The sequence below is a fragment of the Phyllostomus hastatus genome, unplaced genomic scaffold, assembly GCF_019186645.2.
Source record: "Phyllostomus hastatus isolate PE091 unplaced genomic scaffold, TTU_PhHast_1.1 phas_contig_159, whole genome shotgun sequence".
Lineage (NCBI taxonomy): Eukaryota > Metazoa > Chordata > Mammalia > Chiroptera > Phyllostomidae > Phyllostomus > Phyllostomus hastatus.
The window spans coordinates 8,736,250-9,013,277 of NW_025333640.1; the positions used below are offsets into that span (position 1 = coordinate 8,736,250).

Below are 277,028 nucleotides of genomic sequence, written 5' to 3' on the forward strand. Positions count from 1 at the left end.
TCCATGTAGCATAATTACCCAATGTGTTTATTATTACTTTAATTAAACAATTAATTTGTAGCCAATTAATTACAAATAAGAAAAATAAAATATTTTATTTCACCTTCATTTCATCTTTTTCCAATACTCATTCTTGCAGATCTGAGCTTTTGACCTATATAATTTTCTTTCTCTCCAAAGAACTTATTTTAATATTTTTTGCAAGATGGGTTTGCCTATAAGTCTCTTCATTGTGTGTGTGCATGGGGAAGGTTCTGGGAAAACCTTTATTTCTCCTTTGTACTTGCAGGATAATTTTACTTGATGTAAATTTACATGTTGGTGAGTTCTTATCTTTCAACAGTTTAAATATTTCACTTTATTCTTGCTTTTATAAATTCTGATGAACAGTGCACTGTAGTCCTTACCTTAGTTTCTCTATAGGTCTGATGGTCCCCTCCCACCAGTACTTCTTTTAAGATTTTCTCTTTTCTTGGGTTTTCTGAAGTTTGAATATGATATATCTATTTACCTTGCATGGTGTTTGGTTGGATATGTCATTTTTTCTCTCAGTTTTTTTTTGGCTTTGAGATAGTTTATTCCTTGATGCATCTCGTTAATTTTTGAAAATTCTCAGTCATTACTTCAAATATTTCTTATGCTCTTTTTTCACTTTTTGCTTTTGGTATTTCCACTACAAATATGTTATAATTTTTGTAATTGTTCCACAGTAATTGCATATTCTGTTCGGTTTCTTTCATTCTTCTCTTTGCAGTTTTTGAATTTTCTATTGGCATATTTTCAACCTCACTGATTCTGTCCTTGGCCATGCCCAGTCTACTGATGATGCCATCAAAAGCATTCTTTATTTCTGCCAGCGTTTATTTATTTGTTTATTCCTAGCATGTGAAGAATGTTTTCTTACAATTTCTATGTCTCTTCTTACATTACCTATCTTTTCTTGCATGTTGTTTGCTTTTTCCGTTGGAGCCCTTATCATATTAATCACATTTAATTTAAATTCTCTGTCTCATAATTCCCAAATCTACATCATATCTGAGTCTGGTTGTGATACTTGCTTTGTCTCTTCAAACTGCTTCTCCTGATTTCTAACATGAATTGTAAATTTTTTTAGGGGTGGACTTGATACACCAGATAAGAGGAACAAAGATTAATAGGCTTTAGTGTCAGGTTTTATGTTAATTTGTTCTGAACTGAGCTTTATCTAATATTTGCTATAGTCGTGGGTGTCAGAGATGTCAAATCTCTCTAGCTACCTTGTTTTCATGTCCCTTACTGGATCAGGCTTTTCCCAATGATGCTTCCATTTATAAAGTCTGTGCCTTTTAGTTCTCACAGCTGTAACTACTGCTGATATGTTGGAAGCCTACTGATACAGTATTAAGACATAAGAGAGAAGCAATCTAAACTTGTGATCAACTTTCAGTCTTTTAGTGGGTCTTTGTCCATAGTCTGTGATCTGTACAAGTGTTTCTTAGTTCCCTTATCCCTTTAAATGAGACAGGAAGTCGAGAGGTGGCTAGCGCTAGTGAAGTGAATTAAAGCTCTGATAAAGAATTTTCCTTTGGAAAATAGGCCTTTATTTTAAGAATGCTCTGGGATTATTTGAAAATAGTTCCTTTTTCCCTACCTCCTTCAAGAACCTTGAGGATCTCTCTCTTGGCTCTTCACCCAGAGAACTTGGTGGTATTTCTGGCAGTGACACCCACTGAAGGGCAGGGGACCCATAAGATGGCACCCCTCCGAGGAGTTTCTTACTCTCAGACCAGTCCACACTCAGCCTCTGGAGGTCATCAAAATTACCCTTAAAGTGTTCCTATCAGTTCATAGTTTTAGCAACATCTACAACGAGTACACAGATCCTAGATGTGACCTTTTATATTAGCCTGTCTCTAGAATTCAGGTGACAATTTGTTCTGTAATTTCAATTCTCTGATTGGAATTAGATTGCAATTCTCTAAACAAACATTGATTTCAGTTTTCTTTTTTTGGTTGAAAGATTGTGTGTGACAACTGGCAGGCTGTTTAAGTGTTGGAAATACACCAGAAGTCTTCCATGACATTTTGTAGAACGTAAGCTTCTCATGATTGATCTCTAGGGACATTTTAATTAATTAATTAACTACTACTGTCAGTAGAGTTAAAAAAAAATACATTGTGTTCCACTTACATCGAGTTTATTAAATTCCTTTGTGGCAGTTACAGTTCAATTCTTTATTTGAAGTTTACATACAATTTGAATTTTTCTTCACAGTTTGAAATATATAAGGAATTTTGATGCTTAACATTTACTTCTACCAAAGCAAAATCTCAGTGGTTAAAAAGAATAACTATGGATTAATTTATCAGTTGAACTAATTTATCAGCTGAACAATCAATAGAATGATTCCTACTGGGTTTGATCTTCAGATTGTTACCATAACTATAAGTCTTGCTATCTACTGTGTTTACCTATTCCTTTTTTCATTGCATGTTTAGAACTCCATGTAAAAATTAAAATCCTTGATTAAGAACCTCCCTGTGACATCTACACTCTTGTTGCTTGGAAGTTCTTTTAAAATTTAACTACATATGAGCATGCATACAGACACAGACACATATATATATATAAACAACTTATTTCCCACATATATCCACTATAGCAGTAATTTTATACCTTCCACACATTAAGCATTTAATACAATTTGGTCAAATGTTCAATCTAGGGCCCTGGCTGGCATAGCTCAGTGGATTGAGTGCGGGCTGCGAACCAAAGTGTCGCAGGTTCGATTCCCAGTCAGGGCACATGCCTGAGTTGTGGGCCACGGCTCCCAGCAACCGCGCATTGATGTTTCTCTCTCTCTCTCTTTCTCCCTCCTTTCCCTCTCTAAAAATAAATAGATAAAATCTTTAAAAAATGTTCAATCTACATAAAATATCCACAAATATACTTCATATTAGTCTGACACAACCTGTGACATACACTATTGTATACTCCTTTTGCCAAATAGAATCATGCTATATATGTTCAAATTAGATGTGACTCTGAATTAAAAATTTTATTTTATTTATTTGTTTTGTTTACCTAAATATTATGTTATTTTAGATGGCACCTATATATAGCAGTGTATATCATATCTATATAGCATTCTGATGACTCTGACCATCTTAATTATCACCTAGCAATAAGCCTTTGGATTAACATATGTGCAAACAAAGTTTGTGCTAATTTGTTGTGTAGCAAATGGAAATAAGTACATTTAGGATCCCATTTTCTGCTCTAGCCAATGAGACCCAGGAATCATCTGTGTGTATCTCTTAGTTACTAACCTGGGAAAATCCTGAATTGTTACAATTTTTCAGCAGTGTGAAATTTACCTCCTTGGGTTAAATTATGCCATAAGAAATCTCTTAACTTGGACAAAATGTTTAGTTCTATTCAAAAAGTATTAGACATAAAACAGTAAGTAGATAGATGGAGTCAGTTATAAAGCTCAAATGAAATGTAGAGTAGAACAAAAGATGGTCAATATACAAGGTAAAAATGAAATAGTAAGAGTCTTGGGGTCCTAGTTAAGGTCTTTATTGATTTGCCCAGAAGAAAGCAAAGAAATGACTCTTTGAATATGAAAGTTGCAAAAAGAAAACAGAGTTATAGCTGTAAAATAATCAGTTTCATTGTATACTGAAGATAAATATTTGGATTGGGTACCACAGGGAAGCAGCGAATAATTATTAGAATTTCTACTCCTGAGATTCTGAACAAATCTATAGCCCTGCCTTTGGATGAATACATTTTTTTAACTTGCAGAAAAAACGTACTACAAGGAATAGAACATTTCTCCATTAGGTTTTCATCTTATTGATTTTAGTACTTCTTTTGGTTTTGGTTTAAGTTGGTATGATATATGTGTGAGTAGACATTTGGAGGGTTTAGTATTAAATGGAAAGTTTCAGGCCCTGGCCAAGTAGCTCAGTCATCTAGAGTGTTGGGCCAATATGCCAAGGTTATGGGTTTGAACCCCAGTCAGGGCATATACAAGAATTAATCAATGAATGCATAAATAAGTGGAACAACAAATCAACGTTTCTGTCTGTCTCTCTCTTTCAAATCAATAAATAAAAAATTTAAACTGATATGTTCAGCCCAAATAATATTAGAAAATCAGCATAATTTATGCCTAGAAGTATGATTACTTCTTAGACCTTCAACTTGTCTTAAGAGTACAGGTAAATCAATGTTTAAATTATCAATGACCTGATTATGATTCTGGTGTCCTCAGGGAAATCCAGGAATAGACCACCAGGAGAGCATATTTTAAAGTCAACCCCCCACACCACCCCATTTAGTTAGTGGATGTGATGTCACAAAGAGGAAAGAATGTTTCTCAGTGAAAAGTCTGAGGGTGACAGTGGCTGGGATAAGCAAAGTATCTGAAGGTTGTTGAAGGCACAGGACAGTTGGTTCCCAGGGCGAGGTTAGGTAAGAGTTTCAGGATGTATGACAGATGTTATAGGGCCTACAAATAAAACACAAGACTTTTACTTAACATTTAGAGAGATTGGCCCTTTATTGACTTCAGAAAAAAATCACAAAGGGAAATTGGTCACCTGGTTCCCTATTGAGGAAATGTCATTAATTGCCCTGCTTTATTATTTTCCCTTTTGTTTCTCAGCTAAAACAGTGCATCTATTTTTCCAACACTCTGTTCAGTGTATAAAACTGAGGAATTAAGGAAGAGTCTATAAAAAAGATTTTGCAAGGACAGTATCCTGTTTTGGCTGGATAGGATTTAATGTAGATTTACTATCATGGTCAATTTTAACTTTACTCTTTTTTTCTATATGAAATTTCATATTTTAGTCTTTACTTCTTGCTGTTCACCAAACAGTGAGAGGGTGAAGTCAGCCCCATTGGCTATTGTGGCACCATTTGCCTAGCAGGCCTGTGACCTCGTTAAACACAACTGCCATTTTACTCTTCTGAGCTTAGGTCCCCAGAACTGGAAATTGCTGGAAGCAAGAACAGAATGAACCACTCCTTACAGCCACAGGCAGAAGATAACAATGGAACAAACTGCAACCTCGGGACACAACGTCCAAAAGTCCAGGGGCCACACAGCAGCAACCCCTACCCTTTCTTAATCCAATTATAATCCATTTAAAAACTCAAAGCCCCTACCCCTCAACGTTGTTGTTTCTCTCCATATCATGTCCCTCTCCTTTCTTGGAGAGTGAATGGAAACTTCATTCTCTACACTTTCTTCTCTGTGATTTCTTCCACAGCCCACGTCACCGACCACCCTAACAGAAGGGATCTCTCTTGCATCCCTCCCAGTTATATTTCACTTTGATTTTTACTTGAATCTGTGAGTATGGTGGTTGGAAGCTGGAGAGGAGGGGTCATTCTCTGAAGTTTTGCTTAAAGCTGCAGTCCTAGGCAGGTACTATAAACACCTTCAATAATATCCCTGCCATTCTTCCACAGGTAATGCTGGGCTGCTTGGGCGTTCTCCCTTTCCAAGGGTTAGGCTTTTTTTCCTTCTTCTTCTTCCCGAACATCTATAGTGAACTCCCATCTGTGCCCTGAGGCACCAAGTTTTGATGACTTTGCATATTAAGGGTTTGCTTTCCTAGGGCAAATGGAGAAGGTGAGACGGGTGGATTATCGGCTGTAGACAACATTGTACTCTTTCCTGGAGGAAAAGCTTGCAAAAGGGTGCACATTTTCATTTGCCATGTTGACACGTGGCTTCCAGCTTCGACACTCATCCACACTCAGACTTCAGCAATTAGTTAAAATCTTCTAGTCGATTTTTCTTACCAGTTTATTTGCTACTCAGCATCTTTTTTCTCAGGGAGGCAAATCACTGGACCTGTTTCTCCCTGAGTATGCTTTTCACATTCTAGATTTTATTGTAATGTTTATCTATCGCAAGAATCATTGCCTAATTGGATAAATCATTAATTTGCATTAGAAGTTTTTTTCTCGTGAGGAAAGGGAAGCACTATCACTCCACATCTCTCAGATGAGGTCAGAACCCAATGCTGGCTTTTGTGCAAAACCTCTACCATGCTGGCTGAAGTAAATCTAAAGTATTCTGCAAGTGGGTGTCTTAAAGCCATTTTCTCTGGAAAGTCAGCTGACCACTAGCTGTGTAGAATAGATAGGAGATTGTAATAAATCATAGAATAAATTAGAAAATAATGTTAAATTCTAAGCTTCTGTTTCCATTTTTGCATAGTATTGTAATCAACCTTTGTGAATAAAAGGTTTATAATATAACTCAACTAATTTAAAAAAACAATAAATTTGTTTGCATGAAAACAGCAATAATAATTTTGTCCTTTAATTTTATATTCCATCTTTGGTAACAGGTAATTTGTCAACAGTGATTCTATTTATGAGAATGTCAAATCATATAATAAATCAACTTTTAAAATTAATGAGACTAAAAACTCACAGTTTGAGCAAAATCCCAACCTCAGTAACATATGTCATTTCAGGTTGAAATCATTGGCAAGACATTGAGAAATATTCCCACTGATTCCATCACTGGATTTCATTTATATATATATATCTGTATGTATATATATACACACATATTATCTATATGTCAATATATATCTATCTGATTAATTTTCATGAGCTATTCTCAGGTTAAACACATAGTAATCCAAATAGGTTTGTATTTCCTTTCTCTTAAATAATTCAAAGAAAAAACTTTCATTTTACTTCTCAATTTTGACTAGTCCACAAGCTTATCTAAAAAAAAATCAAAGGCAATCGGAAGGAGTATATGTGTGCGGGTGTGTATTATCTTTCTTAAATTATCAAGCCATGTCCAATGTTGGTTGGTGCATTTGGGGAATGTTTAAGTGGCCAAATATCATTTTAATGCTGCTATGATATTAAAAGATATGGTTTATAAAAGGTTCCATCCTTGTTATAATGTGTGGCCCAGAGTAACACTGAATATAGTACAGTTTATATAAATGTATATGATGTATTATCCAACTTACTTAAAATAAATCTTCATTTAAATTCCAGGAGAAACATACTGTGTTCAACATTTTTCTTGTTAAAAACTCACAGATTTCTATCCTATAAGAAGAAAAAGGAAAGAGCACTTCATGGAAATACATTTTCGTTGTCACAATGCAATTAATGCATCAATGATAAGTTATCATTATTTGGACAAATTTTAAAAATAAACCTAGCATCTCCTTTCTGAGGCTAAAAGTCATTCCAAACATCTGAATACCAAAAACATTCAAATCCCTAAAAAAAAAGCATAAATGTCCAAGGTTCTCACAAGTAGAATGATGAGGCTTATCATGATGGTTACATCACTTACTCATTAGCAACTCCAAGAATTAATTCCTGTGACCCAATTTAATGTTCTCTATGTCTAAACTGATTTTTATGAGCTGATATCTAAGTTAAGTATTTAGAAAGGTTATTTTTCACAGGTCAACTTAGATTCTAGTTTATGGAGAAAGTTGTTACAGCAACAATTAGTATTAAGATTTTTTACTTTTAAAACATTTTTTAGCATGAGAAAATGAGGACTTCAACTAGAAGGAGGGAAATGAAATGAAAACTCAAAGCAGGTGTTGCAGGTAGGATCTAGCCTGGCCTAAATGGCCCCAGGAACAGAAAAGTTTGGTTACTATCAGGGAACTGCCACATCTTCTTCTTACTGAAGATTAATCAAAATATGGTGGCCAACACTCTGTGTTTACAGACTCTTCGTGGACAATCAAAGCATCCCATTTTGTCTCGGCAGGGCCACTACGTATGGGTTACTTCTCAGTTTTTAGCTTATAGTGTAGGTTTCCTAAGAACAACTCTCTGCATAGTGATCATCTAATGTAACAACTTTCACTTCCATCCTGTGTTGACAACTCCCCATGGGTAGCTGAAATAATAGATCTCACAGCCTCTAGGTAACAGAGAACAGGGCCTTGCACCCAGGGAATTAAGTGGGAGATAGGACAAGGGTCTCAAGGTCTGGGCAGTTCTAAATGTTATTTCTTCCCAGTAAAATGTACCACAGTGTTTTGCAGGTGCAGCTGTAAATAGGATGAGCTGACAGGAACTCAATTGGCTGAATGTGGACAATTGCAAAGAAGAGATGAACCTCTGATTGACCAGATAATTTATATAAGCAATAGCTAAGCCTCCCTTCCAGAATGCAGTTGTGGATGTGAATTCTGTCTCCTTTACTTGCTGCAAGTGAATAAAGCTACCTTGCGACAACCTATCTCGCTTTTGAATAGAGCACCCCCAGTGAATCCCTTGAGTTTGGTGACAGGTTTATGAGTTATTCCCCAACATGACTTGATAGCCCTAACCTAGCCTGCTCCTTGTGTTTAAGTCAACATGTTGGTAATTATTATACATAGATGGATAAATGTTTACAACTCAATCACACTATAAATTTGAAGTTAAGAACACATATTGAATAAACAAAAATATTTTGGTCTTTATAATAGAGGGTCTCAATAAATGTTTCATGAACATAACCAAAATTTTGCTATCATAAAAACTATAGCACTCATTATTATAGAAAATGATTTTTTATGTATAGCTATAAGAGATAAAGTTATAAAAGTTAAAGTTTTTATGATAAAGTTGAGTAATTATAAATTTATAACATGAAAGAGCAGCACCTACTGACACTTTATTTTTGCTTACCTTTAATTACTTAGTTGTAGTTGTTCAATAGTTTGTGAAGTATTAGAATGTAATGATGTCATTTAGAATAATATGACATCATATTAATGTTTAAAATTTTAATGTTTAAAATTTTTAATTTAAACAATATATTTATCTCTACTTACATTTTATGAGAATAATAGCTTAAATATCAAAGTGCAAAATAGCTGTTGTTAGAAAAATATAGTGCCCTTTCTCTGTACTTTTGTGTTATTTATTATATTAATATATAAAAAAGAAATGTACTTGGCTGAGTGATAAATAATTTTTAGTTACAAGATAAGCAATAATGTTAACATGATGGAATATATTATTTAATTTCTACCTATAGAATTTGTGCCTTTTTTGTCTAACATCTTGAACAGCAAAGTATTTTATTTACAAACCATGTGATCACTGTTTCACTGAGAAGATTAACAATACCAGGACTTAGAAAGATTTCTTTTTTAAACAAAAACCTTTGAAAGATAATGATTGCAATCAAATTATTTGACTTTAGCAAAGTTCTTCTCTTTGAATAAATGTTTAAGTTAGCACACTTCCAACTAAAATATTTAATATTGAACAGTGTTTTGTGTTCAGTGACATTAAGTCTGTGATGACTTTATTTCTCAATTTGTTTTTTAATAGACTTTCATGGGAACAAGGGGAATGGTTGAGTGTGGTAGTTTCAACTCTTCAATGAGGGTTTTGTCCAAACGGATGCCCTGATATGCAAGTCATGTAACGGAAGGAAAGCACTGAAACATCACCAACCAAAATATTTTCTAACCTAACCAAAATAAAAAACAACTTTGGATATGCAAAATATGGTTTCAGTGATGACATTCCATATTATTTTGTAGAGTTACATTATATAATAAGAGCATATGCAGTGTGTTTTTGAAATTAACAAAATGCATTCTAATTAAAATTCTAAATAATATGTATCATATAAAAATAGAAAATTACATTGTATAAAAGTAACACAAATCAAATAACTACATACAAATAAAAATATTAAAAATGTTTCAGCATTTTAAAAAGATACTACCTCAGAATGAAACCCATAAAATTCAAAATGTACAGCAATTAGTTATATTGTTAAAAAGTGAAATTTTCCTGAGTTATTAAATTCTAATGAATAGACAAAACTGCTAAAGAAACAACAAAATGCACCAGACTCCTTTAACCTTCACTCACTAAGTAAACTTTTGTCACTGTGTCTTTTGCCTGCAGGAGGTGGTCATAATGTCATCTGTCATCAAGGTTCTCCCTTTCCCTGCAAGGGGTAGATACTTTGATCAATACTTAATATTTTTGAGTTTGCAGAACACCTCCAATTTTTATATCATGTGGTCTGATTGATGGATCTTACCAGAAAACTCAAAATTCTGGTTTCATTTGTTTTATTTTGCTAGGTTTTCCATTAGCACTGCAATTTCCAAAGGACAGTTTCTTTTTATAACATACTTTCAGAGGCAGATAAGTGAATTTTTCCTTGTTGTTTATTTTGCTTCTATAAACATCTGAAAAAATAGCCACCAATATGGTCTATTAATAGAAAAGTAATTAAAATATCACACACACAACACCACCCTGCCCCCGTGCCACCAAAAAAAAAAAAGAACACCACAGAAAGCCAGACCCATTTTGGTTAATTTTAACAAAAATGTTTATAACATATGTTTAGTTCACTGAAGACAATATTATAAATACTTGCTAAATGTATAAAAGGTGCATTAGTTTTCTATTTCTGCATAGCAAATTACCACAGACTTAGTGTTTAAACACAAGACAGTTATTTTCTCCCAGTTTTTCTTTATTGGGAGTTCACACATTGATTATCTAGGTCTTCTGCTTGGGGTCTTGCAGATGGGAATCAGGGTGCTTGCCAGGCCTGGGTTCCCAGTGTGGTGCAGGACCCCTGTCCAATCTCTTTCGGGTTTTGGCAGAACTTCGTTCCTTGCTGCAGTAGGACCCAGGTCCCTTTTTCTTGCTTGCCGTTTGGCCAGGGTTTGTTCTGTGCTCACAGAGGCTGCCGTTGGGCTCTCCACAGACCCTCTCCTACGTCTGGTCTCTCTAATTTCAGGAAGGTTCCAGCTCACCTGGAGAGATCAAGACTACCCAGAGAACCTCCCTTTGGATTAACTTGAAGTGAACTGATTCATAATCTAATCACAAGAATAAAGTCCCATTATATTCATTCACAGGTTCTGCCTCCATTCAAGGGGTCAGAATTATACAAAAGCAAATACACCAGGGCCAGGAATCTTAGGCGCCACATTTGGACTTCTGCCTACCACAATACAATGTGCATCATTAACAGTGTATTCTGTGTCACTAATGCTTGCATAGAGAAATATCTCTTGACAAGGCAGGTGCACCTCATTCTCAGAACTTTCATTAGCAGAGTTTGAAAGGCAAATCAGGCCCTCAGTTTGAAGAATCCTAATGCTAAAGTGTATATACAGGAGCCATTCCCTCAGCCTGTCTCCAAATGGCCTGTATTCAATATTTAAAGTAACTATATTGTAGAAGGGAATTTGCAGATCTTCCTAGAGCTTTTGGAAATAAAGTCAGAGCTAAGTTCAGCAAGGGAAAACAAAACATCATCTTAACCCATCTGTCACAGTGGGTCGAGAGTACAGATGCCATGGATTAGACTCCTGGACCGATTCCATGTGCAGTCGATCCAACAGCTCCATCCATCCCCTCCGAGGTCCTTTGTATAGTTCCTGAGTATGCTAACATGAATATACTTAGCAGCCGACAGAACCCTCACACTGGTTTCCTGTTCTGTGAAATGAGAACCATTACTGCACAATAGAAAAGAATAAATAAGCAGAAATCTCTGATATGACCATTTCTCCTTGCCAGAACAGTAAATCAGAGAGACGACTACATTTCAGGTCAAATGGTAGAAATCGATGCCAAACCTGAAGACTTGAAAAAAATTAAGTTGTGTGATCCTCATATATATCCTCACAGAATTCACCCTATAATAACCTGCAAGAAAATTTAGATAGACCATAGCAGATGGCAGTGAAGTTTCATGTATTTAACCAAATGGCGCGTCCATTCTTACATCTGCTGTACCAGATGTGGTATATTTCCTAGAACAGAGAGAGCAAAATAGACTTTGCACTTGCGATGTATTTGTGGTAGGCACAACTGGGGCCCTATGAACAAGTCTGTGTTCTAATCCCTAGTGCCTGTGAGGATGGTAGGTTACATGACATAGGAAAATTAAGGTTGCTAATCAGCTAACTTTAAAATGGGGAGATTATCTTGAATTATCCAGGTAGGCCCCATGTAGTTACAAGGGTCCTCAAAAGTAGAGGAGTGAAGAGAGAGATAGTATAAGACAGACTTGGCCCAGCATTGCTGGCTCTCCATGTGGAGGGGTGCACTATGTGACAAGGAAAGTGGGCAGAATCTAGAAACTGAAGAAGGCAGGGTAAACCAATCTCTCCTAGTACCTCCTGAAACGAATGCCCCCATCCGACATCTTAATCTTAGCCCAGCCAGGTTTCTGTTCTACAGAATTGACACATGATAAATTTGTGTTGTTTGAAGCCACTGAGTTTGTGGTAATTAGTCACAGCAGCAACAGATAATTAATACAGTTGCTATTAATCTAGTGAATGTATTTCATTTCATTCCTCGTCAGGAAAGATACCCAAAGACATTCATTGAGATGGACAGTAAGAAGTGCATGATCTTGCCCCAGGACTATGTTAACTCTGCTACCGTCCATCACAGTGTAGTCCCCAGAGGCCTTGATTATTTGAAAATTCTATGAAACATCTCTTTGATTTTTTTTTTTGTTGAGAATATAGTAAGCAAGAAGTAGCAAATACTCTGCATACCTTATTAAGCTGATGGCTTGTTAGAGCAAAGGGCCTGCCTTTCATGAAACTTAATGATACAGTGCGTGCCAGGATACTGGAACTTTCTGCCACCAAGAAAGAGGCATAGTACTTGGTAGAGGCACATTTTTGGGTTTTTGGAAGAACACAACCCATAATGAGGAATATTGCTCTGATCCATTTATCATGTGACTTAGAAGGCTGCCAATTTCAAATGATGCCCAGAGCAGAAAGCTCAGCGTCATATGTAAGCTGTGGTACAAACAGCTCTGCCACTTGGGTCATATCCTCTTGCAGATCTAATGATGCTTTAGAGCAGGAGTCAGCAAACTGTTTTTGCAAATAGCCAGATGGTGTATATTTTACACTTTGAGGGTCAATAGGGTGTCCATTGCAACTACCAAACTGCTGATGTGGTGCAACTATTGTGTCCTGCCATTATCGCAGAACTACTTAAATCCCTGGCTACAGTGGAGGCGTAGTCCTAGACAATGCATAAACAAATGGTATGGCTGAGTTCCAACGAAATTTTAATTATAATCAGAAGCCTGAGTCAGATTTGGCCCATGCATAGTGTGCTAACCCTGCTGTAGAAAAGGACATTGTGTAGAGTGCTGGGAATACTCCATTAAGAGAGTCACAGCCCAGCCCACTAGGGTTTGGGAATAAGACTTCACATCTTCAGCAGAGAACTGTATACCCCTGCAGTATCACTTCTGGATTTGGGACCTGAGTGGAGACTGATTATGAAACATAAATGACGATAGGGATTGAAATTGTCCAGCGAGTATTGGTTACTGTTAGACCCACCATGTCATGAATTCATGCACGTTTAGCAACCAACCACCCTACGTTTGAAGGGAAGCAGAACATTACCTCAAAAAAAATGCCTCTGGCACAAGAATTATTTTGAGCTGATGGCTTTTGAGAATCTGCAGACAAAAGGAAGCTCCAAAAGCAAAAGTAGAAGTTGCCCCCTTTTGTGGAGGAAATATACATTGATACAGGAAATCTCCACTGGTCAGGTGCCTCTCTCTCTGTACCTGGAAGAGGATGACGCTGAATCACCTGAAATTCTTATCAACGGAGAAAGCACTGACTTAACGACACAACAAGGCTTACCCTTGTTTACCTTGGTCTCCCCCCCCCCCCCCAACCTCTCACAACTGCCTCTTTCACAAACAATTCTTTTGTCTTGAGGTAGGAGAGGTGAGCAGGAATATGGCATGCATTCTCAACTGGAGCAATAGCTCCCCCAAGGGGACAAAATTGGTTCTGGGTCAGGAAAGGGGGTGAATATGTATAAAGCACAGATATGCAACAGGGGACATAAACAGATATAGATGATATCTATGGTGCTACAATTTAATTGGAGGGAAGTGATTAGGAAAAAGGCTTTTTAGGGGCCAAAATGAATATAAGTTTGAGAATCATTAGCTTAGGGTTATGCTAATACTGTAAGAAATGTCTAATTTCAGTGGTTTAACATAATAGAATTATATTTCTCATGAATTGTATTTATGTGGATCTTGCTTTCCTCCGCGCGATGATTCAGGCACTCAGACTGCTTCTAAACTTTGGCTGTGACAGTCCCGGCAGCCTCTGCGACCTCTGCTCTGGGCTGAAGATCCGGAAACTTGCTGTCATGTGGCACATTGTCCATGTCCTGTGTCCGGTTTACTAGAAGATGATTACACATATGCTCTGAACCCCTCACTCATCCACTGTACAGTTACAGAGCAGAGACAAGATGTCCACAACAAAATGCATCTGAACACTCAGAGAAGGAAAGAACGGGAAGGAAAACACCTGTCGGGGCGCACATGAACACGCGCACCTGAAGACCCACACAAGCAGCAGTGGGAATGATTTGACTAGACCCGGATTCTGCTCTCTGAAACTAACGACCCAGAACACTGTTCTCTGGGAAGCTTGACTGTGCTCCGCCGTCTTTCCCAGTTCACAGTCTTGTGCAGTCAGTCACAGGAGAGGCGGATGTTGGAGCTGCGCCCTCTGTGATGGCGGAGGAGATTTGGTAGCCTGCTTTCTGCTCAGGCAAGTTTTGGGATCTGATTGTGGTTTAGGACACAAAAGTTAAAGGTTTTCTGTCCCAGGGTTTTGGTTTCTTTGGCAATAAAATTCCTTACCACTTGGAAAGATTTTTGCTTCTAGCCAGTGCTAGGTGCCAGGAACCATACCAAAGTGCTTTCTTAGAAATAATTGTCGTCTGTCTTATTTCTTGGTTCATCTCCCCTGCACACTTCACTCTCAGTTTAATGGTGGCTCCCCTGATGCTATCTAAAACAATAGACTTAAAAAAGAAAGTTAACCCTTATCTTATTTTGGCTCTAGGACTGAGTTACTTCTATTAGCTGAAAAATCTTAATATGTATTTGTTGCTTAGTCTTGTCTTTGTTGTCTGTAGATTTGTCCAATCTTGCCAAATTGCACAATGTCTACATTCTCTCCCCTTATTAGCTATCAAAACAGGTAATTTCTGCATAAACTAATTTATTTCTTAGACTTGTATTCTAAAGACAGAAAAAAATAATGCCACCAAGGGTTTAATTTTTAGAACTGATTTTCCCAAGATCTGCAGGCCCAGTAAAACCTTGGTTTGCTTTTCCATATTATGGCAGGTGGTGATCTTACTAAATATTTGTCACATAATAACACAGTTATCGAGCAATTCAATCCTGAAATATTGCTGCTTACCACTGATTAGTCTGTTGCTCACCACTGATAAATTGCCACATATGTCTGTAATTAGTTGCAGCAGCACCCTCATCCAGCACTCTTTCTATGTTGCATAGAGTAATTCTAAAGATCCATTAAGTAATAAATGAACAAAGGTCAATGCCCAGACAGCACATAAACTAAACGAGCAGTATAGTATTTTTTAGGAGAAACACAAACAATGATAGATAAGCAGGCCCTTCATTTTTCATCACGTTCTAGAAAAATGCTTGGGGATCTAGCTGGGCAAGATACCAAACTCCAGGAAAAATTTGGGACCTGTGAGATTTTTTTGGCCTTGAAACTGCAGCTTATGACTTGGCAAATGAAGAGAAGGAATCATCTCTTCTGCTGACTATTAGGATGGACTGCCTTAAGCACTTATCTCTAGCTGGTTTCCACACATATTTTAAGAAGGGCTCATGGGTGTGCTGTATGGCCACTGGTATTTGTTAGTCTGTCGTTGTTGGTCAAATTACACATACTTCCCACCACTGTAACAAATAAACCCCAATATTTCGTGAGTTAGTACACTGCAAAAGTTTTATCTCCCATCAATGGAGTGGCCAGTTGTTCTTGTTATGGAGAGGGTTGTCTTCCATGAAATGATTCAGAGAAACAGTTCCTTTCATTGCTGGTAGAAATTTAAAAAGAGGATGGGGAAACAGAGCATGCATAACTTTTTCTTCTGTCTTGGCCCTTAAGTAGCACTTATTACCTTGTCATGAAAGGTCTGAGAGTTTACTCTATTTTCAAGTTACCAAGTTAGACTGCCTGCCACAACGTCATGGAGGCTAGCAGAAGACATAAGACTCCTGAGTCAGAAACAAATGATGGTTTATTATTTACCCCAGTAGCAGCTGTCAGAGTATCAACAGATATTTTATTCTTGTTCTCTGAGTCCTCACTCTCATATCATGGTACAAATAGGGCCAGATGGCACTTGAACACATAGTGGATTGTATTCCACAGGAGAGAGAGCCTGAGTTTAGGGAACTTGCATCTTTAATGGGCAGCAAGTATGCATATTCTTTGCTTCAGTGGTTATACTCTCTCTACGTAAATATCCCTGAAAAGATAGTCCAGAACAACAACGTCAGTGCCTCTTCTTGTAAGACATGGAGACATGAAGGATCCACAGAGAATTGTCTTCCCAAATATCCACCCCTCCTTTCAATATCATCTTGGTTTCTACAAAATTTTCTTATTAAATTATGCCACTCCCCCATTTACTCTGAAAATCTCTGACCAAAGCCCCTCATTTTTCTTATATGGCATTTAATAAAGGCTGCTACCAATAGGACTCTAAATAACTAGATATGTTCAATCTGCAATATTAACATCAATCATGTCTTTCAAGGTCCCAGCAGAACAAATTTCATAAACCAATACAGTCTGCCACAAAAAGCCAGGTGGTTTTCTCAACTTTGAAATGGACCGATGCATTAATCCAGTAGGTTATATTTTCAGTTATATAGACTTATTCCCTGCCTCTTAAGGATGAAGTCTAAGGAAATCCCAGCCAGTGAGTTGAGGCTGGCATGAATGCTTTCCAAGGCGCACATGACTTGATTAATGACTTCAACTGAAGTGAGCACATATTCTGTATCACCATTTCTAAATGGGTACTTCCCATCGTGGAGGAACTGCCCACCAGATGTGCCTAATTAACAAGGCAGTTAGTTGCACAGCCAGGAAGTTGCCCGGAGTAAACAAAAGCAGCCACATTTGGGAGAGATCTCTGTACTTGTCTCATGGCTACTTGATCTCCTGGTAATGTTCTCCCAAACACTTTGAAGTTCACTAATAATCACCATTTGAGTGCAAGTAAACATATGTTTGAGTGGAAGGCAAGTTAACAGCTAACTTCCATACAAGGAGTGCAGCCATAGGGCACAAATTATGACCCTAGAATTAGAGAGTTTCTAACAACTGTGGGCTCCCTCTCGTATGTAGGGTCTACATCTTTCAGGGGGCCTGGCTTGACAGAGCTCCCACTGTGGCTTCTAAATTTGCTGATACATGTTAGGATTTCCTGTTTGAATAATTGAGTCTGGTCATTGCTTTGGAAGGGACTAATTGAGAGCTGTCAGTCCAACCTGTCCTGTTTTCCATGTCCATCTGTCTCATGAAATGACTGAGTTCCAACTGTGATAATGGTGTTTGGAAAGACATTCAGAGGTGATGACAATTACTTTGCATGGGAGGTAGAGGAGCCAAAGCCATCTTCTGCTGTTTCAATAGAATTATCAATCAGGTTGGTGGTCAAATTACATTTGAGCCATCTGGTGTGAAATTGTAGATGCAGCAGTCAATAAAATTTAAGATGCTGGCAATAATCTGTGAGAGCCCATGTAAGTATTCTCCAACCCCCTCCAAAAACAAACAAACAAACAAACAAACAAACAAACAAAACCCAGAACACATAAGGAGAGTTTTATTATGAGAGATTGGCTTACATAGTTATGGAGGCTGAGAAGTCCCACAATCTGTCATCTCCAACCTGAAAACCCAGGCAAGTCAGAGATATAATTCCACTTCAAGCCCACGGACTGAGAACCAGGGGAGCCAATGGCATTACTCCCAAACCAAATCAAAGGCTAGAGAACCATGGTCACTAATGCCCAATATTAAGAGATGATGGATAAAGTCCTGGCTCAAGCAGAGAAAGTGACTTTGACCTTCAGCAACCTGTTGTGCTACTCAGACCCTCAACAGATTGGATGATACCCACCCGTGAGGGTAATCCTCTCTCTCTATATATTATGTTTTCCCATTCAAATAACAATATCTTCCAGAGACACCCTCACAGACACACCCAGAAACAATGTTTTATGCTACCTGAGCAACCCCGTCAGATCGACACATAAAATTAACCATCACAGAGTATTTCAGGGCATTTTTCTTCATGAGGAAACCTCCTCGGGTAGTTGGAAAAATGTAATGTTCTTTCTTCTTCTTATCTCCTGGGGTCTAAGACGTTCCTTCCAAAGCGCCGAGGCATTCCTCCTTCCACCACTTCTGTATCAGGTTTCCATGCTGTGTAACAAATTATTACAAACACAGCAGCTTAAAACAACTGCCATTTATTATGTCACAGTTTCTGTAGGTCAGGAGGCAAGGCATGACTTAACCGGCTCTTCTGCTCCAGGTTTCATCAGCTGAAATCAGGTATTGGTCAGGGCTGTGGTCTTATCAGAGGCTAAACTGGGGGGAAATCTGCATCCAAGATCCCTCAAGTAATTGTCAGAGTTTATTTTTTTATGACTGCAAGACTAATACTTCAGTTTCTTCCTGGTGTCTACCTCAGCAGCTAGAAGCTGTCCACAGTTCTTGAAACCTCCATTCCTTGCTACACAGTAGCTTGTTTCTTTAAGGTGAGGAACACAGGGATATTATAATGTAATCATAGGAGTGACCTCCCATCACCCTTGCTATGTAAGACTGTAAGGTAAGTATGGAAGTTGACATCACCTATGCCATCAGAGGTCATGCCCATAATTAATAAAAAGGAATTATGCAAGGGAGTGTACACCAGGATGAAGGGATTATGGGGAGCCACCTTATAGTCCATCCCCCATAGTCTGTTTTCTGGCCCCTGATAATTCAGGTTGATCCTACGTGCACCATGCATGTACTGCCTCCCAAGGTTCTCAGGGTGTCACTCATTCCTCAAGCCCAAAGTCCAAAATCTTGTCATCTAAATACGGTCCTTGCAGATGAGGCTCCTGGTTGTAATCTGTTAGGTGCAGTTCCCAGGGCAAAATTCTTTACTCGTGTCCCTGCAAAACTAAAAAGAAAACCATCAACATCCAGGATAACATGAAATGGTGAGAGCAACAGAGGAGAACAGCTATAGACCAAGTAAAAGGAAAAATAGTTTTTCCTCTATGCTTCTTATTTCTTTGCTGAGATTTCCCCCTGTAATAACAGACAGGTTAAACATGAGAAAAGAAATACATTTTATTAACATGTATGCCTCATATACACATGGGAGATACCCCAGAAAACTAAGCAACTGTCTGAAATAGTGCAAGCCACTATTATTAAATGTCATCCTCAGCTGAAGACGAAAGAAGACATTGAGGGAAGGTGAGGCAATTCATGGGAAGGTGGGTGGTGGGAACGTTTGGTAAGCGAAGGTTGCCTTGCCATTCAGACGAGTCTCTCTGGTGAAGAAGTTCTCTCTGACAATAGATCTCTTCCCCGTACCTGCTCCCTTTCTGAAGTAAATTTCCTGTATAAACAGAGATTTCCTTTATAAAAGGGTGACTTCTACTCTGCTTTTAGAGCTTCTCCACTGTGTCTTCAGTTTATCAAAATAATCAGCTCAGAATGGTTTTTATGCCAAAGAAGCATATTTTGGGGTGGCGTATTCTGCCATCCTTCAACAATCCTAGTAAAAAATGAAGGAAATTGAGAGGTACCGAGGGGTCACTGGTTCAGCAGATCTGAAATACAGCTGAGCAAGTATGTGGCGTTTCTTTATTTGTTTTCAAGATCTGGGAATAAACCTCCATGTCACTGAGCTCCACCCTCTGGGTTCTTTCTTTTGTAAGGAAGGCAGCACACTTCTGAAGCTGAATAATTTTGTCATTCTGATTTCTACCAGTAGAATATTGGCGATCTGACAACTTCTTTTCATTTTGTACTCTCTGTCCTTCTCAATTCCAATAAACAGTGTTTTTCTTTGAAATCAAGTTCTCACAACTTTGCAGGTCTCCCATGGGTTTCAGTGGGGTTAACTCCACTTGACAAAATCCAACCCTACAGTCTTTCCAGATTAATCCTCTCTCTGTTTTTGCCTCATGCTGAGCTGGATAATGGTCAATGCCACCAAGCGTCCTGGAGGCTCTGTGGTTCGATGAAGAGGATCTCTGAGGCACACCCTTAATCCCTTCAAAGGGTCCTTTGTGTGAATGATTACTGTTTTTTTCCCCCTGAAGCTTTCATAAAGTCATATCTTCAGTTTTTTCTCCATGCCAAGATTTCAGAAGTGATGTGTGAATGTTAGCATCTTTTGCCACATGAATATGATGAGAATTTCAAAATGTATTAAGTCCTTGTTTCCTTTAGCTTAACAGTTTACCTCATTACCCTCTTACATATTTTACTGTTAGCAGAAGAAAGGAACCAGGTTGCACCTTCAACACTTTGCTTGGAAATCTCCTTAACCAAACAAACAAGTTCATCACTTACATGTCCTGCCTTCCACTAACATCAGGAGACAATATTGCTAAGCTTTCTGCCACCATGCACAGAGAGAGATGGAAATCCTGGGTTGCTACCCTGTGTCTGTCTGATACAAAACCCAAATCCCTTTCCATTGGCTACACCAGGACCTCTACCTCCCACACCCTGGTCCCTATCACCCTCTACTCACAGCCAAACCTTTTGTCTGAAAAACTTAGGTATAAAGGACATAGGAAATTTTTACAAAACTTACAGAAACCCACTGTAACATTCAAAAGTGCATGCATGGCCACTATAAGAGGACTTGGCAAACAAGTAGTCATTTCACTATGACCTGTGTAGGAGAGGAAGAAACTTTCCTCTACCCTCAAGGTTCTTTCAGCTGGTCTAATAATCAAATAGACATGAGACAGATTAGCAAGAGAAAATAACCAAATTCAATTGTATACATATGTATGGAAGCCCCACCTACAGGAGACAGTCGGGGACCTCAGACACAGGAGAGGTTCAAAGACAGGAAGGGAAAATTAGTCTGTATGACATTCTAAGCTGGGAACGAGGTAAAGCACCTTGGGGCTTCAGAAGGTAATTTCATTTTATTGTTTTCTTATTTTTGGTGATGAACTCAAACTAATTCTCAGAGCTCCTTAAGCCAATCAAATGCATTTATGATTGGCTAGCCAAGGCTAGCATAACACCCACTTGAAATTAAGATGTATTAGAAGCATAGTTCTTATAGCTTGACTAACTGGCTATAAGCTGTCACAAACACTGAATATAATTTTAAAACAGAAAGAAAAATTAACCTCTAAAGTAGATTCAGATGTAAGGCAATACAAGATGTCCAAAGCAACAAGAAATCAGATTATCTTCCTCACCCCATCATTCAGAGATGGATAAGATCTCATTAACATTCCACACACAAAAGTCAGTGTGAAGTGAGTTGAATATGGTCTTTGGAGTCTGACAGGCACAAGGCTGAGTCAGATTTGCTCTCTACTGTTTGACCATAAACAAGTTACATAATCTCTCTCTTAAAAAATTCAACTGAATACATTTTAAAGATATTATTGACTTTATTCAGTGATTCATGAATTGGGCAGCATCCAATCTAGCTGATAGAAAGGAGCTCCAAGGAGCTATACAAAATGAAAGACTTATAGTCAGAAGGGAGTGGGAATGAGGAAGTTATACTTGGCAAAAGAGCGGGTTGGTTATTGTAAGGTTTCTTTCCTTTAGGGGATGCCATGGTCCATCAGAAAGATTACCTAACTAATGACAACTAGGTGATTTCTGATTGAATGGTTTACATTTTCCCTGAAGCTCAAACAGTAATTATGCCTCAGTTTGGTGATTTCAGCATAAACAACTCCATTTTGGTCCTGCTGCCTTGTTTTTAACATCTCTAAGTCTCAATGTCCTCTTCATTATCCAGGAGATAATGTTGGGGACTCCCTCATGGGTTCTTGGCAAATACATGAGATAAAGGGTGTGAAATTTTAACTGGGTGCCCCAAACATGTCACACACACAATTAACATTTACTTTTATTGTTATAGCTTGTCTAGTGCATGCTAAGATTATGATGCTTCCAACCATGATGTAAATGCCCTCATTTTATATTAAATCCTAATATAAAATAAACCTTAAAAATACAGTTTTCCTATTTTTAAAAAAACATCCTAGAGAAATCACTTAAAGTCAGTCACACAGAGCAATAGTGAATTAAACTACTGGGATTTAAAGGCAGTTCTAATCTAGGCATCCTAAATAAGGATTCATGCAAATAATACTGGAAGAACATGGGAACACACTATGCATTAATCAGCTTAAACTGCTATGACAAAATAGTATAGATTAGGTTGCTTAAAAATGTATTTCTCACTGTTCTAAAGACTGGGAAGTCCCAAATTAAGGTGCTGGCAAATGCAGCTCCTGGTGAGGACCCTCGTCCTGGCTTGTAGACTGCCTCCATCTTGCTGTGACCTCACATGGTGAAAGCATTAACGGGAGAGACTGGTTCTTTCGCCAATGCTGTCAAGAATCGCAGATTAGCCAGTCTATTAGTGTGCAAGGAGGGTTTAATGGTGATGTGTCCTCATGGGAGAGAACAGGCCTAGTAAACGTGGGGGTGCAGGGCTGAAAGGCACAGGTTCAGGGTGAAGCAGAGTAAGGTAGGTGAAAGTAAGGGTGGCCAAAGCCAGGGTGGCAAGTGTAAGGATGGTGAGGGCCAGGGTGGCAAGTGTGCTCATGGCCAGAAGCCAGGTGGCTGGGCCAGGAGGCCAGAGAGCCAAGAGTGCCAAGCACCCAGAGCCCTTTGTCCTGAGGAATTACATAGTTGGCAGACAAGGGGTAAAGGAGGGAAGAAGTTACATAGTGATTGCCAAGTAAAGGTGGTGCCAATTTTGGGGGAGGGAGGTGTAAGTACCCAAAGGTGTTAATAGGCTTCTTCCCTTGGGCACTATGGGCCCTTCAGGCCTTAGGATGAAAGCACAGTTTCAAATCCTTTCTTTCCCATATAGAGGAGGTATACAGAATTTCAATGGTTTCCCTCCTTCGTGCCTTTATTTCTCCTCTGGAGTTTATGCTACTGTAACATAAGGATAGAGCTCTGCTCTGTCTTCCTCTTCTTATAAGGGCATCCCATCCTCAAGACTTCATCTAAACCCAATTACCTCCCAAAGGCCCCACCTCCAAAATAACCACAGCAAAGGTTAGGGTTTCAACATGTGAGTTTTGATGGTTGTGGGTGTGTGTTGGGGAGGGGTGTATGGGGTGATATAATCATTCAATCTAAACACATACTTTTGTAGGTTATATTTTCTATTTAACAAATTGCCATGAACATTTTTCCTTGTTGATAATTATTCTCTGAGAACATGAAAGCAATATCTGGAAAAAGACATGGCTCATAGAGTAAAAGTCTGGAAAGACCTAATCAAATTTATTGTAGGGGGTACATGGGTTAGGGCTGCATTTCCAACGGTTTGAGACAATTCAACTGGTTTGAAATTTGTGACCAAGTTGTTTAAATGAGGGACAGTCCTGGGAGCCATCAAGAGGCTCAGGCAAAAAGCCTATCAAGCAGGCAGCACACGTACTGTATGGTTTAGGTAGAACAACTAAAGCCCAGTGCTTATGTGAACACTTTTTGGGGCTAAAATTAACCCAAACACAGGTCCTGGGGGCGGTGCAGCCCAGCAAGGGGAAGCAGACCCCAGCTCGCTGCCATGTTGTGCTCTACCCAGTGTGAGCACTGGCTGTGCCGAAACCTCCACTTGAGTCAAGTACCCTCAGGCAGGTACTGCTCTTACTATGAAACTATAAGCTGTCCAAACTCCCAACTCCAGAAGCAAGGCCTACAGGCTACATTTTTCAGTTTGTGTTTTATATTTCTTTTCAGAGCCGACACTTCTTTTTGACTGAGGAGAAAAAAATATGACACCTCTTTCAGATTGTTGAGGAAGAAGTTGTTACTGTAAATGCCCATACAGCACAGTCCTCAGGCTGAAACAGCTCTAAAATGGTATATGATCACTTATTTAAATTTGTATTGTGACTATGTCTCATGTCCAAAAAAGATGTGGCTATGCACATAAGTGGTAATTCACTTATTTGTTTTGATAGTTATACTGTCTTGTCCTCATTTACAATATAGTGTTACTATGTTTGCCTTAAAAGTTGAACGCATTTGTATGTGAATATCTTTCAGTAAAGACTTTGAGTAAAAGTTAAAGAAGCATATTCATATTTTAATGTGAGTATAGTTGAAAAAAGTGAATAAATATTGAAGTACTGCTATATATTTAATTTGTGAAATCTTTTGAATACAAATATTAGTTTTTAGGTCCTCTTTATAGATTTATAAGTATAACACTCATTTTCTAGGTATAGAAAAACCTATTCTTGCAGTCAGTTTTACAAGAATATAAAAACATAATATCATAAACTGGAGAGAATCCAATTAATAACAATAGTATGCACCTGTTTTACCCAGAACAGCAATGGGAAAAAGAAAATGACTGAGAAATATAAAAAACATCATCTTTGTTTTTGACCTTCAAATCTCATTTCTAATTTCAGTAATGCCCTTTAGCTTTTCTAAATTGAAGTTGTTCTTGGATAAATGTCAAGATTTAACAATAAATTTAATTTTAATATTCATCTATAAACATAAAGTATACTTGAAAAAAATTTTAAGGTTTTGTCAGCTTCTAAATGTTCTAAGAAAATATGCAATTTTGACACAACTTAGGTGCAGGCTATAACAGTTAGATGAAAAATTATGGTTCAATTTCATGGGATCCTAGGCCTTAAAGGTACTATACATGATCTTCAAGTATTATTGAAGTAATTAATTGTGGAGAGAAATGTTGGATCATACTAACTCTACTAATGTCAGTGTGAGATGGAATATCTTCTATATGCTATAGATTAGAATAAGACACAATAAAATACCTCACAGCATTACTCACAAGTATTTACGCAAAGTAAGGAGCTAAAGATCAAGAGCAATGACTAAAATGGACCTACTCAGCATTTGTTTTTGAAAGTCTGGGGCCAAGCTGAGACCCTTTTTGCACGAGTGTGAAAAACTGGTGTACAAAGAATGCAGGTAACCACCCGCAGGCCACTGGTTAGGGGAGGAGACAGCAAGAGCCATGCCAATGCTCACACCTAAGGCTGAGTTTGGATTGCTACAAATTCCACTCTACGCTGCAGGGAAGATGAGATACTCAAGTAAAGGGTTTGTATGTCCTTTCCATTGGGGGGAAATCAGGTAACGTGATTGGAATAGGGGGACATTTGGGAAAGCGGTAGAATAAATATTTTCTATGATTTTTTTCTTCCTTAAACACTGAAGAACTTGGCTTTGAATTTAATTTGTTTGGAAAAATAATTTAAATATTCTTAAATATATATTATTTTCCTAAATTGTATGGATGAGAAAAAAGAACTGCTTGCTTTTGATTTTTCTATTCTCTTGTGTACAGAAAATCCTCAGATGTAGGTGGTGATTTTTTGTTGCAGTTCTCTGACTTCTCTCTCAAGGGGACAAATAAGTAAAACTAATTATTTGCAGAAGGAAAACTTTGCTTCAGAGGGCTCATTAGTCTTGCAATAAGTGAAGATTAAAAACAAATGAACAGAATAAAAATTGTCTGACAATGCTTGATTTTATTTATTCTTCAGGAAACCCAGCCTCTTTCAATTTCTTCTTCCACGATTTTGTGAGATTCCTGGAAGTGTCATACCCAACGCACCAAGAAGCTAGTTGTCTCCATGACTACTGCATGTATTTCAGCACTTTCTCTTTCTTCTTTTGCTCACTGAATATCCCAATTACTGCTATCCTCCAGATATCAGCTGTGTTACCAGTACCCACTGAAGACAAGCTGCATCTGCCACTGTCACATATTCAAACATCTGACCCAGGGGCTGAACTTGGTGCTAACATTTGCCTCAATTATCGCCAACTGAGAACGTTGAGCCCCCCCCACTGCCTCTGTCAGGAATGCAGCCAATTTGCCATCCTCGCCTCCATCCATCAGCACAAACGTTGTTTCTGACCTGTTATCCCACGTTAGAGAGAAACATGCATTTCCTCTCTTTCTCTCCCTCCTCCCCCTGTCATCTTTGTATTTTTCACTCCATCTTTCTTACATCTTAAGATGCAGGGAAGTACAAGCAGAAAAGCTGTAAGGGGAATTTACATTTTGGAACTTATCTTAGGGGAGGAGAGACAGAAAATAAATGAATAAACACACAAACAAACAAACCAACATTACCCAGGAAGTAAATAAAGTGGGGGACGTGATAGAAAGCAACAGGCATGGGGTCTGCCTTGCATAGGATGGACCAGGGCAGCTTTTTCCGGGGAGTTTGTCCTCTGAGACATAAAAGACAAGAGGTGTTAACCATGAAGAGAGTCAAATACTCCATTTAGGGGCAAGAAGCAAATTTAAGTTTTTTTTTTAATAAAGATTTTATTTATTTATTTTTAGAGAGGGAAGGGAGGGAGAAAGAGAGAGAGAGAGAAACATCAATGAGCGGTTGCTGGGGGCCATGGCCTGCAACCCAGGCATGTGCCCTGACTAGGAATCAAACCTGCGACACTTTGGTTTGCAGCCCGCACTCAATCCACTGAGCTACACCAGCCAGGGCAACAAATTTAAGTTTTTAAGCAAGAGAGAGCTAAGTATCATTTAACTACATTGAGGAACTGAAATAAAGTTAATCATTTCATTTATATGACTTAACTCTACTTTAAAATAAGGTTTTTTTCCCCTTGTACTCAAACATGTACAGAAATCCTACTGTCTTCTTGAAATGCCTTAAATACGTCTATGTCCCAAAACAAATATGATTTAGGCTCAAGGAACATCCTCTTTATGGATCAAAATGTGTAGTAATTATAAAGGCCAGGAAATTCTCAAAGCTATGAAAAGCCCCAAAATTTAAGATCAGGTTTGGCTTTTAAAATTCTTTAAAACAAAGCTGTAACAAATTTCAGGTTTTTGATTCCAAGCAGATAAGGCGATTGGAAGTTGCAACTCCATCCTAACAATAAGTAAAAAGCTGAGCAACAGAAAAATCAAACTCTTCCTGGAGCTGTATTAAGAGAGGGGTGAGTTCGAAGGGCAAAACAATGCCCCCCAAACCGAAGAGACAGAACAAGCAAACACAGAGAATCACAACCTACTAGAGCAGCAACCCACCAGCTGAAATAATTATGGGAACCACCAGCAGGGAAGGGAAACCTGAACTGGAAATGATGAATTGTGCGAGGCTCTGAGTGGATGTCTGAGATAAAAAAACTCCAGGGGAGCCAGAGTCATAGGAGGGGCCACACTACCAGGTTCTTATGGTGAATATTAGAGAAAAATCAGCTCTGCCTCCAGCAGGGGGAGGGGAAAAGGTCTGTGAAATGCTTCCCCACCTCCCACCCCTCACCACCACAAAGGCCTATTTATGACAGTTTCACTGTTACAGCCGAATACACTGTTATAGTTGGAGACTCCAACACACTTCTGTTAGAAATGGACAGATTCAGCAGGGAGAAAATTAGTAAGGACACAATTGAACTCAACAATACCATAAAGTAACTGATATAATGGACATCTATAGACTATTTTATTCAACATTAGCAGTTCACAGGGAGGAATCCCTAAGATAGATCACATTCTGGGCCATAAAACACACCTTAACAAATTTAAAATAATACAGATCATACAATATCTGCTCTCATAACACAATGGAATTAAACTAAAAATCAGTAATAGAAAGATAGCCAGAAAATCCCCAACACATGGAAATTGACATATTTCTAAATAGCACAGGGGTCAAAAAAGAAATGTCAAGAGAAATTAAAAATATTTTGAACTAAATAAAAAAGCAATTAAAATTGTGAGATGTGGCAAAAACAGTGTTTATAGAGAGAATTATAGCATTGAATTAATATATTAAAAAGAAGAAAGATCTAAAATTAGTACTATAAACTTCCTGTTTAGAAAACTAGAAAAATAAAAGCAAATTAAATCCAAGGTAAGTAAAACAAAAAGCAATAATAAAAATTAGAGCATAGATCAATGAAATTGAAATATTAGGTGAATGGATGAATAAACCATGGTACATCCAGACAATGGAATATTATTCAGTGCTAAAAGAAAATGAGTTACCAAGCCATAAAAACACATGGAATAACTGTAAATGAATATTACTAAGTGAAGAAGCCAATCTCATAAAACTACATACTGTAGGATTCTAACCATATGACATTCTGGAAAAGGCAAAAGTATAGACAGTCAGAAGTCAGTGGCTGCCAAGGATTTGGAGGCAGGAAAGGAGGAATGAATTGGTGGAGCACAAAGAATTTTTAGGGCATTGAATCTATTCTGTATGATACCGTAATGGTGGATATATGTCCATATGCATTTATCCAAACTCATGAAATGTTGAGCAGACGTGCAGCCTAATGTAAACTATGGACTTTGGGCAATAATGATGGTGTTGAAATATAGGTTTGTTGACTACAACATCGTGCCAGCCTGAGGATGCTGATAGCAGGGGAGGCTGCACATGTGTAGGGGGCAAGGGGCATATGGAAAATCTCTGTACCTTCTGCTCAGTGGTGCTGTGAACCTAAAGCTGCTCTAAAAAATACAGTCTATTAAATTTTTTAAAAGCTAGCACTTATGTTTGCTAGACATCAAACTAACTTAAAAAGTCAGGATCAATGTACTACATCAAATCTGAAAAGCATCACGCTAATGAAAAAAGTTAGTCTCAAAAGCTCACATATTGGCCCTGGCTGGTGTGGCTCAGTGGATCGAGCCCTGGCCTGTGAGCCAAAGGATCACCAGTTCGATTCCCAGTCAGGGCACATGACTGGGTTGCTGGCCAGTTCCCCAGTAGGGGGCATATAGAGGCAACCACTCATTGATGCTTCTCTCCCCCTCTTTCTCCCTCCCTTCCCCTGTCTCTGGAGATGAATAACTAAAATCTTTAAATAAAAGCTCACATATCATATGGTTCCATTTATATATAATGTCCAGAAAAGGACAGTCCATGGAGACAGCATGTAGATAATCAGTTCCCAGAGCCTGGAGACAGGGGAGAAAGGAAACAGGCTGTAAGTGGGTGTGGATGGTGTGTGCATGTGTGCTTCAGATGTTCTGAAGTCAGCTACTGCTAATGGTTGCTCAGTGACATGAGTGCACCTTGAAAACCACTAAAACGCACACTTTTACAGGGTAAATTTGTATGGTAGAAGTTTAATTATACTTCAATAAAGCTATTATGTTAAAAGTAAATAAAAGTATCTTTAAATATTAAACAGTTGTATAAGTGGGTAAAATCAAATAGTAAGAGTTCCAAGATTTTCAGTTACTAACAAGGGAAGTGTCAAGAGGAACTCTAAAGAAGCCAGATATTTTTGGAGAAATTGAAAAGCTAAAGAAAATATATGAAATAAATTATAACTTTTATTTTATAAACAAGCAACTAAAGCTAAGTTAGAACAAGGACTTTGCCCAAGGTTGCAAAGAGATTAAGTGCCAATGTCAGGATCTAAATTCAAGCCAGTTATATTCAATGCTAAAAACATTTTTTTGAGTCTTGCAGTTTTTTAAAATTTCTTGGGTCTCAGGAAATAAATACACTTCTCATATTAAATTGTATTTCTAGAACACAGATAATAAAAAATCTATAAGGTGTTAAAAATTTATCTCCTTAAAATATTTACACTTCTAGCATTTTTCCTTCAGGGTATTAGAAAGGGAAACTGCATATTAAATATTCCAGATAATTAGAATTTCAAAAACATCCAGAAAATAACTAAGAAGAAATGCTTTGTAAATAAACAGAATCTGGTAACCACAGATTTTGATGGAAATGCTCCTGTGAAACACTTGTTTCCATACATGGCACCGAAGCTCTGTTTCATTTGTTTTGAGCACCCAAGTCAGGAACATCTGTTGAACAGTATCTGTTTAATATGAAAAATATTCTTTGGTTTGCAAACAGGCTGAATGGATATGTAGACCATTCATCAGTTCTGTCACTGTTACATGAAGGCAAATTCATCAACCTGGGTAAGAATCCACTACATAAATGTTACCACTCTAAACCCCGCTTTTTTTCTGCTTCTGTGCTTTTGAAGACTTTTTACCCTCCTCTTCCTGCAAAGTTTTCTGCTACAACTTCTATATAGTCAAATTCTACAAATGAACTGTGAACTGATTTCAAAGCTTCGTTGAATATCCCCTACCCTATGAACATTTTCCAATCTTCTCATGCTTTCCATTTTGAAGTAATGCCTTTGACTTCCCGTAGCACCTTTGTTTCCGTCAATATTTACATTCTAAGAGATACTGTAAATATCTTACCTCTTACATAGATATTTCCTCTAGGACAAGATTTTTTTCTTATTCAGATGTGTATTCCAAGAAGTGCTTAAGATGGTGCATATTATAAACTCTGTACTTGTTGATGAATAAACTGTTTGGGAAAATAATTTGGAGGTACTTGTACAATTTGTGGCAACTTGATATAAAACATTGAAAGAATGAAATAGTCAATTAAGTGCTTCAAATATTCCTGTTGAGGGAATTATGGCAAATTACTGACACCATTTGGAGAAACAAATGACAGTCTGAGAGTTAAAATAGTAAAAATCATAATACAGTGGATAATATTAATCTTATTTATAAAGAAGTCATTCTCTGGGTGGAATGACAGGACACATATAAACTCAAAGGTTACTTTTTAGATGGCCAAGGAATATGTCTGGCCTTGAAAGAACGCTATAATCTAGTGATACAAATAATTTTATGAAGAAAGAATGGGTTAAAGAAGAATAGTAAGGATGGAATCTAGAAAAGGGAGAAGCATAGAGCAGGGAATGCGTTTGTTCATTCATTTAACAAATATTCCCTGGTCGCCATGTACTTGGCGGCACTGGCTAGGCAGACAGAGGCACACTGCCACTGCCTAACAGGAATATTCGAACAAAAGCAGACCTCAAATTATAATTTAATCTATGAAAGGAATAAATACTGATTTAATGGTAAATGGGAAAATTTTGTTAGAGAAAGAGATAGAAAAGGAAGGAGAGAGAGAGAGAATGAGATAATGTTGGAAAAAATCTAGACATAGGAAGCCCAAGAGGAAGAGCAGAGAAATCATGAAATAAGAAATAACTCATGTGACTGGTATATAGTGGGAGAAGGAGAGATAAGTGAACAATGAGGCTGAGGAGATTGTCGATGAAAAAGCAGAACCTTCTCAGTTGTGAAGAGGAATGAGGATCTTAATCTGTTGCAATGGTAGGGTATTGAAGGGTTTTAGGAACAGAACTGGCATCTTATGTTTTCCGTAGTGGCTGTACCAATTTACAGTCCCACCAGCAGTGAATAAGGTTTGCCCAACAACCTCTCCAACACAAGCTATTACTTGTCCTATTGATAATAACCATTCTAACAGGTGTGAGGCAGTATCTTATTGTAGTTTTGATTTGCATTTCCCTAACAGCTAGTGAAGCTGAGCATCTTTTCCTTTCATAGATGACAGGATAAAGAAGATGTGGTGAACATACAATGGAATACCACTCAGCCATAAGAAAAGACAAAGTACTGTTATTTGGGACAACATGGATGGACCTTGAGAATATCATGCTGAAAGAAATAAGCCAGACAAAAAAAAGTTAAGAACCATATGATTTCACTCATATGTGGGACATAAAACTGAAACAAATAAATAAACATGAAAAACAACAAACAAATGCTCATAGACACAGACAGCAGTATAGAGGTTACCGGAGGGAAGGGGGGGTGGGGTAGTAAAGGATAAAAGGGATCAAATATCTGGTGACAGAAGATGATTTGACTTGGGGTGGTGGGCATGCAATACATTATATAGATCATCGGTTATAGAAATGTACACTTGAAATCTATATAATCTTATTAATCAATGTCACCCCAATAAAATTAATAAAAAAGAAGTGGCATTACCTGATTTATTAAAATAAACAAAAATCCCTTAATATTTACAAAGGAGGATTAATCATGGGGAATAGGAAAGCAAGCAGGAGAACCAGCAGTGGGATGTTGCTGAGGTCCATGTGAGAAATTTTGTTGCCTGAACAAGGAAATGGAGACAAATTGTTGCATATTTTTGTCACTATTTCCCAAAGAGAGTCAGCTGATTAGCTTGATGTCATGACTATTCTAATGTATTCAGTAGGTAGATTCCTATACAACATGTAAATTCACAAGGCTCATGCACTTGATGATAATATCTATCATTGCCATAGGATTAATTTTTCTCTACCTGTTTTATATTGAACAAGTGACTTTCTGATTGATTCCTAAATTAAAACTTTCAATCTTCCAGAATGTTAATGCAAATATGTTAATATTCTCATTATTCCAGAGTGGCATTACTTTTTATAAGTTTTCAAACTGGCATTTTGATTTATACATAAGCTCTGATGAGATAGTTAGAATGACTCAATGCTACTGAATCTGATGAACTCTTAGTAGACTATTACTAACCTCATACTGCACTGTCTCTAAAAAGTAAATACATCTTCTATAAATAGCAAATCATTTTAGCCTGTACAAAATATTATCTGTTTAATATCATTGGTAGTAACAACTGAACATATGGAAAAACCTTTATTGTTAGGTTGAAATTGATCTACTTTTATGCAGTTTAGACAATGTGTATATATTTTTGAGACAATAGTAGAAATATACCATTAAAGGTAGCTCCATGGTAGTGGACAAAATACTATACAATACCAAAGCACTAAATTCAAGTTTGATACCTTCAAGCTGAATACAAGGGGTTTTAACTATCACTCAACCCCTTTGGGCTACCATTACTTTTTCTGTAAAAGGAGAGCATTAAATATGATGGAAATTAATATCCCAGTCAGCTCTGAAGTCCCATGTCTTATACAAAGTATAATATAATCCATTAGTGCAAGAAAGAAATAATAAAGGCCACAAGGAGAAGAGCAGAAATTTGGCCATATCAGAATCCAGCTTAATTTTACATGAATGACCTAGTCAGTTAGTCAGCATCCACAGAATAGTTGTTTTTCTAAAAACACATTCATTCATCTACCCATCCAATCAAGACTATTATTCTCAAAAGTAAAATTTACAAAAATAGATACCACAAATATGTAGATGCATGAAATTTTCAGCTACTAGAAATTAAAAACAAATAATATGAAAATTCATAGACAATAAACCCTAACAAATTCATCATCAAATGTTAACTAAAATAAACAAGGCACTACAACCTATTCTTTGATTAATTTCTATTTTATTTAATCAAAGTTAATTAGTACCCAATACATTGTACTGAGTTTATTTATTAACTATGTGTATAGTGTTTCTAATCAGGTTATTAATGCATGCAACAAATATTAAGTAACTGTTATATGCTAGGTGCTATGCTAAACAATGGGCATTATCCTCACTATAGTGAAGTCAAATAAATTAGGAGAATGATAGCTTGTTGCATGTAATTTGAAGAAAATAATCATTGTGCTATGAAAAATGAGTACTATGAGGCTTCTAGTCATCTTTTTGTACAACATTTATATCTAAGAAACTGATTGATTATGTATATCTTAATTTGATGAAGTATAACATTCCTATGCTTTTTTTGTTAATGAGAAGAAATAGCTAAATCATTCAGCCTATTTATTAATCTACCATTTAACATAACTATCTGGATTAATGTAAACATACAACTTTAAACATTATCCATAAATTTGCTCACTTAAATAAATATGCATTGATTGGTTATCTTCTTTGGGCCAGAAGATGACTCTCAGAGGTCATTTAATTAAACTCTCTCAATAAATGTATGTTTTAAAGATATATTAAGTAAAAATATTTTAAAAAGTTGATTACTTTTTCAAAAATACCCACTTAGTGGTGAAACAAGGCAAGGAATCCAGGCCTTCTTGAAATAGAGTAAGTTTTTGTTTTTGATTGTGTAGTTTTTAAAATAATTAATGCTATTCAAAGAATGAACAACTAAAAAGCACTTGTACTTTGTGAGATTTCAAAAGACTCTCTAAAAAAACTGAGTTAATTAAAACTGTATGAAGTTTCTCAAGATGCAAATATTCATGAGCAGAATCAGTTACCTTTCTTATGGGATTCTGAAAGTTTGTGATTTAAATCAGAAAACAAAGCTGTGAAAGGAAACAGGTACAGTAACAAATATATATAAGTACATCCAAAAATTCTTTATTTTCACTGAATGTAAATAAGCTTGTCTGTTAAAGGGTAAAGAAAAGAATTTTTTTCCATTTTCCTCATTTGAAAGGGTTGGAAAGTAATGGCTTTTACTCTTCCAGTTAAATAGAGATTTACAGGATAATTAATATCTTGATTGCTGTTGGAATTTAATTAAGAAGAAATTGTGAGAAACAGTAAGAAGACATTCTTGGCATGTAGTTTAATCATTGAGAAAGTTAAGAGATTAAAGTAGGGCTTTCAGAATAAATATCAGCGGCAGTTTCGGGAAAAAGCTAAGATTCAGGGAATGCACAAGAACATTTGGATACTTGTTGATAGTGATACAAATCACTATAAAGGTCTAACAGAATAAGTTTTAATTTTTAAAAATTCCAATATGTTGAGATACATGAATAAGCACATACACAATTTTCCTTCCCTGTCTTCCAATACACACACGCATGTAAATGATCATGGAGGGCGATGGAGAGAGGAGTGAGAGATGCTTGACAGAAGGTGTAGCATATGAACTAGTTGTCCTTCTTACTTGAACTTACTATTAAGATATGAAAAATGTGTAAGAAGATATGGTGGCTATATTGTGCCTCTGAGTAGCCATACCTTTAGACTCCCCACTTTTATCTTTCTAGAACCCTAATTAAGACTGTAGGAAACTCACTCGAGTTTCCTGGCCAGAAGCAGGCGAGGATTATGAGAGGATTCTAGAAGCAGCTGGTTCTCCGATCCGTGGCTGCCTATGCAACCTCATTCTCTGCTCTTCCCTAGCCCTTTCCATGGGCTTAATGCTTATTCTTACCGAATTTCAGTGTAAGGTCAAAAACAGGGGGTCACATCCAAAAAGACCTTTAGCTACTAATTTGTACCTTTCTCCAGAAGCAAACAATGGAGGATCCCTTCAAAGCGATTCTGTTATCTAATCCAAAAAAGGCGCTGACTCTCCTAGGTTTAGCCTTGGAGCTTCCTCCCCTCAATTTACTCTGTATAGGCTTTGCATCAGTTACTTGCTGCTTTTTTAAAGGGTGAAGTGTCTAAGCCCCGCCTACCGATGTGAGTGGCCAGTCACTCTGTCCCGCTGTGCAGCTGTGATTTGCTGGCAAGACCGAGTCGTCAAGCCCCGCCCCGTTTCCCTTTGCCGCGCTAGCTGTCGCGGGTTTTACCCAAAGGTGGAGAGAGGGATTCGGCCGGCGGCGCTAGGAGCAGGTGAAGAAGCATCTTCATTCCGGCTGTCGCTGCTGTTCTTTCTTCAAACGTGGGTCTGAGTCAAGGAAGGACAAGCATTCTTCCTTTGCCGCTAGAGCTCCAGTGAACTGTTGCCCAGAACCTAGGCACTTCATACATTTCATCTCACCCATCATTCCGCTTTCACTGTGTAAATCACCTGCACATTTGTAACCCTGTGAAAGTCCCTCATTAATGCTCACAGAAGGTGTCGAAAGGGAATTTCAAGGGTTTGAAAGACGGCCTCCGCCGACCGCGGGGAGCTGTCTATGGTGCTGAAGCTTTCCAGGCGTTTGTCTCCACCAGCACACGGAGTTAGATTGCACATTTTCATTCCTGGCTTTCTCGTCCCCCCCATGCCTTGGATAAGACTAATTTCAGGATCGTGAATATCTCTCTGTATCATGGCCCACGTGAGACACTTTCGGACATTAGTTTCGGGATTTTATATCTGGGAAGCAGCACTGTTACTCAGGTGAGTCCACTTGTATTTAACAGCTGGAGTACCCATTAAAGCCTGTGCACTACGTTGCAACCACTTGTTATTGATGAGATCAAGAATGGAATTAGAAATTGACTTGCCGAAAGCATCCCTTGAACCGTATTGTATTCTGTCTAAAGGTATCTAGCAGTCTATCTGTTGAGTCCTCTGAAAACATGTAACTTTGCTCTATTTTCAGGAATTAATCATTTTAGTAACTCGTATCTTATATTAACAGCAGCTAATAATTATCCTGGAAAAGTTATTTCCAAAGTCAAGTTTTTCCTTCTCAAATTTCTATTAGAGCTTCCCTTTTCTAAGTAAATTATAAGTTGTGGATGTTACTCTCTTTTTGGGAGTTAAACTATTTAGTAATTAGAAATGAAACATTACTAACTTTTTAAAAGGCAAAAAAAATTAGAACATAAATATTTACTAATCAGAAAAATTCTGAACTTGACTGATATATCAAGAGGTTGAGTTAAATGAATAGAAACTTAAGACACTGCAAGTATGATTTTCTAATGAGTTTAGTTCAGGTAATACATGGAAGTAAAATCATAAATAAATCACTAGATATGTTATATGTCAAGAAAAATCTTTTTGGAGAAAGCAATTAAAAATCTGTAGAACAATAATATTGCCCTATGACATGTAATTTTCTTATCATGTCCAGTCATATTTGGTAGGCCTCATTAAAAAAATTAATTTAAAGAGGAATAGACTACATAAGAGATCAGATAATTTAACCACTATTATTAATTAAACATTATGTAAGCAAGATACTGATCATATAGTTTTTTGATTTATCAATATACATCTCATTTTACTATTATAATTTCCATATTATGGCTCACAAGTTTTTCAAGAGCATTGAAATCAAATAATTAGAGTAATTAAGTTATGTATATACTATTTCTATTCGAAGTATGTAAATATTCTCTTCTGGGTTGCCAGGTCAATTTTTCATCTTTGGGCACCTTAGAAAAAACATAGTGTATTTCATAAAAATTACCTTACAGAAAACTATATTAGTTTGATATGCCTGTGATAACAGGAACTAGTTGTGAAGGTTATTATATTTCTGAAATTATTTTTTCCTTAAGGGGTTGAACCATTGTAAACCAGAATATTTTCAGTGACAATGTTCTAATAAGACTTGGAAAAATTTTTAACTTTAACTAATTTTATATGTAGTGATCAGAACAAAGAGTGTAGAGCTTTTTTACATTTATGAAAATTTCCCGAGGAGTTTATGTTATAGGAAAAAATAGTCATTTTACTGTAATTGTTTTTAGTATTTTAGATGATAGCATGTATATTTATTTTTTCAAGAAATCATAATAGCTTAGTTGATAGATATTTATATTTGGGAAGCTTAATGTCAATAACTAAAATGTTTTGGTCAATGTGGTCAAATTTGTAAAAAGGCACTTCACATTGTTATAAAATATACTTAGATATATAGTAATCTTCATCACTAGAGTCTCTGATTTTTGTCTGGTTTTATTGAAATTCTCCTGTGAATTGTATTTCAAATTTACAATCATGGTTATAAGTGTTATCTTCATTAATATTAAATACATTTAGTTAAAAATGTTTTTATGAATAATCCCAAAATATAATCCCTTGAAAAATACTACCCAATATAGAAGTTTATGCGATACATGTATTCTTCATCAAGTTTTTCTTTCTTCTTTCATAAATTGAATAGAATTTTTCTTTATCTATCTTAGACTAATCTCAGATGAGAGTAGCTCATCACTCTATGATAAGACTTAATCATATGTAAAAAATTAAATATTTTATTTTTAGTGATGGCCCTTGAAAGAAAATTTTCTATAGTAATGAAAATGAAGCTCCCTCTACTGGAAATTTTTTGTAAAATAAATGTCTTTATGGGAACTATTCTTTGTTCATTATTCTTTGTTCAAGTCTATTTGTAATGAATTGAGCAAAAAGGAAATATGTAAAGGAAAAAATAAAGTAAAAAAGTATTTAGTATTATTTCATAAATTTATCTTTTTAGTTTAAAAATATTCTTTCCAGGGTAATTTGGAGGAAAAAACATTTAGAAACCATCAATATTTATAATTAAAATTCATGAGTACAAGCTTTTTAAATAGGTTTTAAAAGATTTTTAAATTTTTTTTGTGGAGATATAACATACCCACAGAAAAGCACACAAATAACAAGTTCCATATAAAGTTTCACAAAGGTAAAACGTCATGTAAAAACATCTCACAGAAACCCTCATCCTGCCCTCTCCCACCATATCATTTCCCAGGCACTACTTTGTCCAAAGATAGTCACTATCCTGACTTTTGTAACAATAAATATGTTTGTCCTGCTTCTAAATTTTATATAAATACTCATGTGAGTCTGCTTTGTTTTTCTGAACATTATGTGATTTATCCATATTGTTGCATGTAACACTATCTTGTTTATTATCATCACTAAATGGTATTCCATTATATGAAGACAGCATGATTTATCCATTGTTCTACTATGGAATATGTGAGAAAGTTTTGGTTTTGGCTAGTGCTGCAATGAACATCGTTGAACATGTCTTTTTGTAAGTACATTCATTTTGAGGACTGTATGGTTTGGGCCCCAGTTTTTCTTTAGAACAGAAATGGTTGGATTAAGAGATGGTTTGGTAGATGTTGCATGGGTTTAGCATTAGTAGATATTGCAAGTTTTCCAAAGTAGTTGTACCTATTTATACTCCAGCCAGCAATGTTTAGGAATTTCTGTTGCTATTACTACTACAAAATTTGATCAGTTCAATATTATCATAAACATTGCTCACATTTTCTTAGATTATTATTATAAGTCTGCAGATATTATTTTAGTTATTTTATCTTGGCATAATTTTTACTTTTTAGTAAATAAGTTTTATTAAGGCAAAAACATCAAACAAAAACACTCGCTACTATAATACAACTAGATGTATTCATTACCAGAATATGGCTGGTATAAAAATGTAATTTTAAGAGGGGAATTATTAAAAAGGAGAGTTCTTTTAATAAAAACCACTTAGAAAATAGCATAAACATACATAAAAAATCTGAATTTCTTATTAGTGAAGTTTTTTAAAATTTCACACTTTGCTCAGATTTTGCTTTTTTTTTCTAATTTTATTTTAATAATTGTTCAAGTACAGTTTTCTGCCCTTTACTCCTATTTGAGCCCACCCCCCTGCACCCTCCCCAAGATTTTGCTCTTGTTTGAAGCAATTCTTTTATGACTTTTGGGTTCCAGTTCTCATATTGATAAAATAAAGAACAAAACACCAGGGCTCAGCTTTCTTTGAAATGTAGATATGTGATGATTATGAGGAGCTTGAGGAAAAAATTCTAGAAGTAGGGGAACTGCCCAACATTTTTTGTTTAAACTAACAAAAATTGTTTAAATTAACAATTTTATTTTTCATCTTTACATTTTGATAACAACACAGGCTAGCTATATGAATAATTATGGTATATTGTGTCAAAAGGTAATGTATGAATTTCAGACTTCATGATAATCACAGATAAAATGTTTTCTTGGTTTACTTCAAAGTCTAAGAAAAACATTTTATCATGGAATTTATTGTTTTTGGTTTAAGTCTGTTTTGGGTAAACCTCCTTTTAATGTTGGCTCTATTTTCTTATGTAAGATATTAAACAAAAATATACTATAAGCAATAAACTTTTATTATTATAATGGTTTCTTACATTCAAGTACAGTAGCATGATTCTGTACCATTTAAAAAATATTATGGTATATATAATATATATGTATATGTTTATATTTATATATATGTATTATATATGTTTATGTATATGTAATATACTTTTCTTCCCTTTGTGTCTCTAAATGCCAATACATTTTCCCAAGTACAGGATCATGGCCCAGTTTTCTAGTCAATGCCTCAAACAGTTTGCGCTGAAGATTCAGAAAGCAGCTTATAAAATATTTTTTCTTGTACACAGTTTTTCTCTCCCTTGACCATGTGTACTGAGGCAACTCAATCAACAGATGTGTGCTTCATATGAAATGTTAAGCAATTCAAGAAAGATTTATTTACCAAATTCTGTGCACAAATATTTGTGCTGGGTACAATTTGGCTATGAATCGTTGGGAAACTGCCACCTTCCCAACATGAAACTTAGAGTCTAGCAGGGAAGAAAATACAAAGGGCCAAGAGACAAAAAATCAAATCAAAACAAAACAAAACAAAACAAAACAAAACAAAACACAAAAGACCACTAACAGCAATGTTTAGGGAATGTGAAATTAGGAAGCTATCCAGAAGGTTTGGTACTTGTGCTGGATCTTCTAAGATACTTGTTCCATGGGCACAAATAAGATAGAAAGAAAATATTCTGTGCAAAAGAATGAGATAGGCCTACACTCTGCTTAGGAAATGGTCACAATCAATTTCAGTTGAAGGAATTCCAATTGTTTAAAATCATATTCTAATGGTAGTAACCATTGAACTGGCTACAATAATAAACTGGCCGAGATATGAAGGAGTTATGCTTCCTTTCACAGTGGAATATGAGTAAAACTTATAAGCAAATACTTTAATTTGCAAGCAAATACTGGGTAGTTATCACTACAGGAAAGGTGCTGTAACTTGGCTCAAAGTATTTCTATAAATTCCCCTCTTTCAGAGGTAGAATTTGTCTCAGAATTAGAATTAATCATAAGATAGTTAATAATAACTAGTAATAGTAACAACTATGTAAACAAACAACAATGACAAAGCTACAAGAAAGAATAATCTGCTTGTTTGAGAGTTTGGAGATCATGTTTGAATTTTTCATCAAAACATGACTTATTTTATTATATTTATTTTTTCTTTTCCTATTCTTTTAAGCTTTTTATACAGATCTGATTTTGTAACAATTTTGCAAACAGTTAAAATAGTTGGTAGACTACCCAAAGCTGGCCATTGCGACATTTTAGGAGATTTATTGGAGCAACTCATTTTTTATGTTTTTATTTATTTTTCAATTAGAGTTTACATTCAATACTTTTTTACTTTTTTAAAAAAGATATTTTATTGATTATGCTATTACATTGTCCCATTTTTTCTCCCCTGTATTCCCCTCTGCCTTGCACACCCCTCCCACCTGCATTTCCCCCCCCACCTTAGTTCATGTCCATGGGTCATAGATGTAAGTTATTTGGCTTTTCCATTTCCCATACTATTCTTAACCTTCCCCTGTCTATTTTGTACCTACCATTTTTGCTTCTTATTTACTGTACCTTTTCCCCAATTCTCCCCGGGGCCCTGCTGATAACTCTCCATGTGATTTCCATTTCTGTGATTCTGATCCTGTTCTAGTTGCTTGCTTAGTTCATTTTTGGTTTTGTTTTTCTTTCTTAGGTTCGGTCATTAATAGTTGTGAGTTTGTTATCATTTTACCATTCATAGTTTTGATCTTCTTCTTTTTCTTAGATAAGTCTCTTTAACCTTTCAGGGCTTGATGGTGTTGAACTCCTTCAACTTGACCTTATTTGGGAAGCACTTTATCTGCTCTTCCATTCTAAGTGATAGCTTTGCTGAATAGAGTAATCTTGGCAGGTCCTTGCCTTTCAAGACTTTGAATACTTCTTTCCAGGCCCCTTCTTGCAGGCCCCTTCTTGCCTGCAAGATTTCTTTTGAGAAATCAGCTGGTAGTCTTATGGGAACTCCTTTGTAGGTAGCTATCTCCTTTTTTCTTGCTGATTTTAAGATTCTGTCCTTATCTTTAATCTTAGGTAATGTAACTATGATGTACCTGGTGTGTGCTTCTTTGGGACTCTCTGAGCTTCCTGGACTTCCTGGAAGTCTATTTCCTTCACCAGACTGGGGAAGTTCTCCTTCATTATTTGTTCAAATAAGTTTTCAATTTCTTGGTGTTCCTCTTCTCTTTCTGGCACGCCTATGATTTGAATGTTAGCATGTTTAAAGTTGTCCCAGAGGTTCCTAAGCCTCTCCTCATTGTTTTGATTTCTTTCTTTCTTCTCTTCTGGTTGAATGTTTACTTCTTTCTTCTACTCCAAATCATTGATTTGAGTCCTGGTTTCCTTCCCTTCACTGTTGGTTCCCTGTATATTTTGTTTTATTTTACTTTACACAGCCTTCACTTCATCCTCTCTTTTGCAACCACACTCAATCATTTCTGTGAGTAACCTGATTACCAGTGTTTTGAACTCTGCATCTGATAGGTTGGCTATCTCATCACTTAGGTCTATTTTTAGAGTTTTGATCTATTTTTTCATTTGGACCGTATTTTTTTTTGTCTTGGTGTGTTTGTTACGTAGTAAGGGATGGAGTCTTAGGTATTTATCAGGGCAGTGCAACCCACAATATTGAATTTATATAGAATATAATATTCTTTTGTGTAAATGTACTGAATTGTAGCACTGTTTGTGGGGTAGGGGTGCAAAAGGGAACAGTGCCACTTGCTTAGCTCTTGGCAGCTTTCGGTCACTTCCCTAGCTACCCACAAGCAAATTGGTCCCTTCTGGTGCTGATTTCTAGGTGGGTGGGCTTGTGTATGTTCTAGGACCCCGTGAGTCCCTCCAATGAACTCTGCTGTGAGGCTAGGAGTTTCTCTCACCATCACAACACCTGCAGGATTTTTTTTGGGATGGTGGTGGTGGTGGGGAATGGCTTAAGGAACAGAATTTTATTTCTCAGAACCTGGGAAGTCCAAGATCAAGGTGTCAGCTGACTTGCCTTCTGGTGAGGGTGTTCTTCCTGACTCCTTTTATAATGACAGGTCATACCTTCAGGCCCTCATTTAACCACCTCCCGAAGTTCCTAAATGCACTCACAATGAAAAGTTAGAGCTTCAACAAATGAATTTGGGGGAACACATTCAATCTATAACAAACATTTTTCCACTGAAGAAACAGTCCAGAACTCCACTGATAGTATTGCGAACACTGCTTTAGAGTTCTAACAGGATTGTGGTGGCTAGTTATCCTTTATTACCATTAACTAATGTCAGTTTTTGCTCATGTGCTAAAAACATGTCTGTGTCTACATAAAGTGTAATCTCCCCTGAACTCTGATCTCCTCTTCATCACACCTATTCTCTGTGTGATTGCATCTGTAACTCGCTTCATTTCAGTTATTTTTACTAAAAATAGTTGTATTTATATTCCACAATTTGCTCAAATACTGGTTTCCTTAAGAAATTTCTGCAGGATGTTTTTAAACAAATTCTTCACTTAATGTCTTAGTGACTATGACTCACAGAATTTCAGGGAAATAGTTTTGTGTGTTTTCTGAGCTGAATTTGTATTAAAGGGATCACATGTTAATTGCACATGTACTGCACTTCTCAGTTTTTTCTTTTTAAAGTTTTTGAAATTATTTTATTGTTGTTCAATTATAGTTGTCTGCATTTACCCTCCACTATTTCCCCCTACCCCAGTCAAACCCACCTACCTCTCCTGATTCCACCCCCCTTGGTTTTATACATGTGTCCTTTATAGCAGTTCCTGAAAAACCTTCCCCCCATTACCCCTTCCCACCTCCCCTGTGGTTACTGTCAGATTGTTCTTAAGTTCAATGTTTCTGGTTATATTTTGCTTGCTTTTTTCTTTTGTTGATTAGGTTCCAGTTAAAGGTGAGATCATATGGTATTTGTCCCTCATTGCCTAGCTTATTTCACTTAGCATAATGTTCTCCAGTTCTGTCCATGTTGTTGCAAAGGGAAGGGGCTCCTTCTTTCTCTCTGCTGTATGATATTCTATTGTGTAAATGTACCATAGTTTTTTGATCCACCCATTTACTGATGAACACTTAGGTTGCTTCCAGTACTTGGCTATTGTAAATTGTGCTGCTATAAATATTGGGGTGCATAGGTTCTTTTGGACTAGTGTTTCAGGGTTCTTAGGGCATAATCCCAGCAGTGGAATTGCTGGGTCAAAAGGCAGTTCCGTTTTGGATTTTCTGAGGAAATTCCATACTGTTTTCCACAGTGGCTGCACCAGTCTGCATTCCCACCAACACTGCACTGGGTTCCCTTTTCTCTACATCCTCTCCAACACCTGTTTGTTGATTCGTTTGTGATGGCCTTTCTCACTGATGTGAAGTTGTATCTCATTATGGTTTTAATTTGCATCTCTCTGATGGCTAGTGATGCTGAGCATCTTTTCATGTGTCTCTGAGCCCTCTGTATGTTCTCCTTGGAGAAGTATCTGTTCAAATCTTTTGCCCATTTTTAAACTGCTCATTTTGTCTTCCTGGAGTGGAGTTATGTGAGTTCTTTATATATTTTGGAGATCAAATCCTTGTCCAAGGTATCATTGGCAAATATGTTTTCCCATATAGTTGGTTCTCTTTTCATTTTAATACTGTTTTCTTTAGCCATGCAGAAGCTTTTTAATTTGATGAGGTACCATTTGTTTATTCTTTCCTTTATGTCCCTTGTTTTAAGGGACATATCAGTGAAGATGTTGCTGCATGGAATGTCTGAGATTTTCCTGCCAATGTTTTCCTCTAGGAGTTTTATGGTGTCACGACTTACATTTAAGTCTTTTATCCGCCTTGAATTTATTTTTGTGTGTGGTGTAAGTTGGTGATCGAGTTTCATTTTTTGCATGTAGCTGTCCAGATCTCCCAACACCATTTGTTGAAGAGGGTATTTTCACTCTACTTTATGCTTCTTCCCCCTTGTCAAATATTAATTGACCATACACACTTGGGTTTATTTCTGGGCTCTCTGTTCTGTTTCATTGATCCATGTGTCTGTTCTTATGCCAGTACCAGACTGTTTTAATTACAGTTGTCTTGTAATACAATTTGATATTAGGTATTGTGATCCTTCCTACTTTGTTCGTTTTTCTCAGACTTTCTGCAGCTATTCAGGGTCATTTATGGTTGCATATAAATTTCTGAAATGTTTGTTTTATATCTGTGAAATATGTCATTTGTACTTTAAAAAGGATTACATTGAATCTATAAATTGCTTTGGGTAATATGGACATTTTGATGATGCTAATTTTCTCAATCCATGAGCATGGTGCATGCTTCCATTTGTTTGTGTCTTCCTTAATTTCTTTCTTCAGTGTTGTGTAGTTTTCTGACTATAAGTCTTTTACCTCTTTGGTTAGGTTTATTCCTAGGTATTTTCTTGTTGTTATATCAAATGGGATTTTTCCCCAGATTTCTGTTTCTGTTATTTTATTGTTGGTGTACAAAACTGCCTTTGATTTCTGAATATTGACTTTGTATCCTGCTGTTTTGCCAAATTCACTAATTAGGTCGAACAGGTTTTTGGTGGAGTCTATAGGATTTTCTATGTACACTGTCTTGTCATCTGCAAAAAATGACAGTTTTGCTTCCTTCTTTCCAATTTAGATGCCTTTGATTTCTTTTTCTTGTCTGATTGCTGTGGCTAGGACTTCCAATATTATGTTGAATAGGAGCAGTGAAAGTGGGCATCCTTGTCTTGTTTCTGATCTTAGTGGGAAAGCTCTTAGTTTTTGCCCATTGAGTATAATGTTGACTGTAGGTCTCTTGTATATAGCTTTTATTATGTTGAGGAATGCTCCCTCTATTCCCACTTTGCTAAGTGATTTTATCATAAATGGATGTTGTACTTTATCAAATGCTTTTTCTGCATCTATTGATGTGATCATGTGATTTTTGTCTTTTGTTTTGTTTATGTGATGTATTATTACATTTATTGATTTTTGAATATTGTACAATCCTTGCATCCCTGGGATGAATCCCATTTAATCATGGTATATGATCTTTTTAACATATTGCTGGATGCGGTTTGCCAATATTTTGTTGAGGATTTTAGTGTCTATATTCATCACAATATTGGCCTAAAGTTTCGTTTCTTTGTTATGTCTTTATGTGGTTTTGGGATTAGGATGATGCTGGCTTCATAAAAAGAGTTTCAGAGTGTCTTCCATCATTTTTGGATTTTTTGGAATAGTCTGTGAAGGATAGGGGTTAGCTCATCCTTGAATGCTTTGTGAATTTCTCCTGTGAAACCAGGAAAAATTTGGTCCAGGGCTTTTGTGTGTCGGGAGTTTTTTGATTACTGCTTCAGTTTCATCAGCTGTTATTGGTCTGTTCAAGCTTTCTGCTTCTTCTTCATTCAGTTTTGGAAGATTACATTTTCCTAGAAATTTGTCCATTTCACCTAGGCTTTCAAATTTCTTGACATACAGTTCTTCATAGTAATTTTTTCAATCCTTTGTATTTCTGTGGTATCAATTGTAATCTCTCCTCTTTCATTTCTGATCGTGTTTATTTGGTTCCTCTCTCTTTTTTTTCTTTATGAGCCTGCTTAAAGGCCCATCAATTTTGTTTATCTTTTCAAAGAATCAGCTCCTGTATTCATTGATCCTTAGAATTGTGCTTTTAGTCTCTATGTCATTTAATTCTGCTCTGATCATGGTTATTTCCTTCTATTTGCTTTGGGCTGTCTTTGTTGTTGTTCCTCAAGTTCTTGTAGGTGTATGGTTATGTTGTTTATTTGAAATGTTTCTATCTTTTTTAGGTAGGCCTGCATCGCTATGAACTTCTCTCTCAGGACTGTCTTTGCTGTGCCCCATAAGTTTTGGATTGTTGTGAGTTTGTTTTCATTTGTTTCCAGAAACCTTTTGATTTCTTCACTAATATCATTCTTGACCCATTCATTGTTTAATAGCATGCTATTTAATCTCCATGCATTTGAGTGTTTTGGGTTTTTCCCTTGAGGTTGGTTTCTAGTTTCAGTCCCTTGTGGTCAGAGAAAATTCTTGATATGATTTCAATTTTTTTGAAATTGTTGAGGCTTGTTTTGTGTCCTATCATGTGGTCTGTGTTTGAAAATATTCCATGTGCATTTAGGAAGAATGTGTATTTTGTTTCTTTGGGATGAAGGGTTCTATATATATCAGTTAAGTCCACTTGATCTAGGGCATTGTTCAATGTCACAATATCTTTGTTGATATTTTGTTTGGAAGATCGGTCCATTTTTGACAGTGGGGTGTTAAAATCCCTTACTATAATTGTTTTGCTGTCAATATCTTTCTTGATGTCCTCCAAGATTTTCTTTATGTATTTGGATGCTCCTATGTTGGGTGCATATATATTTACAATGTTTATGTCTTCTTGATGAATTCTTCCCTTGAGTATTATGAAATGACCTTGTGGGTCTTTTTTATGACTCTTTTTTTGAAGTCTATTTTGTCTGATATGAGTGTTGCTACCCAGGCTTTTTTTTTTTCCTGTCCATTTGCTTGGAATATTTGTTTCCAGCCCTTCATTTTCAGTCTGTGTAGGTCTTTTGTTCTGAGGTGGGTCTTTTGTGGACAGCATATGTGCCCCACAGGTTTTTACAGCCAGAGGTTCTGAGGCTTCATTTCCCCACACTGGAACCCTGGGTTGTGTGGTCTCTCTGTCTCACTCCCCAGTTGTTCCTCCTGGTTTATCCGCACACAAATGTGGGACCACCCAGTCCTCCAGCTGCCATCCTATCCACCCCAGGTGCCTGTCTCTGCCCCTCCTACCAGTGTGGGTGAATGTTTCTTCTTTAACTCCTTGGTTGTCAGACTTCCATACAGTTCAATTTTCTGGCAGCTCTGGTTTTTTGTTTTTTTTTGTTTTTGTTTTTGTTTTTAAATTTGTTTTTGTTTTTAAATTTGTTTTTAAATTTTTTGTTTTTAAATTTGTTGTTGTCTTTCTTTTGGTTATGCGAGGAGGTGAGACAAATTCACTACCTATGCCTCCATCTTGGCTGCAAGTCCTACATTCAATATTATTTTGTGTTAATTTATGTGTATAGCGTAGTGGTCAGGCAATTATACACTTCACAAAGTGTTCCCTTCCATATTCCCAGTACCCACCTGGAACCATACATAGTTATCACAATATTATTGACTATATTCTGTGTGTTATAATTTATACCTCAATGACTACCCTGTAACTACCAATTTGTACTTTTTAATTCCTTCATCTTTTTTATCCAGACCCCCAACCTCCCACTCCTCTGACAACTCTCAGTCTGTTCTCTGTATGTATGAATCTTTCTTTTCTATTTGTTTGTTTTATTCTTTAGATTCTACATATAAGTGAAATCATATGGTATTTATCTTTCTCTGTCTGACTTACTGTACTTAGCATAATACCCTCTAGACCCATTCATGCAGTTGCAAAAGATAAGATTTCATTCTTTTTTATGGCTAAGTAGTATTCCATTGTGTTTATGTATCATATCTTTATCCACTCATCTATTGATGGGCACTTGGGTTGGTTCTCTATGTTGGTTATTGTAAATAATGTTGCAGTGAACTTTGGGGTGCATATGTTACTTCAAAATAGTGTTTTGAGTTTCTTAGATATATTCCCAGAAGTGGAATTGCTGAGTCATAAAGCGGTTCCATTTTTAATTTTTTCAGAACCCTCCATATTGAATATTGGGAGCACATCCTGGATGTTTCATCCCCCCTGGGGTAAACAAACACAGGCTGTGGCTGCCCCAGGCCCCATTTCACACACTGCTGGCTGAGCTATGAACCATATAGCACACCTATAATCACTGCAGTCGGCAGACATAGGGCATTGCTACTCAAAATGTGGTCCTTTAACCAGCAAATAACCATCACCTGGGAGGCTATTAGAAATGCTCAATAAATTAAATAAAAAGAAAAGAAATTCAGACTCTGAATTTCACCACAGACTTCCTGAACCTGAATCTACATTTTATCAAGCCTTGCAGATAATTCATAAGCACATTTAGGTTTAAAAAGCACTATTTTAAGAACACTGACATCTAAAGGGTGAGCATACTAAAACGTAGTGGAAAAAAAATAGAGAGGAGGTGTCACAGAACCTAACAGAAGAGTTTTGGAAATGAAAGAATGATCAGTAATGTCAAATGCTATTAAAACAAAAAGAAATATGGAAGATTATTAGTAGCTTTTTCAAGTGCATTTTTGATATAAAAACACATGTATTAATATGTTATAATATCACAGAACATCGAGTTAAAGAAAAAGTTAAAATATAGATTTTTTTCCCCAAGGGGCTAGTGGAAGGGGAAGCAATGACAGCCAAGGTTGAGATCCGCAGTTCTTGATTTGTTTGTTTAGTTTTGTCTTTAAAATGGAAGAGAATTTAAGCTTGTTTCTAGCCTGGAGGAAAGAAGTCAATTAATTAGGAAATGCTGAGGAAGAGACAAGAGAGGTACTGAAGAGGAAGGGCAAAGGCACTGATAAAATAAAAAATAATTTTTAAAAAGCAGTAGTTGAAGGTAGTCTTTGTGCTAGAAGAGCATGCTCAGTCTTTCTCTGGGACTGGATAGGAGGTTAGAATAGATGCAGAATATGGCAAGCTATAGATATGGGAATAGTGCTTTATAATTCAGCAGTTGAATGCTCAATTATCTCTTTGAAGTAGGTGGCAGGGTCTTCATCTGTGGTAAAGACACAATGAAGAAGACAAGCTTAGTCCCATTGAACAGTTACAAGGCACAGAACAGGGCCCTGTGGGTATTACTTCTGGCACCTTGGCCGGGCTCTGCTCCTAGACTTGAGGGATTCAGTCTAGCCCCCACTGCAGCAGATGTCCCTGTCACTCTGCCTAGGAGGGGAATGAAGCCTTGAGATCTGATCTTTATTCAGGCTGCACTAATTTAGGTGGCAAAGCAAGAGGTAGAACCCACATCATCCGTCAAATCAACTGCTTTTTTTTCCAACTGAGCACTACAATTTGGCTATTCTAAAGGAGAAAAAGGAATGATCACTCACTCTTCAAAAGGTGAAATGTGGGCAGAGCAGGGGAGAGTAATGGGGGAGAAGGGGGACAGTTGTAATTGAATAATGATAAAAATTTATTTAAAAAAATCACAAATCACAAATCACAGTAAGAATTTTTAATTAATATTTTAATAGAAAATATAAAAATGAGACCCGCTTTTAAAATGTTACTCTTTGTTCTCATCCCTGGGCACCAAGTTTGGTGTGTTGGCATACATCTTGTACTCTGACCTCTGAACCCTTTTCTTTTGCATCTTGAAATTGGCTAGCTTTTTCCTGAAAAGCATTGTTTCTAGAGATTTTGTTATGTGTGATTAAAGGAAAACATATGCTCTAGCTTCCACAGGAGATAACTTCTACAATCTACAGGATTTTAAAATCCTTTTGTTTTCTAGGAAACTGTAAACATTTTCCCCCAGAATAGTTGAGGCATCTACAAAGAAGGAAGGTAGAAGGCAGTGGGGGAAACAGGTGGGGCAGAGGGAGAAGAGGGGAGAAGGGGTGGACTGAGTGACCTCAGCCGAACAGTAGCTTTAAGTGTACTGTTAATACCAGGGAATACATTTTGCTGACCTCTTTTCTGTCTTAATTTTTTAAAAGAATATAGTCCCATAAACACCTTGATGTCTCATGTAATTTTCACTACAGGGAAACTAAGTAGTACCATAACTCATTGCTACATTTACCTTTCCTTACCACTTCCAATTATAAACTCTTCTTTTTCTTTATTGTTTGATGCATGCCTTTGTTCTGTGTGATTTCTCATTCATTTTAATATTCTGTGAACATCCCTTTTCAGGTGCAGAGACTCCAGAGGTTGGTGCTTAAAAATAGTGTGTTTTTATATCCTGAGTCTTATTGATTTGGAGATGAATTCACTATTATAAAACGAGTTTATAAAAATTCATTTTATTAGTAAGCATTGATGCAAACACAATTGAAAAATAGAAAGTAGGGAGTTCAGAATAAAGTAGTACTACTTTTGCTGTGGTGGGTTTTTGTTGTTGTCATTGTAAATATCTGTAACAGTTAAAGTTGAAAGTAAAGGGTGATTTCTGTATCACTCCTCTGTGGGGGGTGGATTAAGGTGTTTTCCTCTCCATTTTACTGTATTTTATGATGTATTTTGTAGAATGCACATATATTAGAGTAAAATAAGAGTTTTTAAACAAGCTTTGTGCATATTTTAAAGGCCTATGAAGTGGTTACTTTTTTCTTTTTTTGCTTCAAATATTATGTAGTAGTTGAGTTCTGAAAAACTGAATGTCCTGGGTAGATGTTATTTAAGAAAGAGCAGTGAACAGGCGAGGCCCCTACAGCCACGCATTGACACTGTGACTTTCAACCTCACTTGCTAAAGTGGTTTCAACCACAATCGAATCCATAAACTGGGGTCAGTAATTGGACTTTTTTTTTCTTCAATGGTGCTTAGTCTTTCTTGATGAATGTCTGTATTTTCTGCACTTGGATTTCCTGATGTACTACTATAACCACCCAGACCCTTTGACATAAATTAGCGTGAGTGAATTTCTTTTTCCTTCACTTAAAAATATCCCTGATCAAAAAAAGCCATGGTATTAAATGAAAAATCTCAACACTGGCATAAGAGCTTGGCATTTTCTGAAACACATGTGTAATTGCCATTTGGTTTACTAAAGTCACTTGTGACAAATGGATGCCACTTTAAATCTCCATTTTTATACTGGCTTTCCCAAGGTGAAACAACTAGCTCGTGATGAAGCTGGAATAAAGTGTAAGCCTTGTGGCTCTCCATCTGAGGCCTCAACCATGGTATTGGAATGACTTCCTTTTAATTATCTTGCATGCTCAACATGCAGTAGGAACTATTCAGTCTATTGCAAATTATTTTCAAAATATCTGAAAAACTTAATTAGTTTTCTTTAAAAGAAATGTCCTCAAGAAGCTACAAATCAGTGAGTTAATTAGCTATGTTGTGTGGCCTTTTAGTTCCTTTGATTGAAATAAGTTGATGCCAAAAAACTATAAAGTAAACTCTTACCCATGAGAATAGACAGCTTGCATTGAAGCTAATAGAAGTTGTTTTAGAAGTTCTAAAACAGGAACCATCCTGTTTTCCTGTTAGAACTCAGGAATCATCCTGAGTTCTAAGCACAGCATTTTTTAAAAGATTTTATTTATTTATTTTTAGAGAGGGAAGGGAGGGAGAAAGAGAGAGAGAGAGAAACATCAATGTGCGGTTGCTGGGGGCCGTGGCCTGCAACCCAGGCATGTGCCCTGACTGGGAATCAAACCTGCGATGCTTTGGTTCACAGCCCACACTCAATCCACTGAGCTACGCCAGCCAGGACTGAGCACAGCATTTTTAACATGTTTAGTAAAAATGAGTGATTTTTACTATAAGAATATATTTTGTAGATAAAACAAGAAGACTGTATAAAGATTAGGGTTAAGAAACCTCAGATGACTAAACTGGCTAATCCTTTGTCATCTATTTTACAACTGAATGGAGGGTTCCTTTCCTCACCCATCCCCCACCTGTAACCCTATACTAACCTTCATGTATGAACACAGTAGCAACATGTAGTTTATCACTGACAACTAGCACTGAGCACAGACACCTGTGATCACATTAATCCTCTGAAGCACTGAATGTAAACATCACTGCACTATCGGGCCTGCTTAAAAAGGCACTGTGACAGTCCAGTTTATAATTCCCCAGTTCTGCCCTTAAATGATGGCTTTCTGACATACATAACTTTGATGATTTAAGTTGTACTCTCAGATTTTTATATCTTGACTTTTTCCTATTTCTAAAAATTTGTTCTATCATCTGCTCTGCATATTCATTAGCATCACTCCCAACTTAGAAGGACAGAAAGAGAGAGAGATGGACTCTGTAGTACTAAACATACGCCCTAAGCATGATTACTGCTGGACTTGGAGTGTCATATTCTGATGTTTGCGCTCTCCATCATTATACTTAGTTAATTCATTTCAAAGGTATTTATTCATTAATTACTCTGGGTGATGTAGATTGCTTCAGGGCTACTAAAACAAATGGAACATTCATGATTTTTGCTTAAATAAAATATCCTAAGTAGGAGACAGACATTGATTGATTGATTCTATTAAAAATGACAGTTGCCATTGAAACAAGCACTACCAATGACATTACAAACTTGAGAAATATTTTAGCAGGATTTAAAAAACCAGAGGGGATAGCTAGGCTCCCTGAGGAAATGATGTTCAAACCAAATCATAAAGGCAAATAGAAGGTAATTAGATGAATGGAGGACCAAATAATGTTCCAGGCAAAGGTAATGGGCAGTGGTGGGTTGTATCAGAGAAGCTGAAGAGGACGTGATAAGATGCAGTTGGAATATGGATCCAAATTAGAAGGTAGGGCTGACCAGATGGGTATAATATGTTAAATAAAAAGAGGAGTCAAAGATTATCAAAGATTGTCATCCTGAGTAATGGAAAGACGGAATTGCCATTAACCAAGTTCAAAAACAATGGAGAACGAACAGGTTTGCGCAGTAATAGCAAGAGTTTGATTTATGTTTGCTTTTATTGGAGCAGTAGACTGCTAACAATCTGTAATTATTTTATTCTAGTTTCCAAAATTGAGATGATTCCAAGCTAGACTTAGCTTCCTCTAAGCCTTCTATATTTCTGATTCATTCTTACTCAAAAGTTGTAATTATTTGTTATTTCAAACCAACTCAGAGGAGTTCACTCCTCTGGTGAGTCCCTGATGACAATTTTTATCCCCTTAAATCCATAAAGCTCTCAAAATGTGCACATAAATGGTTAACCACTCAGTGACTGTGGAGTTTAATGCTATTTCTAAGAGAAATGCAGATCTGAATACTTGACTCAATTCTGTGAGATTTTTTCTTTAGTTTTTAGCAATGATGGTTTATTGTTTTTACCTCTTCAATGCACAGATTTATAAAAAAATGCCTTGTTTGGTTGTTTTCAGTGGAAAGTTTAATTTGATTTAAAATATTGGCTTATACATTTAGTTTATGAATGGCCTGGCCAAAACCCAACCAACCAACCAACGAAACAAACAAACAAACAAACAAACAAACACAAAACCTTCTATACCTTAGTTTCTTCATCTGTATAATACATATGCAATTACATATTTATGACTATTAAGTTCTATCATGTATATGAATTCTGTGCCTGGGAGATCAAGAAGCAATTATCATTTTTATTATTAGCTTAATTAAAGTAGCCCAGTGTTCGTGTTTTCTGCAGGTCTGGGTCCATTCACAGTAATGCTGTCAGCTAGATGTGCCCAGGGAGCACTCACCTGGGACCCAGAGAACTTCCCACAGTCAGCTTCTCTTCCTTAAAATGGTGTTCCAATGGGACCAACACTTATGGTTCCTACTGTGACTGCAAGATGTCTTTCAACAATAAGCTTGAGGAACTTTGAAAAGATACAGGTTTATTACTTATGAGATCTGGAAATTATGTGGCACACCTGGAGTCACACAGTGAGGTCACAGGGAGAAGGAGAGGGGTTGGGGAGAGGAGAGGGAGAGACAGAGAAGGGGCCTGGGTTCTACTTTTATTAGGGTGGAGGGTGAGGAGGGTCTAGGGTTTGGCGGGCTCACTATTTATTAGTGAATTTAAAACTCAAGAGGAGGATTTTAAAGCACAGGAAGAGAAAACAAACAAGTAGCCCAAATGGTCAGTTACCTAAATCAAGCAAAGTCTCTAAAACAAAGGAGCCTCTTTATCTAGTTGTGTGGCTGGCAATGTGTTCATTCAAGACAGTCTTTGAAGTGGATTCCTCTTTGAAATGGATGCCTCAGCAACCACAGCTCAAGCCAGGCACTTGGATTACAAAAGAAAAAGAAACATGTCAGGGTTTATACCACACCCATCAGCCTTTAGGTAGAAATGAGATCACCTTGTAAAATGGTCATTGCATTTCATGAGCACATTGCTCACAGTGGCAGAAATCAAATCCTAGTACCCTGAAGATTTTTAGTTATTTCTCTAGTCTCCAGAGATATTCTAGAGTAGTTCTTTTATATTCTTCCACTTTGGCCTCCTTTTAAAATAATATCACACAATCAACTTGAAGCCTGCTTCACTGCGTGCGCCTTCACGGCAAACGGTTCCTTTTCTAAGGCAGTGCGCTTTAGTGTGAGATGCTCAGAACTTCACCTATTCCCACATATCTGAGTTTCTTTCTCTTTAGTTCCCCTTAAAGAGACTGAAACCATTAAAAAAGGGAAAAATACTCCTTTTTTCCATTCTGTGTTTTATTTTTCTAGCCAGGGCTAAAAATACCAATTTCTGGTGTTCCTACAGCTCAAAACATTCCAAATTATAAAAACAGATTTTTTTTTTCCCCACAAGGAATTGTAACCCTACAATTGGACTGATTTATGGAGCTATAGGCCACAAGGTAAAACTGTCTTTTCTCCATCAAACCCCAACCTTCTCTACCTCAGGAATCTGGGCGCTGATTTACTCCCCACAGGTCGCCTTCCTTCTGTGCAAACTGAGTAGGTGCGTGGAGTCCTGTGGCCCCATGTGCTAAGACTTTGCTCAAACTCACATTATGTTTCCAGCTACAACTATCACATTTTCTCTCGATGTCAAGGTACATTTAGCAGAGGTAAACAGGTACAACAATCATATTACGTTTATCTTAAAAGCATCTATATTTGGTGGTTATCTCTGTCCTCCAAAAGTAGATTTATTTGACCTCCTTGTCTCATTGAAGAGGAAAGGGAGGATGAGATGTGAGGACGGGGCTTATTTTTTGTTTGATGAATTTTAATGTTTGATTTCAATGCTTAAGAACACAGGTTTTTGCCAGTCTCTCAGAATTTGAAGTGTCTGAACTTTCAAGTAGCATATGTTTAATAAAGATAAAAATATATAAAATACTTAAGTGAAAAAAGTGCTCATTGATGAGAGTATATTTCAGCCCACACACGGTAAAAGTTAACGGTAAATTCGGTACTTGGGATAGCAAGGAAAGGCAGAGCCAAATGTGGGAGGCAGGCAAATTATCACACATTTGGAGATTTTTCATAAATAAAACACTTTTTAAAAATTCAAAGCTGCTTCTTTCAAAAGTAGTGATCACAAGTAATTTGCTAACAACCTTGGTAACTTGCTACAAATATGACAGTTTTGTTGAAGCTACGAGGTTTAGATAAAAAATGGACTTGATGGTCTTTTCTTATCCAAAATCCATTCTAAACTAATCTTTCATTTCTTCCCACTGCCTCCCACTATCCTCGTTTTTTAAACAACTCAAAAGTATGTGTTTGACTATGTATGCACACATGATGGGGGCTATTTAAAAATTGGAATAGATTCCTGATTGGAATTACAGAGAGCCTCGTACAATGTATTAATTACTCTGAGCTCTCTCAAATCCATGCAAGTCTCTGAAGCCAGTCTAGTAATGTTCACTTTGTGCAAATCTCAGGTAATACTGTCATAGGAAGGAAGTTCTGGGAGAAATATACCAGAGAAAGAGTTGCAGGTAATGGAAAGGTTTTCTGTATGCACAGCCTTGGTCCCTTTTAGAAAAAGAAGGGACAGAGTATGTAGAAATGCTTTTTAGGCAATGACTCAATGTTGTTTTGCTGACAACAATTCTTTTTGAGTCAAAATTGTGAATCTTTAGAAATAAAATCAGTTTCCAGAAGCAGTGGGATGGCTCTTCTGTCATTGAAGGGAACATAACTAGTAAAGAAAATTGGAATAGTTCTCTGCTCAGAATTTCCTCATTTTTCATAGGCATCATTCTGTAGAGGTTGTGGTGAATCTCTCTCCTAAAACACGAAGCATTTGCTCACAGTGGTAGAAGGGAGCCGACCAATCATTCTTTTTACTGCAATCTCACTACCCAGCTCCTGCTCCCCGTGCTTCCCAAGGATTCTCTGTAGATGCCACATGAGCCCAGACAGAGTAATCCATTGAACTGTGAACACTTTAAAGGTTCAGATTGTGTTCTATATACCTTACCACAGTGCTTGGCACCTAATAAATTACACGGGAATTCAAAATTCATGATTTCAATATTTAACAGATATTTAACTGCATTTGCCATGAGAAAGGATACTTTTATATGATAGAAAGACATTACGTTGAGGCATGACCCCATGAACACAGAACCCCTGGAAAATACTGGAAGATTTACTGGTTCTAGGAATTTGAGGAAATGCCCTATCCATTTATCAACTGATCTCTAAGCTAACTGAACAGATAGTCCTATAATAGTATATGATAACGAATGTAGACTTCACATAATTAGTTCAGAAAAGTTAATTTTAAAAAACCAGACAGCAACAACAGCCACAAACCCTAGGGGAAAGGGACAATATAATTTGCAGAATTGCCGCTTCTGTTTTATTATTTAAAATGTCCAATAAAAACTTATGAAACTTATGAAACATTCAAACCCCAAGAGGTATGGTTCATACATAAGAAAAAAGTGATCAATAGAAAGTTTTCTTTATTTCTAATAGAGGAAAACAAAGCCTTAGGAATTACCAGACAAAGAATTTCAGCAAGCCATTTTTTAACACATTCAAAGGACTAAAGGAAACCATGTCCAAAGAACTAAAAAGAAAATATGACAATAATATCTCACCAAATACAAAATACCAACAAAGAGATAGATTAAAAAAAAAAGAACAAAAGAGTACTTCTGTGGTTGAAAAGAGAATAGCTAAAAGGGAAAACTCACTGGAAGGTTTGTATTCGTTTTTTATGACTGCTGTTACAAATTACCCCAATGAGTAGCTTAAAACAACAACAACGCACTCCCTCCCAGTTCTGGAATCCAGCAGTCTGAAACCAGTTCACGGGGGCCCAGCCGAGGTGTGAGCAGGACCATGCTCGCCACAGAGGTTCTAAGGAAGAATCCATCTCTTCACTTTCACTCTCTGCTGATGGCTGACATCTCTTGGCTGTGACCAAATCACTCTGATCTCTGTCTCTGTGGGCACATGGTCTTCCTTCTTCTGTCTATCATCAAGTATGCCCCCACTTCTCACTTATGAGGATATGTGTCGCTACATGTGGGACTCCAGATAATCTATAATAATCTTCCCCCTCCAGTGCAAAACGTGAGCGACTGCCAGTTCAGCAGGCATAAGTTATCCATGATTTTTAATAGGCGAGGGGAAGACTATTATTCATTTAGATCCAGCTAGTCTTATTTGCTGGTAGGAGAATGTAGGTTTTGCCTCCTGATAACAGAAAGGAAGGCTTTTGCCAAGGAAATAGAGAGAATGGTGTAGAAGCAGCAATACAGAGCTGTGAGAGCCTGACAATGCCTTTCTGCCCTCTGTCCTTGGGGCACGGAAAACAAGCAAATGCTGATTAAGAGGACAAGTAAATGTTACTTAAAACTGGATGGTAGAGGAAAGTTCTAGAGTTAGCCAGAAGATAGTGGGCTTTTTTTTTTCTTTTGATGATGATGGTTTTCATTATTACATTAAAATAAACTCTCCAGAGATCACAACAGCAGAGAGATCGACTGACTAGTAATAATCAGAGATAAAGTGTCACAAAGTAATGTGGAACCAACAGAACAAGGAGAGGAGAAGCTTCTATTTAGGCAGAAAGCAAGATAGCGTGAGAGTCATTGGGAAGGTAAGTGACTTAGAATGTCCAGAACTAGACAGAACCTCTGGAAGAGCGTAACAGCTAATAAGTGCTGTTAGCTGTAATACTGTGCTTTCAGAAATATCGTTTTCACGTTATCATCGATATTGAATTTTGAAGTTGTGCCTATGAACCACTGAATCCATATGTGTGGTAGACAATTTAATGCTGATAGCTCTCAGTCCCATTGTCACTGTTTATTAGAAATTCTGACCTGAAACCTAAATAGTTTTGTTAACAAATGTTACCTCAATACATTCAATAAAAAAGAAAAAATATATAATACATTCTTAAGTGATATAAAAACATTCTGGCAGGAGAGATTTAATAACTTGATACTGCTGAGATCAGGTGGTAACCACAAGGGTCAGGGTTTGGCAATGCTTGCAGGTGAGTGACAGAGCTGGAGGGTGCGGTGATTGACAATCTGCAGGAAGTAACATCAATCGGTAGGAAGATATCAGTTTCAAACACATGTGTGCTTGGAAAGTCTGCTTTACCTCCCTAAGCAAACCTCTGGATGAAAAGAGGCATTTCCTATTAGCAAGGCCTTCTGTGGACCAAGCTAGATAAATGAGGAGCTGGGTGGGGGTGCGGGCACACTTACAGGCTTCTAGGATCAGCAGCTGCATAGAAAGGAAAATGTTTGGAAGAAAAAATACAGTAACCCTTTACCTTCCTTGGACACAGTTTCTCATTGTACAATATCCAGGTTCATATACCACACTTAGGGGGATTTCTCAGTTTTGATGAACAAAAGTTAGATCTGAACACAATGTACTAGACGTGAATGATAGAGTGGGAGCAGAATGATTTGACTGGGTGTGTTACTAACAGAGGGGGCACTCCTATTGGAGAAAAGAACCTGACTGTTTAATCTGTCAGACAGAAGTTTTATGTTGTTTAAAAAAATTCACAGAACCCAAAGGTGATGTTTCCCCTCGATAAAAGCAATAAGAATTGTATTTTACAGCTGAATTTTCACTTTTTCTTAAGCCTGAATCATTAAGGATACTTTTAGCTAAAAACTGCAATCAGAAATCAAGTTTGGGGACATGCAAGTTTTGAAAGCCTAATAATTTGTCTTTAACAGAACATAATGTAACTTGTGACCCTTGGACTAAACACCTGTGCAACATTCATTACAAATACTGACTGTAAACATATGAATATCTACCTGTCTGCTGATGTGGTCACAGATACTGTGTATTATATAGAGCTTTTCTTTTTTTCCCAGAGCTACTTTTGCTTAGCATATTAATTTTGTATTTGTGAGTAATAATTGTTAGGAAGACTTTTTTTGGTAAAATTTATGTTTTTTTTTGTTTTCATATTAGTTTGGTAGCAACAAAGGAAACAGATAGTGCAAGATCCCGAAGTGCTCCAATGTCACCCTCAGACTTTTTGGACAAATTAATGGGGAGGACATCAGGATATGATGCAAGAATCAGACCCAATTTTAAAGGTAATTGTTCTACTTACCGCTATATATGGAATGTGTTTTAAATTTGATTAAGCAAGATAGAGTTTTAAGATGGATTCCACTAAAAATTCTGATGCTTACTTCAGAATCTATGTATATATACATATGTATATATATTTTTTTTCTCTCATAACTACAATGGAATATTCTCACTAACTGGAATGAAAGCTTCTTTAGAGCTGACAATTACCTCCTTATATTTTAAATCCCCCACAGCAGAACATTATACATTGTGAAGAATCAAATAGTTGTTGAATCTATGTACTAGAAAAAGGTCTGCATATCTAAAAGCCACTGATAACATCTAAGAAATTATTCTGCCTACCAAATGTTTTATCTAAATTTATAGGAAAGAGTATAATTATCAACCTGAGTACTCTTTATTATTTTTTTGTTTAGTGTAGTGATAACACACAAGTTGCATGTGGATAACCCAGAATGATAATGTGTCCTGTGATTTAATCTATGGTAAAAGATTAGAAAGCTACATTCATGCCACTACTTATTTAATATCTCTTGAATAATATTTTATTTACTTAAGAATAATTATTTATAAGAATACATACATATTGTGTAAGATTCAGTTAAGCTATTTTCACTCCTAGAAGTGAAAGGAAAAAAATGTGTTCTACAGTAATTCTTTATTTTTCTGAATTTATTCTAATGGAATAAAAATGTAATTGTTTAACAGTGATATAAGAATTAATTTGAGAGGACTAATAAATACTAAGAATGGGAAGCAGGAGAAAAAAATAAGAGTAAAATTTTTTGATAATTTATGAGTAGAAAATTATAAATTGCTTCAATTTAAAAATGAGTTTAACATTTAAAATGTGGATTGCATTTATTCATTTGTTTTTAAGAATTTTGACCATTAATAGTTTTAACTGCAAAGAAGAAAAACACTAAATGCAAACTGTAAGGAAATAGTACAGTTTTAAGGGATATCATATTTGAATAAAAATGAGAAATTCAGCATTATGAAGATCTTTTACAAATTGAGAGAAAGCAGTTTTCTCCTATAGACATTTGTCTTTAATAAAAGTATTGCTTATGCTGGCATTGTGTCATTTTACAAAACAATTCTTTCTCTTTAAAAAAATCTGATTTCCTCTATTATCTCTGTCTAACACACTCCCACTCATACCCTTGGCTCTTGCTCCTTCCCTCTCGATTTAAGGAGAATTGTTCAGATTTGTCTTCTAATTTCCTCTTGGACATTATGTGGTTTCATCTGTATCCTTTCAGCATGTTCAGGGGCATTTTAATTCTGTGATCGTATTATGGTCTCTTCAAGTCCTCTTTATCCTAAACTATTCTCTTCAGATGTGAGGTCATGGAGGTGGTATCATAGGTTGCTAGGCAGATGTTGTTTTGTATGTGTAACTACTTATTTTATTTATGATAATAGTAAAAACCATGTACCTGACCTTGGCAAACATAAAATTGTCTAAAAATATTAGTGATGAAAAGCAGCAGCTCCCTGCCATGACAATCCTTATGCACAGTCTCACTTCCCGAGGCCAAAACTCCAAAAGTAGAGTTGGTTCCTTCTGGTGAAATCTGTCTGATCGCTTTCTAGACCTTCCACAAACCAGGCACTGTGAGGTTCCTTTGCACTAAACAGACTACTAATTTAACATCTCCGTTCTTCCCTTCCCCCTCTTCTGTTTTCCCTTTCTGCACAATGATTTCTCTTTTCTTCCTGCAGGAACAGTTATGTTTATTTATCTCCACTCTCCTGAAGTCTCTACTTTTCTAATACGTGAGAAAAATGTTCTGTAGTTCAGGAAGGATTGATTGCGTTGATTTGCCTGGGTGTTGAGACAAGTTGAGTCGTGTGTGTGTGTGTGTGTGTGTGTGTGTGTGTGTGTGTAGGGAGGTGGTTTTCTGCTCTTTCTCTCTCTGGAAAGGAAACCAGGATGGAGCCATCTTGGCCTTGGCTGGAGCACTGCTGTCAGTGAGTGCCGAGTGTTGACTGAGCTTTGGTCTGAGGTTCATTCACCAGATGTCAAAACAGAGAAGGTTTTAGTTTTGGAGTACTGTCAGGGACTCTGTTTTTCCCAGTGAAAAATGTTATTTCCCCTTTTTTTTTTAACTTCTTACAAACCAAAGATGAATAAGTTCTGAAGATCTAATGCACTACACTGTGACTATAGTTAGTGATACTGTACTGTATACTTGGAAGTTGCTGAAAGTGTAGATTAAATGTTGTCACTACAAAAAGTAAAATAGTAATTGTGTGCAGTGACAGAGGTGTTAGCTAGTGCTGTGGTGGTAATTATATTGCATTATGTAAGTGTGTCAAATCTATACATTGTGTGCCTTAAGCTGGCAGGATGTTGTATGTTGATTATAGCTCAAAAAGCTGGAACTAGAAGGCGATTAAAAAGTCAGCACTAATGAACAGAACCATACTATTTCCAATCACCTTAATAAACTATGTTTGCAAAACTAACAACAAAAAGTCATTTCCATTCCTCCAAAGATTCCATAGGGCTAAATCCCAGCCTACTCTGCTCTACAGGCATATGGATGGGAATCAGGGAGCTTTTTGAGACAGGTACCTGTGGTTTTTCCTCAGGCCCTTCCAACTCCCCACTTCCTCTTCTATAGGGGATCCTATGATTTGTGTCTCTCTAGGGCATTCTTTTTTATTATTAAATTCATTGGGGTGACATTGGTTAATAAAATCATATAGGCTTCAGATGTACAAATTCTATGATACATCCATCATCTGTATTCTGCATTATGTGCCCACCACCCAGAATCAAATCTTCGGTCGCTGTGTATGTCACCCCCTTTACCCTTTGCTACTGTCCACGGCCTTTCCCTCTGGTCACCACCAAGTTGTTTGTGTTTTTGTTTCTTTGTTTGCCTTGTTTGTTCATTTGTTGTTTTCAGTTTTATATCCCACATATGAGTGAACTCATGTGTTTCTTGACTTTTTCTGTCTGACTCATTATCTGCCTATATCTACCCGAAAAATTTGAAAACATTTATTCACAAAGATCCTTGCACCCCTATGTTCATTGCAGCATTATTTACAATAGTCAAGGTATGGAAGCAACCCAAGTGTCCATCAGTAGGCAGCTGGATAAAGAAGATGTGATACGTATACACAACAGGATACTGCACAGCCATAAGAAAGGATGAATTATGGCCATCTGCAACAACATAGGTGGATCTTGAGAATATGATGCTAAGCAAAATAAGTGAGACAAAAAAGTCAAGAACGCTGGGTCATTCTTAGTATATTAGCTCCCTTCTCCTTGTAGTCCTCACCTACATTTATTTTTAGCTTTGCTCTGTTTTCTTTCTTTTATATTTTGTCATTAAACTGATCATGAATACCCTCCCATTCCCCTTTGGTATGAGATGTTTAGTCTCATTTTTATTTGGTAATATAATTTTTATGTCTTCAGAGAGAAAGAAAACTCTTCAGTCCACCTCTTTAAATAGAAGCTTTCGGGAGTCATCTGGAATTAGAAACCTATAGTCCATCCATAGATGATAAAATATTATTTCACTAGACTACTTCACCAGCTTTCTCTGGATTTTATGTCTGTTTTTTGGCCCTATTATCTGGGCCCTTGGTTGGTCTTTGATAACCCTTGAGTCTAATTTGGATCCAGGCAGAAAGTACTTCTCAGCAATCACCTGACTATGTCTTCCTCCCAAACACTGACTGCATATTTTAAAAATTCTGTTTTTAATGACCACACTCTTTATCTAGAAATAACATTGTTTGCTTTTCCAGTCTTTGTGGTTTCTGTCTTTTCATCTGTAATAGTTCTCTATATTAACTCCTTTCTCCCACCTCACATATTTAGGTTTAAAATAGCCATTTCTGCTGCAACACATTCTATTCCCAGAATCACCTGTGTACCTAATACAAATTTCCTGCCTGTATTTTTTTTAAGGAAAGTGTTAGCATTTCCTTTATAATTTTAACTATTCCTGTGCATCCATCCAAATGCTGTTATTCTTGAATAAAATTCATCATTATTTTTTAAAGTTGTATTTCCTACTTGCATTTTTATATCTTATAAGATCATTTTACTAAGAAGAATCTCTTCAGTAACAAGTCTTTCTAAAATTGTAGATATTCACCTGAAATATTCACAGATTTAGATTGTTTTCTATAATTTTAGGTTCTATTTTATTTTAACTTGTAATGTATTTTTCTATAACAGTTACTTCTTTTTCATTTCAAAGCAATCTCAGACTAACAGATTTGCAAATATAGCACTTAGCTATTTTTTTCCAAACTCCTTGAAAATAAGTTGCTGACCTGATGCCCCAACACTTGAGTGTTTCATACAAATAAGAACATTTTCCAAATAACCACCATCTAACCATTGAAACAAGCAAGTTGTTGTAACATGGATATAGAGCTACCACCCAGTTTGTGTGCCGCCATTCAGATTTTATCAGTTTTCTGAATAATGGCTTCATAGTAAAATGATCTAGTTTAGAATCACATCTTGTATTTTATTTGTCATTTATCATTGCCTCCTTCAGCCTGAATCAGAAGCTCATTCTTTCTATGACTGTTATGACCTAGGCATCCAAAAAATATTATGATCCCTTGATTTTACAGAGTGTACCTCAGTTTGTATTAGTCCAATGTTTACTCATGATTTGGTTTAGGTGATTTGTCTCGAGAGATATAGCATCAGAAGTGATGCTATGTTCTGATTGCATCTTACCAGATGGTGAACCATCTTAATTTTTTTAGCATAACTGGTGATGTTTACTTTGATTAGTTGATTAAGTACATGCTTGGCAAGATATATCTTTATACATATACATATATGCATAAATATACACATATAGATACAAACACACATATATGTATATTCATATATATAAGCATATAAATTTACATCGATGTATTTACTTCTTTATCTATTGAAAACCGTGGGTTCACTTTGATATTTCTAATTCCATAAGTGTATTCTAGTTTCCGAGTTTCCATAGTTTAACTTGCTCATCTGACAGTAAGAACCCTGGCTCTCATTATCCTTAATCTAATTCTGTATTTGATCAACATGCAATGAATCTCCCTTGTCTGCAGCCACTACCTCTCCTGCACAAATGCCCTCAGGTCCTGTTCAGTCTCTGTCTCCCAGGCCAGGATGCCCTTCTCTGGTTCTAATAACCCACACCAGGCCACCCCACTGTGGCAACATTCTTCTCCCTCACTCTGGCTCCAACATCCTGTGCCATGTAAACCCTCTCCACAGGTCCCTTCTCATCCTGTTGTAGGTCATCACCTCCCGCAGCCATCCCTGGCATGGAAGCCTATCTTATACCACTTGACTGTGGTGTAAGAGAAAGGAGATGAATTAGCTGTATCCCATTTTATGCTATAATTTTTAAACCTTTTTTGAGTATCTAACAAGTAATTTAAAATCTGGACTTAAAGTCATTATATATGCTTTTGGTAGTTAAAAAATAAATATCTCGCCTTGTGACATGACTACGTAAAATATGTATTTATCCAAAATAACAATTCACCAAACATTTTTGAGAATTAATTTTTCAATTGCATTCCCTGTCTTTAAAAAGTGTGAGGCTTTAACTAATACAACATTATGTCAACAATTACTTAGAGTCATTTTCATAAACACTTGGGTTATTGTTTGTCTCTTTGTTTGCTCTAGATCTGCCCAGTGAAGAATTTTCCCCAATGTGAATAGCAATAATATAATTGCTAAGGCTTTGTTATTTTGCCTTTATCCATCTCTGAACTTAAAAGTCACATTCTATTTCTTTAAGAAACATCTAAAAGAAAACATGCTGCTAAAACATCTGCAACTACTGTCATTTGCTTTTAAGGCCAACGATGGTTAATGTAATGAACAATTTAAAAGCATAATTTGCCATATGGATGTTATAGTACTTATTTGCTCTGTTGCTAAACATAGCAGTGCATTAGATGGCTATAACAGCTTTTGCACTGGCACGGAAAAGTAGCAGATTGGCCAAGGACTGCTGAAACAGGTGCTCTCTGTAATGACAATAGAAGATTTACAGTCTTCTCAGAGCTGCATTTTCTACAAAATTTTTGAATATACACATCAATAGCTAGAGTAGAAAGACTGCTCCAGAACTGCTGCCCTGATGCGACACAGACCAGAGCTGCAAGTGTAGAATGCAGTGCTTTATAAACACGACAGTACTGTATCTATTTCTTTCTTGGTAATATCTCTCCACTGTCTCTGTTCTTGGTCGCAGCCATCCTATTTCCCATTCGTGCTATTACAGTAAATTCCTGACTGTTACTCTGTTTCTAAGCCTTGCCATCCATTCGGCCGTTCACCGTGTTGTGTTGGTTCACCACACTCCCACCATCAGCAACCTGTAGCGGCTCCCTCATGTTCATCAAGTAAATTCCTAACACCTCGGTATCACATTGAAAGGTTCTGTGGTCTGGGGCAAGACTAATTTTAAAACAATGGCTTTTATTTCCAAGTTGCTTCATACTCTAATATGGCTTTAAAATTCTTTAAAAATAAAACAATTTTTATACACAAGAAATATATATGTGTATGTATCAATATTGGTATCAATTTAAAATTTGAAATTGAGGTTTGATGCCAGAATCCATTGACTTTTCTTTTTGTTGAAGAAGAGAATACACACACACACATGTGTATATATGTGTATATGTGTCTGTACATGTACACACATGCACATAATATACACACATGTAATTACATACACATGTATACACAATATGTATGTATACACACATTTATATATCTATATATACACATGTTGACTATCAAAGATGTGCCCCAAGCAAACACAGAGTCCCTTGACAAAAGGTGGAAGAGATTGGTTCAAGTTGTTGAAGAAGTCTCCCACGAATCACCTGTTGAGTAGTAAACTCACCTAACAGAGACTTCAGTGGGCACATACTTTAGGGAAGTACAGGTTTTACAGTATTAGTCCAGGTAAGTAATTAAATAAGAAATAACCATAAGAAACACTAGCAATGACAAAAACCTGTGGTTTGGAAGCAGGAAGTATGGTTTCCAGAGTTGACACATATTTTGTAAAGTGTCCAATTTTCAAAAAAAAGTAAGTGGCATGCAAAGAAACAGGAAAATATGGCCCACGCATGGTGGGAAAACATCCAGTGTTGGACTGACTAAATCTACTTACCAAATTTACAGGGCCATTAGAGATATCTACACTATGGAAACAGATTGAAAGAGGTTAATGACTGGCCAGCATCAGTGTTCAGAGACCATGAACTTGAGATATACAATCCAGATGATTTCACAGAATGATTGTCTTCCATATTAAACATCTGTGTATATACATGTATTAAAAAATACTTTTTTTAAAACAAGTAGTAATGAGAAGCATGAAATTATTTAAAAATATTTTAGATGAGTGTCTAAATTGTCCTTACATTGTTATCTCTTTTTCAGGCCCTCCGGTCAATGTCACATGCAACATATTCATAAACAGCTTTGGCTCTATCGCTGAGACGACCATGGTAGGTGTGTTTACTTTGTAACAACTTTCATACCAGAGTAACTGCTAGCCAAGTTAATGGCAATTTTCTGCCAGTGTTATTTCATTTAAAGCCAAAATCAATTTAATAAAATTTTAAAAGATAAAATTAATGGTATAATTAAATTTACACCCAACTGCAGGTAATAATATTTCATTTAGAGGTGGCATATTATGGAATATATGTAAGTGTAAACAAGATTGATTTTTCACATTTCAGTAATTAAATACTAAATCTCAAAAACAAGTCTATCACATAAATTATTTGCTTTTCAATGCTTTTCAGTAACCAGACATAAGCATATGAATAAACAATTTCATGTGTAATTATTTTATATACTTATAAATATGTTCACAGAATTGTTTAAGTATTCTATTTGATTACTTTCCCAAGTGAATACAGTATTTGCCAAATGTAGTGTATGCCTTAATTTAACTAAACTCACTGAACAGAGACTTACTTCATTACTATGTAATTGAGAACATTTTAGAAAATTATTAAAGCCAAAAATTATCATTACAGACCACATTTGTTCTGTTTTGAATTTTATAACTCTCTTTAAAGATCATGTTGTATCTCTTCTTTGCCCTGTAGCTTTTACTGTGCACTTTAGCTAAAATAAAATGGAGACACAGACTCATGAACCACTGAATATCTGTTAGTAGGCAACTTTTTAAAATTGAAACTATTTATGGTGGTTCTTAAATTACTTAGAATCGTACTTCATTCCTAAGTTTAACAAGTATAATTTGCATTAATTTTCAAAGTTGATTTTTAGCTAAAATAAGATATAAAGAACTTCAAGATTTTTTAGCTTCCAAAACCATTAAGCAGAGACTTGTGCTTATTTTATATACCTCAGAATGATATGAAAAAAAGTAATCTAATATGCAAATTATGGTGTAGATGTGTGTGTGTGTGTTAGACCCTGTGTGTGTGTGAAGAGGACATATGCCAACAGGAAGAGACTTCATTTACACACCATTTAAAAAAACGTTCTTCTCATTGTGTATGCATTTTGTGGTCATTTAGCGGCAACTCTGTGGTTCTATTCAAACAATAAAAGCAACAGTGGAAAAAACTGACCTCACATACTTGGGCATTACATAGAATTATCTTAACTGTATTATATAACTTAAAATGAATGTATGTGTTTGTGTAAACACAGAGAAAATGTATATAATTTGCCTGGATAAGCACATTGTAGTTCTGGTGCAATTCTGACCCAAAAGTGATGATAGTTCTGTTTCAGACTTTGACATATTCTGGATTCTGGTTGAATATCTGGCCAATTTGTCTCTGGCATTTGTACATACCCACTAGAAATCAAATTAAAGATAAAGGAATCTCTGCTGGCTTTTTTTTCCTATTTAGCCTTCCCAAATTGTGTTTCTAGCCATGACGACTTTCTCATTTTCATTGCTATTATATATACCATACAATCTTGAAAACCTGAAAATCTTTTGCAAGGTCATTTCCACAAAATACTTTCAACCACAGTAATCAGAAAGGTTTACAGCCTTACTTACACTTGTGGAGCAGAGGAAGGGCCTTGGAAACAAGAGAAGGCAGGACCAGATTTCTTTATTAATATCTGAAAGATTGTCAGGTTCCTGGAGGCCTTTGCTTTTTATGGCGTTCACCAGTCTACCCCTAAACGGCTATAACCACTATATGATTCTGACACACAATTTGTGGGATGACTACACTGGCTGAATTTCTCACCTTTAATCAATTTGGACAGACTTTTTCTATAAAATAATATTATACAAAGAGCAGAATATTGCAAGCACACTCTCATGGTGACCCTCACTCAGTTTTATTTCTTCCCTTCTCTTGTGTAGAAATTCTTACACACTCCATCATAATGGATTTCCTTTTCAATTATTTTTTGAATCTTTTACTCTCCTTTTCAGAGTCACAAGCACCCTCAATGAACAATAACCAATCACTCCAGAGGTTATTATAAAATAAACTAAACATTCTAAAATTAACTATGTCCACCTTGGTATTCTCTTTTTAGTCTTCCAAACTGTTAAACATGTGACATTCCTTCTATTCTCATAATCAGAATCAGTATTTCTAAAAATTTTTAATGGTATCAGATAGATTAGCTACACTGTAGTATCCCTCTATGTAGGAATCTACATAGAGAAAATCAGAACTTATTATATTTCTATCTCAAGAATCATAAAATATTTTGCTACCACCTGATTAAGTCAATGTCATTTATTCATTTATAGTTTCCACCATCACAGCTCTGCAAATGAAACTTTGTCATTGTTTTGTCATAATATTGTTTAATTTCTATAAAAGTATTAATATATTTTAAAGCATTCTCATGTCTTACACAAATACAGTTTACATTTGTTTTTATAATACAGTAAGCTAATTCATTGAAGGTAATTTTTAAGATTAAGATAGAGTTTTAAATGACCTATAATAATTAACAAATACCTTTATATCTGAGAACTTACACCTTAAATAAAACTAAAATTTTTTAAAATTCATACATATCTGCCTAACAAAATTCCTCAGTGCCTATAATATTTGTACTAACCAAATATATTAAGCTCCCTTTGCTGGTCTAGTTGCTAACCTATTATATCTTTCCCCATTTTAAAATTAAACATTAGTTTCATTTCAGGGAATGATTTGATTCTTGAGAAAGTTTCTCTGGTAGATATCTCTTCTTTAGCTCTTTTTTAAAAAAATTAAATAATTCAACTTTTAAAATATTTTGTATCTTCTTGTACTACATTTTAAAAAATATCTATGTGTATTTTTAGTAGTATAAACTCAAATTTCTTAACTTAAACTTATCCTTTCCCAATGTTTCTCTACCTTAATGTAGTGCCAACCATTCTCACTTGAATGCAGTTTTATTATTCTGGACATATAGTCATCAAATTTTTTTCTATAAGTATTATGGAAAGTCTAAACCTCCCAATTTCCCACACACTTGAGTTGTGTGTCATTATATATAATGAGAGTCTCTGAGGGCTTGTTCAGCCTCCATAATTCCAAGTTCATATTCTTCTTAAGCAGAAAACCATGGAACAACCATTGGAAACCATAGTTCTTAAAAAGAATTAAATACAATTGATTTACCATCATTAGAGTCATTCTCTTTCCTGTTCTACACCATGGCTTTGGTGACAGGGTCGCCCATCCTGCCTTTTGAACTTGTGGTGACCACAGGTGTTCATGAGCCTTTTGTTGCTTCTATGAGGAGAAGCTTAAGATCTCCACACTGAGTGACTCTTCAGTGAAACAGACTCCTGCAGCCCTGTGATGAGTTGTGGGTGCGGCTTACATGCCAGGATGAAAGCATCTGTCAGGTGGACTTTTTTTAAAGCTCATATGTATGCACATTGTAGTTTGGGTGTTTATACATAGCAGTATTTAAAAATGGATAAATTGGCTGAAGCTCCTATCTTCAGAACACAGATGGTTCCCCATCTTGTTACAAATACGATTTAGAGAATTGCTCTGCTATGTGCCTACATCAATATTTACTCATTGAGCCATTGCATTTCACTAGTTCCCCTAGAATAAAGTATGTTTTCCAAAATAAAAACAAAACAAAGGCGAGATATTTTGGTATAAGAGATTTGCAGGTGCCTATATACAGAGATGTGCGGTGGGGTTGGGCAAGAGTCTCTGAGGGCCTGCTTTGAGCTCACAGAATTGTCAAACTGTACAGTTTTTCAATTTTCCACACAAATAATGATAGACACACACTATGATGATGATAAGCTTCTCTGAATACTACCTGGTTTGGATGTGTTAGGATGGCATTTAACTACTTGTGCTGATTTAGCAACTCAACTTCATTGACATTCTATAATTTTAATCCAATTTATTTTTACATTCTAAATTTAAAAAATATTTTGTTCACATTTGTGGGCTTCATAGAGCAGCAATCCACTCTGATATGTTCATCACCACACATGAACAGCTAGGGTAATTTGTAGCAGAAAGTTGCTCTTGAGTGTATATTGTGGAATGCACACTCATGTGTACACACGCATGTGCTTATTCTGGTTAAACAAGAGTATTTTTTCCAAGAAGGTAACTTTGCTATTGTGCCCCTGACAGAAGTGGATAAACTGTTTTTTCTGCTTTCCCATATGATCTGAGCCTGTCTTTGTCTTAAATTGGTGCTACAGTCTCTAAAATATGAGTGAAATATTAAATTGTACGACCTTATTGATGTTGGCTAATATTGCCCAAATAAATTTGGCTTTTTAAATCAGATCTTCACATGTAATTTTATAATCTTTCCTCAAAAAACTCTTGCTTTTTCAGCTGAATTGACAGAGGTAAATTCATTAAAAATGTTAAACTTCTGCATGGAGAGTTTTCTATGATAAGAAATTAGAGCTCCTATTACATAGTGCTTATGATGATCAAAGAATGATGTTTAAAATGAAAAATATTAAGATGCAATTATTTCAGCTATCAACTAGGTTTCACAGTAATTTTTGCATGACAATTGGAAGGAAATGTGCATGATTTAAAGGAAAGTTCATTTTTTCTGTCCTTTTGTAACCTTTCTTAAAAATAAGCAGGTTCATTTTATTTATTGCCAACGAGTTAAGTTCTTGTAAAGGCACGTTCACTTTATGAGTGTCATAATAGTATTCAGGGGCTATTCCTGTATAATTCATATTTCTAGATTCAATAATGTTAATGTAGCATATGATTAGATAGATACTAGTCCTTTTAGAATAGCCTTCATAGAAGCATCCTGCTATCCGTTTGACATTAAGATTACGTCTGTTAAGATCTTAGCTTCACTGTCTTATTTTTCTTCCTTTGAGTGATAGGTAAAGCCTAGCCAAATATAGCAATGACATTGGTCTGAAAGAGTTTTAATTTCAAGCATGAGTAACTGGTGACTGGCTGCCTGAATGTGTGCTGAAGTATCCTTTATAAGCATGAATCAGAAAGAGGGCATATTTATGGGAAAGGCTGGAGAAAGATAGGTGTACATGAAGGTTACACATCCTGGTGACCCCATGGCTAAGGTGCATGAATCCCTGCCTGGTGCAGTCGTCCACAGGACCATTTTTTATAATCTACTGTTTTCCAAAGAAGACTGTCTGCAGATCCTGTTCACACAAGTACAATTTCTTATCAAGAATTGCACAAAGAATACAACTGTTTAGCTGTGTTTTGATGTCATTAAAACAAACGTGATGTGTAAAAGCATGTTTCCAATTCCACGGGGCAAAAATACCAGGGGGAAACAGGTGCTAATGACAACAGGAAGGACAAGGTATGCAGAGCGGGGAGTTGTCAGGCACATGCCTCTGTATCTTCTCTTCTTTATTGGACCATGTGTCTATGTAGAGTTTTCTGTTCGTCTAGATAAGTCGATGGAAAGGTTAATTGTATTTTGTTTAGGTATTTGAAGTATTTGAGTTGGGAAAAAACGAGGAAGATTGTAGGGTGAATGTAGTGTCAATGACATGTGTCACTTAATTTAACCCTTTCTCTCTGTCTTCTGTAAAGCTAACGAGTAATGCAAAGTGACTATTAAGTGCATGTGGTTCTGTTCAAGAGGAAGCCAGGGAATAGCATCCACTGTTACTAGACCAATTAAGTGCTTTTGTTGGCCACTCAACATGACATAGAAATGGTCTGATTCTGGTGAATAGCTCCTAGCAGTGGCGTTCATCTCCATAGGATTTGTCATCCCACACTTTTTTCTCAAGAGAATTTCATTTCCTGAAAGAATACACTCCAAAATGTCATTTCAACCTCTAAAGACAAAATGGGCAGTAAGATGGGGGATTGTGTTCTTTAAGATGATTGGCATTAGTCATAATTTTTTAGTCATGTATTTAACGTGTCGATTAGTGTTAAGTACTTGGCAATCGATTTAAATTGCAAATAGCTCTTCAGCTGTGATGCTGAATCTCTAACAGATAAACGAGTGCAAGTTAACCCTGACAGTTCTCTTGACCAGTTAGATGACACGTTTCTGTTGCTGTGATAAAACTAGCAGCCTGTCTACCAAATAAGCCAACTATGCTTCAGATGAGATCACACAAGCCGGATTGACAACGACCTGGGGCTGTGCCTCAAGTGCCTTACCAAACAGAAGAGATGCAGTCAAAAGAGATGAGCCGTCTTTGTTGCTTAGGGAGTCAATTAGAAAGTGGAAAATTCCTACTTGACAATGATACACACATATACAAATATATGTATACAAATGATATGCAAGTGAGTTTTGTACCTTAAAATTTGGATTTAAATATATAATAAAAATTATTTTTTCCTCAATCTCATCTGAGAGGCTTGATAACAAACTATTTGTTTTATGGGAGAGCATGAGGAAACGTTATTAGCATGTACCTATTACTGTGATCTGCACCACCTTTTAAAATTCTCCTTAGTAGTTTCTTGGAATATTGCCAACACTCTAAAGTCTAGCTGAAGCCTGAAACAAATAATCCTACCACTCAGGTATATTTAGGTTTAATTAACAAAAATGAGCTTATAATATATATCAACATTAAGCAGATAAACTACTAACATTCACAGATAAGTCCTGGGCAATCTGTATCCATGAAACCCATTCAATTTATGTTTAGATGATAATAAAGTCTTACTTTTCCTCTTACGTTAGGGAAGACATTGGGAGTTCTTGCATTTCCATTAGGTCTTCCAGGCCTTACTGGGATGCTTCTCTCCAAAGACTTTTATCAATAGAATTAGTGAAGAACTCCTCTCTCCTTTTCTGTAACTGAATTCTCATCTCCTCTCTCCACTGGAGTTGCTTCCATCCCTGCTGGTGTTAGGCTGTGATGGTTTCTCACTTCCAGACTTGCAGAGATCCTCTGGCCTGGCATGTGATGGTCCCCTAACCCCACCTCAGCCCTGTCCCCAAGTAATGAGAACAGCTAGGTCCCTCTCTGAGCTGATAAAATGTAACCCTTTTCTTTGGTGGAAATCATTTTGTTTGCTTTAGGTTGTTCTTTCACTGGTTTTCTTGTTTCTGGAGTCATTTCTTGTCCTCAGTAGGTCTTCCTGGGGTTTCTACTCAGCCTTTTGATGCTCATGTACTGTTTCAACATACCTGGTATTCTATCCTTGTTACATACACATCCCAGAAGCAGCTACTGAAAAGACTAAAAATTTTGATTCTAAATATATTTCACTCTTTACCATATTTTAACTTGCTCTAAAGATAATTGCTATTCCTCACCCATGAACTATAAAATTAAATACGATTAATCAAAACTTGACAGCAGATACTAAGGGAAATGAATATGCTCTGCATTCCTTTTTTACTTTAGTTTTCTCTAAGGCAATGTTTTGCAATCATTTTTTTCTTCATTATGTCTCCCTAAGGAGTCTCTTTAGACATGTTTTTTTAAAAAATTATATTTTATTGTTTACACTATTACAGTTGTCCCACTGCTTAGATATAGACATCTTTTTCCCTAATTGCCCTCCCCAGGACATTTTTTAAAAAAGATTTTATTTATTTATTTTTAGACAGAGGGGAAGGGAGGGAGAAAGGGAGGGTAGCATCAGTGTGTGGTTGCCTCTCACATACCCCCTACTGGGGATCTGGCCTGAAACCCAGGCATGTGCCCTGACTGGGAATCAAACTGGTGACCGTTTGGTTTGCAAGCCGGCACTCGATCCACTGAGCACACCAGCCAAGTACCCTCCCCATGAAATTTTAATACTTCCTATATAGTGCATATCTGTTTATAAACTCAGAATATCTGAATTATACATAAAAAGAGTAAGATTTTTTTCACCCATCAAGAACTAATATTTGCTCTCTTGGGAACAATATTGTCCTCACTGAGAAGGTACTCTCTGAAGTACATATTTATATGGCTACTCCTGAGTATACTCGCCCAAGGCTAATATTTCTGTCCTCATGGCCTGGTAGCATATGGAACAACCAGAGAAAATGGGGCAGAAGCCCTGCATATTCTTGGAGGAAAGGCATGCATTTTATGCCCCCTAGCTATTTGTAAAACTATTAATAAGCATGTACTAGAGACTAAACTATACTCCCTCTTTATTAATATCCAAGTATATTCTTTTTTATGTTATTTTTCAAACTTTATATGAGTGCCCCCTCCATACACACCCACCTATACTGACTGCAAATACATTCAGATTTGCTTCAAATTTATTTTCCATGTTTGACACAAAGGCCAGATTTATTTCCTGTTTTCTTCTGTGATGATATTAATGTTTTCATTTTACTCATATAACCATCACCGCATCATACCTGTGCACTAGTTGATAAACTTGTTCTCAAAATATTTCCCATGGAGTTCATTCCTCAAGCCTGGTCCAGTGGCAACAAACTGATGTGAAATATACATAATACATATGACATTACTATCATGGCTTAGCCAGAGGAATGTTCTAAAAGGTAAATTTTACTCAAAACTAGATCAATAGACAATAGATAGATAGATAGATAGGTAGATAGATAGAAAATAGATAAGCTTCTTTTTTCCTTGTTAAGGTTGTAAAAGTATAATTTTTGTTTTTAAAAGTATAATTTTTAGTAAGAAGAAACTGTGCCTTAGATAGATTCTTGAGGGGAAAATTCTTCATGAAACACTTTTAAGAACTGGAAACACTTTTAAGAACATGAAACATTTTTAAGAACAGAGAGCTTCACCAAGAACTTGAAGATCATCCTACCTATTAGTGAAGCTTTCAGCAGAGAGATGTCCAGGGCCCAGATACCAGGCCTCTGACCCCTCCCAGTCCTACCCCCATAAATCCAGATGTGGCTTGGGGGTAATATTTTTAAAAACCTGATGCCAGTTACAGATGTTTGGAGCTTTTTGAATCCTCCCAGTTTTATCATTCTAATACTTAAAGTTTCACTCTTTCCCAGACAAGACCCTAACATTCACATACATCACCCTGCAAGAGAGTGAATATAATGCACTTTCTAGTTTAGTAACCCAGAGGTACATCCTTTGAATCTAACTTTCAACCTTACAAAACCCACCATGAAGCTACAGGAGATAAGATACTCTTTGAGAAAAATCATGGCAAATCCTTGGCTTTCCAGCCATGCCTTAACCTAAGAATTTAAATTTCTGAACTGGATATATACGTATTTTTTAACTCCCAGTAGGGATAAAAGCAAGCAACCCACTTCTCTATGCCTATGGCATTATATTTAACTGTGGGTTTTTAGCACTTGATCTGAAAAATCATATTCTTCATTTTAGATGGTCATGGGTAAAATGCCAATTGATTTCACCACAGTCGCCATGCACTCCTAGTGCCCTCTCCTTTGGGGACTGAAATACCCATAGTCTTCACAGGCCTAGTGAACAGTCCATGGCTCTCATTCCCGCAGCTTAGTGCTGGTGACAGACACTGCTACAGCTGGTGTTCAGTGGCTCTAATCGAAACTGCTTCGCAAAAAGTGACTTACTACTGGGAATCAGATGTTTACAAAATTACTAGAAGAAGGAAAATTAGACTACAGATTTGGCTTGTCAGCAAGGCTGCTGCCCCTGCTTGAAAATCAGGAGGGAAATCAGAAGGCTCCCAGAGCGCACTGCAATCCAGGAACCAAGAAATCCTCACAGCAGCTGAGCCAGCATGAACTGCTGGACACACACCATTTACTAAATATATTTAGTCCTTTGACAACTTGAAACTGGTCACAGAATGGGGCCTTCACTGACACTGCTGAGGAGAACCTTGGGGCTACCATGACCTCAGGAACTGCAGGCAGTGGCAAAGCCAGGAAGTACGCCTGAATGATGAAACACATCACACCAAGATTGCGAGCTTTCAGTGGAATATCCAGACACAGGAAGACAAATATTGCATGATCTCACTTTTGTGTAGAATCTAAAAGAAAAGTATAAGTTGAACTCACAGAAGCAGAGAGTAGAATGGTGGTTACCAGGGGTAGGCAGGTGGGGAAAATGGGGAGATACTGGTCAATGCGTACAGAATTGCAGTTGGGTGGGATGAGTTAGTCTAGAGATCTAGGGTACAGGCATGATGACAAGAGCAAATAATTCTGGAGCCAACACTGGAAATATGCTAAGACAGTAGATTTTAGGTGCTCTCATTACAACAAAAGGTAACTATGTGAGGAGATATGCTAATTGGTTTGACTATATATAAGATCATGTTGTAGAGCTTAAATATATACACTTTTTATTTAAGACATATTATGTGTATATATAATCTTGTAGTAATTTGAATTTGTGTCCTGGAAAGGGTGATGAAATGCCAGAAGTCAGGTTTTAAGATCTGTCCTTTGCTGTGCTCATGGAGACTTTACAACTTGCAACTTATGTTTCAAGTCTCGACTTCTGTCTACATTTCTTTTGTTTTCCAGAGAGGGAAAAGCAAACCTTTCAAACAAAATAGAGAGATATTTTACATTTTTATATTCATTTTGCATGAATTTAGTAGTATCTTGCCTTACAAAAACCTAGTGGCTATTAGATTCAGAATGCAGTACATGTTTGTAATCCTCTTTTTCCCCCTGGGCCTTCTATTTCTTATTAGGGCTAAATTGTTTGTCCATGACAATTTTTATTACTGAAGTTATTGTGAAATATGTTCTTAATTCATAAAACTTCATTCATTTTGACCATTTCGATACTCAAAGTGAGCTTTAGTACTCTTACTCTTCATATCATGTCTCAGAAGAACTCGTATTAAAAACACTGAACAATACATTCTCTTGGTCCCTAATGACTTAGGCATGCCCCTGGTGACTAATATACAGGCAAATGTTGAACTGTTGATTCAATTTTGGCTTGTTAGTTTCCTTGTGAAGAACATTTCTTAAACTTTAAAAACATTTTCTTGCCATGAAAAACACAACTGTTGAGTTATATTATGTTTTGTTGTGCATGTTGGTTTTTTAAAAACATCACTCCTACAAAAACCATGCTAGGAAATTTCTAGCTAAAGCCAATTATGGTGTGTGCTGAGAAAAGGAAATTTTTATTTACTTGGATTCAAAGCTGAGTATGACTCAGAGATGAACAAATAATACCTTACTTTGTGTAGTTTTAGATCTGTTTTTCCTAGAGTCTGTACCATAAGAAGGTATCATTCTTGTAGTTTTGTAGTAATATTTTGTTGATTCAAAATATGCAATACCTTGTTATATTGCCCTCCCTAGATTTTTTTCCTACATAGCCCATAGTAATGAACTATTTGTGATTTTTAGGGTATAAAGGGACCAAGAAGAGTCTGTTTTTTAAAATGCTTTATGTGATGCTTTTTCTTGTGAGAAAAGTATCTAGTCAGAAGAAAGAAGTCAAACTACTATTTTATAGACTATGTCTGACTAATTTATATATTTTCTTTAATAATATTTAAAAATTATTTTACCACTAAGAAAATGCTATGACTTAGAGCAGTAATATCTCTAGGAGACATGAATATTTTAGAATAATGCAGACCAGCTTTCCCCACGTATTAGTGACTGGCCTTTTGGTCTTTTTCATCATGATTTTGCATCCTGTGCCCTGATGCCTTACTGCCAGATCTCCTGCAAAAGTCCCTGTCGTAGGTCCTCCCACACCTCTTTGCACACTCTTTGAAATGTGGCTTTCCTGCTCCTCTCATCAAAAGGTGGAATCACTTTTATTTCCCCTCTCTTTGAACCTGCACATGTTGAATAAAGGCTAATTGTACTTATAAATTACAATTGATCATATGGGCTTTTGGATATCTGGGGAATTGGGCAGCCAGCTTCCTCAGAGTCGTAATATAATGGGCTTGCTCCTGTGCCTCAGGTTAGGGTGACCATGTAATCTATCTTCCAAATAGGGAAAATTTGAGAATAAAACAACTAAGGTTAATTTTTTAAAATTCTCACTTTTGACTGACAAATTAGTTTGATTATACTATGAATCCACAAAATGTTTATGTTTAACCTGTTTGCACTAATACAATAAAATTCTTTATGAAGCAATAAAAATAATATATACTGATATGAATGTGTTGAAGCAGAAAACCCCAACTTTTCAATGTGAATTATGTAATCATTAAAAATGAACAGAAGCAGAATAATTGTCTTGAAAATAGTCATATTGCATAAACAGTGCCTTAGCCAGGCACGTTTCTAATACTGCACCACTGACATTTTTATAGAGAATGCATTTTTTTCTTACATGGTATTATTACTTTTGGTTTTAAGACTTTTTTCATAAAATTATAGGAAATCTTCAAAGTTGAATTTTATGATTACCAAATTAGAAAGTGCTGACATCATGAACTGAGTCATAATATACCAAAATATTTCTATCGATAAAATATCCGTTCTATAGTACTTGGTAAACTAAGAGAAGTTTTTGCTAAATGAAAGATAACCTCAATCATAATTTTTTTAATTGAAATGCATAAGTATTTCAGCCCAAATACATTTATTTAATGCCTTAATTTGAGAAATATTTTATGAAGATAACTTATCAAATATGTTATCTGTTTATAATTTATTAAATTATTTCTTGAATTTAGACATTGTAAAATCATAGGCATGCTCAATATTATCCCACTCCAATATGAAAATAAATTTTTTCACATAAAATAAAATAGGTATATACATCTTACAAAATATGTGTTGGATCTATAGGCTGAAAACTATAAAATGCCAATGAAATAAACCAAAGAGACAACAGAGAGTCACATTATTTATGAGTTGGATAACTCAACATGGCTTAGGTGTTAGCTTCTTCAAATCAATCTATAGTTTTAATGCAATTTCAGTAATAATATTAGCAAGAACCTTTCAGATGTAGATAAGCCAACTCTATAATTCTTAAAGAAAGGAAAATAAATTTAAATTGTCAAGATAATTATAAAAAGAAAGAACCAATTTAGAGAACTTGCATCACTCAGTATTAAAACTTAATAGGAACTGAATAAGGAAATATAGTCTTCTCAGAAATAGTATGAAACAATGACATTCATACAAAAGAAAAAGTTATCCTAAACATCTGCTTGTAGCTTATCAAAAATTAACTCATGCTGGCCCTGACTGGTATAGCTCAGTGGGTTGAGCACAGGCTGTGAACCAAAGTGTTGCAGGTTCAATTCCCAGTCAGGGTACATGCCTGGGTTGCAGGCCATGGCCCGCAGCAACCACACATTGATGTTTCTCTCTATCTCTCTTTCTTCCTCCCTTCCCTCTCTAAAAATAAATAAATAAAATCTTAAAAAGAAACTTAACTCATGCTAAACATGAAACCTAAAATTATAAAATTTTTAGAAGAATAAAACATGAGAGAAAATTTTAGTGGCCTTGAGTTCGGCAAAGAATTCTTAGACATAACACAAAAAACACAGTTTATAAAATAAATAATTGATAAAGTAAACTTTATCATGGTTAAAAACTTTTGCTCTGTGAAAGATGTTGCTCTTGGGGGAAAAAGGCAAACTACGTGACACGGCAGAAAGTTCCTATTTCTCATGTCTAGCAAGGGACATGCATCTAGAATATAGAAAGAACTCTAAAAATTTAACAGTGAAAGAAAGTTTTAATGGGCAAGTGATTCAAGCAGACACTCCACTAAAAATACATATAAATTGCATTTGTTTGAACTGTACATGTAAACTCTCTGTGAATTAAAAGCCAAATTAAAACAACATTAACACTATAATGGTTTAAAAGTACAACCATGTTATTCCACCAGGAATTTGGGTAGGGATAGCTGGGTGATTTTTGTACTCTCCTTATTGAAAGAAGTCATTATTCATAGATTTTTATATTCATATTCTATTCAGCAGGAGGATTGGCTTGTCTGGAGGGCTCATAATGGTTCATTATTGGGTCTTGTGCTTTAGTGGAGATGGCGAGAAAACTGGACTCAGCTAGGAGTTTTGAGCAGACCTACGTGTGGCTCCTTCAGAATGGCTTATCATGGTCCTAGTTTGCCCCAGAGTGTTTTTGTTCATCTTTAATCTGACACGATCTTTCATCTAGTGACAAATTATTCACATTCTTCCAACATGCAAAATATCACGTCCCTTTTTAGAGATCTCAGCTTCTATGTTTCATTATGGTATTGTCTTAAAAGCCTAGGCTCTTGCCATCAGGTCTAAGTGTAAATCAGGTTCCCACAGGGCAGGGCTTGATTATGTTCCTCTTGACCAAAAGATCTGTGGATTCAAAAGGCAAGTTCTCTATCCCACACACCCAGTCAACATGCAAAGGATAACTGCAAGAGATATTCCCCTTTAAAAAGAGGGTGGGGTGAGATGACATTATAGTCATAGCAATTTGAAAGTCGGGGCAAGCATAACCCTCCAGTTACATGACTAGGGCCCAATCCTCCTCCCTGCAAATGATTCTTCCGGGACCTTGACTTCACCGTTTGGGCTCCTGGTTCTGTGTTCTGAGTCATCTTTACTTTTCTGTAAAACATGGACCCTCATTTGCCTTTTATTCCACTTCCTGTCAGCAGAAATTTGAGAACCTTACAAGCTGTTTGCAAGGTTGTACTGTCTTTGTCCATTGTAATAGAAACTGATGGTGCTTCTACTATTTGAATTCTCTTAACATTTTTGTGGGTTTCCTATGTGTGTTATCATTTTTGTGGGTTTCTTCTGTAGGTGACCATTTTTAGGGTTTTTCTACCTTGAATTAGAAGTCAAGATTCTGTGGGAAAAGACTCTTAAAATGCATAAAAACCTTTTTCTCCGGTTGAGAAAACTTGTGAGGTAACTTTTCAATCTTCTGAAGTATAAACAGGGGTTTTGCAGCCACACTCTTGAAATCTTTACCCTGAGTCCATAAAATTAGCAAAGTGACATTTTCAAAATTTTGCTAGAAATCTCCTTAGCCAAATACAACAGTTCATTAGTTGCATTTTCTATTTCCCACATTGAGATGCCAGCATTGCCAAACTTTTTGCCACCACAAAACAATGGTGAATTTTTTCCATCCTCCAGTAACAATACCCTCCTTATCCTTTCTTCTATCACAGAAGTCTCCAAAACCCTTCTAGCTTCTCCAGCTGTCTGGTCCCAAAGTCAGCTGCACATGTGTTAGTTTTTTTCTTATTGCATTACCCATTTCCAGTCATCTAATTTCATCTCAGTTATTGCTACATAACAAACTACCCCAAAACTGAGTGCCTTATGAAAGCAAACATTTTAGTATATTTCCTAATTTTGTAGGTCAAGGATGTGGGCAGGTCTCCTGTTTTTTTTTTTTTTTATGTGGTTTCAGTAGAAGTCACTCAGTGGAATTGAACTGGCTGGTGGGCATAGTACCTGGGAGAAAATAATCTTCCAATTTAAAAGAAACCTTTGAGATGGTTTAAGACCTGACTTTGAGATCATTTGTTGTAAGCAGTATATTGTGTATCATGCAGAGAAAACTCAAGGCCTGGATGAAAATTAGGGAGATCTCACTTTTTGTTCCTGTTCTGTAAAATGAGATTGGTAAAGACACTTTATTTATTTCATGTGTTATCATCAGTTGCAATAATTTTCCTGTGATGGATGTATTCAAATATAAATAGATAATTTTTTAAAATTTTATTTTAATCATTGTTCAAGTACAGTTTTCTCCCATTTATTCCCATTCCAGCCCACCCACCCAACACTCCCTACTTCCCTCTCATTACCACGCACCCCTAGTTTTTGTCCATGTGTCTTTTAAATTGTTCCTGTAAACCCTTCCCATTCCCCCCTGAAATTTCCTCTTCTCTCCCCTCTGGTCACTGTCAGTCTGTCCCCTATTTCAGTGTCTTTGGTTATATTTTGCTTGTTTCTTTGTTTTGGTGTTTAGGTTTCTGTTAAAGGTGATATCATGTGGTATTTGTCTTTCACTGCCTGGCTTGTGTCGCTTAGCATAATGCTATCCAGCTCCATCCATGCTGTTGCAAAAGGTAGGAGCTCCTTCTTTCTTTCTGCTGCATAGAATTCCATTGTGTAAATGTACCATAGTTTTTTTATCCATTCATTTACTGATGGGCATCTAGGTTGCTTCCAGCATCTAGCTATTGTAAATTGTGCTGCTATGAACATCGGGGTGCAAAGGTTCTTTTGGATTGGTGTTTTAGTATTCTTAGGATAGAGTCCCAGCAGTGGAATTGCAGGGTCAAAAGGCAGATCCATTTTCAGTTTTCTGAGGAAGTTCCATACTGCTTTCCATAGTGGTTGTACCAGTCTGCAGTCCCACCAACAGTGCACTAGGGTCCCCTTTTCTCCACAACCTCTCCAACACTTGTTTGTTGCTTTGTTTATGATGGCCATTCTGACTGGTGTGAAGTAGTATCTCATTGTGGTTTTAATCTGCATTTCTCTGATAGCTAGCGATACTGAACATCATTTCATGTGTCTTTGGATTTTCTGTTATGTCCTCCTTGGAGAAGTGTCTGTTCAAGTCCTTTGCCCATTTTTTAATTGGGTTACTTGTCTTCTTAGAGTGGAGTTGTGTAAGTTCTTTATATATTTTGGAGATTAAACCCTTGTCTGAGGTATCATTGGCAAATATTTTTCCATACAGTTGGTTCTCTTTTTATTTTGATACTGTTTTCTTTAGCTGTGCAAAAGCTTTTTATTTTGATGAGGTCCCATTTGTTTATTCTTTCCTTTATGTCCCTTGCTCTAGGAGACATGTCAGTAAAAAAAGTTTCTGCGTGAAATATCTGAGATTTTCCTGTCTACGTTCTCTTCTAGGACTTTAATGGTGTCACGGTTTATATTTAAGTCTTTTATCCACCTTGAATTTATTTTTGTATAAGGTGTAAGTTGGTGCTCGAGTTTCATTTTTTTTGCACATAGCTGTCCAGTTCTCCCAACACCATTTGTTGAAGAGGCTATTTTTATTCCACTTTATGTTGCTGCTTCCTTTGTCAAATATTAATTGACTGTAGAGACTTGGGTTTATTTCTGGGCTCTCTGTTCTGTTCCATTGGTCCATGTCCCTGTTTTTATGCCAGTACCAGGCTGTTTTGATTACAGTGGCCTTGTAGTATAGTTTAGTGTCAGTTATTGTGATCCCTCCTACTTTACTCTTCTTTCTCAAAATTGCAGCAGCTACTCGGGGTTGTTTATGGTTCCATATAAATTGTTGAAGTGTTTGTTCTATGTCTGTGAAATAAGCCATTGGTACTTTAATAGGTATTGTATTGAATGTGTAAATTGCTTTTGGTGGTATGGACATTTTGATGATATTAATTCTTCCAACCCATGAACACGGTATATGTTTCCATTTGTTTGTGTCTTCCTTGATTTCTCTCCAGAGTGTTATTATGTAGTTTTCTGAATACAGGTCTTTTACCTCTTTAGTTAGGTTTATTCCTAGGTATTTTATTTTCTTTTTGCTATTTCAAATGGGATTTTTTTCTTGATTTCTGCTTCTGCTGTTTCATTGTTGGTGTACAGAAATGCCTTTGATTTCTGGATATTGACTTTGTATCCTGCTGTTTTGCCAAATTCATTTATTAAGTCAAGCAGTCTTTTGGTGGAGTCTATAGGATTTTCTATGTACACTATCATGTCATCTGCAAACAGTGACAGTTTTGTGTCCTCCTTTCCGAGTTGGATATCTTTTATTTCTTTTTCTTGTCTGATTGCTGTGGCTAAAACTTCCAGTACTGTATTGAATAGAAGTGGTGAAAGTGGACATCCTTGTCTTGTTCCTGATCTTAGTGGAAAAGATTTTAATTTTTGCCCATTGAATATAATGTTGGCTGTAGGTTTCTCATACATGGCCTTTATTATGTTGAGGAATGCTCCCTCTATTCCCACTTTGCCGAGTGCTTTTATCATAAATGGGTGCTGTACCTTATCCAATGCTTTTTCTGCATCTATTGATATGATCATGTGGTTTTTGTCATTGCTTTTGTTTATGTGATGTATTATTACATTTATTGATTTTTGAATATTGTACCATCCTTGCATCCCTGGAATGAATACCACTTGGTCATGGTGTATGATCTTCTTAATGTACTGTTGGATGCGGTTTGTCAGTATCTTGTTGAGGATTTTAGCATCAATGTTCATCAGCGATATTGGCCTGAAGTTTTCTTTCTTTGTTGTGTCTTTATCTGGTTTTGGAATTAGGATGATGTTGGCCTCATAAAAAGAGTTTGAGAGTCTTCCATCTTTTTGGATTTTTTTGAAATAGTCTGTGAAGGATAGGGGTTAGCTCTTCCTTAAATGCTTTGTAGAATTCTCCTGTGAAACCATCTGGTCCAGGACTTTTGTGTGTTGGGAGTTTTTTGATTACTGCTTCAATTTCTTTTGTTGTTATTGGTTTGTTCAGGCTTTCTGCTTCTTTTTTATTGAGTTTTGGAAGATTATATTTTTCTAGAAATTTGTCCATTTAATCTAGGTTTTCAAAATTTCTTGGCATACAGTTCACAGTAATTTCTTACAATCCTTTGTATTTCTGTGGTATCTGTTGTAATCTCTCCTCTTTCATTTCTGATTGTGTTTATTTGGGTCATCTCTCTTTTTTTCTTGATGAATCTGCTTAAAGGCTTGTCGATTTTGTTTATCTTTTCAAAGAACAAGCTCTTGGATTCATTGATATTTAGAATTGTGCTTTTAATCTCTATGTCACTTAATTCTGCTCTGATCTTGGTTATTTCCTTCCTTCTGCTTGTTCTGGGCTGTCTTTGTTGTTGTTCCTCGAGTTCTTGTAGATGTAGGGTTAGGTTGTTTGTTTGAAATGTTTCTAACTTTTTTAGGTAGCCCTGTATCGCTATGAACTTCCCTCTCAGGACTGCCTTGGCTGTGTCCCATAAGTTTTGGACTGTTGTGAGTTCCTTTTCATTTGTTTCCAGAAACCTTTTGATTTCTTAACTAATATCATTCTTGACCCATTCATTGTTTAATAGCATGCTATTTAATCTCCATGAATTTGAGTGTTTTGGGTTTTTTTCCTTGGGGTTGGTTTCTAGTTTCAGTCCCTTGTGATCCGAGAAAATGCTTGGTATGATTTCAATTTTTTTGAAATTGTTGAGGCTTGTTATAAATAGATAATTTTATTGAGGAAATAATATATCAATAGATTCAGAAATGGGCCAGGACAATTTAAACTATAATGTAGAATAAGGTAATCATGTTTAAGTATTTCTAAAAGTATTAGCATCTGCATTGTGCTATCCACCATAGGACTTATATTTCATAAAATATATATGTCCTCAAATTTATAAATTCAAATAGAAGAGCATACTCACAGGTTGACAAATATTTTATGAAAAGTAAAAAGCACATGAACATTTGGCAACTTATTTTTTCCCCTGATGATACCCTGCACCCAAATAATTTTAAACATGGAAGCATAATCCCAATATCTGTAAATATAGAAATATTAAAATGTGTGGTGTTGTCTACCCAAGAAACAAATTATCTAGTGGTTGATTATAGTTTCTTTTTAATTCTGATTTTGATGTGTTGCATATGTCCTATTTAGGTAATTTACTTGGGGATAAATTATAGATTTTTAAAGTGGTTATTTCACTTGATATAAAAGAAGCAAATATTTCATCTATTACTCTCAAGAATTATCATAAATGAGGCTACAATGTGCTATAATTGTTTCTAAAAGAAGTTAATTCCTCTACAGCACTGAAGTGCAGTTAATAGCTTCCACACAGCTTCTTGCCCAATCTTCATATCAACAAATGACTAATTAAAAATTATCTGGATTGCTCAGAAGGAAAATTCATCCTAAATACAATTTAATTTCATCTTCAACATATAATATTTAACTCACTAAACCTTTTCCAAATGGGAATTTTTCCTTTTAATAGTCAACATCTACCATTTCATAGTAAGCAATATCCAATATTATTAAGCTTTCATGAATCAAAAGATTGCCAAACAACTAAAAGGGGTTTCTTAGAAAAACCACTGGAAATTCAAATGTCAATTAAAATGCAAAACTGTGATGACAAGCCTCAGTGTTGAGAATATTTGAAAATACTAGAAATGTCTATTGGAATAATTTATTTACACAAACAATTTTTCTACCGAGGATAAATGTACAAACAAATGAAACAAAAATTCCTTACCAATATCATCTATTCCTTTGTCTTTATTTATTAAACCATGTCTTGTTCTCAGATCCAAGCTGCTGAATATCAATAGTTCATTAAAATTGTGAAGAGAAGTATAAAGATTACCACAAATAATAGATGCAGGTGTGTAATTAAAAAAATATGTAGGCATGTAACTGAAAATTTCAACTGGAAATACTTTTAAGGTAAGAAACCTAGTTTGCATAATTTACTTACTTTGGCAATATTTACTGTTTATAGGCTTAGAATAATCTTTCTTTCTTAGTCAGTTCTGTAGCATTGGTCTCAAATTACATGTGATAGTAAAATAGGACCTGCGTGGTGGGAAGCAGCTAGATATGCTCTGACAGTGTAGGATGTTGCTACCATAAAAAAACACCTGTAATGCAAGATGTAGCTGTTAAGCCTAAGTATACCCCTGAAAACTTTCAAGTGAGGCGAATTTTAGTTAGCATTTTTTCAATTCCAAATTATGTTTAAGGCATGTAGCTTCATGCCTGAAAGTTAGTAATCATTTAATTAACAGTAGTTATTCATTTTATCTTTCATATTGATTGTGGATTGTGATTTTATGTATTATTATATATATGGCATTCACTTCCCAAAATATTTGTCTTTAAAATACCACCTTGCATTTATAATTCTCTTAATGAGACCTTTCAAATTTTGTAAATTAAATAGATGATCTCTATGTCCTTAAATACAATTTAAAAACATATGTAAAATAAACCTTGTAAATAAAATGCTAAGTATAACAAGCCAGACACAAAAAGCCACTTATTGTATGATTTCATTAATATAAAGTATTCAGAGCAGACAAATACAGTGAGGTAGGAAGCAGATTAGAGATGACCAGGGCTGGAGGGAAAGGGGTGAGGAGAGGGGCAATCCAATAAGCATGGGGCTTCCTTTCGAGGTGATGAAATGAGCTGGAAACTAAATAGGGGTGATGGTCACACAATATCGTGAAGGTTCTAGATGTCACTAATGTTAAGTGTTATATACATAGATTTGACCAAATTTAAAGGAAAAAAACACATATGGAAAATGTAACACAGTTTACACCAGACATTCCAGCAAACACACTAGTTGAAAGAGCTTCCAAAAATTATTTTTGGGGACTATTATCCATCCAATAAAGTGTGAGATGTCTCTCAGCTATTCTCAGAAAAGTTTTCTTCCTATTAATGGGTTCTTAGAATTTCCTGTTTGATTTAAGGAGATATTGAAAATAGCATGTTCCAAAGACTAAAATAATAGTTCATTTTCCAAAAGATTTTTACCTTTTTATAATCAAATCATATATTCCAGTAGTGTTATTTAATGGGAAGTCCCCCAAATAGATAATAATAACAAAGGGATCATTGCCCACATGCCATTAAATATTCTCATTGCAAATTAGTAAGTGCTATGTGTAAATGGTTATGTTCATTTTAACATGCAAATTCAAACAAGTGAGCACATTCTTTGTTGGATGTAAGTGTTGATGTAACTTTTGGGTCATGAATGGAAGTGGTGGTAACAGAATTTCCAAGTCAATGTTGCTTAAACCAGAAATGGCATATAAATTTCTTCCTCCTACTTGTTAAAATACAAAAGTTTAGGAATTTATCTGGGCAGAAATATGAGGCAGGAAATTGTGTCCTTTCTTGCCTCCCTTCTATGGGCTTGTTGGCACATCTTGCTATGGAGGAGAGAGACCATGTTCTACTGGGCTGTCTAGCGTGGTGTGTGAGAAAGCTGAGGATTGGACATGTAATTGGACTGGGGTGGCAGGTGTGGGGGGGTAAAGAGGACCACAGAGGTGAGGTGCACTTCTCAGTGCATTGTGTTGTTAGGGCACATGCCACCAATGTGACTTTCCACTGATGTCAACCTTGATTCTTGATCCCCTGGCTGAGGTGGTATCTTTCATGTGTCTCCTCTGTAAAGCCTCTCCCCTTTTTTCAAGCTGTGCCCTTTGGAAGGAAGTCACTATTTATAGCCCACACCTAAAGGTAGGGAGTCCCATTCTGCCTGTTTGCAAGAGGAACTGAGTAGGAATGCAAGAAGTGAGCACTGGAGGCTGGAGGGTGCCTCCAGGTAAGTGGCATGTGGCGGAGAACTGCTATGAGCACATTAACTCGTTACTTTACAACCAAAGAGCCACAAAAATTACTATTTTTCAAAGAAAAGAAGTAGTTACTGGAAATTCTGGCTCTGTTCAGGTCTTCACTTCAAAATCCAGGCATGGCCAAACTGAATAAACTATATTAGTTGGAATCTTTACTGACTTCTGGAATAATATTCCAATAACTAAGTTTACCTCTGCAGAAATTGTTACCTTGGAAAGTCAGCCTTAGACAGTGTTCTGAATAGAATAGAGGTGACTCTCGATCAACAGGGCTTGAACTGCATGGGTCCACTTAGGTTTTTTTTTTTTTCAATAGATTTGGCCCTTCCATCCTGGTTTTGCATGGTGGATTCAACCAACTCAGGATCAAAAACAGTATTTACACATTTCCAACCACTGTTTCCAAACTGTGGATTCCCAACACAGATGGAAAATACTATTTTTGGTATGCGGTTGGTTGTCTCTTTGGATGCGACAGCTGAAGATGCAAAGAACTCTCTGCAGTTAAGTTTGAGGGCAGTAAAAGGTTATATCTGAATTTTCAGCTATTCTGGTTGGCACTCCATACTCCTGCATTGTTCCAGAGTCAACTGTATAGTTTTTATTGTTTTTGCCAGTGCTTTAATTTTCAATCTTGCTATTGTTTATTTGTGCTCTTGCCCCAAATTCATATGTTGAAATACTACTTTACCCAAAGGTCATGGTATTAGTAGATGAAACCTTTGGGAGGTCCTTAAGTCATGAAGGTTAGGACCCTCATGAATAGGATTAGTGTTCTTTTAAAGAGTCCCATAGAATCCCCATCACCTTCTGCCATGAGACAATATAATCAGAAGTCTGCCGCCCAGAAGTGGACCCTTACCCCCTTATTGGCACCCTAATCTCAGATTTTCAGCCTCCATAACAGTGAGTAATAAATGTTTTTTGTTTATAAGGCACCTGATCTATGATATTTTGTTACAGCAGCCTGAAAAGACTAAAATAAATCTTATGTTTAAACAGAGGTTACTGAATGAGACACAAAGAGTGTTACTGGTCTTTCATTGACTCAACACACTTCTTTTTTTTAAAAAAATTTTATTTATTTATGTTTGGAGAGGGAAGGGAGGGAGATAGAGAGGGAGAGAAACATCAATGTGCAGTTGCTGGGGGTTATGGCCTGCAACCCAGGAATGTACCCTGGCTGGGAATCGAACCTGCAACACTTTGGTTCGCAAGTCCGCGCTCAATCCACTGAGCTACGCCAGCCAGGACTAACTCAACACACTTCTATTCCAACCAATCTTAATAACTTACATGAATTTTAATAACTAATATATCTTTTAAATACTGTTATAAGAAAAAAACTCTATAATTCTAAAAACAGGGATGAATTTTGTTTATATTTCATTTTATACAATTTTTAAGAGTCTATTCTACTTCTTGAGGATTCATATCTTTATATTCCCAGAATTGGTACATCACTAGATTCTATTTTAAAAAACCTTCATAATTTTGGGGACTTCCAGCCAAGATGGAGGCATAGCTAGACACACCGTGCCTCCTCGCACAACCAAAATAAGGACTACAACAATTTAGAAACAAAATAACAACCAGCACTGACAGAAAATTGAACTGTATGGAAGTCTGACAAGCAAGGAGTTAAAATAGACATATTTGTCCAGAACGGTAGGAGGGTTGGAGTTGGACGGCTGGGCAGAGAGAGGTTGCAGCACAAAGAACAATGTCTGGTGGACCCCCAGGCACAGAAGACAGCACCAGGCAGACCCTGGGCTCGCAGGTAGTGGCTGGAAGACCCAGCGAGGTGGTGATTATGGAGCTGGGTGTGGGGTACAAGGCAGCTGGCTAACCAGGTGGTCCCACATTCATGCCCAGATAAACCAGGCGAAATTGGGTAGTGAGACAGACTGCACAATTCAGGGCTCCAGCTTGGGGAAATAAAGCCACAAAACACTGATTAAAAACACCTGTGGGGATTGAGGTGCTGTGAGAGACTCCCAGCTTCACAGAAGAGTTCATTGGAGGGATCCACAGGGTCCTAGAACATGCACAAGCCCACCCACATGGGAATCAGCGTCAGAAGGGCCCAGTTTGCTTGGGGGAAGTGGCAGAAGGGACTGAAGTCCAACAGAGAGTGGAGCTAGTGCCACTCTTCCCTCTTGGACCCCGCCCCCACATACTGCGTCACAACCCAGTGACGTGAGTTTCCCTGCCCTGGTGAACACCTAAGGCTTTGCCCCTCAAATGTAACAGATGCATCAAGACAAAATAAAATAAAATAAAATAAAATAAAATAAAATAGCCCAAACAAAAGAACGGGTCAAAACTCAGAACAAATACAACTAAGGGATGAAGGGATAGCCTAACTATCAGATGTATAGTTCAAAACAGTGGTGATCAGTATGCTCACAGAATTGGTTGAATTTGATCACAAATTGGATGGAAAATTAAAGGCTATGCTAAGTGAAATGAAGGAAAATGCACAGGGAACCAATAGTGATGGGAAGAAACTGGGACTCAAATCAATGGAGTGGATCAGGAGGAAGAAAGAAATAATCAAACAGAAAAGAATGAAGAAACAAGAATTCAAAAAAAATGAGAGGCTTAGGAACCTCCAGGACAGCTTTAAACATTCCAACATCTGAATTATAGGGGTGCCAGAAGGAGAGGATGAAGAGCAAGAAATTGAAAACTTATTTGAAAACATAATGAAGGAGAACTTCTCCAATCTGGCAAAGGAAATAGCCTTCCAGGAAGTCCAGGAAGCTCAGAGAGTCTCAAAGAAGTTGCACTCAAGGAGGAACATACCAAGGCACATCATAATTACATTACCCAAGATTAAAATGAAGGAGAAAATCCTAGAAGCAGCAAGAGATAAGGAGACAGTTATCTACAAAGGAGTTCCCATCAGACTGTCAGCTGATTTCTCAAAAGAGACCTTGCAGGCAAGAAGGGGCTGGAAAGAAATATTCTAAGTCATGAAAGGCAAGGACCTACATCTAAGATTATTCTATCCAGCAAAGCTATCATTGAGAATGGAAGGGTAGATAAAGTTCTTCTCAGATAAGGTCAAGTTAAAGGAGTTCATCATCACCAAGCCCTTATTATATGAAATGTTAAAGGGATTTATCTAAGAAAAGAAAATAAAAAACATGTATAGCAAAATGACAGCAAACTCACAATTATTAACAACTACACCTAAAACAAAAACAAAAGCAAACGAAACAAACAACTAGAACATGAACAGAACCACAGAAATGGAGATCACATGGAGGGTTAGCAACAGGGGAGTGGGAGGAGGAGAGAAGGGGAAAAGGTACAGAGAATAAGTAGCAGAGATGGGGAGGGCAAGAATAGTCTGGGAAATGTAGAAGCTAAAGAACTTATGACACATGGACATGAACTAAAGGGGGGAATGAGGGTGGGAGAGGGTGTGCAGGGTGGAGGGCAGTGAAGAGGGGAAAATGGGACAACTGTAATAGCATAATCAATAAAATATATTTTAAAAATAAATAAATTAAAAAAGTTATTTAAATATAGATAGAATTTACCTGTGTGTGGGGGGAAATCTTCATAATTTTAAAAAGATTCTTCCCTTTTCTAGAGAATAATTAAACTCATGGATAATGAAGAAGCTAATGTAAGGTTGGAAATAACTTTTGTGAGCTTCTAACGTGTTCCTATAAAATGCCTTTTTCCCCTGTTGGTTTAGTAACTAAGAGCTGAGAGGCACTTGCCCAGTGGGCCATTATTTTGGAATTGGCAGGCTCAGAAGACCACGCTCCCCGTGGTGGGTTCAGAGAGCAGACGGTGCAAGGCAGCATGGGGGCTATTACGGTGAAGACATTAGGAGCAGTTATTCCACCACTGCCTATTAGTGCTCCTCACTCTGGGATGCATGCGGCCCTGTGTTGTGCAGTACTTCAGAACTAGAGAATCTTAGGAAATGAAACCATCCAAAGAACACACATGCATCACCCACAGACACAGACAACGGTGTGGGGATGGTTGCGGGGGGCAGGGCAGGAGCTGGGTGGAAGTGGGCAAAGTGGGGGGGAATGGGGACAGCTCTAATAGTGTCAACAATAAAAATTAAGTCAAAAAATCTAAACCAGCAAAATGATTGTCGGTGAGTTTGCACTTTACCCTTATTTCTTTGAGAAAAGAAAGTTATTTTTGATTATTCTGAAGTTAGCCAGTACCTTCAGATAGGACTCCTGACAACAGGAAGAATTTTTAGTTATTTTTCTGTTTGAGTTATTTTTCTGTTATTTTCCTTGCTAGGACTCCAGGGATGATTTCCTTAAAGGTCCCACCTTCTAGAGTGACTAACAAAAACATTCTGTTGTTCTACAAACTTCAAAAATATGAGAATGATAATGTACCCAAATTCATTAAAAAAGGAAATATCTCAGTTTCCTATTGCTGCTATAGAAAATTGCCACAAATTCAGTGGCTTAAAAACAATACAAATGTGTTATCTTACAATTCCAGAGGTCATTAATATCTGTGCCCTAAAATTTTATAATTCCATATAAGCATCAATTTGACTACCTTTTGAGGTTTATGAATGAATTCAATATATGTCTAGATTTTAGAAAATGAGAACTATAAACATTGATTTCACTCTCAATATTATCTCATATTTATTACTGTCTTTTTTACTCACATATAACTGTGCTACATAAACTGCCCACTTAAAATATTTTTGCATACATTGTATGCATACCGATCAGTCTTTGTTTTGTGAAGCCGTTTTCTCTTCAGTCCATGATCTTCTATTACAAGCAAGTTACTTCAAATCGAGTTGCAAGGACCTCTTTCACGGTGGTATCTTACTATGTCATTTTATTTACCCTTCACACATTTTCAAAAATGATCCGGATTCAAAAATAATATAATTGGTTGCTGGGCTATGAGGAATCAGCCTTAAACATTATTTCTGAAATGCTAAATTTGTTGTGTGATAGGGAAGCTTCTCAGCATAATGTTCATTTGCAAGCAGGTCAAAACCCAAACTGTGAGGGGTATCAAAACCGAAGTTTCTGGGTTTTCAGGAGATGGTTATTTTTGAATTTTGCTTTGGACTTTGGCCCTAAATCAAACACTGAAATGTGTTAGGAAACAGAAGTGTTTTTGGTTATTGACAGAAAGAGCACAATGGATGCAGGTTTACACTTGGCCTTGGTTGACAGGCGACCGTTGATTTTTTTCCTGATGTGATTTAGAAGCAGAAGCTGAAGGGAACTTGATGTCTTTTTTAGCTCACTTTGTGAGCCAAGAATGTTCCTATAGGTGTGAGATTGTGTTCATAACGTTTATCACTGAGTCAACAACACAAGGATAAGGAGATTCAGCCAGATTTTATTATACATACTGAAGCTTAAAAGTACTTTAGTTTTAGCCTCACAGTGGGGAACACCTACAGAGTATTCTCAGTTAACAAATTAGTTACAGCATAGAAAATACTTCAATTTTTTTTATCTACATCTTTAGAATCAGCCCAAAAGGAAATTTTTTACTAGTCAGTTATTTTTTTATGGCAGGTATCACTCTCACTTGTCTTGCTTTAGTCATCTCCTACAGGTGAGGCAGAGGGAAACCAATGTCAGTCCAATCACCGGTTCTCTTGGTGGTAGTTAGGACTCAGGCATAGATGGTGGAATGGTGAGGGACATGTGAACTGGCCACCAGGGAGGTGGGCTTCGTGGTACTTCATAGTACTCTGAACTCTAGGCTAAGGGAGTATGACCCGTCCTTGTCTGGTAGAAGTGTGTTCATATATTTGCATTCACGGCTTCTGCAGATCCTTATGGCTGGTGAGATTTCCACATGATCATAAGCTTTCTGGTGAAGAAGCTGAAGTGAACTCTGCTGCATGGGTACTTCTGAAAACACATGGAGCACCTAGCAAGCAGAAAGTATATTGGCTGGTGTGTAACCTCAGTTACAGTTAGAGGCCAGAGGACTCAGTGCACAAAAAATGATTAAGGGAATGTACAGATTTATTATGTTCACAAACACTCTGAATTAGACCTATCTGCAATATAGGCCATTTACTGGGTATGATATTATGAAAGTATTGTTTGTTATTGCTTGGTTACTATATTCTGATAACTGATAATTTGGTATTCAAAGAACAAAAGACATAGATAAATACTGGTATTCACTTCCCCTGAATATCTCCAGCCTACTTTCCATGCAAACGAAGCTTTATAAAAATGTTCACATTACTCCTGCTTGTAATAAAATCTACATGTTTCTTTGCTTATTTTGAAATTCTAAGAGGAAACGTTGTGTTTATAGTCATAGGTAATACTTATATCCATATACTGTGTACAAATGCCACACATATACCAGGCTATTTATCTTGTCATTTTATACATTAGTCTAGAATTTGTGAACAAGAATTTGGCTGAACCATTGATCTTGCCCTTTTTAACTTAACTATGAAGGGTCTGATTCAGAAATCTCACTAGCTAAATCTTCTTAAAGAATTACTGGTAGTAATACTCCTTTCTTCTTCTTTTTTTATTCCAAAATCACCTGTTATTTTTCCAAGTCACATATTTCATAGAATTTATATGCTATATTAAACATGTATGTATATATGGTCATTTTTATAAAGTAGGCAGCTTTCAAGATAATTTCACTAAAACACTTCAAACGCTGTCAGATATCTACTTAAAAAATGGTTGTAGAAAATGAATGCAAAGCTGAAAATATTTTACTCCGAGTGTCCAAGAGCAACCCAATATTTTATTCTGACAAACCAGGAGAGTAACATTTGAACAGAATCACAAAATATAAGCATGATAAAACTGTGTTCTTCTGTGGCCTTTCCTCTGGAGGCACACAGACCACTAAAATCGCTGGGAAAGCTTCGAAAAGAAAATGGCTCTTGTCAGTGGTAATGAGTGATGACTGCGTGGGAGGGAAGGCTCACAGGATGTCAGGGGCTTTTGTCACAATTCAGAGAAGCCTGCAAAATAGCATATAAGATTCAAAACTTTTTATTCATTTTTAAAATATTTTATTTATTTATTTTTAGAGAGAGGGAAAGGGAGGGAGAAAGAGGGGGAGAGAAACATCAGTGTGTGGTTGCCTCTAGTGCACCCCCTACTGGGGACCTGGCCTGCAACCCAGACATGTGCCCTTACTGGGAGTCGAACCACTGAGGCTTTGGTTTGCAGGTCCATGTTCAGTCCACTGAGCTACACTAGCCAGGGCAAGATTCAAAACTTTTTAAAGCATTGGGCTTTCCCCCCATTTCTTTCTTTTACTGCAGGACTACAGGGTGAATATCTTTCTCCGTCAGAAATGGAACGACCCGCGCCTCGCGTACAGTGAGTACCCTGACGACTCTTTAGACCTGGACCCTTCCATGTTAGACTCCATTTGGAAACCTGACCTGTTCTTTGCCAATGAGAAGGGTGCAAATTTCCATGAAGTTACCACGGACAACAAACTGTTAAGAATTTTCAAGAATGGAAATGTTCTTTATTCAATACGGTGAGTCATAGAGTTAAATTCCTGATTTCAATGAAAAAAGTTTTTCGTTGTTGTTGTGAGTGTTTTGAAATTTTTGATTAACTGCTTTCATTGTTCCACTCAAATGCCTTTAATACACCAAATATGTCTAATCAGCAATAGCAGACCCAAGTTTTAGATCCAGAAACTGTATGAATAATTCTTGGAAATCCGCTTTTTTAACAAGTGGCCCAAGTTATTAGTCAGCCAGGTGGGTGGGTGGTTTAAGGCAAAGTGAATGGTAGCCAAATAATACATTGTGATTACATTTTATGTATGGATACTCCTTTAAATATTTATAGGTGAAGAAATATTTAGATTTGCTTGTCTGGGGTTCATTTTCCATAAATTATTTTTCAGGTATATGTATTTTTTTAGATTTCCTGAGTTTCTTAGAAAAGATCTTATTTATGTTACAGTTATTTATTATAATTATAATGATGATTATTATTATAGTTATTTAACACTAACACTAAATCACAGAAATAGCAACAACAAAAAAGACCCCTAAATATTCATTAATAAGAACTAAGCAGAACACAATAATAATCCCATATCATGAAATATTCTGCATGAGCTGGACCTAAGTTTATTCATAAGAGACGGCCTCTAAAATATATTCAAGTGCAAGGAAAATAGTTTATGTTTATTTTTACTTGAAACACTCTACATATGTAAGCATAACTGTGAATGTAAAAATGTACATCTCTGTAAAGCTGCGCAAGAAGTTGAGAAGTATGCCTGACCACTGGGAGAAAATAACCAACTGTGGAAATGAGCAGTTGAATTTGGGTAGGAATAAAGGTGAACTTTAGATATTACTATATGTGACTTCATATTATTTGAATTTTTCAGAAAGACTTAGGCACTGCTTAGGAATTCAATACATATATTTTATGATCGAAGCTTGAAACCTGAGGTTATGATCCTTGACCCCCCTTTGTTGTGGGTTCATGATGGATATCAGGGGGTCCATGACAGGGTGCAAACAGAGCAAGTTAAATTTTTTCCCTAATGCTTTGGAAATTAACTTTGTGAAAGCTATGGTTTATTTTAATTATAAGATACTGTTTCATTTCAGACAGATTTTGGCTACAAGAATATATCACAGGATAGCATGGGGTAATCATTTGGCAGTTATAATGTAAATATTTCCATTGATAGAATTGAAATACGATGTGTGTGTGTGTGTGTGTATCCTATAGGATTATGGATATTTAGTTGTTTTTATCAAGCCTTATTGGAATTGGAAAATGGTTCCATCCATTATGAATTGCTCACATTTCTTCTAATATTTTGAGGAAAGTTATGGAGTAATTCAGAGTTGCATTTTTGTCTCTTTGGTATGAATTCAGATGAAACAGGATGATGTCTCTCAGCTCCTAATTTTTGTTTGCTATATCCTGGCTCACAAGATCAAAGACTAAATTTGTTTTATTATGAGTTGTTTTTGGAAATCTCACAGTACTTTGAAATCTTCAACTGGCAAACAGTTTCTTTGTTTAAAAAAAATTGCACTAGAAAAAAAACTTTCATTCAATTTACAAATGGGGCATCTGTGATATTTTATGGGAGATCTGACTTTCCTGCTTGTTTAAAGAAAGAAGCAGAATGTCCTGGCAAACCTGACCTACTGAACTTGTCCATTTATCTGTACTTTCTCTTTCTACCTACTAAAGCAAAGAAATAAACTTAATAAGGAATGAAATGGCATTAATGCTCAGGAGGGTGAAAGGAATGAAAAGAAGACAGTGACAGATGAACGGTGGCAACGTGCCTGGGGAAGCTTGAAAATGACTGCACATGTGAAAACTGACTTAACAGAAACAGCTGACACCAAAGCCAATGTGGGGGAACAAGAAAGGAAGATGGTAAAATTTCTAAAACCTCACAGTTTTAGAAATTTGTGGGGGCTAGGACTTCAGAAAATAGAGGCTAAAAAAGAGATAAAAATGAGAATTGATTTCTATTTTGTAGGAACAACAGTGAGCCTTCTATTCCTAATTTTCTCATTTATATCCTTTAGACGAGGGGCCGCCTTTTTGCCTTCTGAACTGGGCAGAAAGCAGGACAGAAAACCTCAGAGAGGCTGTGCCAAGAGCTTCAGGAGTAGGGATGCCAGGCACAGCTGGATCTGTAATGAGACATTATACAAAAAAAAATGAGGACTGCATGAGGTATATTTAATGGCATTACCCATGTTCTCCCTAAAATACTGAAAGCCAAACATAAACTTCTACCGAGTAGTAGTCAGAAGAATATACCTCTGGAGAAACTAAACTGTCCCACAGAAAAAAATCTACAGATATTGGCATTTGGGGAATCACCAGTGAACTCTCTGAGCAGCCATGTTATCATCCCGCAGATAAGACCATTACTCAATGAACCATCCACTACTAATAGAGCTCCAAGAAGCTTTTAGTGTTTCATTCATGAAGAGGCCTTCTAAGTAGTAGAATCAAAATACAAAGAAGTAGAAAATAGGAGAGAAATGATATGGAAATCAGAACATCAATACACATCTAATATATGAGTAGAAAGGAAAAACAGAGATAGAGAGAGTGAGTTTACTGTGTAAAACAAGAAATTGCTAGGTGAAGTGCTGTGTTTAGCTATTGAGAGGGCCTTTCCAGCTCTGAGGGGAGTTCGTAGAATTTCAAGTAATAGTAGGGAATAAAATCTGAAGTGACTGCAAAAGTGAGACAATTATTAACAACAGGAAGAACAAACTGTTATGCATAAGCTGTAATTACAGCAACCTACTAAGCTTAATCATAAACCAGAATTACATGTTCATAACATGTAAACAACAAATATTAATTTAACTATGTTTACATAATTAACTTTTGAGTATAGTTGAGATTTCAGTGTGTATAGAGTGTGGTATGAGGACAAATAAATTCTGTTTTTTTCTTGTAGGAAATTAATAGACTATGTCATGAATTAAAAAAATCAAGCATTATATAATAGCAATTTAGCCCTATGAACATAAATCGTAGACAATATCTTAGAAAAGGCTGCCTCTAAGGAGCTAGAACTGGGAGTAAGAGATGGGTGGGGCAAAGGTTCAGTTGTTTTTTATGTGCTATTTTATGCAGCTGTTTAAACTTTCAAATAATATGCATGAATTATATTGCTAATTTTCAAATTAGGTACTTTTTAAATGAGGGCTTTGGAGCCAGGCACATGACTCCAGATTGTCAAGGTTGGTATTGACTTTACTCTGCTTAGAAAGTTAGCCTATTACTTATTTAATGGGTGCTGACTGAGGACACACGGTTCCTGGGTCAGAGACAAAGGTGTTTCTTACTTACTGCCAACAAGCAGCCCAAGCATCAGTGTATTTGCCTTACTTCTCGCTTGTCCTCAAGTCTCACTGGAGCCATGTGACAGGTCCAGAGGGATATAAGACACACCATGGTCTGTGTCACAGCTATGAAACACCGAGTTTGGGGAATTCACTGCTTTTATAGCAAGATACAAGCAAGACTTCTCTGTCCTTTGTCCTAATCTCTCAAAATTAGCAGCTGCATTAACAACCCTGAGAAATGACAAAGCAAAAAGAGTAGGCAAGGCCTTGTGCACTTGGTACACCCAGCAAGAGATGCATCAAGGGGCAGAAGGGGTCCGGGAGGGATGTCTCCCAACCCAGGTCAGTTGTCTACAACTTACTAGTCATGATTTGGGGCAAGTCTCTTTACTTGTAAAAGGTTTGTTTTTCTTCTGTATATGATAATTCTTGAGCTCGAAATAATATATGTAAAGCACCCAGATAGTGCCAGGCATATGATAGGCACTGAAGTTGTTTATCTTTCTAAAAAGGAAATAACAACAACAAAACTAAACCAAACACAAAACTAAACCAAGACTAAACAAACAAAAAAAACAACCCCAAACTCTTTAAATTCTGATTTTTCCAGAATCCCAAAATTAGCCCTATATGGACTCTCACAGGGTTACTGTCCTATCTAAGCCTCAGTTTTATCACTTATAAATGGGGATGGTAATATCCTCAGATCAAGATAATGGAGGCACCTCATACAGTTAAATCTTCTCTAATGCTTACCTAACTCACACTGGTAATCCATGTCAATACCATCAACTTTACTGCTTATATTACAGAAGTATTATTTCATTAAACATCAAGTCGCAAGAGGAAATTTTATATCAAAACTGCTACTATGCACAGTGAATTGTCATAATGCAATTTCAACTTTCATTTAAGCTAAATATAATCATTCTTTCTTTGAAATTCAGTTGTGAAAACCATTAAAGGTTACTTGTACAATGTGTTTATTTTTTTGAACCTTGACAGGCCTTTACTTTTTATTTATATTTATTTATTTGTTTATTTATTTTTAAAAAATATATTTACAGTTGTCCCAATTTTTCTCCCTTTGCTTTCCTCTGCCCAGTACCCCCATTCCCTCCAGCAATCCCTACCCCCAGTTCATGTTCATGGGTCATGCATAGAAGTTCTTTGGCTTCTCCATTTCCTATACTATTCTTTTTTTATTGTTGTTCAAGTACAGCTGTCTCTGTTTTCCTGCCACCACTTACCCTGACCCAACCCTACCTCCCACCCTCAATTCTTCCCCTCTTTGACTTTGTCCTTGGGTCCTTTATACATGTTCCTTGATGACCCTTTCCCTACTTTCCCTGATTATCCTCCAGCCCCTGCCACTGCTTACTGTCAGTTTTTTCTTTATTTCAATGTCTCTGGTTATATTTGGCTTCCTTGTTTATTTTGTTGATTAGGTTCTACTTACAGGTGAGGTCATATGATATTTATCTTCTACTGCCTGGCTTATTTCCTTTAGCATAATGCTTTCCAGATTCTTCCATGCTGTTGTGAAGGGTAGGAGCTCCTTATTTCTTTTTGCTGCATACTATTCCATTGTGTAAATGTACCATAGTTTTTTGATCCATTCATTTACTGACAGGCACTTAGGTTGCTCCCAGCACTTGGCTATTGTAAATTGTGCTGCTATGAACATTGGGATGCATAGGTTCTTTTGAATTTTTGTTTCAGGATTCTTAGGGTATAATCCCAGCAGTGGAATTGCTGGGTCAAAAGGCAGTTCCATTTTTAGTTTTTTGAGGAAATTCCATACTGTTTCCACAGTGGCTGTATCTGTCTGCAACCCCACCAACAGTACACTAGGGTTCCCTTTTCTCCACATGCTCTTCAACAATTGTTTGTTAATTTGTTTATGATGGGCATTCTGATGGGTATGAAGTAGTATCTCATTGTGGTTTTAATTTGCATCTCTCTGATGGCTAGTGATGCTGAGCATCCTTTCATATGTCTCTAGGCCCTCTGTATGTCCTTATTGAAATGTCTGTTTAGGTTCTTTGCCCATTTTTCAATTGGATTGTTTGTCTTCCTGGAGTGGAAATATGTGAATTCTCAGACAAGGGAGATCAGACCCTTGTCTGAGGTATCATTGGCAAATATATTTTCCCATACACTTGGTTCCCTTTTTATTTTGCTGATGTTTGCTTTACCCATGCAGAAGCTTTTTATTTCGATGAAGTCCCATTTGTTCTTTCCTTTATGTCCCTTGCTCTAGGGGACATATGGGTGAAAATATTGCTTCATGGAATATCTGAGATTTTCCTGCCTACGTTCTCCTCTAGAAGTTTTATGGTGCTGTGACTTATATTTAAGTGTTTTATCCATCTTGAGTTTATTTTTGTGTATGGTAAATTGGATGTCGGGTTTCATTTTTTTTTGCATGTAGCTGTCCAGATCTCCCAACACCATTTGTTGAAGAAGCTATTTTTACTCCATTTTATGCTTCTGCCCCCTTTGTTGAATATTAATTGACCATAGAGATATGGGTTTATTTCTGGGCTCTCTGTTCTGTTCCATTGATCTATGTGTCTGTTCTTATGCCAGTACCAGAGACAGGCCATTAATTTTTAAATAGAAAAAGCAAACTTATTTCAATAGATGTTTTTAAAGATGCTGTTTATTCAAGGGAAATCAATTTATAATGCCATAAAATTTACGTGATGTGGAAAATTTTGCTTGTGCATAATTCTGTATATTTTTCGGAAGAGGTCATAGTTTATATCAGCTTCCTAAAGGGAGCATCAGCAATACTGAGACTGCATTGGTGATGAGTTGATAAGCTTTATGATTGTCTCTGCAAACAGATGACAGCAAAACTCAAACTTAGAACACTAGTTCTAATCTTCCTTCTTCCTCCTTGTGTAACAATCTAATTTCTGCTGAGGGTACTCTTTGTAGAATCACTCACAATAAACTACCGAATAATTCAAGTAAATATATAAAAACCATGGGGAAATACCTTATATTTTCTAAAGTTTTAATTACATTTTTCTAATTTCTTTTGGAAGAATTATTTGTGTTTATTTTACTTTAAATTTAATAACTAATAATGTATAGAATGTTTATTTGTTATTATGAAACAGCATTTAAGAAGAAGTTACATTAATTTCAGAACCAATTTTCATGAAAAAGGCCCCTGTGCTTTTGTTTCTTTTCTTTTTTTAAAAATTTAATATTTATTGTATTTTTTCCATTACCATTTAGTCCCCTTATAAATGTCTCCCCCACCCCCCCAGGAATCACCCAATGTTGTCCATGTCCATAAGTCCTTTTTGCTCAATCCTTCCTTTGAAAGCAGTTTACTTGAAGGTTACAGGCATAGAATCAAGAGCTAGACCCCCAGGGTTGCACGTCCAGCTCTACCAGTGTCTGTTTTGGAATACTAGGGGAGTTAACCTCTCATTTTCCTCATCTCTAAAACAGGGATAATATAGTTTACCTGTATTACAAATTTGTAGTAAGAAATAAACATATACACACACAGTATTTAAAATTGTGCCTGCTACATAGTATGTACAACAGATTAGCTGTTATGATATTGCAGATCAAAGATAAAAATTAGTGAGAAAGCAATTGTCCGTATAACACTAAATTTAGAAATATTAGGATCCAATTAATATTCTCATTTTTATAAAGAAGATAAAATAGAATGAGAAAACGTTTTTAATGATTCAATTAATGGTTGAGATAGACACCATACTCTAGGCAGTGCTTGCTCAAAAATGGGTAATACCTCACTTTTCATGAGGTCACTTGTCACAGAATATAGTCATCTTTTTTTTAACACTACTACTTGACTAAGCCAAGACTTCTTAGGACAAAATAAAAAAATGCCATATCCTGTTTATGTGTCTTGTCTCAGAAAGAGAACTTAGTGTCCTCTCTTAACACAAGAAGAGATTCATTTCTAAAACAGTAGAATGTGATTAATTGCCTTTTGATTTCGTTTTCTTTTGATGTGGTCAGGACAAATTACAATTTGTATGTAATGTTTTGATGGAGAAATTCAATATCACACCCACCAAATTGACACATATTTTTCATTCACATGCTGTTAAAGGAGCAACTGTGTCCTGCCTTAAACAAAGAAGTGTTAATAAATAAATGTTTCTCAGGATATGATTTATGACTAATTCTACAGTGTTTTTCTTTCCCAAATAATTCCTTTCAAGCATCTTCTTTTTTAAAAGAATTATGTAATGTCCCTCATTTAGGACAGAAAAATAGTCAGGAAATGAATTTGACATCACATACATGGTGAGAGCCTGGAAGAGATTCTAAGAATGTAATTTACTTCCATACAAAAGGTCAGAGAATTAATTCTCCAAGCCAACATTTGCAACTGGCTGGCCAGAGGGCCTTGGATGTCTGGACAATTAATGTGCATACACACTCAAAATGTACTTGTGCTCACACCTCTAATAAACCCTTTCACAAGACAGGGAACATCGTGTCCCACTGATTTTACAATTGCCTTTTTAGATAGAACTTTGCAGCTCTACAAGATCATACTTACAGGCTCACTTAACCTAGCTGAGCCAGGAGAAAATTGCTGCTGAAGCTTGAACTCTACAAATTATTTCAGTGTGTTATGGACTCTGACTTGAGTGAATTATTAAATGATCCTTCTGGGTCTCTTCAACATCAGCAGCTTCACATGTCTGTTCATTGATGTCTCTCAAATGAGGTTCATTGGATCTCACTGTAGAACATACACCGTTATAACTAAGTGTATGGTCTGTATAAAAAGACCATTTTGAAGAGAGTGGTTACATTTACTAGAACTGATCATTTTTGTTGTTGTTGTTCAAGCTTAAATCGTTTTTGTACGTGATTTAGTTGTCATGTTTGTGCCCCTCATATAATTTTGGGGAGGGGAAGATGGGGAACGCTGAGAATGGTAGAATGTACTGGGAACCCTTAGTAACTAATATTTATTGAGTGTTTACTGTGTGTCAAGCACTTACCTAAGCATTTCACATGTGTTATCTAGTGCATTGCTCTCCAGAATAGATACTGATATTTCTTCATTTTAGAGATGTGAAAACTGAAACATAGTGAGGTGAGGTAATCTACCTCTGGTCACAAAGTTTAACTAAACAAATCCGCCTAGGGTGCTCATTAATATACTGAACTTCACTGGGAGTGCTTTCAATAAAAGGGGCTGGCTACAGAGTTCTCAGAAAAGAACTTGGTTTGAATAAACTAGGGTTTGTTTGGATCTGGGCCTCTTTTTCTCAGGTCCAGAAACTATAAATTCTTGGTAATCCCTGAAGATATCTTGGTAATGAAGTTTCCCAACTAAAAAAATGTTCAAGAATGATGAGTAATCTGGAATGCCAACGTACAAGTACTTCCTGGGGAGGGGGAGGAGATGTGTGGCGTACACCCTCTGAGTCACTTTGTGTGAAGCCAAATCAGAAGTTTGTTTGGGAAGCATAGAACGATGTCACAAATGTTCTAGGGGTTGTTGCGCAACCCTGATAAGACCTGGTGATGTGCCCTCGTCCTACAACTGCTGACCCCACTCTAAGACCTACTGAGACTGTTCAAGTTCTCCAGATTCAGGGTTTGTTCCTCTGCTGAATGCTGCTGGGTGTTCATCGACAAGTTCTTTAGTACAGTTACAAAGAGAACCGAAAGCTGTCACGCAGCATGGCTTGTCTGCACCCCACTTTTCCATGTTCAGAACTCGAGTGCAGGGATATACTTGCCCTCTGAAATATGCTGTCCATGTGATTTGGGGAAAGTGTGTCTTTTGGCATTTGGTATTAATTTTTTAGAAACCTTCTCAAATTTCTTTTTTGACAGTCACTCCTGGAAATACAGACTTCTTTTCGACATCTGCAGTCCGCTATAAAGGAAAAAATAAATAGACACATAGATAAACAAATGAATAAATAAATGGGGTCAGAATTTTAAACATACAGATTTTCCCCCTTCCCCCTCAAAACAGTTTTGTATGTAAAGGTGTAGCTCTTTCAGAGTAAATAACACCCAAGTTGGAGCAAATTTTATTTGAATAGATGTTTGTCACTACCAATAGCAATATTGCTTTCCAATTGTACCTTGAACAATGTAACAGTAAGATGGTATTATAAGTTTCTTTTAAGAATAATTGCTTTGAATTCCTTCAGATTGACATTAACCCTTTCCTGCCCAATGGATCTCAAGAACTTCCCTATGGATGTGCAAACATGCATGATGCAGCTGGAGAGTTGTAAGTATGAACAACTCGCTTTATGTAAACGGTTTTAAAAATACAGTCAATTTAAGGGGCTTTTAATGTATTCTATAGGTAATTTATTTTGTAGCTATTTTTGTCAGATGTTGACCAAATAAGCCTGATATCTTTCACCCGGTGTTGGAAGTCACGACGTCTATCAGCACAGGCCCTCTATACCGTGATAAAGAAATCGAGGACCTATTATCGAGTAATAATTTTTAAGCCCGAAAAGCAGCTTTATGTCTTTATACAAATTATCAAGGGTAAAAAGGACAGTAATCATTAAAAATGATCTGTCACTTTTTACTGAGTGCCTGCTATAGAACAGAGAGTTTGCTTGTATTACATCTCATACAGTGAAGATGTTGTTATCGCCACATCTGCCGATGTGAAAGGGCTGTGTGAGCAGTTGTGTGTCGGGCCCCAGTTCACGGAGGTTGCCACAACCAGCCCTCTGGCTCCAAAGTCTATGCTTACTCTGAACCATTATGCCACTCCTCAGGTAATATTTATTCAGAGTAGGCTCTGCTGGGTATGTTATATATGTTATCTTAGGAAAAAAGAAATTTCTCAAACTTTCCACAGATTTATCCAACCTTTAGTTTCTTCTTTCAAAGTGGATCCAAGCGTATCACTGATTAATGTCAACACATAAAATCTTCAGGTCCTTCTGTTTCTCTGAACCTATTTACATAACCAACCCTAAATTAGTTAGTTTGCATGTTTAATGCCATGAAAAAGTGTTATTGAATATTTTTCTTATGATACTATGTTATGTCTAAAAAAAAAGTTTGTTTTGATATACTCCTTGAGGAAAATTGGTAGGCAGATCTTCAGGCTTGCAGGCCTCAGAGGCAAGGTTTGTAGTGTGGTGGAGCTGTCACTAGGTGGCGTGCCTACTGCATGGGGGATTGTGACCATCCTATGTTGGTTTCTCTTCAACTGAGAAAGCGGAAATATCTATTTATCTGATAATAACTCCTTTTTTGTTAAATTTAAATGTATTACCTTTATAAGTAATTTTAAAATACTAGGTACTAGATGAATAAAGTACTAGATTATATGAAAGGAACATAAAATAATCTAGTTTTAGTTGGGGGAGCTATGTAGCAATAAAAATAGGGAGGGACAACAAAAGATTCCTAGCAATGTAGATTTTTTAATCCATATCATGAAGGCATTTTGAGGACATGTTGATTCTGTATCTTGGGAAGATACTGAGAAAAAAATCGTATGCAAAATAGTCTAAGGCAAACTGGTGTCCTATTACTAAACCAGGGATGCTGGCTGTTATCCCATAGGCAGGAAGGAGCAGATCAAGATTTAGAAGCAAGAACATGATTTAGTTAATGTCATGCTCTTAAAGAGTCATTCAGCCAAATCAACCAAGATTATTTGGGAAGGTTTCATAAGGCAATTCCATTTTTAATTTCCTAGGAAACATCCATTCCATTTTCCACTGTGGCTACACCAGTCTGCATTCTCACCAACAGTGCACAAGCATGTCTTTTTCTCCACATCCTTGTCAACACTCGTCGTTTGTTGATTTATTGATGAGAGCCATTCTGACAGGTGTGGGGTGATATCTCATTGTGGTTTTAATGTGTATTTCTTTGATGATTAAAGTGATGATGTTGTATAGTGATGCCACTTCTGGGTACATATCTAAAGAAACCCAAAACACGAATGCAAAAGAATGGATGCACTCCTATGTTCATTGCAATGTTGTTTACAGTAGCCAAGATACAGGGGCAACCTAAGTGCCCATCAATAGACAAGTGGATAAAAAAGTGGTGAGACACACACACACACACACACACACACACACACACACACACACAGGAATACTACTCAGCCATAAAAAGAAATGAAATCTTACCATTTGCAACAGCATGGATGGACCTAGAGGGTATTATGCTAAGTGAAATAAGTCAGTCAGAGAAAGACAAATGCCATGATTTTACTTACATGTATAACATAAATAGCAACATAAATCAATAAACAAAACAGAAACAAACCTATAGATGCAGAGAACAGGCTGATGGTTGCCAGAAGGTAGGGGCACTGGGAGACTGGGTGAAAAAGGTAGAGATTGAGAAGTACAAATTGGAAGTTACAAAATAGTCATGAGAATGTAAACTACAACATAGGGAATATAGTCAATAATATTGTAATAATTCTGTATGGTGCCAGGTGGGTACTGAAAATATGGGGGGGGTACTTTATAAAGTGTGTGATTGCTGTGCACCTGAAACTAATACAAAATAATGTTGAATGTAAACTCTAATTGAAAAATAAAAATAAATGTAAAAGTTTCATAATATTCTATCCTAAAAGAATAAATATAGGGACAAAGCAGAATGATGTGGAAGGTAGAAACATTAGAGTCTGATGCTGTAAGGGAGGCAAAATTTTATCTTTATCCTCTTAAACTTTTTTTGGCTGGGACTAAATATTAAACAGATAAGACAGATTGACAGGAAAAAAGATACATGGCTATTTAGTATAAGTTTCATATAACATGGGAATCCTCATAAGGAAAGGAAGACTCAAAGTAGTGGCAAAACCTAAATGCTCTTATACTAGGTATAACAAAGAAGCAGATATGGAAAAATAACTAAACTATGTGGGAAGGCGAAGGGAAGATAAGAGTTATTTTAACAAGGCCTCTATGTACACAGTTCTCTTGACTTTGCTTCCCCTTTGAGGAATGTTTCTTTTTCCTGGTACAGGGATCACATCTTCTGTATGCGAGTTTTTATCTGCTATTTTCAGGAAGAAAAGGGGAGATTAGAATGGCCTTCTTGCCTCTGCTGCTTTTCAAGTGCCTTTAACTCAAAATAGTCTTTATGCTGGGGTGCCATGTTTTGGGTGGCTCATTCTGCCGCCCTTCATTTGCTTCCATACAAAGTGGCTGTAAAGGCCCTGGGTACCAATGAGTCAGAGCTAAGGAGCTTAGGTAAACAGAATCATATTGGAAATATGGATGAAGAAAGAACACCTAGGATAAGAAGTAAATGCTGAAGGGAATATTGATCAATCTAATCTTAATACATTTGAGGTTTGGGAAATTTAGGTGTAAAGCCAAAAGGAGGAGTTAGAACTGGGGGTACACTATTGGAAGCCATATAGAAAGTGCTTCAAATAAGATGAAATTTCCGAAAGATAGAATTTAGAGAGGAAAACAGATATGGAGAAAAAAGGACCATAAGAAATGTCTACATGTAGAGGGTGTTGAAATGGAATTTTAGCTAAGAGGTCATCATAGATGGCAAATTAAAATCAATAGCATTCAATCTCAACAGAGAAGATATTGTCAAGGTAATCTGTTTAACTGTGTCAAATGTTGTGAAATGTTTCTAAAAAGGTGACTGAAAAAAGAGTACAGTATAGCCAATAATGTAATGACAATATATGGTGCCAGGTGGGTACTAGACTTATTGGGAGGATCACTTCCTAAGTTATAGAAATCTCTCACCGCTATGCTCTATACTTGAAACTAATATAATATTGCATGTCAACTGTAATTGAAAAATAAAATCTCAAGAAAGAAAAAGCACTCTGGCTGGTGTGGCTCAGTGGATTGAGTGTCAGCCCATAAACTGAAAGGTAGTCAGTTTGATTCCCAGTCAGGGCATATGCCTGGGTTGCAGGCCAGGTCCCCATTTGAGGGTGCATGAGAGGCAACTGATCAATCTCTCACACATTGATGTTTCTTTTCCCCACCACCCTTGCCCTCTCTCTAAAGATAAATAAAATCTTTTTTTTTTAAAAAGCTATTGTTATTGATGATAAAGACACGTGTGATTAGAATGATGAAGGTCAAGTCTGGATCGCAAAGTTTAAAAAAATTGCATGATGAGAAAGTGAGACTAGTGAGTAAAATCTGTTATTCCATGAACTTCAGTTATGAAAGAAAACAGAAAGAAAACAGCACTTGACTGATGGCCCGGCCACCAAACTGCTTTTTAGAGTAAGGAAAGGGTCCTGGGTTATTTTGCAGAACTCAGTGTTGACATAGCAAGACCTTGCATTTTTTCTCGCTTTCCCAGAACATTTCCAACTTAATCAGAAACTCCATGAGGGAAGACAGAGCCTCTTGCCCCCTCCCCTTTGTTTCTTAATTCCTTTATGAGGAATGAGTAGATTGCCTCAAGTGTCCCTTTCATATTTCAGTCTTTAAGCACTTCCTGCTCTCTCCTTAGAATTTAAGTTAGCTCACAGTAGTGATAGTATTTATCAAACTCCTTTAGTAGATACTAAAATTAGTAGAAGCTACTGAGGTCAAATTCTTCAAGGTGTTTTTCCTAAACTCATAGCAATTACCCACATATTTTTTTAAATAATGGCTTAAAATGGGAAGTAAAAGATTTAAGAGTTTAATCTACTGGGACACAGGAGCTATAAGGAACCTAGTGCTTACTGTTGAATGAATTCTGACTGCAAAGGGGAAAAAGAAAATAAATTAGTTTGAGAAGCATGGGGAACAAGCAAAAAGGAAATATAATTTAAAGGCAAAGGTTTTAATGGCCTGTGATGATCCAACTTTCTTTAATTTAATAAATGTTCAATAAGCACATGTCAACAGTCAGGATTTTTCTCAGTGACTTGGGGAATGTTCATTCATTTAAACATCAATTGAAAAATATCTATCAAATACTTAATATATTCCACATAATATGTTGGGTGATACAACAATATATAAAGCCCCAAAGTCCATGTTTTGAAGCACTTCAAGGGCTAATTTAGGAATTATTTTATGCAAATATAATAATTCCATTGAAGATGATAAACATATGTTAATGCCACACTATTAGCACAAAGGAGAAAGTGACAATGATGAATGAACATACTTAGCAATTTACTTAGAAAATAATTTTGTAAGATTGGCAATAAGTCACTCCTAAAAGTGCACATCCATGACTTAGATTTAAAACCCTGGATGATATAAATTCCTATTGTAAGAAGGTTACCGAGAAGGGGTATGCAGAGATAATCAGAGGAAGATAAGTTCTGTGACAGAAATTGATGAGTGAAACAAAAAAGTATGAGCTAAGGATAACATCAAAGAAAGAACTAAAAAATACTGACTCAACTCATCAAATGGAATTTGAGGAAGAAGAAAAATAAAATAAATAAAAATATAGTATATATAAAACACAGGAAGAAATCAAAAATAGCTTTAATATTATCATAATTAAATGCAAATATTCACACAGCAATAGGTTGTCAACTAAACACTTTATGAAAAACACCATGCAAAAACACTTGGGGGGAAAGGATGGAAAAATGCATATCAGAGAAATGTGTCTGAAACATCCATGATAATAATTTCAATGTTAGAAACAAATAAATTATAGGAAAAAGTCATAAGATAAACATTTGGGTAACATGTTGGTATAAATAAACTATAATGATTATTAAAATGTCTTCCATATACTTCCAAGTACACAAAACAAAAGCTGGTAGAACTATGATTAAAAAATAGATAAATCAGTAACTTGAAAGTACAAGTAGAAATTTTTGAACAGGATAATTCATTAATTTGTAAACAGAGAGAAAACTCAATTTCATTTGTTTTAGTAAACAAGAATATTTATAAAAATTATTTAAACCATAAAGGAAGCATCAATAAATTCCTAAGAATCAACACATGTTGAAATGTGATCTCTGACTAAAATGCAATGTAACCAATAACAATATAAAATTACCAGAAATTACTATATATTTACATAAATTATTATACATTACTATACAACAATATGCCTGAAAACTAACAGCACATACTAAATGACTGTTTAAAGAAGAAATAAAAAGCCCAGTACTAAATGACAATAAAAGCACTTTTTCAAAATTTTTGAGATACTGCTAAAGCAGTTTTTTTTGTACTAAAAAACTATTTAGCTAGGCATTCTATTCAAGACCAAAAGGGAATTATGGAGAATTCAGAGTCACATAAAAACACAAATCTGGTGCTTTGAAAAGTCTGAGAACCTAGACACACCTCTGGAGAAACTCTTTAAAGAGAAATAAAATTAGGTTGCATATAAAAATACAAAATGAAGAGATGGGAATAATAGTAGATATGTTAGATTAAAAACATAAAATAAAATCCTGAACAACTCTCTCTTCCAGCCATATCCACTGATCTGGCAAAGAAAAGAATCTCAGGCAAAAGCTGTATTTGAGTAAGAGGATGAGAAGAAATGTTTCTAGGTAGCTCAATTCATCATAAACTAATGAAAAATTCAAAGACCCAAGACAATAATGGGGAAAACAGAGAAGACTTTTGGAAGATTTTTTCAATGGTTTGCATGAGAATTATAAAGATGAGTCTCCCAAGATTTCTCTCAACCATGAGGATTGAATGTTGCTTCATTTATATGACTTAGAAGAGAGCAGATGACTCATGGAAAAAGTAGTGCAGAAGCTGAGTTCTGCTTAAAAAATGCTGTGTTTCTTGTGAAAATACATATTTATTTAGAAATTTATTTTAAATTTTGGGATAGGTTTGAATTAGGAATGGTTGTATATAGAGAGGTGAGTTTAGAAATAGTGTTTGGAGACATGATGATAACTGAGATTTCTGAAGATTTAAAATGAACAAAAGAGCAAGAGAAAGACAGCATCACTGAGTTTAAAAGAAATTGGGGAACAGAAAGAAAGAGTAAAAAATAAAAAGACAATAAAAAACCATTGTGACATTATAACAATATGAATAATCTGGTTTACTCATGGAGTAGAGAGTCATACAGCACTTGCACTGAAATAAAAAACAGAAAACTACTTTTTTCCACATTTGCATATAAATAAAAATGTATTAACTTCAATTCAAATGGTGTTTAGCATAATGATTTATTCTGCTGCCAGTTAAAATCAAAATGAAACAACCACAATAAAACTGAAACTTAGATTAAACTAGAAAAGTAAATCCCATCACTGAGAATTCCACTGGAGCCGAAGGAAAGAATGTGGCCCAATTAATGTTTCAATTTCAGACATTTCCCTGATCAAATCTAATGGGCTGGCCCATAATGTGCTTTATCCTTGTCTCAACAAAGCTTTACTGGACCACTTTTATGAATGTTAGAATTTCAACATACCATTTATTCCTCTTGTCTAAAACATTCTTTATTCAACCTCACAAAAGAATTCTGGAATAAGTAAGTTAGTGCTTGCTTTTGGGTGCACAGAAACTGTCTTAGTTTCATTTATTTTTCTTTTCTTCTAATACTAATTTTTTTTGCTCTCTGTTTCAGCCAGAAAATACAGGCCAATTACCATGACAACTTGCATCCTCAAAATTCACATCACCTAATAAAATATCAATAAAAATATTAACTCATATATGCTACAGAGAGAATTCTGAAATGAAGCCATGCTTTTCACAAAATGCTTTATTTAATCTTAAAAAAACAGTATGTAATTTTTACGTACAGTTGTTACTGGTAATACGTAAAACTGAGTGATGTTTCTAGAGAAGATAACCTAAATGTTAGAATGATCACTACTAAGCATCCTTCTCAGGAATAGATTGTTACTAGTTTACTGAAGTTTAGGATCCGCTGCATGGTTTTTTTAATAAATTGACTGAGTGAATATAATGGAAGGCTATCTTTTCAAAAGACAAATTTTCATTAATATCACAGTTTTACTGCAAATGCATCTTGTTTGGTTGCTTCATAAACAGCTAATCCTTGAGGGAAGGGAACGGCAGTGTTATGACTTAGACTGGGCCCCTAAGGAGTTAACAGTGCACATTGTTGTGCAGTAATAGAGGGAAGAAAAAAACTAAGGATTTATTTTTAGCCTTTAATATGTGCTGTAAGGTAAATTTCCAAATAAGCCATTTTCCTCCAGGTTAAAAAACAACAACAGAGGATGGTTTAATCATAAAAGAATAGAATAATAATTTTTACAGTCATAATAAAATTTTTGTCTATTAAATTACAAAGATCACATAGGATATACATGAAGTATAATTATATTTATTAAGGGTCAAATTACGTATTTCATATCTAAAGAGGAATGTAGGTAACAAAAGAGGGAAACATCACTGATGGGAGAAAGTTAAAGAAGATTTGATGATTTAGACTGGAAGGGAAAATGCAGGGTCCGACAGAAGGAACGCCGCTTGAGTCTGGTTGGTAGGGTGATGATATGGACGTAATAATTTACAGCTCTAATTTGAACATTTTACCTAAAATGTCATATGGTGTGCTTGAGTGTGATATTGTTATGTTACAGAATTCCATGCTTGTGATTTTGTAATAAAAGATTTTGTAATAAAAAAGAGGCGTTATTTGTGCTAGTCCCTGTATAAGGAAACAGTCTGGTGAAGAGAGGATTCCTTTCCCACAAAGAACAGCCTCAGTCCCTGAAATTACAGAAAAACATTTTACAGGTCAATTTGAAGAAAAAAGTGCTGACAAAAATTTAAAGAATCTCTCCAAATATGCTTTAACGGGGCTTTGGGTAAAAATATCTGAAGATACATGGGAGATTTTTGCTTTTTAATTTTTCAGATTCATTTCAAAACCGCACTTGATTTGAGTCAGGCTGGTTACTCTGGAACTTATGCTAACACTAGTTAAGGCAATGGTTATTTCCTAATCACCTCTATTGTTATTCATGCTCTTTCACAATTTGAACCATGTACACATTATTCAAAATAATACTATGCCTTTTACTTGTCTAGTCAGGGATACAGACCGTTCTTGTTTCCTGGGTATGTATTACTTAAGCCTCTGTAGTTACAGTGTTGATTAGAAAGTTCCCCAAGACAAAAATAATTACTAATGTACTAGTTGCTTATAAAATCAGTCCCCACTTAAACATTAAATATTCCAGCCTGCTTAACACCATGACCATTCTCTCCCAATCTTCCACATCTTTGTAAGTTGAACTTTTACCGATTATCAAATATTCTAATCATGTGACAATATAATAAAAACATAACATAGTTACAAGTCTTATAAAAAAGATGATATCACTGTAGTTTTATATCTGTTATACATAGTATCTGATTTAATCATAACTGCAACATAATGAAATAGGTCTTATTTCAGCAAATTATCAGTAAAATATTATCAGCAAATTAAGGTTTAGAAAGGTTAGGTGACTCCCAAAGTCACACAAATAAGAAATGGACAGAGGAAACCCTTATGAATTAATAGCTCACAAACTTAGAACAAGCATCCATTATTTTGAAATCTAATGATTTCCAAATATTGTGAAATATTTTATGTTTATAAATTGTGACTCTGGTATTCTTAAGTAAGCTCTACCAGTTTAATATACCCAGTAATTTCATTTGTTTTTTCATGTTGAAAGGACTTAAGTGTTCCCTCCTCTGCTTGGTTCCTCCCCCCATGTCTTTCTATGTATTAGCCTAAACCAAGACATGCAGAGTAGGTCACCCCCTCCTGGTGACAGTGTCCATCATTCTGTGACTTGCATCCTAAGATCACATGCATTAGAGGCAGCTGCAAAGCACTCTTGATGGACACTGCATCTACAGTTAGATAAGTACTACAGCTAAGGTCTGTGTATACCATTTCCTGTTTACCCAATTGGTCCACTTGACTAAGTGCAAAGTATTTTGCCTTTGCCTCAGTTAAATATCATCTTGCCAGACTCAGTCCATACTTCTAACCCGATGATCCATAGCTTTCCTAGTTAATCATCCAGAGAACCAAACAACATTCCTTTATGCACTCCTGAGAGGGCAGAGAAAATTCTGGCCAGAGAAAATTCTGCAACAGGCACTAGCGATATTGATTACTGCTGAAGACAAATAAATTATTATTTAAATCAGTTACAAGTCACTTAAACATATTATCATTAATGATATTTTGAAATCCTTGTTTGTAAGGGTAACATTAGAATTCCTCAAATATCTTGCTGAAAACACTATAGTTTACCTTAATGTTCCAGCGTACTTGGTAATAAGACCATGCCTTGTTTTCTGTGACCCTTCCTTTTGTTATTTACTGCTCAGAGCTGTCACCATTTTCCTTCTTCCTTAATTAATTCCCCAAGTAACCCCAGTTTCCCTGATGCTCATATTTGCATCCTGCATCAAAGGACCTTTCCAGAGGATGTTCTCTCAATGTTTAGGCATCACCGTTCCTGGAGACGGCCCTGGTGTCCAGTCTCAGTAATTCCTTAAACTGTGTGCTCCACTGTGAGAAGATACATTCAGGGAAATGCAGTAGAACTTTAAATTCTTCAGTAAGAAACTACATAAACTATGTAGGTCCATTAATTTTCCAGAGGCTCAGTTTTCTCTTTTGTAAGATAAGTGAGCTACATCAGATGACAGCAAATGTTCCCTCAGCTCTAGGATTCAAGGAATTCTTTAAATATACAAAACCATAGGTCTGATATGTAGAGTTAGAAACATAGCATCTAGACCGCATGGAGTGTTTACAGAAATGGTCAAGAGGAAAAAACCTCAAACAAGTAAACAAAAATAATGGGATGAATTATCTGTAATGAAAATTAAGAAGAAAGCAAACCAACTAGGAATCAAGAAAATTAAAATAAGGAAAAATAATTAATGAAAGTTTGGAGAAAATAATATGCTTTTTAAAGGCATGATTAGAGAGTTTACATTAATAAATCGGTGAGATGGATTTTAAAAGTATTTTAATGCAACACCGAGTCAGAACTCGGGAGCTGTGAATGGTGATGACGGTGGCCATGGATGCTAAATGTGCGCCTTTCCCTCTGGGGTGGCTGTGGTCACTGTTTCCTCTGAATGGGCTCTGGCTTTAAGTATGCTGCTCACATTCCAGGAGGTTCCAACGTCTCCAAGTCATTACTAGAAGCCCTAGTGAAGTTTCCAGGATCTCAGAAGTCTCAAGTGACCTCTTTCTTCACAACATGCCCACATGTAGCAGCTGGTTCCTAGCAAGTTGTTGGTTTCCCTGAGTCTGAATCAGGGTAGAAAGAAAAGTCCAGATGCAGATCTAAAAAAAAAGAAAAGAAAAGAAAAGAAAGAAAAAAGAAAAGGAAAAGAAGAGAAAAGAAAAGAAAAGAAAAGAAAAAAGAAAAAAAGGAAAAAACCCTATCAAATTGTTAGCAGTTGGTAGTAGTAAGGAGGATTTATGTCACTTCCAGCATCCAGGTCTGCTGGAGAACTGTTGATTTAAAATAATGATAATAACTGCAATGAATCTATAAATGTGAGGGTTTTCTGCAATACCCCCTTTATATGTTAATATAATACAAACACACTGTCAACAGAAGTTACAATATTTTTTTAGAAATAGTGACTTGTTTTCTAAGTCACCAGTGGTTTCATAAATTTTCCAAACAGTGCTATTTTGCAACTGATGGGCCGTATCTGTGAATGGTAAAAATAGCTGTGGATGTAGTTAACATTCTCATTTCTGATCAGACCTTCATTCTCAACATTCTTATAGTCACCATTTCTGTTATTTTTATTAAAAAATTAGCTGTGATATATATTCTTTGAATGCAAAAACTTTCTGTTCTAGAATTAGTTTTTCATTTTTATCTGAAATGATCAGCATTTAGTTAGTAAAGTATGAATTAGAACACAAAGAAAAGCCCTGGTTGGTGTAGCTCAGTGGATTGAGCATGGGCCTGTGAAGCAAAGGATCAAGGTTTGATTCCCAGTCAGGGCACATGCCTGGGTTGCCGGCCAGTTACCAGCAGGGGACACACCAGAGGCAACCACACATTGATATTTCTCTCCCTCTCTCCTTCCCTTCTCCTCTAAAGATAAATAAATTAAATTTAAAAAAAAAGAACACAAGGAAAAATATCCTGATAGTGGGAATTAAAACACAATTGCATTATTTAATGAATATTAATTTTCTAAAGTAATATAGGAATAATTTGAAGTGAGCAGTCTTTTCTCTGAGCTAATCATCTTCTCTTGGGCATTTTAATGAATGTACTATAGTGATAGACATTTTATAAAATTTCACTGTGAAGAGAAATTTATAATTTAATTCTCTGGTATTTATTTAGTCATGTTAAAATTTATGCTCTTTCATAATGATATTCTTCAAATACTTCTGGAAATAAAAACGTGAAGTGGGTCATCTTGCTCATACTATGTACGACTTTCTTCCTGACGATTAGTGTGGTTTGGTTCTTCTAAATGATTCATTATAGCAGGCATCAAAAAAGCCTGGGACCAATGAAAAGATTATGATATTGCCTTCCTATTCTCTACACAAAACATTGCACAACTTGTAGACACTGCCAAACTCATGTTGGCTCCTAGATTCTGTTTGTTATAGTTCAGGTCTATGAAATCAATTATTTCATAAATGTGAGCATATCTGGACCTCCAGCCTTCTGGTGGGCAGTGTCTTTCTACGAGCTGGAGTTTATTCCAAAGAGGCACTCAGCCCTCTTATAACCTCTCCTAGGGCAGAAATGCATCCGATCATACACCTCTTCCTCATTAAAATGGGTTCATGATCGGGTCCTCTTCTGATATTAGTTGAGATTTCTCACACGAATTTTAAATCAATATGTAGTAATTTTGTGAAATTTTGAGAAATACGAACAATTTTTTTTCAGTGTAATTGTCATTTAAGAAGAGCAGTTGAGTCACAAATGATATTTCCACCATTTCTATCCTAAGAGAAAGAGGGAGAAAGGTTAAATGGTCTATAATAATTTGTTAAGTCTTAGAAGAAATGTACCCAAAGTACTAGCAGAATAGAGGTTTTAGGTTATTTATACCAGGGAGTTTTGGAGAAAGTGCAATCACAAGGAAGATAATTTAGCAGGTCTACACTGTAAATGAAACCACATATAACAACCTGTATTATGGTAAGATTGTTCAAATTAAATGTATAAGTTAAGAATAAAAATATTTTAATTAACTACATTTTGACATATCAGTTGCTCCTTGTCGAGCCAATAAAATTTACTTGAGTAATATTTCTCCTGGCAATAATCAACAAGCACAAGCCAAGTGTGAGTATTTTCTTCCTTTTGTTTTTACAATTCCAGCTGCTAGTTGAAAACATAAGCATTTGCAAGCTGGGTCAAACCCAGAAATCTTAGTCTCTCCACAGCACTTTCTTCTCTTCCAACTGAGAAAACTCAGTCAAATATGATTCTACTTCAGTTACAAACTAAATGAGCATCTATGATTTATTAATACATCTCAAAACTCATTTTAAACTTAAATAATTTTTCAGTCCACATTCTTCCTTTGAACTAGTATTTATCTTACAGCATGATATAAAGTACTTAGCAATAGCCCCTTTTTTCTTTCAAGCTATTTTTAAATGACCGAAGATCATTTGATTTTTGAAAATGATAATGTAATGCATTTGAATGGTGTCTTCAAAAATCAACATGCTCCTGGCTGGCGTAGCTCAGTGGATTGAGCGCGGGCTGCGAACCAAAGCATTGCAGGTTCGATTCCCAGTCAGGGCACATGCCTGGGTTGTAGGCCATGGCCCCCAGCAACTGCACATTGATGTTTCTCTCTCTCTTTCTCCCTCCCTTCCCTCTCTAAAAATAAATAAATAAAAAAAAATCTTAAAAAAATCAACATGCTTGTACTAGAAACTGAAAAACAAAAAATCATTCGTTACCCTCAACTTAAAATTCTCTTCACTGTTATCCACTCTGAAGTTTGCTTCATGACCCCTTTTCTCCAATTCTGTGTGTGTATAAACACACTTTCTATGATTAAAATATAAAAGGCCTTTCAAACATAATATACAGATAATTAGAAATATTTTGTGTAAAACCTATTAACATGACCATTTTGTTTGAGATGTTAAGGTTTCTTTTCAAATCTGATGAATGTGAAATTGTAATTCGCTATAACTTACCTGCCCGACGTCTGGCATTCTTTGCTCTACAGAATAACATCACTCTTTCTCCCACCTGTTTCCTGTGTAAGCTTTCTCTGATTTTATGTGAGGTTGTTTTTTTATTTTTATTTATATGTGTTATTTTGTATATATCTGTAACATTTTAACTTTATGATCCCTTTCATACTACAGAGGGTTGTAAATATATAAGTGTACATAATGTTATAAATTATGCCTGCCATATATCCAAAATAACAAAAATATATATTTAACCCAGGAATTTTATACTACAGGTTGTATTTACATTTTAAATACAAGTAAATTGTATTTTTGTGTAAAACTTTTTTTCTAAGTGGATTGAAATTTTTCCTACTATTATTTATTAAATATGTTTCCACATTGATTTGAAATGTCACTTTTCAAATCAATTACATGTCCATACATGGGTCTGATTCTGGACTCTGTTCTGAACCATTGTCTAATTGGTGCAGAACCTCCGTACCTGAAACCGCTTAAACACCACAGCTTTATTTGTGTGTTTTGTCCTCTGTGCGGCAGGTCTGCTCCTTGACTTCCCACTTTTCAGAACATGCCATTGCTCTGCATAGACTTTTACACTTCAGACTGATTTCCAGTTGAACATTACATTAGATTTTTATTTAAATTGCATTGAAGTGTAGACCAATTATGGAAGAATAACATTTTCACGATGATGAGTCCTCTTACTGAAGACCATAGCACATCTCTACTTTCATTGTAATCTTTTCTATTTTTCAAAAATTATTAATTATTTAGTTTTTACATTTGAAATTTTTGACACTTCAGTTGGTCCTGCTGTGTAGACTATAATATTTTTATTGAGAAAATGATCTCTACATAGTTGATATAGCTAAAATACTTGATAATTTCAGAATTTGGCTTTACTTTTTTGTTGAAATAGGCAACTTATTTTAGCCCATATATTTTTACAGATACTGTCTTTGTCTTGAATAAGAGTACCTTTTAGGAATGAATATGTTTATAGGACAAAATTCAGTCAAATTAGTTGTTTCTATTTAGGAAAAATTTCCTAAACAGAATGAACAGAATGTGATTTACATTTAACCAAGCGGCTTCTTGACTAGGAGAAAGGAAATCTTTTTTAAATTCTTTACTTAATTTAGATGCTGGAAAATATGCCATCTTCATCTTATTTCATTTCATTATTAGTTATCCTATTAAAAACAAGCAGTCCATTAATATAATCTTTCCTTCAGCTAAGGTATTCCAAAGCACAGTTCTCAAATTTAAAAAATAAATGCATTATTTGACACCTCAATGTGTTCTTGTTTAGAAACTTCATTTTTATGAATCCTATTTGCTAAAAAACTTTAGAATCTAAAATTTTAGCACTCCATTCATAAATAATTTGATTAAATATTTCCAACCCACTTTGAACAAATACAACCAAAATTTAGAGAACCAGTTTACCAAAAGTTCAATACCATTGCAGAACATACAATTTGATTTACAAATAGTTTTTCAAATAGTCAAACTTTAAAAAAAGTTTGACTAATGATAAGCAGTAAATAGAGAAAACATATTGTGCCATCATGAGATATGACTTTAATTCAATATCAGCTTTGTCACACACACACAAAATTATAGTGTAGTTACTCTGTGTTTACATTAAAATGTTGTAAATTTTAATAGCTACAGCTTATCATCAATTGATAGAATGTAAGAGTTTATGAATAGAAAATAAATTATATGTATCACAACTAATTCCAAGAATACTACAACCCCATAGGTTTTTTATTTACAAAGGATATAGTTTTACCTCGATGATGAGTTTCAACAAATATTTCATTCAGCTCCATTACAAACAAGTAATATTTATTTTCAATGTTGAACTTTTTAAATAAACTTAAGAGAGACTTTACAATAAGATTTACAAGAACATTAGGTATTTTATCTTCAACAAATGTAATTACAAAAGTGTTGCTTGGATTACAGATGTGGATTTAAAAATTAAGCTCATTTAAAATTAATTTAACCAATTTTCTCTTTGAAGCAGGAAATGAGACTGAAACAAGCCAAAAGTCACTTAATGGCTTGCAAATTTTCTGTTATGCACTTTTCCAAGAAAACTTGATATCAAAAAAGATTATTTCAGAAAAAAATATCATTTGCTCTAAATAAAAGCTTGTTTTTCGTAGCACGATATGCAAATACTCTGCCAGCAATTGCATATATCAAATGATCATTCAGGGCAGTATTCTTAAAGGACTGTAAATTCTGAAACAGATGCTGCTTAAAGAGATAAAAGTTCATATTTACTTAAAAATTAGGCGCCAAATTTACATCTCACAAGAAAGCTGATGGTGAATGTGCAACTTAAACAGAGTGTGATTTACATTTAACCAAGTGACTTCTTGACTAAGAGAAAGGAAAAAAAAGAAAAATCTTGGAAGTCTGAAAATTTTCTCTTAAGACTGAATTCCCAGAAAGAGACAGTCATCTTTAAGTGGTCCATTTGAGTTGCTGCCTCTCAAGTCCACCTTAATCAGATGGAATGGAGGTGTCATATTTAGATACAGTTACAAACAGCAGGAAACAAGTGCCTCTTTATTTTCCACATCTGAATATAGTAAATATTTACTTTAACCTTGCTACACCTGAATCATTGCTACTCATCCCTGCAGTCAACCTTTGGGAAGAGTATCGGATTCTCTCTCTGCCCCCATCCTTCAGTTTAGTGAGGGCTCTTCTCCTGCCCTCTCCCGGACCTCTCCACTGGTCTCTGTCAGACTTCACAGTCTGTCCGTTCATCTGCTGCACTGTCAGCTTCCACTGTTCTCCGAGCATCTTGACTGGAGTCAGGTCATTTTGTGGTTCCAGCACCTTACATGTGGAGCAGGCACTCAGTAATTATTTGTTAAATTAATGGATCAGAAAAATTAATTCCAGGGCCCCATCGCAATAATATGATTTTTCCTTGTTTGTAATATTTGCATGTCTTTACTGATTAGATTTGTTTTGTTAAATAGACATTTTTTTACAGCAGTTTTAGTTGCATAGCAAAATTGATTAAAAAAAGTAGACAGTTTTTCCCTTCACAGCCCTGCCCATGCACACATGCACAGCCTCTCTCAGCATTGGTACCCCACACACTTTGCTGTTTATTAAAATCCATGCACCTACATTACAGTTCACTCTTGGTGGTGTACATTCTCTGAGTTTTGACAAATACATAATGTATATCCCAATTTAGTATCCTACAAAATAGTTTCACTGCCCTAAATTTCCTTTGTGTTCTGCCTATTTTTCTTCCCTCCTCCCCAAGCCTCTGGTAACCTTAGATTTTTTCACTGCCTCCACAGCTTGGCCTTTTTTTTCTAATATCATGTAGTTGAAGTCAGTACGTAGGCTTTTCATATTGGCTCTTTCACTTAGTGATATGCACGTAAGTTTCCCCATGTCCTTATAGGGCTTGCTAGCTCATTTCTTTACAACATTGAATAATATTTCACTGTCTGGATGGGCCACAGTTTATTCATTCACCTACTGATGGGACAAGTTTTGGCAATTATGCATAAAACTGCTACAATATCTGTGTACAGTTTTTTGTGTGGGTGTGTTTTCAATGCATTTGGGTTAATACTGAAGAATGATTACTGAATCTTAAGGTAAGTGTACATTTACTTTTGTAAGACACTGCCAAACTGTTTTCCAGAGTGACTGTAACATTTTTGCATTTGCACCAACAATGAAAGAGTTCTTTTGCTCCACGTTCTTGTCAGTATGTGGTGTTGTCAGTGTTCTGGATTTTGGCCATACCAATAGGTTTACAATGGTATCTTGTTTTAATTTGCAATTCTCTAATAACATATGAATTTTTAAAATGATCATAAAGTTCTATCTTCTGATATCTTCTAGACAAGTATCTTTCCCATATTGTATGTTTAATTAGAGTTAAAAAAACTATTTTCTTATCTAATGACATGAGGGGGAAGTGAGTGACTGGGAATTTGCATGCTTTTTTTTTTCCAGAGGGCCAGAAAAATCCCAAGATAAAAATGACAATTCTTTCCTTTTGATTGCAAACTTCTATAGTATATAAATTGCATATCTATTTAACCCATTTTTCTGCTTCAAATTATGATTAATTATGAATATCAGGAGTATATTTTTTAAAGATGCTTGTATGCAAGAAATTGTACATATATTTTTTAAAGATTTTAAATAAATCTATTTCAAGCTCCCCATACACCACGGCTGATGAGCTCCATATTATAAATTCTGCAGGAAACCCTCTGCCATACAGTATTATGAAACAGTGTCTGGGTCCATGGGAGTCATGAAGCAGTCTATAAGGCTATCACAGCCATGTTGCTGTGTCTCCTCGTGGTATCAATGTCTCTACCAAATGCTGAACAGTGAGTAGCATTCTGGCATTGCACACTCTAGAGTAGTTCCTAATATACCATTTAGGAAGTTCAAGCTCCAGATGCCTTTGTGCATTTCTCAAAATTACATCTACATTTTATTTTTTAGCCCTGCAGACATCCGTACTACTGTGGTCCATTTTATGTTCTACCACCCTAATGGTGGTACTTGCAATTAGCACAGTTTTTAAAAAAATGTTTATACATACTTAGATCTCTTTCTAAACTTTATGTGTGATTCCTTTGATCAGTCTTTCTGTTTTTATAACAGTACCAAATGTTTCTTATTCTTTTTTCTAATGCACTTTAATTGGACAGATTTGTAACCTATATATTATATTAGAAAATCAGAAGTCTCGGACAAAGCTTTTGGGTTTCATTTTAACTAGTAGAATGACTGTGTGTTTTTTATAACATTCTTGGCAAATGACTTCCCAGCCTCTGCTTGAGGGAAACATCTTATCCATCCACTGTCACACAATTCTTTTAGAAAATTCTCACTTATATTTAGTGGAAATGTGCCTTCTTGAATTTCTTATTTGGTTTATTACTTTTCCATTAATTACCTTTATTTTTCCAAGACATTCTCTAAGATTCTTCTTATAACTTTTTCTTTCTTTATGTATTATTGTTCTTAATAATCTCAGATAATCTGTAATTCTAAAATAATCTGTAGGTAGATGACTTTCAAACATATATCTTCAACCCTGATCTCTTTTGGAATATATAGGTCCATGATTTCAACAAGTTTCAATATATAAGTCAGTGTTCAGACTTGTTAGCATCAACACCTGCCTGCACCTCCTGCTAGCACCTCAGTGTACCCTAAAATAAACTCTTCACACACACACACACACACACACACACACACACACTCTCCCTCTTTCCCCTTCTCTGTTTATAATTCAAGTATTCAAGCCCCATACCATTTTAGTTACTGGAAAACATGCCAGTGACTTAAACAGAATGGTCTCTGTTTTTATGAAATTGAAGTTCTAGGAAGCTATGTAGACAATAAACTAAATTAAAACTTGATCAGTATATACTATGCCAGGCATGGATAAGTTCTGTGGGAAAAATAAAAAGGAAAGGGTGGCTTGCAGACTGATTGGAGGACAAATATTTTATAAGATCATCAGAGAAGCCTGCTCTAGTGACGTGAAAGATAAGCAAAGACTGTGGCGTAGCTATTTGTTAGTGACTTAGACTGGAAACAAAACATTTATTTAATTTTTTCTTTTCTGTTAAATACATATTTAATTTCTAATTTTGATGAACAATTTTAATTGGCAGTGGTCCATTAGGAATATAAATAAGAGGTAATATTTCAGTAAATTAGAATCCTAATTTAATAAATTGGTTAAGAAATTTTCTTCCAGATTATTTTGCTCTGATTTATATATCGTTTTTAAAAGATTTTATTTACTTATTTTTAAAGAGGGGGTGGGAGGGAGAAAGAGGGGGAGAAAAACATTAATGTGTGCTTGCCTCTTGTGTGCCCCCACTGGGGACCTGGCCCAGAGTCCAGGCATGTGCCCTGACCGGGAATTGAACCAGCAACTCTTTGGTTCTCATGCTGGCACTCAATCCAATGAGCCACACCAGCCAGGGATATAAACCTTTTTTAAAAAATCAGTTAATCTTATTGTGTTAAGAACATTTAGCATGAGATCTACCCTTAGCCATTTTTAGTGCGCAGTATGTGACAGTGTAAGTACATGGTTGTACAGCAAATCTTTAGAGCTTCCTCATCTCATTTGAATAAAATGTTATGCCAGTTACTAAAGAAATTAGTAATAAAATTACTAATAAAATTAGTAATTCTCATTCTTTTTCCCTGTAGCTTCTGGCAACCACCATTCCACTCTCTAATTCTATGAATTTGACTCTTCTGATACCTCGTAGAAATGAAATCACACAATAGTCATCTTTCTATGACTGGTTTATTTCACTTAGCAAAATATTCTTATGGTTTATCCCTGTTGTTGCAAAAATTAAAAGTAGGACTACCAAATGACCCAGTAGGCCCACTTCTGGACGTCTGAAAGAATGAACTGAACTCATGGTCATGAAGAAATGTCAGTCCTCCTGGGCTCACTGCAGCACTGTTCACGATGGCCATGGGGCAGAGACAGCCCATGAGCCCATCAACAGACTGATGGATAAAGAAAATGTGCATACATGCAACAGAAAGCTATTCAACCTTTAAAACAAGGAAACCCTGCAATATGCACCCCCCCTCCCCCAAAACACACACACAGAGATCTTTCCTTTAGTTTCGGCAGGTGGTAGTTGCTTAAAGATTAGTTGCAGTGTGAAATTGGAAACCATATCAATGAACTCTTCATACTCTTGTGAATTAAAATCCACGTTTCTATTTTGCACTTTGAATGGATCTTTTATTTATGCAAGATTCTTAACATCATGCTTTGGTCATTTAGAAAATAGTGGTTTAATGAGTTATTCAAATTTTCCAAACATTGACACATCATTGTACCGTATCGAGAGGTCACATATGTTAATTTTGCCAAGGAAGCATATCAAGAAATCTTTAAGTATTGGGATTATAAGTTTTCAGATTTCTAATTATGACTTGAAACCACAAAGCCTATCATTGATGACAAATATTGTCAGTTGTTAACCTGGGCATGATAGGTTAACTCACTTCCTTTATTTTTAAGAGAATGGTCTGCCATATACCTAATCATAATAACCACAGTTTTGCCAAACATTTATTTTCAAGCAATAATGGTGTTTCAAGGAAAACCAGCTTGTTTAACCTGCCAATCAATCACACCAGTGCTTTTCCTTAAAAGAATTATCATATTACAATATGCAGTTGACATGTTTGCTATATACTTCCCATTTTGACACTCAGCATAGTAAAAAATTATTTATATAATGGCCAAAAATGTGATAAAATTATCCATTGAGGGTCAAGAACATTCTTAAATAAAAGGGCATTGTTCTTGCTGTGATATATGGCAGTAAAGAATACAATAACCACCATGACCTCTAATTATGCTAAAGCACCAGAACTTTTACCCACCATTGTGTTTTTTTTTTTTTTACCATCTGGGCAAATGTCAACACAGTGGAAAAAGTAAATTATGTCTTTATGATTATGAAAGCTGTTTAGATCTTGTGATATTCTATGAAAGGGCCTGCTGGAATAATGTTTCTAAAGCACATTTTTTTGTCACGTCACTCCGCTCAAAAGGTTCAATTGTTTATCATTGCCCACAGGGAACTTTAAAGACAAGTTTCCAGCCTAGAATTTAAACTTTGCACAATCTGACATGAATTTGTGTTTTCACCCCATATGCTCCTTTATGCAGACTGGCTCTCGACAAACGATGTTATTGCTGTACCTGTTATAAACCTTGGGAGTTTGCAGTTGCTTTCCATGGATTATAGCATGCCTTTGCCTGAGGGCCTCACCTCTCACATTCTTTACACACGGGTCCTGCCTTTCCTCAAGGTCCAAACCAAATGAGGCCTCAGTGGGTACCGAAGGTCCCCCTTCTGAAGGCATACTCTACTTTGTACCTCTCCCATATCACTTATTTTCTACCTGGTCATAACCTCACGTGCCCTGAAGCTGTGCAGGATGCTTTACATACAGTGGGGGCTCCATAAATAATTGTTGAAGAAACAAATATTTGATTGCATCGAGCCATTTATTTACATGGTTCACTGCAGCACCCATATGAGATTTCTAGCTGAAGTTAGTGTTAAGGTTTTTGTTCCCTCTATGAAGTATTTTTTTGTTGTGAAGCTTATTATAGCACAAGGCAATTCAACTCACACCACTGATCTCATTAGCCAGTCTGTTCTTTACACTTTCAGACTTGTATAAAAGTCTGTCAACCAAAAGCATAAGGATGCTAAAACACTTTGAACTGTGTAGAAGAGTATTTATTCTTTTAAAGTTACTTTTGAAAGTTTATTGAGGCAAAATTCCCATTTAGTTATTTTCCTTGGATATCTAGGAAAATACTCAGAATAGAAGAATTACCCCTTAAATATGTCATCTTATTATTTTTCTCCTGATTTCAAATTTAAATATTTTATGGACCATAATGAAGAAGCATTGCCTGATTATGAAATGCTCATACCTAAATCACTTTGTGTAGATGATTATTTAACTTAACAGCAAGCTAAATATGCTACCTATAAATTACATCAGAGACTAATGAAAGCTGGCCTTTGAAGGAGTTTCAGGGAGCTGGTTTCTTTTCACAGAAGACCCTAAGAAAAGTTTAGAATGTAGAAACAAAATGAGGTTTCAGTTCATTTCTGCATTTATCTGTGTAACTTGGGACCAAACTTCCCATATTTTGTTGTTAGTGATGGCAGGTATGGAAGGATAAATAATATGTCTTACCTGGAAACAAAGTAGTGCCTGTTTTACTATCTTTTGATCCTTGAGAAATGTACATCTGTTTTTCTCTCTAGCTAAAATGGTATTTATAAAGGGCATATTGATATATTGCTATTTAAGGACTTATGAGTAAAAAAGTAAAAGCCTTCTATAATTAGAGGCCAAATCATTAACTGAGGGGTTCAATGAATGCATTTCAGTATAAGCAAGTCCAGCACAAGTCCTTACTGTGCTAAGTCCAGTGGTCTTGCAGATCCCATAGCTTCCATATCTGTCTGGAACCAGAGTTCAGACGTCCTCCTGTAGCCTGGATGACTTGACAAGCTCTACCAAAACAGTGCTTGCTCCATAATGAGTTGTTAGTTACACTGATGGTACTGCTGCTATGAACTTGGCCAGCAGAATCCCTGACAGTCTAATAAGGAGGTCCTCTAATCACTGACACCCTTGCTACTACCATCCCCATTGCCATTGGGTAGCTGCTGCTAGGTATAGTCAAGAGTCAGATGGGTGCGGTTGGGTCTCCGAGGTCAGTCATTCTCACCACAGCTAGATCAGTTCGGCTCTTTTGGGCGGGTTCTTTCCCAGCTATGGCAGGAAGGAGGAGGGTAATCAATTTCCTTTCCTACCCATTGCTCTGTTCAGCCTAATGGGCTCACTCCAGCTGATTCTAATCACTCTCACAGCCTCTCCCTTACAATATAAGCCACAGAGAAATTTGCTGGGGACAGTTTCCCTTGTTTGTTGCTTCTTGGACCTAGAGCTCCTAGGGCTTCTTTTGCCTGACCACTTGACTTAGTTCAGGGGCCAGACCTGCTTCCTCTCTCTTTCCGCCTCCACGGTGGTTGAGCATTGTAACAACGCTTCCCACACAGGTTCCATCCATTCTGGGTTTCTTTCTGCAGCAGCTTTCCAGGCTTTCCAGCACCTGTACATTCAACTGGTTCTTAATCAGAAGGGAGAAAAAGCTAAAATTCTTCTTTTTTATGTTCTTCTCCAATAGAAATATAAAATTTAATTTGCTGAAAGATACTTACTTATTGCAAAATACATGAGTTAATGCTATTTCAAATTTACTAAGTGCAAGAGTTTCCGCCTCCACAAACTATTCTATATTCATTTTCTTTTTACTCTGATTTTTCCTGAACAGCGGACATTTCTATTTAAAAATATCATTTTGTTCATTTGGGGGCTTGGAACATAAAAGCAGATACCATAAACTAAAATAATTAATTATTTAATTAAGAAGGGTGTCAGCTCTAGGACTTTACCCCCACCGATGTGATAGTTGAGGTCATTCCTAACCAGTGACAATTTCAGTTTTTGTTGAAAGAGTCCTGGGTAATTTGAGAGAAGGTGAAGGGAAATCAAATGGAGTAGAAACAAAATGAATTGTCAAATTAACCCTGCAGTTGCCTATACCAAGAAAAGAATGTATACTCGTATGCATGTCCTTTAAGATGTCTACAGGCATTAGTAGCTTGCTACATTTTATTACCTCATTTGATGAATGTTCCACATGATAGATTTCAGAAGACTTTCATGAGATGGCATTGAGAGATGGTATAGTTCAATTGATAGAGTTAAGAAGACAGTGTTTGGTCTTCCCATCCCACGTAAAATGTGCAAGGAGAGTGTGTGTGTGTGTCACTTCTTTGAATGTCCTTTAATGCTATCAATATTTTACTTATGTTTTGCCTAGTTGGATACACAATGAATGATCTCATTTTTGAATGGCAAGATGAGGCACCTGTACAAGTGGCAGAAGAACTCACTCTGCCCCAGTTTCTGTTGAAAGAGGAGAAAGATTTACGATACTGCACTAAACACTACAACACAGGTAGGGCTTGAGTATTCTTCATTTCACTTACAACTTGGGTTTTTATGGTAGTCAGATGGTACTTAATTGTAGTGTTAGGTTAATTATTTTCACTGTGGCTTAATGTTTTACACAGTAATAGAGCAGAAAATGGAAACTTATAGATGCTTTGACTCATTGCATATTATTATATAATTTGTTTATATGGGGCCAAAGAAATGCTTGGTGTTTAATTATATTTAATTTTTTATGTGTATGTGAAAAGCCCTTAATTACATAGTAATGGTGTTTTGAAAAAATTCCTTTAATTTCTATGTGAGAAACAAAATGTGCTTTTTAACCCATCCTGGTCAGTAAACATGGTATTTGCTAACAAAATGAAAGAAATTGCTTTTTTATTTTTTAAGACACCAGTTGCCTAAACATTTGGCCACAATTTCTTACATTTTAAGGTGTTGTTATTTAAGCATCTACTATTCACACTGACACAGTATCTTTTTGCTTTTGAGGATAGATGTTGAATATAGTTATTCACATCAAAGACTGAAAGATTTAATATGACAGTTGTACATTCCTGAGATCTGTTTACTTCTCTCAAGTGGCACAGGCTAGTCCCATAATATCTATTCTAACTATCTAGCACATTCCTACAAATTCTGTTAAACTGTCTTCAGCGGAGGCATCACTCTGGTGTGGTTAGTGCGTGGCCTCCCACTAGTGTGAGCTGCTGTCTCTATCATTTTATTACATTAACTGATTCCTCTTGGGCTTAGAGCTTCCCAGAACTGTGATCTGACCTTTTACTGTACAAAGCCCCAAATCTTTTTATCTCCTTAATCAATTCACAGTCTCTGGTGAAAAAGTCACTGACATTTTCTCACCCCTTACCACATGTCTTCGGGGTTGGGGGGTAGATATTAATTTAGTAGAGAGTTCAACTTTAACATCTCAACATGAAGTGAAAAGCAGGGGGGTTAATACCAGTGTCCTTGCTCAACTCTATAGGGGTAGGTGCAATGATAAAGAACTTTCAGAGAAATGTTAAAAAGTCTTTAGAGCTGGTTTCAGGCTGCCAAAACAAACAGCCACACACTCGGTGGTGTTTCTTGCCCATCTCTCCAAAGCCCTCTTCTGTCTGTCTCTGCCCTGCTCTGTAATCTGGCCACGGTGGCTTGCGTTCTCATATTCGCTGTGCTCATTCTTGCTTCAGGTCCTTTGTACTTGCTTTTTCTTCCATACATAAACCTCTTTCTCCAGATTATCCCAAACTTAATCTTCTCACATACTGTAGGGCTGCTCAAACATCGACTCTTCAAATGACTCTTTGTTATAAGCACATGTTAAATACCCAAATCCACTCCCCTCCTTCTTCCTGCTTTCACTATCTGAAATTATATCTTCAATGTACATGTTTACGTACTGGTATATATTATCTGTTTCTCTCATTACCATAAGTTTATAAAGCTAAGTATTGTATCTCTTCATTTCTGTATTTCTGGGCTCTGCTATAGTGCATGGATGCTCAAAAATGTTCATTAAGTAAAATAATAAAGATTAGATTTCATCAAGGGAAACATGTCTGTGCATGTGAAAATATTAAAGTCTGCCCTCCAGGAGGAAGGGAGGAGGAACAGTTTTGCTGTAAACAGGAAAATTTTCTTTTAGATCTACATCAGCAAGAATGCTTCCCACCAATTTTATTGAGGGACAATTGACATAAAATTTAGTGTACAATGTGTGATTTGATACACATACACACTATGAAATGATTCCCCCTATTTAGTTCATTAGCATATTCATCACCTCACACTTTTATCTTTCGTGTGTGTGAGATCATCTAAGTTCTAGACTCCTGGCAAATTTCAGTGATACAATACAGTATTATCAACTGTAGTCGCCATGTTAAACATTATATCCTCATATCTCATTCATCTTATAGCTGAAGAATGATTTTAAAAAATCAACTTTATTGAGATATAATTCATGTACTATAAGATTGGTTTGTTTAAAGGATATAGCTGGATGGCTTTTAGTATATTTGCAGAGCTGTGCAACCATCCTTGTAATTTTGGAACATAGTATCACCTGAAAAAAAAAACAACCTGACTTCCATTAGCAGTCCTAGCAACCCTAGGCAACCACTAAGCAACTTTCTGTCTCTACAGCTTTATATTTGCTGGGTGTTCCATATAAATAGGACTATATGTGGTCTTTGTTACAGGCTTCTTTCACTTAGCATAATGTTTTTGAGGTTCATCCTTGTGGTAGCATGTTTTAACCCCTAGTGCATTCTTAAGGATTTTCTATATGCAAGATAATGTCTTCTGCTTAAGAAGATAGTTTTACTACTTCTTTTTCAATCTAAAAGTCTTTCATTTAGTTGTTTGCTACATTATCCTGGCTAGAACCTCCCAGTACAATGTTTCATGAAGGTGACAAGAGAATGCATTCTTGCCTTCTCAAACTCAGTAGGAAAGTGTTCTGTTTTTCACCATTAAGTGTGATGTTAGCTATAGGTTTTTCATAGATGTCCTTTCTCAGGTTGAGAAAATCCCTTGCTATTTCTAGGTTTTTGAATGTTTTTATTATGATTTTTGACAATTTTTTCTTCTTTTTCTCTTTTTTATGTATTTTATTGATTATGTGATTACAGTCATCCCATTTCCCCCCTTCACTCCCCTCCACCCTGCACACCCTCTCCCACCCACATTCCCCTCCCCCCCTCCGCTTTAGTTCATGTCCATGTGTCATACTTACAAGTTCTTTGGCTTCTACATTTCCCATACTATTCTTACTTTCCCCCTGTCTATTTTCTACCTACCATCTATGCTACTTATTCCCCATGCCTTTTCCCCCCTCTTCTCCCACTCCCCTGTTGCTAACACTCCATGTAATCTCCATTTCTGTGGTTCTGTTCCTGTTCTAGCTGTTTGCTTAGTTTTTTTTTTTTTAGGTGTAGTTGTTAATAATTGTGAGTTTGCTGTCATTTTACTGTACATGTTTTTTATCTTCTTTTTCTTAGATAAGTCCCTTTAACATTTTATATAATAACGGCTTGGTGGTGATGAACTCCTTTAACTTGACCTTATCTGAGAAGCACTTTATCTGCCCTTCCATTCTAAATGAAAGCTTTGCTGCATAAAGCAATCTTGGATGTAGGTCCTTGCCTTTCATGACTTAGAATACTTCTTTCCAGCCCCTTCTTGCCTGTAAGGTCTTTTTTGAGAAATCAGCTGACAGTCTTATGGGCATTCCTCTGTAGATAACTCTTTCCTTTTGACTTTCTGTTTTTAAGATTAGCTCCTTATCTTTAATGTTGGGTAATGTAGTTATGATGTGCCTTGGTGTGTTCCTCCTTGGGTCCAGCTTCTTTGGGACTCTCTGAGCTTCCTGGACTTCCTGGAAGTCTATTTCCTTTGCCAGAATGAGGAAGTTCTCCTTTATTATTTGTTCAAATAAATTTTCCACTTGTTGTTCTTCCTCTTTTTCTTCTGGTACCCCTGTAATTCGGATGTTGGAATGTTTAAAGATGTCCTGGAGGTTCCTAAGCCTCTCCTTATGTTCTGAATTCTTATTTCTTCATTCTTTTCTGATTGGATGTTCCTTTCTTCCTTTTGGTCCACTATGTTGATTTAAGTCCCCATTTCCTTCCCATCACTATTGGTTCCCTGTGCATTTTCCTTCATTTCACTTAGCATACCCTTCATTTTTTCATCTAATTTGTGACAAAATTCAGCCAATTCTGTGAACATCCTGATCACCAGTGTTTTGAACTGTGTGTCTGATAGGTTGGCTACCTCTTCATTACTTAGTTGTATTTTTCCTGAAGCTTTGATCTGTTCTTTTGTTTGGGCCATTTTTTTTGTCATGACATGCCTGTTATGTATAAGGGGTGGAGCCTTAGGTGTTCACCAGGGCGGGGCAACCCAGTTGCTGGGTTGTGATGCTGTATGTGGGGGAGGGGTCCAAGAGGGAACAATGGCACTTGCTCTGCTCTATGCTGGATTTCAGTCACTTCCCCCACTTCCCCCAAGCAAACTGGGCCCTTCTGGTGTTGATTCCCGGGTGGGTGTGTTTGTGTGCATTGTAGGACCCTGTGGGTCTCTCTAACAAACTTTCCTGTGAGGCTGGGGGTCTCTTCTAGCACCTCAACCCCCACAGGTATTTTCAATCAGTGATTTGAGGCTTTATTTCTCCATGCTGGGACTCTGGGTTGTGTGGTCTGTCTTGCTCCCCAGTTTTGCCTGGTTTATCTGTGTGAAAATGTGGGACCACCAGGTCTGCCAGCCGCCTTGTCCACCAGGGTTGGGTCCACCAGACACTGTTTTGCCACAACCCCTCTCTGCCCTGCTGCCCGACTCTGCTCCTCCTACCAGTCTGGATGAATATGTCGGCTTTAACTCCTTGGTTGTGGGACTTCCATATAGTTCAATTTTCTGTCAGTTTTGGTTGTTTTTTATTTTTAAATTGTTGTTGTCTTATTTTGGTTGTGCAAGGAGGTGCGGAGTATCTACCTACACCTCCATCTTTTTGACAAATGTTTTGTATCCATTGAGAGGATCATATGATTTTTGCTTTATTCTTTTAATATAGCAAATTACATTTGTTGATCTTGCATGTTAAACCAAGTTTGCTTGCATTTCATGATAAATTTCAGCTAGTTACGCTGTATAGTCCTTTTCACACGTTGTTGGATTCAATTTGCTAGTATTTTGCTGGGGGCTTGCACTTATATTCATGAAAGAAATTATCTCTATTTTTTCTTGTCATGTTTTTGCCTGGTTTTATTGAGTAAATATTTACTCAATATTACAGGTAATATTGAGCTCCTTCAGTGATTTAGAAAGTGTTCCCTGCTTTCTATTTTCTGGAAGAGTTTATAAAGGATTGCTATGAATTCTTCTTTAAATGTTTAATAGAATTCAGCAGGCTTCTTCTGACCTTGAGTTTTCCCTGTGTGAAATTTTTAAATTAGTAATTCAAGTCCTTTACTTTTTATAGGTCTATTGAGATTGTCTTTGTTTTTTTCTGAGTCAGTTTCTATAACATATATCATTCTATGTATTTTTCCATTTTATCTAACTCATTAACCTTTTTGGCATACTGTTATCCATATTATTCATTTATAATTCTTTTAGTTTCTCTTAGGTCAGTAGGAATGTCCTCTGCTTTATTTCTGGCTATAATAACTTTATTACTTTTTCTTTCTTGCTTCATCCATCTCAGCCAGGATACTTTTAATTGCAAATTAAAATCACAGACAAATAGCTGCAATGCCATAAAATAGAGTCAAAATACAAAGGCGCTTTAAAAAGCTCCATAGTCATCTTGTTTTACTAGTGTTACCATGTCAAAACTTGAACAACTTGTTTATTTTTCTCTCTAGGACCACACATATTTACTGTTGCATTAATAATCATAAAAACACTTTTTATAAAGCACAACAAGAGCTTTTTATCCCTTGAAAATCATAGGAACTGTAAACAATTTATTCAAAGTACTGAAATGGTCAGTAATTGTTACTGATTACATCATGAGATGACTCGAATTATTTAACAGTTAGTGCATGAAAATGTTTCATTATTCTTGATGTATTTTATTTCATTATTTAAAAATACTTAAAAATTTATAATTTTAGAGTTTTAAAAATCAAAAGCATTTTCTTTCTTTTTTTATGGCCAAGTAGTATTACATTGTATAAAGGTCCCATAGTTGTTTTATCCACTCATCTAATGATGGGCACTTGGGCTAATTCCATACTTTGGTGGTTGTAAATAATGCTGCAATGAACATAAGGGTGCTTATTTTTTGAATTAATGTTTTGGGTCCCTTTAGATACATTCTCAGAAGTGGGATAGCTGGGTCAAGGATGGACCTGGAGAACATTATGCTAAGTGAAATAAGTCAGTCAGAGAAAGAAAAATACCATGTGATTTCACTTATATGTGGAATCTAATAAACAAACTGAACTAACAAGCAAAATATGAACAGACTCACAGGTGGAGAGCAGGATGACAACTTTTGGGTGGGGAGGTTAGGGAGTGGAGGAATCGAACAAAAAGGACTCATGGACATGGGTAACAGTGTGGTGATTGCTGTGGGGACAAGGGCATAAAGGTGTTAAATGGTAATGGAAAAATACATAAAAATTAAAAGTAAATAAAAGATAAAAAATAAAATCTAAAGTATTTCCACATACTTCAAGAATGGTTAGGCATTCTGCATGTATTTGATAAATCGGCAACTTGCATATATGTTACTAAGCACTTCAATGTGGAGTCCAACTTTCTAAGAGTTTATGAAACTGTTAAGACTTTTAAGCTCTGGAATGTCATCCACCCTTTTATCCTGCAGCCCGGCTCATGCATTACAGTAGCACGTGGCTCAGGTCACAGTATGTACTAGCAATAAACTCTTTTCCCAGATGTGCCTTTTGATTCTTTCTCTCATAATTTGTTAGAGAATGTCCCATAAAGAAAGATCAGCATGTTAACTCCCTGACCTTATCCTTCTCAAAATAGTTTGAATAAGGAGAAAAATAAAACCAAGAGTTAGGTGATTCAGATAAACAATTATTTTAAAGAGAGGTAACATGGTAATAGAGAGGAGAATAAAGTCAGGGGATAAGCAGAAATGTTAACAAAATGTTTTATTAAACCACAATTTGTGACTCTATTAATTACTATAAGAGCCACAAAAGCATGAATATATAGAATAAATGTACCTCAAGTTTCTTTTTAGTAAGTGTGCTTTTAAGTTATGTTCAAAATTAGGGAAATAACATGTTTTCCTAATATACCAAGTTATTAATGCATAAAATAACTTACAGAAATTACATTTAAGAAACCATTAATATTTATCTTTTAGCATTGACTTTAAAGGAAATGTAGAGGCTCTGGAACAAATAATACCTGCCTCTAAATAAATAATTAAAAGCACCAGAAACAGTCAATGAACAAGGAAAAAAATCAGACACTGAGTAATTTCTCCTATCAATCTCAGAGGTAATTGTTAGAATCAAGTGAAATAATAGATCTTTGAGGAGTTTGACAAGTGTTAAGTACTAATCAAGTGTGAAGAAATAAGAATACATACTGTTTCCTTAAACAGTACATTCTCATGTTGCTTCTAGATGCTAGCAGAAAAATAAGAAAATATTTTTAGAAACAAACTTACAAATATGATTTAGGATCCCTTTTTGTTGTAATAAAAATTTTAGGACAGAATTATCAAAACAAAATTGTGACATTTGATGCCATAACAAAGGCCTGCTTTCACCAATTGCTGAATTTATTTTGCAACCAATCAGGAAAGTTCACATGCATAGAAGTGCGATTCCATCTGGAACGACAAATGGGATACTATCTGATCCAGATGTACATTCCCAGTCTCCTGATTGTGATTCTGTCGTGGGTTTCATTCTGGATCAACATGGATGCTGCTCCAGCCAGGGTGGCTTTGGGAATAACCACTGTGCTGACTATGACCACACAGAGTTCAGGATCACGAGCTTCCCTACCAAAGGTAAGTGCACAAAATAAACACATGCATATATTTGCACAAATATTTACATATATGTTATACACATTATATCATTGTTAGTTTTGTCAGATCTTTTTAACAGAACTTATTATTCATTACTGATTTTTACGTAATATATAACCAAGGCAAAAAATTTGTAAAATACAAAAGTAGAGGAAGGAAAAAATTCTGCAAACCAATGATATTTTCTATTCACAGTTTGTGTTATGACCCTCAATTATTTAAACTAACCAGTAATACTCTTATACACTATAGAATTTGTATGTATAGATTTTTATTCACTTAGAAATTTATCAAACATGTATGTAAGGTAAATCTCTACAGTAACTTTGAGTGGTGAACATGTTATGGTACATTCGTATTCTACTGTGTGATACACAATAAGGGACATTTATGCAATGAATGTTATATGTGAATATACACACACACCTCTGTATATATGTATATGTATGTGCAAATACACATACATGTACAGTTTTACATGTGTTTTGTAATATTTTCTTAGTGTAAATTCTTAGAACTGGGATTGTTGCTCTGGTAGCTATAAGCATTGGTATGTACTGCCAAACTCCACATCAGAAAAATTTATAATAATTACACTTCCACAAGTATTGTATAAGAATGCCAATTTTACTGCTGCACCCTGAGTTAGATATATCATTTTGGGGTGTGTTCTTTCCCTTTTGGCTTTCAAGCTATCACAGGTCAACAAAAAAGGCAGCTCATTGTAGTCCATGCTGAACTGCTGAAATTAAAAGAAACTATGAGGTTTGTAAAAGACTCCATCTTTTTTCACAAGATATGCTGAAATAAAACATAGTAGCTTTTTTCATCCATTTAGCAGCATAGCAATAGTATGTTATTTTCTTCTTGATGACTTCTAAGGAGTCATCAAGAAATTTCTACTATCTAAGTAATCCTGTCTGACTTCCAACAATCTTCACTATTTTCATTGTAATAACATAAATATAATAAGATTATATTCACTATTTTTGTGCATTTGATGCAATCCAGTTGCCATGCCAATTAAATTGTAAATGTACAATCATAGCTCCCTTAACCCTTAATATGGATTACATTCTATGTTTGAATGTATGAGATTAAAATGTCCAAATCAATACAATTTGATGACAGGACATTTTATCTCTAAAAGTGTTATTTAACATAGGAAGAACTTGATATTTAACAATGCTCACTCCGCCTTCCTAAGACTTAATGATTGTCTTTCAAAATGAAGTTTATTTTTAAACAGTTGTATTTTCAAAATGACGCATATCAACTAGTGTTTTATAAGATATTATCCAAGTGAAAATTGTAAATCTGCCTATAAGATTAAACTGATTCATTTCAATGCTTATCTATACAGGAGTAGGCAAAAGTAGGTTTAGAGTTGCACTGTGACATTCTTTTGAGCATTAATACAGCTGTTGTGATAATCATAACCTGCCTGTATTGGCCACACAAACAACCATACACCTACTTTTGCCCACCCTGGTAAATGTCTAAATGTCTGAAGGGCTCTGAATAATACATTTCTATAGTCAATATGTAATGGAAATTGCCAGTTTACTCATTGATTTTCTTCATGAGCTAAACAGAAATCAAAGCTTGTTTTTCCATAAGCTGTCAACCAGAAGAGTACAAAATGTTTTATGTTGAAGTGTTTCAGCTTCTAAAAGGCACAAGGTCAAGGCATTTGGATACAGAGATTAAAGAAGAGTTGGGGGATCATGGAGGTTTGGGTGGAGGAAGCAGGAAGTTATCTATCTATCTATTTATTTTTAATAAAAAATTAATTGTTGTTCAAGTACAGTTTTCTGCCTTTGACCCCCATCCCAGCCCACCCTTCCAGCCCTTCCCACCTCCCTCCCATTTCCACCCCCCCCCCCTTGTTATTGTCCATGTGTCCTTTATACCTGTTCCTGCAAACCCTTCTCCTTTTCCACTGAAATTCCCTCCCCTCTCCCCTCTGGTCAGTCAAAAAAAAAAAAACAAAAAACAAAAAACAACAAGCTTGTGTCTTCATTCATTTTTTAAAAACTTACTGCTTTTTAAATTTCTGCTTCCTCACTGAAATTGAGAACAGGCTGACGGTGAGGAAGCAGAAATTTAAAAAGCAGCAAGTTTAAAAAAAATGAATGAAGACACAAGCTTGCTTTTTTTTTTTTAAAGGAAAGAAGGGTTTGGGATGGCTTTAAACTTTTTCTCAAACAATAAGAAAGGTTTTTTAAAAAGGTGTTTATTTCACTGTGATCACAGGAAAGAATGAATTTTTAACTATGAGTTCAATTATGTACATAAATGTGTAGAAAGCTTCTACATCTCTCACATTGTAGAGACATTGACGTGACCACTGGAAATGTGTTAATATTTAATTCTGAGCTACAAAAAAGGTTTGATTAGCAAGGTGATGTCTTAAGATGAGGTGACCATATTATTTCAGGCTTTGTGAGAGTTAAGGAACAGAAGATTGAGATTATTCATATATTAGAATTCAGGAAGGCAGACAGTGAATAACTAGAATAAACAAGAATTAACTTATTAGATGAAGTCATTCAAAAGAGTAGAAAATTTCTGTTTTTTCTTTTCTTTATTTATTTTTAGAGAGATGGAAATAGAGGGAGAAAGAGAGGGAGAGAAACATCAATGTGTGGTTGCCTCTCACATGGTCCCCACAGGGGACCTGGCCTGCAACCCAGGCATGTGCCCTGACTGGGAATTGAACTGGCGACCATTTGGTTTATAGTCCATGCTTGGTCCACTGAGGTACACCAGCCAGGGCAAGAATAGAAAATTTCTTGAAAATTCTGATTCTGTGATGGGGTAAGGGAGGGACTAGGAAGGCAACATACAAAGGTCTCACATTTGCATTTAAGAACAGATCTTTGAAAGTATGCACCTTAAGATTTGCTATTCTCAACCTCACAAGAGAACCCTCAGATGCTTGAAAGACTTGCCACCCTTGTCCTACCGATGAAATCTAGGAAGTAGGAAAACAAATTAAATTCAGGAAAACAATAAGGATTCTCAGGCATAGGAAGAAGAAACAATAAATCACTAATCTGTAACTGCTTAGTATTTTATCCAAGCTCTGTGCCAATATATCTCCTGTAGAAAATGAAGGACTCAGAGCAGACACTCTCAAAGAATATACTTGAGCCAGCACCTTGAGAACTACAGAGGCGAGAGTCCTCTCTGATAATGGCCTCTGCAGTGTCATGATAAATTAAGCATGTAATAGCCCAGAGCAAGAAGACTCCTGGGATTCCTTCCTTGGAACTTGAAACTATTTGGCATTTCTACAGTGCCTGTGTCAGCAGCTCAAAGAGGGTGACAGTGCATTCTCTTGCTAGCCACTTTTCAAAGTTGTGTACCTTGAGGATATGAGAAAAAAATGGTGGTGATTGTAGAGGTTTTGAGGTTTTTATAGACCTTATTAAGAGTTAGGTTTATTTGGGGTGAGTTTTGGAAGGATTTTCACAAAAGGAGTGATCTCTCTGACTTCCATGTAGAGATCAGAGAGAAGGGGTAGAAGTGGAGGCAGAACAAACTGTTGTGGTCCGAAGCAGATGATGGCATCACGGTGAGACTGGGAGCAGCAGAGGTAGATAGTGAACAGATAGGTAGAGAGAGAGGTGGACGTTTTTTGGGAGGTAAGTGAGTTGGGAGGTGAAACAGTCAGGATCTGCTTCTGAACTGGACACTGAGGATTAAGGGAAAGGCAGGAGTGAAGGGTGGCATTTGGGTGAGAAATGGGGCAAGTAGTTGTGATGGTTACTGATGGGACAATCTGAGGAAGGAAACTGATCTGTGCTTGAACTTATTAACTTTGAGATGTTTATAAGATAATCACACAGCGTTGTCAAAAAGTCAAAACCTCCAAATTTCTGAAGAGGGATATGCAGGCCTCAAACTTCAGGGAGTAAATGGTAGCTGGATAGGGAAGCAGGCCAGAGGTAATTTTCTAAGAGTCGAAGAAAGTCCAGAAAGAGGAGGAAAAAATGCATCTGTGGTTGGCCCTCCCTCCTCCTCTAGTTGGAATTAAACCGGAATATTCAAAGTCTCCTCTTTCCCTTCTTCCCCCATGGCCATCTCTCCCCCAAATACAGAGTAAGTTGACAATTTAGTCAAAAGTGACACCTACTCACCCCAAAACTTTTCTCCCAAACTTTGATATCCCAACATTTTGTGGTATTTTTAAGAAGTATAAAGGTAATCTTTCTAAGGAGGATTTTTTAATCAGGGTAAAAGAGGGGAGAGTACTAATAATTTAATTATTTTTAGTATATATTTGATTTGTACTAATACCTTATTAAGATCTTGGCACTGAGGGAATTATATTCTTTATCAAGTATGGGGAGCAGTAGAAATAAACAAAATAAAGAGAAGGGACAAAATCTAATTTTAATTTAGGAAAAATGGATTCTAGGAAGAACCTTCAATAAGGAACTCTGGGAAGGTCATGGATATTCTGCCACATTGCAAACACCTTACTCTTTCTTTTTTGCTTCCAAATATCAGGTATTTCCTATTAGAGACCTACTCCCATTCCTTTATTCATTCTGTTCATAAAGACCTGCTAAGATCTACCGTTTGTGTTTCCTCTTTCATCTCATTCTAAAAAAATACACGAGTATCACTATGTACACACTGCTTTACTCTTTTAGAAATGAGCTTCAAACTTATTATATCAGAGACCCTTGAATTTAGGATGTTAAACAGATAGATATATGCACACACATATTCACACACACTTATTCACACTCACCTAGACATGAATTTGGCAAGGGTGGGAGAATTTTTAGATTCCAAGTTTATCAAAACCTTATCTCTGGACACAATATATTATGAGATTCGTGGGGCTATAGGCACTGTTTCATGAAGTTATATTGCACTTATTCTGTGTAACAAATAATCTCCAAATCTCAATGGCTTGTCACATTTATTCTTCCTCAGAGGCCTGTGCATTGCCTGTGCTTCTTCTGGGCTTGTCTGAGATTGGCTAACCTAGGATGACTTGGATCTAGGCTGTGGAGTGGGTTCAGGCCTGCTCCCTGGTCCTTCCCATTTGGGGACCTCAGGTCCCGGGAGCATGCTTTTTCCATGGAAGAGTACAGGAAAGCAAGAAGGCGAGCAGGAACATGCAAGGTTTTTGCCCAGACGTGGCATACAGTCACTTCTGTTCTCATTCCTAGGTCATACCAGGTGGTAGACTGTACTCCACCCACAGGAAACCCTAGGGGAGGAAGGGAGGAAAAAAGGATGGCCAATAAATAATCTTATCTACCTCAGAGACTATAATTTGCTAAAACTTTCCTTAGACCAGATTCTGTCATATTAGCAAATACTAAAGAAAACAAGAGTCTATGTGATCTCTCCCATTCTGCCCCACCACTATGGCCATCTCATTCCACACAGAGCTGCATATCCTTACACAATAAGAAACACTGGAAATTTCAAAGGTGGCTAATCAATGAAATATTGCACAGAAGTCCAGAGCTGATGAAAATTGCAAATTCTGTACCCAAAACTTCTAATCCTGAATGATTTCCTCTCCCCTTTTCCTCCATTCAGTTTGTCTGTGCACCCCACAAGGAACAGCTTTTTGAAAGGACAGACTGTCTTGTACATATTTCTATTCTCAGAGCCTAACTCAGTACACAGTGTGTGTGTATTGAGTAAATATCATGCAGATATTTAAAGACAATGTGAGCTTTTAAACATTTACTTAGTACTGAGCTTTTAAAAAGATACTTAACTTGAAAAGCAAGAGTATGTCATTTTATTAATTTCTCTAGAGAATGTGACAACTGAAATTATTCTTTATTTACACAGAACCCTGTTTTTCCCCTGACAATCACCAATTAATGAAAAAGAATTAAAAAATGACATATATTTAACTTATAGCATAATAAAAACATTGGTTCTTAGAAAACATAAAGAGAGCTTTCATATTAAGTTTTTATTGTTCATAAAGATACCAACTCTAGAAGTAATTACAACTGTTAGAAAATATAAATTGAAGTGTTATTTTTCACTGGAGTACTACGATTGTATGAGCGAAGATCTATAAAGTGACATTACATTAAAAAAAGGGAAGAAAAATGAAGGACTTCTATTCACTGTTTTTATCTAATTATTTCTCAAAATATATGTTGGTATTATTCTCAAAAAAATACCCTGCAATTTTATAGGAGAGTAAGTTGTAAATATTAACAATGATGAAAATCGGGAGAGAGGAGTTGCTGAGTAATAGGTTTTCTTATTAATGCAGCAATTAATAAATATTACTCTTAATAATGCTTTGGTTCTCACCATTTAAATACAAGATTCTAATATTTATTCAAAACATAGTTGACTAAAATTACTTCAACCAAGTTTAGTACAAATAAGATGCAAATGAGTTAATTTTAAATTCATTAATGTGACAAAGTATTTAATAAGTAAATTTTAACTTTATAAGAGAATTTTTAATATGGGCAATACATTTAATTTTTTAAAAAATTTTCATTGAACATGTTAATAATTTGGTTCTATATTGCATTCACTCAGGGAAAGTGAGAAAAAGAAAAGTGCATAGAAAATAAAAGAATTGTTTATTCATGCACTTTTTGTTGAAATCATAAGAAATAATGCATATGAATATCATCAAGTCTTATTAGCGCTCTCTAAACAGATAATTCCTAAGCATAGGTGGGTGCTATAATACAAGCCTAGAAATTGATAGTTGTTTCTGGTTCTACATGTGAGTTTAGGACCTACATTTACTGTGCTCACTATTTCTCATTAAACTGAAAATTAGCAATGATCAAGCAGGTCCTCTGTAGCTGATGTGGACACAGAACCACTGCATAATTTCTTAAATCTGAAGGCATAATTATGAAAAAGTATATAATCAATCACAAAGCTTAAAATATTTTTGAAATGACATACTGCAATAGCTTTGGCCTCAAACTAAATTTAAAAATAAAAGATGTATATGTAACTTTGAGATATTTTTACCTAAATAATGTCTTACACTTCTTTTCACACATTCATATATATCCTAGGACCATAACACAAATACTCCAGACAGATAATAATGGATGTAAATCTTCCCCTTCACCAGTGGAATAATGAATTCTGTCCCAAAATCAGTGTGGAAAACACTTAACAGGCTTTCTGTCCTTATGATTCCTGTTTGAAATTATAAAAAGAAGTCTTAGATATCAGAGAACAGAGAATAAGAAAGTATATTATTACAATGAAGATGATGTTATAGGAATACAAAACATCCAATTAAAAATGCTAAGGAGTGAGAAGTCACAAGTACAATTCAACCTTAACTGAGCAGTAAAAAAAAAAATCAATATATTAAAAAATGTCAGTAACTAACAGCACGTACTTAAGAAGCATTTCTAGTGACTTCTATATTTTAGGTTCATCGAACTGTGAAACATGACTCATGTCCTATAAAACAGACATTGGTAAAATTCCCATAGCTGCAGCAGAAATGAGAGATAACCAGGTGACCTTTCAAAACACCTTAGTCTTTTGGGCTGCACTTTTCTTATCTGATGGCTGGAGGGATTAGTGAGGTTTATCACTTTGGAAATAATGCAGCTCTGACATTATGATTCTCTGTTACATTTTATTTCTCAGAATAAAAAACAAAGGTGGAAAATAAATATTGTGTTCTAAGCATCCTTCATGTACTAAGGGTTGGGAGGATCATAGTTGGCGTGAACATGGCATCAGTAGGACTGTGCTGATCCCTCCAGGATGATGAGTGCCGAAGCTCACAGCACCCTGTGCCGTGGGAGTTGCTGCCCAGCACCCCGAAGAGACAGTCCCCGGGACCTTTCCTTCAGCTTTATCGATATCAGCTTTACTCCACTTCAGCACCTGCTTTTAGAACATTATTCTTGACCTTTGTTCTTATTCCTTTCTCTCTCTGGCTTTAGATCTTAAATGAAGATCAGCATGATTTTGAAACTAATACTAATTTTTCCTAGAAGCATTACAAAATGCAAAATTCTTCTTCAAGTTTTACACTAGTGAGAGAGGTAGGATTCAGGGTACTATGATCGGCACTTTACAAAACCAAGGATTAATGAATAGCCGGTGTGATCTGAAATAAACCCTCTAGGACAAAAACCATGATGCAGCAGGAAAATCTTCAGCCTGTCTCAGAGAACAAGCATTTAGCTGTGTACGTGAGTCACTCGTCATCCCACAGCCGGAATGACGCATCACAGCTTGTTTCCCATTCCATGGAACTGGGAGAATCCGCCAAAACTGAATGTTAGCAGTGGAAGAACAAATCACCCTATTCAAAGTGCTATTTTAGCTAATCGAAAGAAATGCACTGTGATTTTTTATACCTCTTCTTCAAATAAAAAACACATTTGGACTGAGAACAGAACTGACAAAATAATCACTCTCAAGTGATTCCTAAAAATTTACCTCATAGAGTGCCTAGAGGTAGGTTTACATGAGACGTGTGATCCAAACTCCAAATTTCATTTTTTTATTTTCAATCACAGTTGGCATTCAATATTATATTAATTTCAGGTGTACAACATAGTGGTTAAACATTTATATAATTTATGAAGTGATCGCCCTAAGCCTAGTACCCACCTGCACATGCATATTTATTACAATACTATTGTCCAGGTTCTGGTACAATCAATTTCTTATTCTTAAATTTAAGTTGTGTTGCTTGTAAATGCAGTTTAAATTTCTATTCCTGGATTGATTAATAGTGGTCTAACTTCTAATTTATAATTTAGTAAGTAGAATTTATTATAATGCATACTCTGGGTTATAATATAATAACTATGGACTCCTCAGTGCTTTGCCATCTGTGAACTATAGTACAGGACATTATCGGTCCTAGGAAGCAAAACTTTTCACCACGTCTGTGTGGAGGGTGGAGGGTAAAGGCATGCCCCTTGGCCAGCCACTCCACTGCAGCACATGGGGCCATACTTCCAACACAGCTCACCCAATGTACTTGTAAGAGTATAATCTGAAACTGTTGCCACTCAATAATCTTATCAAGAATTAGTGTAAAAGTAAATTTAGTGGTGAAAGATTATGTGAGATATATGCAACCTATGTATTCCTCTGAATCAGAGAGCACAAAATCAAATGGCCTCTGGGGTCTACTACCTGGACTCTAGTTTTTGTACTTCCTTCCAATTGATCTTACTGAACTTTGACCTGACACTATGGTGAGAGGAAATTTTGGACTGAAGATCAGGGAAGTCTTTTTTTCTTTGTCACACTCTAATAATTAACAACTTCTATAAAGCAGTGAGTTTTGCTTTTTAACAAAGCTGCTTTAGATATCCATCCAGATATCATAAGCAGTGATCAGATTGTAATCCACATCATCCTCAGTTCTGTGTCTGTAGGTTGTGTTTCAGAAGCACCAACAGCAGTACCTGCCCCATCCACTCCCTCAGCCACTGAGGCTGGCTCTCTCTGCCTTTCAGGAGCAGGGCAGGGTTCCACTTCTTTGCTCTGTTGTCATTGGGGCTGACGTTGAGCAGTTCTGATTAATGAATTTTGAGTGGTGACCTGTGCTACATGTAGTCTGGAATATTTATTACCAAACATGAGGCCCATCAGTACCTTGGTTTTCCCCTGCTGTGGCCATTGCCAATTTTCCAGCTGAAGTCATGGTGAGGATGATAATGACAGTAACGGTCCAGAGTCACCATTAAATTCAAATTGGACATGGAGTGTCTTTTCTTGTTTCAGGCCAGTGAGATTTTGGGAGTTTGTCATTGCTTCATATTCTACCTTGAATCCTCCTCTGTCCACTTCCTTGCATCACTGGAAAGGAGGATGCAGACAAATTCAAGTTCAGGCAGGCTCCCTAAGCATGGCTGCTCCCCAGGGTCAGGTGATTTGATTCCAGCCTCATAGTCAGGATGATAATGATAACATCCAATTTTATATATTTTTACTTGGAACACAAGAAGCAGGCTTTCTCTATTTTCTAATGATAAATAAGTTGGCAAAGTAGAATGAATGCATTTTTTAAAAATGATACAAGAAGTATACAGAATATGATGCTTATATTCCTTTTCCTGCAATATAAAAGATTTTTAGAATGAAAAAGATAAGGCCTTGCACTAATGTAGCTCTGCACACTCAAATAGTTTGTCAAGTTGATCTCTTCCTGAATTATCACAGGACAAGTAGGCAGTCATCTCCTAGCTCACAAAAACACTTCATTGTAATTAAAGTAAGAATGGTGTTGAGGAGGCTTTCATTGTACTTCAGAGGATAAAGTGTTTCCCTGATCTAAGTAAGGTTCCTTCCCCAGAGCAACCGGTTTGTTTTTACGTGGTAAATACAATGCTCCTGTCACCTTTGCTTCACTGTCTCTGCTAGGAGGTTGGATTTTTAGGATCAAAACCAAAAAGTTTAGAGGAGTTTACAATAGGTGTTTTGTTTTTTAATCATTGCTCAAGTACAGTTTTCTCCCTTTTACTCCCATTCCAGCCCACCCACCCAACCCTCCCCACTTCCCTCCCATTACCACCCTCCCCCTAGTTTTTGTCCATGTGTCCTTTAAATTTGTTCCTGTAAACCCTTCCCATTCTCCTCTGAAATTCCCTCTTCTCTCCCCTCTGGTCACTGTCAGCCTGTCCTCTATTTCAGTGTCTTTGGTTATATTTTGCTTGTTTCTTTGTTTTGTTGATTAGGTTCCTGTACAATAGGTGTTTTGTATACTGACTTCACTTTTACCTATCAGATAAAAGTTAAAGAGGCTTGAATGTTAAGATACAGAAATCTGTTCTTACTTAAGTATGTTCATAGTTGTAAATTTATAGTGGTAGCTTAAATAGAAGGAGCCTAATAACTAGGTGACATAGAATAGTAGTCAAGTTCATGGGCTCTGGTGCCAGATTAGTTATATTCAAGTTTTAGCTTTGCAACTTGGTAGCTGTCTTAGTCCAGGCTGCTGCAACAGCATACCACAGACTGAGTGGTTTATAGACTATGGGAATTTATTTCTCAAAGCTCTGGAACCTGAGAAGTCCAAGATCAAGGCACTGGCAGATTTGGTGCCTGGTGTGGTGAGGGCCCCTTCATGATGAATAGATAAGGGATCTTCTGGCTGTGTTTTCTCATGGTGGGATGGATGAGGCAACTCTCTGGGATTCTTCTTGTAAGAGCATGAATCTGTCCTTTGAAAATTCAGATGCTGAAATCTAATGCCTGAAAGGACATATTCAGTCTCTAATGGCAGCTGTGTGACAAGTTATTTTACTGTGCCTCAGTCTCCACATCTCTAAAGTGAGAATAATTTCCTCAGTAATTGTGAGGATTAAAAGTGTTACTTTCGAGCAACTACTCAAAACATTAAGCAGTTCTGTGGACATAACTAAGAACATTCTCTGGCAAATTAAAACCACAGTGAGATACCATTTTACACCAGTCAGAATGGCCATCATAAACAACGCAACAAACAACAAGTGTTGGAGAGGCTGTGAAGAAAAGGGGACCCTAGTACACTGTTGGTGGGATGGCAGACTGGTACAACCACTATGGAAAACAGTATGGAATTTTCTCAGAAAACTAAAAATGGATCTGCCTTTTGATCCAGCGATTCCACTGCTAGGATTATATCCTAAGAATCCTGAAACACCAGTCCAAAAGAACCTATGCACCCCAATGCTCATAGCAGCACAATTTACAATAGCCAAGTGTTGGAAGCAACCTAGATGCCCATCAGTAAATGAATGGATCAAAAAACTATGGTACATTTACACAGTAGAATTCTATGCAGCAGAAAGAAAGAAGGAGCTCCTACCCTTTGCAACAGTATGGATGCAACTGGAAAGCATTATGCTAAGTGAAATAAGCCAGTCGGTGAAAGACAAATACCATATGATCTCACCTTTAACAGGAACCTAAACAACAAAACAAAGAAACAAGCAAAATACAACCAAAGACACTGAAATAGAGAACAGACTGACAGAGTTCAGAGGGGAGAAGAGAGGGAGCTTCAGGGGAACTTCAGGGAAAAAGGGGAGGGGTTTACAGGAACAAGTATAAAGGACACATAAATAAAAACTAGGGGCAGTGGAAATGGGAGGGAGGAGGAGAGGGCTGGGTGGGTGGGTTGGGATGGGAGTAAAAAATAGAAAATTGTACTGCAACAACAATTAAAATAAAATTTTTAAAAAAGAAAAAAAAGAACATTCTCTGGCATGTGAGCTGTTAGAACTACTCTATAATAAATGGCCAATGATTATAAACCACTCCCCATGGTTCAATCAAAGCAACATTATATGAGGGCCAAGCACCATGCTAGGTCCTAGAAATATAAAGATGAATAAGACCTGACCCTTGTTTGAGCTCATGGGATATATTAACCTAAAGGGGAAAAATTCATAAATGAGTAATGTGTGTACAGTGGGTCAAGGTCAATAGTTAAATATGGATCTTGTCTATCTTACTCATCTCTGTAACTACAACATTAAGAACAGAACTTTGGTTCATTAATGCTGTTCAGTAAATGTTGAATGAAAAAAAGTGAATGAACTCATGTAGTAAGAAAGGTGAGTTGAGATCCAACCATGAATGGATTTATACACTATGAAACATATTTTGTATATGTATTCAAGGGGCAACATTGAGAAGAGATTGTTGCTTAAAATAGAATTAGGGTTCCAGGAGCACAGTGGACCATGGGACTGTTGGCAAGGTGGTCCAGAAGGATGAGATGAATTGGAGTGGAACTGCCCCGAAGGATAGACAGCAAGCAGTAGGGGATGGAAAGAAGGTGACAATTCTGAATTCCATGGGTAGTGGGTTATAGCACATGAGTACGTAATGAATGGGTTGGATTAAGAACTGCTGTCTTTATTCAAAGTTACTAAGCCGAGAGTGCCAGATGACCCAGGTCCAGAGTTTGCTGTACATCTAGGATCGGTGAGGGTGGAAGAGGAGAAAAAGTTGACACAGTTGAATGGGATAAGAGGAGAGAATGAGGAAAGTAGGCTTTTAAGGCTCAATGATTGGGAACTGCTCACAGTGAACAGAACCCTGGAAGACACAAAGGATGTTTGCATGTGTCTGTCACCATTGAAAACATTCATTGGATTAATGGATTATATTTGGGAATTAAATTTCCAATTTAATCTCTGGTTCATGTCATTATACACTCAGGTTGGTAAAGAGTGCACGTATTCTTTATGACTCATATTCTTCCAGGAATGGTGTGGCTTGAGAAGGCGCTATTGAAAGCAGAAAACATCTTCCAGGACTGTATGTATATGAAGGCAACTGCAGAACTTAGGAGATGTAAATTTGTACTTTACAAACAGATGGACACTTAGCATAGTGCTTGAATAAAGTGAGGGTGTGCTTCTCTTTGCTCAGCAGAGGACATTCTGATTAGCAGAAGTCATGCTTAAGATAGAGGGGGTGCTGCAGAGAGCTCCTTCATTGGCATATTTCATATGTAAGTTATACCATTGGAGGTGTCAAGTAATGCCCTCTTTTTAAAAGAATATTAATCCGATCCAAGGCATGAACAAAACATTACTCCAGAAAGTGAACCTTTGTATGAATCATCACCTATGATTCATTCTTCCCCTGCATTTTAACATTTTACATCTTCATTTATCCATCCACTTACTCAGCAAATACATACAATGCATGCCAAGCACTCTTGTATGGGAAATAAAACAGAGATGCCATCTGCCTTCAAAGGATTCACCATTTCAACAGAGATAAAACAGGAAGTAAGCAGTTACACTGTAACATATCCAGGTAGACACAGGTGTCATGGGCTTTGGAACAGACTTGGGCCAAGCCTAGCCTGAGACCTGAGGAAGGTGGTGAGGAGGTGTTTCCTTCCTGGGTTTTCTTCTCCCTCCACCATAAACTTCTGCAAATATTGAGCCACTTTCCCTTATAAATCGCAACCTAAATTTGATCACGATTCCCACAGGCTGACATTTGACAAAAATAACTTGACCAAATATTAAAGATGATGAGAAAGGAAAAAAATACAGAAGATACAAACAGCACTGAAATAGTCAGATTTTCAAAGTGTGAAGCTTTGCTCCATAAAGTAGCTACACGTTGGTCCATAAAAGGAGGTGGTGCATTTTTGCCTATGCCTGCCTTTCTGTTCTCCTGGGATGACATCTTCTTGGGAAAGGGACATTTATTTCTATCAGTGGGAAAGCAAACTTCTAGGTAACTGTCCATTTCCTAGGGAAAACTGAAAAAGTAGTTCTCATAAATATCTGTTATTATTATTTCTAATACTTGATGGATGAGTTTTTCCCACATTTAATTGGCATGCCTAAAATATGAAATAGAATCAACGATTTCACACCTATTCCACAAAAGGTAATGATTTTACTGATAATCTGATAATGCTTGCATGGTATAACACTTCAGCTGTGTAATACACAGGAAATGACATATACAATAGGAGATGACACTAAAACTCAAAAGAAATTTTTATCCTCGAACAATATCCATATACAGCAAATCACTGTCCAATTAACCTGAGACCAAGATTAAAGCAATTTCTTAAAAGTTACTGAACTGTTCTCTCCAAAGGACTTGGGTCTCTATGAATCTGTCTTTAGGAAATAGGAGTCTAGCTCTGCTTTTAACTCTTCCCTTTTTTTTATTTCTCAAAATAAAAAATGTAAAGTTCCCTGTTCTTTCCCATTTTTTCTGTCCTTTTCCTTACCTTCAAGGTGACAATGTGGCAAGATCTGTAGCTAAGGTGGTGGTCAGGGTCAAGGAGGCTGACTGGGGCTGGTGGCACCAGAGTCTGGGAGTCACGGTGATGATGGAGACCAGGGCAGCCAGCGGGGCTTTCGGGGGGGCTTTCGGGTGTCGGGCCAGAACCAACGAGGCAGTGGGGACCTGTGAGGCTCAGGCAGGGGGAGGCCAGCAGAGCTAAGATATTAGTTACTTTCAGGGTTTATAACCAAATCATGGGAGCCAACTTTTTCACTATGAGAAAAGTGTTAGATACTTGGAAAGAGTAAAGGCTAGAATGAACTCTGTGCTATTGAATTGGAACCTGAAATAACCAGTGGAAATTCATGTTTAAAATGCAGATAGATAGATAGATGATAGAATGCTTGTATATATAATATAATGTATAATAATACAAAATGTATAATTGCATATCTTATAAAATATATAGTAATATATATGTTATATATACAAGGTCTGGCACAAATAAAACCCCTTTTCTATTACAAAATCTTCTATTACAAAATCATAAGCATGTAATTCTGTAACATAATATCACACTCAAACATGGCATGTGACATTTTAAGTGAAATATTCAAATTAAAACTATAAATTATCACACCCATATTATTACCCTACCAACCACACTGAAGCAGGTGTTACTTTTGCCAGACCCTGTATTGTGATATATATGTGTATACACACACACACACACACACACAAGGGCGGGCAAAAGTAGGTTTATGGTTGTATGTGAAATAGTTTATTCTTTTATTATTATTTATTAGTTATTGTATTATTTATTACAACTATAAACCTATGTTTTTCCACCCCTGTACATATAATTCCTAGCTCTAGCTACTAAGAGGGCCTAGAAACAGTGACACCCAGGAAGCAGTGAGCACAGCCAGTGCTCGGATCTCGGTTTCTAAAAACTGTTCTTCACTAAAGAAAGGATTCTAAGAGAAAGGGCTCAGTCCAGAACTGGGATGGGAAACATACAAGATGAGTTGGAATACCTTGTGCCAGCAAGTAAGGATGTACTCAAATCATGACGGAGACTTGCCAAAATAAAATATGTGTACTAATTTCTAGGAGCTCCTGCTGACCTAAGAAATTTTTAGTTCACAGTAACGAAATTGTTAGTTCACAGTAACATAAATAAATAAATGAGTAAACAAATATGAGACACTTCTTTTACTATATATAATGCTAACCAATGAATATAGATAGAATAATGGAACCAGAAAATCATTATTTATGTCATCATTGTGATAATTGGTTCAGGAAAGTATCATCAATGTCTAGAAGGTGAATGTTTAAGAGTAAAAGTATTTTTATATAGCTTCAAGTCATCTCCACACTAGGGAAACGTAGTAACTTGGTGGTAGAGAAACTTAGTAGGTAATACCGTAACCAACTGATCAACACCGAGTGCCTCTTGATGTGATACGCTGGGAAGAACAGGGCATCACTGTTCTCATTAAAGTCCCATTATCTGAGTCTCAAATGAGGAGATAGCTGATAAACCAAAAGTAAGAAACATTTAAAAAATAACTGGTCTGCACTACCCCAAAATATCAAGGTCATGAACAGCCAGGGAAGACTGAAGAAAGTTCCACACTGGAGACCAAAGAGAAGATGAGAAAATGCAACACATGATTCTACCACAGATTAACTCTTAGACCAAAAGGAAAATGTTTCTCTGCTAAAAGAGGCGTTATTGAAACAATTGGTGAAATGGGAATGAGTTTTAGGATTAGATGGTTGTGTTTTACCAATGTTAATTTCCTGGTTTCCATTGGATGTATTAGGGTCACGTTAGGAGAGTGTTCTTTTCTTTTAGAAAATACATTAATATTTAAGGGTAATGGGGCTTCATGTCTGCATATTAGACACAGATAGTTCAGGGAGAAAAGCATAGATATAGATGTAGATATAGATGTAGATGTATAGATACAATAATAGACAGAGAGCTACATAAATACACAATTGTAACCAAATGTTACCTACAGATGTGGGAGTTTTTTTTACTGTGCTTGTGACACTGTGAGTTAAAATTATTTCAAAATAAAACATTTTTAATGAAGAAAATATAGAACTAAAAAGGTAGACAGCATTGTCCATATTCAATCTTACTTAATACATTTTCAAGCATTATACTACCATGAAGGTGTTGTATATTATTTTATTTTTTTAAGATTTTATTTATTTATTTTCAGAGAGGGGAAGGGAGGGAGGAAAAGTGAGAGAAACATCAATGTGTGAGAGATAACATCTATTGATTTCCTTTTGCACACTCCCAACTGGGGACCTGGCCTGCAACCGAGGCATGTGCCCTGACTGGGAATTGAACCAGTGACCTTTTGGTTCACAGGCCAGCACTCAATCCACTGAGCCACACCAGCCAGGGCTGAAGGTATATTTTAATGTGACTTTACTTTTCAGGCATTATACTATATAATGCATATATATAGTATATGTATATATTAAAGGTAACATTATACTTCATCTTATTTTTTCTTTCATCATGTGTATGGTATAGTACCTCTTTCAAAAAAATAGCCAAAATATATGCATTTTAATATATGACTAATATATAAAACTTGCAAAATTATTGCTGAAAATTTCTTAATTAAAAAAAGTTGGTGTCATTTCTTTTTTTTCCAAGCTCGTATGTAAATGGTATAATTTAGAATGAGACGTTCAGTTTAATCCTCAATAAAAGTAACAACAGGAGTCAATTTGCTCACTCTCTCTCTTTCGGCCAGGTTTCATATGTCAAAGCCATTGACATTTGGATGGCAGTGTGCCTCCTTTTTGTGTTTTCAGCACTTCTGGAATATGCAGCTGTAAATTTTGTATCAAGACAACACAAAGAACTTCTGAGATTTCGACGCAAGAGAAAGAATAAGGTGAGCGATTAAACGTATTGGGTTCACTGGGATATCAATTTTCACTAAAAACATGTGCTATATTTAATGGGATGTGCGGAGAGGAAGTGGAGACTGGGGAGACACGATATGATGTCTCTTTGGTTTTGTCACTGAAAATTCCATTGTCAAAAATAGCTTCAGGAAGAAAATACAACATCTAGTCATGCTTTATATGGCATATTTAGTGGCATGAGGGCTTGATCAACTTTTTTCTGGTGTGTTTTTTGGAATGACATTATTTTTTCCTTCCATTAACAAAAATGTATCATTTCTTATTTTCAGTGTTAGAGTGTTTCTGATGGCTTTACTTGACATAAGTCATCAAGTACGACCATTAAAGTTGTTTCTTTTTTTGAATGAATTCCGTTGTCTCCATCAAACATTACCTATTTTATTAACACTTTGATGTTCATGTAAAAGTATGTGGTCTCTTTTTTATGCACACTTTCATTTTTTAAAGACATTTCTTCTGAATTCCCATGGAAACACAATAAGGTGTTACTTTTTCTTGCTATTATCCGATAAATGGAGCCCAGAACTGTTACTTGGAACATCATTGGGAGGTCACAGGAAGTTGTTGGATTTAGATGTACGGAATGGGATTGTTCCTCTCTGTTGAGACTTGTCATGTCATCTCTTTTTACATGCACATAGTTTTAATCAACCCTTTTCTTTTTCTGTAAGGAAGTTTCTATGGGCCAGCATATCTGTGACTTTACTTTTCTAAATGTGAATGGGCCAGCTGATATGTTGAAAGCAAATGGATTCTTAAGCAATTGAGTAATATCAAAGTTCATATAGTGTGCATTTTTAAGCATTTAATTTTTAAACGATTCTTTCTGATTTCTGATTTACTGACTTTGATTTAGAGATTCATAAAACCTTTTTAAAGCATGAAGCCATGATCTTCAGTGGTGTGCCTACTCAGTATTCATCATTTTCTAAAGCAATAACTTATGCAGCCATGCCTAATTGATTCCCAGAGTCATCACCTGCTCCAACAAATGCCCAATTCCGTGTAGCATGGAAAGAACATCAGCTCCGAGGTACTCTGGGTAATGCACTGGGCAAAAAACAATGTTATATCTTGCACTTGATCAAATTTTTATGAAAAGAAAAGCATATAATTTGTACATTAACACATGTTTTGATGGAAGATTAACTTTTTTTAGTCTCTGATCCCTGACCTCACCCGTGTTGGCTGGTTTTCTTATGCTTGCCTCATTCTTCCTCATTCTCCCTTTCTCTCTTTTTTTCTTCCATTTGTTCCCCTTTCTTTCTTGAGATCTGGAACTGGCTGAAACACTGTAAGAGGACAAAAAATTCTATATCACAGGGCTGGAGCTCTTGTCTTTCTTTTCCCTTAATGACTGATGAAGACCAATTTTCCTTCTAATCTCATTAATTATAAGTAAGGCAATACTTATTTCCCCTGTAATTTCGGTTTGCTCTTTCACATTTACTTTCATTTCCCTGCATTTCCCCTCCTTTCTACAATTTAGGATTTATCAACCATGTGCTGCAAACCCTAGAAATGAGAAGTATCGCACAAATGGGGTCCAAATGGGGCTGAGATCCCTGACACTTTCTCCTCCCACTGCACACCCCATGGCCACCTTGTCCAGTGTGAAACATAACAGACTGCAGGCTTACTGGCTCAATTCTGGTTCTCCCTTTAAGAAATTATCCTTACTAAAGCAGCTCTTTACTAGTTTTATCACTTGTTTAGCTCCACAAAAGACAGCAGGGTTAATTTTTCTAGTGATTGGCACTCTAGGAAAATGCAGAAATGAAAAAATAGTAATATCTTATTATTTTCTAATCAATATTTGAAATACTCAGGCAGTAAATATTGCAATTAAGATTTAGTTAAAAAAACTTTTGAATCGTGTTTTTTTTTCTTTAGTTCATTTCATACTTTGGGGAGTGGATACCTCGCATATGTGAAAATCGATTATTTGGTGCACATGATTGTTAAAATGGTGTATGCAATAAAAACCAATTGTGCAGTTATATTTAATCATGTATGCCTTGATTCTCTGGTTTCTCAATTCCTCTTGGTCCACTTTACCTTCCACAGACAGAAGCTTTTGCATTGGAGAAGTTTTACCGTTTCTCAGACACGGTAAATTCACTTTCTTAACTCTAAGTAGAGGAATGCGGTCATCAGTAAAAATGCAGAGAGCATATTCTGCACCCGGCAGTGTTTGGTGGGGAAACACAGCCCCTTGCTTATATTTGGAGCCAAACAACCACTGTCCCCCCTCAGCTAAGAATAATCTCTTTTTCTAACAACACCATTTGTCTTCCGTCACTTAGGAAAAGGATATTTACATATTCTCCTTCATCTTATTAACCCAGTTATTCGATTGATGAAAAAGATCTTTAATATACATTAAACAGAAATAGTACATATATCTTACCACAGTCTCAGTGGAAGAATGCTTTGAAATAAATGGGAAATTGATTTATACAAAAAGCTCTAAAAACAGCCCCCTCCTCTTGCCAGAAAATAGAAATCTAAAAATAAGGCAAAGATAAAAAGCTTCATACAGCCTATGTATCTTTAGTACCCATGCTGAATATTAAAATTTGTTGAGATTCTTTTAGTAAATGAATAATTCTGGTTTTGTAGTGATGTCCTTTGAAATGTTTGATTAGAAAGAGATCACAAGGACGCATGTCCAAACTCAGTGATCGGATTTAAGGCTACCGAAGCCAAGAATTTAGCCTAGGAAATCATATGCAAATAGTCCAGTCCACTAGACTAAAATTTCTGGGATAAAGTGTATTTAAACCACCCCCCCCAAAGGCAATTCTGCCACCTGGCTTGGCTAAGAATAGACATTAGGTTAGATGAATAGATAAGGGACATAATATTAGATGAATATTAAAGAAAACTTAATTTTATAGCAGATGTCTAGACCCAGTATTATTTTAAAGCACTTGTTTTCTTATATTATAATATATAATGCCTCAACTACTTTTTTTTTACCAGAATTGAATATTGTTCCCAATATAGCTAACCACTTCTCTTTTACTTTTTATCCCTCAACATTTTTTATGTGATCCATTACCTTTACTCAATTATCTTAACTGTAAACTTAAACACTTTAAGTTGTATTGAATTTGCATAATCACATATAGTAGCCTCTTTGGGAGAGGTATATATTAAGAATTTCAGTAACTAAACAGTTAATGCTTATAGGAACTTTAGTATAAAAGATATATATTTAAATGTTGCTTCAAAAAAACAATGCAAAAAGAGCTCTGATGAAAAATCAGGTTTACCTCAGTAATAGTCAATATTGACTTATTTTAAAAACAGAATGATTTGCACATAAATTCATTAAAAATTAAAAGCATTCCATTAATTTTTATAATAACCATCGTGCAATTTTGGGGTTAATCATTTTAACTTTTTAAAGAGTATCTTCCTCAACCTAATAACTCCCTGGGCTGACCAAATTCATCATTTTGAAAAAAAAAACAAGCTGTGTTTGAAGACAGCCTGATCAATCCAAACCTTTAAATCAACATAGTCAAAACGGGTCTGTGTTGACCCAGTGCCCTTTCTTTTCATGGATACTACTTACTGGCTTACCTGAGTTTTTGCTTGTTTGTTTGTCTTTTAGAACTCTAATTTGATGGAACAGGCAAAAATACAATGACTTTATAGCAACAGGGGGCCTTCTAGTGATGTAAATATTATTCCTAGAAAAGTTTTAACTCGTTTCGGCATTGGCTTAGGCATGGTAGACAATCTTTTCTACCTCACTTTTTCCTCTATGAAGGTTCAAGCGGACCTTCTGTCTACTGTGAAAGAAGAGAAGTTTGCTCTGGTGTGCAGGTTTCCCCACCCCACACTGTCCTAGCCTGCTGTGTGCACCGTACTCGCCGCACCTTGTCATGGCTGCTTATCCCCAGGGCTGAGTATGCGTGGGCGTGTGCATGACATGATAGCATATTGGTTAGAAGCTGCTCTTCCCATGTATTTAAGATATCATTACATTAGTTCTGGAGGGTTATTAAGACATGCCAAAATGTTTGTAAACATATGTGGTTTGTTGAGAGAGATGGATGATATGTGATTGCTTTAATGCATTTCATTTCCTTTCTCTTCTCAGTTGCAATATAATGTAATGATGCAATGGCTTACCAAGAGAAAACATTTATACAGTATTCTAGTACTCCCATCTTCCTACTAATTGTATATTAATTGTTATGTATATACACAGATGAAATAAGCATGGCCTGTTCTAGATTTTGAAAATAACTATCAGGATTATATTTTGCTAGGCATGATAGATCTTTTTAAAATAAAGATATTATTGACTGTCATTTGACTATGTACAAAAACATTATGATTTTATTTACTTATGTATTTACTTCAAAAATAACTCAAGGTAACTTCTAAGAATGACAAATAATTGATTTTCTGTTTTGTACATTTTGTCAGCTTTGTAGTCTTAGGACAAATATAAATGTACATGTACACTATTTTGGTTGAAGGGATGAGAGTCCACAGTTGAAAACAGTGTGGCCCCCATGTACACTAAATTATTTAATAAAGTTTTCATTGCAGGGCAGTTTATGCTGATTCTAGAGTGTAGGATGTTCTTTCAATAGGTAAATAATTCCTACAAATTTCTTTGGCACATACCTGAAGACAAGTAGTTTCCAAATAATTTCAAACAAATTCTGTATTCAGTGATTCTGAAATACAAGGGTTAGAAATGTCATCCTCTCAAGTAAAATAAACATTGTAAGAATTTAATTATTTTTTGCAAATAAATATTTAGAGTTTAGGTTCAACACAGCTATTTTTTAGAGCTACAGTACCTCTGAATACCTGCTTAGGAAAAAATATTCAATAAAGTAATAGAATCTTAGTTAATCTAGTTTTATATGCATTGTAGGGACCTCCATTTCAAATTTAACTAAAATATAGTACTGTTTTTTACATATGCTGTCTATTATTTTATGTCACTCCATGAATATGAGTTGGCACTGAAGTAAACTAACATATTATGCTAGATATATAGATAATTTAAAATTATTTCATTAATTTCTCATCGATCCCCTAAAATATATGCATTGAATTTTCATAATATTTCATCTAAAACCTTCATTTTTAAGCTTACGTTTTCCAGTCAATAATCTCTGAGCCATTTCTGAATCCAAATTTAATATGCCAAGCATAAACTTGGCTAATTCATACCTAATTCAATATGTCATCAATAATAAATGCAAAGTTTTCCTAGGAGCTAGAGTTTCAAGAATTTTATATTAACAATTGACTTGTGACTATAAAGTATTTAAAACCTTATCTATAATTGTATTCTTTTAACCCTTCCATTTTTAAATAATATAGAAATGTACATAGATGTATTAAACTGAATATTTTATTTTAGGCTAATACTAAGCTTAGAAAAACAGTTTTAAATCACTCACATATCTCACCTTATCTTAGAATTTTCTAAGTGGTGGTAATTTTTCCCAACAAAAGTAAGTCATAATGTTGTTAATATTTTTTAAAAAATCCATACACTTTAGAATAATGTAACTGGGAATTTATCACAATGAACATTTCATCCATCTGTCACTTTCCTATTTGGCAATTAAAAGTTACAGAAAATTAGCTAAACAAAATATCCTTTGGGATAATTTCATTAACATCTTGATTTTATTTAAAAAACATCCCAAAAATACCTACTAAGGAAGAAACACTAGGATAAAAATAACAGTTAATGCTGCTGTAGCCCACAGCCTGTTCACGTGGTCATTACCAATACTCTTTGGTGCCTAGTGTTTTATCACTCACTGACCTTTTCCATGCCTTCACCACTCCCGCACCACATAAGGTAATTTTTTGTTCACTTTTGAGGACTAAGAAGAGGACAGGAAATTCTTACCTCATATGTATATTGTGTTTGATGATGGAGGTGAAGGAAGCAATTCAAGTGAATGACGACACCTGCAGTTGGATTTTCAGTCTGTCTTTAATATCTCTAGTTACAGTGCGCATGTTCCATAAATCAGTCTTTGGCATAATTCTCTAAATGAAATGAAAGCACTTACAATGTTTCACAACATGGTACTGATGCTTAATAATGGAAACATTTCTCTCATTCCCAAATTCAGTGAAGGCAGGTTCTCCTGTAGAAGGAATTGTGCATTAAATAAATGACTTTTTATGTTCTTCATTGCCACCCTAAAAGCATATTAGGAGGATTTACTTGTCTGTAAATTAAGTATTTTTTGAATTTTACCTTTTTAATCAGCTATCTTCTTGAGCTCATATTTAGTTTATTCCAATACTTAATTTTTATTAATATTTTGAGTTGCAAAGTGCCTTAATTTTATGAACATTAAATATTGGCCAACACATAGTGTCAAAAGTTCTAGATGTCTGTCTAGACAGACATCTTTTGGGGCCTTCAGTTCATTAGGAACTCAAGCTGAAAATACCTTTAGAAAACTGAATTTTGCTCTGAAAGAAATATTTCAGTGCTACTTGGAATACAGAATACCACTGCTTATTGAAATGTACATAACAGAATAATTTTATCACTGTGTTTACAAAGCAATTAGTTACAAAATAATTCAACATACTTTTAATATAGTAATGTAACATTAGTGATGAGCTATTAGGAAAGCTTTGACCATGTTTAAAATTAATACTTTAAGCAGAGCATTTCCAAAAGAACCCAACAGGCCAGTTTTGTTTTGTTTTTTAAAGTCACCTGACCTTTGTGAGGTTTAGCAGTGCGTTCTCTCATGTTCTAACTGCCTGGGGTACACACTGCAGTCTGGCATAACCATAGAAATCCCATTTCTAAAGCTGTATTATGACTCCATGTCCCTCATCCAATGGGCAGACCTCAAGTAGTTGCGCTGTTTCATGGAATATATTGACAATGCTAAAGACTGCTTGATTGTAGAAATTAGATCTGCAAAGAATGCTAACAGTTATATAGCCAACCCCATCTATTTGGGACAGTAATAGAGTAAGGGCTGGAGGGGCCAAGTGCTGTGAAACGTTTCATGGCTGATTTTTAAGTGTAACACAAGTGCAAGGCCATTGCAAGAGTAAGCAACTGGGTAGACCTGTTTTCCATAGCACATTAGTGCTAGTTTGGTTTCTGTAGATTTACCTAATGGGAAAATGATTCAAGTCAGTATTCATATTTTATTTTATATTGTATATTATATAATTTCCATAATAATACAGTTATAATGAACAAAATAATAATAATACAATAGCAGCAATTTCAGTACCTTTCAGGCATGTCATATATTTTCTCTTACCCTAAAAAACAAAACAAAACAAAACACCTAGATAGTGCTATAATCTTTTTTTTGAAACTAGAAACCAAGAATCTGAGAGCTAAAGTAATTTAGGACTATCCAGACACCTGGTAACAAATGGTGAAGCCATGGAATCGCTTAACTGTAGGAAAACATTTCCATTTCGAATATTAATCTTGACTCAGATTTTAAATTTGGACCATTGAATGTATTTATGACTATATAAAATACTTTTATAAAAAACTAATTGTTATAGCACACATTTTTATAATGCAGACACCCAGTTTATAACTATTTTTTCCTAGAACATAAGTGTTCCTTAACACCTTGTTTTCTATTACGCTTGCCAGAAAATTAATATTTGAACAAGACGTTTTAATGAAGAAAGTGTTTTTATTGAAATTAGAGGTTTCTGTTTCAATTCCAAAATTAATAGGAAAGCCATTGGTGATGAATTTGTAAATGAAATCATATTCCAGATGCTTTTGAAGACAATAATGCATTAAATCACATTATGTAACATAACTATTGAAAGTCTATTTTCTAACATATGCCTGTGTCATAGTTAATTTGAAAATGGATAGAGATACAGGTTGTATAGTCTTACATATAGCCTTACCTAGAAACAGCTTTATTGAAAAACAAAAATTATTAAAACGTAAAATAAAAATTTAATACTAATGTAAAAGTCACGTTTCCATAAACCACCACTTAAAATGTAAATTAAAAAATATTAGAGGAATTCAAAAAATGTCACATCATTACAAATCCAAACAGACTAGGGCAGCTGTGTTGTGCCTCTAGGCAACTTTTGTTTCACCAACTTGACTGAGCTTCATAAGCACCTACCTACAGACCTGGCTGGAAATGCAGATGAGAGGGGCAGCCTACCTGCTAATGAGCAGGGCTCTCTGCAGTGGAGATCTAGCACACTGGGTCTCAGCAAATTTCCCCAGTGATTGATTCAAAGATGCAGAGCCACTGAAGACCACAGTGCGAGCAACATTGGCTTGCCAGCACTATCTTTATTACCTGCACATAGAATGATGGTAATTTTACAAATTGTTGTCAGTTTTTATGATGGGCCAATGCTAAGACAGTTAAGTTTAAATTGTCCAAATGTGTTATTTTCTATTAAAACCAATATCCAAATATGACATTGCTTTGTATAGCACTGTGGCTGTGATTACAGGCTAAAGAGAAAATCATACTTGCAAGACAGACATAAGCTTTAATCTCATATGTCAGTGACTTCACTTTTCGAAGGATAAAAGGTAAGAGAGACAGCAGATAACGTATCTTCATTTAATTGGGACGCTTCACAGCCACTCAAGCACACAAGACTTTTCATTCCCTCACCTGCACAGGGCATGAATGGCTTCCTAGTTTAAAGAAATAAATGTGGGATAGTAAGCAGCAATGATCCAACAACTAAAAAGTACAAATGCGATCATGGACTTGGAATCATTATGTTAGGTAACACCAAAGAAGACCTGTGCCGTGGGAAAGACAGAGTTGTGCCACAGGGTAAAGTTCCCCACCCTGCACACTTCCACCACCAGAAACTAGACACCTGTCTAGAAGCATTCCTACTTCAACTCACTCATACCCACTCTCTCATACGCACTCATCAAGTGAACTAGCCAACCGTCATGTCCTGGTCATCCTGTCTTTAGTAATAAATGTTTTGATTGCTCATTCCAATGTCTGTTTAAACCGCTGCTCTGTGGGTGGATGGAATACGTATGCTATGCCCTTCCTGTGTTGTGCTCTAGGATTTTGTTTTTTTTTCCTATACTGGCCATGTTTAAATGTGTTTCTTTGTCCAATGAGATCTATTCCAGGGACCCAAATGGATATAAAATACCTTGTTCCAAGCCATTAATAGTATCTTCAGCTGTGGCTTTTGTTGCAGTGTTAACAAAGCCCAAGATGAACTAGCTGCCTATTTCTGCCAAAATCCATTAAATCTTCTGGGAGCCATGGGCAAAGACCCTAAGTATTCCATCTGTCAGTTATGTGTTAGTGCTTGTCATTGGGAGCTTTTACCCAAAGGCAATTTTCAAGCAATTTTTTCTTTTGTTAATATTTAAGACAAGCTCTCACCACATCAGTGGCTTCATTGGCAATAGAGGAATATGTCACAGTCCTGCCCATTGCTGCGTGGCCTTGATGCACCATGGCTACATCCATGGCCAGTCTAAGACATCTGCCTTGGCACTCCCGTCTCCTTCTAAGCTAGCAACTTGGTGAGCGTTGAATGACCTAATTTAGTTCTACCTTGAAATTTATATGAGGAATTATATCTCCTACCCTAGGAGCCTTTGAATATCCAGATATTGCTTTGAGAAAAAGAACCAGTTCTCTCGATATGGCCATTACACTGTTCTCAAGTCAGACCATTGTGTAGACTTCCCTCCTCTCTTCAACTATAGTTATCATACCACGGCAGGTATGGTTTCAGACCTGACCTCATGGGACTTTCCATTGGTGAACCAGGTGGCCTGTTTTGCCTCAGTGGAAAGAGAATCATGATGTTTAGACCACTCTGGTAGCTCAGTCAGAGATTCTGTCACTGGTTCATTGTCAGATAGGCTACCTCTTCATGAATATAATGTACTTTGCCTGAGATACTCCCCTTAATCTATTTCCAAATATATAATTTTCATTTCATCAAGGATCTTAAGTTACAATGCCTTCTTCACATCACCTGTAACATAGTAGACACCTTAGGCCTAAATACAATCTGATGTCTTTCAGATTCCTTCAGTTTGGGGAACTGTTTCTAACAGAGCCAAAGGGAATGCCAGTAGCCATCATTCAAGTAGAGTATACTTGCCTATAACAGCAAAGAGTTTTCTAGTCTAGAATCCTGGCAGCCACCTCAGGGAGCCTCTGTTGAACTTTCTCCAGAAACTCCAGTCCGCATGTATGTATTTTAGTAGCAGATCCCTCTGCGGTAGATGAATTTTAAAGCCTTTTGAATGCAGTTTGGGTTATTGCCTGCCTCAAATCTCTCAGTTTGCCCTTGTCCCCCTTTCAAATTCAATCTGTCTTCTAGTTACTGTAGGTGGTGTGGCCAATAGAAAAACAGAATCTATTTGTCAGATTTCAAATGCTGCTATAAGCTGCTTTTCTCACAGTGGGATCCAGAAGAAACAGAATTTGCCCTTCACTGTTTGTGAATTGTCTCTACTAGTTTGCCCAGGTTATTTCCAGAAACTGGGCTTAGGGGACTGGGTCCTGAATATTTTCTGGATCAGTTCCCCACCTTTACCTAGTCACATGTGCCACTGCAGTTTCCAAACCCCTTCTCGACTTTCTCCTTGGATTGGGAAACTATCATTTATCATTAACCAACTTACTTTTGACAGAAATCTGGACCAAACTTTTCCAAACATGTTGTGGCAACGTGCTGGAGAATTCAGGTTTCCTTAATGGATAACAGTAAGGTTATAGCTGGGTTTACCCCAGGAGAAGCACACCATGTTTGACTTCTTTTTGATTGGTGCTAAGAGGAAAGCTTTAGTCAAATCTGTCAAAGCATACCCGCCTCCTTTGTCCTTCTGAAACTCTCACATGGTTTTTACCACGTCCATCATGGTGGAGGCTGTAGGGTCTACTTCTTTAGTGAACCCAAGTAGGTAGCCTTCAGGGTCCATTTAGTTTTACACAGGCCAGAAGGTGAAGTTTGAGAATGTTCTAGAATGTTCTAGAGAAAACTAATGAGGGATTAGCTCCCCTGTTGCCAACATTCCCTTAATCAAAGCTGAGAGCCTCCTTTAATTGCCTGAAATCTTGTACTGTTTAATAGTTACTACAGACGAAGGTTTAGGCAAGAGCTCTCATTTTAATACATTCTGTGATATCTGGGCTAAGGAACAACTGCCCAAGATTAGTTTTTTTTTAGATTTTATTTATTTTTATCATTTTTAGAGAGAGGGGAAGGGATAGAGAAAGCGAGGGAGAGAAACATCAATGTATAGTTGACTTTCATGTGGCTACCACTGCAGACCAGGCCCACAACCCAGCCATGTGCCCTGACTGGGATTTGAACCAGCGACCCTTAGGTTCATAGCCAGTGCTCAATCTACTGAGCTACACCAGCCACAGCCCAATATTAGGTTTAAAACAGACATGACAAGATCATTGCTTCACATATTACGTCCTTTTTTATTATACATTTAGCCAAAGGCAATGCCACCTGTATTTTCCTCTCTGCAGTTTCACTATGACAATGGTACCCACTACCACAGCATCACTATGCCTCCTTCTCTGCCCCACCAGTTTCTCTTTGCCCCTAATATTGGCTTCTCATGCCCCAGCAGCACTTCTATACATTGTGCACTGACATCCACTAATCCCCAAAAGCTGTGTTCACCATGCCCAGACATTCAACTTTAACTGGAGAGTAGTGCCAGAACCCCATTCAGAATTGGGCAAGAAGATCCTGCCTTCGAGTCAATGTTCTTTGTTTCAACTGCCTTAACAGATGGAGTAAATTCAGCAACCATGTAAGTGCCTTTGTTTCCATTCCCCACTGGCATCAACTGGATTTAACTTCTGAGATGAAAGCGGTAGATTTAACAGGGGTCCTTAAGGGAAGCAGCTGCCGGAACTGGAACAAATTTCCTTCCTCCCAGCGGGCAATATAATGTGCCAGGAAATCTTTCTTAGGAATCCTGTCAAATTTCTTCTGTGTCTTAAAAGCCACCTAAAGAAAGCTAATAGATTCGTCTCTGGCCATGACCTTTCTTCTGAATAGCCCAGGTATTCTTTTCTTCCATGAGTACAGCCCAGCATGGCAGCTGCAAAATCAGATGTGCCCATGACTTATATATACTCTCCTGCCTTCCCAGAAGGAGAGCTTCATGGGAAGCCGATGCCCAAGGGACTCTCCTAATTAAAGTGTCTACCAGAGTTTAGGTCAGAGGATATGGTTTGGTCACGCTCATTTTATTTTTATCAGATGGCCAAACCAGGTTTGCTATTCCCCTAAAGGGCTGTTCCATTTCATAACAGTGAGAGAACCAGGCAGCTACCTTCCTCAGTATGGATTCATACCACCCAGGGCTTCACCTGCTCCAGAAGGGTCATTGATTATATGCCTGCCAATAATTCTTGAATACCAACACTGCAGCAATTTAAGTCAGTACTCATACCAAACATTGTTTTTCATGCTGCAGCATACAAAAAAATTATCAGCTCTTAGTTCAGCTAATGTAAGGATCCTGGAAAGCATGGAGATTGGGCTTTTTTAGATTGAAATTGTTTTGGTATGGTAGCTACAAGCCCATGTGGCCATAAAGCACTAGAACTATGGAGGCTGAGTTGAGCAGCATGTTGACATATACGCTGACATCAAGGACTCAGTATGAAATAAAGAATATAAAAATATCTCTCTAATTATTAGTTTCAGTACATGTTTAAATAAATTTAGGACATACTGAATTAAAGAAAATGTATCACTAAAAGTAATTGTTCCTATTTCTTTTGACTTATTAAACTGTAGCTAATACAAATTTAAATTTAAAACTTCACAGCTGGCTTTTATTTGTGGCTTAAATTATATTGGACAGGGCAGCTCAGTAGTTACTGGTTTCCAGTGCCATCTGCCTCGGGTTAGGAGAAGTGACATCAAGGTTAAGAGCAATGTCCTTTGAAGCCCCAGTTGCACTTTTGTGCTCATCTTGAGCACAGGCCATGAAGCTGCTTGCTTTACTTGCTCTTGTTTCTCTCTCCCCCAAGTGGCTTCAGTTTCACAGATAATCAATGAATGGGAAACGAGGAATCGACTATATCTTCAGCCACTCTCCGCTCAGTTTTATTACCCTGGCTCCTTTCCGTTTGTTTTACTGATCGCCCATCTGTCGACTGAACCAGAGATAGGACTATGTCACCCACATTCTAGTAGTGAGATGTGTCCCCAGTTATTTCCCATAGGCCTTTTGCTGCCTCCAACCCAGGGCGAATCAGTGTCACGTTCTCGTCAGAATTCCCTCCCACCTTTTGGAGCCTGAAACGATCTGAGGGTCAGGTCAGCTTCTGTCACCACTGCTCAAGTTTGGGGTTCAAATTGTCAAGCAGATTCATCCGGCAGAATAGGCTTTAACCTAATATAACACTTATTCAGACCTACAGGAGCCTGTGAAGCAGGCTTTGCATCAGATGCAGCATCTTCATCAAATGGGGAGGCCCGGCCGTTACTCAGGAGCACAGCCTCCTTTGCCCTTCACTCACACGGACATGTAGCTACAGCTGCCACCAACAACAGTCAAGGCATGTGTATGTGGTCACCTTGACACAGAGAAGCCACAGCCTTTATTTCCAACCAAACTTGTATACCATCTGGCCACTTAGGCCAGAGACCTTCAGACTTCCCCAGCACGGGTACCTCCTTCACTGTGAATGAAGCAAACTCTGCGTTCTCCATTTAGCTTAACTCTATTGTTTTCAAGGAAGTGATGCTGAAACGATCAGAAGTCAATCTCAGCAGTCCTGAAACAGCCCCAGCCTGGTGCTCACCCATTACTCACAGTGATGTGGAAAGATACAGTTGAGAAAAATCCAGCTGTTCACTAACTATGGGAAATTTTAGGGGAACATTTCTGTTTTGAGGTATGAGGCTCTCTAAAGGCTTGAAAATAATAAATTATCCAGAACAGGTGGTTAGAAAGGTAGTCTGTGGAGGAAGGTGGTTAAAAGTGATGAACTTGTAAGATAAGTACTAGGCATGTAATGTAGAACATGATAACTGTAGCTAGCACTGCTGTATGATATATAGGAGGGTAAGAGAGTCAACCCTAAGAGTTTTCACCATGAGGAGAAATTTTTTCTTTTTATTTTATCTATATGAGAGCATGGATGTTAAGTAAATCAACTGTAATCATTTCACAATATATGTAAATCAAACCATCAGATTGGATGATTTAAACTTATACAGTGAGGTATATCAATTATTTCTCAATACAGCTGTGGAAAAAAGGTAGTCAGTAGATACTGCTTTACTAAACATAACAACCAGAAGCCTAAAATCTTAGCATTTTTGTAATTAGTCTCTCAGTTGGTTTAACTAACATGTCAACATCTCATTGTAGATGCTCCTTGAGAAGTTGTATTTTGTCCTGTATTTTGAGATGGATTTTTTAAAAAAGACATGGCTGATGTGGTTTTAAAGGCTATTTTAAACTTCAGCATCTAGCTGGTCTGCACACAAAATTGTACATATTAAGTGACCTAAGTCTTCCTTCTGGAATGCAATACCAGCATAATTTACTAAAGTATAAGGATACTATTTCAGCACTTACATAAGAACAATTTAATTCTTAATACATCTACTTTTTTTAAAGATATAGAAAATTCAAAGCAAACAATAATTTTTCCTTAAAAATTTCACAGAAGCTAAAAAACTGCCAGTATAAATGGACATTCTTATTGGAGACTACTGGAAGATCGATGTCCGATTTTTTTGCAAGATTACAACAGTAGTTACATGTGATTTGGATCATCAGCTTTTATGTCGTGTGTGTTTCATCCAAATTCAATTACTTACACATCTTACAGTTGAGATGTTTTCCAGTAATTATGTGTTTGTTTCAGATGGAATTGCCTTACTTCATAATTCCCCAGAAACCTATTTTATACATTATTACATTAACTTTGATCATCTTCTCATATTACAATTCATTTTAAATTTTATTTTTTACTTTTATATTTTGTAATATACTGTTCATTGAGCTTCTACTTTGACAAACCCAAAATAATTTTCCAAGAGTATGAGTATTTAGTTATTTTTATCTCTTACATTACCATAAAAAATTATTTCCATAAGAAGTGACTACAACAAATTTATAAAATGTTATCTTTTAAACTTTCAGTTTTAGTAGCAAAATATCAACTAATTAGTAGCCATCTACTGTTACATTCTAAGTAAATTTGTTAAATTAAATTATTCATTGTTGAATTTCATTATAAATAAGTGACATATTTTCTTATCTCCAACAATTTTTATTTATCATAATTTTATTAATAATTTCCCTTAAATTTTGTTTTTCTTTTTATGTACATACACAGAGAATTCTCTTTAATTTGCAACATTTAAGAAATTATTAACAATACTTTTTAGAACATAATAATTTATAATTTTTTAACATGAAATAAACTTTTGCCAAATTTCATTCTTAATTTCAACTAAATCAATGCACTTGAAAAGTAATTGTATATAAAACCAGAAGAGGTGACTATCTTATAGTTTCCCAAATGGGTTAGTGTAAATCATACAAGTAGCATTAAGTGTGGATAACAAAAATCAAGTAGTGTTATTGATCTAAACCATATTCTCCAACAAAGCAGCATAAAATTGTAGGAAATAAGCATTAAAAAAATTGCTTCCATGGAAAATAAAGCTTCAGTCAGTGATCCTGGTATTTTCCCCTTGACAGCATATATTTACTCATTTAGACATATGATGTAAAAAATTTTAGTCCAGAATCTATATAACATAATATCTTAATAGATTTCTTTCTTGTTTAATTTATTTAGATATTCTAATGTGTAGACAATACCAGAATGGTTAGATTTTCCATTAAAACATATCATTTGAGAGCTTCATATTTCCCAATGGGCATATCTACGTGATGCTCATTCAATCAATAAAACATAAGTAGGGAAAAAAGGCAACTCATTTTTATAGGCTTAAGTTATTTTTTCATTATAATAACATTGACATTTGTCATGATAAAGCTTAAGTTATGACTCTGAAATATCTGGTATATATGCTCTATTTGATGATGAAAGTATTTTCATATGTTATTCTTATGACAGGATGATGAGGTAAGAGAAAGTCAATTCAGCTTCACAGCCTATGGAATGGGACCATGTCTGCAAGCAAAAGATGGTGTGACCCACAAGGGCCCAAACCATCCCGATCAGGTAATGCCGAAAAGCCCTGAGGAGATGAGGAAGGTCTTTATCGACCGAGCCAAGAAGATTGACACCATCTCCCGAGCCTGCTTCCCATTAGCCTTTTTGATCTTTAATATTTTCTACTGGGTTATCTATAAAATTCTTAGGCATGAGGATATACATCAGCAATCAGATTAAGTTTTGGCAGTCATGCAAGTACAAACAGTCGATACAAAAGGAAGTGTCTTCAACATAGGTGTGTGTGTATGTGTGTGTGTGTGATGTACAAATGATGATCATTGTATTAAAATGGCACAGGGGACGGTATTATGATTTGCTATGCAAAGTCGTGAGTCAGATTAAGATTCTTTTCATGGATACTGTATATATATATATATATAAAATGGACATTTCTGCTTTGTATTAATTTACCTGCTCTTTCATAGTAAATCACATAAGTGGAAGTATTACTGCCAATGTGTTTGTATGTTATATAATAATACATGTAAAAACTACTTTGGATTCCTTGATTTTTAATCAATGATAATAAATAGGACAAAAGTAAAGCTTTTGCACAATAAACTTTATAAAAAGAAAACAGGGAAATGTTAAAGATAAACATTATTAGCTTGAGGCTTTGAAATATTTTCTTATATTGTAGTTACAAAATAGAAAAATAATCAGTTAATTCAGTGGAAAACTTGTTCAATAGTAATGGAGAGTTGCACATACAAATACTATGGGACCAACTTATGTAATAACCAAAAATTTAAATTAAACTATTAAAATAACAAAATTTTATTATTTAGATACTAAGTTTATTTAAAATATTAAATTTCTTTCTTTGGAAATTTTAAATGAATGGCTTAAGATCATATCCTATAAAATATCTATTTACCTTTCTATGTTTATGAATGAAGGTGAAAATACTGAAAACAGTATTATTGTGTTTAAATACATGTTTTAGCAATATATCTGTGTATTTTAATTATTGACAAACACTGAAAAGTTCTAGTCAGTACCCATGTTTTGTTAGGTTTTTAATAGCTGCTTAATTGTCTGTATGTAATTATGTTTAATGTTTTGATATAATTGAACAAAGTTCAGTAAGACTTTTATATTTTAACTTAGAATGGGACTCTAAAATTCAATGGGGTTATAGTATTTACATTTTGATAAAAATGAATTTAATGAACACAAAATTGGATATATGAAAGATTTTTTAATAGTAAAAGTTTTCCCATCAAAGTTATATGATTTCAAACTCCTAGCTCCAAAAGTAAGGAGGGAAGATTTTAATTCTAAATTATAAAAGTAAGTCATTTATATGAAGTGAGGGTTGACTGTTTTTATATTTCTGAATCAATGATTTTAGTATATAAGCCATTCACTAGATGTGAATAATTTTGAATAATGTTTTTACTTAAAATTTATCAGCAACTCCATGGAATTATTTGAACTACAATGGGGCATTAACTCCTTTTGTGCCATGTAATTAAGTGCAAATATGTGAGAGAGTTTTTGGTTAAGATGAACCAAACTCTGTTTCTTTTTCAGTTTTGCTTTTTTTTTGCATTATTTTTATCATTAATGTTGTATTTTTTTAAGCCTTAGAATGCTTTTTAGATATGTGTGATTATTGGTCAGATTCACTACATGGAAACTCAGTGTACCAAATTATTAACAAAGGCTTAAGCATTAAGAAAATGATGAACTCAGATTTGAGAAGAACAAAGAAGCCAGTTCTTGAATGAGATGCTAATCTTTTCTGACCTTTAACCCTCATCTCAAACTTTAAGCAAGAACTGCCATGTAAAGTTAAACATTTCTCAATGTTATTGAACTTTGGTCTATCCACTTGTAGTTTTAAGAATCACTTCTTAAAAAATGATGTATGTTCAACAAGTTTGCTAGTAAAAGACCCAATTCTCCTTCTTTATAAAAATTTATAACATTGTTAGAAAAAAAATCATGTGTGCCATTAAAGGTAAATGCCACAACTGAAAAAAGTTGTTACTACATACCATAGTTATTTTGAGGACTGTGCGTCTAAAAGTTCAACATATGCTTCTTCATTTGCTGTGTATGAACCAAACACATGGGAATATATCCTTGTACCAAAGGTAGATTAAAGCAAGATGTGTTGTTTGTAGTCCCCGAGGATAAGTGGGGTTGTTCAAAGTAGTGATCAACTACAGTGTCTTAATGTGTTTCTGAAATACTTGAATGCATTTTTCTATACTTTACACATATTGTTTCAAAAGTTCTCCATCATTACTTTAATTAAGTGAATTCTGTCAGAAGCAAACAGATTTCTAATGAACTTATGTCCCAAAAGAAATTCACGGTTGCCACTCTTTTTTTGTGTGTATCTCTTTTTTCAAACCTGAAACTTGGAATGTGAGAAGGCTAGCCATGAGACAACTTGTCAGCAGGGGTTTTGGAAGAGCAGAAATCTATTTTGAAAGTGTGATACTTGGCTTTGGTATGTTCACTTATCAGAGTCTTACCACACTGAGGAAATATGACACCCTTCACTCATACGGCAACAGTGACAAGGCTGAATCCAAAATGTTTAAAAGAACGTGCCCCTCCTAATGAACCTGTCTAGATCCTTTCAAACTGGAAAACTACATTGTAATCAGCATCCTGAGGTAATCTGTGCCTCAACATTCCCTGTGTCAAACCCTAATATTTCAAATTGAACCATTGAAAAAACTATTAATATAGAGGAAATAAAAATGTGTTCATACACACTAACTAGCCACACTTAAGTTGCAATGTTAATATGGATATTCTGAAGTATTTTGAAATAGCCACATTAGAAAGTTTGTAATTTTATATGGTACATGAAGTTTATTTCACTTTTTAAAATAATTCTGTATCTCAACCATTGAAATAGATGGTTCCCTAATACATGAATTTTTAAGGAAACTTATACCTTAACATATATTGTGTCATCCTTTTCTGTCTTTCCTAATCATTAGAATTGGAGTTCAACTACAGTTGGGACACAGACCTTTTTTCATTACTTAAAATAGATTCCAGAAAGGGACTGTAGAAGAAAGCAAGCCAAGGTCTTAAAAACTTCTTCAGCCTTCCTGGGTATTCTCCATGCCCGTCGCTCACCCGGAGAGCCCATCCCACTCCTAGCTCCTTTATTTAAGGGATCACTATGACTGTTTGCCCTATTCCTGTTCTATGGATATATTTTAAAAATCTTTACCTGAATTTTGACGTATTACTGCTTTAAAGTCTGTATATCCCATATACTGCATTTATGGATTCCCAGGATTTTATGGAAGATTACAGAAATTTTAGAAAAATAATGTGAAAAATAAGCCAACACCTTTCATAGAAGAAAGCAAGTTGTTAACTACTCTATCACTGTGCAATGTAAGTAGTTGTGCTTTTAAGAGAAAAATAGGGATTGCTTCCATAGTATCATCTTTGCTGAATGCCTTTCATCCCATTTTTAAAAATATACTTTTCTGTTTTTAACACGATATACCTCAGCCTGCCAGTCACTTCGGAGAACTGAATGTTATATTGCCAGCTCAGTTTTCCTTTCGTCTATAAAGCACACATTCCATGAATGGGTTTGAGGGAACATGGGATTGGCCAGCATTAAAAATACAAAATACTCTCAATATTGCAAGTAAGACATTGGCAATATTTAATTCCCCAATGTTGTTAGGTATGCCCTAGCAACAACGTAGAGCACTCTAAGAGAGAAACTCTGAGAATGAAAATGGGCCATAGTCCTAGACCCGTCGATTATTGTCCACCTTGGAGGTCATATCTCCTACGCCAAAATAGATTTCACATACTGTGCAACATAGATAATGAAAGCTCTCAAAATTTATCAGCATATATCATCTGTATTTCTCATCCAGTTGATGATGAATTACTGAAGAAAAGCTGCCATTCCAAGAATACAGCACCAACTTATACATGGTTGGTCAGTATTCATTAATGTTGACAAGGCAAAGACTGTAAAATAATGGACTTGATTAAAACACATTATGAGAATAAGGATGGTTTCCATCCACAAGTCATTTTCATTTTAAACGTCTACTCAAGGCAAGTATAATCAATGGAAATATAAACTATATCAGTCAGGGATTGACTTAGTGACTAAGAGAAAATTTTTGCATCTTTATAATTGCAAGCTTATGTTTTGAATTATACCTACCTATTAAGCACAGCTATAATAGCTACATCTTGCTTGCTAATTTGGATATTCAGTTATTGAACAAGATAATTTTATTGCTTGTATTTGGCTTTTGGACTGAGTTACATGCTTGGAGAAGTATTGAAACTTTTAGCACAATCAGTTCTGACAGACTACAAACTTAACTTGCATTATCAGTCACTGACTTCATGTGTATTTCAGAGAAAAATTTAGTTGCGAAAGCTGCAAAGTATCTTTTTAAAATGTACCCAAAATTGTCTAATCTGCTTAAGAAATGTTAAAGGAATTTCTAGTGCAGTTTTTCAAATTATTTTGACAAGACCACTTTCTGTAACTGAGCCTATCTGAATAAAGGGTGGTGGAAAGGCATGTCATGAAGATTAGAATTCTAAGAAAGGCTGGCATTTGGAACACACTGACAGCCCCGCCTTGTTCCCCCAACTCCTTCACGATGCCTTCCTGCCTCTGTGTTTGGGGCCCCAGCGCCACTCAATGCCGCAGGAATAATCTCGTCCGTCTCAACGGTCACGGAACGAGAGAGCCTTTAACTGCGCCCAGACTTTCTCTCCAGTTTCCATGTCATATCTGAGTCTCTGAACTTTATTAACTCATTGCTTTGACATTTGAAAGGGATGCTAGCAATGATAAGGATTACAGCTTGTTGCTCAGAGACAATCAAGTGCATTTTTATGCAGCATTTTAGAAAACACAATGTTTATAGATACACAGTTTCCTTCTTGATTGAGTGCAAATGAAATACCCATAATCCCAGTTGCACTTTTATCCCTTCCTTAGCAGATATATTGATTTTTTTTCTTGTCCATGTAGTGGTAGCAAAAAGTGGTAAAATACAGCAATCCCACTTTATTCTCATTGTTACATAAACTCTTCATGAATAAATAAGTGTCACACACTAACCATTGTATTAATTTAATTAAATTTAAAATTAAACTTTTAGTCCAGCCCCAATTTTTCTCTAAAAACATTCTGAAAATAAAAGTAAACCTCCACAGGGAGATACCTACTATTCTAAATACTTAAAAAGTACATGTATGTATATTTTTTATGACAAAGATTCTTATAGCCCATGCATAAAATGTTACTTTCTAGGAGTTGAAAATAATTGGGACAGAAAAATATTCTGGAGAAGCTTCTCCCAGAAATTAGGCCAAAAGAGAGAAATCCTGAGCTAGTAGCTAGGATTGTCTTACTTTTTCCTTCTATACTTTCCAGCTTAATCTGCCTTCATCACTTTCCTTTTTTCTCTCTTACACACACATACACATGCACATACACATTTATTAATGGAATCAATTCCTTCACATTGGAAATGCAAAGGAATTCAACTTTTCTTGGCAAAGGTCCATAATTCTGTGTTATGTTTTGCAGTATAAATGGAAAACATAAGGAGTGCAATCATTTGATTTGGCCAATTCTTAATGACAAAGCCTTGTTTCGCCTCAACAACACATGACAAAAGCTACACGGATCAAATTTTTCTCCAACTATCAACAAAAGATTTTTGAAACACTACTTGGATTGTCTTTGAAGAATGACTAAATATTTGTCAAAACAGTTCTTCCAAAAGACAACTGCTAATAAGTAGTCACATTAGATGGTTCTGTAGTGTCATAGGCAGTTTTCTCAATACTTTTTATGGTTTATTTATAAGCAAAAGAAGAGAATTATAAAGGTGGTAGAATGTGATTTTAAAAATAGTGGTTCTGAATCTTGCCTATACACGAGAATTCCTAATGCATTTTAAAAATATAACATAGACATTCTGGTGTGTAACACAGTAGATTATGATTCAATCATCAATTAGATAAATATTTGCAGAGAACCTTCTACATACCTGACACTTTTCTAAATGCTGATTTTAGTATTTTGGAGTAAGACATGAAGTTTTGGATTCTTGACAAAATTCCGCGAGAGAACAATTAACATGAACAAACATAAACGTATTTTCTGATAAGACTTGACTTAACTCCAAGTTTTACAATTTTTCCTTTTTTAAATTAATTTTAACAGTCTCTTATTTATATCCTTCTAATTGAAGGTACATCTTTGAGGTGTTTCAGTTCAATGTCAGAATCTTCACCATTACATTCCTGGTAAGAGTCTTAGAAAAATGTGGACTCTCAGAGCAGCAGGTAACTCATTACTCTGAGGTCGGCCTGTTCCATTGTGCCAGAGCTCCAAAAGATTTTTTTTAAAGTTTCTCCTCATCAAGAAATGATTTTTACTTCATAAATTCCAAATAAGTGTACTCTACTCCCTTTAGACAGCACTTCCTATTTTTTTTCATGTCTGTTGCTTATGTTTGGTGCAATCAGTAGCCTTTTAAACCTCTCATCGCCAGCTTTATTCTTATTTAAGTCTTATTCTTATTTGCACTTTAAGTGTCAACAATGATGAGATATTTTCAGGTTGATAGAATAGTGAAATACAAAATTGTCTATGAGATAAATAGAAACTGATAAAAATGTCTGTGGACATTATTTTCAGTACATAACGTTAAATGTCTTTGTATAACTTAGCAATAATTTAAATGAAGTATTTAAAATGTATTTCACCATATGAACATTATATAAAACCCTATAAAATAAATTTACAAAACTATTAGCCAACCATAATTTATATTTATAGAGTAAAACTCTAATAAAAATGTAGTGATTTAAGTTGTTTAATAGTTGATTTCTCTCCAGGGTAGTTTTAGCAAAGGTGCCTCAGGCAGCCCCACTGATGCAGACATTACCCGGCCTGTCTCACGGCTGTAAACGCGGAGGGGAGGAACTGTGGCGTAAAGGCCAGGAAAGGATTTGGGGATCAGACTGTGTTTGAACATGCTTGAATAATTTTGTGCTCCTTCACCTTCAGCTTTCTGTATTATGCAATGGCCATTCCTTGAATTTGTATTGTAATGTATGAGAGATGGTTGTAGATGGTAATGTATGGTAGTAAGTACCGGGGAAAAGAGAGTGTGAGGTAGCCAGCCCGTCTACGCACATTATATAATGAGCTGTGGAAAAGAAAATGTGCCGTATATTTGTAATGTATTACCACTGTAATATCATATACAGTGGTTTACTCTTAGTGAGCCAAGATGTTTAAAAGACTACCAAAAAAAAAAGATCGCTATTTTATGGTGTTAATTATTTTTGTGTGGATTTAAAACATGTCTCTCTGAGTTTACTGTCTTCCTGTCTAGATGATGTCATATTTTTTTAGGAAATTATGCTGAAAGTATATTTAAATATTATGCATGATCTTAACAACTTGTTTCTCCTTATATTATCTTTTGTTCAATTCTGTAGCTAACAAACTCTCTAATCAGAGTCATTAACTCATGTATAGTATATGGTGTTTATCAAGTAACCATGGATAATTTCATCAAAAACAATAAAAATTAACATTTTTCAATAATATAGATACCTCTCTTGTCCCATTTTTTATAAAGAGCAAATCTTATCAAAAACATCTTTTTTTCTTGGCAAAAGTCATACTACATTTCTGTTCTGATGGAGACTATTACATCTAGATTATAAACCAGTAATAAATGACTCAGAGAAGACAATATATTCATTCTATTATAGGAAAAGTACAATAAGGGTACTTTTCTACTCAGAGTAGAATGAGAGAAGATGTGTTACTATGTAGAAAAATAACTTGGCATGAGTGTATTTATAATGCCAATAATGTATTTATATTAGTGTATTGTATTTGTTTGAAAGCCTTTTCCTTAAAACCTCTCGATTGACTAAACCTTTTACTTAACTTGCCCATAGAGACCAGTTCAAAATGAAATGTTGGGTTCCTTTGTTTTGTTTTGTTTTGTTTTCAATCTGGTATTTCAGCTTGCTTTTGTCCTCTACATAATTAAGGTGGAGTTTAGTGATAATAAAATAGTAAAGATTAAGGGGAAAAATAAATATACAAAATTGTTAGTTACCCATCCATAGAAATCTTAAATTGGGATGAGGTATAGTTACTGAATAATAGTATACTATGAACATTTAGTGTTTTGTATTTCTTTTTCCTTCTATTTGACCCCCATATGGTGTCTGGTCAAGTTATCACAGTAGATGCTCTTTGCCCATCAGTGTACTGTTCTAAAAGCTTCATTCAGTCACTGTTAACCAGAAGCTGGGCTGTCAAAGAAGGCTCATTCATAGCCCATTCTGTGACATGAAGAATGAATTGTCTGAAAATTTGCTCTCGAAACGATGAACAGTATGTAGAAATCAAATGACAGTGTCTACTTGCATAGCTCAAGGGCCCTTGGTCTTCCAAGGAGGTCTCTGTTTATAAGCCACTCATAAAAAATTATTCTTTCAGTCTTTTGATTGATGTCTGATACTGTTTCCTTGGTGGCGACGAAGGACTAAAACTTCTAAATGGTCGGTTAGAGAAATAGTTGTCTTTATAGATTTATAGAGTCTTTTTATTTGAAACAAGTACTTCCGCCAAAAAAAGTAATTTTGTACAGATTGACCATGCTTGAAACATGTATTCTATAAGTGATTATTCCTATGACTGTAACCTTGCATTTTGTGTGACTAATAAAAAAAAGGGAATAAAATATAAATGGGAGCGAAAGTAAATTTATTTAAATTTCCAAATTATTTAAAATAGAGTAGGAAATCCAAAAGCATGGTTTATTATTTTGAATTGCCAAAAAATTGCTGATATAAGATTGATAATAGCTTACTAAATTGCTTGAAAGAAATGTAGTTTTAATCTGTTATATTGCATTTAACACTAGAATGGACACTAGAAGTCTACCTGGTGATAGTATTGTTATCTCTGGGTGCTTCCTTTGTTGTGCTCATTGTCATCAACAAATCTTTTTCAGTACGTACTGATTAGGCCATGAACACCTATAGGGCAGCAAACAGGAAGGCTTCCTCCACACTCAGGAGCAAAGCTAGGAAGGAAATAACATCTGCAGGAAACATATGTCATGGGAAGAGGCTTATTTTATACATGCTTTATGTTAGAACTATTTTTAGGTCATCAATAATCTCTAAACAATACTGAATCTTTTCTAAATTGTGGAATTTAAATCGATGTGCTGCACATAGTAAATTAAAATATTTTTCCAACTAGGTTATTGATTTGTGTTTTTTTTTTCTTTTTGAATTAAAAAATAATAAGAAATAAATAGAGGATAGTATGTACTTATAATTTAATTTGAGTCTAAAAATCAGAACTCATTTTCTGATGCTGAATTGGTTAGGTTAGAAATATCATTTTTATGTTGTCCATGAGCTAACTAATCAAAATATTAGAATAGATGAAAAAAGATGTTATTTCATATTATAAAACACACATTAGGTAAAATATGTTCATGACTTAGTCACCTCACTGACAATATAATTTACTTACTAAAAAGAAACTTTAAAAAGTAACGTGATAATATTTAATATTGTCACTGTGTTTTTTATTAACTGTTGCATTGGTTTTATTTATGATAAACATGAGTATTTTTAATATGTGTTATATATATTCTTATGCAGTACAGTATGATGAGCTCGCATATTATTAACATGTTTAATTTCCTAACTAATTAAAAAGTTTGACTCAGAAATACAACTACTGAATATAGGAGGTAAAATGCAATTGTCTATTTTATTATCATTATTCTATCCTCTGAGTTATTTCCTGAGATGGCCTAACTTTTGGTGTCCTCAATAAACATCACAACTACTAATTCAGCACATAATGGTTTCCATTAAAGATGAAAATAATTCACAAACAAGAACATGCTATGTGTTATATACCTTTAGTTTCAAACATGTGCCCAGAATTATCTAAAGTAAAATTATTCATACCAACAACTGGAGTTTTTCTTAAATTATCTGTAAGATAAAATTTTAGATCACATTCATAATACATATTAGGCTATTCAAAAATTACACATCCTCTTATAAATGTAAGTCACTCTGGCCTAAACCACAAAATGTCCCCCTCTTATTGGTTTGGGAATTGTAAATGTCATCTAGAATGATGAGGCTGCTTTCACTAATGATTGTGAGCAATAATAATATTGTGGTGTAAGAGTGTATGAAACTGAAAAAAATATATAAGTCAATATAATCTCATTCTTTAACAGCTTTATTAAATAGAGTTTTGAGGGAAAACCTACTCAAAACTTTTATTTTACAAGTAATGAAATGGAGCCTAAAGATAATAAGGCCATTTTGCTAAACACTCTTGATCCTAAGACCCAGGAAAGCCAGAGCTCCACTCTCAGTTGGTCCTGACTCTCGACCTTCAAATGGAGGGAGAGGGCCCTGGTTTGCTGAGACCAGAAGTTATAAGATACATTTTAATATCTTCCTGGAGTGACAACTTTACTACAAAGTCTGAGAAAAATATATTATAAAAGAAATGTAAAGTTAAAATGAGTAGAGTAGGAAATAGAAAAGAAATTTCATTGTAACAGAAGAAAATCTGCAACATTAATATTAATTTTATTTTCCCATTCCATTAAAGTTTCATGAAGGGTTCTTTTTGGAAATGCAGCCTCTCTTAAGCTAATTTAAGAAGTGTAAATACAGGGTTGGCACTGCAGAAGATATATATTAATTTTGAAATCAAGAAAATATGTGCCATGGTCTCATCCTCATTTATATGCTAACATTAAGTTCATGTTCTATTTCTCTGTGCTTTATTTTGTCAACTTAACTCTATCACAGTTGACTGGAGACCAAAAGGTTGGACATGCTAGACTACAGACAACTTTACATGAAAGGAGAGACAAAGGGAGTTCTTTTTTTTTTTTTAAGATTTTATTTATTTTTAGAGAGGGAAGGGAGGGAGATAGAGAGAGAGAGAGAGAAACATCAATGTGCAGTTGCTGGGGGTTATAGCCTGCAACCCAGGCATGTGCCCTGGCTGGGAATCGAACCTGCGACACTTTGGTTTGCAGCCCGTGCTCAATCCACTGAGCTATGCCAGCCAGGGCACAAAGGGAGTTCTTACTCAGGCTCTCCATCATCCCAACATATGAAACACCTCCATCTTAAAACAACACTAATGTTAACTGATTAAATTTCTTTGACTAAGTTAACTGGCTAGGAATACTGTAGAAGATATAGTCCCAATATGTTGAATATTTAAGAGGGGTGAAATATGGGCAATTAAAATATGTTGTCAGGATGACTAAGTTTCAGTCCAAATATTCATCACGTTGTTTGCCTATTTCAATATTATGATTTAAAATCTATACATTCAAAGTAGAATACTGTCTTAATTGTGTTATTTAAACCATAAACTAAAACTTTGATAATTTAGATATTTTCTTTTACTATTTCTTTCTGACTTTCAATATATGGTTATATTTCATTCTTAATTTTAATTTCTATTTAATAATAAAAATAGAATTATTTTTACTACACATTTAAAACTTTCATCTCATGCAACAATATTTAGTTTTAAAAGTACTTAGATAGAATTCCTTTATTCATCTCTGCTCTATGTCATTCCAAAGAAAAAGAAAATACATTATAAATCAACTATCATACATGGTCCAATTGTAATCTAGGGGCACATTTAAAAATAATTAATCCACCCCTTCATCTTCAGAATAAGTGAAAAATATAGGAATTGACCTCAGTCTTGAAAGACATTGATGAGTCCGCTAAAATTATAGAGAACTATGAATCAGAGAAATTGACATAAAATTATTTGAATTGAACTAATGTTTAAAAGTTAATTTGTGTGCCTCTGTGTTCTTGATTATTTACTCTTATGTCCTTCTTTGTGTTAATTCTTCAGTAAATTTATAATAATTTTATTGTTTGTTTGATATCCCGTATAAAAGTTGAAACTGTAAATTCACTTTCATTTTTTGTATATGCATATTTATAATAAAAGTTCTTAAAATATTGTTGCAGTTTATAAACTCTGCTTAGCAGACATTTTCAAAACCTGAAAAACAGTAAATACTTCAAACCATCACCATGGTTGAAATAAATCACAAGAGTTTTCAATTAACAAAATAATTTTTATATGATTCTGACAAATTAGAAACTATTACGATAAAGTCAGGTTTCGTTGAAACATTCCAAGAAAAATATGTTGTATTCCTTTGCCTCTTTTACATTCATACCTGCCCTATTTCATCATCAGATTTTAGAATTTATAGGAGATTGATAGCATCAGAGGTCCTGCTCAATGAGACACACTTAATGTGACTTTGGTCCCTCCAATGGCAATCTAAACCTTGGGGGTGGCCAGCAGTAGTCCAGTCACCTCTGAGCCAAATTAATTTTATCTAGGAGTCTCCAGTGCAGGAGTAGAAAAAAGGGATGTTTTTGAGTACAAAAATTTGTGGGTTCTCCTTCATCATAAATGCTGAAAGTCATTACTTTCTACCTAGTATAAGACCTGTTTAGCCGCCCAGACCTTTCCCTCATCCTAGTAAATGTCACTCCACAAAGGCAACCACAAGTAAGCCATCCTTTGTATATGGCAGGACTAATATTTTTATAATCTCTCTGTTAATGGAGTTAACATTTTCATAATGAAGACTGGGATCAACAGAAAACTCACACATTGTCCCTAATTTAAATCTCTAATACCATATGACTATAATTTTTCTGTTTACATGTATGCATTAGAACCACGTTTTTTAGAGTAGGGACCTTATTTTTGTAACCTCAACATCAAGAAGCACTGTTTAAGTAAGTGATCGATCAATACATGGATGTTTTATTGGTAAATTAAGAATCATAGAAAATTACTGAATGTTGTTCACTGCAGAGATTGAAGCACATGATGGACTGTCAGTACGCTGGTAGCCTAGCTTTCTTGGAAGGTTCTTTAAAGGCCCAGCAATTCCACCTGTGGGTATTTATCTGCAGAAAGCCAAAACACTAATTCAGAAATATATGTGCATCCTTATATTCATTGCAGCGTTATTTACAGTAAGCAGGGTATGGAAACAACCTAACTGTTCATCAATACACAACTGGATAAGGAAGATGTGGTACATATATATATAATGGCATATTGTGCAGCCATACAAAGAGTGAAATCTTAGCATTTTTGACAGCAATGATGGATCTAGAGGTATAATGTTAAGTGAAATGAGTCAAATGGAGAAAGACAAATACTACAGCATATCACTTATATGCAGAATCTAAAGAACCAAATAAACAAACATAATAGAAATGGACTCACCGATACAGAAAACAAACAGATGGCCATCATTTGGAAGGGGGGTTGGGGGCGAATGAAACAGGTGGAGGGATTAAGAAGAACAAGTTGGTAGTTACAAAACAGTCATGGGGGTAGAAAGTACAGCATAGGGAATACAGTCAACAATATTGTGATAACTGTACAATACATGGTGTCAGGTGGCTACTAGACTTCTCCACTTTGTAAGTTACATAGATGTCTAATTGCTATATTGTACACCTGAAACTAATATAATATTAAATGTCAACTATAATTGAAAATGTTTTTTACATTTCTTTCAGAAAATTAAATATGAATATTCTGCCTGGATATAAGCAGTAATCCAGTTGGTGTCATATTAATTTGCCTTATATTTATGTTTCTCTATATTAGATGGAGTTAAACTACCTTTTCAAAATAGATAAATAATACATTTTAGTGTAGCCCTTACATCCATAATTGCTGGCCACATTGATGCCTTGAGGTTGGGAAGTTGAGAATGGAAGAGAGTCTGGGTCACAGGATAATAGTAAGTTTTTGTAGTAAACACTTAATGTTACAAAGATCATATAAAATACACAATGTTCTTTTATTTGTCCCAGAAAATGATAATATTGTAAGGCAAACTTTAACTCTGACCTCTGATCTACTAATCTCAAAATTATCACTATTCAAGTTCACATTTGTTCAGATTATTTATTACAGCTTAGTCAGATTATTTATTACAGCTTAGTCTAAACATTTCACCATTACAATAACTGCTTGTTTTTCTGTTTGGTTTTCTGCAATTTCCTCCTACCTTATCACTACAGATTTTTTTAATTGGTGAAACTCTTTCTCACCAATGTTATTCTCACTTATCCTTTCTCGCTGAGATTAATATGCTAAGCAAAAGAACTCCAAGAAAGACAAGTACGATATGATTTCACTTGTATGTATAATCTAATAAAAAATAAACTGATGAACAAAACAGAACCAGAGGCATGGACACATGGAAGAGACTGACAGATCTCAAGAGAGGTGAGGGTGAGGGGCTGGGTAAAAGAAGATGAAGAGATTAACCAAAGAATGTATATGCATAGCCCATGAACACAGACAACGGAGCAATGAAAGCCAGGGGAGGGGGGCAGAGGCTGGGTGAAGGTGGGCAAAGGGGAGGAAAATAGGTCGGGACAAAAAGAAAGAAGACCAGAAGAATTTTCTCCCGGACAAGTCCATGTAATTCTTTGTGAGGATGCAATCTTTGTAAATGTAACAGGGATGGAAGCTGCAAGCAGCACTCTGCAAAACGGGCTTAGTGCACAGGCAAACTCCAGGGACATGAAACAAGCAAGTGAGAGATTTACTAACATTTGCAGAATGTTTCCTTGGTAACAGGTTCATACCTCAGGGAATAAATTTAAAGAGCACCTGCCACATTTCGAACATTTTAATCTTTTTGCACTGGTGCATTTCAACTGCATAAGTTCAACTTTGATTTTTAGCAAACATTGCTCCAGTGGGACTACTGGGTAAATATCAAAAACATCTGTGGTAGATTTTGGAATCTTGATGAATTATATCAAAATTCAATGTGTTAAAACAAAAATAAGAAGATAGATCGCATTTAAAATATGTTTGTAAGTAATTTAGTGTGACCATGAGATTTTGTGTTTAGGGTCTACCACTTGTAAATTGAGGAGGCAGAGTGAGGTTAACTGGATATTGTATATGGATTTCCAGTTTCTACAGATATTCAACCATTTTGCACAATTCCACATAATAAAACAACATAAAGTAGATGCAAAGAAAATTGTATCTGACCCATAAAGATTTGCTGTGAAGCAAGGTGAGAAAAATGTGGAACACTTTCTTAATGTTATATAACAATGTAAGTCATCTTTCAGAACCATTACTGTAGTACCTGGAGGCTAGTTGTGTTATGCCAATTCATCCTGTAACTCAAAGTTTATGGCGTATAAAAGATGTGTTAATATGTACATCCTCTGAGAATTACTGTGATTCACCATGATGTTACTGTATATGGTAATATGTGATTCTACAATGATTGATTGAAGATTTCAAGGAAGAATAATTACTATCTTCTGATATAAGTGATAACCAACATAGCCAGTAGCATCATCAATTCATCATCCCATTGTAAGTAGATACTGGTGGGGTATATATTAAGGACTGAATGGAAAGCTTCCTTCAAGAGAAGTCAGATGAATTACAAGATGCGAGATGAGCACCAGTAATTACGCAGAACACAAAGGGAATTCTACAAGTGTCATAACAGGCAGCATAGAAAAGTGGTGAGAGACATGGATGTGGGAGCTAGACAGTCCACCTGCACTGGAAACCTGGTTGCACCATCTATGAGTCATAGATGGCATTATTGGTACCACCGACTTCAGGCAATTTTTAAAAATCTTTTTTTTTGCCTTCATGTCTTGTTCTATAAAATTTAGATATTTTCAGAATAGTCATATAAATTTACTGAATTGATATTTGTAGAAAAGAAAAACTTAAAAATAATGCCTTTGAAATGAAATAGAAAGAGTATTTTTTTTAGACTCTCCGACTGCAGGGAACAAAGGCACGCTTGTCTTCATTCAGGTGATAAAGATCTATTATAAACATATGGACAAAATTACAAAAACAGCGTTGGCCACTGGAATACAAATTCCACAGGGTAAGAGCTCTTCTGTTCGTTAACACATCCTCCACATAGAGCATACGCTCAGCATGCAGGCACTCGATAAGCATTTGTGGAACGAGTAGTGGAGGAAACACTGCAGAGACAGTGGCACAAAACATTGGGAGGTCACTCAAAATGGGCAGTGTAACTTGAACAATAAAGAACGACCTGTTCACACCCTCACAGCTATTCTGAACATTTCATATAAATTAAGTCCTACAATATGAGGTCTTTCATGTATGGCTGCTTTCACTTAACATACCATTTTCAAGGTTCATGTTGTAGTATGAATCAATATGTTACTGTTTATGGCAGAATATTTCATTACATGGGTATAACAGCTCTTGTTGATTATTTGTTATAACATTTAGAAATGCAATAAACAGAATTGCTGAGACCATATTGTGCAGAGCACTCTTCTGTGCAAAATACATAGGTAAGAATGCCAACTACAAGCAAACATGGTTCAATAGTTTGTACTGAAACAGTTAATCCATGCAGTTAATAAGACTCAAAAAGTAGCAAATTAAATTTGATTTGACCAAATACTTATCTCAGAAAAGCATTCAATACAGGTATAAAGTATTTCAAAGGTAAAATCTTCAATAGTAGTTGATTCTTCATCTCCTTATATTTTTGAGAATTATGTCTTTTTGTTTTCCTCATTAAACAGAGGCTTTTAGTTGACAAAAATACAATACAAGATATTGTGGATTGCATATGTGTTCCCAACATTAATTTGAAAACAATCCAGGCACCATGCTTCTCAGAGTCTTTGGGATTAATGGAGTCACATCCACATCATTCGTCAAACTACAAAATTGTGATATACTCAACTATATTAAAACCTGTTTACTGAATTCTTGGTATGTATTAGCATTGTCCATGGTATAAATATAACTAGTTGGTATGGCCATTCTAAGGTAGTAACATTATTGATATGTATTAAGATTATTACATAATTTACTAAGCAAGTGTTCTATAAATATGACATAAAACTGCAATCAGCCCTGGCTGGTGTAGCTCAGTCGACTGAGTGCTAGCCTGTGAACCAAAGGGTCACTGGTTTGATTCCCTGTCAGGGCACATGCCTGGGTTGCAGGCCAGGTCCCCAGTAGGGGCTGCACAAGAAACAACCACACATTGCTGTTTCTCTCCCTCTATTTCTCCCTCCCTCCCCCTCTCTCTAAAAATAAATAAATAAAATCTTTTTAAAAAAACCTACAATCAACCTAAATACATGGAGAATTGGTGGTCTTTTTAAAATAAGGTACTAATATAAGAACCTATTTAGTTTGTGTCCTGTTATGAAATGTTTTAAAAAATTTGGTACTTTTTTCCTGTAATAAATATAATCTAGTAAGAGTATAAAATTATGTTGTTTAAAAGATGGGAATTTAAATGTCATAGGGCAATCATTCTAAATACAACTTTTATTGTGTGGAAATACAAATACAGAAGTATCCAGGTAGCAAACATAAATGCTTAATTTACTATTTGTTTTCAATATTAAATCCAAAAAAGTAAATCCACTTATACCCCATTCATCAAACCTTCTCATGACTTAGTTACAGGTTAATTTAGGTTTTAACGTACTCATGCACTTTACAATTTAAGTTTTTTGGATTCAATTTTTTAATTTGTTTTATTCCCCTTGCCCTTTCTTGCTATGCTGCTCATGATATGGTGACTGCAAAGACATTTTTCTGTGAGAGATACATTTCATGTAACCACTCAGGAAAAATGTACAAAGTCAGAAAAGGCAGAGTAGGTAAATAATGGATGATTCTGAGTGTATTGGACATTGAATGAGAAAGTATATGTTTACATGAAAACAAACATGCTAAAATCAACTATGAAAAGATATCTTGACACAAGAGGACTAAAAAAAATCAGAAAAAAGTGAATGGCATAAATTAATTTAGGGCTTACAACATAGTTCTTTTTCTTAAGTGGATATTTCATGAAGAAAAACTAGAGCTGAACTCAACAAAAAACACAACCAGTGACTCTAATCAAATTCTATGATCGGGGAAAAAGCATAATAACTTTTTCATTGTCAGGAAAGCTGATAAAACTAGCTGTTCTTCTGGGGAAATTCGACTTCTTTGAGGTGCAGAGACCTAGTGCATTCAACTTCTTACGAGAACTCTTGAATTGTAAAGAAACTCTTTTTATTATAACAAAGAGTATCTTTGAAAAAAGCATGTTTTGGTGCTCCAAATTAGCTACCTTCAGTTCACCATTCCTATATCTAGGTCTGAAAACTTATTGAACCTAAATTTTTAAAAAATTAAAAAAATTATAGGCTCATGGATCTGGTTTGTTAAATAATTATTGAGCAGTTACCATGTGCTAAGTGTGAAGTCTGCATTCATGTTTTTTAACCAATGAAACAAACCAGCCTTAAAAGAAAAACAACTTATTGACCCCACATCACTAATATTTTTGAGATTTATTGAATTATTTTCATTGAGAGTAATTGGGTGCTCTCCAAGCCATAAAACGGTACCCTTGGCATATTTATTTCATGTAATTTAATTCACTTATTAAAATGGCATTGGATTCCTTTACAATCAAAGATTTTAGGATGGCTTTTATTAGTCAATACCTTATTATCTAGCTCAAATTTATACCTGGCTTTAACCTATAAATTTATCAATCAATTTATTCTATATAAATTTATCTACCAAAGGCAACTTTATAACCAACAAACCTAAGGGAAACTTACACCTTGATTTTTAAGGGTCTTTCTGTGACAGCTATTTTCAATTTTAGCTTCTTCACACTACATGTTATTTTCAGACAATTTCATTCAAACAAATAGTTTCAACTACACCCATGTGATAACAACTCCCAAATCAATATCAACAATCCAGTTCACTGACCTGGGTTTCAGATTCTTATTTTCCTATTTCTCCATCTGGAGGCCCCACAGACATGCATTCAACTCATTTTTACCCCAGACTTAGCACAAGTAAAAGCATAACTCCCTGTATCTCTCTCTCAGCAGCATCACTAAGTTGTGCTATATGTTTTCAAGTTATCTGGAACTTCTCTCTCTCACTGTCCATGCTTTAATTTAATTGGTCACCATGTGTTCTGATTAATAATCTTTTTTCTGTTCCTTCTGCCATTGTATTGTAACAGTTCAGAGCTTGATATTTTCTCATATGGATTCCAAGCTGTCTTCATACTGCTGGTTTTAGTCACCCTTCAATCATTCTAAAGGGTTAGTTCTAAAAAGAAAGACACACTTTAATCATGTCACAGCACTGCTTAAGATTCTCTACTGGAACTCTATTGCTGACAAAGTACTAGCAGGCCTTGTGTGGTCTGGAAATCCTTCCACTCCATCCCGGTCTCTTACCTGAGGCCTATAAATACCTTTTGCTCCAAATACATTAAATGACTTACACGTTTCTTTTTAAAAAGATTTTATTTATTCATTTCTAGAGAGAGGGGAAGAGAGGAAAAGAAACATCAATGTGTGAGATAAACATCAACCAGTTGCCTCTCCCATACTCCCTACTGAGGACCAGGCCAGCAACCTAGGCGTGTGCCCTGAGTGGGAATCAAGCTTTTTGGTTCACAAGCTGGCACTCAGTCCACTGAGCCACACCAGCCAGGGAACAAATTTTGAAACATCACCCTATTTCAGGGGAACCTTCATACATGGGATTTTCTTTGACTAACATTAGCATCATATTTCAGCTTTACAGAGTTTCCCTTAGAGAACATTATCAAATAGATTATGAAAACACGCTGCATATAATAAACAGGCTTTTCTTCTGGGTTCTTTCTTCTTCCAAAATATTCTATTTTTACATCTATTATAAGAGTTATTCCTTTTGCTATCATTGTATTTTTTTTCCTTTACTGTCTCCCCAAATTTACTGTGAGTTCTTTGGGATAATTTTAAAAAATTTCTGTAGACATATGACTAGCTCATTAGCTACTCATTAATACTACTCAATAATTCTCTGATATATATATACTCATATATATTCTCTGATATCTATACATATATACTCATATATATACACTCATATATATATGAACACTCATATACACTCATATATTACTTAAAAGAAAACCTTCTCATCCTCATGAAGTCCAAGTTGACTAGGAGGATCTTCACAATTTTGTATCGACACCATCAGTCTTTTTTTCTCCCTGTGAACCTATGCTCCATTCCAACAGTATTTCCTCAAATTTTTTTGTTATTTTATGATTTTTCAACATTACATTTATTCCCTTGACCTGGGATAGTTTTCTTTAATTCTTTACCTCATCTTTTAAAACTCACTTTCAAATACCATCTCTCCTTCCCAGGCAATTTGAAACGTTCATTTGATGCAGTTTAAAAAATATCTTTAATAGTTGGTCTCACCCTCTCCTCTCTCTTTCCTCCTTTTCCTTCCTTCTTTTAATAAATATTTGCAGAAGGTGGGCTCTGTGCCAGAGGGTGTGTTGAATGAAAATGCATGGTCTCAGTGCTCAAGGAGCCCTCCCTTGCAGTGCAATCTAATGGTTTGTGACCTGTGTCCACGTTAGCGATAAACTACCTGGGGCAGGAGCCATCTTGTCACCAAATGTTCAGTAACACTTGACATCATAGAAGGCATAGAACAGGCTCCAGGGACCGTTTTTGAGAAGAATGAACAAATAAGGTAATAAAGATTTGAAATAAAAAACCTATTTTTCCATTTATGATATGTGTGGTTTGCCTCTATAATCTATCTGCTAAACCCAATGAAAACAACACTACCGTTTGGGTGCTTTGGATTAAGCTCAGTATGTGTGCATGGTCTCATTTTACTTCACAACCCTATTTTCTAGCTGAGGAAGCTAAGGTGTGGATGGTCGGCCATAGAGCTACTAACTGAATAGTGCAGCTGAGACTTGCACCAGTCCTGGTGGACTTTAGCACTTGCGTTCTTATCATTCGCTCTTTCAGCTGTCTCCAGGCACAGTCTTCCGGTCTGTCTTTGTAACCATTGGAGCTATAGTAAATAAAGGTGCTTTTTTTGTTTTCATGTTTATCCATTAAAGTTCAAATGGCCTAATGTTCACACAAGGTATCACAATTTTTATGAAAAACAACTTTTATCTCAAGAACAAAAAATAACATGGAATGTTATGGTACTGAACATACATATTTCATTTTAAATATTGAAAACAAGAGTTTCATCAGCCCCTCCTCCAATCAGAGTTTGCTTAAGGCTTGGTACAAAATGTTCCTACTATACATCTTAAACAGGATCACAATTAATTTCACAATTATTTGTCAGCATGCTTAAAGTAATGAGCTTCTGCAGGCTTACACCCCCTGGGTGTGTCCTAATGACAACAAAAACCTTATGAAATAAAATATCTGCCAGTAGAGTTTGGGTGTTGTGGAGATATCATCACTGGGAGATTGATGTTACAATTCATTCTATTGAATTCTCTTTAAATTTGATCTCCATCTTGCTAGAAAGGTAAACAAAAGACACATACTCATTTGTAGGCTACTTAATGTTTTGAAATGCCAAGTCAAATCAAAGAACAAAGCACATTGTTTAAAACATATGGAACATTTTGTTCTCTGAGCAAAATATATACACACACACACATATATATAGATATACATAGATATATACATATATATTATCCATTAAGTATCCAGTCATGCAATACAAAAAACAGAGACATTTATTGAAGAAGATATAAGATACATTGTACATAGGACAATGACACCTCAGTGCCCTTCATAGTAGACACCTTGGGATCCCACACAGTTCTCCTAGTCGCTGTCAGCTGCCTCATTGTATTTTCCTGAATCTCATTGATACTCTGAAATCTCTTCTCTTTCAAAGGTGATTTTAATTTTGAGAAAAGCCAGAAGTTGCAGGGCACCAAATCTGGGCTATAGGGGGGCTAAATCACCTGGGTGATTTGGTGCTTTGCCAAAAAACTCTGCACAAGACAATGCATGAGTAGGCACATTGCCGTGATGAAGCTGCCAATCACCAGTTGCCCATAGCTGTGGCCTTCTGAATCACCCGAATAGTTTTCACGGGGGAATGTTCAAGCTTAATGCAAAATTTGATGCAGATTTGCTGCTCTTCTTACTCAGTCATTTTGAATGGGATGGCCACATTACACAGTCTTAGTCAACAGCATCTCCACCCCCACTGGCTAGTACAGTGAAGTCGTCATTATTCACACATACACATTCCAGTCTACTCTCCTTGACTGCCAGGTTACATCGATGTCACACAAACTGTTCTCATTGTAGTAACAATAGCTGGACTTTTCTCCACACAGACCTCATGTATAGTGGGGTGAAAGTAGGTTACTTTTGCCAAACCCTGCACGTGTGTATGTATGTATATGTGTATATATACAGGTTTAAAAGGGCACCATATTTATATATATGTAATTCGAGGAGCACCATAACTTGCTTTGTAATTGGGGTTTATTTGTGATGGATAGATGAATTAGAAAGACTGGTGACAGACAAGTCACTTAAGAGGTCAGTGCATGATTAAAGCAAATCATCAGCCAGGCTGGATTTGGATAAAACTATCTAAGACCTGAAGATTTGTGGAGGCAGTTACTCCCTTCGGCACTTCCTTCCTTCTTCCCCTCAAGAACTAGGCACACTGTGTCCTGATGTTTTTGGGCTGCCCACTTCAGGTTTTGAAAACTCTACCCATCCCTGTCCCATAATCCAGGAAGTGAGTCATTGCTCAGGCGAACCTTACAGGCTGAAACCAGCATCTAAGGTGAACCGGAAATCAACATCTGGATAAACATGAGAACACAAGAAAGTGAGAAAACAGTAAACTGAAAAACAGGCAATAGTATAAGTGGACAATAGACCAGGCAAAAAAATGAAATGAAATTGATCCCTGAAATGTAAGTTAAACATTCAGCCATGGAGTAGTAAAGTAGCCAAGCACAGAGAAAGAACTAAAAGAAGTAAATAAAAAAAAAGTAAAATGGAAATCCACAAAATTTGGAAAAGCAAACAAGTACGTAACACCAATATCAGGATCTTAATAACTGAGACACCCTGACCAGCATGGCTTAGTGGGTTGGGTGTTGTCCCACAAAACAAAAGGTTGCCTGTTCAATTCTTGGTCAGGACACATGCCTGGATTGCAGGTCAGGCTCCCATTTGGGGGCATGAGAGAGGCAACTGGTCGATGTCTTTCTTGCGTTTTGCTGTTTTTATCCTTCTATATCTCCCTCACTTCCTCTCCCTTTAAAAACAAACAAACATACAAATAAATAAATATTCTTAAATGTTAAAAAAAACAATAGAAATGGCTCCCTGTCCACTTCAGTCTGATTTACCCTATTCGACAATTGCTGGGGTAAGTGTCCTTCTCACTCATGGTTCTTTAAATGCACACACCCACACAGCAACAGCCTCCTACAGACCTTTCACCCACACACATTCCTATGGCTGCCACATAAAAGCAGGTAATCAAACAACAAAACCTGTTCCAAGAAATGACTGGAACACCTTAACCTGCTTCTGTTATTGTCACCTTTGTCCTGCAAGTCTTGGCTCTGAACCCAGGCTTTCGATAATCCTGCTTCTCTTTGGCTCTTTGGTTCCAGTTATCTTTCACCTTCCCAGGGTGTGACATCCCATGAAGTTCTCCCTGCAAAAGAGAGTTCCCACATTTATACAACTCACAGAGAGATCACCCTGATAAGTCCAGCATACTCGAAACTAGTGTAATGTTGTGTGTCAACTGTGATTTAAACCAAGGAGAGACACAGTCTTCCCACAGTCCCACTGTCCCACAGTCTTCCACTGGCTGAGCTCCCTCTTCCATTCTGCTTCTGCTTCTAATATCTTCTCTTGGAAAGTTCTAGAAGGGCAAATCTAAGTCATGATTATAGGAGCGAGAATATGAGAGCACCTGGCTCAGGTGAAGATGTGGGCCTGCTGGAATTTGGGAAAGCCTCCATCAAGAAGATGTGGAAATCTCAGACTATCTCTGCTGCTCAAAATAATTGTTTAAAAAAATTTTAGTTGGTATATTTTAGACTGCCGTAAATGTAAGCTAATATCTTTAATGATAAGCCCACTTAATATACTGATATATAATAACCCTGGGAAATATTTTACAAACCAGCTGAGAAGAATGACTTTAGGATGGTTACTGGAGAACAGTTTAATTTCTAATGTTTCTTCCTTCCATCTTTCTATCAACGACATGAACATCAGTGAGCTCACGGGGCCCAGGTACCTGCCATTGGCCCTGACATTTTTTTATGAGAAAATGCCCCCAACTATTTTTCCTCCTTTCTCTTTAGTTACTACGGCCTCTGCAATATGATTTTTAGAAAAAAGAAAGAAACTACTAACCTAAAGATAGAAGAATGTACTAAGAACTTTCTATATATACTATACTTGTCAAAAGTAATTTCACATCAGGGACAGCCTATAAGGGAATTCAGCCACCTCTCTTGTCATTGACATAAATTTTGCCTTAAAAACATTCTATACCAAAAGATAAGAAACAATGACAATTGTGACCATTTAAAAATTCTTACCATTGCAAAGTATTGTACTAATTTTTAAAAACACGTTATCTCATTTAATCTTCATGATAGTCTATGAGGTAGATATTAAGACCCCAGCATTATGGACAAAAAAATCAAGGCTTTTAGAGAAGTAACAAATGCCTAACATAACACAGTAAAAACATATATGAAAATATATTCACAATCCATATATGTAAGAGGCAAGGTGTAGTAATAAAAAAAAGAATTTAAAATTGTGCATTTAGATCAGCCCGAAGATTTCATTCATCAGGGTTATCATGACAGTCACAGATCTGCTTAGCTGTGAGTAAGGCCTGACTGGCAACATGCTTTCCAAGCAAAGAGAACCAAAGAGCCGATATTCAATGTTCTCTTGAATTTTTTTTAAAAAATTAAGACTATGATTTTGAATATCACTATCACCTCATAAGTATCAGAATGTTATCCTTCACAATGATTGATTCTAATTATTTATTTATTCTTTTAAACAAATTATTTAGTGAATCTCTCTGTGCAGCACACATCACCCTAGTCCTTGGAGATGCAACAGTGCACAAGGGAGTCCCCTCTGTCACAGGGCTTACACTCCCGTTCAGGAATCTTCACTAAATGAAATAACCCCAACTCAGAATCGATGGTACAAATGCCACAAAGGTCTTAGATAGAAAATTAAAGGATGGAGGTGTCAAGAAAGACCTTTCCGTTGTGTTTACACAACTTCCGATGTTTTGGTCTATCCAGCCTGCATTTCAGTGACCTGTGAGCTATTTTGTTTTCCGTACTGAGGAATTTTGGACAGACTTTTGTCCACAGAGCCTGTTCTACCCACCATAGAGATGAGAATGTGGTTCCTTTCTGCTGTATCAGTGACTGGTGTGAAGATGAGCCCATAAACCAAGTGAGGGCAATCAGAATCTGATACTTAAACATGGAAGAAGTTCCCGTCTTTGTGGAGTTGCTAAGCTTGTAAGAAGTGAGCTCCAGTCACATTTACAACATAGAGGGAGTTTGTCTAAGAAACGAGAGAGAGGAACAGAGTCCTCAACATCAAATCCAGTTGTGACTAAAGGCACAGTCACCCCTGCACATTTCAGTGTGGGGCCAATAAACTGCCTCTACATTACTGAAATTAATGACAGTTTCTACGTTACTTAAGTTAATTGTGGTTCCATGAATAATGGTTTCTCTTCCATTATTCATGAAAGAGTCAGGAATTATTCACAGGTGAGATTTAAGCTTAGGCATGAACAAACTAAAGGAAGAAGTTGGGAAGGATATGGACAAAACAGGAAGCCTGGCGGAAAAAAAATGGTATGTGAAAATTTTCCAAGGTAGAAAATCATTTTGTATGTTCTAGCAACTAATAACTGTTATCATCAGTAAGAGAAGACAACTCATCAATGCCGTGACACTCTCTCTCCCAGTCACCATGTCCTCTACCTGGGGGCTATAGTTCTCTCTTCTGGGTTCCCTCCAAATCCCTGCAATTACCCTCAGTTTTTCTTCCAGCACTGACAGTGATGCATTGTAATTGCATGTTTTCTGGCCTGTCTGCCCTGGACTGAGGGCTGAAGGGTCTCTTTTATCTTGTTAATCAATGGTTGTTGGTTTTGGATGTGATGAAGAAGAAAACTTTATATGGTATGAAACAGTTCAACGGTGACACAGCACAGCCGTGAGCACTATGCCTGGCACACACTTAGCCCTCAGTCGAGGTCTCTTGAAGGGCGAACACAGGAAGGCACAGGTAGAGCTAAGCAGGCCCCCCTCATGCTAACCACCTGCAAAATCAGAGCAGACTAACTTGGGAGGTGGAAAATAGGTCTTCAAAGTCTTAATTTTTTATCTAGTCTATTATACTTTTTAATAGTATAAAATAAAAAGTTCTTTAATACCAATTTTTGTTTAAAACTATGATATCTAATTCACAGCTAAGTTTATAGCTGCATAAATGCCCAGGAATGAGTTATTATCTTCTCAAAAATGATTCCTGAGAGTTGTGGTGAGTGTAAGTCGAGTATCTGTATTATTAATTGGAAAAAAAATCTTTAATTTCTTTTCATGGCAAAGAAGTCTGTCAAATTTTATTCATTTCCACTTGAAAATATGTTTTGCTGTCTTAGATCTCTCTGTGTGATTGGATTTAATAGAAATCCATTTGCTAAGAAGGATTTTTTCTCATAAGTTTAGAAATTTGTCATTTTACATGACTTCTCCATCTAATAATTCTGTGCTTTTTTTTCCTTTTCCAGGTAAAATAAAAATCAAAGAGATCATAAGTGGATGTCCAAAATGTTTGGTCTATTTTCACCTAATCAGTTACTTAATAAATCTCAATCTCCTTATCGCAAATGTTAAACATTAGTTATAAACATTTCTTGGTCTTGCCAACTTTTTCTGCTTTCCCTAAAACAGAGGGCCTGTAATTTGTTTCAGGGTCTGATGGAAGCCACAGGCCAGCTCACTGCAGAAATATATGCAGATATACAGATATATATATGCAGATATACCCATAAATACTCACACCAGTACATACACAGAGGACATGTATATATGATTTTAAGAGGTCAGTTAACAGGATTTATTTTTTAAGATACTCTGCTATGCTTTAAAATGTTTAAAAAGTATTTGATATAAAATGCCATCAAATGTAGTCTTACATTAACTTCTTCATAAATAAGTGGTAGTTATGTATGTCAAAAGATGCGTACTATTATGATTAAAAAATACCTAACCATCATTCATCTTTAGAGATTTTTACAGCACTTGTTTTAAAAATACAATGCAAGTATTAAAGTAATACTTGGATTTGGATTTATTAAAAGGTAATGGAGAAAAGTGGGATATTAACACTACCATATAAGATTTTTCAAAGCACAGTTTCATGTGTGTTATTGCTTGGTTTAAAAAGGACAGAGATGAATTTTTCTTCTTTTCTTAAAAATTAGAAAACATTTTCACTTTATAGTAATTTATACTTGAAACAATTCTGATTGGTTCTCTAATTTCTGCAAATATCCAGAAATAGAATAAATGAGACTTATGAATATAAGATTTTAGATTCTAAATGAACACTGAAAAATATATATTTTGGAATAAACACTCATACTCATCTTCATGTTCTTTCCTCCATGTAGAGGACTAAAATACTGATTCTAAAGTAAGAGAAAAAATCAATGTTTTGTTGACTTTCATCAGCAACTTCTAAGAGGAAATGACAAAACATTTCAAATGGGACATTATGCAGAAAATTAAATAATTAATAAAATAAGTAACAGTTATAAAAGAACTCATAATTTAAAGAAAAAGCAAATGATAAGCATGCAATATAAAATATGTAAATGCACAAATTCATATAATGTAAACGTGTTTACATAGCAACATACATATGCTAACTTATCTACAATAAGGATAACAACTTACCTATGACAGAATTAATTTGGGAAATACTCTTATTTAAATATTTTTAAGACTTGGTTAATAAAAGCCATAATAATCCTACTTCTATGAAAGAATAAAATCAGTACCACAATCCTTGTATGATAGCCCCAACGATCCAAAATCTACATAATGAGGACAGCAAATAGATGCAAAAAAACTTTATAATATACAATCCAACTTTAACAGAGTCCTTCAGATAAAAACTCAGTGAGCTTCTGAGGTTCAGGTTTGTTGGAATGTCATGGCATGTATCCAAATAATCTTTTATATATAGTACAGAGTGACTGCATTAGAGTACATTGTTAGAAAATAAAACTTTATTCCATGACATTGTAAGAACTAGATGTGGCAACACCTTGAAGCGGTACACCTTCAGAAACAATACGTGCATGAAAATGCATGGCTTTGTATGAAAAGGACAGTACAGATGTTGGCCAAGTGACAATACAAAAAAATCTCAGAGTGAATGAAAAAAGTGTGTACTTCAGTAATGAGAGACATAATTATGGGCCCTAGTAATTAGAATAGACTTTAAGGACCTGATAAAAACTTGAGTTCTTGAAGAACAAATGGTTGAGGAAACTAATATTTAGTAAGACTCTACAATACATCAGATGTGGTCCTAGGAATTTTATAGGTCTTCTCATTTTAGTCTTAACAGAAATTCTATGTAGTATTTATGCATATTTACACATAGGCGAGTGAGGTGACTGTCCCGAGGAAGCCAAAGAAGCATAATTTGGACTTTGGTCTCTGATGCTCATGCCATTTCTTCTCACAGGTGAGATCCAATAGGTGAAGAGAAGGGTTGGCCCACAGAAAATAGCCTGGGCAAAAGGTGGGGGGAGTTGCAAAAAGATGATGTGGAATACATGTATAAGACTTAGTAAGGGGACCAGTTAAGCTTGAGATTACATAAAAGCAGGATCTCCCAACAATGTGTATTTCATATTCTCACCAGAGTTAACTTCCCAGAGTTAATGCATGTATCCAGTCATTCAGTTACCAAATGTCTATTGAATATCTGCTCTGTACCAGGCACATCCTAGCCATTGGGAGACATTATCTGAAAAGAAAGACAAAAACTTGTTCTTGTGGACAGAAAGACAGCTAATAAATAATAAACATATGAAATTAATAAACTGTATAGTCTTTTAGAAGGTGACAGTGCTTAAGAAAAGAATTAAAGGACAGATCTAGGCTTATTATTCTCTTCATTCTAGATATTTGATGATTTTCTAGAAATAATAGAATAATGTCTTAATGTCAGAGTATGTTTTCAAGGCTCTTTATGACTAACCTTAAGTAATACTTTTCTTTACCCCACCTCCAAAACCATGCTGAAAACAAATCAGACACGGAAACTTATATCTTGCCAAAATATCACACAAAAATTTGTCCATATTGTTTCTTCCACCTGGGATAATATTCATGTACCAAAACTTATTGAAATTTTAGTCATCTTTTAAAGCCCAGTTCAAATATAACCTTTTCTCTTAGTCAATCTGAATTTAAAAATTATTCTCTCTTTATCTTCTGTTTGTGTTTATATCTGCTTCTTCAAACAGATAGTACATTTTTCTGCGAGTGAATTGGTAAAGACATGATTGGAGGTCAGATTTTGAAGGTCCATAAAGGCCTTAGGTAGGTGTCTAGGTACTTGTCTCCTACAAAGTAACTTGACATGACCAAAATTTATTCCTTTGTGGTTTATAAAACTGTATTTAGATGAATTCAGAAACCTTGTAAAGTCAAATACATCCCATTGAAAAAAATTCAAAAAATAAGTAATGGAAAAATAAGAAATAAAATATATACCTGAAAGAGCCTTATAAAACAGAGCAGAAATAAATTACATCATTTCTCAAAGTCTGAGCAAGAAGAAATAAGTAAGCTAAAAATGTCAAAATCAGTAGAATTCTGGTAAACTCTTCATACTATGAAACTCCACACACTGTCTTCCCCCAGGAGTTGATTTAACCCTAATCATTCTTATTACTGCTTTCCTTTCCTTCCCCTCTCATCTCTAATTACTTTCAATGTTCTGTTAAGTGTAGGAAAGCACAGTCTGAAATGGATAGACTAAGAATTAATTAGCACAAATTTCCATGGAAACTCAACAGAAGAAAAAAGGAATAAGATTCGCTACACTCTGTTCAAGGTCTCCCTCTGTGTGTCTGCAGAGTCCCAGATGTCTGCCGCCCTTGTACAGACAAACAAGGCACGTTCGAGAACCCACACTAATGAGGAAGTGTAGCAAAGTAACTGTATTTCACAATTTAGAAATCCACAACACCTGGTTTTATTCTTGAAATAGTTTTATATCCAACATCGTAGAGCAAGAAAAATAGAATAGGGTCGAGGGTGGGAAAGAAAACATTTCAAGAGCAGGGATAAATGAAAATATTTTAAGTAATCAAATTAGAGGACCTGGCTAATTTCTAATTATATTAACATTGATCAGTTCTGCTTTTTTACATATACCACAGTAGCTAAGTGCCAATTCCTATTGTGTTCTTATTCTGAATTTTAGCTCTTGAGTTTATAACATGTACTTGATAACAGAATGATGAGAAATAGGATAAGTGGGAGAAATCTTCAGGAAGAAACTGATTTCTGGGGAGAAGGGTCAAAAGCCCAAAAGATGCTAATATTCAATATAAATGAAATATGTATTTTTTAAATGTGGGGATGGGAAAGAAATGAAGCAAGGAATAAAAGAAGGGAATAAAAAAAAGGAAGCAAGAGGGATGGAGAGAGGAAGGGAGAAGGAAGGCAAGAAGGGCAGGAAGAAACAAGACTGAGAATATTCTTGACAGTGAAAATCACTTAAGCTTTTTGACTTTTTTTCAGCATTAACTAGTAAGAAAATATAAACCATTAAGAAACAAAGAAAACATTAGATAAAGAACTCTGAAACTAAGCAGAAGTTCTTTATTAACAATAAATTTTTAAAAATATTATTTAAATAAGAAGCCCCAAAATCATGCAGCTGTATTTTTGGTCTCCAACCAAAGCTACATGTCCTACTCCGGGGGCACTATAGTAAGGAGCACTGAACAGGTGTCAATGGCCCATCATTAAGCCCTATCATTCCAGGACTCTGGCTTCACCTGCAGTCAGAAAATACAAATGATTTGGATTTTCTGGATGATTTAAAATTATTCCCTAACATTTGCTTTTGTTCGTATCTGAAACTGTGAAATGGTACTGTTGTTTCCAAATGAAAAAATATATATATTAACTACTTAAGGATTTATTCTTAAATAGTTGGGGCTACTAAAACCTTTTTGTGGCCCAATGTTGAAAGACAAAAGGTGGACATAAAGAAATTAGCATAACAAGTAGACACTGAAGTGTTCCAGAATACGCCACCCAAAAGTATACCTCCTTGGTGTATAGATTATTTAGAGCTGAAAGACAAGGAGAACAAGCAAACTGTAGAAAAGCTTCAAAAGGAAATTGACATTTGTACAGGTGTCTTCCTCTCCAGTCCCAGGAAGGAAAGGACTCAGATCAGAGGAGAGGGTTCCAACTTAAACCTGCACAACAAAACTCGCTAAACAACCCTTGTTTACCGTACTTTCCTGGTTGCCTTCCCACAGTCTGTCTCTCACCCTGAAGCCCCAACTCCCCAGACCTCTTTCCCTTTGTTTAGTCTAAACTGGTATATAAAAAAAATTCTAACCATCCATTTGAGTTACTCATCACTAGGTGCTTCCAAGTGCGCATGTGTGATGCACATGTTAATAAAATTCTGTTTGTTTTTCTCTTGGTAATCTATTTTGCCAGGCATAGGGCCCCAGCCAATGAATCTACGATGATTAGAAGAAAAAGACTTTTTTCCCTTCCCCTACAAAGCCAAAATAAGAAGTTCCACAATCATACAGAATTATGCTTAATTTTAGAGTCAAAAAGAGTTCTTACTATGGATTCTAAATGTAATCAGAACCATAAGATTCTGATTACATTTACACCCTCTCTAGCAGTAATTTAGAAGCCTTCAGAGATACAGAATCCAGTTCCTGATTTTAAAAAGATGCCTATGTTGCAGTTAGCCTGATAGAATATATACTAAATCCTAATATAGTGCATATGAAATGTGAGTGCAATTTAACTGCAGATAGTTGGAAGTCACAGCGGAGGCAAAAATAATAACACACTAAAAAAGAAGCAGAGTTATTTCCACCCTAGTAGTAAATTGGACAAAAAGATAAATAAAAACCGTAAAAGAGTTACAATTTAACAAGTTTGAATATTTAACTTGTATTTATGGAGGGCATTTTTGTTTTTATTATATTTTCCTGCCAATTTCCTTTTGTGCAGCTGTTTCTCCTCTGTTTATATAATTTCATTGTACTTCCCAGGAAAAGTTCTTTACATCATAAAAAAATAGCACACAAGTATTCATGCTTAACGTGCAAAGCACGTTTGCAACACCCTCCACAGTCCCTCAGAACTCTGAATTTGGAGTATACGATGTCATCCCAGAATCTAGTTAAATTATTTTTGAAATCATTTTAGCTGTGCTTGTTAAGCAACAGCACACAAGTGTGAGTCGGAGATTTCCATATACATGTTGCAGTGTTGTTGATTCTCCTGGACAATTGGTGAGAATGGTTCAGCAAAAGTATTTTTCTTTTCCGGACCATCAACTGTCCATAAATCGGGAGAGAGCGCGGTACAGTAGAAAGAGCACAGATTTAGGAATGACACAGACTTTGGTTCAAATTCCATATTACAGAGCCTTTTGGAGTCTCATTTCCTTGAGTCTGAAATTGGAAATATATTGCCTACCTTGAAGCTTTGTGGTAAGGATTAAATAACACACATAAAGCTTCTGACACACAACAGGTAAGCAATAAATAGACCTCTTATTATAGTAAATCCCAACACTTACGTCTTTTGCTGCTTACCTCTACACCAAAATAAAACACAATAAAAAATATACACCTGCATAATGCTATGAAAATTCTGGCTGGGTCGTGTTATTAGGTATTGCAAAACGCAAGTATCTATGTTGGCAAAGCAAATCTAAGTTAATTCCATTTAGAAACAGTGTTTATCACATCTTGATCTAAACAATAATAATATATAAATAAAATAAATCTAGGATTATTACATTTAGAAATATTAGGTTTTAGAGATGAAATAGTCATCCTAAATACACTGTAACTACCTAACAAATGATCAGCACGTTATGAGTGCTAAAACAATTGTTTTTTAAATAGGAAATATTTGTAGACCTTAAAACCATGTATAAAACAACTTGTTAAATAATATCAGGAGGTGGTCCTGATGCTCACTCAATGGAAGAGGAAGTATTTTTATTTTAATTTTTAATTTTTAATTTTATTTTTTTTAAAGAGAGGAAGTATTTTTACACTCAATGGTTCGGAGTTGTGCAAATCCGTAAATGGAACGTAACCAGATCAATAATGTTTGGACAACAAGACATATCTAACACTAAGGGAATCATGGATACTTGCTATTTGCAAAGGACCATGACCTGAAAGCAAAAATGCGGATTATCTCTCAATGGATCTTAAAGCTTACACTAAATAACAATAAAGCAAATTGCTGTCCACAAGTTACAGATGGATGCTACTTAAAGGCCTAAAGATAGGTTTTGTTTAGTGATAACCATTGCAGTGGGGTGAGTTCATTGTAAACTCAGCTTTATTTCAATGTGCGCAGAGGTGCACAGGGAGGGGAAGTGAGCAGAGAGAGAGAAGAAGTGAGCTGAGGCCCTAGCAGTGTATGTATGTGGGGGGTGGGCGGGGGGACAGAGATGAAAAATCCCAAAAAGCTGGATAAGAGGTCAATGTCAACGCCATTAAGCCATCTCTGGTTCCTACCTCCCACAGAGACTTGGGGGCGCTATCCTTCCTGATGATCACATTTCAAAGGAATGGCTTTCAAGTCCTTGAAAAAGACTGACTTTGGTTGTAGGACATACATTAGCAGCTCAAAGGGACAGAGGAAGAATTTACAATAGTAAGTTTGTTTGTTTTTGTCAATAAATGCTCTAAGACAGGGAGGTCTGAGGCTTATCCTCAGGTGTTAGGGGGAACAAGTGGTAAATTGTTTGGGCAGCTTTGAGCTTTTCCAGACAGGGACACAAGAGGCCTGGGTCATCCCAGGGCCACATCCTTAGGCTGCTAGATGCCAGGTTCAAGTTTGGTCAAGGAGAGGATCTTTGTCACAGTTCTCTAAACTGCGTAGCTCCATCTATTTGAGGGCAGACCGCTTGGGCTAAGGTCCAGCTTCAGGTCATGTGTTCACCTGAGGCAAAGCAGCGCACCGTTCCTTTTAGCAAGTGGGCCAGCAAATCCGGGCCATAATTTACAGAAAGAAATAAGCAAGAAAAAAATGGCCCTAACTGCAACAAAACAAAAACCATCCAACTACCCCTGGCAAAAAAAGAAAATAATGTAGAACAAAACTACTCCATCAGCTATTTATTTATGGAATAAATCCTTTTTGTGTGTAAATGATTCTGCTTCTCTGTGGGTCATGCAGAGAAGCATAAATCATAAGTCCTAGATTCAAGGTATGAACATCCAAGAATGTTTACAAGTAGCTTTAATATGAAGTGGTATATGATAAGCAAAGATGTGATCACAGGCAGAGGTCCCATACCCGGACTGGCTTTGCCTGATCTCGTCTACCAACTGGAAGGAAGTTACACCTCAGAGGTATTCCAACAAGAGGTAAGGAAGTCGGGCTTTCATAAAGTCTTCTACCCAACAGTCATTTTTTATCAGCTGCCAGGGCACCTGGTGGTAAAATTCCAAGCACTTCTGCTCTCTGCATCTGCTGATACATCAGCTCCAGGAGCCTCAGGGCAGTTTTCTAGAGAGGACATCGTACGTGCACTTCACAGAGCACTCTTTCTCCTCCCAGAGAAAACAGGTGTCCAAGCAATCTGGGTGGAACAGCAACTTGCCCACTAAACCCAGGATCTCTACTACAGAGATTGGCCAGGAAAGGTGGTGACCAAGATGATAAATGCTCATCAATGAGCAACTTCTGCATATTACCATGGAGTACTAGAGAGCCATTGAATGAAGGAGAAGAAAAAGAGAAGTATATCTTACCTTTTGCGACAACAGGGATAAGCTGCAAGGGCATTATGCTAAGTGAAATAAGTCAGAAAGGAAAAGATAAATCCTGTATGACCTCACTTCTTGGTGGAATCTAAAAAAGCCAAACTCATAGGAAGAGAGTAGATTGGTGGTTACCAGGGTTGAGGTTGAGGGAGTTTGGGAGGTGTTGATCCAAGTGTACAAACTTCCAAAGTAAGATGGGTAAGTTTTAGGGATCTAAGGTACAGCATGGCAACTATAGTTAGCAATATTGTATTGTAGGCTTGAAAGTTCCTAAGAAATTAAATCTTTAAAATTCTCACCACAAAAAAAAGGTAAGTGTGTGAGGTGATGGGTGTGTTATCTAATTTTATTGTGATGATCATTTTGCAATACACACATATATCAAATCATGACATTTATATACCTTAAACTTATACAATGTTATATGTCAATTATATTCAGTAAAGCTGGGGGGAGGGTAAGGAAAAGAAAGAAAAACGTTTCTGGGGAGGTCACAATTGAGAATGAGGAGGAGCTGTCCAGTGAAGGAAGGAAAGGCATCTTTCCAGTCAGAAGGAGAGGCAAAGGCCCAGCAAATGAGGGGCAGCAGAGAATCACCATTCACTGGACACAGTACAAGGCAGAAAATGTTAAGTTATGAGGCTGGACAGATACATTATCAAATTTTCGTTTTAAAAGATCACACTTCGCCAATTTAAAACAAAACAAATATGAACAATGTTCAACTATCCAGTGTAAACACAACTCCCAAAATCTCCTATGGAAATCTACTCAGATTCTTAATATTGGTTTCTTGTCTTGACTGTGCAGGAGGTTTTTCATGTGGATGGTCACTGCATTTCTGCAAGAAATTGATTATAGGGGCTACAGTGGATTTTTCCATGGGCGTGCTATTTCATAAATGATATAAACGCCTGCAGATGCTTAAGATTGAGAGGTGTGGGGTGAAATCATCTCCCCTCACTTGAATATTGGCCCCTAGAGTGACTCCCATTTTTTCCTGTCATCAAAATGATGGCATATAACATACTTATTTTTAAGCCCTGGGCACTTACTCCTTGTTCTTTAAGTGCTCACAGTCCAATCAACTGAGGCAAAACCATCAGACAAGGAATTGTTGCCATCCTGCAGTCAACACAGACCCTGTATTGCACAACGCAGCTTTTCGAGCACTGCCCCTTTCTTGCCAGCCACACCCAGATTCTGTTCTGACTCACTGGAGGAATAGCTCGAGTGGGCCTCATGTGACTAAGTAATCCAGCACGAGTAGGAGAGGTAGCAGAAAATGTGGCAGAAATGGATATTTCGAAGCTGTCGAAGTCCACATCACCTATTTAATCCACTCCGGCAAGTTCCACAGGCTGACAGAACAGGTTATGGAAGCCTGGTATTATGGATTCTTCTGGGTGATTGTTAGCTGTAGCTGCAGCCATTCCTTATCACAGAGCCTTGGCACCTGTTTTCCAGAAGTGATAACTAGCTGTGAGGCATTACTAGAAAGGCTGGTCACCAGGTACCTGAATCAGAACGTAAGAAACTGAGATGACTGTTGATAAGCCCGACTTGCTTCAAATGCGAAAGCTATTTATTTAGGTCACAGAAGCCACGTGGCTGTGGAGTATCTGCTTTGAAGACTGACTCTAGAATACAGGAGCAGAAAATTCACACATGAAGAAATGAAAACATAAATAAACACAGAGATAAATGTCCATCCTCATGACAAATTAATAAATTATAAATTTGAAATGTTTAAATGCACTATTTTAGTTCATGCTAAATAGGACAGATGTTCGGTTTGTTTTTGTTCACTGATATATTGCAGACTCTTGAAATAAAATTTGGTAAATGACTACAAAATGGCAATATTAACTATCATGTGGTGAAACCAGAATATTTACACACTACTAGGGAGCATAGTAAACTGAAGACATTCTTTTCAAAATTGTATCAGAAGAAATTAAAATTATCTTCATGATGATTTAGTAACCTTTCTCTGGGAAATTTATTTTAAGGAAGCCAAAGAGCTTTATGCATAAAGCTGTTAGTATTAGCAGTATCCATTAAAGCAAAATCTCATTAAAAATTTACATGTCTAACTCTCTGAGAATGTTCAAATAAATAATGGCTCATCAATTAGGTAAAACATGGGACATGAAAAAATTACAAACTCTATAGAATAAAATATGCATTTTGGTTATAATATATATAATAATTTTGCATATGGAAATGATGAAAATGAATGTGAAAATAAAATTTTAGTTAGGGTAGTTTAGTTTATTGACAAAATTGTTTTTATTTTTAAAATAAAATAGTCTGTTTTATATGAACTTTTAAAGAAGTGAATGAGAAACTGATATTCTTCTGGTTTTTTCAATTACCATTAATGTATAATATTATATGCATTTCATGACTAAAACATAGTTATTAGATATGTATATAACTTATGGAGTCTTCACCCAGATATAATATCTTTCTGATTTTAATTTTTATGTATCATGTTCAAATTTATCAGTCTTCATCTTCACACAGTTGGTGAGGGATTGGAGGAGAGGGAGGGGGTTTCTTCCAGGGAAGCTTGACTTTGACATTGCTGTGCATGACCATGTGTGTCCTTGACTTTGACATGGCTGTGCATGGATGGCCATATATGTCCATGGCATGCACCTGGCAAGATACTGCGGATGGAGAAAAGGCAGAAAACATAGGAAGAAAATTTTACATCCTCTTTACCTGCCACATTGGAGTTGTAAAGAGTGCTTGAGTTCTAACTAGACATAAGTAACCCTTTAGTCTACAGGACGGGGTGCACCCATCTTGCTGTCTCTCTCTCTGATTGCTTCTAAGGAGTCAACTTTGATGAATGTGGAGGTCGTCCCAGGAGCCCAAAAGAGAGTGTGACCATTCCATATTGCTCCTGATGGTCTCAGCAGATATAGGGACCTCAGGCCTGTGACTTTATGAAATCTAATTTGATAGTTTGTGCAGAGCTGGCTTTTCCAGTGTTGGCATCTTGAGCAAAGTATTTTCATGTTGTTAAGGGTATCTCTTCTGACCAAATGAAGTACTCAAAAGGGGTGAGTTAAGGAAACCCAGAAACCAGAATATTTCCACAGTTGTGAGCAATAAAGCAATAAAACCTTTTGGTCAAGGTCAGAGATAAGAATCAGGGAGTCTATATTATTTGGAGAATACGGGCATTTTAGCACAAGCTTATAAATACAAAGGTCTGTCTCTTTTAGGGCTTAAAGTACATATGCTGTAAATGTTGTTGAATACAACAAATGACTTAGTAATTTATCTGGAAGCTATTTTTAATCAATATTAATGTGATGACTAAATATAACATATAGTCAGTCATGAAAGATCTTAATGTCTTTAAAAAGTAGTGATTTTTTATTTTAGAGGCACTAAAGTGAGAGAAAGTATCTTAAATAATACAATTTTTCTTATGAAAAATCTGAACCACTTTCCATAAAATATGATGCCCCTTAAGATAATTGAGAAAATGATTTAACGTGGCAGACTTAGTAAGAAGGCAATCTGGATATTGACTATAAACTGAGGCTTAACACTCTGCAACAAAGAAAACAAATTGAAAATGGCACATGTCTGCTTGTCCCAAACGGCTCATACTTTATCCAATGTGAACATTTTCGTTCTCCGGAGAATACTTCCTCTCTTGTTAATCCATGAAAATCTTGAGCTTTCATTGGGAACTCATTCTTAAATCTCTCGGGATTTTTGAGCACCGCAATTCTGACATTTGCAGGATGGAAAGTTCTAGACGAACCGTGACCCACCCAGGCTTACTACATAACCTTGTGGTTCTAGTCATGTCCTGAAAATAAACATTGGAAGCTGACCTAGTTAGTGGTGGTCACAGCCTCTGATCCAGGCTTATCCTGCTCATTTTGAGGAATCCCTCTGGATCAGTCCCCCGGACTGGGAAGGAATGCCTCTGTATGCCAGGCTTCCTTTAATAACAGATTACTAAAAAAGAAAAAGTACTATTATATCATTCTTGTTCCTTAACAATATGTGAATGTGACAAGTCCAAAAAAAATGGAGTAATAAAGAAGATTTTATCATCTTACTGCTAATCCTCCTTCACATCCAGCTTTCAACTAGGACTGTGTACATTCTTCTCACTTCAACATATTAAGCTTTGAAAAGGACTAACTACAGTGGAGTGTTTCCTATATGCTTTTCCCCCTCCTATAACACACTGGCATCCGTTACTATTGCAAAGCACAGAAGAATGGTGGCCTGAATGCCAATGCTGCCAGCATCCTTATTGAAAATATCACCCTTCCAGGGGTGTGACATCCCAGGGCTTATAACGCAGCAGGGACTGCATGGGCCAAAGTGCACATTATACACTCATTCTTCTTGACGCATGTCTACACCGAGGAAACCTTTGATAGAATGATTAAAAGCACAGGCTCTGGACTCAGACAGCCCAGGGTTCAAATCCCGATGATGCCACTTGTTAGCTGTGTAAGAGATGACAAACTTCACAACCTACTGAGCCTCTGCTGTCTCATCTATAAATTGCAAATGATGCTGATTAAATTTAACCTTACTATTGAAGGGTTTAACTGCAATGCCTGGCACTTAGCAAGTACTGATCAATTGTTACTAGTCTATCAAGAAACCAGGGAAAAATGTTCTTTTGGCTGTAGAGTTGGGTCACAGACCAGACACCACACTTGCCTCTTTATTTCTCTTCTCAGCTACAGCTTCTTCAGTGACCTCACATAATCTCTTACAGAACACGCAACATTCAGATGTCCTTGGACATATCATGCTTTCTGTTTAAGAGACTGAACTAGCCCTGACAAACAGAGTCTATGGTTTTAAATTCTCAAAAACCACAGACAGAAAAATTGAGGTTATTTTAGAAACTCCATTTGTGACAGAGGGACAAACTACCAGAGAGTGAGGATCATCACATGTTAGGTTCGAGCCTGACAGCCTGGGTTTGCATCTCCACCCTGATGCTTGCCCACAATGGACCTTAGAAAAGTTATTGAAACTTCTATATGCTAAGCTTCAGCAGCTCATCTACAACGATGCTACATAGTGAGCATCTACAAAGTAATGCTCCCTACCTAGGGTAAGGGGATGGACTTATTTGACACCACTTGACATAATACAATAAGTGTTACTTTAGTGTTAGCTGCTTGGAATAGCTACACTATCATCTAAATTCAATTCTCCTGGGTTAAATGAGTGTCTATTGTAATATTATCTAACGTCTAATGAGATAGTGATAATCTGGGTAATTCTGGCTAATCTGGCTAATTTGGGGAAGATACAAGAATCTTAGAAGAAATCTCCTATCAATGGCTCTCCCCTGTTTGCCTAAAAAACACACTATTGCTCATCATTTTACCCCATCATTAAAACATGGGGTAAGCATATAATCCTGCCTGTGTGAATGGCTCCACCCTGGCTTTGGACTGGCCATCAGTAGAGCGGCCAGGAGGACAGGTGTTCGAATCACTGACCAGTCCATCCTCATGGGTGCTATAAATGTTAGAGCACACACAATCTCCTCTCTGCAATGGCAGAAAAGATGTGGGGGAAAGGAAAGTCAACACAGAGTGTGTGTTAGAACAGTACAGGGACTCTCCTCTGTGAATCAAATTACAATTTGCAGGTGTGCATTGAGTTGGCTTAAAGCACCCTTTCTGCATCATCAGTTGAATAAGAAAGATTTCTGTTAGGTTTTTCTGTATAGTAAAATACAGCATTGGGCAAAAGTATGTACACAGCTGTGAGTATGTGAAACACAGAGTTTATTTTTGTATTATTATTTTCCATATGAACAACTGTAAACCTACTCTTGCCACACCCTGTATTTCAGTCAAACTTCCACTTATGTCACAAAATGATGTAACTTAGTATTTTATTAAAATATTAATTTAATCAGCATGAAATTTATAATATATATTACATATATAGTTTTATATATACCATATATAGTTCTATAAATTGTTATTGGAGTACTGCCAATCAAAGGACCAAACAGCTATGAGAGGTTAAGTTCTATGGGATGCTGACATTGGAGATAACACTAAGCTCTGGAATGCCCCATTCGAAATCATTTTTCCATGGCAGCTGTTTCATTGAGTGTTTTATTTGCCATGATAATGTAATTTGGTTTTGGAATACATGGAAAACACAAGAGGTCAAACTAAGTTTCCATTTTTGTTTTGGAAAGAGTCAGGAGGACGATCAGGAAGAATATCTTAATAATGTTGTATTTTTTGGGCACATTTAAGTTTATTTTCAAAAATCCATGGAAACCCTTCTTGGAAAGATCTAGTCAACAGGTTCAATTTATTCTAAAAATATGTTTAGTAACTGGAGGACTTTTTTTGTCTGTTTGGGCCATATGTATATCATATTTAAGACTAAATTGAAGTTAAATGTATTTATATGTTTATATTTAACTTAGAATTGAAGCTGAGTAATAAAATCTGTGAAAATAACATTTTGGCAGTTTAAATTGAGCAAATGATGAACTGGCAAAAACATATTTTGTTAATCCCAGGTCACTGTAAAGTAGTCAAATGTCTGTTTGAAACAGTCCCTACTGAATCAAATTAATTTTTATTAGACTTGACAAAATACACTTCTTTTCCAGACTCTGAATACAGTTGGAAATGCTAAAATGCAACCAGGAATGTCTTCTTCCTTACACTTCCTTTAACACCATCCTGGTCATGAAATCCAAGAGTCTCAGAGGAAAAACTACATTGGATTTGTTTTTCTTACCTCGGGTTCCCTCTACCTTTACTGGATTTCTGGCTTTTGTTTGTTTACATTTTCTTTTCCCAATCACAATGAGCTCACACAATGAGCCCACTGGTATCCTGCACCGCCCCCACCGCCAGCAAATCCAGGGATTTCAGAGCCCACCATCGCCATGTTTTCATTTTGCCCAGCGGCAAATTACCACATTTACCCCAGGGGCCTCCAACCAGGCACAGGTGACATTATCCAGAGTTGGAAATTGCAGCCAGGAAGTCGGACCACCCTGAAGCGCCCCCTGCTCTTTCCCCAGGATTTTCCAAAGGTCATATTAAAGAAAGCACCAATTCAGCTAATGAAGAATACATGAGCAAATCTGGCTAATTTATATTGGCTAATTTCATCACTGCAATAATGAGTTGCAAGCATCGGCTGTCTTGGCTGTCTTTGGTAGCAATAGTGTAACCCAAAAGGTGTGTGACCATAGATTTTCATAGTAGCATTGTTTCTAATAGAAAAAAACAAAAAACATTATTTCCTAACAAAAAGTATTTGAATTACAGTATATAATTATTACAGACTATATATTACATATACTGTATGTATAATATAATATACAGTTATGGTATGTTATGTTCATTAAAATATTTACATAAGATGTTTATTGAATAATTTTAAAATATTAAAATAAAAAATTGTTTTCGCTGATATTACAATTATGTAAATATATATTTCAAAGCAACTTGAAGGGAATAGACAAAATAATGATAGGTTACTTCCTGGGATTGCAGGAAATTTTTCCCCTCACTTTTAAGCATCCTTTTGTGTTATTTTACTAGAAATAAGCAAATATAGAAATACAAGCACAATTCATTTTATTTGTAGATCAGATTATAAAAAATAGGTAATAATTTTATTTAAGAGGAACAATCACAAAAGTTTTCAGTAAGATGCATTTTTGCCTGCTTTAGAGAAGCAATTGTTGATCAGGCCTTACATTTACATTCTTGTATTTATTGTGCTTTCCCTGACCCGTGTAATCCTACCCCTCTATCTCAGCCTACCAGGATCCTAAGGATTTCCAAAGCCCGCGGAACTTCTTTCCCATTTGTTCTTCAATAAGTTATCGCATCTTGGTCACTGAGATGGTTCACATTGGAGAGTGAAATGGGTCTGGGAAAATTCAACACTACCTCTGGAAAACTGCATCAGGAGATCAGTGGTATCGGTTTTATAGGTGAATGAAGTGTCATTGTGTTTTTAAATTAGTGACTGTCAGTTGTGAGAATTGGATTTCTAGCATCCCAGACTACACAATTCCTGTGAACAATGAGCATGAACAACATTTCCTCTCCTTTGGTTTTCTCCCTGAAAATGTTTTCATTCATTACTTCATTCACACGCCATTGAATTTTAATAATTTTTTAAAGTGGAATGGAAAATGTTTTGTCCTATTATAACAGTCCACTTAAGCTGTTGTAACAAAATGCCATAGACTGGGTGGCTGAAACCATAGAAATTTATTCTCTCACAGTCCTGATGGTGGTGAAATCCAGTATCAGAGGGTCAGCATGGTTGGGTTCTGGTGAGCGCTCTCGGCTCACAGAGAGCTGTCTTATCACTGTGTCTTCACATGACTGGAGGGAAAATTCTCCAGTGCCTTTTCTTAAAAAAGCACTAACTCATCATGAAGATCTCACCCTCAGAATCTAATCTAATGATGACCCAAAGGTCCTATCTCTTCCTACATCACATTGGGGGTTAGGGCTTCAACATACCAAGTTGGAGAGGACACAGTGCAGTCCATAGCACCTACAAAAATCTTTTGCCTTTTTCCTGGTATAGCCCTGGCTGGTGTGGCTCAGTGGGTTGAGTGCTGGCCTGTGAACTCACTGGTTTTATTCCCTGTCAGGGCACATGCCTGGATTGCAGGCTGAGTCCCCATTTGGGGGCATGTGAAAGGCAACTAACATCTGTTTCTCTTCCTCTCTTTCTTTCTCCATTCCCCTCTCTCTAAAAATAAATAAATAAAATTTTTAAAGCGGTGTTATACTATTTTATGTGTCTTGAACTATGAAATACAAACCTAACTCAAAGGTAAATATCAACTCTCTGGTCCTTTTTCTTTGAAGTAGACAATTGGCCCTTTATTTTCAATAAAGAGAATATATCCATGTTTTCTGCTACCACCTTTTTCTGAGTACACCAGTCAGGGTCTAGTCTGAAGAGAAAAACCTTACCAGTTGTTTAAAGGAAAAATGATTAAATCCCAAAATTTTAAACTATGGATGAAGCTGTTAACTGGTTAATAAAAGAGTAAAAAGGGAATTGGAAGGTACCACAAGGGTGATACCTGCAGGAAAGAGCTAATATCCTTAGGGCTGAGAAAATAAAGAAGAAATGTCAGTACTATTAAAATTTAGCTTACGGTAGGTGTTCCATGAAAGGATAAAACCAGCCCCATTGGCTATTGTGGTACCATTTGCAGAGCAGGCCCATGACCTCTAACTTGTTAAACATGACTGCTATTTTACTCTTCTGAGTGTATGTCCCCAGACCTGAAAATTACTGGAAGCAGGAACAGAACTGAACTCGTTCCCCACAGCCATAGGTGGAAGATAACATTGGAACTAACTGCACCCTCAGGTTACAAGGCTCCAACAGCCCAGGGGCCACACAGCAGCAACCCCCTCACCCTTTCCTAATCCAATTATAATCCAATAAAAGCTCAAAGACCCCACCCTTCAGTGCTGGTGTATCTCTCTACACCACTCCTCTCTCCTTTCTTAAGATCATTATTCTCTACACTTTCTCTCTTTGTGAATTCTTTCACAGCCCATATCACCCACCACCCTAACATTCCAGGAAGGTGAAACTTCTGAAAGAAAGGAGCTTGTAACTTGACTAAGGCAGTACCTGTGAGCTTGGAGAAAAGTTTCTGGATGGGCACCTCAACTTCTGCAGAGTGGTCTACTGATGGCTGGTACTGAAATCCATGCCATGGGATATCATGAGCTGATTCCTTTCTGCAAGTTTTGGAGAAGCTACACACTGGAGTCAGCTGCTGCTCTGAGGAAGAACTGGTGTCACTGGGGTAAAAGCAGTCATCAGGGTGACAAAGGAAAGAAAGGCCGACAGGAGATACAGGGTTGACTTCACATGGAATTTAGTAGGGTGGGCTCACATTATGGCCAGAACTGCATTTAGAATGCAGCATAGTTCTTTTCTGTACATAAAGTAAATAAAAAGTCAAGGCCACAGAGTTCTAGAATACAAGCCAAAGTTGACATGGTTTTGGCCCAGATTTCCAGACACAGTTCCCACTGCAATGGTCAATACAATGGGTTTGTCCTACAAGAAAAGATTCTCATTGAATGTTTCATTTTAAGTAATTTTAAGTATTTTAAGCTTCAGGTTGAATGTCATTCCAAATGGTTCAGACTTTTACGTGTTGCAAATGGAAGCTACTTAACAGCTATGATTATCAGAGAAATAAAAATACTAATAATAAAATACCATCTTAATGTGTAAAAATATTGAAATTTAAAAAGCAATAGGACATCTGCACATCCTCTTTGGAGAAGTGTCTATTCAGGCCCTTTGCTCATTTTTTAAATTGCATTGTTTGTTTTCTTGGTGTTGAGTTGTATAAGTACTTCATAAATTTTGGAAATTAATCCCTTATCAGATGTACCATTGGTGAATATGTTCACCTATTCAGTGGGTTATCTTTTCATTCAATGATGGTTTCTTTTGCTATGCAAAAGCTTTTTTGTTTGATGTAGTCCTATTTATTTATTTTTCCCTTTGTTTCTCTTGCCTGGGAAGATATATGAGAAAAAATATTGCTATAAGAAATGCCTGAGATTTTACTGCCTATGTTTTCTTATGAGATTTTAATGATTTTGAAACTTACGTTGAAGTCTTGATTCATTTTGAGTTAATTCTTATGTATGGTAAAGAAGTGACCTAGTTTTATTTTTTTGCATGTATCTGTTCAATTTTCCTGACACTGTATATTAAATAGACTTTCTTTACCCCATTGTATGTTTTTGCTTTGTCAAATATTAATCAACCATAAAGGCATGGGTTTATTTCTGGGCTCTCTATTCTGTTCCATTCATCTATATGCCTGTTTTTATGCCAGTGCCATATATTTTGATTAGTATGGCCTTGTAATATAGCTTGATATCAATTAGCATGATGCTCAATGTCACTAATCATCAGAGAAATGCAAATTAAAACCACAATAAAATATCACTGCACACCTTTCAGAATGGCTACCATCAATAAATGAACAAACTACAAGTGACGGCAAGGATTTGGAGAGAAGGAAACCCTCATGCACTGTTGGTGGGAATGCAGACAGGTGCACCTGCTCTGGGAAAGAGTATGGAGTTACCTCAAAAAATTAAAAATGGAACTGCCTTTTGACCCAGTAATTTCACTTTTGGGAATATATCCCAGGGAATATAAAATGCTAATTCAAAAGAATATATGCACCCCTGTGTTCACTGCAGTGTATATTATAATTGCAAAGATTTGGAAGCAGCCCAAGTGCCCATCATTAGAAGAGTGAATAAAAAAGCTGTGTTACATTCTGTGGTACCTTTACACAATGGAATACTACCTGACAACAAGAAAAAAGTAGAAAGTCTTACTTTTTGTGACAACAGGAATGGACCTGGAGAACATTACATTAAGTGAAATAAAGCTAACCAGAGAAAGATAAATGCCATATGATTTTACTTCCATGTGGAATCTACTGAATGAAATAGAAAGAGATTCAAAGATATAAAGAAGAGAGTGACAAGTGTCAGAGGGATGGAGTGTTTGGGAGCTGGATGAAAAAGGAGAAAGAATTAAAAATGAAAAAACCCCCACAGACATGGAGTATGGTGATTGCCAGAGGGAAAGGGGCGGCATGAGGTGGTAAAGGGCAAAGGAGGGGCATAAATGGTGGCCGTAAGAGACTTTATTCGCCAGAGTGCACAATGCAGTGTGCAGATGACGTGTTACAGCGCTGTATACTTGAAACCTGTCATTTCATTAGCCAGTGTCATTCCAATAGATTCAATAATTTTTGTAAAGCAATGTGCAATCTAGTAGAATTTGATGCTGTTTGTACTTTTGCATTGTTGTCTGAATCTAGACAATAAAGAAGCTCAAAATGTTCAAACTCTTTGATTTTTGATCCAGCCACTGTAGGTAAACATTCTAAGGTAACAATAACTACACAAATGTTTAACAATAAAGTTGTGATAAAATATATAATGTTACAACTATATGGTATATTTTTCTTTAGCCATTAAAATCTATTTATTTTCTAAATATTATACATTAATATTAATGTATAGCATTAAATTAAAAAGTAGGATAAATTCCATGTGAACAATATTACTACATTAATAGAAAATCACATATGTATTGTGAAAGTAGAAACTAGAAGAATATATATCAAAAATTTTAAAAACTTGTCTTTGATTTTTTGAATTCTTGATGATTTCAATCTTCTCATTATGTATTTTCTATTTTTCAATTTTCTGTAATCTGCATTAACTATTTTTATAATCAAATCTACTTTGTGTTATTACAAATAACTTGTAAAGTGACATTTTTATGTTTTTCAAGAATGAGTGTTTTGATTGATAATTACAGCTTGTATAGAAGCCTTGACTTACTGTTTTTTTATCCCATTACAAAGGAAAATGATGAGACATCTCCATACAAATATGGTAACATTAATAGAAAGGGTAAACTTTAAGCATTAAAAAAATAAAGATTATTATGCTAAGTGAAATAAATCAGTTAAAGAAAGACAAGTACCATATGATCTCACTTAATGTGGAATCTAATGAGCAAAATAGAAACAGAGGCGTGGACACATGGAACTGACAGCTGTCAGAGGGGCAGGGGGAAGAGGGGACTGAATGAAAGAAGGTGAAGGGATCAGCCAAAGAACATATATGTATAACTCACGGACACAGGCTACAGTGTGGTGATGGCCAGAGGGAAGGGGGACAGAGCTAAGAGGAGGGGGACAGAGAGGGGGATGGGACATCTGCAATAATATTAACAATAAAAATAAAGAACATAAAGAGAAAACAGTACATATCACAATTAATATACTACTACATGATTTATGTTAGTAACATAAATGGCACTAGACATTACTAAATTTCAGATATATTATGATTAATGTTTCACCTATCAGAAATTTGTTTTAGGATCTTTCTGCCATATATGGCATATAATTTTGTGATATATATATATATATACACACACACACACACACACATATAAAAATATTTTTGTTGTCTCACTCTCAGTTGAACCTCCACAAAGAAAATAAACAATTTCAAGGATCCATACCATCCAAAAAAATTTTAGCATCTATGTGGAATTAGTTAACAGGATGTTAAAAAAAAGTTCCGTGATCCTTAATTAATTGGTATCTCAAATATATGAAAAGAGGCTTGAAAACTGAGAGATAGTAGAAAATTCACTTCTTCAGAGAAAGAGTTTTCAGTATGGGAACACAACATAGATGCTTCCCTTTCCACCCCAGCCCCAAACCCCTATGCCACGTGAGAAGAATGAGTTGGGGGTGACCTGGTGACCTTGGGAAACTGAGAAATGCAGCGTCCCATGCCTGCCTCAAGTTTGAGTCTGGAGGCAAGAAGCTCACTAGAGCAACCTTGGCAAGGAGCAAAGGGGGGCACTTTGGACATGCTCTGCTCTTCCAGAGCTGTAGGTCACATTTTCCACAGACCAGATGAGGGCTGTATTGATGGTTCTGAGCTTGTGTCACCCTGAAAAGGAGGTATCCAGAAGCACCGGCTAGAATTAAGCGACCCCAATAGACAGGGTCATTGTGGGGTGGCTGCCAGAAGCCAGGGAAGGCAACCAGTATCAAAAGGGGCCACTGAGATATACACAGAGATATACACCGCCCACCTCAGGAAACTGCTCATGGGACTCCCCAGCAGGGGAATTTCAGAGAACCCACAAGAGGGCTTATGGGAGAAATAACCAGCATTTGGATTCTGCCACAGCAGAGGGCTCCGTTATAACTGTACCAGTCAAGTAAGAATTTGTGTGTCCTTATCACTCCTCCATTACCAATCCCCACTCTCACACCCAACCCTTGCAGAGTCAGAGATCGGTGAATGGAGGGGAAGAAGTAAGGAGAAAGGGTGGGGAAACAGAGCAAAAACCATCCTCCCTGCAGCAGGGAGGGATTTTCTGCTGCAGGACTGAGCTGGGGGAGGAGAGAAGATTTAAATCTGATGAGAGATTCATGACTCTCCATTGAGCTGGGTTGTACTTTCCACTCACTGAAAAATGACATTGTGCATTCCTAAAAAGAGCTGGAAAAGCCATAATCTTCATCCAAAGACAAAGAAGAACAATTTGGGGGCATTTAAGGAGAAGGAACACACGTTGTTTTATGCTTGTGCCAATTTGAATCTTGCTGATGTTATAAACTGGTTACATAAGCATTGTCAACAACACCAACAAAACACTTCAAATTATGGAAATGATAAAAAGAGGCTTATACTATAAAATACTAGACAGAGTTTATTCCAGCAATTTTTTTGGTTAAAAACAACAGAAAATGTCATCAAGGGGAGGTAATACATTTTGAGAAACTGTTGTACCCTGCTTTCAGAAATATCTGTTTATAATATCAGTTTTTTCCATTGAATTTATACCTATAATAAGTATGATGGAAGATGAGGCTCAGCCATAAAAATGCTAAGTCACTGAAACAAACTACAACCTGTTCACACGAAATGAACCAGACACGTCTGATTTGAATAGCCCAAGCAAACATTGCACTGGAGCAGTCCACAGACCTGCCAGTGTTTCTTCTCTTTATCTGTAGTTTGGAGGGTACAGAGAGTATTTAAGTGCCATAAAATTTGTTACGCCAGGGGTCCAAACACTAGGTATGAAAGAACTGGAGGATCTTCCCAGTTCTCCATAGAAGAAGATGGAGGCGGTCATGTAACCCCCAAAGGCTGAGGAGGAGGGCAGCTGTGATTCTAAAGACTCTCCCGCTGGAAAAAGTCAGCAAGGTGCGGGAACATGTGTCTCTGAAAGGCAGCCTAGGGCCATTTGGTAAATTGGGCCAGAGGCCTCTGATCCCTTTGTAGAAGAACGAGTCTGTATTTGACCGTGAGACATGAGACGGATGAGACACATACAGAAGTGGTGGTAATAGCAGTAACGGTGTTGCAAGTGGTATTAGTAACAAATGTTATTGAGCAATGTGCTAAAGATTTCATACACGTCACCTTAATCTTCAGCACAGTCCTATGAGATAGATACCTTTACCTCCATTTGACACATTGAGAAGCTGAGTCTTAGGCAATGTAACTAAATTAAAATTTCCAACAGCACTTAGCTAGTAAGTGGTGGGTCATGGATTTAGGCTTGTTTTGTCTTGTCTCAAAATTCACACTCTTTATGCATTATACTAATCATTATTGCACCCACTTATTTGACTCATTCAACAAGTAAGTATTCAGTATGTATCTATAACTTTTTCATTTGTTTCTGTCATAGAGAGGAAGCAAAAAGAGAGCACTTGGGGAAAATGAAACTGTAGTTCAGGAAAGTTTGTTCCACACTATATTAGAAAGATTCACAAGAAGAATTGAAAGGAATATTTACCCTTAGACACTACTCTCCCAGGTTTAGGTTGCTTCTCTCCCCCAACCCCACCCACATTCCCTTATCTTCCAGGTGATGTCTTTCTGCGACATCTCTCCTTGTTTCATTCAGCAGCAGTTCACTTACGTTTCATGAATGGGACTCAATAAAGATAAACCAAGATTACCATTTGAAGGCATTTCCACAGGAAATGAATGTTCGAGCAGTTATGTATATGATGATGTTATTATGATCACATAATTGACACATTTTTGGACCTTTGACCCATCAACTTAAGAATTACCTGCTAAGTGGTGAGTGGAAGGACAGGGTGGAGAAGGTTGGAGGGCAGGAACTAGCAGTTTTGGAAAGCCTGTTGTACTCAAAGCGAAGTGATACATGCCTTATATTTCTTATAATCAAACCATAGCTCTACGCTCTAGAATATCAATGTAATTTTTTTACATCAGAGTTAACAGAGGCTCAGGGAGTAACTTGCTTAAGTTCACATAGCAAGTAAGTGGGGGAGCCTGGGTACGAAGCCAAGTCTGACTCCAAAGCATTCTTTCCACTGCATGTAAAGATGTGTTCTGAAGGAATTGTACTCAAATTTAGAGACAGGCAGGAAAGAGTCATGTAGAGGATACAAAGCTAAGGGATGTATCTAGGTTAAAAAATCCTAGTAAAACCTGGGGGCGTTCTAGGAAGAGACAACAGAAAACCAGAAATCTGTCTTCAACCAAACAGACATCAGGGTCACATAACAGGAACAATGACACATTACATTTTTAAATTATTATCATTATTACTACTATTATTAGAGTTTGTAATAATGATAAATGGTGGAGTCTCAGTGGTAACTCCCTGCTTATCTGTCCTGAGACAAAGGAATGCCATGGTTATATAACTAGATAGCAACTTCCCTTCTCTGTCCTATGTTGTTTTTTATTTCATCCGCATCCCAGAAAAACAGAATCCTGGAGCCCAGGATGGTGGAAGGGCTGTGGGTATTGATTCAGATTCTCCCAAGTATTAACTAGCATGAAGCTGAGGCATAAAAAGAGGAAACATTTAAACTTTAAAGCAAAGCCAAATCCCAGACAACTACTAGGAAGATGTACAAAGGACACAAACTAGCATTATCAGAAAGGGAATGCTTAAAATAGAAAGCAGGAGACAGAGCTCAGTGCGGTGCCCTGAGCCTGAGGAACAGTGGTTTGCAACAAGGTCCACACGTGCAGCGCGGAGTGGTTACCCAGCACGTTCACTCCGGCACTTCCTCCCCTGGGTGTGACAGGGAGAACGCAGGACCTCTGTTCTCCAGCACAGGCACTGGTGCTATTTACAGCAGTTCACCTCAAGTAGGTGGGCACGATTCACCGGTTCAAATAAGTTGTCATGTGCATCACCAATGATGTTCTGTGGCTAAAACCAAATTTGCTAAGTTTGTGATTTTGTTTTATTTTGTATTGTACTTTAAAAAATATTTATTTTTTAATTATGGTTGACATACAGTATTATATTAGTTTCAGATGCACAACATAGTGATTAGACATTTATTCAACTTACAAAGTGATAGTCCCAATAAATCAATTACCCACCTGGCTTTATGCATAGTTATTACAATATTATTATAATAAAAGGTCGTCTCTCTCTCTATATATATACACACACACATATATATGTATATATGTAATGATGTAATAACAGTAGTACAATATCTATGCATACAAAAGAAAATGCTTTAAAAAGAGCTAAAAGATTTGACAGTGTTGTCCTCTGAGGAATAAACTTGGGGTGAAAAGAATATTGAGGCAAAAGACTGTTGGTTATTATTTAGTATTTCCCCATTTTTTTATTTGCACATATCACTTTAACTAAAACATATTAAGTTAACATTTCTTTAAAACCCTAACAATTTCCAAAATTTATAGAGCATTTCTTGCAAAAAATAAATGAACCTAAATATAACCTTACCTTTTGCCTTCTCCTTAAAGTCAGTCATACTGCTTTATATCTTATTTGCCTTGGTCAAATAAAACTTTTTTCCTAGATTTTAGGTTAAATATTTTGTGGGAGTGTTCCCTATGCTCCTATATTATTGATAAAATAATACCTACTTTTAAGAGTTCCTCAAAATGTAGGTCACAATATATTGGGGGTGAAAAAGAGTTGGTGAAGATTATCCTGACCTCAACTGCTCTTGTCTATCCCTAATTGTCTTGTTTTAAATGCATAGTGACGTGTGTAAAGCAAACTTAATAGATTTTTTCTTAGGAGGAATAAATTGAAAAGTAATTGTATCTTAAAATTTTAGGGGAGGAGGGCGGGAACATTGTTTACTAGGACATCATTAAATCTTTTTAACCTAAATGACAAAAATGGAAAAATAAATGGCTTATTGAAATCAAAGCATGAAAGAGTCAACAGCAGAAAAAAAACTTATGCAGTTTGCCTTGAGTAATTTGGCACCACACCTTTCCCAACGTTTCCTCAGCTATTTTAGAGAGATTGTTCATTGTTCTTCAAAGTATATTTGAAAAAATTTTTTCTTAAAAAAAGAAGTTTTGATCGTGTCAAAAAGCATAAAGGCAGTATAAACGCGATTGTTGCTATTCAGTGCCAGGTAGTCCGTGGTGGCCTAAGGGGTTATTTTCACGTATCATTGGCTCACATCCACGTTGGTTGACTTGGCTTGGTTTCTAGAATTCTTTGAATCTAAGTGGAGGCGCCACAAATCTATTTCCATTAATTGAGCCATGCCCTGAACTCTCTGTAGCAAAATGTTATCTGTGGTCAGTTTGGTTAGCTGCAATTCAATGGCGCTAAGGCTAGTAAAAATGCCACGACAAGGGGAAAACATTAGATATGATCGAATCTATATCAGATTTCCAAAAGTATTGTAATCCCTCAATCTAACCAGAGGCAGAAGAATCCACATGTAGAAGTTAGAATACATACCTACACATTAACTGCACACAGCTTCTCCTGTCTGACCTGTGTCAACATTTGACCTGGCCTCCCTTTGACCTGAAATGCCATTGCCTTCTTAGTTTTAGAAATGCCGAATGTGTGGATGTCCGAATAAAAACTGGCAGTTCTTATTAGAGAAGAATTTGACCATCTCTACCTCATTTTGACCCACTTTTTGTTGTGAGTGCTTCTCTTCTTTCCCACGACCAAATCCTGTTGCCTGTTTGCATTCTCCACGCTGATCAGTTGCTTCCCAAGCAAAGTGTCTGGGAAGCTGCATTTGCTCCAAACGTTGCAAAAGTATGTTTTATACATATTTACATAAGTAGATCACTACTTCAAATGTATGAGGGTGCTTTATGATTCATAAAATGTTGATTCATTTAAAATGGTTTTTGGAGTCATAGTAGACATCTGTCATGATTTGTTTATGTGTTAAGCAATTGACTCTAAAATGTTTTTCATGTTTCAAAAGACTCTGAAATATATATTACTACTATATTTAGACTAGGTCACTGTAACAATAACACATGTGTTTACATATAATGTAATATTTAGAAACATATAATCAAGAGAAAAAAGTTGATTTCTTCTTGACAGAGATTGTTTTAGTCTCAAGTCGAACTGTATTTGATTCTGTATTTTAGTCCGTCTGACTTAATTAAAAAGTTCCAACAATTATCATATTATGTTGGTTATGAATCCCACTAAACTAAGCAATCTAGCTTGATTTCACCCAAAATACCATGAGGAAAAAAACTTCATGACAGATCTTAAGTGTTTTCTCCACAAAAACTAGTAAGAAAATTTTTTAGCCCTCTACACAGATAATATTAATTTATTCTACCAGAAACACAGTTTAAATTCAACCTTTTTTTTTTAAAATCCTTACCAGAGAATATGTTTATTGGCCTTTTTTTTTTCTTTTTTAGAGAGAGAGAGGAGTGGGCTTGGGGAGAGAGAGGGAGAGGAACAGCGATGTGGTGCCTTCCATCCACACCCTGCCCTGGGGTGGAGCCATGACCTAGGTGTGTGCCCTGCCCGGGGGTCAGACTTTAAACTTTCAGTGCACAGGATGACCCTTAACCTGGCCAGGGCCTCCAACTGTGTCTTTATATTATCTTACTCATCCTCTGGTGCTAATTTTAAAATGAAGGCTAGAAGGTTTATGTTCATGTCTGTTGTGTGGTATTTTCTATCATCAAATGATCTTGTTGATTTATCAAAGAGGAGTCTATTAAATTGGCTTAAAGAAACAAGTGCATCTGTGAGAATGTTCAAAAATATAATATAAACTAATCCAAATGCTCTTCAGAATCACATGATGTGGGAAAATATTTGATATCAAATCTGGTTTTTCAGTTTGGTTTGGTAACTTAGGAATATATTTAATCAGTATTAAATGATACTTTTATTTTACCCAGGTGTATTAGTCAAATAAGTTCATGTAATCTCTCTTGAAAATTTGTCGGTAAGGAAAGTAACTTGGTATGATAAAAGTTTAGGAAATAATCTAACCTTAATTGTTAGGAACAAGTAAGTTAAATATATGTAAGTAGTAAAGGCTTCTTTTAGATGGATTCTTTAGTGATAATTATATTGTTAAAAATGGTTTCTTAAATCTCTCGGTAACTTGAAACTTAAAGTATTGCTAGAAAAATTAAACAATGGATATTAATGGATATTCTACATCACTTCTAAATAAAATAAAATAATAAAATATTAACTACTGAATGTAGGTTTATCTACTTTTTGCTTCTTAATATAGAGAAAGATATGTACTATTAGTAAACATGTTTTGTGCCAAATTTTAAAAATTGTACTATGAGGAAATATATATTGCTAGAAATTATTAAATGTGTCCATAAATCTATCAGTCAAAGAATACTAGTGTAAAAGACAATTCACAATTGCCTACTTTATAGTTTTTACTAATTAAGGTTTTTAAAGGTTAAGAATTTGAATGTGTAATTAAAGCTACAAAAATTAATAATAGTAGGGAAAAAACTCTGTGTACAATAAAAATAGAATGTGTTTTGGCTAAAAAAAAAGTTACAAGATACGGAGATCTCTCTTTTAGGGAAAGTAAATTAATGTTTTTCCTAAAGTAAGACGGGGGGTTTCAGAATGGGAAAGAGAGACAGCAGCACAAACATCTGAAGGTAAAAAAAGAAAGTTCTAAAAGATTCATGAAAAAGAATTCTTGAGAAAGAAGATTTCTATCAAGTCAGTGAATAAAGTGATGCAAAATTAGAGTTGGGTTTTCTCTCTCTGCTAAAAGGGTTTGATGTTGGTATCATGAAAAAGTTTTCTGCCTAGAAAGCAAAGATTCTGTGTTTCACCACAATTTCACAATTTCTTGTGTTTTATGTTGTCTTTAATCGGGTTCTTGATTACTTAAGAAAACTGAATCTCCTCAATAGCAAGAACTGCATTTTGCTAATTTTGTAAACTGCTGTATTTGTAGACAAAATCTTTTATTGCCACTTTGATGAAAAGGATAAATAGTAAAACTGCATTTTGCTAATTAGGTAAACTACTGTATTAATGTTTGAAATCTTTTATTGCCACTTTGGCCAAATGGATAATTAAATATTACTTTGTAAAGACTTATATCCTCTTCAGTCAAATGCCCAAACCTCTTGATATATTTTTACAAACTTCCCAAAATTTATATTACAAATAGAGTCTTGACATAGGAGTAACTTTGGGGTGTTCCAGAAGGGACCTTGGGACACCTCAAAAGATTCATTTTTTTCTTTTTACAGAAGAAAAATATTAAACTAAGCTTATTTGGCACATTGAATTTACATGGGAAGCACTGTCAAATAAAAAGTAACATTGGCCTTATTTATGTTGTGACTGTGTAAGTATATGTTACAAATGTTCCAGAAACAGAAGTGAAATTGCTGAAAACCTGGGCTGTCCTGACATGAGGTGTCTGTCCTAAAAACAAGAACACATGAAAACTACCGGACCTGAGGACTGGATTGTGGCGAATGTGGATGAAGCCCATTCTGTTTTGGCAAAAAAATGGCCCCTAACTGCCAAACCTTTGCTCTCCTGATGTTGTAGTATGGCACCAGTCTGTCATTGAATCAGAGAAATGAAGATCGGTAAACAGTGACTGTAAATTCAGCGAAGAGTCCAGGCTTTGGGAAACCTAAGACCACCTCTTGGTTCTCCCGGGCTCCCTGGCATTTTCTCAGGTTTTGCATTTCTTTATGCACCATAGTACATTTAAGCTGGACTTCATTCAACTGCCACTTAGCATGGGTTATCAAAATGTTCTTCTTGTTGTATGGGGCTTTTTAATTTTTTAAAATTATTTTTATTTTTTTAAATTTTATTTTAATCATTGTTAAAGTACAGTTTTCTCCCTTTTACTCCCAATCCAGACCCACCCACCCAACCCTCCCCTCTTCCCTCGCATTACTACCCTCCCCCTAGTTTTTGTCCATGTGTCCTTTAAATTTGTTCCTGTAAACCCTTCCCATTGTCCCCTGAAATTCCCTCTTCTCTCCCCTGTGGTCACTGTCAACCTGTCCTCTATTTCAGTGTCTTTGGTTATATTTAGCTTTTAGCTATATTTAGCTTGGTTATATTTTAGCTATATTTGTAAAGACTTATATCCTCTGTTTCTTTGTTTTGTTGTTTAGGTTCCTGTTAAAGGTGAGATCATATGGTATTTGTCTTTCACTGCCTGGCTTGTTTCGCTTAGCATGATGCTTTCCAGCTCCATCCAAGCTGTTGCAAAGGGTAGGAGCTCCTTCTTTCTTTCTGCTACATAGAATTCCATTTTTAAATTATTTTGGGGGGATGAGTTGAAGCTTTCCCCTGCCACAAGGCTGATGCCCTTACAGTGGCAAATAAACCGTTAGGAAATGTGTTTCTCACATGAGGTGTACTGCTTCCACAAATCTCGTACCGTCTCCAGCGATGGGGGCACCCATTTTACTGAGCAAATCACATGAACCTCAACACACAGCCTTGCCAACTCCTTGGAATTATCACTCACCCCACCACGCTTGATTACCAGGCGAGGCCAAAAAAGAACGCAGGATTCCAGCAGCACAGGGTGAAGTGCACAGGACTGTACAGAATGAACTGATGAGAAGTGTGACAATTTTATGACTCTTTATTTAAAATATTTCTGATTTTAAAAGTCTTTCATTGTCCAGATATAAGAATGTTTTGTCTTCTCTTAAAATATGTGTGACTTAGAGCAATTTGATAAATTATACTTTTGTAAGCAATATTGAAACATTAATTTTTTTCTCCCTCCAATGGCTTCTTCCAGACTTTGGAAACTCTCAGTGACTGAGTAGGTTTAGTTCATAACAATATGTTTGTTGGCATAAGCTCAATAAGAATCTGTTCTCTTTATAACAGGACGTAATGCTTTGGCTGGGCATTTGGGAGAAACAAGCACAGACTCAGATATGACCTGAAAGCTTTAAGGAATTAAGATTGACTTTGGAAGCCAATAAAACCCCCTTGGAAAAACAGCCTGGTACCTTGCTCACATAGTTCATAGCCATCTTTCAGAGAAGGAGCAAAGTTTGTCTCCCAGGAGAGGCAAAGAAAAGAACCTCAGGATGATGGGGGAATCAAATGTTGGAAAAATTTTAGTTTCAGGTTATTATAGTTAATAAGCTTAGTAATCAGTGTATGTAAAAAGCTGTATTTAAGGCCCTGCAGGTATGACCCACCTGGACTCCGGGAGACTGTAAGCAGTTGCACCTCTGTGCCTCGGGAGGACTGCAAGCAGCCAGGAAGGTATCTGAGCCATTGTGCTCCAAGGGTGAGGTGCCCACCACCCAGGGCACAGATGAAAGAATGCAGCAGGTTTTATATGGCTAACTTTCTCCTGAATTCCAAACCCCTTACCTACACTTTTCTTCTCTTTATTAGGAGGGTTGGCTTAAAATGGAATTTAAGACAGTCCATTAGGGAACAAACCCATCATCTTCTCGGATCGCCAACCACCTGAATAAAGCACCCATAAAGATTCAATCACTGTCTCTGCTTATTGGGTCTGGCAGGTGACAGACAGCATGAACACAGATTTTTCTAGTTTCAAGGATACACTGGCGACCTTGAGAAGAGAGAAAGTAACCCCAGATATATAGGTATTGTAGATGAATTCTGATGGCAAGTATGTAGCTTAGCTCCCCCACCGCTCATTTTTGTTATTTATTTTTTTATTTAATTGTTCAAGTATAGTTGTCTCCATTTTCCCCCAACCAACTCTCCCCACCTCACCCTTCCCTGCTTCCCACCCTCGATTGTACCCTTTTGGCTTTGTCCATGTGTCCTTTATACATGTTCCCTGACGACCCTTCCCTTGTTTTCCCCCCATTATCCTTCTTCTCCCTCCCCCCTGGTTACTGTCAATTTGTTCTTTATTTCAATGTCTCTGATTATATTTTGCCTGCTTGTTTGTTTTGTTGATTAAGTTCCACTTACAGGTGAGATGATATGGTATTTGTTTTTCACTGCCTGGTTTAGCTTCTTAACTTTAAGAGGCCTTTTTAGGTTCAGTCTGACGATTCTTTATGAAAAATTACAGCAAAGTAGATTTAAAAGAGCCAATGTGTTTAATTATTATTCTTGCTGGATTTATACAAATAATCAGGTCAAGCTTATTGAGACTAGACTTACTTTGCAAATAATTTAGCCTTAATTTGGTTATCTTTGGTAAAGATGGGGGTGATTTCAGAGACAGAAATGGTTTTGATAGAAACTATAATATACCTTTGTGGAATTAGATTCTAGTGCTATTCATTTCTTCTGAGGTGTTTTTTGTTTTGTTTTGTTTTGTTTTGTTTAATTTTCTACCTACAAACTGGACTGGATCCTGAATTTTTCTAGTGTTCTTAAATACTTGTCTGCAACTCTCCAACTAACTCTCATTTTCTCATTCTTTGATTGGAATTGAGACCTAAAAGTGCCCTTCCCAAGGCCATGCATGTTAAAGTTGGAAAACTTGATACAGACTTCAGAGAAATCCCCACAACAGCCTGCTTATGGACAATCTTCATGCCTGCTGGAGAAAGATTACAAAAATATTCAAACTTCAGACCCAGAGAACCTATCACACTGTAACTGCCTGCCTTCACTCCATCTGAAAAAAAATTTGAGATGGACATCTAGAAATCTGTTTGACCGCCTGCCTGCAAAACTCAGAAACTGAGAATACAGTTGTTCCAGCGGTGAACCTTTGTTTTCCTTTTGTTTCCATAGAGATGCCTCTTATTAAACATGTGATTGCTTGTTCCATAGGCTTAACTTTGGAAGCCAACCTGCATCGCTGCCTCCTGAAATGAAACACAGCTTTTTAACTGAACTGAACTTTTCTCAAGGCGGAGACTGGTTTAACGAGATAGAGAAGAATATGCCCATCCAACTTCTGCAATGTGAAATTTCCAGAGAAGGTACAGTGGTAGGAAATGTGGGGGTTCAGAGTCACCTCAAGATGTGCCTTTGTGGTATGCAGGTTGTTTTGAGCTAAAGGCAATTTTAGCACAAGCTCAAAGCAACTTTAGCTCAAGCTCAAAAGAAACTTTTGCCTCTCACTTGTCTCCCTGGAAGAACTTGAATTAGGGCCTTGCCCATAATGGGAGATTATAAGAGATAATCTCTTTTGATGTATCTAGAGGGTAGGATGAACTTTTATGTACTAAAACATCTGCTCTTTTTTTTATCATCCTGCCATGGTCCTGTAAAGTCCCCAAGGCACCTTACCTCATCCCTAGCTCAGGGTGTCTTATATTACCTACTGCCCTTTCTATCTCTGAACCTATCCTGCAGGTGGGGTTTCTGACTCCTGGGTGTATGTGGGGTTCCCACACATATGCATGTATTAAATTTGATTACTTTCTCTTGTTAATCTATTTCATGTCTATTTTTTAAGTTTCATGTGTATTTGATTATTATGCCAGCCAGAAGAACCTCGAGTGTAGAGGGGTGTTCCTCCTCCAGAGTCGGGATGTAAGAAAGACTAAATGAAGGTGGGAGGAAGACGGGGATTTGATTATAAGACAGTTAAGGTTATGTTCTTTCCTGAGTATGGTCAAAGGTATACTAACCTAGATGCACAGAGAGAATGGACAGGTCCTGCTTAAAGCAAAACTGAGCCTTTTATTGAAGAAGTTATATGCCTGGGTTGTGACTATACATCGTGACCTGCATTTAGGAATTCCTGATCAGATCACCCTGTGAGGTTAGTTTCCATAGAATTCCTTTCTGTCCACTTAAAAAAATAAGAAAAGAAAAGTAATGAAATCTTTTTGTATAGTTAAATAGAGAAAATGTTGAAAAAAACTGAAATGATTTCAAAGAAAACATGGGTAACATTAGACTCAGGTATACAGGATGTGTTAAAGTTGCTCACCAGAGGTTGTTATCAATAAAGCTAAAGTGTATTTTGTAATGCTAAAAATTAATTTAATAAAATAAAAATAAATGATATTTATACAGTATACAGGCTATTCCTTAAATATGGAGAAGTTTCCCCCAGGAGTTTATACAGATTAAAGTATACACATCTTTTAAAATGTTTAATTAAGTCATTCATCTATCAGAGTGATCTTTTAAACATGTTTGTTAACCTCCACTTAAAATCCTTCAATAGTCCTCATTGGTCACAGGAAAAAGATAATTCTCAAGGAGCAAAAAAGACCAGAGTCTAGCCACGTGTCTCCCTCTATAATCTTTGCATGCATCGATAATTTCAAACCGGGAGGTCAAACCAAATGTGTCTGTCTGCAGTCTGCAACTATTTGCCAATCTTTAAATGTTTAATCCTAATGCTCTCCTCTGTACTTTTTGTACTTCCTTTCTGAGCTCACTGGCTCGCCTGGTGATCTCCTATTTACTACAAGAGCCAGAAGAAAGCTTAGTTCCTCTTCAAAAATTTCTCTGACACAGCAGAAAGAATTTAACAGCCTTTCCTTGGTAGACTTATAATCCTATTATAATGATTAGGTTATAGGTTTGTAATATGGGTGTAAATTAAAGAAATTTAAAAAGTCCTAAGTAAATGGAAAGACATTTCATTAATGAATTCAAATAAACTTAGTCATTTATTTGGAGCTTTCTTTGTCTTTCCACATTAAAATTGTAAAGCAAAGTAGAGTTGTACTATTTTAATTGCTAGAGATGAATCAAGTCTGTTTTTAAAAGGGTGGTGATATTCTCGAAGGTGAAGAAACACAACCCCTTTATCAGTAAGTTGCATTCCTTTATAATAACCAGATTCATAGAACTGTTATCTGATTTCAGCAACTTCTCTACTCAGTGTTTATTCATGATATGCCAATAGTTTATAAAAGAAAATACCATAGGGAAGTTAAGAAGTTGAGGTAATTTTAGGTCATTTAATCCTTCTACTTCATTTTGTCTAAAATAAATTGAGTTTTCTGTAGAACCAGGTATTTTGGACAATTGTCACTAAAATAATTACTGATAATAAGTTATACTTAATGGATTTGCTTGATTTCACACAATTGCTAGATGTATGTCTGATGGATTTGACTTTTGGAATTAATTATATGTGTGCCTGATGGAACTGAACTTTGGAATTAATAATTAAATAACTAATAACCAAATTGGGAATAACTAAATCCAGGTAACTGAAGTTTGAAACTAATTTTTAAAATGAACAAAACCTCTATAAGTATATTTGAATTTATTTTTAGAGCAATTGTGAAGATAAAGCATAAGTTTACTTTTGGTTTACATACATATATTCAGAAAATAATCTCTTCACTGTTGACAATAAACATGTACTTAGTTTTCTAGTGGTGATCTGTGGCAAGCTCTTAGCTGATTAAATTCCCTGATAAGAGAAAGGTTGAAAAACAAATTCTATGATTTAGAATCAATAAAAGCTCTTTATATGTTAGTATTCTAAATCTATGCCAAAACAATCAGTTGAAAAGAGAAACACTCAAACAGTAATATAATATACATAGTTTCTCAATTCTGATGACATAGTAAGTTCCTTTAAAATCTAAGAGAGTCTGATTCTTATTGAAGAAACACAACACATAAGAGTTAAAGAGTTGCCCTGGCTGATGTGGCTCAATGGGTTGAGTGCCAGCCTGCGAAGAGGACACTGGTTTGATTCCTGGTCAGGGCACATGCCTAGATTGCAGGCCAGGCACCCAGTTAGGGATATGCAACAGGTAACTGATCAGTGTTTTTCTCCTACTCTTTCTCCCCCCTCCTTCCGCTGTCTCTTAAAATAAATAAATAAAATCTTTTTAAAATAATTAAAGAATAGAAGAGGTGAAATTATTTCTCATTGTGACAGATTTCACCATACTTATATGTATTTGATCATGAACTTTCAATAACTGTTCTAATTCTCTGCCTTGCATTTTTTAATGTTCTATTACCGTTGTCCCAATTTTCCCCCATTGCTCTTCCCTGCCCTGCCCCCAACCTCTACTCCCACAGTCAATCCCTATTCTGTTGTCTTTGTCCATGGGTCCTTTATATATGTTCCTAGACCCTTCCCCTTCTCCCCTTCCCTCTGGTTGCTGTCAGTCTGTTCTTTGTCTCCATGCCTCTGGTTCTATTTTGCACGTTTGTTTGTTTTGCTCATTAAGTTCCTCTTATAGGTGAGATCTTATGATATTTGCCTTTCAACACCTGGCTTATTTCACTTAACATGATGCTCTCCAGTTCCATCCATTCTGTGGTTAAAGGTAGGAGTTCCTTCTTTCTTTCTGTTGTGTAGTATTCCATTGTGTAAATGCACCAGTTTTTTGATCCACTCATTTACTGATGGGCACTTAGGCTGTTGCCAGCACTTGCCTAATAGCAAATAATGCTGCTATGAACATTGGCGTGCATAGGTTTTTTTGAATTGGTGTTTCAGAATTCTTAGGGTATAATCCCAGCAGTGGAACTGTTGGATCAAAAGTCAGTTTCACTTTTAGTTTTTTGAGGAAACTCCACACTGTTTTCCACAGTGGCTATACCAGTCTGCATTTCCACCAACAGTGTACTAGGGCTCCCTTTTCTCTGCAATCCTGCCAGCACTTGCTGTGTGTTGATTTGTTAATGATAGCCATTCTGACCTGTGTGAAGTGGTACCTCATTGTCATTTTGATTTGCATCTCTCTGATGGCTAGTCATGTTGAACATCCTTTCATGTGTCTCTGGGCCCTCTGTATGTCCTCCTTGGAGAAGTGTCTGTTCAAGTCCTTTGCCCATTTTTAAAATTCGATTGTTTATCTTCCTGATATTGAGTTGCATGAGTTCTTTCTATATCTCGGTGAGCAAGATGGCTCCTGCAGTATGGGGGATGACTCAGCATAGGGCTCCTGGTGGCTGCTCCCTCAGTTTTCTCTCCAGAACCACCAACCCCAGACTCTCAAATGTTTCTAGTCCACTATGCCCCCACTTTACCAGAGCCCAGGATAAGTGGCTGCAAACAAAATTTTATGTGTTGGTTCTTTAAGAGGCTCTCTGTGTTTCCATCTGTCTCTCCTTGATAGACAGAAACTCCATCACTTTTCACAGCTGGATGTTATCTGGGTTCTTTCTGGCTCTGGTACTGTAGGCTGGGGAGCCCAGCTTGGGGTTTAGACCCCACACTTCTCAGGGAGAATCCCCTAGCTGCTTAAATTTCTATCCAGAACTTCAGCTGCTGCCCATGGGAGCCCAGCCAGCCCTCTTGTGTCTCCTCTGCACTCCATACCAGTCATGTTGTGTTAAATTGGTTTCTTCTTTCTGTCTGTGGTCATAAGGCCTCTTACTATTGTTCAATTCCAGGTGAACTGGTAATTCCAGATGACTTCTCTACAATTTAGTTGTAATTCTAGATTGGTCCTGGGAGGAGGTTAGTGTAGCTTCCACTTACTTCTCCACCATCTTGGATCTTCTACCTTACATTTTAATTAAATTAGAATACAAGAATTTTTTCAAAAATCCATGCAAGTATAATTGAAATGTTTAGAAAAAAATCACATTTAAAACTTTCTCCTTGGGCAACATACTGTTAGATTTTATTCAATTAATTTCTGTAAATTTATATTTAGTTTTTACTTATATCAAACAAGACTGAGCAGTGGTAAAAAAAGAACTACATGAGTGGACAAAAAATGGGCTCTTTGGAAAGTAATTTCACAGGCTGATCTGGTCATAAATTCCTAACTGGACATGTCATGGTAAGTAGTCATGCACTAGCCATATAACATTTTTAATAAAAGGTTTATCTTTGCTTTAAGCAAACTGTCCATCTAGGTTAACACATCTTTAAAATAAACAAAATCACCCTCAAGAGAACACATAATCTTAACTGTCCTATAATTCAATCCTCACCTTGCTTTCTCTCATCTCCATTTAATCTTCCTTACATTCCCTCCATAATTTTAAATGCTCAAAGAAACGGCAAAACTTTCATTCTCATAAGCATTTGAGATCTTGCTTCCCAGCAATTGCCATGAGTTTTGGCTCAAATAAACTCATAAAATTCTCTATACGTTTGACCATTTCTTATGTGGACAATACTTAAGTTATGCTACTCAGTGAATCTGCAACAGAATTAATTATCTCATTTTCATCACATTTTCTATTGTTTAACTTCCATACTAACTGATCTGTTACAGCTTTCATATCCTCCTGACTACACACTACTGCGGAAGCAGAGGGTGTTTAGGTAATAAATAACATTTTTATTCAAAAAGTTCATATACATCTCTTTCCAGATCAAAATAACCATACTATCAATGGCTCCTTACATTTTTTTACTCAAAAGTAATGTCATTTGCCAAGCCATGACAAGACGTGAAGGAAACTAAAATGCATATTACTAAGTGAAATAAGCTGATTTGAAAGGGCTGCATGCTTCTAAGTATATGGCATTTTGGAAAAGGAAGACCTGCGGTGACAGTAAAACAATCAGTGGTTGCTATGGGTTACAGAAGGGTGGAATGAACAAGTGGAGTGCAGAGGATTTTTAGTGAAGTAAAACTATTGTTTACTAGACTATAATGCTGGATACCAGTCATTATACATGTGCCAAAACTTATGGAATGCACTACACAAAGAGAGAACCTTAATGTAAACTAGGGTCTCTGGGTGATTATGTTGTGTCAATGGGTTGTAACAAATGTACCACTCTGGTAGACAATGCAGACAATGACAGAGGCGAGGAGGTAGGAAGGGTATATAGGAATTCTCCTTACTTTCTGCTTAATTTATGTGAACCAAAAACTGCTCTAAAATAATTGTCTATTTTTTTATTTTAAAAAGTAATGTCATCATACCTTCCCTAACACCTCTCACCAATCCAAGAGCACTTGTTTATTCACTTACCTTCCACTGATTATGTGACCTTGGATAAATTGCTTAACTTCAAGGAGTCCTAATTTCCTCACCTGTAAAGTGGAGATGGAAATAATCATGCCTTTTCAGGGAGGATCAGGTAAACATAAACTGGAAACATTTTTAACAGAGCCAGCAAGTGCTGGTGGGAGCTGCTTTTATTAGCACTGTCCATTCTGGCATCCATCTACAGATTGGCTATTGTAGATTGCTGGAATGACGTTCACAAATGGTGACAATGGGTGCTGAGTTTATAGTGGCTTTCTTTTTTACACATTTCCAAATTGTTCACAAATTTTATAAAAACATTAGTCTTTTTAAGATTCACAAAATGTGTTCAAATAAGTTAGAATGGAATTGACTAGAAGAAAGGTATAAGAGGAGGGAAGGAAACAAAGAAGGTGAGAAAGAGAAGGAGGAAGGGAGAAAAGGTGGAGGCTGCATGATTGGATATGATGAGAAATAGAAATGATGAAGGGATACAAAACAACAGTCTGCATGAGCAGACATGGGTCAGAATGTAGGAGAATAAATTAGAAAGTTGTAGGTGAGAAATTAACTCAGCTCTTCAACAAGAACTTATTTGGTACCTATTTTTTTATCAAATCAAAAATATATACAATCTAGACTCTGCAGGAGAGCGATACCTATACAAAGAAAACTAATATCCAAAAGAGAGAATCTAGTAATCCATAGAGGAGTTGCAAATACAAAGCTTTGACAGTTCAGAAGAGAAAGTGAAGTTGTAACATTACCTGATTAACCTATACCTTGACTTTAATCTGATCAGCATCTCATCTGCATGCATAGATCACCATTTCTTGTAATCTTCACACTATTCACACAAATAAGGCTCACTGTGAAAACAGGATATAGTAAAATGTACAGGGAAGCAGGATTCTTCCACTCATCTCTAATTCACTACTAGAAATTTTATGTTTGTCTTAGAAGAAGACAGATTTGAATGAATAGACAAGCACATTATGGATCTTCTTGTAGAATGCTTTTTTTTAAGTCTAACTTAGTAGTTTTCATATTTTAGTGTATGTATACTCTTACTACTGGGCATTTTTGTACATGAAACCATATTCAGTATATTTCATGAAACATGTAAAATATTTTCAGCAGTTTTCAATGTGTGTGGCTTTTGCTTTACAGGCTAATTGTAGAACATAACACTTACCCAAGGCATGAATCACTATATTCATTGATTGAGGAGAACCAGTCAGTAAGGAATTCCCACTGTGACCTAGGGCTACAGGTTACAGAGATAAACATCACACAAAGGTCCATTGTCACCAGACCTTTCCACCACACTGGAAATCTAAGCAAAATTTCCAAATCAGCCTTGGAACAAAAAAGGTTATATCTGAGATTAGAGTTTTGTGTTAAGCAGTCTCAGAATTTACCCATATAGCAATAATCATTACTGCATATTATTGATACTCTAATTGTGACTAGCAGTAAGTTGCACATATTTTGTTAATGGAGGTCTACTAAGGTAATGAAAATCCTGTGATTCAAGTCTCAGATTTACAAAATAAAGAATAGACTGTCCTTACATCCTGACAGCAGAGAAGATCAATAGGCTATGAGCCTTCTCTTTAAAAACACTTTTAGCTTTTTTCCACTGTTTCAATTCACCAAAGCTTCCTTTTTTGTCATATCTTAGAAAATGCAAAGAAAGAAGTTATGAAATTATTAGACTAGTATGTGGAAATAGTTCAAAGGTATCATAAAAATGTTGTGAAGAAAAATCTTATTGAGATAATCCTAACTAGGAAATAAAGGCAGCCAATTCTATCAATGACAACTAGCTCCATTTTCTTAATGCTGTGGAGGACTCTGAAAATCAGAGGTAGAAATCTTCCTGGCAGTGAAATTTTTGATGAAAAAGAACTATAGTGACAGGCTCCAGCAATTACAATTCTTCACTTAGAAGAGAAAAACAGAAGAACTAGCCATCTTGGTCAAAAATACAACTGGCACATAACAGTGGTGTAACCCAATGTTACCCAAATGTAACCCAAAATCAAGGACAAAAGGGAAAGTAATAACTTGTCTTAACTTACAGCAAAAGGAAGACGACTGAAAGAATGACAGAGGGCCTGACAGTACACTTGAGCAGAATAGGAAGAGTTGCTGAGGGAGGGTGTAAAATCCGTGACTGTTTGTTCTTCTGCACGATAATACTTCTTTCCACTTGTTTGTTTCAGAGGTGGCTCTGCCTGGAGGAACCAAGAAGATTCCAGAGCTGATTTTTTTATTACATTCATTACACAAGTTAATACAGTTTAATAAACTTTCAATGTATGCTTGAGATGAGCACAAAGAAAACTATTTGTCCATCCAATACTTATTCAGTGCTTGTCTGCTTTTTCACTTTGCTTTTATAGTAATGTTTGACATAAGGAACCTTCCTTTAGTTTTCTGAGTTCAAAGATTCTGAGGCACTTCAAACTACGAATCTCCTGGAAATAAATGTTCAAAGTTCTAAATAAAAATAATAGTATAATAATTAATGGACTTCACTGCAGATCAAAACCAGTGCAACTCCAAACAAGAAAATCACGTAGTATGCATGGCAAATCTAAAGGTCATGTGTCAACTTCAAGAAGCTGCGGTAAAGCACTTGACAAGCTCTTAATATTTAAAGGAAACATGATGAGCCTGTTGCATGACATTGAATATATGACATTTCTCTTTCTCTACTGTTTCACTGTGATTTGAATACATTTCTTTTCTCCTTAAACAAGGTCATCTGTATTGACTGATATCATGATTTAGATAGCAATTTAATCTTGCCTTCTTTTTTAAATATCATTATATTGAACCAGTATAGTCATTTTGGTGGTTTTACTTCACTCTTTTTATACTGAAATATTTAATGAACTATAAAAATGTTCTGAGAAAAAACATCAGTAACTGATGTATGAGTGTTCACCCTATAAAATGAAAAAGCCCTAGTATAATTCAAAGCCCTAGCATAATCGACAGTATAACAGTGCTCAAGCAACACAAATCTAGGCTACCAGCACCACACGTTAGCCTCAAAACTGGACAAAACTGATATAGAAGCAGACATATATTTATTATCTTAGGAATTCCAATGTCCAATGTAATTGTTCAATATGAATGGAAAATTAAAGTACATATATTTTCTTAGTGGTGAAAAAGTAGAAGTTCAAGTTTGACCAGGTAATAGAAACATTGTCCAAGTGGGGTTTATGCTATCAGTTAGGACTTTATTAAGCATATTGTTAAGTGACAGAAAACTGATATAATTTTGTGAGGAATTAATTACATCTCAAGACTCAGTTTCCATTTTTACTCTTTCTATCCAATTGTGCCTCAACGTTATTTGCATACTAATTTTGTTTTGTAAAGTAAATGTAGCTTGGTAATTAACTCTTGGGGATTTTGCATAATGGTTTAACATTTATTCTTTTTTAAAAATTTTATTTTAATCATTGTTCAAGTACAGTTTTCTCCCTTTTACTCCCAATCCAGCCCACCCTCCCAACCCTCCCCACTTCCCTCCCATTACCACCCTCCCCCTAGTTTTTGTCCCTGTGTCCTTTAAATTTGTTCCCGTGAACTCTTTCCATTGTCCCCTGAAATTCCCTCTTCTCTCCCCTCTGGTCACTGTCAGCCTGTCCTCTATTTCAGTGTCTTTGGTTATATTTTGCTTGTTTCTTTGTTTTGTTGTTTAGTTTTAACATTTATTCTTTCATAGAAGTTTGTTATTAAAGAATTTTGACATCAATGTCTGTAGAGATTTTGCAATAAAAAGGAAAACATGTTATCTATCGATAGCCATTGAACTAATACTGATTTCATTTTACAACTTCTGTTTGCTTATTATTTTTATTTCCTTTTGGATTTTTTCTTCTTGTGGTTAGTAATAGTATAGTAAAAAGTTACAGTAAGTGTGGTTTACTCTTAGAACAAGGTTTTGTTTTTGTTTTTACTGTTACTATATCATTTCTAATAAAATCAAATATTAACATTTTAAGAGTGACCAAGGAAGTCCTATGAAAAGAGTCTTTCAAAATATCCTCTCCCCAGGTTTCTAATGAGTCTTTGCTATCATCTACCCAATTAATTACTTTGTAGGTTAACTCCCTGCAGATTAAAAGTCCCAGCCCTGGTTAGTGCTGGTCACTCAGCAAATTATGTGCTGGGCTAAATATAATTTTTTTAAGGAAAATTTAATGCAAAACTCAAAGCCCTGTGGGAAATTACAGTCAGTATATTACTTTTCTGAGCTGTTTTTTTTATATTATGGGGTCACATACAAATGTGGGGATCCTAGAAAAGTAGGGCTCTACCCCATGCATGCTACTTATTATCTCTATTGCTGCAAGCATATTACTTAATGTCTTTCCTCCTGTTTCCTCATATAAAAATGGACGTAAAGTAAGGCTACCTCACTGAGAGGCTCAGACATTAACGAGGTAATATATAAAGCCTATAAACAGGTTCTGAAACATATGAAGCACAAACACTATGGGGCAATTTAAAAATAAATGAATAAATACAATATCCTGTTATGTCATTTTATTATATTAAATATATATGTATTCAATACTGTGTGTTATACATTACAAAATATATGTTAAAATATAAGATATAATTTTAATGTAGGTATTATAAACATTACATTTAATAGGCAATGTTATGTGCAGCATAATGTATAATATATTTATAGAAATATTATATATTGTTATAAAATGTTATTCTTTTTTAAAAAGATTTTATTTATTTATTTTTAGAGAGGGGAAGGAGAGGAGAAAGAGAGGGAGAGAAACATCAATGTGTGGTTGCCTCTCTTGTGAGCCCTTACTGGGGACCTGGCCCACAACCAAGGCATGTGCCCTGGGCTAGGAATAGAACCGGTGACCCTTCGAGTTGCAGGCCAGTGCTCAACCCACTGAGCCACTCCAGCCAGGGCTAAAATGTTATTCTTAATGTTATTTTAATAACTGCTATTCCTTTTCTCTCTGAGCTATTATATGTCCTACCTTCATTATATATTTGAGAACTAATTGCATTTAAATTCATGTAAACTATTTTAAGGTTTATTAATAATGTTATCTGAGTTCTATGTTTATTTTAAAACTTAAATCACAAGATGATTCAGGGGGTATATAAAATAAATAGATTTTCATTGAAAATATTTTCTTTCTTTCTTTTTTTTTTCTTTTTAATTGAGGGGAAGGGAGGGAGAAAGAGAGGGAGAGAAACATCAGTGATTGGTTGCCTCTCACACATCCCTCCTTATTGGGGACCTGGCCCACAACCCAGGCATGTGTTTTGACTGGGAATCGAATCAGCAACCCTTTGGTTCACAGGCCAGCAGTCAATCCACTGAGAAACACCAGGTTGAAAATATTTTTCTATTCTGCTATCTTTTAAAGAATTTTTCAACTTCAACTATAACTTGGTAAGCACACTCTATTTGAAGAAGAATATAAGATAAAGAGAGAAATAGAACCATAAAAGAGGAAAATAAAACTATAAAATTGACATATAAAACAATTATTTATCTGTCTCTTCTTTCATAAGTTCCATCCAAATTGAGCCATTATTATAGCACTATTGCTGCTCCTTTTATTACTGGGTTTATAATAATAAACTAGTTTTGAATATATACGTGCGTAACAATTCTACATTTATAATAAATGTGAAAAGAAATTCAGGAATTCTTATTCTATTTTTCTTTTCTTATTTCCTGTGTCTTTAATATATTTGGTACAATTATAAAATTGTAATTCAAGCTGTCATCCTATAGTGACAAAAGGGGCATTTAAAACTCTCTCTGAACAGGAAGGCTAAAGTGGAATAAATGAGGAAATCCTCCTTTTAAAAAATATTTATAAAACTCCAAACAAATAGAATGGACTTCTCTTCTATCTTTTTCATTAAATAAACAGTCTTCTTGGGAAAGCCACATGCCTTAGAGATTACAGATAGAGCACCTTCCCTCTGTGGAGCTCTGAAGGCAGCAGGAAATGAAAACAAATGAGAAATAAGCCTTAACTTCAGGCAGGAAAGCCATGCATCCGGATTCAAAACTTAATGAAGGACAAAGATCCAAAGAAGATAGTCACAGAGAAGGGCTTAAGCTGAGAACAATGTCTTGTTTCACATTTTGACCAAGCTACACAGAAAGGACTCTAATTTTCAAGTACCACATTTTACTTAAAAGAGATAAAATTTTTTAAAAAATGATCAAATAGAGGTTCTCCTAAAAATTGTATAACACCTGGCTTCTATCACTATCATCATTCTAAAAATAAAGAAATTGGCTAATTAAAAAAATTTTTAAGTCTTCCCTTAATGTGCAAATTATAGATAATGTAGCTTCCATAGGTTTATTTTTGCCATCATTATAGAGGAGAGTACATATGGGTATTATTCTGATGTTTTATAATAACCTGTCCCTCACTATGTTCAATCCCTTTGGCATCTACCTAAAAGCAGGATGGGTGACATTCAGAATATTTATAAACAGGGATGTCATAGGCATTAAGAAATCAGAACAGGCACCAGCTGCAGCATAATTTTACCTGTGCCAAATGGATGGAGTGTTCCTTCAGCACCATTTTCAAATACAAAGGAAAAATAAATTCCTGTGCAACAAGATAAATAAGTGTTTGCATGAAAAAATCTGAGATCCGAAAGTATCCTTGAGTTGTCCTATTGTATCAACTGTTAGATTTCACAGAGCTAGGAATAAATACAAATACTGAGTAAAAAGGAGTGCTAAAAAGGGTACAATACAAAGAGGTAAGATAACAATATATTTGAAAAATACTTGAAGCTTGTACTTAACTATAAACACTGTGGAAATGTAAATTTGATGGGACTACTCGTTTTTACAGTGTATATATTATTAAAATTTTGTGTTCAGATCTGGGAAACTATTTAATTCAAAATATGTCCAGAGAAAAATGGTGAGGATTGTAAAGAGACTTGAAACCTTCTGATGAACAAACTGGAAATATCTGTGATGAAAACAAGAATGAACATTTAGGCAAAATATCATGGTTGCTTCTAAGTATTTGAAAGAGTAACATGAGGAAGAGGAAGCAAAGTTGTTCTGCCATTCCAGGAGATAGAATTTAAGAACAAAATAGATCCTTTTCTATTTAGGAAATACTACAATATTCAACTAAACAAACCTCTTTATAATAGTTCGAGCTGTTCAACAAAGGAAGTTGCCTGGCTAGGTTTGTTATTGAAGGTGTTAAAGGAAACCTGAGCAATGATACTGAGAGACGCTGCCCAAAGGCATCAAGCATTGGATGAGGAATCTTACAAGATGATTGCATTAGGATGATTGATGGTGGTTTCCTTACAGCACTAAGACCATTTGATTAAATCCTGCCAAGTAGAGGAGTGAGTTGGAAGCAGGTTCGACACTATAGCTGGTTGATTGGCTTGAAGGTGCATGTCTCCAAATGAGAAAGCCTCTCACCTTAAACAGGACCACTTGTAACAAACCAGCAGGGCCTGTTGTAGTTCTTTGCTCTACATTCCTGTTTAGCCTGTTGCTACACCCATGAAACTATTTTCTGAGCATCTTGCAAAGCCTATTCAGGCAATTGCTAAACAAGAAACAAGGATACCACAATAAAGGAGCAGAAACAGGAAGTTCATTACAATTTGTCCTTATTCTGAAATAAGTTCTTAGTTAGACACATAAATTTCCCAGAGCTATCTTGATACAGTCTAAAAGAAAATACAGTATATTATTTTACATTTTGATTTTGAGGGTTTTAAGGCAACTTAATGCATATAGTCTACTTGGAATTCTGAAAAGTCAACTTTTGGTATTAAGTCATGTAGGAAGATTTTTTAACCCTTGTATTAATCTTCTCCTTCCTCATTCTAGAATGCATATGTTAGTATGTTTCTGTGTTTATCTGCAAATCTAAGAAGCCATTATTCTGTGATTGTTGGCCTGGCTTCCACCGTTGAACACTGGCCAATAAAATTGATGGACTAGATAGCTATAACTCACAAAAATCAAAGTTCTTTGGAATTCTCTATAATTTGTAAGAAGGTAAAAGGATTTTGAGACCAACAAATTGAGACATGCGATTTTATAATGCACTTAACGTTGTATACTCTTCTTCCATTGTGTGGCTACATGAAAGTCTTTGAAGCCAGTTTTCTATTAATGGGTGTTTATGTTACTTCTATTTTTATTATAAAACAACACTGAAAATTATTTCTTTGTACAGATGCCTTTGCACACAATACAAAACAATTATTTAGATAAATATATAGAAGTAGAATTGCTGAAACAAAAAGTATATAAATTTATAGTTAATACACATTTATATGTAAGTTTAGACAAAAACTTGATATTTTCCTAGCTCTTTTCTCAACTTTTGGACACTCTTTGGATTCATCATTACTTACAACTTACTGTCCTTTTCTCTCTTCGTCTTTTCTTAATATCTTTAATTTGTTTGCTTCTCTAATATTCCCTTTTTATTTCCTTTGCCTACACCTGACACAGGCAAAGGCTTTTGGAAGTTGTACTTGTCCATCACTTGTCCCTTCAAAACAAATGGCCCACTCAAAACTTTCCTGCTCTTTGAGTGGTCAGCACCTTCTCATCTTTCAGGATTCTGAACTTAACTATTCCCTCTTACTGGAGACTTTTCCTGTTTTCCTACCACCAATATGCATTCTTCATTATAAATTGTAATGGTTTAATTTATTTCTGTCTCACTTTTTGGGGCTCTATTTCCCCACCAAACCATACATTTATTCAAAGCAAGAATGTAATCTATCTTATTCAGCATTATACCTTCAGCACCTGAAATAGTGCTTGGCAGGTACTCAATAGGTATTTTTGAATTAATAAATAAATGGGTGAATAAATGAAGGTTTTTGTACAGAAAACAATCTCTATTTCATCTCTTCCTCCACAGTAGTGGGTCACTTAATTAGTACATATATCTTACATGCCACAAACCATATTCCTTTGTCTATTTCTTTGCCATGATGTTTTCATGAACTAATTAATGCCCATTGTAGAAAACTGAGAAAACATTAAAAGTATAAAAAAATAAAAATCCCTTCAAGCCAAGAAAAGTTTGTCAGTCCATCAGCTGCTCTCACAGCACTTGCACCCACTGCCATTGTGGGATTTACCACTTTCCATGCAACAGTTGTAAATGGTCTCTTTGCCCAACTGGATTCTGACCTTCATAAAGACAGGAGGCCTCTCACCTTCTGCTTTCAGACTTTGCCTGCTCAGATTTGCTAAATGAGTATTACCAAGGTAAACATAGCTCCACTTTTCAAAACAAATCATGGCCATGTAATGTACAATTGACAAAAAAATAAATTGTGTTATGAGTTGAGTTGTACCTCTACCCACCAACCTCCAAAATGTTAATGATCCTCTCAATGTCTCCAAATGTGACCTTATTTGAAAATAGGGTCATTACAAATATAAGTAGTTAGGTTTAGATGAGGTCATACTTTAGTAGGGTGACCTTCTAATCCAATATGATTCATGTCCTGTTAAGAAGATGGTCATATAAAGACATAGACACACAGGGAGAATTCAATGTGACCACAAAGAAATTGGAGTTATGCAGCTATAAGTCAAGGAATACCAAAGTTTGCTAGCAAACCACCAAAAGCTTAGAAGAGGCAAGGAAAGTGTCCCCTCTAAGTTTCAGAGGGAGCATGGCCCTTCTGATGACTCAATTCCATACTTCTAGTCTCTGGAACTGTGAGGTAATAGATTTTGGGTATGTTAAAGCCATCTGATTTGTGGCAGTTTGCTATGGCAATGCTACAGGACTAATACAATAAGCTAATATTAAACACTCTTCCTTATAGCTTAGTGCCAAGGTCAGAAGTTGCATCATTTTTTTTTTTGGATAATTAGCATCAGAATACGGGAAGAAATCCAATAGATGTGCTTTTTTTTCTTTCTGTGCTTGATTGAGTTCAAGAAACATAGTTTTTACTAATTAGAAGATGTACAATATTAGGAGAAGCTCCCTCTCTAAATTAGACAATATTCTCATTCTTTTAACCTCAAGATAGTACTTCCGTGAGATTTTTTTAAAAAACTGGGCAATGGGTTTTATATGCCTATCAATTTCTCATTACACATTTATGAACTTAATGCTCTATAAATATTTATATTTTATCCACAGTGCTTTTGTTTAAAGGTGGAAAATCTAAGTGTCTGGAGAGTCCTATACCCTAAAGTAGCTCAGGTTGTAAGAGTGGATGGATACTTTGGAGGGCTATGGTGGGACATCCTACAGGGAAACTAGTTTGGATTTCCAGTCCCTCTACTCCAGAAAAATGGATGTTCTGAACTTTTACTACCTCCTTGGGAGACAGAAGTGCAAATGTATAATTGATGAAAAGAAAACTACCATCAGCCCCCTCAGGGCTTAATCCAATGAACTATTGTATGGAGCGAAGTCCTGAGTGGCTCCTTAAAAAGAGGGACAAATCTCTCCCTAAATATTTTAGGGAAAGTTAGAATGAGCTAGCATGATCCCTGAACAAAAGAACTTTAATCACAGGAATCTACAAATGTATGTATCTTTCTTTAATACATACATGTGGATATCTTATAATGAAAGGTGATGAAAACCTTTGGCATAGCATACCTAAGAGCTGAAGACATAGATGCATCGATGTATTCCCTCTTCCCATAAGAATGAAAAATATCATATGAATAGTAAATAGAGGGCTTGAGCTTACCTTATCCACACACCCAATTCACAGAACACTTAATTTGTGACCTTCTGTTTGAGTTTCTGACCTAGTTATGATAATTTTCTGTCTGACAGAAACGTTCCAAACTAAGCAGGATTTAAGATTTATGCTATACAAGATGCTACAACATTTCTTTAAGAAAAACAAAACCCAAACTGGTTGGACCTCTGCAGAAACTGTTAATTTTTAATATTTAAATATTTCTCAGGTCAAGAGCTAATGTTTTATTTCATGTTGGTGTTATATATTTAAATTATGTTATTTTCAAGACACTCTGAAATTACTGGCCTTGGAGCACATGACTTTTTAAAAGTGATTTTATTTATTTTTAGAGAAAGGGGAAGTAATGGAGAAAGAGAGGGAGAGAAACATTGATGTGAGGGAGAAACATCTATTGATTGCTTCTAGCACACACTCTGACCTCTACCAAACCCACAACCCAGGCATGTGCTCTGGCCAGGAATCAAACCGGGGACCTTTTGCTTTACAGAATGGCACCCAACCAAATAAGTCACACCAGTTAGGGCACATAATTTTTTTTAAGGTGTAAAGAATCAGCACCTTCTTTTTTTCTCTTTGCTGTTCCTGAAGTCAAGATTCCTATCATTTCTTGTTGAGTATGATATTTAGTAAGACAATTTTGTAATGCAAGACTGCAATAGCTGATTTCCATGTGTATAAAAAGGCATAAAAGTGAGTTAACAAATTCTTAAAATTAAAAAAATTATTAAAACTCATCTGCAAGTTAAGAATAATTTTTTAAAATTGTATACAGAGATACAGAACCCTTCAATTTTTTTTATTATTGGGCAATGTTTACTAAATGCATGGGATGTCAATATGGGTGCAATCAACTTGCCAAACTACAGAACTAAAAATAGTGATTTATGATATTAAAATTTTAAACTAAACTAAAATTAAACACTTAAGAAATCTTCACTTACAATTTTTTTTAATTAAAATCATTTGAAAAACATATGACTTAAAGTAAAAAAGAAGTAATTCCACATAATGTGTACTAACCTTTGTTCCCAATTGAATGATTTACATTTGCCATCACAAGCTATTGCATTCATACATTTTAGGTCATAATCTCAATACAAAGCTAGCTTCCTATAAACTTTACTTCTTTCACTTTAAAAATATTTACTTCTGATCAAATATCTCTGATAAACAGGTGCAAAAAGCCTAAACAAAACACAAGCATATCAAACACAATACATTAAGGGATCATACAGCAGAATCAATTGGGGTTCATTCCAGGAATGCAAGAATTTTTCAACATCAACAAATCAATCAATGTGATGCACCATATTAACAAATAAAAGATAAAACTTTTATAACAAGATACAGCATCCATTTGTGATCAAAACACTCAATCAAATGAACATAGAAGAAAAGCACTTCAATACAATAAAGTCCATCTGTGACCAACCCTCTGTTGATATCATACTCAAGCTTTTCCTCCAAGATCAGGACAAGAGAGGATGCCCTGATACTGTTATTCAACACTGTACTAGAAGTCCTAGCCAGCACAATTGGCAAGAAAAAAAATAAAAGGAATCCATATTGGGAATGAAGAAGTAAATGATCACCATTTGTAGATGACATAGTTCTATATGTAGAAACCCTAAAGATGCTATCAAAAGACTCTAAGAAAAAATAGACAAATATGTTAAAGCTGGAGAATACAAAATCAATATACAAAAATCCATTGTATTCCTATATACTAGCAGTAAAATATCAGACAGAGAAATAAAAAAATCCATTTACAATTGCAAAAGAAAGAATAAAATATCTACTAATAGCTAACAAAGGAGAAGGATCTGTACACTGAAAACTGCAAGACATTGTTGAAAGAAATGGAAAGATGTTCCTTGTTCATGGATTAGAAGAATTAATGTTGTTAAAATGACCATATTACCTAAAGTAATATACAGATTTAATACATTTTTGCACAGAAATAAAACCAAAAAAATTCTCAAATTTATATGGAACCAAAAAAAGACCCCAAATAGCCAATGCAATTTTGAGAATAAAAGAACAAATCTGGATGCATCACATGCCCTGATTTCAAACTATACTACAAATCTACCATAATCAAAACAGTATGGTATTGGCAGAAAAAAACAGATAGACCAATGGAACAGAATTAAGAGCACAGAAATAAACCCATACACCTATGGGCAAATACTTTATAACAAAGAAGCCAAAACCATACAATGGAGAAAGAAAATACTTTTTAGTAAATGGTGTTCGGAAAATAGGAAAGTCACATGCAAAAGAATAAAATTTGACTGCAATCTGATGCCATACACTAAAATTAGCTCAAAATGGATTAGATAGTTGATTATAAGACCTGAAACTATATAATACATAGAACAAAACATAGGCAAAAACATATGAGTCTTGGTCTGAGAAGGTTTTTTTGTGAACTGGAACTCAAAAGCAAGGGAAGCAAAAAGAAAAGAAAATTAATGAGACTACATCAAACTCAAAAGTTTCTGGACAATAAAAGAAACTGTCAACAAACAAAAAGACAACCAACTGAGTGAAAGAAGATAGTTTCAAATGATACCTCTGATAAGGGGCTAATATCTAAAATATATAATGAACCCATACAACTCCAACAACAACAACAACAACAGCAGCAGCCCCAAACAATCCCATTAAAAATGGACAGAGAACCTGAATAGACAATTTTCTAAATGGGACACACAGATGGACAATAGATATATGAAAAGATATTCAACATCACTAGTTATAAGGAGAAAATGCAAATTGAAACCACAAGGAGGTCCACCTCATGCCTGTTAGAATGGTTGTTTTCAATAAGACAAGAAATAAGAAATGTTGGAAAGGGTGTGGAGAAAAGGAAACCATTGCTACTGATGGGACTGTAACATGGTACAGTCACAGTGGAAAACAGTATAAAGGTTCCTCAAAAAATTAAGAATAGAGCTACTAGACGACCCAGCAATTCCTTTTCTAGTTATACACCCCCAAAATTTGAAAACACTTTTCATAAAGATAAATGGGTATGTACCCCTATGTTCATTGTAACATCATTCACCAACACTAAGACATGGAAATAGTCTCTTTCAATGGATGATTGGATAAGGAAGATGTGGTACATATATGCAATGGAATACTGTTCAGCCATAAAAAAGATGAAATATTCCCATTTGCAACAACTTGGATAGATCCTGAAAGTATTGTGCTAAGTGAAATAAGCTAGATGGAAAAGAAAAAGAACCATATGATTTTACTCCTATGTGGCCTATAAAATAGAAAGTAAAAAATGAATAAACAAAAACACAACAAACAAACTCATAGATACAGAAATAAAATGGTGGTTGCCAGAGGGGAAGGGATTTGGGGGAAGGATGAAGAGGGTAAAGGGGGTCAAATATATGGTGATGAAAGGAGACTGGACTTTGAATTATAAATACACAGTAGAGTATACAGATCTCATAAAGTTGCACACTTGAAATTCACATAATGCTATTAACCAGTTACCCTAATAAATGTAATTTTAAAGATGACCAAAAAATTGTTCAACTGTTTAACACATAAATGCGTATAAGACTATATCAAACTATACATCTGAAATCTTACTAAATTAAAATTATTTAGCAAGATTAAAGTTTAATTCATATCATGCATATGCACACAGGCTCACCGAGACTGGAATGGTTGGGTTAAAGCACATCTGTTTCCTAGGGTGTGAGAGAAGTTGCCTTTTAAACCCCAAGACAGTTTGGTTAGCAACTGAGTAGTTCACAATTTCTCTTCACTAGACAGCTCAGTAAGACTAGAGCAGCTATTTGTTCTGTAATCACAGAAACGGCTGCAGAAGGGCTCACTCTGCCTATCTGTGCCTTGTGGAGCTAATTTTTCCCAGCTAGAATTACCAAGAAATGCCCAAGTCTACAAAGAAATTTAATAAGAACTGTTACTCTAGGCATGCCAATGGGAGTTAAGGTTGTAGGGAGAGAAAATCTTCCTTTTTTTTCTAATCATTTTAGGTTCATTGGCTGGGGCCCTGTAAATTAAACAAAAATCAGGTTAATGAGCAGGAGCTCATTAACATGGACACTACACATACACAGGGTAGCACCCAGTGATGAGTGACTCAGGATGATTAGGACATGGGTTTAGATGGCATCTTAATGAAAGCAAAATAATTTTGCAGAGAAGTGACAAAAGAAAAAATTTCAAGCTTCTAGAGGCAGCAAACTGTGGAAAGGCAGATATATGGGGAAACTGTGGTAGATAAGGGCTAGTTTTAGCAGAGTTTGTTTTTATATAATGCAGCCTCTGGACTGAAAAGAGTCTGGAGTTGTCTTCAGTGATTAACTGCTGTTCTTCCTGAGAAAGAGGAGAGCAGACATCTTTACAAATGCATGTCCTGCTTTTAGGCAAACAGTGGGATTGCAGAGATCTTTTCTTATTTCCACTTAATTGCCTTGAGCTCAAAAAAGAAATTCTTTATGCCAAAGGGGTGTATTTTGGGATGGCATATTATGCCACCCTTCAAGGTCATCACAAACCTTCTTCAGTGACGCAGTTCAGGGAATGTATTTCTTCATTTTATTAAGGTCTTTGCATGGGGAAAAATAATCTGTATTTCATTCATATGCTTTAGATTTAAATAAGGAGAAAAATGCATTTTTCTGTACTTCATCTAAAAATAATTTTATAGTATCACTCATCCTGAAAGTCTTGTGTGTTTTATTTTTATATATATTTAAGTATTGATAAAACCAATAATAAATCAAGGTCTCTTGTGATTAGCATATGCTCTATGGAATAGCAGATGTTACAAAGTACCCTGAGGACAAAAGAAGCTGCCAAAATTGAACACATCAGTTTTAAAAACTCTGCAACACATTTTTGCCAAGTGTTTTAAATACAGGAAATGACTTGAGACACTTTGTATTTTTTTAAATTTAAACTATGACTAAAGGTTGACTCTTTCAGAAGATGTGAGGCAAATAGCCAGTGGAAGCTATGCACAGACCCATATATATGTTGTCTACAAGACACCCACCTCAGAACAAAGATACACACAGAATAAAAGTAAAGGGATAGAAAAAGATATTTCACACAAATGGAAAGGGAAAAAAAGCTGGGGTAGCAATAATTACACCTGACAAAATAGACTTTGAAACAAAGGCTATAGTAACAGACAAAGAGGACATAGCGACAAAGGGAGTGATCCAATAAGAGGACAGAACCCTTGGAAACATTCGTGTGCCCACTATAGGAGCACCCACATATGTAGAGCAAATCTTGATGGACAGCAAGGGAGATCATGACAGTAATACAGTCATAGTAGAGGATTTGACTACCTCATTGACATTAATGGATAGATCTTCCAGACAGAAAATGAACAAGAAAACGGCAGCCTGAAATGACACACTAGATAAAATGGAATTAATTAATATCTACAAAGCATTTCCTCCCAAAGCAGCAGAATACACATTCTTTTCAAGTGCACATGGAACATTACCTAGGATAGACCACATGTTAGAACATAAAACAAATCTCAATAAATGTAAGATTGATATCATAACAAGTATCTTCTCTGCCCATAATGGTATGAATTAGAAATCAATCACGAGGAAAAAAACTGAAAAATACAAAAAAACATGGAAGCTAAGTAATATGTTACTAAACAATGAATGGGTTAACAATGAGATCAAGGAAGAAATCAAAAGATACCTTGAAGCAAAGGAAAATAACACAACAACCCAAAATCTATGGGACATAACAAAAGCAGTCCTAAGAGGGAAATTCATAGAATTATGGGTCTACCTGAAGAAACAAGAGAAATCTCAAATAAACAACCTCACATTACACCCACAGGAATGAGAAAAAGAAAAACAGAGTCCAAAGTGAGGAAAGACTAAAGATCAGAGCAGATATAAACAGGATGAATCTACAAAAAATTAACAAAATGAAAAGACACCCTACTGAATGAGGAAACATATTTGCCAATGATACATCTGATAAGGGATCATTATCCAAAATTTATAAAGAACTTATACAAATCAACACCAACAAACAAACAAACAATTCAATTAAAAAATGGGCAAGGGACATAAGACATTTCTCCAAAGAGGATAGAGAGATGGCCAATAGACATATGAAAAGATGCTCAATGTCACTAATCATCAGAGAATTGCAAATTAAAACCACAATGAAATATCACCTCATGGAATAGTTATCATCAATAAATCAACAAACTAAAAATAATGGCAAGGATGTGGAGAAAAAGGAGTCCTTGTGCATTGGTGGTGAGAGTGCAGACTGTGGAAAATGGCATGGAGTTACCTCAAAAAATTAAAAATAAAACTGTCTTATGACCCAGCAATTTCACTTCTGGGAATATATCTGAAGAAACCCAAAACACTAAATCAAAAGAATAGATACACCCCTATGTTCACTGCAGCATTATTTACAATAGCCAAGATTTGGAAGCAGCCCAAGTGCCCATCAGTAGATGAGTAGATAAAAAAGTACTGGTACATTTACACAATGGAATACTACACAGCTGTAGTATGCCCTTAATTCTAATCATATTGTTCACACATTTATTACCAGAGACAGAAAAACAAGTCAAAGTACAAGCAGATTGGGCCAATCATTCATTATTTGCATATTCAAGCAAGTCTTTTAAATTGTGCTTACTTATCTCTGTCACATGTCCAGGTGTGTTGCCAATATAATCCTAGATTATATGGAGGATATAAGGAAGGGAGGTTGTTTTCAAGTGGCTATATACGTGTGTGTACATGAAATGTATGTAGTGTAAATCACCCCCAAAATTGTCAAAATAAAATTTTAAAACTAGGAAATAATGATTCCTTTGTTTAGGCAAAAACCTTACCTATCTCTCAGAACCCAGCTTAGAAGTCATTTGCTTTGGGAAGCTTAACTGATCAGTTCTGCATTTACTCTCATCTATACACACTTTGTTTTCTGTTGTGTTACTCTGATGTATTTTTCATGACTCCTATACTTACCCATCTATTGCAATTTATTTATTTACATATTTGTTTGTCCTATTAGCTCATAAGCTAATTATTAGGGATGAATCTCTAGTGCCTCGCTCAATGCTTTGTACATTGAAAGCATTCATTGAAAGGTGTTAATGTATATTGCTAGGTAAAAGGACCAAGTCTGAAAAGGCTATATACTGTATAATCCCAAATACATGACATTCTAGAAAAGGCTGAACTACAGAGACAATAAGAAGATCGGTGGTTCCCAGGGGCTTGGGTGGAAGGAAAGAGGGGGGAATAGGTGGAGCACAGAGGATGTTTAGGACAGGGAGACTATTCTGTATGATACTGTAACGGTGGATATATGACATGCATTTGTCAAAACACGAAGAATTGTTCTACGCAAAGAATGAGCCCAGTGTAAACTATGGCCTTAGTTAATAATAATGTATTGATATTTGGACCACCCATTGTAACAAACGTGCCACACTAATGCAAGATAATAATGAAGGAAATATGCAGGGTTGGGGCTGGGGCTGACGAGTTGGGGGAGGGGAAGGGTACATGGGAGCTCTGCTCTCCCTGTTCAATTTTTCTACAAACCTAAAACTGTTCTAAAAATTAAAGTCAATTTGCCTAAGAAATGTAGTGAAAAATAAAATATCTAGAAGGTATGATTTTGTTTTAAGTTACTGAGCAAGGTAATTTTTTTTCTTGCCCAGTACCACCTCCATGAGAGTATTTAAAAACTCTCAGGTCAGCATACTAAGATAAATTTGGCCAAGCTGTAGTTTTAATTTCTCAGATTCCTTAGATTTCTGACACACTACCAGTAATCATTACTTGGCAATGCGAGTATCTCCTTGAAGAATCTTCCCTACATCTGAACACAATTTCTAGGTGTCAGCAGCCACAGCCTGTATCTGCTAATGTTTAAAGTGTGTGTGTATCCAAAGGGTTTTGTGTGTAGGACTGAGGATTTTATGTGGAATTTTTATAGCACAAATTTCTTACACCAATAGACTGTATTCAAATAGTATATTTCAACTCAAAATCTATAATTGCTTAGTCTATTTTCTCTATCAAGATAAAGTTTTTAAATATTGCCCCAATATATTCCACTATTGTGTACTCAATACTGTGAAACTGAAAGAGAATGATGTAATTAAATCTTCTCTAAAATTATAAGTTAACTAGGTCCTCTTAATCTTCCAATAAATGTTTCGGGGGGTTTTTTGTTTGTTTGTTTTGTTTTTTAACTTACAAAGTAGCTGCCAGGCCGTGTGTGAAGAGCTACGATACAACAGATTATCACATAGTTCCTACCATTAAGGAGCTTATGTTTTCTTGAGGGTGCAGGTTTTTGTGTGAAAACATTTTCAGCTCCTTTGGGTAAGTACCAAGGAGCACGATGGTTGGATTGTACGGTAACGTTTCGTTTTGTGAGAAAGCACCAAACTGCCCCGCAAAGCGGCTCCCCGTTTAGCTTTCCCACCAGCGCTCAATGGGAGTTCCCGTTGCCTCTGGCTCAGCAGCACTTGCCGTCGTCAGCGTTCTGGATTTTGGCCTTTCCAATAGGTGTGCAGTGGTATCTCGTTGTTGTCTTAATTTGTGTTTCTCTAATGATGTGCGCCGATGTAGAGAAATGTTTTATGTGTTTATTTGCCACCTGTGTAACTTTGTAAGTGAAGTATCTATTAAGATTTTTGGACCATTTTTAACTTGGGTTGTTCTTTTTCTCATTGTTGAGTTTTGAATTCTTTGTCAGTTTTGGATGACAGTCCTTTATCAGATGTGTCTTTGGCAAATAGTTTCTCCCAGCCTGTGGCTTATGGTCTCATTCTCTTGAAAGTGTCTTTCATAGAGAAAAACAGTTTTGATTTTAATGAGGTCCGGCCTATCAATTGTTTCACAGATTGTGCCTTTGGTGTTGACTATATAAAGTCATTGACAAACCCAAGGTCATTTGAGTTTTCTCCGATGTTATATTTCAGGAATTGTATAGTTTTGCATTTTGCTTTTAGGTCTCTGATCCATTCTGAGTTAATTTCTTGAGGGGTACTGTAAGGTCTGTGTCTAAATTAGTATTTTTTTCATGTGGATGTCTATCAGCCCAGAAAGGACTTTGGGTGGGTCTGACTGAAGAAAGGGGCCCAGGTAATGAGACATGGTTTAATCTACAAGCAGCAAAGGAGTAACTTTGTGATGAGGCCATCTACCAGAATAGAACCCATGGATCAGGACATACACGGTGGGAGATTTCCCACAAGTGCTAGAAGTGTGGAAAGCTTAAGTGAACAGCTCTGTGCTTTTTAGCCAGTCCCGAACGAGGCCCTTGCCAGATCTTTGTCACTGCCGTTGCTGTGGCATAAGCCTTTTCACTTCTGCCACCTGGTGGGTCCCTGCCATGTGTATTAATCACCCCAGGGTAATAAAAGAAGGTAGATGTTTCTTTTTTCTCTCCCATTCCCTGCAGGAAAATCATGAACAGTCTAAGTTCATGGTGGGGGTTCTCATTCCCCACTCTCTGAGTAATTGGAGCAAGGTCTTGAACCCAATTTTGACCAACAATACCTAGTCTGGATGTTGCTGGCACCTTGCAAAGGATTTTACTTCTTCCAGGTTTGGTCTCATTTGCATTGCTGACAAAGGCCATCTAGGAAAGATTACAGCCCTTTGTGGTGTTATTTTGTGGCTTGGATTCCAGTATTATTTTGTGGGTGCAGAGGTCCCCCTGAGAAAGAAAGAGTTGTGATCATCTCCAGTGCTTAGGGGAGAAGAACTGATTTTCCCTTTCCTGGGGGTGGTGCACATCACTCCCAACACTACTGAGGAAAAGCTGGCCTCCAGGTGCAACCATGAGCCCTGGTGTCCAGAATTCATTTGCTGGTGTCACTTGTGGTAAGATTGCCGGGGCCAGGCTGAAACCACAATTGGAATAGAAACACTGAGTGTGATTAATAGGGTCTGGAGGAGACAGCATCTATCTAGAGAGGGTGTGCCTCCTCTGAAAGTGCATCCGCAGAAGTGCCAGTGACTATGGCTGCATGAGGTGAGTGTGTGCCCTTTGTGCCAGTGTTCTTCGAGCTGAGGTCATTGCCAGAGCAAATGAGGTTAGTTTCCTCCTGTGGCCTCTGAACTGTTCACCTCAAGGCCATTGCTGCACAGTCAAGAAAATGAAAACTCAGAAAGGGGAAATCCTGTAGGCCAAGGATATGGCTTTTACTATCCAGCAGGAATTTTTGTTGACTTAGATAGAAATGCTCCTTATTGCTTGCCAACGCTGCCGGCCACTAATGAGGGCTGCCCTTCCCAAGGCAAGAAAACAGAGATGGTCAAGCCCATGCAGCGTTGCCAGACCTGGATTCTTAAAAAAGTAGATCCAAACCTTTATTGAACCATTTTTATAAGTTTTATTGAGATATATCTGATGTGCTCTAAATTGCGTACATTTACTGTGTGCAATACGATTAGTTCTCACATACATGTAAACCCATAAAACCATCATAATCATACTAATGAACACACCCATCACACCTATGTTTACCGTGAGCTCTTTTATAATCTCTCCGTGATCTCATGGGTACTCCACCCTACCTTGTTTTCCTTTGTTTGGCAGTAAATTAGTTTGTACTTTCTGGATTTTTATCTAAATAGAATCGTAAGTGTTTGCTTTTTTTATTCTGGTATTCATCATCATGCATCAGTATTTTAAGATTCATAAATGTTACTTATGTGAATAGTTCATTATTTTTTGTTGCTGAGCAATATTCCGTTGTATGGCTATACCACTATTCATCTGTTAATGGACATCTGGGCTGTTTCTGATTTTTAGTTATTACAAATAAAGCTGGATATTTAAAGTGTACAATCTGATGCTTTAATGCATGCTTAAACCCTTGTAGACAAAAGTTTCTTCTTGCTCTTGTTAATACATTCCTCGTGACATGAAATTACTGATACAAGGGCGTGTGCTATCTCGGGAAGGGGTATTTTCCGGTGTACACGCAAATGGAGAGAATGTGCTCGGGGGCTCTCGGGGGCTCTCTGGCGCGTCCCCAATCTCCCATCGCTATCTACCATCTCGTGGCCGTTCCTCTCTCATCTGTCTCCACCACATGACTGGATTATTGTATTCATAACCCCAGCCATCATGTCATTTAAGGTATAGCCTATTCAGAATGCATTTCTAAAATGTAACTCCATAACTTTAGTAACTATCATACAAAATAAAAATATTTCAAGTATGACAAAAATGGGTAAGGTAAATGAACAAGTAATTCATAGAATAAAAGTACAATAAAATGACGAATAGACATATGAAAACTATCAAACCCTACTAGAAATAAAGAGGTACAAATTCAAATAAAAACAACTATTTTATTTTGTGCCCACATTTGGCAAGATTTAAAAGTGTTACAGTATTAGGGGGTTAATAGAGAAATGATCACTCCCATATGAACTGGTACGAATATAAATTGGTCTCATATGGTACAGTCCTTCCACAGAATATTTTGACACTTCAATAATGCTATTAATAGGATAGCAATTCCATTTAACTTCATTTGCTAAATTTTTACAAACCATATGAATAACCACATGCCATGGACAAAAATGATAAAATTATTAAAATATGTATGTTTAATTAGGGACCACATTATTATTGTGTAATACAAATAAACCTGCTTTATTTATATGTTTAAATGTGAACAACGTGTCTAATATTATTAGCAAAATCATGCATCTGTTAGTAATATTTTGTAAATGGCAGTATAATTTAAACAATAAATGTTCATTTAATTACATTCTCTTTGTAGGCCACAAGAATTTAATAAAAGAGAAAGACTTTTGAAATATAATATGTTTCTAAGAATATGATAAAAGGTTACATGTAGTTTTGTAACCTTTTAATAAATATTTATATGTACCAAATATATGATAATATTTATATGCACCAGAATATTTATAAAACTATGATGGGTAGTAATAATAATAATAATAATAATAATAATAATAACATAAAGATAATGCAGTACTTGTAACATGGAGAATCAAAGAAAATATTTTCTGGGGTTATTCTGCAATGATCCATCACACCATAGCCCTACTAAATTTTAATTATGATTGTTATGCTGTACTCACATAAGAGAATGTCCTTCCTTGTTGACCCAAAACATTATGGGACCATGGGCCATTATGTCAACAACTTACTCTCAAATGATTCTCAGGAAAAAAGTTTCTTGTATTATTTTTTGGACATTCTCTTAAGTTCAAGATTATTTTGAAACAAAAAATAATTTAAAAGTCTTACCAAGGGAACTCATTTGTAAATCATATGTGCAACTTACAGCTCACTGGCATATTTAACAGGCTGTATTCCTGTAAATAATTTTATTTATAATAAACTGAAGTGTAATTTTAATCTAAATATCTTGTCAGTATGTTTCAAAGAATGAATAAACTCAGTGTTTCACAAGGTCACATATTGTTTACCAGATGTAAATATAACCATATCTTCACTATAAATAAATTTATCCCATCGTATACTCTTCAAAGGCAATTTGGAACTTGTTAGTTTATTAGAAACAAAAAAGGGCTTTTCATTTACTAAAAAAACTTTATGCATGCCATTTACCTTGTGCATTTTACTTGGAGTGTAAATTTCTAAAAGGAGAGAACTATTAATAATGAAATTCTATGCTATGTTACCATTATACCTTTGCCATTTTTAATGTAGTGTGTATCTTTTTGAAACTGATAGAATTTTACAAAATGTTAATTTTAAAAAGAAAGTTATTAAACCACAGTTTTTCCTCATGTATGCCTTTCTCAAATCTAGGCTTTTTTACGCCTACCTTACTTTTTGGTCTGGGAATTATATTAGGTTAGTTTGGCATGAGAAATTCTTACTGAACCCAGGTTGGCTCCTAGTGGTAACCATTGTGCCTCAGTAACAGCTCAAATATAATTGGTTCAATATTCAAGCATAAAATTATGCTGGAGATGGATGTCAAAGTCATCCCACTACAACTTCTGGAATTTATCTGTGCTAACCTCTCCCACTATCCCCTGTCCCCTAACTCTCATCTTACCTGTCTTTTGAAACAGCCATCTGCTCATTTCTGGGCTTCAGGCACCTGCCATGCTCTCCTCTGTTTGTTCACGGCAGCTCTTCAATCACTAAAGAGAATGCTTAGTTATGGAAGAGTGTGTGGATTGATAATTAACTCATTTTATAAGTATCCAGGTGAGCCTTTAAATCTTCCAGATTTTGGGGGATCTCCAGAACAAGTCTGCTTTGTTCTTTCTGGTTCAAATACTGCTCTTCTGGATAAAAACACTACAAACAAAATAGCAGCATAGAAATATGGATACTTAAATATTCACTATTACCTGTTATATTGGCTACTCTAGCTCCTCTCCACATTTATATATATATATTTATGTATGTGTAAATATATTTTATATGTTTGTTGTGATTTGTTTTATGTCACCTATTTTAAAGACCATTTTTACAACCTGCCTCATGATTTTGAAATCTCAGTTCATGTCTTCCCACAGCAGGCTCTTTCTTATTCTCTTCTCAACTCCATGTCCCTTCCTCAGGGGGCTTCTGCTCACTGCTGGAAATCATAGAATCCTTCTTTTTATGCCACCCTTGTCGCTCTACCTCAATCTTGTTTTATTTATTGTTTTTGTATCTCTTATCACACTCCCTGAAATAATTATTTTTTTGTCTCCTTTGACTAGAAGGTAAGCTCTGTGAAAGCAGGTATACTAGTATTACCCCAGGGCATATTACTGACCCAAGCACATGATCAATGTCATGTAAATATCAGTTTAATGCACTGCTAATATTCAAAACATTAACTGGCACAGCACAGACACTGAACAACCTGAGCAGATGCCAGGTGTGAACTGGGGTTTACACTACTGATTGAACACTAGCCTTAGTTAATGAAAAAGCGAATCTAAGCTTATGTCACCGGCCTCCTGTCCAGGAACTAATTACTACTTTCCATATTGGATTTTTAAGTTTAGAATACTTTTCAAATTTGTACCTGTAAGAGTGATCATTTTCAGTTGTAAAGCAGAACTTTATTATGGCAAACCTCACAAATATTTTCAATATTTTTATTGATCCCTATTCATGATATCATTCTCATATTTTCTCTGACTATTCTATAATCTGACTGTTGAAAGATGATTTCCAATTTCACTATTTTTTTCTTTAGTCAATATGAATACCAAGACGCCAAATGTATTATGTAGTCCCAGCACACAACTCGGTTCTTCCTTTTGGATTAGAATTTAATACCATTGCACTATTCCTTTTTCACTTCGTCTATCTTCAGAGACTCAAAACTGACAATAAGAAGGTAAGTATTTTTCTCATGCTTTTCTCTTTCAGTTGAAATGAAACTAGGTGTGTGCTTTCTACACCTCTGGCCTGCTTCAGGCCTATTTCTTTAAAACACACAATACCCTTATCCGGCCGTATCCCTGTCTGACTGCCATCTGCTAGTCCACAGTAACAACTGTGAGGCACACAGGAGATCATGTTTACCTCTTTATGGTCAAATTTGAATTTGATTTTACTTACTACTCACAATCACTCACATTTTCTGGCAGGTTTTTGTGTAATTATGCTACTACAGTTGTCCTGATTTCCCCCCCCATGCTGCCTTCCATGCAGCACCCCCCACTCCCTCAGGCAATCCCACCACCACCGTTAACGTGCATGAGTCATGAGTATTGATTTTTTTATTACTCTATTTCCAAAGCTGTATTTTACAACCCCATGGTTGTTCTTTAACTACCTATTTGTACTTCTTAATCCCCTCACCTCTATCACCCATTCCCCCACACTTCCCTCCCATCTGGCAACCATCAAAATGCTCTCTGTAACCAGGATTCTCTGTTCTTATTTGCTTATTTTGTTTTTCAGATTCAATTGTTGCTAGATACGTATTTTTTGCCATTTTATTGTTCATGATTTTGATCTTCTTTTTCTTAAGTTCCTTTAACATTTCATGTAATTATGGTTTGGTGATGATGAAATCCTTTCATTTTTTCTTGTCTGGGAAACTCTTTATCTGCCCTTCAATTTTAAGTGATAGTTTTGCTGGATAGAGCAATCTTGACTGTAGATCCCCATAAATCCCATTAATTCTCTTTCTTGACTTTGAATACATCTTGCCAATCCCTTCTAGCTTGCAAATGTTTCTTTTGAGAAAATCAGCTGACAAGTCGTGTGGGAACTCCCCTGTGCTAAGTAAGTTCTTTCGTTTTGCTGCTTTTAAGATTCTCTTTATCTTTAACCCTTGGCCTTTTCATTGTGATGTGTTTTGAAATGGGTCTCTTTGCATTGACCTTTTTTGGGCTTTTCTGTGCTTCCTGGACTTGCATGTCTATTTCCTTCACCAAATTAGAGAAGTTGTCTTTCACTACTTTTTCAGATAGATTTCCAGCTCTTTCTCTTCTCCTTCTGGCACCCCTATGATGAGAATGTAGGACCTCTTGAAGTTGTCCCAGAGGCTGCTTACACTATCCTCATTATTTCTGGATTCTCTTTTCTTCGTGTTCTGATTGGTTGTTTCTTGGTGCCTTATGTTCCAAAGCAGTGATCTGATTCTAGGGCTTCATCCACTCTACTGTTGTTTCCCTGTCAATTGTTCTTTATTTCAGTTAGTGTATCCTTTGTTTCTGACTGGGTCTTTTTTATGCTGGAGCATTCCTCACTAAGTTCCTTGAGCATCTTTATGAATAGTGTTTTCAATTCTGCCTGTGATAGACTGCTTATCTGCATTTCATTTAGCTCTTTTTCTGGAGTTTTGATCCATTCTTTCATTTGGGCCATGTTTCGTTGTCTCCTCATTTTGGCAGCCTCCCTGTGGTTGTTTCTATATATTAGGTAGAGCCGCTTTGACTCTGTGTCTTGGTAGTGTGGTCTAATGTAGTAGGTGTCCTGTAGGGTCCAGTGTCAGCCTCCCCTGTCACCCAAGCTGGTTACTAGAAGTGCATGCTTTGCATGGATTGAATACACTCTCCTCTTGTAGGAGTCTTGGTTGCTGTTGGCAGGTCAATGGCAGGGATTTACCCAGACCAGTCAGCTGTAAGGACTGGCTGTGATCACTGAAAACCACCCTTCACCATCCATGGAGGATCAGCTGTGCAGAGGCAGGGTGGTGGTGCTCCGATATGGTCTGTAGCTGTCCACTGAGTGTCCTGGCCTTGGGGTTTCCCAGGTAGTGCAGGTCAAGGTCAGCCCCCACCTGTGTTTTGCCTGGGGCACCCTGCCTGAGCTATAAAACAATCTGAGAAGGCTGATATTCTTGCTGGGCTTGGAGATTCCCAGCCTGAAGCCAAGATGTGAATGTAATCTGGCTGCTACTAGGGCTCACTAAAGCCAGCTGTTGAGGGTTGGATAGGATTTAGGAACCTAGACTAACCATTTATATAGAAGAGCTGCTTGGGTGGGCCCATAAGTTGGGTGGGGCAGAGCCTCTGGGGAACTGCAAGGCAGTTCAAACAGTGTTAACCAGGTTGATGGAATCTCAGATATGGCACCAGCTTGCCAGCTCTGTAGGAGAAGGGTTTAGCAAAAGCACAATGGCCTCTGTTCACCTTGATGCCAGACACTTTCATTTCTCCCTGTATACCACTGGTGCCTTTCAAGCTGCCACCCTGGTGCTGGAGCTCAGAGGAGTTAGTCTGAATAGGAGTGAGTCCCTGTGTGAGTTCTTTAAGAGGAACTGCTTGTGGCTCTAGCAGTTTCTTTCACTGACTCAATCCCTGTTGATTTTTGCAGCAGAAGTTGTGGGGACTTATCTTCCTGGCACTGAAACCCTGGGCTGGGGGTCCTGTTGTGGGGCTGGGACTCCTCACTCCCAAGATATCCCTCCTGAATTTTTATCCACATGGCAGTGGGACCAGGCAGATCGGTGTCTGTGCCCCTCCTACTGGTAGGTTGGACATGGTTTCTTTAATTCTGTAGTTGTCAGACTTTCATTCAACTCAATTTTATGGTCGTCAGTCTTCCATTCAGCTTGATTTCTGACATACCTGAGTGATGGTTGTTCTATATTTTAGTTGTAATTTTGATGTGGTTTTGTGAAGAGGCAAGCCATATCTGCCTATACCACCATCTTTTCCAGAAGTGGGTAGATTTCAGTACTGATAACTCCCATTCATTCTCTTCAGGAAGAGAGCATAAAATGTATTCTCTGGGAACAGTGGATATAGCTTCTAGAGATTCCCCAGAACAAGCAGTTCTTCCCTGACCTGCTCCCATTCTTTGTTTTCTATTTGTAAGGAATTCTAATCCTGGCTTACAAGAAGTATGGGGGTGGAAGGAGGGAGAGAGAGAGAGAGAGAGGAAAAGAAGAGGAGGAAGGCAGGGGGTTGGGGAAGGGAGGAAGAGCAGCTTCCTTTGAGAGATATAACTGGGCTTTCCTATTACCCCGAGCCCTAATATAACACACGAGAAAACAGAGGATCTAATTGGTAGATGCCCACATAGCTCAATCTCATCAGCCTGTATGAGGGAAAATTCCCCTGACTTCAAAATCACAGACTATAGAAGTTCTGCATCTGCTTTTCTATTACGTATTATAACTCTCAGAACCAAAAACAGATTCACTGATGATTTTTTTCTGACCTTAATCCATAAGGGTTATTAAATTTACTACCATATAAAACTCTATGAATTTATGAAACATGGGAAATCATGTATTAAAAGATCTCTTCATTCAAAAAAGTAAAAAATAAAAAGTTTCTTCAATGCCTACACAATAAGCTTCTAAAAGGTTGCACTACCCTTTCCCCTCCCCTCTGGACTGCTCCTAAACATGTCGGGATTCAACAGAAACAGCACATCCTACAGGAGCCTTCTCTCTCCTCTCCTCGACTCATGCCATTAAGTCTTTCTGACTCACACTCCCATGTTCCTGCCTGTGTCCAAATTATTGTCCACCTCCCCAGCCAGCTTAGATTACAAGCTCTATTGGGTAGGACCAGTTGTTTTATTAACTGCCTGTCTTCAAGTCCTAGTGCAAGACATAGCCTGGGTGCCCCCCAAGTGTTTGTTGAATAAACTGCACAAATTATATATGTTTAGCATATGAAAAGGAAGTTACTTCACAGCAGTTGTTCACAACTGACACCACGCAATGTGGGAACACAGGGCGTGGCAATTAATCCAGAGGTTCCTCTCTCTCTGTCCTCAAGTCACCTTCAAGAGGGAATTTTTTTCTCCCACCTCCACCTCCTGTCACTGCCATGTGACCATGTGGCAGCTGAAACCGTGACCATTCGACTCTTGTCCCATTTCTCTTGTGTTCCACTTCTTCCCTTCACAGGAATGCGATGCCTTGTCAACTACAAGTCCCAAGTCTGGCTCAGTCATGAATGCATTTTTAAGGTTCCCCAATATAGTTTAGTCAATAAACAGATGTCAGTTTCCAAATTAGAAAACCTGTTATGAGATGAATTGTGCCCCTCCCCAAATTCATCTGTTAGAAGCCTATCCCCCAGGACCTCAGAATATGACTGTATTTGAAGGTAGGGCCTTTAAACAGGTGACTGTCAGAAAGCTTTTAGGCCCTGCTCTGATCCGACTGGTGTCCTTGGAAGAAGAGGAATTTCGAACAGGCAGGAAGAAACCAGGGGCTCATGTACACAGGGAAAACCACGCGAGGACTCAGCTGGAATGTGGCCATCTATAAGTCAGGGAGAGAGGCCTCAGAAAAACTGAACTTGCCAACGCCTTGATCTTGGACTTTCAGCCTGCAAAACTGAGAAAAAGAAATTAAAAAGAAACTTCTGTTGTTTGAGGCACGCAGTCTATAGAGTGTTGTTAGGGCAGCCAGATGAGACTAATACCTCGGGAAAAGTTAAAATCTCTCACGTGTACTCTGGAGCTAAAAATCTATCCTTATCATCATTACTCCATGGTTAATTAAGTGTTTATCTCTAAATCTAGAAATAAATACAAACATCAAGGAAGAACCTAATATTAGTTTATCGATCACCAAATAGGGCAAGGCACTGTACTGGTTATTCCCCATGTAAGAGCTCAGAAAACTTGGGACCACAGAAGTTGATTAACCGAACCATGATCATACAATTAGCAAAGAGGGAGAGACTGCATTTGAATATACATTTGTCTGAGAGAGCTGAGTGTGGTGGGAACAGTGAAGGCTTTGGACCCACATGAAGTTTAACACAGCTTTGTTGCTAAATTTCATGGTGTCACCTTAGGATAGGTCACTTGTCCTCCATGGGCCTCAGTTTTATCTGTAAAAACAAGAATCATAATATTTACCTTGCAGGGTTAGTAAAGGGGTTCCATGAGATAACATACAAAGGAAAAAGAATGCAGTAGATATTCAAGAATAATAGCTCCTTTGTTGTAGCTTGTGAAGGCAAAGCTGAGAAAAAAACTCTAGACCTCAATACTTGCAGAAACTGCCTCATTTATGCACGGCCTTTGGTTTTAATATAGAAAAAAGGCTATTTCTGTACTTCTTTATATGTGATCATTTAAAAATGAAGTCAGCTTGTTATTTATCAGGTGACCAACCTATCACTCTGAGCTGGGCCTGTGCCCAGGTGACATTGGGATCTCTGTGTCCCCTCCTGGGCATAGGACGGAGGAGAATCGAGTTAAGACTGGCCTGTGTCAGCAGGTTAGAACTGTGAACTAAGACTAGTGTGTGTGTGTGTGTGTGTGTGTGTGTGTGAAAATGCATACTTGATCAAGGAATTGCAGTTTAAATTTGTCTGTTTTTAACTTGTATTTCTTAAAGAAATCACTATTCAATCATGGCTGAAAGTACTGCTTAACTACAATGATGTCAAAATAAAGAGTTTAATTTAAAAAAAAAGGAGTGCTACTCAGGAGCCAGTCACACATTGACTCAAAGCCACCTCCTTCAATATTCTAGGTAAGTGACGTTGGCCCAATTCACTAGCCTTCTCAAACCTGTTTGCCTCATCTGTAAAATGACCATAATAATAATTACCTCACTGTTGGTCTGTAAACAGTAAATGCAATTATGTATGTATAGTGCTAAGTGATAATAGCATTTATATAACATTTGCTATGTGCCAGTCACTAGTCTAACCACTTGATTTGTATTTATTTAATTCAGTATAGATGTCATAACACCTTTATTAAATAGGTACTATTTTATTGAAAATATCAAAACATTCTTCTTCATATCAATGTATTTTTTTCTCTTTTTGGTATTATACTTAAGATTACAGTTTTATTATACAGGATATACATAGGACGAGTGTTAGGGTGGTCAGTGATGCTGGCTGTAAAAGAATTCACAAAGAGAAGAAAGTGTAGAGAAAGTTTTCATTCCCTCTCTAAGAAAGAGGGCCATGGTGTGGAGAGATACACCAGTGTTGAGGATGGGGGCTTTGAGCATTTATTGGATTATAATTTGCTTAAGAAAAAGTTGGGGGTTGCTGCTGTGTGGCCCCCGGACTGCTGGGGCATTATAACCCAAGGCTGCAGTTCGTTCCGTTGTTATCTTCTGCCTGTGGCTGAAGGGAGTGGGTTCATCCTGTTCTTGCTTTCCAGGAATTTCCAGTTCTCGGGACATAAGCTCAGAGGAGTAAAATGGTAGTCATGTTTAACAAGGTCACAGGCCTGCTCTGCAAATGGCGCCACAATAGCAAATGGGGCTGAGTTTACCTTTTTAGTGATGTGTGGGAGGGATGCAGGGCTTCTGTGCCCTCTGCAGGAAGTCCAGGCGTATCACTCTTCCAGCACACTGGTGTGCTCACCAACCACAAAACTCCACTGAGCTTTGGTGTCCAGGTTTTTTACTGAGGTTTCATTATATAAACATGATTGACTGTATCATTGGCCATATGACTGAACTCATTCTCTAGTTCCCCTCCCCTCCCCAGAGGTAAGACTGGCCAGAAGTTTCAAGCCTCTAATTATGTAGTTGAACTCACTGGTGATTGATCAGCCTTATCCTAGGGTCTCATCGTGAATCACCTCATTTGCATAAAAATATATCACTCAGGAAATTCCGAGACCTTCAGGAGCTCTGTGCTAGGAATCCTGGACAAAGATAAAATACATTCTTTATTATAGCACAATTGGGTTTGGAAGACTGAATAATAGTTCAGTAGGCAGACTTTCCAAGTGAGTCACCAATTTTTTACATGAGTGGGGAAACTCAGTGTCTGAATCATCTCTCTTCACTCCAGCCACCTACTTCCACGTGAGCAAAACATTGTCATGTGAACGAAACAAACCCTTATTTCTCTGAGCCTCTGTTAGTTGAATCTTCTGTTATATGCATTTGAGCCCATTCCTGACTGGTATGAGGTCTCAGGTCTAGAATTCTAAATACTTATTGAGGACTGACAATGTATAAAGCACTGTGAGAGGTGAAACATAGTCATGCCTTCCAGGAATACACAACACCAGAAGAGCTCAGGGCACATTGTGTCCTTTTTGAAGGCAGAATGATCTGCCACTTACACCTCTGTAACCTTGAGTGAGCTCCCAAACTTGGTGATCTCATTTGCAAAACAGGGATAATAATGCACTGTTTATTGTGGACTATGGTGTGGAGGTTGAGAGTTAATTTTTTAAAATTTATTTGTTTAAATTAAATGTATTAGGATGATGTTGGTCAACAAAATTTTATAGTTTTCATGTTTATAGTTCTGTGATACATGATCTGTACATTGCATCATGTGCCCACCACCCAAAGTCAAATCATCTTCCATCATCGTGTATTTGACCCTTTTACCCTTTACTAACCCCCTACTCTCCTTCACCCTCTGGTAACCAACACACTGTTGTCTGTGTCTGTGAGGTTCAGTTTGATATTCCACATATGAGTGAAATAATATGGTTCTTACCTGTTTCAGACTGGTTTATTTTGTCTAGCATAATATTCTCAAGGTCCATCCATGTTGTTGCAAATGGCAGCATTTTATTTTTTCTTATGGCTGAGTAGCATTTCACTGGTCTTAGAAAATATTTTATGAATTTGACCCCAAAGGCAAGAAAAGTAAAGGCAAAAATAAATGAATGAGACTATATCAAATTAAAAAGCTTTTAATTTGCACAGCAAAAGAAACCATCAACAGAAGGGTAAACCAGCCGAACAGGAGATGATATTCGCAAACAACAGTGCTGACAAAGTGTTACTATCTAGAATGCTATGTAAAGAACTCATAAAATTCAATACTAAACAAACAATCCAATTAAAAAATGGTCCAAGTGTCACAGGTGGCCACAGGTAACCAGGTTCTTGGTGATCGGGACAAAGAATTGAACCGAACACCCAGAGTTTATAGCAGAGACCATGGGAGCAGGCCAACTCCAAGCAGAGATTGACCTCATGGGCTGGAGGGACTCTATTCTTATAGGGCAGATCTTTCCTGGCTAGTTTTGGCAGGCTTTTACTGCACATGTACAAGTAGTTGTACTACTTTAAAGCTACTGCATATGTGGCCTCCCACGATTTTCCCTGACTGGCCACCAGGGAAGGGGATCCCACATGTTACTGAATGGACCCCCCCTTCTCCTGTGGTCCCCCTGTACTAGGTGCACTTTGCCCCTTGCCAGAGAATTATAGCTCTCCATGTTAGAGATTGGTGAAAGGAAAGGAATTATTTATCTAAGTTATACAGACTTAAGAGTAATGACTTACTGTCTTCATCAAAATACCAAAGTCCCTTAAAACACCCACAAACACAGAGTCCTTTCTTCCCCACTTTGTCCAGTCTGGGTACCATATCTCAGGAAAAGAAATAGAAGTCTGTGGCTCAGGCAGCCCCAGGTTCTCCCGAGTAATCCGTGCTCAGCCAGCAGGCCTCCCTTGGTTCTCGGCACCATCAGCTGTGTCATAGGGATCTCCAGTTCTTATTCCAAAACCACATGGCACCTTCTCATGGCCCACCAGAAAGAGTCCTTTCACCCCTTTCCTTCCTGCAGCATCTCTCCTGTGTTCTTCCGAACTGCTAAGAAAGAGAGAAAGCTCTGCATCACTGCTACATCTTGCTTTCTGACTTCCTAAGCTGAGTGGCAAAGGGAGACGCAAAGCCTTGTGGTGATTCTTGTCATGGCTGCTGTGCCTGGGTTTAAATCTTAGCACCAATCTTCCTCTGCAGGCCCATTTCCGACTCCTCTTGCAATTGGCTACACTTGCCAGCACTCCCGTATTTTCCAGCTTTTCTGGTGTGCCATAATAAGTCCCAGCAGGCATGGCCCTGTGGCGTGGAGCCAGTCATCTCCAAGATCTCATGCAGGCTCTGTAACAAGGGGGAGTTGCCTCCCAATTATATCTTGGGTGGAATTCACTCCCTTTTCCCTAGCTCAAAGCTTGGCCACAGCTATTTAACATATCTACAAAACCAGTTAAAGGTTACAGATATGTTAAATGACTGTTCTAGAGGTTATCTGCAAAACTCTTGCTATGTAAAACAACTCAATGGCCCTACTCCATGTAGCCCATCCTCCAGCTCAGACGTGTGGGGGTGAAGACATCCCATATTTTTAGTATTTCCTGGACACCCTGAGTTCTGGACCCCATTACAAATCCTTCCTTTGGGGGCCCCCTGGCTGCACCTTTTTACAAGAGGACCTGAATAGACACTTCTCCCAAGAAGACATACATATGGCCACACATATATGAAAAGATGCTAAATTTTACTAGCTGTTAGGAAAATGTAAAACAAAACTGCAAGGAGATACCACCTCATACTTGTTAAAATGGCTATTGTCACAAGACAAGTAATAATAAGTATTGGAGAGGTTTTTCAACAAGGAACCCTTGTTCATTGCTGGTGGGAATGTAAATTTGTACAGCCACTATGGAAAACAGTATGGAGGTTCCTCAAAAAGTTAAGAATAGTTACCATATAACCCAGCAATCATTCTTCTGGGTATCTGCCCCCCAAATTTGAACCTCAGACTTATTTGCAAAGACATATACAGCTCTATGCATTATTCATGGTGACCAAGACATAGAAACAATCCAAGTGTTCTTCAGTAGGTAACTGGATAATGAAGATTGTGTGGTACATGTGTCCAATGTATTTTTTCAGTCTTCCTTTTAAGTCATGTTAAAAGGAAACCATGGTGTATAGGAAGTCTCACAGTCTAGTTCCAATTTTCCTACTTCTCTAAGATGGGGTAGGGGGAGGTAGGCAGACATGGTTCACCTCTTCACACCACCACATCAAAATTACAACTAAAATATAGAACAACCATCACTCAGGAATGTCAGAAATTGAGCTGAATGGAAGACTGACGACCACAAAATTGAGTTGAATGAAAGTCTGACAACTACAGAATTAAAGAAACCATATCTTGCCCTGGCTGGCGTAGCTCAGTGGATTGAGCGTGAGCTGCAAACCAAAGCATCGTACGTTCGATTCCCAGTCAGGGCACATGCCTGGCTTGCAGTCCACGTCCCCAGTGGGGGCCATGGGAGAGGCATCCACACATTGATGTTTCCCTCTCTTTCTCACTCCCTTCCCCTCTCTAAAAATAAATAAATAATAAATAAATAAAATCTTAAAAAAAAAAAAAGAAACCATATCCAACTTACCAGTAGGAGGGGCACAGACACCGATCTGCCTGGTCCCACTGCCATGTGGATAAAAATTCAGGAGGGATATCTTGGGAGTGAGGAGTCTCAACCCCACACCAGGACCCCCCACCCAGGGTTCCACCCAAGAAGATAAGTCCCCACGACTTCTGCTGCAAAAATCAACAGGAATTGAGTCAATGGAAGAAACTGCTAGAGCCACAAGCAGTTCCTCTTAAAGAACTCACACAGGGACTCACTCCTATTCAGACTAACTCCTCTGAGCTCCAGCACCAGGGTGGCAGCTTGAAAGGCACCAGTGGTATACAGGGAGAAATGAAAGTGTCTGGCATCAAGGTGAACAGAGGCCATTGTGCTTTTGCTAAACCCTTCTCCTACAGAGCTGGCAAGCTGGTGCCATATCTGAGATTCCATCAACCTGGTTAACACTGAACTGCCTTGCAGTTCCCCAGAGGCTCTGCCCCACCCAATTTATGGGCCCACCTAAGCAGCTCTTCTATATAAATGGTTAGTCTAGGTTCCTAAATCCTATCCAACCCTCAACAGCTGGCTTTAGTGAGCCCTAGTAGCAGCCAGATTAGATTCACATCTTGGCTTCAGGCTGGGAATCTCCAAGCCCAGCAAGAATATCAGCCTTCTCAGATTGTTTTATAGCTCAGGCAGGGTGCCCCAGGCAAAACACAGGTGGGGGCTGACCTTGACCTGCACTACCTGGGAAACCCCAAGGCCAGGACACTCAGTGGACAGCTACAGACCATATCGGAGCACCACCACCCTGCCTCTGCACAGCTGATCCTCCATGGATGGTGAAGGGTGGTTTTCAGTGATCACAGCCAGTCCTTACAGCTGACTGGTCTGGGTAAATCCCTGCCATTGACCTGCCAACAGCAACCAAGACTCCTACAAGAGGAGAGTGTATTCAATCCATGCAAAGCGTGCACCTCTAGTAACCAGCTTGGGTGATAGGGGAGGCTGACACTGGACCCTACAGGTCACCTACTACATTAGGCCACACTACCAAGACACAGAGTCAAAGCGGCTCTACCTAATATATAGAAACAACCACAGGGAGGCTGCCAAAATGAGGAGACAACGAAACATGGCCCAAATGAAAGAATGGATCAAAACTCCAGAAAAAGAGCTAAATGAAATGCAGATAAGCAGTCTATCACAGGCAGAATTGAAAACACTATTCATAAAGATGCTCAAGGAACTTAGTGAGGAATGCTCCAGCATAAAAAAGACCCAGTCAGAAACAAAGGATACACTAACTGAAATAAAGAACAATTGACAGGGAAACAACAGTAGAGTGGATGAAGCCCTAGAATCAGATCACTGCTTTGGAACATAAGGCACCAAGAAACAACCAATCAGAACACGAAGAAAAGAGAATCCAGAAATAATGAGGATAGTGTAAGCAGCCTCCGGGACAACTTCAAGAGGTCCTACATTCTCATCATAGGGGTGTCAGAAGGAGAAGAGAAAGAGCTGGAAATCTATCTGAAAAAGTAGTGAAAGACAACTTCTCTAATTTGGTGAAGGAAATAGACATGCAAGTCCAGGATGCACAGAAAGTACCAGTTATGATGGATGCAAAGAGGCCCACTCCAAGACACATCATTTTAAAAAGTCAAAGGTTAGAGATAAAGAGAGAATCTTGAAAACAGCAAGAGAAAAGAAGTTAGCAGATGGTTGCCAGATGGGAGGTGAGTTGGGGGAATGCGTGAAGAGGTGAGGGCATTAAGAAGTACAAGTAGGTAGTTACAGAATAGCCGTGGGGATGTAAAGTACAGCACAGGAAGGGGAGTAGCTGAATAACTGATACACATAAACATGAATAACGGTGGAAGGATTGTCTGAGGGAGGTGGGGGCACTGGGTGGAGGGGGGCAAAGGGGAAAAATTAAGACAAATGTAATAGTGTAATTGATCAAATATAATTAAAGAATGTTTTTCCCACTTCTTTTGATTGAACACCCATTTCATGTTTATCTGGAGTTTATTAAACAAGTACAAGCACATATTTTGGCTGGTTGCTGGAGATGTCTAGAGATAAAGACACAGCTCTCCTTGAACACACTCAGAGATTATGTGATAATCACGACAATGGGATGGGGTATCCCCCTGTGGAGTTTTCACAGCTGAGTTGGAAGACAAGTGAAGAAAGTGGGAGGGGAAGGATAGTCAGGTGAGCAGACACTATAAGACAAAGGCCTGATGCTGGGAAAGTGGGGTAGATTTTAACCAACGGGGTTTCCTGACATGTAAAAAAGTGGCTACAACACAAATATGGGGCATAGACTGCCTCCTCTGCAATGCCCTGGGGTTTAAATACGTTAAGGATTTAAAAAATGAAGATGTCTGAACAGGATCAGATTTATGTTTTAGAATTCACTTGGAGGACTGTGGAAATTGAATTGGTTTAAGAAATTCCGGGGGCAAAGAAGTAACTCAGAAGGCTAACTGTGTTGCCATCATCACAGGAGAATGCACACGTCTGGACAAAAACTGCAGCAGTGGAAACTCAGAAGAAAGAGTCAGGGGCACTAACTATACCTTAGATCCCAGTCTTCCCTACGTGGTGAAGACAGACAAAACAAAACAAGAACAACAACAAAAGACTGTCTCACATTTTTCTCTGTCTCACATGTATTTTGATAATCCAGAGTAATTAGTTAGAAGTAATGTTTAGTGTGCCTTCTAAACTTACTGACACCAATCATCGGCACAGAAAATTCAAAGCATTTCTTTTTTCTATCCCTTTTTTCCTTATTCTCATCGGAACACTTTGCCCCATTGACCACTCCTGTCTTCTTGGAACTACCTTCCCCACATGAGCTGCATGACTTTGCTTTCCCAACATGTTCCCTGGCTACTCTCTTTTGTTAGTTCTTTCCTGATAAAGGAACTGTTCATTTTCTTTCATGTTCTGCACGTATTGCTGGAGGGATTGGGTTTGGTTTGTTTCATGGTATTTTTTTGTCCTGTGGTATTCTCTTTCGATATCATGCCTCAATGTATTCTTCACATTACAATTTTAGTTATTGTGATAGAATGTGAATTTCTTGTCTTAAATTCTCAATGTTTTTTCAAGACACATTTTCAAAGCAACTTTGAGGACCTGCTCCAGTGGCTTACTGAAAACCTGTATCTCTCTTACACAGCCACCCTAAACACGCCTTCCCCTGCTGGACCAAGTACTTTCCTCCTGCGTCCTGTAAGCAGCAAAGAAGTACACAAAG

At 36.3% G+C, this 277,028-nt stretch overlaps 1 protein-coding gene across 2 annotated transcripts; it reads left to right on the top strand.

Moving 5' to 3' along the window:
• The first annotated feature begins 35,871 nt into the window (after positions 1 to 35,871).
• Positions 35,872 to 172,706, top strand: GLRA3 (glycine receptor alpha 3). 2 transcript variants are annotated; one of them, XM_045831527.1, is made up of 10 exons: positions 35,872 to 35,957; positions 59,693 to 59,820; positions 67,287 to 67,354; positions 96,807 to 97,030; positions 106,544 to 106,626; positions 130,966 to 131,103; positions 138,392 to 138,606; positions 156,129 to 156,272; positions 158,374 to 158,418; positions 172,428 to 172,706. In XM_045831527.1, exons 1-10 carry the CDS (start codon positions 35,887 to 35,889, stop codon positions 172,704 to 172,706), a joined length of 1,395 nt encoding a protein of 464 aa, XP_045687483.1. In that variant the 5' UTR covers positions 35,872 to 35,886. The 2 variants fall into 2 exon arrangements, with proteins under 2 accessions (XP_045687483.1, XP_045687484.1); XM_045831528.1 differs by lacking the exon at positions 158,374 to 158,418 and having other exon boundaries at positions 35,887 to 35,957.
• Positions 172,707 to 277,028: the final 104,322 nt, after the last annotated feature.

Excerpts from the sequence above, each read along its gene's own strand:
- GLRA3 (XM_045831527.1), top strand. The coding sequence starts at position 35,887 with ATGGCCCACGTGAGACACTTTCGGACATTAGTTTCGGGATTTTATATC. Across the intron at positions 106,627-130,965 it reads CATGATGCAGCTGGAGAGTT|TTGGATACACAATGAATGAT; the intron begins GTAAGTATGAAC and ends TGTTTTGCCTAG. Across the intron at positions 131,104-138,391 it reads CACTAAACACTACAACACAG|GAAAGTTCACATGCATAGAA; the intron begins GTAGGGCTTGAG and ends GCAACCAATCAG.